This window comes from Cavia porcellus, unplaced genomic scaffold, assembly GCF_034190915.1.
Source record: "Cavia porcellus strain 051 isolate PalLab524CR breed Dunkin Hartley unplaced genomic scaffold, mCavPor4.1 scaffold_7, whole genome shotgun sequence".
Lineage (NCBI taxonomy): Eukaryota > Metazoa > Chordata > Mammalia > Rodentia > Caviidae > Cavia > Cavia porcellus.
The window spans coordinates 34,403,611-34,691,968 of record NW_026947490.1 but is presented as its reverse complement, the minus strand read 5'-3'; the positions used below and the strand labels follow the sequence as shown (position 1 = coordinate 34,691,968).

The following is a 288,358-nucleotide window of genomic DNA, read 5'->3' as shown; positions in this document are numbered from 1 at the left end:
TATCTTCCTTTGTCACTAACTCCTAATTAATTTGATATATATTTTATCAGAGAATCATAAGAGATCATTAAAAAGTTATTGGAAGACAATCTGAAGATAATACGAAGTATAGTAATACATGCAAACCAACAGCTTTGTTGTATAACAAATTATTATTCAGAAAACATAAAATCACCAATTCTTAACATATATTTTTAAAATATGGGATCATATTATAAAATTTTTATGAATACAAGATTTTCACACAAATCTGAAATATTTGTATAGCTCATAACTGAACTATAGAATTTTCAATATCAATTTTCAACATCTTGGTTTCATTTTGGGTCCTTCTCTGGCTTCAATAATTCTGGAAGAGCAGAATCCCGAGGGCCACCAGGACCAGGCCAGACAGGCCAATCTGGATGAGATTCCCCACTGTGTAATCCTGGGGCTATGAGGCTGGGGATGGGGACAAAGAGGTCACACAGGTCAGGACAGAGCAGAATCCCCCCTGGTTCCTGCATGTCCACCTGCGCACCTGAACATGACCTGACCAGTTTATCCAGCCCCATAACAGAATTCTCCTTCTCTCTTGTCTTGGGCTCTGAGCTGTTCTGTGATGGGCTGTTGATCTCAGCTGCTCCTGGGAACCAAGAAAGATAAGTGGGACATGTAAAGCTTTGAACAGACAGACACGAGCCTCCCCACCTCCACATCCTTGTGACTCAATATCATGACAAATGTGATGCAGACTCTTGGTGAGCCTTTGCCACTGCAGCAGTGTCACCTCTGGTCACTTAGACTCATCAGTCTCACTGCTGCATGAGCTCAGGACTTATGTCTGAGTCCCTTAGGAGCAAAGTTTAGCTAATTTCACAAAGTTTAAGATCCAGGAGGAAAATGATCTCCAATTCCTAAATCACCAAGTCCTTTGAGCAAACAGGATGTTTGCTCAGTGTGGGACACAGGACCCTGTGAGCGACCTCTCCCTGAAGAGGAGTTTCCTCACCACCAACTGAGGACCCAGGGTCTAGAGGTGTGAAGACTGGTCCTCAGGGCTCCAGAGCATCAGGAGCACAAGGGGTGAAGTCTGAGGAACCCCCTTCCCCACCCAGCCAGGTCCCCTGGTGCCTCCTTCTCCCTGTGACTTCTGCTAACTCAGCATCACATAGTTAGAAACACCCTCAGTGCAATGCACACACAAAGATACTCGCGTGTGTAACTTAGTGTGTGTGTGTGTGTGTTCCACATGGCAGTAGCATCAGTGCTCCATGGAAACAGTGCTGCTGCTTTTCAGAATGAAAATCTATGTTGGATGACTGGTAATAAACAAGGAAAAATGTATTTATGGAACAACATTGCGAATATGAATGAAAAGCTGTAGATAACAAACATAAATACAGCTGGATCCATGAAAAATTATGCATTAGTACATATTTAGATTATGATGGAGACATGTATAACCATGTGCATGCATAGTTGAAGCAATAACTTTGGTGGACTAGTGAGATTTTAAGAAATGTAATTTTCAATATTCTATTTTTGCATCATGTGCTATGCCCATCCTTCTGTTCTAACTGACTCTGTTTTGTTTAGTCACGTTAGGTTTTATTCTTTTCAAAAAAAGTAATAAGAACTGTGGGAGTAAAAAAACCCAAGAAGTGTAATTGTTATTGTAAAAAAGAGAGGAAAGGAGGGTGGTCTAAGGGATATAACTGCATGTATGTTTGAGTGTGTAGGATGGAAAACCATATTACTGAGCTTTTCTTGGATCATTGAATGGAACTGTCTGCAATCTCACTGTATGAATGTCCACTTTATATGCTTTAATTTTATAATTTGGACAACTGTTTCTAAGATGACAATATGTAACCTATTAACTAGTGATTTCTTACTGTATTTTTTTCTTGAAATTCTGTTTTATTTGTACACTTGTTTTTTATTTCCTTTCTTTTTTCTCTTTAAATAAAAAAAGAAATATAATTTTCATTGTAGTGAACTGGACACAAATTTTATCAGTAATCTGAACACATTGTTTGAATAAAGAGAGGAGAAGGGAGAATAAAAAATCATTATGGAGGCCGGCAATGTAGCTCAGAGGCACAGCACCTTCCTGGCAAGTGCAAGGTCCTGATTTCACTTTGAAGTTCCATAAATAAATAAATATATGTAGTGTAGAATAAAATGTTTTAGCTTAATATCCTTTTTGTTTATAGTGTTAAATCAATGAATTTATTTTCAAATAATTACAGTACTTGATCAATTTAAACATTATATACAAATGTTAATTCTTATGAATACAACTTTGAAATGTTTCTAAAGTTCATTAATAAGGCTCAACTCAAGCATCTTAGATAATGTGTGATATTAAGAAGCTATTCCTTACAATTGATATACAAAGCTAATCTATTCCTATGAAAACAGAAATGCAGGCAATTGTCAGTTAAAATATAATTCCATATGTCTGTAAATCTATTTCCACAGAAAAGTATCTGGTTAGAATTGAAAAGACAGAGCAACAACACAGGACTGCAAACAAAAAATGCACAATGATTCAAACAGGATTGCCCAGAAGCCCTGTGGGGGATCCCAGTGACCTAGAGAACAGTGCTGGCCCCACCTCATTCTCAGGTGAGCACAGAGCACAGAGGCCCCAGAACTCAGGAGTGGCTGTGCCCAGCAGTGTCTGCAGCCTGGTGCTTCTCTCTGCAGGAGAAGCTGTGCTGGGGGCTCAGCCTCACTCGCAGTCTGATCCCACTAAGGCTGCCCTCTGCCCTCCAGGGCCCTGGTTCCTGCCTGGACCTCAGACGCATTCACCCTGGTGACCACAGGGCAGCAGGCACTCTGTCCTCAGAACTCCAGGAAGCCACCGGTCTCCCTCAGTGTCCCCCTCCTGTCTCCTCTGGAGACTAATTCTGCCCTGAAAATCACACACAGTGCTGCAATGCTTCTAGGACTCTTGGAGGTCAGGTGACAGTGTCTCCTCCATTCACATGTCAGGGCCATGACTGAGGCTCTGGGACAGCAGAGCAGATGATTCTGTGGGAGAGACATTAGGAAGAGAGGGCTGGGCCCTATCCTCTCCCTCAGTTCAGTCCCACTTTCTCCTATTTCACTTGTGTCCCCTCGCGTCACTCCATGACCATTAATTCTGTGGGAGACGACAGGATGGGAGTCTAGGCAAGGAGCTCCAGCCTGCATCGGCCTCCTCATCGGGGGATGCTCATCTGTGGACCCTCCCCTCCATCAGCACTGTGTTTTGGGGTGGCAGACCAGTGCTGGGGACATGACACAAGAGCCTCACTGGGACATGGGGTCCTGAGGAAGAACTGTTGGTGCCATTTCAGATCAGTTTTGGGTCCCAGGTGATATAGAAGGATGGGGCAGCTGGGGACTGAGCCCAGGGAGTTTGACTTCCAAGCTCCTTCTCCTACCAGAGCTGAGCTCCTGAACTTCAGGGAGAGAATCTGAATGCTGCCACTTGGCCTGGCACCCTCTGCACTGTCACTGCCACTGTCACTGCCAGAGGGACAGAACCCCTGTAGTCACATCTTGGAGCTCTCCTGGGAAGCTGCTGCTCCAAGACTCACAGCAAGGTCAGCACTGAGAAGAATTTGAAGGTTAGGGCCAGGCTTCTAGTTAAACCTGGAGAAACTGAGGCCCACACAGGAGGAGCTAGTCTGAGTCAACATCTGCAAAGGAGTCTACCATAGTCCCCCAGCTCAGTCTCTGTCCTGGACCTTCCCATCAGGGCCCTCACTCAACACCCAAGTTTCACACTCTGGTGTGCTGGGTTAACACTCAGCTTCCTAGAGAAAATGGGGAGGTCAGGGCCCAGGCTCCCTGCTCCTCACTTCTGGTGCTGCTTCTCTTCAAGGCTGGACCCCAATATCTCTCTTAGGTATGAAAACACATCGTGAAGCCCAGATATCCTGACTCAACCTCCTCCTGGAGATGATCTGTAAAATGGCCACTGTCAATTATTTGGGGACTCAAACATGATTGGGTTAAAGAAAGGACTTCCTCACCTGAGACCAGGAGCTCCAGGGCATCACTGGGCTCTGACCACACCTGTGGTTTGGCAGCATAACAGCCATAGCACCTGAACATCCATCTGCATGGGGTTCGAAGTGCACATAGGGAACAGGGCCACCACTTGTTGATTTGAGCCTTGTTGTGAGTCAAGCATCCAGTACAGATTGTCTTCTCCTTCCTTAGTCACAAAGAACCTGTCAAATCCCTCCCATGAGCCACACTGCAGGATCACATTCTCCTCTGAGGTCACCACAGGGCTGGGCAGGGCTGAGAGGCTGGGTTTGCTGTAGGCTCCTACAAGACAAGGAGGCAGCATGTGAAATGGACTCACAGCTTCCACACTGTCCCCAGGGCTGGACTGTGAGAGCAGGACACCCCTAAGAGCAGACCCCTTCCTGAGGGCAGAGCCGGGGGCTGGGACCCTGAGTGTCCTCTCACCTGTCACCACCAGCTCCAGGGCATCACTGGGTTCAGACCAGCCAGCAGGGCTAATCGTCCTGCATATGCAGCGATATTGCCTTGCATCATCCTCTGTCATGGATGGGATGGAGAACTTGGCCTTGTTCCCTGGCTCAGGTGACATCTGTGTGTCTGAAAATTCTGGGCCATCCTCTCTGTACAGATGGTATAGCTGGACCCCCAAGGTCCCCTCTCACCAGAGGGTCACAGGAATCCCCGAGGGTATCATAGAGCCTGGCTGAGCCTGGAGCTTGGGTTTTGGGGGGATACCTGCAAGGAAGCAGGCAAAAGGGGGTGATGTGTTCTCACTATTCACAGTAAATCCTATATGGAGAAAAATTTTAGGCTGATCTGTGATGAGCAAAATACACCCAAGAATCCCCCTGTAGACATAGGGCCCTTCTGGACACTATGATGTGAACTTTCCCTGTCTCATCCTGGCTGTGATATTTCTAGTCTCACTGTCCCCAACTCCGTCCCTGAGTTCAGCATCCCTGGGTGCCTCACCTATCTCACCCCCAGCTGCTTCCAAGGTCTCTAGTTCAGGTCCTCAGTCATGAAAGGAAAAAGTTGGGGTTTCCTCACCTGAGATCTGGATCTGCAAGGGGTCAATGGGCTCTGACCACAGTTGGGATTGGTTCCAATAACAACCATAGCATCTGCACATCCACCTGTGTCTGGGGGTTACAGGGTCCACATGGAACAGGGCCTTGGCCTGCCCATTAGGGCCTTGCTCTGAGTCCAGGGTCCAGGAGAGCTTGTTTCTTCCTTCCTTATTCAGAATGAACCTGTCAAATCCCAGCTGTGCCCCACACTGGAGGGTCATAGTCCCCTCTGAAGTCACCACATGGCTGGGCAGGGTTGAGAGGCTGGGTTTGCTGTAGGCTCTTAGGAGAGAAGGAGGCAGCATTTGAAATGGACTCACACCTCCCACACTGTCTCCAGTACTGGGTTGTGAGAGGGGGGCACCCCTGAGAGTAGGCCCATTCCTGAGGGCAGAGCCTGATTCTGCAACCCTGAGTGTCCTCTCACCTGTCACCACCAGCTCCAGGGGCTCACTGAGCTCTGAGTAGCCAGAAGGAGTGTCGTAGTAGCAGCGATGTAGCCCTGAATTGTGCTGTGTCATGAACGGGATGGAGAACATGGCCATGTTCTTGAGTTTCAGTAGTATTTGTCTTGTCCAGAGATCTTGGCTTCCCTCTTTGTACAGACCAAATATATGTGCTCCCACATTCCCTTCACACTAGAGGGACACAGTCTCACCCCAGAATATCACAGATCCTGGCTCAGCCCAGAGCCTTGGTTTGGGTACTGTCCCTGCAGGGAAATCACAGCTAGTTTTCAGCACCTTCTTCCACTCCTCAGATCCCTGCACTCAGCCCCAGAACTCTCCAGACTTTCCAGCACCAGCCCACACCTGCTGTGCTCCAATCCCAGTGGCCAGGGTTGGCCTGGCAGGGGGACCAAGGGCAGCTGTGGACACACTCACCTGCCTGCACTGAGGTCCTGAGACCCAGACCCAGCCCTGGAAGAGAGTTCCATGTGACAGGTTTGCCCTGGTGCCTGAACAAGTCCTCTGCTCCCAGGAGCCTCCTGAGCCTCTGGTTTCCTTATGGACAAGGGTCTTGCTGTGGGTTTCAGACTAGGGTTTCCCATCCCCTGGCTCAGTTCTCACCAATGCAGGGCAGGGCCATGAGTGTGGTGGTCATGGTGTCTCTTAGCTCCAGGTGAGACTGTGTGGATAGAGGAAGCCACAGTGCCTGACACACTGAGTTTGACAGCTGGGCATTGGTTTCTGCCCTTCATAGGTTGAGCACGTCAAGAGCCCCACAGGAAGTGGAACTGATGTGCACTGGCAGCAAGGCTATTTTTTCCTCAGGCTGATCCTGTCTGGGCTCCAAATTGATGTGGTTTCCCCTTCCTCCTTCATGTTCCTGATTGTTCCTCACTTCACTAAGTTCCACGTCAAAAAGCAGTTAAAATACCCAGAGACTTTCACAGCTGATGCCTTCCAGAGCATGGTCACCATGAGCGGGTCCTTCCTCTCAAAGCCTCCCATGGGTCTCCTCCCTCACTCAGCCCATCCACCTGCACAGCATGGTGCTCCTCACCATAGCCGTCCTCCCCCAACCCTGGAGAGGCTATGAGGAGGATGCACGTCCCTGCTGCTGGTGAACTACAGTGTCCAGCTATATTGTTGAAATTTCTATTTTCAGGTTATATCCTCTATGGTTGAGGTATATTTTTAGCTCAAAAAATGTTAACTGACTGGTTGTCCCTTCCCCAATTCCTAATGAACACTGCGCTTTCCTTTATGACATGAGCTCACATTCAGGAAAACTGAAGCTCATCCCAGGAGCACACCTCAGTCTTCTCAATGAGTTTTTTGAGGTCTGGTACATAGTGACTTTTAGGTGATCAGTGTAAAATGGAACAAAACGGACACAAATATCTCCTGTTGGAAAGCTTCACAGTACAAATGCAGTCCTGTTTTAGGAACATCTCACAGCAGGAGGTGTGGTTCCTTAATACCCCCAGGGGCCCCTCTGCTTCCTGCACACATGGTGACAGTGGTTGTACTGAGGAGCAGATGGAGCCAACATTGTTACCACTGGAGCTGGGCACTGAGATCCCTCTTACCTGTTGGTGGCACCATGCAGTACAGGAAAGATCTCTCCAGAGAACGCTGTGTACATGATGCAAGGGTGGCAGTGGTAGTGGCAGGATGCAATGTGGCTCTGCCAGTGGAATAGAGCCTTCCACCTTGTGACCACCCCTCCCTGGTCCACATACCTGGCAGCACCTGGATAGCCCGGCTGCAGGGAAGTCCTGGTGACACCGCAGTGGGTGAACTGTCCCTTTGTCCCTCCCCTGAGAGGCTGCCCTAGGTCACCTCATGAGAGTTGGCTGATAGCTTGACATTTCTGAGTTTCACTTTTCTCTCTGTCCTCCTAATCCTCCCTGAGCCTCTCTCTGCCCACCTGTAAGCACTTCCTAACATGTCACTGTGTGTGCATTCTCATGGTCTGGATTTCCTGGGAGCACAGGCTGAAGGATCCTTTCTTCCCTCTCCTGGGTCAGCTCTGCTTTTCCAAGTGTCCACAAATGTCTGGAGTCTACCTTTTCATTTTGCTTCCAGTATTTTGCTATGTTTATGATCTTCCTCCTAATGATTTCTGTTTTCTGTGTACCCAGTCAAGCTTCCCTCACCTTTTAAATTAATTTCTGAAGAGCCACAGTTCATTCCTAGCTATCTTTGTCATCATTGTCATTGCTATGTGTTGTCATCATCTTTCCTTCATGCCCTTGTGTGAACCTCCTGAGAAATGTGGAAAAGAAACCCAGTGACACAGTCCCTTCTCTCCTTCCTAGTTCATGAGTCAGAATTACCAATTATTCCTTTGTAAGTAGGAAGCTTCTTTCAGATTCTTATAAAATCCTTTCAAATTCAACTGAGCACTCATCTTGTCATTTGAAATTGTGGACACTTGGTGACTTTCTGTAGAATCTTTTTCTTCACCTGTTTGGCTGAACATATTTTTCCTATAAACATGGTAAAATGCACTGATGTTATTAATTACCATAGCATCCCTGATTCTTTGGGCAAATCCACTTTGCTCACACTTTTAGACACCAAAGTGTGTTGTTGGCTACTGTTTAACCCAGGGATCCTGTGCTGTCATTTTCCTCTAATGAAAAATGAGGAAGAATTTCTGGTGGGAATATTGGCTTCTCCAACTGCAAAAGTTAAGACGCATTACTTCTGTATTTCTTTTGTGAATATTTGCTTTCCTATACAATGTTACCAGGGCTTTATAAACTTTATTAGATTTAAAGTAAACATTTATATTTTTATTGTTCTAATTTAAATTACTATTGGTTGCTATGATCATTATTTCCTAGTTTCTTACTTTGTCAAGATTGATGTAATCTTCATCCAAATATAAATCACTGTTTTTGTTGTGTTTCAATTTTTTTATTGAATTGTTTTTACTCTAACGTACAGCTACATCATAAGCTTAGTGTGTACTTTTTAATTTATTTAACTTGATCACTCTGCAGTTTCCTCAGTTGAGTCTAAGTTATTTTAAAAACTAACTTTTTACATATGCAAATGTTTTGGTGTAGCTGTCTGTTAGACCACAGGATCAAGAGATGTCTAGAAAATCTCAGGGTCGAATCAAGTCCAGGTACTCCCTCTGACACCCAGCCTTTTTCTGGGACTCTCCTATAAACAAATGATAAATAAGTTGCTTGGCCTATGCCATGCATATTAAGTGTGTCACCGATGGGCCACAGCCAAAGGGCATGATGGGATTGCTGAATTTCTGGAAGATCCTCTTCCCTGGGGATCTCAGATGAACAGTTTTTGACATTGGTTCTCCTGGGAATGTCAAGGTGCACTAGAGTCTAGAACACCCTGAGATCAAAGGTGGCTACATTGGTTCCAGCCTCACAGCTTGCTCAACTCAGAGTAGAAGTGAAAAGTGCGGAGGAGGAGAAAAGATAGCAGATAGATAACAACTGGCCACAGAGGCTCCCTGAGATAGTCAATGTAGAATTCCACATAATACAGAGTGGGGAGCTCCAAACAGAGGGAGATGAATTCTCTCATCCCAAGAAGAAATTAAGGCAACTTGCCGACCATCTGAAGTCCCGCTGCAACTTGCTGAGGTCCCATCATGACTTGCTGTGCCATCCAAGGTCCCACTGCTTTGACACTGAATTTGGAGGTCAGTGAGCCAAAAGGAGAGCTAAGTTGGCAGGGTGCCTATATCGACTTGTGGTATGTGACGGGGGTGGAGCGATTCCATAAATAGGGGGGCTCTGGCTGATGACATTCTGGAACTGGGCAGGACTGGCAAGTACAAGGGGCAGCAGTGACTTCAGTCAATTGTTCCCTTCCCAAACAGGATTGGTGGAATGAGCTAGGCCTGGGTCATGTGACCTGGCTGAGACACAAAAGTTACCCAAAATCAAGTCGCTACGGCAGCAGCACACACTAACCATATTATCCCAGTGAAACCTCAGGAGTTTGACTGAAAGTGCAGGTGACAGCAGCTTGACTGACCTGGAGGGGAGGTGGTGCAAAGAAATACAGTGCACGCCACAGCAGCTTGACTGATCCCCGTATGCTGTGCTCCAGCCACTGCCTCTGGTGCCTCCAGGATGCCAGCAAGAGCTGTCACCATGGGCCTGCAGGAGGCTGGAGGAGCAGAGACTGGGCACCCACCAGCTACCCTTGCACCTGCTACCACTGTCACCACCACCGCTGCTGCTGCTCTGGTGCTCCAACTGCTGCCACCCAGAGGGGAGTCTGTGCAAAGTAATACAGTGCAGGCCACAGCAGTTTGATAATTCAGAGGGGAGGGGCCAGGATATGCTGTCAATGTCTGCAACTCGCTAGCATGCAGCAGTGTGAAGGATCATCTAGCCAGCGTGCTTCAGAAGAATTATAAACAACAAAGAAACAAACTGGGGCCTCCTGGAAGAAGCAAAAAAGATGGGAAGATGAAGCAACAACAAATAGTCCCCAGGTCCCAACCCTGAGAACATGGACCCAGGACAGGTAAATACAAAGGACAATGAGAACAAGCATTCAATATCAGACATAGCACCAGTGGACATAAAGAGATATATTTGGGACCTCATAGATGAGTTCAAAAATGAAATATTTAGCCAAGTAAAGCAAGACATAAGAAGATTAATAAAAGAGATACAAAGCACCCCTCAAGCAAACACAGATGGAAGAAGGGAGGAACACAAAGGAGAGAACCATTTGATGAAGAATATAAAAAAAATATAGAATACATGAAGCAGATACAAATAGATCACCAGGAAATTAAAAACTCAATGGAAAGATGGCAAAACTGCTTGAAAGAAACTAAGCATAGATTATCCAAACTGGAAGACAACTTTGCAATGTGAAAGTATGAAAGGGAAAACTTCTTTAAAATAACAAGGAAACAAGCAGTAACAATACAAAGGCTAGAAGATGACAAAAGGATCTATAACTTAAGAATAAAGAATGTGAATGAAGAAGCTGGGGTACAAACAAAGGAAATACAAAGATTATTCACAGAAATAATTAAGGAAAACTTCCCAAACATAGGAAAAGGAAATGATACTCTGATATATGAGGCATACAGAAATCCAGCCACCTACAACCAAATCAGAGCTACACCCAGGCATATAATAATCAAGATCCCACAAATTCAGTATAAGAACAGAACATTAAAAGCTAAGAGACAACGTTGATAACCATTGTTGATAACCTTGTACTCTGTTCTACACCATGTGCTACGTCTATCCTTGGTTTTGACTGACAGCTTTGTTATGCCATACTTGACTGTATTCTCTCCCCCCCAAAAAAGTAATAAGAACTAAGGAGTAATAAAATCCAAAATGTGTAAATTTTGTTGTAAAAAAGAGAGGGGAAAAAAAAGAGCTCTAACGGATATAACAGCAAGTGTGTTTAGGGGTGTTAAATAGCTGACTATATCAATGTTTTTGGATCATTGAACACAGCTGTTTGCAGTCTCCCTGTTTGAATGTCCACTTTGTATTCTTTGATACTGTGATTTGAGCAATTATTTTCAAGATGATAATATGTAATCTATTAACAGGTGATTTCTTACTGGTTTTTTTTTTTTTTTTTGTAGTTCTGTATTACGTGTACCCTTACACTGCTATGTTTTGTTTTGTGTTTTTCTCCTTTTCCTCTTAAATAAAATTTTTTTTAAAATGCAAAAAAAAGCTATTAGAGACAAGAAACAGATAATCTATAGAGGAAGGCCCATCAGAATAACGGCAGACTTCTTGACACAAACCATCAAGTCAAGAAGATCCTAGAGCAAAATATTCCAAGCCCTGAAAGAAAATAACCTCCATCCCTGATTGATATACCCTGCTAAACTGTCTCTAGAAATTAATTCTGAAACAAGATGCTTCCAAGACAAAGAAGAACTTGGGAAATTCGCAACCACCAGTCCTACTCTACAGAGAATACTTCAGAGTATTCTAGAGGGAGAGAAAAGTAATAGGATTCCAGGAACAGTGGCAGAGAGGCCTCAATGAATGAAGCAGGAAACAGAATGAAGAAGATAAGCAGACAACTGATGGTAAAAAAAAAGAGCATAACAGAAATGAGGCAGGGAAGATTTTATTCAAAACTGATATGATTGATAGTATCAAGTCTGAGAGTATAGTCAACTACACTGAAGATGACAAGACTCTACAATATGCATTCTGGTTTGATAACTACCAGTTTTTGAAGTTCTATACTATATACAAAGTTGAGTTTTTATTAATACTTTTATGTACTGATATATTCAATTATAATATGTCTGATGATATAGTCAATTCTATTGGAGATAACAAGAGACAACACAGAAACCATGGTAGAACTATTTGTACAATGGTCTTATATGTTTATTTTGTTTCATTTATTTATAGGAATATGTTTTGTTTTGCCTTACTTTGTTTTGTTTCTCCCTCTAATATAGAAAGGATAGAAAAACATGTTAAGACTCATGCATGTGCAGAATCTATAAACAGTTTATGAAAACTTATCATATGACACATGATGAAATGTACAGATATTTTGAAGAAAAAGAGACACTAAAATAACCAGTGCTGATCCTGGAGTGTCATAATGTGAAACCCAGCAATAGTATTATTCTTTGTTCAGAGTGATATTAGCTTGCTTGGGTTTATTCAATGTCAACATAATTGAAGATATGGATAACTGCATGTATGTTTAAGTGTATAGGATTGATAACCATATTTCTAAGTTTTTGTTGGATAGTTGAACAGAACTGGTTGCAATCTCACTGTTTCAATTGCCACTTTATATGCTCCACTTTAGTATCTTGAATATTTGTAAGAAGACAATTTATAATCATCAACTAGTGATTTCTTACTGTTTATTTTCTTCTTTGAGATTATGTATTATTTCTACCTGTTTTTTGTTTTGTTTAGTCTTTCTTTAAATTAAATCTTAAAAAAATACACTACAGTATTCAGTGCTGATCATGGAGTGTCATAATGTGAAATCCAGAAATACTATTATTCTTTGTTCAGAATGATTTTAATCTGCTTTAGTTTGTTTAATCTCAACATAAATGAAGATATGGATAACTTTATGTATGGTTACGTGTATAAGATTGGCAGCCATGTTACTAAGTTTTTGTTGGACAGTTGAACAGAACTGCTTGCAGTCTCACTGTTTGAATTCCCACTTTAAATGTTACATTACTGTACCTTGAACAACTATTTGTAAAACAACAATATGTAAACATCAACTAATGATTTCTTACTGCGTATTTTTTTTGTCTGAAAGTATGTATTATTTCTACCTATTTTCTGTTTGGTTTTGCCTTTCTTTAAAGAAAATTTAAAAAAAAATCTCAGGGTCCTTACACCAGACTCCCAGGCTGCCTGTGATTCTCGGCTGAGTGAGCATGGGGCAGCTTCTGTCCATCCTGAGAATCCTATGTATCAATCCTAGCTCTGTGGGATCTGAAACTTCTCCTAGGCTGGTGGACAACCAGGCACGCATACACTGGGCACAGCTGAGCTCTCCTCTTCCTGGGAGGAAGGGGCTGTGGTTGGCTATTGTGTGAGCTTGAAGCTGTTCAGCTGGGTGTAGGTCACTCCCTGGGGAAATTCACAGTCAGCATCTAAGAGAGAGGGCGAGGAGCTGGGAATGCAGGTGCAGTGTGGAAAAGCCTGGAGACCTACAGGTAATGAGATTCAACTGCCTTTCCCTCTGCTTGTTTTCTCCTGTGGGTCTTACCTTCAGGTCCTAGCATGGCCTTGACATGGAATAAGCAGGGGAGACCCCACCACATCTCTGTCTGAAAGGCTGCACCTGGATGTAGGTCACTTCCTGGGGATATGTTGTTCAGGTCCCTGCAGCAGGGGTAAAGCATCAAAAGCTGACGCTCACCAAATAGGACCACTGTATTTTCTAATCAGGCAATGGTTGCTTATAGGGTGTATGATAACAGTCACAAAACTTCTACCAGTGGAAAATTGAACGTTTTCTGCACATACAATGCTTGCAGCCACCGTTGCGTATATAGTGGAAATGTTGCGCACAAAAATGTAAAAACACTTTTAATGCCTGATATGTAATCTATTCTCAATCACTCTTGATAAAGAAAACCCACAGGCTATATAACTCTGAAAGGTCATTTGTGTTGTGTTTCAAGGCTGAGAGTGTTTGTTGCTGGTGCAGCTTTCCCTTAGCACTAGGTGAGCTGCACCAGGCCCATCTCCATGCTGTGTCCAAGGAAAGGGTATGGACGTTTGTCTGTGCCTCCTCACCCTGTCCTCTGCAGCACGGGATGTGTGTGTCCTGCAGCGAGGGTGCCGTCCACCACACAGAAGGCTCACAGTGTGTGTGGACTCCTCTCCACCTACTGACCAGCATGTGCCCCTCAGCCACAGACCTCAGACAGCAGAGGAAGCACCATCACCCTACTAACCAGGGAGAGGAGAATGGCTGGATCACAGTAGAGAGTCCTGGGGTCCGTAGAGTCTTCCTCTGTTGGGGTGGATATCAGCACAATTCCCCAGCATGTGTCCCCAAACCCTCCTGTGGACAGGATCCTTGGAGGACTCCTGGCTCAGAGAAATAAAATGGGAATCACCTGGGCCTCAGAGCATTAATGTTCCAGACATGAGAAGCCAGAGACATTGGGTACTGAACAGTGAACTATGAACCGAGGGCCTCAGACACTGTGGGATCCACAGAACCTCATCACTGAGACTGAGAGATAAAGGTGCTAATGGGAAACTGTATGTCCACACTGAGTGCCCCATAAATACAGGAAATTCCATGGGAAGAAAACCACGTGCTAATTCTAGCAGTTCAGGAGCCCCTAGTTCAGAGTAGCAGGCTACACTAGTTCTTCACAGACAGTGATTGCTGGGAAGAAGAGGGATAAAGGGAGCCTTGGGTGGTCAACAGAAACCCACTTCCAGAGCACACGAAGTGCAGAGAGTGGCTGTGGCTCCCTGTCCAGAGGACGTCCTGCTCAGGACAGGTTCACAGCCTCAGTGCTAAGGCAAAATCTCTATCCCAGCAATTTCCAGGAGGGCAGGAGTGTGAGACAGTGCAGGAGGTATTCTGCTTGTTACCTGATGTCAGGAGACAAAGGCATTTCCTTCTGTGTAACATATTATAGCCTCTGAGTCTCTTTCCAAGACCCAGCTCCATGAGAATATGGGCCTGTGATTCTAAATTCCCGCCATCTATCTAGAGCAAGATGGAAGTTGCCACAACAGAAAGGGGCTGAATTCCTGCTTTGCTATATCACAGCTTTCACTCCCCTGTACCCTGTGAGTTCCTGGGTTCTGGCAGATATGGGCAATGAGCTGACATAGTTTTTATTTATTTATTCTAAATTTAATGTAAGTGGTAGCTGTTTCCAAGCACCACCTGTTTAGATAGCTCAAGTCACTGTGAAATTCTATTGGATAATTTCAAGGAAGTTTCACCCGGCTATCTGCACCAAGCAGGGATTATCACAGGAGAGTTTCAGAACATTTATTCTCCAGCAGTGAGAACTCAAGTGTGTCTCACATCCTCACGTGTCTTCACAATAGGGTCATTACTAATGGGGTCATAGGAAGCTTGGTATTGCTAAGGGACCCTGGAAAGTTAAACACAGTTTCATTTTGTGAAGATTTGCCTGATGCTACCTTGAAAAGTAGCAGAACCACTGTGGAAGAAACCTGCCCAGGGGAAGCCTGAATCCTTGCCTGCTGTGCTCTGTGGCCTCAGAGTTTGGGATGGCCTTGTGTCATCATGGGTTTAGTGGATGCTGAGTTCTAGGCAATGCTGGGCTCTGCTCACAGCCCAGGATGCACAGGACAGCAGGTGAACCCTGCTGTGAGGAATCTGAGGTCTCACATCTTTATCACCTCCTGTGTGTTTTTGGCTGCAGGGTCCTGACAGGAGGAGAGAGAGGGATAAGAGCCCAAGACTGCACCCTTGAAGGCAGCACCATGGGATGTGTGGGCTGGCAGCTGCGGGGAGGTTGTCAGCACAGGGAGCTCCTGTCCCACCCAACATTTGGTCCTCTTAGTGTGTGGAATCAAATACAGAACAGCTCTCAGTGACCTTGTTGTTTGAAAATTGACTGAGGAACTCACAAATGATAGTCCCAACCTGTGTGAGCATGGCTGACCACACAGCTTCACATCATCCCTAGGTAAAACAGGGCTTAGCCAAGCTAGTAAAGATTGTCATAGCCACGTGGGAGAGCAGGGAACCAGGCCTGAGGAGGTTCCTCCTGGGCATCTGTAGTTTCTTCATTTACATTTCTGTGAGAGTTTCCCATATTCAAAGCCTCCTTATGTCCAGGGCTGCCTCATGTTTAGGCAACGTGCAGCTCATCCCAACATGGATATGACAGGTCTCCCAGAATAGCAATTTCACTTATAATGGTTATCAAGCCTGAGCAGGGTTTCTCTTGAAATTTTCTATATTAATAATACTGTGTTTGGGAGAATAGACTGAAATCTCCCAGTTTCAAACAATAGAACAGAAATGTGGAATTATTTATCACAACTTTCTTACAGATGTTCCTCTCAGACTCTGCAGCAGTTATCTCCTCGTTCTGGACAAGCTAGAGAAGAACAGGAAGCTCCCAGTCTTTTCAGGGGCCTTAGTTCCCAGCACGGGGGCTGCCTCCTCAGAGAGGTGATTCCAGCTCACCCCAGAGACCCAAATTCTGAGCATTACAGGCTTCAGCATGAGACTGACTTAATGCAAGGCAGAGTTGTTTCAGCTCCTGAACATAATGAGACCCTCAGATTCTGGAAATCTTGATTTGAGCTGCCAGAAGATTCACTGGCTGTATCACCTGTACCAACACCACACCTCCCACCCGGGAAGCCCTTTGTATCTGAGGGGTAGGCAGGTACAGGGAAGACACAGCATGTGGCACAGATAATCCAGTCTAAATAATGTCCTGGAGAGACACAGGAGAAGACCAGTGCCCATGTGCACCCTGCCCACCATGACTGTGCCAGGTCTTGGGTGTTGGCCTGGGCTGATTGGACTGGGGGCCAGCAGGGCATAAACTCAGTTTCCAAAGGGTCCTGTGGACTCCATGTCTCCAGACAGAGTTTTCCACCATAATCCCATGCTGGCTTCCCTTCCAGAGTTTACAGGACACAGGGACTGACTGATTTGATGAATGTTGTATCTTGTACAAGACAGGAGGTAGAAACAGAAAATCTAGAAAACAAATAGGATGTGACTGTCACAGCCCCAGAACTATTGCAAAGTTCACCCCTTGCTGCCCACACAAGAAGATGACCAGCAACTTTCCACCACAGCATATTGGGGCCAGTTGCAGGGACGAGGCCTAGGACATGCACTGAACTCAGTGCCAAGGAATCCCATTGTGTGCACGCTGTACATCCCATGATGCTTCACCCAGAACCACAGTCAGACATTGCTGTGTACTCACTGCCCTCTGAGAGGTCCAGGTATGATTCTGCTCCTCTAGACAGCATCCCCTGCCACATGAGCATAGTGACATACAAATATTGATGGTTCGTTATTATAAGCATCTTCCTCAAGGACTTCAGTTTAGTAGAGGATTATGTTACTGATCTGTTCTCAGTTTACATTTTATCCTGGGTCCTAGCTTTACTTATTTGTACATTTTCAGCTCTTTTTCACACTCTGTCAAAGCTGTCAGGCCTGGGAACCCTGTCCTTTGTATCACTCATAGGGCCAATTTTTCTTTAATATCTGTGAAAATTAACTTTCTGTCTGCTTTACTTGTGATGCCATTGAAATGAATAAAATATCATCTATGAATTCATAATTGTTTTTGAAAATACAGTGTTATTTTGCAGGGTGTCATTTTTAAAGAAACTCCTGGTGCATCTAATTTCTCAGAAGCTTCGATACATCTTTATTTCTGTCATTTATGAATAATGGCTATTCTTGTGAACAGCACTTTACTGCAGTCTGTTGAAAGTTTCACTGTACACATTGCTAGCAATGTTGAAATTCTGCTTGACCATCAGCAGTTTTCACTTTTAACAAAGGAGAGCTGCTCTGAAGATGAGAGCATGGGGCAGGTTGCATAGTGGGCAGTGGAGTTCTCCTGTCTTCAGCCAGAGGAAGACATACCACACATCTCTTCTGATCTTTCCTTGTACCCAGTAGAGAATTTCTTCATCAGTGTCCTTATCTCAAAAGAGAACATACTTTGCTCCAAAGAAGAAAGAAAGCTTTCTTATCCACAGCTATGTGAGGCATGGTCAACATGGTGCAGACAGATCTGCGTAATTCATTCTACTTGCATCTATATTTGGATCTGGAACTGACATCTCTCCACTTTTCTGCCTCACTTCTGCTTTACTGTAGTTACCAAAATGGTATTGCATTCTTGAAATCTGTGAAGAACCTAAGAGTGTTTTTGTTCATTTGTTTTTGGTACTGGGCATCAAACTTGCAACCTTGTGCTTGCCAGGAAGGTGCTTATGCCGCTGAGCTAAATCCCTAGCCCCATAAAAGCAAGTGTTTTCAAAGCAGGGAAAAATGTGAAACAGAAACAACTATGCAAAAGGAAAGAAGGAATGGAAAAAGAAATGGAAGGAAACAACATATATATAACACATGTGCTATATATTATATTTATCATACACATATCATATATATGATAGTTAAAGTAGTTATTCTACTTAATTAATTGAAAAGAAAGTTTTGTGCTAATATTATTTGTACAATTAAATGCCTATATGTTGTAATCTAATTTAAAAATAAAATTAGGCAATGTATAAACCTTAATGATCACATGATGATCAGTGCATGTTGGTTTTATCTGAGCTAATAACTGTCTTTCTATCAGAAATATTTGTATAGTCTTTTGTCTTCTCCCTGTGTTAGTGGGGATCAACTCCTATGAGATTACTGGACATTATAAAAATTCTAAAATACTGGGCTGACTAGGTTGAGATGGATGTTAACACGCATGCATAATGAAACTCAACCATATCCCAAGAAGACATTTATTTCCATGTCTCCACCACAAGTGCTCAGTGAGTGTCTCTCTCACATGTCACCTCCTGGCTGCCTGTGGATCCTTCTCTCATTTTGCCCATCCAGTAATAGTGGAATACCAAAGATCCCCAGGACCAGGTGCATCAGGCCCACCCAGATGAGACTGTCCATTGTGTGATCCTGGGTTTGAAGCTAGGAATTAGTGACAAAGAGTTCAGAAAAGAAAATGACCCCAGGATTCCTGAATATCCACTGGCAATACCTGCCTTTGCTAAAGAAGGTTTTATCTTGTGAACTCAGCTTCATAATTCAGAATTTTCTTGCTCACCAGATTTTGTAGTTTGAATGGGTCTGTCATAGTTAAGGGTCCCTACTGATGCTGAGAATGAAGAAAGATGAACAAAATATGTGAATCACTGAAGAACCAGAACTTTTGCTCTGGGCTACACAATCTTATCTCTTACCATCATGACATAACTTGAACACACATAGGAGCCCTTTTCCGGTCGGAGCAGGTTTTCTTCTCAGCTCCCTAGTGAATTCTTCACCCTCACTGAACTCTATGAATTAGGAACTTGGGTCTGAGTCACTTTGGAGTAAAGGTTTCCTGTGTCCAAAGAGCTCAGAACTGGCAACAAACATGATTTCCAGTTTGGAAGTGAATGACAACTGTGAGCTCTTGTTTCATCCAGGACACAGGCCAAGGTACACTGATTCTCCTGGAGGTGTTTCCCCTCACTGACTGACTAAAGACCCAGGGTCCAGATATGAAGCTCTGATGCTCAGTGCTTCCAAAACTCAGGTTGATGAGGGGTAAATGCCTTCAATTGTGATCCACCCAGGGGCCCTCGTATCTATCATCCCTGTAATATCATGTCAAATGATCATCTCAGGTGTGTAGTTAAACCACCTACACAGCACACACACACACACACACACACACACACACACACACACATACATGCACACGCACACGCACATGCACACCACAGAGAGATTTGCACAGATCTATATTTTAGACAGTGGCAATTTCAGGGATTCCTAAAAGCAGTTTGTATCTAGTTCATAGATGTGTAAATCTATGTAGAATAGACTAAAATCAACATGTAAAGAGGTGTAACCAGAATAAATCAAGACTGTGCATGAAAGTGAAAAGAAATGTCCCAACCTAAGGAATGCCCTGTGGGAGTGGAGCACTGGAATTCCAGCCCCAAGAACATGGGGCATAAGAGGTGAGCTGGTTAACCAAAGGGACCGCATATGACAAATGTATAAATAAGTGTATTGCAGTGGTTGATCAGTCTCTCCTCCCATCCTGAGAAAGGGCTCCACCTCATCCCGCTTTCTGTCTCTGTCTTTATTTTCTTCATCTTCGCACTGATCTTTCCCCAGGAACTTAGAGAGCTCTCTCAGATGCAACATATGGCAACATATGGACTGGGATAAGAAGAAGTGGCAGGTGAGGGGACACTATTACATGAGAGGACAAAAGGGAAAAAGTACACTGATAGCAAATTCATCAGATGTGAAGCTTTGGGCAAGAGAGAGAAAAGCTGGCTCACCAGGGCCAGAGAGGAAAATGTGGGCTCACTAGGTGCAGAGGGGAAGGAGTATATTGAACTTAGCAAGTGTTAAACATGGAGTAAACGCATTCTCAAGAACCATCAATGTATGTGGAAATCATTGTTATATTTCTGATTCTTGTATTTACTTGATTTTTGTGGATTTTCTTTAGAAAGTGTTTTTATGGTTGAACACTTGAGATAGCCATAAAGGATTTGGCTTGGATCACTATTTTTAAGCGAGGTCCCATGCAGAAGAGAGATGGCAGAACAACTGCCCTCTTAAACAGAGCACAGTCTCTCTGACTTTATTCAATTAGATGGGGATGGAGCAGTAGGGGACACAATACAGCTTCTTCCCACACCAGAGAAACATCTAGTGCTCAATTTCATTGTGCAGCACGTGAAGAAGTTAGCTGAGCCTCAATGGGAGGTTCTGCCTTTCCAGCTCAGAGAAGTTTCCCTGCATTGCAGGGTGAAATTTCCTACTTTCAGGGAGCAGAGCCAATTTTGCTCTCTGGCTTGCAATTGGCATTAAAGGAGGCCAGATAGCAGGGGAGTCATGGAAGGTTTTCAACCTGTCTACCTTCTTCAAGTAACCCTGAACAAGTTGTGAGTACCTCTTTGTGATAATGTCCCTTTTAAGACTCTAAAGAAATTACACTGAGCTGCCACTTCCTATGGTCTCATGGCCCCTTTTACCATAGGTTGAATAGAGCTCCCAGGTTAGGAGACCATGGCCTTAAATGACTGGAAAGGAATAGCTGAAGTGTGTTTAAGTCTGAGGGATTACCTGGCATGGAAAGGAAATTTTCTTGAATGCTGCAGGGATTGGCCATGTACAATGCTGCTCACAACACAGTCACTACAGAGGATGTGTTAATCAAAGAGGTGCCTGTGCTGCCATGAATAATCAACTTACTTCTGAACTGCAAGTCTATGAGCAGATTAAATTAACTTCCACCAGGGATTGATGAAAACTTCCCTCAAAGGGTGAGATATCCCTTATCTGACCTCCATTCACCAGGGTCCTGACAAATCTTTTCAAGATTTTATGGCACACTTGTTGCAGTCTAGTGGTAGAATTACAAGTGATACAGAGGCCAGTAAGTGAATAGTTCAACAATTGGCCTTTGAAAATGCAAGTAGATGATGGGCCCCTAAGAACCAAGCCATTGGTTGGGATGATTTCAATGCATGCTGACTTTGGCCCCTCTAATGGGCAGGGGCTGCTCAGGCAGTAGCTACTGCCCAGGCCATTCACCCACAGCCTAGAGAAGGGGAAGGGAACAGGGTTGCTTGTTTCAGCTGTGAAACATTTTGCCTGAAATTGCTCTGCTGCACCATGAGGGCAGCACAGCCATTACTGGATCCTTTAACAAAACCTGGTGTTTTCATAAGGTATTCATGAAAGGTATCATTGGACAAGAGTGCAGACCTAAGACTGATGTGCACAGTTGGCCTTCTTGGGGAAATTTCCAGTGGGGCTCACTCTGGCCCTGCCAGACATTGGGAGCTTTCCTTATTTCCTCCGCTCCAAAACCAAGCACACTTCTCACATCTGGTGAGCAACAAAAGCTAGCAGAGGCTTGAGCCTGAGTCCCTCCTCCAGATTCACACTAACTCCTGTATCGGGCCCCATGTTATTCCTCCAGGAGTCTATGAGCTTTTGACTCCTGGAACAGAGAGTTTCCCACTGGTCTGAAGAGGTTTTATTTTAAAAGTCCTTAAGTGTTGCCTGGTGTCATCAGTATCTATTACATTGGGGAGATCAAGACTAGGATTCAGTCAATGCAAAGCACTGTTCAGGTCATGGTAAATTGTTGTATCATTCATTTGGTCAGCCTTCCTTTAAAAAAAGTTGTAAATTTTACAAAGATGAAAAGGGGATACAAATGTTTTGTGTCCTCTGAAATATATATATATATAATGTATATCTATATGTATATCTCTTTGTGTATATATTTATATATATGTACATATCTATATAGATGTATGTATGTGTGTGTATATATATATATATATATATATATATGCATTTGATTCAACAAATGTAGCAACACTCTCCTGAGATCAAATTGGTTATTGAAGGACACACATTTAAAGGGCTTTTAGACATAAATGCAGATGTTTCAGTTATTACCCAGCATCACCTTCCTGTGTCATGGCCTCAGCCTATGGCAACTACAGATCTAGAAGGGGTGGGCAGTGCTAAGTTGCTGGCTTAGAGGGAGGCAGAGGGCCATTGTGTATACTTTTTGCCTCATATCCTGCCCAATGTACCCATCAGTCTGTGTCACCTTTACATATTACAGGATAAGGGGGCATTTGGGGTTGGTCTAAACTCCTCAGTGACTCATCACATGTTACAGCAGGGCTTTCTCCCACTCAAGGGAAGGGTAACTATAATCAGGAAAGGAGAAAGTCCTTTCTATAAGGCCCCTTTTAGAATAATACCCTTGTCCTCAGATTTTTAGAAGGGGCCTGAATCTCTTCTCCAGCCCTGTGGATAACCTGGATGTCTGCTGATCCCATTTGTGTTGTTCAGTGGTCCCTCCCTCAGGAGAAGCTTATAGCAACTCACACACTGCCTAATAAACAGGGGATTGTGGGACATTTAGAGTCTCCCAATACTCCTTGGAATACCCCAACTTTTGTAATAAAAAAAATCAGGAAGATGGAGATTGCTGCAGTGTTTACAGGCAGTTAATGCGATGGAACCTATGGGAGCACTTCAACCTGTGTGGCCTAACCTTTTAGCTGTCCTTTTACATTGTTCCCTTATTGTGATTGATTTAGAAGACTCTAATTATCCCTCTCCATCATCAAGGTAAAAATTTTTTGCTTTTAATTTACCATGTATTAATCATCAACTCCCTATTCCCTGCTTTCAATGGCACCATGTGCCACATGAATTGGCAAATAGCCCACTATAATTGTTCTTATGTCAAGAGTTTATGTTGGCAGCCACCCTGTCAGTCCATCAGGCTTATCTGCCTGCAAATATCCTTCTAGCACTTAAATCCTTATCCATCTTGCATTAAGTATGTACTGAATTAGATAATGCCCTTCATGATACAAGTCTAATGATGGCCCCTGAAAAGATGCAAACTGTGGCACCTGTTCTGTATTTGGGTCACCTTATCCAACAAAAGCATATTACACCCAAACTGTTCAGATCCAGGTTAATCATCTTACAACTCTAATTGATTTTTAAACCTACTTAGTAGTGTTAAGTGGCTCTGCCCAGCTCTTAAACTAACAATGTGTGATTTAGCCTCTCTCTTTAACATCCTCAAGGCAGATTTAGCTCCCACCTCTCCAAGTACAGTTATGTCAGAGGGTAAAAGTTCTATGGATAAAGTCAATTATCTCTTTCTAAATGCCCAACTCCCTAGAGTTAACCTGTCTTTGTCAATGTTTTTAATTATTTTTACAATATAGTATATGCCCACTGGGGTTCTTTAGCAGTCTCAGGGCCCTTTACAATGGCTATATATATGCCACATATACCACACAAAGCCATCACTGCCTTTTATGATGCTGTGGCAGGGACCAATCACCAGTGGATAGATGCATGCTTTTCAATTTATTGAACATGAAGTGCATAATATTATTTTTTTTATTTTTATTTAAGGAGAAAAGAAAAGAAAGAAAAAAAACAGTGAAGGGGTACAAGTTATACAGATTTACAGAATAAAAAAATGCGCAGTAGGAAATCACTAGTTAATGGATTACATATTGCCATCTTAGAAATAATTGTTCAAGTCACAAAATTAAAGCTTGTAGAGTGGACATTCCAACAATGATACTGCAAACAGTTCTGTTCAATGATCCAATAAAACTCTGTGATATCATTTTCTATCTTATACATTTAAATATACATGCAGTTATATAGTTTAGAGCACTTTCTTTTCCTCTCTTTTGTACAGTGACTATTACACATTTTGGGTTTCATTGCTCCCACGGTTCTTGTTGCTTTTTTGGAAGAGAGTAAAACCAAATGTGACATAACAGAACAGAATCGGTCAAGTCAAAAGGGTGGACATAATAGATAATATAAAAACATAATACAAGGTGATCAACAATGGTTACCATAATGCCTCCCGCTATTTCTAATAGAATTGCCTATATCATTAGTTGTAATACAATTGAACAAAACCGTAAAGAATAAAACCGACAAAACCAAAACATTGGAGATATTGTAGGTCTTCAAAAGTAGATAAAAGTCAACGAGAATGGGCGTTATAATGAATCTCATTATCTTCTCAGCTGATGCCTTAACTTTCGAACCTGATACTATCCAGCAAAACAGAATATAGGAACCTCAGTCAAAAACAAGATGGTGAGAGTAATACAGGGCTTCAAATCGAGATAATAGAAAGTCAAAGTGGGTTACTATATTATATCCTGCTATATTTTTCCCTTTAGTTAAATGGATAAAAATAAAAAAGTAAATAATGGAGTGGAGATTGAGAAAAAAGAGGGCATAACAGCGAAACAGGGCAGATCAAAACATAACCATTTAAGCAGAATAGTGTTTCACCACCAGCTAATCCTGACCCAAAAATAGTTACCATATTGACTCCCTCCCTGAAGTCCTTGAGTACAACTTCATATACTGTAGCATTAAGTATATCAAAACAATGTAAATCCATTTAAGAGAATGACAGCATTATAGAGTATTTAGAATCGACTAACAGAAAATGAACAATGGTCTCTGTATAATCTCCTTGTCTTTAAAAGGTTTTTTCTTATACTATCGTACATAGCAAAATCCAATAAGATACAACCTGTTTAGACCATTTGAGACAGAAGAACAAAAGCTAGATGAGACTTCAAAACAAGATGGTACTAGATCAGCATTACCTATTAAGATGTCATTTTCTCCAAAAAAAGGTGTTCCTATCATCCAATCTTCTCTGTCTCATTTCTGTTGAGCTCTTTTTCTGTCAGTAGCTGTCAGTTTGTCTTCTTCATTTTGTTCTCTGCTCCATTCGTTGTGGCCTCCCAGCCCCTATTTCTGGGTTCTTTGTATTTTTCTTTTTTTAGAATATCCTGCAATACTTTCTGTAGGGTTGAATTGGTGGTTGCAAATTCCCCCAGTTCCTCTTTATCTTGGAAGCACCTCGTTTTTCCATCAATTTCCAGGGACAGTTGTGCAGGATATCTTAATCTTGGCTGTAGATTATTATCTTTCAAAGCTTGAATTATTTCTCCCCATGCTCTTCGTGATTTGATGGTTTGTGAAGAGAAATCTGCTGTAATTCTGATGGGTCTTCCCTTGTAAGTGATCTGTTTCTTGTCTCTTACAGCTTTTAATATTCTGTTCTTGTATTGAATTTCTGGAATTTTTATTATTATATGCCTGGGTGTTTCTCTGTTAGGGTTGTAGGTAGCTGGGGTCCTGTATGCCTCATACATTTGAGTATCTTTACCTTTTGCTAAATTAGGAAAATTCTCCTGGATTATTTCTGTGAGTAGCTTTTGTAGTTCACTTGTTTGTGTCCCTACTTCTTCTTTTATGTTCTTAATCCTTAAGTTATGGCTCCTCTTATCATCTTCTTGTCTTTGTATTATTGCTGTGTGTTTCTTTGTTATTTTTAAGAAGTTTTTCATTTCATTCTCCCATGTTTCAAGTCTGCCCTCCAATTCAGATAGTCTGTCCTTAGTTTCTTTCAAGCTGTTATGCCAGGCTTGGGTAGACTTCTTGATTTCTTGATAGTCCCTTTGCACCTGCTTCACATACTCAATGCTTACTCTGTTTTCTCCATCAAGCAATTCTCCCCTCTTTTTCTGTTCTTCCATTCCACCATCTGCTTTTTCCTGGGTGGTGCTTAGCATTTCTCTAACTATTCTGCATACTTCTAGCTTCAGGTCATTGATAACTTCATTCCTGAATTGGTCTATGAGGCTCTCTAAATGGCGCTTAATGTATATTGGTGCAGTGTCCACTATTGCCTGATTCTCAGGATTGGGGGTCGAGGAGCCTTTTTTGTTGCTTCCCTTCCCCATATTTTCTGTTCCTTATAGAATGTAATCTTACACAGGAGGCCCGGCTTCCCTGCCTGTCAGCCACAGCTTGATCAAATTGCGCTGGTTAGTTGTTCCCGCTCACCACTGCGCCCCAGGGAGTTGCGGAGGAGGCAGCCTACGCGGGAGTCGGTCGCTCCTCCGGGCCACCGTCAGGCTCTGGGATCTGGGTTAGGCCAGCCTAGGGAGTCCGCGAGCAGCGTCCCTCCGGCCAGGCACCTTTCACCAATCCCGTCCGAGAGGGAAACGTGCGGCTGCAGTTGCCACCGCGCCCTGCTCTTACAGGACTGCCCGCGCCCAGAAAAACCTCCGCTGGAGTCAAACTGCGGTAGGGAGTCAGTTCCTCGCTCACCTCGCCACCAGTCAGCCTTCCTCCCTGTCCGTCGCGTTTCCGACTCCGTTCGCAGACTCCCGTTCCCAAGCCTCTGCGCGTCTCTCCTTGCTGAGCCGCTATGGAGGTAGCCGGCCGCCGGGCGGTGGGAAATCCAAACCGCGGTTTCCGATGGCGCGGGAACTCCGTTCCCTGACTCCCGTTCCCAGAGCTCGGCGGTCGCGTCTCTCCTTGCCGAGCCGCTGTGGAGGCGCCGGCCGCCGGGCGGCGGGAAATCCAAACCGCAGTTTCCAATGGCGTGGAGTCGAGCCTCCACACCGAGATTTTTCTGTTCCTATTTTAGCGCCAGGACTGTATTCCAAGTTGGATTCTCTCAGCCCAGTTCGTTCCTGAGTCAGCAGAGCATATCTCTACTGGTTCGTATCTCCTTAGTCCGCATCATTCCTGGCCTCTGAGCCGAGCCTTTAGAGAGCGTTCAGTAGTTGCTGTTGTCTGTCCGCCATGTTCTCTCTATCTCCTGCATAATATTATTGTTGCTTTTTCTTTAGTCCAACAAAAGTGAATACAGTAAGTCTCACCCTCGTGGCAAGCCATATGTGCAAACTTCCCTAGTGTACTTGTCATTATCCTCCAGAAAAATTAATTCAATTTTCTTCTATCACATCTTTTGTTTTCCCTTCTAAAATAACATCAGCCTATAGCCAAGGATGTCTCTGTTTTTACAGATGGTTCTTCTTCGGGCAAAGGAGGTTATTTTACAATCTCCTCTTCCTGAGTACAAGGTACAGCTTTTGGTCTGCACAAAAGACAGAATTTCAAGCTATTATATTGGCCTTACAAGATCATTCATCCACTCCAAATAATCTTTTCTCACACAGTGCTTATATTTGTGGTGTAATGCACCACATCAAAACTGCCTCCATTCATTCTAACCAAGAAGATAGTTTTTATTTGTTTTACACTCCTCAGTTTACTATTCAACCTCATCATATCTTCTATTTTATTGGTCACTTACATTGTCATCCTCAGTTACCAGGGCCCCTCCTTGAGGGAAACGCTGTAGTAGACAGAGTGCTAGCTGCTGCCATTGCCACTCCCTCAAATGCCATTCAATAGGTTCCTGTTTCACAGGCCACTTTTCACCAGAGTGCTTCTGCCTTGTGCAGTTTTCTTTAACTCACCAAACTGTCAAACAGTGTGCCTCAGGTGTATCACATTTTCCCTCACTCTCTTTGGGGGTTAACCCCTGAGAATTATATGCCAATTATATCTGGCAAATGAATATCACTCGTATTCCTGAATTTGGTTTTCTACGCTGGGTCCACATCTCAGGGAACACCTTGTCAGGATTTAGTTCTGCTTCTGTCTACAACGGTGGAACAGCTAAACTTGTCACTGCTCATTGCCTGGCTTCCTTTAGTACCCTCCTCTGCCTGCAGGTGCTTAAATCATAATGGTCCAGCCTACAGAAGTGTTGTTTTCCAAATGTTTTGTAACACTTCTTATATTTCCCTGACAACAGAAATACCTTATAAGCCTCAAGGTCAAGGAATTGTTGAATGTACTTGTTGAACACTCAAAATTCTATTACAAATACAGAAGGCAAAATTTTTTCCCTACAAAATTTACACCTCATAGTAGACTTCACCAGGAAGTATATACTGATACTTTTTAGATCCCACTAAAGATGAAACTACAGCAGCAGAAGTACATTTTCTTCAAGTAAAAGAAAAGAACATAGGAAGGATCCTTTGGAAAGACCTTTATGCTGCACAATAGAAGATAGCAATCCACTACTCCCTGGGAGTAGAGAATGTGCTTGTGTTTTTCCAGAAAACACTGAACAGCTAATCTGGGTGCCAGAACATGCTGTCTAGTTGTATCATGAACCCAGATCTGGAAAAGGAATTGATCTCAATGCTCAAGTAGCTGATGACAGTAATGCCTCAGGAACCATGCCACAACTGGAAGACAAGGATGGGACTGGGTCTGACCTAGGGCTAATTAAAGGAATTGACTGAGGATACCCAGGAGATGGTCACCGAAAATAGGAATCAAGGTTTGAGTAAGGCGATAAAAGGTATAGAGATAACTGAACTGAGGACAATGTGAAAGAAAGGCACATGATATTTATTGGTTATCTTTATATATTATATATTAATTGTCGATAAATGCTTTCTTAAGAGATCGCTGCTTTCTGACTTGCAATAAGATCTCAATAGCCTAGTCACAGTTATAAATTCCTAAAATTGTAAAAGTGGTCCTTCAATTTAATTCAGTTAAAAATCAACATGAATGTACTCTGATTTTGTAAGATGTTTTGACTGTCAATCTGCCTGTGCATCTGTTTGACTGATTGTCAGTTTGTAAAGTTGTGTGTTGGTTTATCTGCTTGTCATATCCATAAACAGCTGTTTTTATTTGAGGTCAAGAATGTTTTTAAATTAATCTTTTCCTTTTATATTTCTGGATCATTTATTCATAAGTTAAGCTTGGGTATAGTTTAAAAGTAGGCTGCCCCAGCTGGTTAAATAATATAAAAAAGGGTTTTCTCTGAGGTTGTCAGAAATTGGCTAAGATAACTAAGAGGACCTTTTGGATTTGAAGACCTATTGGTTATGTTCCCTTGGCTGAATAAAGGAAAAACTCATGGGGAAAGCCCCAGCCTTTTTCATTAACAGGAAGCCCCAGTGGTTGCCATAGCTTTATTGAAGATACTCCCATAAATGTTATTATAAACATGTTATTGTGATATGTTTACATTGGTCATCATCAAAAGGATTAAGTCTTTCAAACAATATGATTTTTTTTAAGGATGCTTTGACATTAAGGTGTTCGTATGGCTGTGATAATTGGTCACTGTTGTTTCTGTAGTGTATTAAATGTATTCATGGTTTCAGATGTACAGGTCATCCAAAGTGCGGAATAAGGATAGTTTCTACTGATAAACTTTTCTTTCAGACTTAGAGGTCTGTCTTTAACAAAGAAATTATGTAATGTACATTACCTTAAAGGTGGATCAATTAGGCAAAATCTTATGTATTAGGTAAAGATAATTGAAAAAGGAGAGTAATATTATGTGAGAATAAAAATTAAACTATGTTCCAAAATATCAGAATGATTCTCATGCTGCAATTTTTAATATATGATTTTATCTCAAAGATAAAAAATAAAGCAAAGTTTCAAAACACAATAATCAGGGGACAACAGTCTTACATACACTGCACATTCCCATCCCCAAATCGGTCACCCAGAGCACAAGACATCCGCATTCAGTTTTCCAAACAGTACCAGTGCAAACTCTTCTCGTCAACAATCTCAGAGAAATCAGTAATGCAATTATACTCTCCTGGAGTGAGCCCCATGTCAGGGAGAAGATGCTGCTGTCCACCACTTTCTTTACTGTTGTTTGTTGCGGGTTGTTTAAATGTCCCCCCAATGCCTCAAGTGATCATGGGGGATGGGCCTTTTGAGGGTGGTTTAGTCTAGCATTTGTGATTGCTTCATTGTCTAGTGCTGGGATTGGTAGTGTGAGTGCTGCACCCGCCCAGGGGCAGAAAGCCAGCATACAATATAAGGGAGCTAACGAGGTGTGTGTTTCCCTTTTGCCCTTTTAGGTCTTGTCACTAGCAGCTGCCATGATGGTTGCCCTCAGTCATTCCACACTGCTTTACAACCAGCTGAGCATGGACTTAGACCACCAAAAAAACATAAGCCAAATAAACCTTTCCTTCCTTCATTTTGGGCAACAGTTTTTTTGTCTTGGCAATGAGAGAATAGTATCCACGACTCTGTTTCTCTCTTCACCCTCTCTATGGGCTTCCATTCGCACTTCAGAATCTTCCTGGGTCCAGGACCTACGTCCCTCCTTCTTGTCTTCCTCATGATATTATAATTCAGTGGCTGAATGGTGACTCTAAGAGAGGCTGTGTTCTCTGCTTCTTACTGCTCTGCCATCTTGGTCTCTTCTATGTATGGCTTTTCATTTCTACTTTTCTGTGTAAAATATGTAACTGTTATATGTTAATATTCTTTAAAAATTCAAATATCAGAATATCCAGGGTTGTTAGATATCCAGGGTTCTATAGTGCTTGATGTTCAGGTAAGATAGTAACATTAAGATTGTTGCATCTATTATAATATAATGTCATTATTCTTTGGGATGCTCAAAAGCTCAGATTTAGAGACAAAAAAAATTTTAAAAGATAGATGGAATAGAAGACAGTCAATATTTTGGCTCTAGTCCTCCAAGATTGGAAAGTACTGAGGACATGAGAGAACCTCTACTGAAACATTTCCATAACTTTGGGACTCTCTGGTCTTCTAACCAAGGAGATAGTGGGACCACAGATGGAGGTGATCAGTGACATAGATTTTGCCTGAGGAGAGTCACCAGGTGAGGAAATGTCCTAAGATTTCACAGAAATCAGCTTGGTCAAGGACTGGCTCTGCTCCATCCAGATGACTGACACTGACAGAAATACTAACAAGTGCTGTATGTACAGCAGGGTAATTTCCAAGGAGACTTGACTGACCTTGACAGATGGCAAGAAATTGGTTTTGATTGGTACATGTTTCACTTTATTTTGGCCTTAAAAATTCAGCAGAGAAGTATAACGTAAGAAAAGAATTTGTCTGCAGAATCTTCTAAACACAGCTCCTCCAAATTCAACTGAATCAACTACAGAAACAGGAAAAGAGGGAGATGTTGGGAGCTCTTGGCTTCTATGAGGGGACAGATCCCCAAAACAAGATGCGGCAGATGGAAAGAAAACAAGAGAGAGACAAAGTTACAGGATCAGAGTAGCAATAGCCTCTAGGACTGAAGCCCCCTTTGCATTTTTCTCTGACTTTTTCTTTGAGTCTTTTCTTCACAATGAATACAAGGGGTCATCAAAGCTCAGAATCAGTGATAACTTAATTGTGTATGTCTCTCAGGGGTTATTTCTGGCCCTCATGTTTACCATGTTTACTTTTGGACACATCTTAGTAAAGCATCTCCTGCTGTCCCAGTAGCATTCCCCAGAGACTCAAGGGCCTGCATTCATTTCCTTAAACACAACACATATGTAAAGCTTCCTCCAGAACAATCATATGGCCTAGCATGGCACAAAGACCCTGGGATGACCAAAGGTTAAACTAGGTTAAGTTAACCTGTGATACACAGGGAGCCACTGAGCTAATGATCATTCATACATGCAGAGCCCAATGCACAGAGTGCCCGGGGAGCCTCAGTGGACCTGAGCATCTAAGGAGTGCCCAGAGGGCATGGAGCACCAGCAGCAAACAAGCAGTCCAGCACCAAGAGCCTGGGGCCTGAGAGGTGAGCTAGTTAACCAAGGGGCATCCTAGGATGAATGTGTATTCAGTGTGTTGCAGTGGTTGAGAAGACTCTTCCTCCCACATGGAAGAAGGTCTCCACTGACCTCAGGTGAGCACCTAGCACAAGTAGCCCCAGGGCATTCAGGAAGAGCCATGCCTGGTGGTGCCCACAGCCTGGTGCTTCTCTCTGCAGGAGTGGCTGTGCTGGGGGCTCAGACTCACTCACAAGTGAATCCCAGTGAGGCTCATCAGACTCCTGCCTGTGTCTCACAGGGTTCAGGGACCACAGCTCTGGGGAGGAGCTGCAGCCTCAGACTTTCTGGAAAATGTGGAATGAGTGTGGCTGAAAGACAACTTCTGTGGCTTGTCACTAAACCAATCAAAATGCCTCTCCTCTCCCCCACTGTTTCCCATCAGGCCTGGGGACACCACAGAACTCCCATGGGGTAGAAATGAAAGTTTCCTAGAGGTCACACCCCAGTAGCTCCCTAAGGTAGAATACAGAATTAAAGTCATGAAGAGAAAGCTTTCTCAGGTTGCTCTTCCCAACAGAGCCTGGGCCAACGTACACTGGGCTGCCCCTACCCAGTATCTGCCTCAGTTTCCCCTCATCCTGGCTCCTGGAAGCAAGACAGGCTCCTGGAACAGTGCTCAGGAAGGAACGCCCCTTCCTGAGCCTCTACCATGTTCACTGGACCTCTGGGACTGGGGAAATCCAGATGTTTCCTTAAACCTCACCCAGGCACTAGGAAGCCACCTGTTTACCTGAATGTCCTTCTGCCTCCTTCTCTGGAGACAGCTGCTCGCCTGAATATTGAGAAAAGTGTGGGGATGTCTTTAAACTTCTTCAGACCAAGGTGAAGGAGCTCCCATCAATCATAAATCCCAACTTGATTCGGGGCCCTGGGATGACAGAGGTCTGGATTCTGAAATGGGAGCATCAGGAAGAGAGGGCTGGGGTCTCTGCTCTTGGCTGTCAGAATGAACCAGCTTAGATTAAACCAAGATTCCCTGAGTCTCAAGCCATCTTTTCCTACATCTTGGCCCTGAATAAGAGGTCAGGTGTGAAGAATCCAGGGGCAGAGGCCCCACCTCTCTCCTCTTCTCCTGGGCTGACACTGCAAGGTGACCCTTCTCCTCCATCTGATTATGTCCCATGGTCTGAGAACACTCCTTCAATCATGTCACTACTGATCATTTAAGTACAGGGAATGGGCCTCTTCACCTGAGAAAAGGAAGTCCAGGATGTCACTGGACAGTAACAACAGGTATTGAGAATCATTGCAGCAGTAGGACCCCATGAAGGCTAAGGTCACAGCTCTCACAGTGAATTCTGCCTCATAGCACTGAGCTCAAAACTTTGACATTAGATTAAAGGGAGCATCACCTGTGTTCCTTCATGGGCAGTCTCTCCTGAGGTCACCATTGGGCTGGGCATGGCTGAGAGGCTGGATCTGCTGTAGACTCCTAGGACAGAAGGATATAGCATGTCTATTGCACTCCTCCTACACTCTTCCCAGAGCTGGGCTGTGAGAGGGGGACACACTTCCTGAAAGCAGAGCCTGGGCCTGGACCCTGAGTGTCCTTTCAATTGTCACCACCAGCTGCAGGTGTTCAGTGCCCTCTGACCAGACAGAAGGCTGTGATATCACTTCACATGGAGCTCTCTTCTAGATGACATAGTAAATATGGGCATGTTTCTGGGGTTTAGAAAGGACTGTGTATCCAGAATCTCTGATTTTTATTGCTCAGTGCAGAAGATACACTTTGGACTCCATGATACCCTGACATAGGAGTTCAAAACCACCCCAAGGTGATCACAGGTTCTGGCTCACTGCAGAGCCTGGGTTTGGGGAGGGTCCCTGAAGAATATCACAGCTGGGTCCTAGGAGCTTCCTCCTCCCCTCAGATCCCAGCTCTCAGCCCCAGGACTTTCTGGTTAATTTCTCACCAGTGCTATAGGAACCCGGCTCCATAGGACTGCAACCATCCAGTGCTGTAATAATTGAAGTTGTTAAGACCCCTTGGTCTGTTTTCCTTGCATGGTTCCCAGCACACTGTGTTATAATTGACACCCCTGAGAGATACCTGGAGCTCCATGACCAAACCCTGGCACCATCAGTGCAGGAATTTGCTGGCATCTTTGTTACTATCTAGAGTTAACTCAGCACATTGATGGCTTGGGCAAAGTCCTTCTTGTCCTGAGCACTACAGGAGCCTCCTGTCTCTGATGCAAAGCTCATGGACCCATTGGTCCTACTGCTGCCCAGGACCTGGCTTCTATCAGTCAGTCCCCAGGGAACTGCACTCTCCAGACCTATCTGTGTTTGCCTCTTTCTCCAGTCTCAGAGTGTCTTGCAACAGGATCTCACAAAGTGAGACAGGATTTTTACAGGACCAGTGTTTAATTTAAAAATAAGTAAGTTAAATATTAAATGAAAACATACCAGTAGAAGACCTGCTGATCATCATGAGAGTAAAAGAAAAGGTGTCCTTTAAAAGTAGAGAAAAATAATAAAGCTGTGACTGGGCCAGGGATATAGCTCAGTGGCATAAACACCTGCTTTGAAAGTGCAAGGTCCTGAGTGTAATTTCTGGTATTATAAATAAATAAATAAATAAATAAATAAACAAACAGCTGTGACTCACTGTCTTCTCCTTGGAGAAGGAATAGGTGGGTGTCGAGGTTCATAATCCTGGTGCATTTCCTGCCCACCCCGCTGGGTGAGGGAGAAAAAAGAGACCTGAGAGTTTTCAGCAGTGAGAGGATGTTGAGGGTGGGCATCTATCCTGTCTCTGTTTTTTAGAGGAAGCAAAACAGCTATTTCTTAACACACCAACATCTACAGTGGTTGTAAATATAATAGAAGGCCTCTCATTCTCAAGAAACAATTTCAACTGTGACTGATCCTAGCTGTACACATTAGACTTTTTCCAAATGTGTCATAGAGCAGATGGAGCCTGATGCCAAAGGGTCAGGAGCAGACTCCTTATACCAAGGAGCTTCTTCTCCCCAACCTCAGAAGTGGTGGCTGTCTCCATGTTGACCTAGTCCTGAGATCCTGTGTGAACTGACTGTGTGTCCTACGTGAAGGGCCCTTGGTGTGATCTTCCATTTGGCTGCAGTTCACAGCTGGTGTTAGTGAGTGAGGTGACCAAGGGCTGGTGGAGAAAAAGCAGATTCTGGACAGGATTTGGAACTGCTTTGATCTTGGGGTCTCTGGAGATGCTGTGCAGGATGCAAAGTGAGATGTTGAGGTCACTGGATAATTCCAAGGACAGAGCCTGTCCAGTGCCTGCTGATGAGACTCTGGGCTTACATGCCTGGCTGGAGCACCTCTCCAGTGATATTGTCCTTTTCTCCTCCTGATTGGAGATTGTTTGCTTTGGTTGTTTGAGTAACTTTATTCCTACCAGGTTTCTCCCCAGTAAGATTATCTTTTGCTTCTCATAAAGAGCAATTGATTTGTAGCAGGAACCTTGAGTCAGTGTAATACCATGGTCCTCGCTGAATGTTCACTTCTCATTTTAAAACCACTATGTTACAGTGATCTCAGTTTGTCAAATATTACAGCAACTTTGGATTTACCCATGAATCAGGTAACAGAGTGGCACTCAAAGAGTGGAGGGAGCTCTTTACTATGCCAAGAGGCTCTGAGGAGTTCAGCACCCTCAGGTCTGGGCCCACAGTCTGAGCTAGAGGAGTTGTTACATAGAGTTTCTGGCAAGAAAGGCAGAGTTTAACAAAAGCAGGTACTCAAAGGTGACAGGTTTACAACTTTCCACACCTTGTTGGCCTTGGCTGGCCAGGCAGTCAAGTAACAAGGGGCTGTGAGGCAGCTTGAGCAGGAAGGGAGGAAGGTGGGGAAACTGCTGCAATCTTGTGGAGAAAAGATAGATAATGTAAGAGCATAACTATACCTGATGGGCAGGGCTCAGTCTGGGTTGAGTTCTTGGAGCAGGAAGTTTCAGAGTGGTCTGTTTTTCTGTCTCACTGACAGTTACATTGCAGGGAAAATCTTTCTTTTTCTGCCCCTAGATGAGTTCATTTGCATTTGAATAGTATTATTCATGGTGTCCTTTTGCTTTCAAAACAAAACAAAAGAATGAGGTTGCTTCTTCCCAGGGTCCCTTTTGCAACAATACTGAGACATGTCTGGGATTTCTTCTACTTTCTGTGATAGTTTAGACCCCGAAATAAAACCCAAGGAAGCAAGAAATTATAATTTGGGGAGTAAAGTCTTTATTTTAGGCCAGGCCTTGGTGACGCAATCCTGGGGAGCCAATTTGGAGACTGTGTGCCTCACAGCTGAGGGATTAAGCTTTTAAAGCTAAAAACCACAGTAATGTTGTAATCCCTGACACAGTTAGATAGCATCTGGGCCTTACAGAACTTCCTGTAATTTTCTTGAAGTTAAGCATTTCTTAAAGAACAGCACATTTTATTACAGATAGACAGATGAGGGGTAGGGGAGGGGGTTACAGGAAACTGATACCTAAGGCTTTTACAGCTTTCTCAGGACATTGAAACTTAACCTAGAAAGATAGGAAGGGGGGGCTGAGCAGCGCATACAAAACAGAAATGAGGCACAATGGTTATAACTAGGCTATAACATTCCCCTCTGATGTTGTGACTGAGATCAAATCTTTGATCTAATTTTTAAGGATTTTGAGGTATGGGCTCATAGGCATGCTGGCATAACATCATCAACTTTATGCCTTGCATCTGTTGTCTGACATATGCAGTTATTCTATTGAGTATACAAGGACCTATTGTGACGAAGAGCAGTACTCCTAACAATGGTCCAAGCAAAGGCAGGAGATAGGGCAGGATTCCATTTTAGACACTCCATAAAGGGTTTTTAAATAGCTCTCTCCTCCTTATAACTAGGTCTTCCTGTAGTCTCTTGACTTTTATCCCTTTCTGTTTTGGAGAACTACTTCAGCAAATGAGTCTATTTGGTCTTGAATGACCTGAATGATACTAGATAATGCCTGCACATCACTAATGATCTGGTTGGAAAGTTGGACAGAAACCCCTACTTCTGCTGCCCCCATACCTAATGCTCCTGATATTCCTAGGCCTATCAATAAAGGAATAAATTGAACTGCCCTCTTTGATCAGCCTGTGATCTAAACTAGGAGTGGGGACAGGCTCATCCCCGGGTAGGATCTCTATATCAGGCAATAGGACCACTGTTACACTATCCCTGTCCAATTAGTTGGGAGGACAGTATAGGCCATATTTCCTCCACAAATAAATACTTGCCCTTCAGTGAGATAAAGGGAGGTAGTCTGGTTAACTATGGAACTACAGTTAGTAAATGCTACGGACCCCACGTCAATGTCAGAAGTACCGTTATGAAAACCTCCTTGGAGATAGAGAAAGTCCTTGAAGCCTACTGGTTGTACTCTAAAAGGGCGTACCAGCACTACAATTTAAGTAATCTTGTTCCTCCAATGTAGTCAGAGAAACATTGGTGGGGATCTCAAGGGGCATTGGGGAGGCCTGTGCCATGCATAACCAGCAATCATCAGCCAAAGTTGGGTTGGAAGCATTTAAGCCTTTATGAGTGGCCTCTAGAATATCAGAAGTTTCAGCATCCAGATCAACTCCCCATGATTTAGGCAGCATCAAGGGGTAGTAATGTATCTGAGGAAACATTATTTTTATTAGCTGCTTAACTCACTCCTCAACCATGAGTTCTCTGATCTTATCTTGTGGGCCACCCCCATCAGACACATGTATAGGGGCCACTCTGCTCCAGCACACTGATTTACCAACCATGCCGAGACATGAGGCTTGGGCATACTTTGAACTTCCTATTACTGTCGGATTGGTGGACCAATCACCTCCAACATTTCCAGCCCGTGTCCTCATAAGCTCAGCAGTGAAGTAAGTTTTGCTATCTATGCCTATACATTCTTGTACAGAGTCAAAGCAGGAGAAATGCATTTCTGAATACTAAGAACAATCCTGAGGGCATGGCCCTAGCTGGCTGCCTTTGTTAGGCATCACACGGGGCTTTAACATACACATCCACCTTTGAGTTAACCCCCTGTAACTGAGGATATAGCAATAAGGAATGTTAACTTGTCCCCACAATCTGTCCGAAGACTGTATGTATACAATTTATCATTTGCGTGGGAAGGATCTCTATTCTTGTTTCCCACTGTATGTGTAATTCCCCCCCAGTTGGTGTCTTTACCTTTAGTAATATAACCCCCTCTGCAATCACAAGGGTTCCCATACAAAGATCTTAACAATTGTTCTTTGCTTACAAGGGGACCAAAGCCACTGTGCAAGGTTGGCATCAATGTTATTAAAATCAAAGCAAGCAAGCTAAAACAGTTCATGCCTGGTATAATCTAACTATGCTTTAGTCAATTTTAACTTTAAGGGGTTACCAGTCTGCTGTACAATCCATTGAGAACACTCCTCCCTGTCTGTTGCTTCCAGTGGTTTGATGTGGATATGGTGAATCCACGCAGTCTTTCCTGCTACCTTGACAGCAGTGGGAGTGCTGAGCACCACGGTGAAAGGTCCTTCCCAGCGGGGTTTGAGGGAGTCCCGGTGGTGGCATCGCACCAAGACTGGAGTCCCTGGCTCCATCGGTACCTTGAGAGGCATCTCTGAAGGCAGATCCAGGTGTTTTTTGTCTAAACAGCAGGTGGATTGAAGTCAACACGGGTTGGAGAGTCTGCAGGGACTTAATGAGATCTTGATTAGTTATTTCAGCTAGTTTATCTTCTGACAATCTTGGAACCACTGGTGAGGGCCTCCCAAACATAGCTTCAAAGGGGGAAAACTCCAGAAACATATGGGGTACATCTGGCTCTTAACAGTGCAAAGGGAAGAAGGCTCACCCAATTATCACCAGTTTCTAAAGGCAGCTTAGTTAAAATGTCTTTGAGAGTTTGGCTCATACGTTCTACTTGCCCTGAGCTTTGTGGCCAATAGGCACAGTGGAGTTTTCCAATTAATCTTTAATGCCTGGGCTAACTTTTGGGTGACTTGGGCTATGAAAGCTGGGCCATTATTGGACCCCATTGATAGTGGGAGGCCAAATCGAGGTATGATCTTATGCAATAGCTTTTTAACTACCACTAAGGCTGACTTGGACTTAGTAGAGAAAGCCTCTACCCAGACAGTAAAGGTGTCTACCAATACCAAGAGATAGTGGTGCCCCTGTAAACCAGGATTTACCATGTCTGTGAAGTCTACTTCCCAATGTTCTCCCGGAACAATTCCTCGATGTCAGTTGATCTCCAGTGTAGAGCTCTTGGCTGAGTTGACTAACAAGCACTGTGGGCATCTGTAGCTCAAAGAGGTGGTCAGTTTGCACAGTTTTGGAATAAAAAACCAAGTTCTGAACAATTCCACAAGTTTAGTAACCCTTAAATGGTTAGTTTGGAGAACGCTGTGTAACAGCTCCCATTCTAGTGCCTCCGGTAACAGTACTCATTTATCAGGTAACTGGTATCAGCCCCCTGGGGTGGGGGACTTTGCTCCAAGTTGAGATGCTAACTGCAGGTCCTTCTCTACATAGACCAGTTCCGATAAAGTGGGAGGAACCAACGTCAGAGCAGTTACCTCCTTGGTTGGCCCCTCTGATGTAGTGGCTATTTTTTGAGTGGCCGAATCTGCCAAATTGTTTCCTAGGGTGAATAACAGCAACCCACTGAGGCAGCCAGACTGTTGCCAGCAAGTCTAGGATCTGTGGAGCATTTTTTTTATCTTAGTCCCTACCAAGGTTAAGAGACCTCGCTCCTGATAGATGGCTCCATGTACATGTACAGTAGAAAAAGCATATCTACTATCAGTATAGATGTTTACCCTCTTTTCCATGGCTAGTTTTAACACCTGAGTCAAAGCAATGAGCTCTGCCTTTTGGACAGAGGTGCCACCCTCTAACCACTGAACCAAGAGTACCTCATTTTCAGTGGTCACTGCTGCTCTGGCCACTCGTTTGCCATTCTGGATGAAGCTGCTTCCATCGGTGAAATAGTTGTCAGCATTTCCCAAAGGCTGGTTGGTAAGATCAGCCCATGGGTTCTGCTGCAGTTCAAGGATGTCAGCACACTCACAGAGAGGTGTCCTTTGTTCCTCCGGGTCATCATCAGGCATAAGGGTGGCTGGGTTTAAAGCTGAAGAAGTCTTGAATACCATGGACTCTGGGTCTAGAAGCAGGACCTGACAATGTAGAATTCTGGCATTCCAGAGCCACTTTTTTTTGGGGGGGGGTTGATAAGAGTCTCTAAACTGCAAGAGATCACCACAGAAATCTTATGTCCATAAGTGAGTTTTTTAGCCTCTTTAAGTAACATTGCCACAGCAGCTATGATTCTCAGGCAGGGGGGCCATCCTCCTGTCACCAGATCAAGTCTTTTGGAGAGGTAGGCTATAGGCCTCTTACAAGGGCCAATGTCCTGGGTTAGGACTCCTTTGGCAATGCCCCTGAGTTTATCTATGAACAAGGTGAACGGCTTGGTAATGTCAGGGAGTCCCAGGGCTGGGGCCTCTGTCCAGGCCCACTTGAGCTGCTGGAAGGCCCATTCACATTTATCAGTCCAGTTCAGTGAGTTTTGAGCTTCTCCCTTACGGGAGTCATATAGAGGCAAACTTTTCAGTAAAATTTAGCCTACAGTATCCAACCGCCCCCAGAAACTCTCGTCTGCTTTTTTTTTTTAATTCTCTCTCATAGAGCAATTCTAAAACCTTGGTTATCTTCTTGTTGGTAGTTTCTTGTAAATTCTCTCAGTTCTAAAAGACCTTTTGTGCTATCTCTGTTAACTGGCTGAACGGTATTTTCTCAAATCTCTCAAACGTTTGCAATTTTTGTCTAACATGTGGGGCCAACTGAGTTGCAAAGATAACAACTGGTGATACTGGGGGGAACCTCCTTACCTCTGATTGTTCAATCGGGGTGGGACAAAAGGAGAACATGGTTTTGGCATTCCGGATCAGAGAGCAGGCTTCATCTGGATGGCACACCACTTTTTGTCCCAGGGTGTCACGTGGCAGGCCATCATTTTACTGAAATTACATGCTTAACAAAAAAGGGCTTTTTAATAGGTAACAAAATTGTGCTGCATAATCTCCCAGATGTTCACAGCACATGCAAGAACTTGTATCTTATCTCAATAATCACCAATAATCTCATTTTAATGGAAACATTTTGCAGCAAAGATTTACCAATCTTATGAATAAATCTACCAAAATTGATCTAATACTGTCAAATTCTGAATACATTTACTTCTTGTCAAACCTGTTAGTTGCAGTACTATAAACCAAGACAAATAAAATTCACATCGTCTTGAGCTTTCTACAACTTACAATATACCCCCAAGTTGAGCTTTTATCTTCCACATTCTGGCACAGCCAGACATTTTTACTTGAAGACAAAACCACTTTCTTTGTCCCTCTTTTTCTTACTATTACCAGTCAATTACCTTTCTCTCGCTTCTCAGATAACATTAAAACTCTCAACAAAACCCTTGAAGTCACCTTTTAATAGTCCAAAACATATTTGATTATTTTATGTCTTTTTACCACATTAAAATGCTGTATTTTAAAAAACCTGTAATCTTTTACCTGGATCAAATATAGTATGACCTGGTTTTTACTTGGTAAAGTTGATATGATTCTTAAAAACCATAAATATATCCTCAGTACTGATAAAAACAAAAAAGACAAAAAAAACCATAAATATACATATATATGTGCACATATGTTTACATTTTAATCAGAAAGAAAATACTCTTTTGTAAAAGGCATGCTGAGGTTGCAAGTAATCAATTGAGGACTAAAACATTAAACAAGGTGCCACAACATAAAAGACACAAACAAAGGTTGCTTCGTGCACAGTTTGGTAGCTAAAGGAAATAATTTTTTACTGTGAACCTTGAATCTAATAAGCCATATGGATCCTGCAACAGAAATCAGCAGTGAGCCCCTAAGTTAGTAACAAATTCAAACAGGCAGACAATTCTAAAGTACAAAAATACTGAACATAAATATCTAAATCCCTTTGTCCATTTTGGGATCATAGAAGGAGTTCCTAGGAGAGAATGTTCTGTTAGATTTGGGGTAACCAAAAGGAGAACAATTAGAACAAATGGACACACAGACAGACATACAAGACAAAACAAGCTGCAGCAAAACTGGCCTTTGCTCAAAAATTGGTCAAATTTTTGGGATCTGGAGGAATTACCAAATTAATCAATGGAGCAGTTCCCCACCTGGGGCAGAGTCACAAATGGATGAAGTTCATCCCCAAAACTATACAAACAGACAAGATTTGTGCAAACAACCAATTGACTCTGTCCTCGGGAGGTCCCCGCTTCCCAAATTGAGGGTATCCCCTCCCCAAGAGTACAAACTGACCATGGTCCAAACAAATGCTCCAGAGTACTTACTTTCAAATGTTCAGAAATGAGTCTGGGGTCTTGCTCCCATCCCAGACAAGCCCCCAAATGTGATAGCTTGGACCTTGGAATAAAATCCAAGGAAGCAAGAAATTATAATGTGGGGAGTAAAGGCTTTACTTTAGGCCAGGCCTTAGCAACACAATCCCTGGGAGCCAATTTGGAGACTGTGTGCCTCACAGCTGAGGGATTAAGCTTTTAAAGCTAAAAACCACAGGAATGTTGTAATCCCTGACACAATTAGATAGCATCTGGGCCTTACAGAACTTCCTGTAATTTCCTCGAGGTTAAGCATTTCTTTTTTTTTTTTTTTTAATATTTTATTTAAAAGGAAAGAGAGAAAAAAAAGCAGAACAAAACAAAACAGTGTAAGGGTACAAGTCAAACGTATCCAGACTGTGTAACACCATTCAAGTGGATGAAAGCATTGTAGAGTATTTAGAACCAGCTAACAGAAAAAAATGATCAATGGTGTCTATAATATCTCTTTGCCTGTAACAATTTTTGTTTATACTACCACATACAATAAAATCCAGCGTTACAACATGATAAAATCAATGGAGACAGAAGAGCCATAGTTTGGTGTGGCTTTAAGACAAGATGGTATTAAATCAGCACTAGCAATTATTATGTCTTATTTTCTTCAAAGTAGCTGTTCATTGCAACACAGGCCATAATATCAAACAGCCCAGAATAAAGCCATTCCAATTAATGAGTGAAAATTTTATAAGGCTTCAAGGCCACATAATGGGGAATCATGGTTATCACACCTATCACCATGTACTAAATTAAAATCTAAATGGATCAAAGATCTGAATATTAAAACAGAAACACTAAATCCATTGGAGGACAAATTAGGTAGAAACCTTGAGGTTAAGCATTTCTTAAAGAACAGCACATTTTATTACAGATAGCCAGGTGAGGGGTAGGGGAGGGGGTTACAGGAAACTGAAACCTAAGGCTTTTACAGCTTTCTCAGGACATTGAAACTTAACCTAGAAAGATAGGAAGGGGGGGGGGGTTGAGCGGCGCATACAAAACAGAAATGAGGCACAATGGTTATAACTAGGCTATAACACTTTCTTGCATTCTTTTGTCAATATCCAGTCTTCTTCAGCACAGTATTTTTCTTACATATAATAGTCTGTTCTCTTCACTTAACAGTATGTCCTGGAACTCATTCCAGGCAAAGGCAACTTTCTACATTTTAACAGAAGCAAATTCCTCTTTGTGGAGCATGAGTTTAATTCAATGAACTTTTGGTGACATTTCAGCCTTCTTTCCAAATAGTCCACAAGTACAAACAGTGTTTCTATTAATAAACTAGGGGTATGAATTGTTATATTGTTGAAGATTATGTTTCTGTTCTTTGAATGTATATTTTGGAGAATACACATTCTGTTTTGGTGTATATTGACTTTTCCCCTTAATATAAATTCTCCAATGTTGCATTTCTGTCAACAGCACCAAGACCTGACTATCCTAATAATTACTAAAAGCAGTAGGTAAACAGTGTTCTGATTTTATGAAAAATATAATGTTGCACTTTGTTGATATTTAATTTTCTACTTCTCTTTGGTATAGGTAAATATGAATATCTTTTCATAGGCGAAGGTGCCCTTTTAAACCTATTAATTACACTTCATATCCTTTGCCACTTGTCTATTTTCTTAATAATTAAAATTGATGTGTATATGTGTTTGTCGGTCAATGTTACTTTCATATGTACTACAAAATTATAAATTTTGAAGTTATATTCTAATTAATAATATGATAATTGTATATAATTCCATAAACAATATATAATTTTCTCTCATGGCTTGGTCTTCTTTTCTGTGTGTACAATGTGAATGTATGTCTATTTTATGTTGCTCAGTTTTCAGTATTTTCTTGCTACCTCATTTTCATTTCTAATGAAGAATTCAAAGTCACTCCTTTTGCCAATGTTACGGTAGAGTTCACTGTATTACAACTATTTGTATTTGTACACTTGATTCATTTAGAGTTTAATCTTATGGTCTGAAGACACGTTTGTGAATTTAAACAGCAATTGTCTAATGAGAGCTGTTACTATAAAATGAAGAGCTTGGATTGTGATCTGTACATGATCAGTCATGCTGATATAGATATCCGTGTTATCCACTACAGGTAACTCAACCACGCATCCTGGTGCTGATGCTGAAGATGATGCTGACAGCAGTATGGATGTGGTGGTGGTGATGATGGTGCTGATTGGTGATGGTGGTGGTGATGACTGCAATGCAGAGATATGTAGTAGCTATTGTTGCATATGAAAGGGAAACTGTGAGACTTAAATGTTGGGGTTTTTTGCATCTTTTTAAATTAATGTGTATTGATTTGTAATAGCTAAATCTTGGAAAGCAACACAATGCCCATCAAACAAGAAATACATAAAAAGATGTGGTCTTTTTATACAGTGGACTACTACTTGACCATAAAGAAGGATAAACTTAAGACATTTATAGGTAAATGGATGCAGCCAGAAACCAGTGAAATAAATTAGACTCACATGTCTAAGTATTGTATTGGCTCCCTGGTTTGGGGAGCCAAAAGAATAAATATGGTCTAAAATACACGGTAGATATTGTGAAATGTGAAGAAATTATTCAAAAGAATAGAGAAACTAGGATGGGGAAAAAGAGAAAGGAAAGAAAGGAAAAGAAGAAAACAAAAACAAAATACAAAACAGTTATGCTGGTAGTTTCTCTTAGCTCATTGAAAGAAAAATTTGTGTCAATATTGTTTGGAGAATGTTTATGTCCACATCTTGTACTCTGATTATTTACATTAAATATAATAATATGTAATGTATTAACCATCATTATTCTCCTATTACTTTGTTATGAAGTTGTGCTTTCCTGTTTTCCATACAATAAAAATAATTAATGTGCATTGATTGTACAGATTAATGGATGTCACTCTGGCAGTTTTTTACATGCACATGAAACACTTTGTTAATTTTCACTCACCTATCTCCCCTTTCCTCACTCTCTCCACTAGGTTCACAATTTCTGATTCAATGTGTAAATATTTATGGTTTATATTCATCCCCCCATTCCTCACTGTTACACACCTGCCTCCCACCAATCCCTTCCTCTTCTTAATAACGGTCTCTCTTTTGAGTTTTTTCTTCTGCTTTCTGTAATTTTCATTGTATAAGTATTTCCCTTCCTTCACTGGATTGTTTCCTGGATTTTATTATTCTTTTTAAAGAGAATTTAAAGAGAATAAAACCCAACAAAATAAAGCAGAATAAAGTCAATCAAAACAAAACAATGAAAGTGACACAAGATTTCCAAATAAGATGATAGGAAATCAACAATAGCTACCATAATGCCTCTTGTAATCTTCAAAAGTGCTGCCCATACCATCAGACATAAATAAAATCAAACAAAACAGAACAGAATAAAACCAATCAAAGCTGAGCATTGAAGAAAACAAAACAGTAAAATGGAACAAAGCAAAAGTAAGAAAAATATTGGATTTCAAAAACAAGATAGAAGGAAAGCCCCCTAGTTGCCATAGTGCATATTGCTATTCTCTAAATCGATGCCCAGACTACTAGCTTTAGGCCTGCTAAGTCAATTGAACAATAAAAGCATTAAGTTTCTTTTGTACCTTAGTTGCTATCATCTCAGCCTGTGTTCTTCCAAATCAGTTAATTGCTTATTGCTGGGGTGCAGTAGTACAGAGGTGAAAGGCTGAGGGCTGGTGGGGTGATTCTTGTCTCCCAGTCCACACACTGGCTGGCATGTGGCAAAGGCAAACTGGCATCTTGTTTCTCCTCCTGGACCCCACCTGGCTGCAGCTGACTGTCAAGAAGGGTGAATTGGCTTCTTGGTTCTTCTTCTGAGCCCTGCCTGTCTGCCAGTGATTCATGGGAAGGATATATTGGCTTGATTTCTCTCCTCCCATGCCATGCATGACTGCAGCTGGCTCATGGGGAGAAAAAATTGGCTTCTTATTTCTACTCCCAGACCCTGAATGACTGCCACCAGTTCATGGGAAGGGCAAATTCACCCCTTTTTTTCTCCCCCTGGGCCCCACATCCATGCTGCTGGATCACAAGAAGGGTAGTCCTCTTGTTTCTCCACCTAGGCCCCTTCTGGCTGCCACTGGCTCATAGGAAAGGAGAATTGGCTTCTTGATTCTCCTCCTAGGCCTTGCCTGTCTGTCACTGGTTCACAGGAAGGGTGAACTGTGTTGTTTTCTATCCTCCCAGACTATGCACGACTGCTGCTGGCTCAGGGGAAGGATGAATTGACCTCTCCAACTTTATTGTACTAGTATCTTTTGTGAAGACAATTATTTTCTTTGTTTTTTCCTCTTCTACTTTATTAGTAGTGTAGAGTGATATTGTTCTTCACGTTGGTCTCTCACAGACCCTTGATTTCCCTTCTCTGTGTAGATGGAACTTCCTGGCTCTAGCACCTTAACAGCAGGAGCTCACGTGTCTCCTCTTTGCATCAAGGAGCCCAGCTCAAGCCAAAGCATGGGTTTGAGGAGGATCCCTTCAAGAAGTCAGTGTGTGGGTTCCAGGACATTCTCTGTCCCCTAAATGATTCTGAGGCCTCTTCCTAATCCTTACCATCAGCCCAAACCAGTGCCCCCAAACTGAGAGCTGAGGAACTGAGGATAAGAAAGGATATAAAGTGGTATGGTGGACTCACCTGTGGGTTCTTGCAGATCTGTTCCAGTTTTGGCCCTAGAAGAGATACCTCTGAGAATTTTTACCCCAATTCCCAAGCTGATTTTTGTCTCTTTATGCACCAGCAGCACCTAGGAGCCTGGGAAATGTTGGGAAGTGGCCTAGAGAGTGCCTGGACATTTTGAGTGGAGCTTCATGGACAGCACTGGGCAAGGGTAAATGGACAAGAGGTGGAGGGAAAGGTGGATATGAGGTTATTCTCATAAGGCATGGGCTAGAAAGGAAGACTTACTATATGCAGAAGTTGCCTGTACATATTGTTTCAGGGAACTGTTGGTTTTTATGAACAAAAACAGTCAGAGTTTACAAGGAGAACAATTACATACAGGGCACAGAATTTATAATATTATTTTATGATGGTCACCCAGAGTTAAATACAAGAAAGAGCAGAAAATCTGTCCATAACACTACAGATCTAGAAAATTCAGATGAGAACGTGGATCTCACAGCAATGTCCTGCATGAGTGAAGCTGGAAACCTAGAGCCTATGACAATACCTCTCATAAGTCAAACTGGAGGTCTAGAGCCCATGACAAGGACTCATGCAAGTCTGTTTATGAATTTGTGTTGGAAAGACCAAAAGATCAGCAGTGGAAGCTTGAAAGTCTATTGCAGCAGGATGAAGGATCTGTGCCAGTAGGTTGAGGGTTCTATATTGGAGCCAAGAACTTACTTTTTGACACTCAAAGACCAGGGCTCTCCTGAAAAGTACCACAGACATCCTCAGTGACAAGGAGGTCCTGAGCTCCTCCAATAAGAACAGTCGAATACACGTCAGCAAGCCAGTGTGACAATTTCTCCTTGAAATTAAATAGCACACATCTTCAAAACCAGGAAGTGATGCTCAACATAAGGACCAAAGCTTCCCCAAAGTGACCTGCAGCCATTCTCAGAGACAACATCCTGCTCTCCTCCAATGATAACAGCTGAATTCACATTGGGACAAGATCCTCCAGGAGAACCAGTGGCTCCAAACACCAGCAACACTTAGGAGAATTCACAATGCCTCCCTCTTCCTCTCCTCATCTCCTTTGTGCTGGCAACTTTCCTCAGGTGGGCCATCTACACTCAGCACCATGCTGATTTAATTCAGCTGTTGTTAAATTGACCACCAATTTTTAATTGATAACAAATAAGGAACAGGGAATTAAATGAGGAAAGATGGAGGTTTAAGGGAAGGGATGAGAAACAAGTCATATCATGTACATATACTGTTCCCCATGGTGACTATAAACTGCATGCACTCCAAACATGTACTCATAAAAAAAAAAACCTAACTCAAAAAATGAATAAAACTGGTTCTGAGCAAAGAGAACTGTGGATTTGACATAATTCAAGAAAGCAAACTTAAAATATTCCAAAAATGATAAATGAAAACTGCTCCACAGTAATTTAAAATATTCCAAAAATATTAAGTGAAAACTGCAGATATGATCAAAACACTATAATCCAGAGGAGGAGAAGATGGACTTACAGGAGCATGGAAATTGTGTGTTGAGAATCCTCACCCCAGACATAGTTACCTGGGATCACCTCAGCCTCCTCTGTCCTAGTGAAGCCTCTTCTACTGGTGGAGCCTGACTGTCCCCTGCTGGCCTTTTAGGTTTATGGAAGGGATGGGGCCATGCTGAATACCTTTTCCATCTCAGGAATGGTACTGTTTGGCTGAAGAATTCCCTCCCTAAGAGCCCTCAGTGCTGTGTACTGAAGACATGATGACCTTTCTCCACCAAGTCCAATTCACTTTCCCCCATCCATGCACAAAATAAAAGGGGGTGTATGGGAAACTAATCAGACACACGTTGAGAAGGATATGCAGAGATAGGGAACTTTTGGGGCCGCAAACATAAAACCTCTGGAATGCATGGTTAGAGATTAAAAGAGAGCCTGCAGGGCAAGTCCAAGTAGGAAGAAGACACACTGCCTGAAGGAATTCATGCTCTCACCTTGTGCTTCACATACCCCAATTCATTATTTAGATTGGCCCTGAGGTCAGCCTATAGCAGAGTACACTATTCTCCTCATGTCCCTAGGAAGGGAGTATTTACACCACTGCCACGGCAAATGTTATAAGCTTGGGCTTGGGAAGATGATTCTGTTCTTGAAGTGCTAGGGATCAACCCAGAATGTTCACACTGAGCTACAGCCAGAGCCCATTTTTCTTGCTTCCTTTGAGAGAAGATCACTTTAAATTGCTAAATCATCCAGACTGGGTTTGAACTTGCAATCCTCCAGCCTCAGCCTCCCAGAGTGCTAAGATTATGGGGCAGTAGCCTGCACCTGGCTAAAAATTTGTCTTCAGAGACCTGGTTCCCCAGTGTGGCATCCATCTGACACTTTATGTAGTGAGGTGTTGATTCCAAAAGATGACATTTCTCAGGAAACCACAAGGTGGAATTCGATGAAGAGTGAACAAGGGCGCAGCAGCAGAGTATTACACTTAGATTTGGAAGTTTGGGATCTACTTTTTACCCATTTATTCAGTTAATTCAGATCTGTTTTTACAGCTGTGTAGACAGATGCACTAGTAAATATCAAGGAATGCACAAATGAAGATGAAATGAATTACATAGAAGAGGCCTGGACCACGAGGCAAAATTTGCACAGTAACAAACCGGGCTAGGCCTTGGGCTAGGCATTGGGCTGGGCATTGGGCTGGGCCCTCCTCTGTTGGGGATGAGAAAAGAAGGGATGGTCAGGGAATGTCAGCTCTAGGAGGGAGGAAGAGTCACAGAATACTGGAGGAAGTGTCTTTCATACCCCCTCCCAGCCATTTTCCCTAACCTGAGGTGAGTTTATTCCTCTCAGTCCCCAACTTATAACCCCAGGACCTTTCAAGAACCTCTCAGAAACATTGGATTAACTCCCAGTCCTCTGTTCCTCAGAAGATGCATCATCCTTTGTCTCTTGTGTTCACCTGCTGGCTCCATCTTGGGGACTTTTTTGGCTGTGCCAAGCCTCGCATAGCAGAATCCCGAGGGCCACCAGGACCAGGCCAGTCATGCCCATGTGCACCCAGTTCTCCACTGTGTGATCCTGGGGGTGTGGGCCTGGGAAGAGTGGACAAAGAGCTCACAGAGTCAGGGAAGCCCAAGGTCACCTCTGCATTCCTGGGCATCCTCCCTCCCAGAGCAGCGCCTACTCTTGGTAGCCCAGCTCCACAGCTGAGAGCTGTGGGATCTGACTTGTTTTTGCTGGTGCAGTTGCCAGGAATGAGCATGAAGCAGAAGGATGGACAGGGGTTTCAGACCCCTGAGTCAGTGTCTCCCTGGGATTCTGTGTCAAATCCACTCCTCTTCTCCTAACTGTGACATGGTTCACAGCAAAGCCTTCCTGTGCTGTTGCAAATATATGCATGCAATTCAAGTGCATATCATTGTGCCAGGTGTGTGTGCATACATTGCAGCTGGGAATTTTGAGACAATGAAATGTAAGTAAATATATATCTACATGAAGTGAAAAAATAGTGTGTGACTTGGAAACAAACAAAAACTTGCATTTCCTGATGTTGATACCAATTTATCAGTATATAATCAGAGCCACACTGAAAATCCATTGAAGGGGACAGTGCCCCAGTAAGTTTATAGAAATCCATATTGATTGATCTAAACTGAAAGTTTCTTATATACACTTGGGTATTTTCAGTGATATAAAGAATTAAGCCCAGTGTGGAGTAGGCTTGTTATCCCAGCACTCAGGAGGCAAAGGCAGGAGGCCATTGAGAGTTCAAGACCAGCTCGGGCTACAAAGTGAGTTCAAGGCCAGTCTGAACTACATAGTGAAACCCTGTCTCCAAAAAAAGACAAACAAACAAACAAAAAAGGATTCAAAATCTCCTTTATTAATTATTGAAGTTGAAGAATTTTTTTAAATAACTAAAACTTGTATACTTTATTAGGAATAAAACATGCAATAAATTCTCAAGTAAGTGAAACGTTTTAATCTAGGAGCCTTATTAATAAAACAATATTGACAAGAATCTATGTAGTCAGACCCAAGGTGAGTGCAAAGAAATCTCAACAAATACCTACAAAAACACAAGGGCAAGAAAAAGAAAGAAAGTTACAAAAGATGACAAAGCAGTTATAAACCATTCACAAAAGGAAATACGAGCTTAACCTATGAATATTCTTGAATGGTAGTGGATTAAACTCTTCACTTAGATGTCTTTTAAAAAATTATTACAAGTCTTGTGGTAGAAAATGGATTTAATGAAATACCAAAGAAACCAATAACAAGACCCAACTGTGCACAGCGTACCTGACATATTTGAGAATACAGACTGAAGTCAAGGGGCAAAAGAGAAATTATAAGTCAGCAAAACTAGCTGGACTAGTAAGTCCGAAAGGCGAAAAGAAGTGAAGCAGGTTCGTACAGAATGATACAGGGTCTTCTCCAGAAACAACGTATAACAACTGTAAATATGTCCTGGAACACTTGTATAGTAATATATATGAACCAAATGGAAGACAGACCACAATAGATTAACAATAGTGGATTTAAGCATGATGCCTTTTAATATAACATATATCTTTGTTTCAATAAATTTTTAAAGTTCTCTTTTAATTTCCTTGTTAATCCATTGAATAGTTAGGAACTGGATCTCAGTTCCCATGTCTAAGTTTCTAAAAATACCAAAAGTCTTGCAGGTTTCAGATTTCTAGTTTTTTGCCAGCAAGGGTGAGTTTTTCTTTAAAATACATCAGAAGCAGAGAGCACAGTAGCTCTGAGCACACAAAGGCTGCAGAGCAGACGTGACCGGCTGGCAGGGATCCTCAAGGGAGCAGGTGAGCAGTGCGCAGCCTCTCTAGAGTCTCAGGTGTGCACTGAGTACAACACCCACAGATGACTCAGGAGGGGCAGGGTAACAGTGGCAGCAGGATTGTGTCTGCTGGGAGACGCAACTCCCTGTGTTCTGATGCTAACACAGGGACAGCAGGAGCCAGGCTGGGGCCTCCATCTTCAGTGCTGAATCTGAGAAGTCCCTGCACAGCTCACTCCATCCTCTCCCCTCCTCAGCTCTGTCTGTAGGGGAGGCCCTCCCTGTGAACCTCCCTTCTTGTGGCTTGAATCCTCAGTGTCCCTCAACTGTACTAAGAAGCAGGGCCCTGGGGCTGGGGATTTAAGCACCTGCCTTGCAAGCAGGTGGTCATGAGTTTGATCCCCAGTACCAATAAAAAGAAAAAAAAGTATAAAAAAAAGAAGCAGGGCCCTAAGTGTACTTTCAGTTCAGAAGAAATAGTCTCAGTAACCTTCTCTGAGACCATGAGCTCCAAAGGCTTACTGGGCAGTGACAACAAATATGGAACTGAGTCCTGAGAGCCATAGCACCTGTAGGTCCCCCTGAGGGCTGAGTTCCCAGCCGCCATGGAGAATTTGGCCCAGGACTGCTGAGCTTGGGACTCTGATCTCAGATGCAGAGGGGGATATGGCTGCCCCATCCTAGGACAGAAGGACAGTGTTCATTGGAAACCATGACTGACACAGAAGAGTCATGTTCTCTCCTGAGGGATACCATGTGTCCTGGCTGCACCAAGAGGGAGGGTGTGGCAGGGAGCTGTCCTGGAGACAAGGAGGTAGTGCGGGGCTTCTCCAGCTTGATCTGAGCTGAGGTCTCAGCAGGGCTGTCTCTGAGGACCCTCGCTCTCTGTCTGTCTCTCTTTCCTCTCACTTTGCCCCTCCTCTCCTCCGTCTCTGTCTCTCCCTCTATAAGACCCCAGCATCAACCTGGCCATCACCTCCTGGACTCCCCCCAGCAGGGCCAATGTAGAGTCTGTGTCCCTTATTGAGCTCTAGGTCTCACCTATGATCAAGATGTCCAGGGAGTCACTAGGTGATGACCATTCAGATGAAAGGCTGTGTCCACCATAGCATCTGTAGCATCTCCCATGAGAGCCACTTCAAGGACTCAGGGGAAAGTCAGCCTGACAGAGCCCAGCCTGGGGCTGCAGGCCAGGGTGCTAGAGGTCACCTGCCTCCTCCTTGGACAGAGAAAATCTGTCATAGCCAAGGTCAGAGTGACACTGGAGAGTCAGGTTGTGTCAAGGACCAGGACAGGACCATGCTGGTCAGGAGGGTGTGCTTCTCAGACATCTCTGGAGAGAGGATGAACCAGACTGAGGGGCAGATTCCTGACCGCCCCCCCCACCTTTCCTCCTTTCCTACTGTGCAGGTTTCCATGACTGTCATATTGAGGTTTCAAGCTCGGTAGATGTTGTGACCCAACTTGCGTCTGCAGACTTTTGTAGTAGGGTTCCTGTCATTAGTTAGGGGGTTCAAACATGATTGGCCAAAGAAAAGATTTTTCTCACCTGAGACCAGGATCTCCAGAGCATCACTGGACTCTAATCACACCAAAGATTTGTTCCAGAAAAAGCCATACCATCTGAATGTCCACATCTGCCTGGGGATCACAGGACCTACAGAGACAGGGCCTTGGCCTGCCCCCTGAGGCCTTGCTGTGAAACCAGGTCCCTGGAGAGCTTGTCTCCTCCTTTCTTAGTCACAATAAACCTGTGAACTCCCACCGATGAGTCACACCAGGGGGTCACATTCCCTCCTGAGGTCACCACAGGGCTGGTCAGGAATGAGAGGCTGGCTGGTTTTGTTGTAGACTCCTAGGAGAAAAGGAGGCAGCATGTGAAATGGACCCACACTTTCCACAGTATCCCCAGGGCTGGGCTGTGAGAAGTGACAACCTGGAGAGCAGACCCCTTCCTAAGGGCACAGCCTGGGGCTGGGACACTGAATGTCCTCTCACCTGTCACCACAGCTCCTAGAGTTCACTGTTCTCTGACTGGCCAGATGGCATTTGGTAGTAACAGTGATATCGCCCTGCATAGTGCACTGTCATGGACTGGATGGAGAACTTGGCCTTGTTCCTGGGCTCAGGTGAGGTCTGTGTGTCTGTGAATGCTGGGTTTCCTTCTCTGAGCAGATGGTATTGCTGGATTCCCAAGGTCCCCTCATACCCAAGGGTTGCAGGTTCCCTCTGTGGTATCACAGGTCCTGGCTCAGCCCAGAGCCTGGGTTTGGGCAGGGTCCCTGCAGGGAAATCACATCAAGACATTTTTCTTCCCGTCAGATCCCAGCTCTCAGCCACAGGACCCTCCAGACTTCCCAGTATCAGCCCACACCTGCTGTGCTCCATTTCTACTGCCCAGGAGTGGTCCCTTGTCCCCAGGAAGAGGAGGGACCCATGACAGCTGGGACACACTCACCTGTGTGCACTGGGATTCTGGGGCCCAGACTCAGCCCTGGAAGAGAGTTACCTGTGAGAGGTTTGCCCTAGACCTGAATAGCTCCTCTGTTCTCTGGAGCCTCCTGAGCTCTGGGTCACTGATGGACTAGTGCCTGACTTTTAGGTCAGGACCCTCCTAGACCACAGTGTCCAATCCTCTTTTCCCAGCTCACCCAGGCAAAGCAGGGTTGTGAGTGTTGGGGTCATGGTGTCTCCAACCACTGACCGGACTGTGTAGCTAGAAGAGACTACAATGCCTGGCAGGCCACACACACAAGATGTGGCTACTTCAATGTTGGGTCTCCAAGTTACAGGGTTTTTACAACAGCTCTGTACAGGAAGAGGAACTGCCCGCCCTGAGTCTGGCTGTGGCTTTCCCAAGGCTGAGGCAGGCCAGTATCCAAGTTCTTTTCACACAGAAATCAGGGCTCTGCTTCCCCATCCACTGTCTACCTGATCTGTCCTTACCTCTCTGAGACCAGCACACAGCAGAAAGTACCCCTGGAGCCATCCTGAACTGTCCCCTCCAGGAGCTGATCCCCAGGGCTGCTCCTTCCTCTCAGAGCCTCCCATAAGTCTCCTCCCTTCCTTAGCCTGTCCTGCTGCAGGTGGACAAGAACAGAGATACATTCAGCCCTGACTGTCAGCTCCCTGGAGCCAGTTGTGCCTCTGACAGAAGTTTATGGGCTAGGGAAGACAAGCCCTTGCTTTTTCAGACCTCATGTTACTGCCATTGTGTCCTCCTGCCATTGTCCATGCCACCCAGCCATGCCCACCGGGCACTCACCATGCACAGTCACAGTGCCAGGTGTGAGTTGTTGGTGAAGCTGAACCTCTTTTTCCCTGGACCCCGGGAATCAGACCTTTGAGGTCAGATGATGAGTGCTTCAGAGAAGGGGCACAGAAGGAACAAGATCAAGGCCCATGAACCACCTCGGCCTGTGCCCAGCCGCGCCTGGCCATCGGTGTGCAGAGGAGGAGCTGCGCGGATCCGGAGCGCCTGCAGAAGCCCCTTCCTTTGTCTGGAGGAGGAGGGATCCCGGGTTCCTGAGGCACCTCGGCCTGTGCCCAGCCGCGCCTAGCCATCGGTGTGCAGAGGAGGAACTGCGCGGATCTGGAGCGCCTGCAGAAGCCCCTTCCTTTGTCTGGAGGAGGAGGGATCCCGGGTTCCTGAGGCACCTCGGCCTGTGCCCAGCCGCGCCTAGCCATCGGTGTGCAGAGGAGGAGCTGCGCGGATCCGGAGTGCCTGCAGAAGCCCCTTCCTTTGTCTGGAGGAGGAGGGATCCGGGGTTCCTGAGGCACCTCGGCCTGTGCCCAGCCGCGCCTAGCCATCGGTGTGCAGAGGAGGAGCTGCGCGGGTCCGGAGTGCCCGCAGGAGGCCCTTCCTTTGTCTGGAGGACTGTGGATATCTCTGCAAGCAGGGAGGGATCACAGGCTCCTGAGGCACTGCGGTCTGTGGTGAGTACCCTAACCCGGCTGCGATCCAAGAGCTGTGGATCTACCAAGGGGCAGGTGCGCGCACAGTGTCCCTGAGGCCCAGATTGTCTGGAACCGCGGAGTTCTGAACAAGCAGAGGAGGGCCATTGGTTCTGAAGGCCCAATGGCCTGGGGTAGAGTGGTGCCAGAGTCTCAGTAGCTGCAAACATAGAAGGGGATTTTCAACAGATCCTGAGGAGGCTTTCAAATAACACTTGAAACACAGAAATATAGGAAAATGACAAAACGAAAGACCAAATTACAACCTCAAACCTCCAGCCCATCACAGGAAACCCTAGGAGAAATGTATTTAGAAGAAAATATATCCCATCCTCCTCATATATCAGAAACAATAGCTACTGAAGTTGACAAGCAACTCCAGGAAGCTTTAAAGAAATTCAAACTCGAAATAATATCCCAGATAAAAGAAGAAATGATAAAAGAAATGAAAGAGATTCTAAATATATCTAAAGAAAACACAGATAAAAAATTGGAGGAACTAAACAAAAAGATAGAATCCCTAGACGAGCAATATAAGAAACAAACAGAATACATAATGCAGATGCACAGAGATATACAGGAAATAAAAAACTCCACTGAAAGTTGTAAAAACCGCCTTAATGAAAGTGAAGATAGAATTTCAGACCTTGAAGACAGGATTGCAGCTAGTGAACAGGAAAGGAAAGATCTTTTAAAAATAACAAGGAATCAGGAAACAACAATTCAACAACTGCAAGATGATGCAAAGAAGAATAACATAAGAATGATAGGGATTAATGAAAAAGAAGGAGACAACATAAAGGATATCAAGAGGATATTTAGAGAAGCAATAGCTGAAAATTTCCCAAGCATGAGATCAGAAACTGACATCAGGATCAGTGAAGCATATAGAACTCCAAATAGTCATAACCAAAATAAAACTACACCCAGACATATAATAATCACCATCCCAGAAATCCAACACAAGAATAGATTATTAAAAGCTGTCAGAGAGAAAAGACAGATCACTTATAAAGGAAAACCTATACGAATCACAGCAGACTTCTCAGCACAAACAATAAAGTCAAGAAGAGCATGGAGTGAAGTATTCCAGATCCTAAAGCAAAATGATTTCCAACCTAGACTGATATATCCTGCAAAACTATCATTTAAAATAGATGGTGAAATACGATACTTCCATGACAAAGAACAGCTGAAGAACTTCATGAACACCAAACCAACCCTGCAAAAAATATTGAAAGACACTTTAGATACACAAAGGAAAAAACCACTAAGCAAAGCAAATAATTAAACAGAACAGAAAGATAAAGATGCAACAGCAGAGAGATAAGAATCCTACAATTAACCAACATTTAACAGTAATAACCATTAATGTAAATGGTCTCAATGCACCAATCAAAAGAAACAGACTAGCAGAATGGATCAAGAAACAAAATCCAACCATATGCTGTTTACAGGAAACCCATCTAACCCAGAAGGATATTCACAGACTGAAAGTCAAAGGATGGAAAACAATTCTTCATGCAGCAGGAATCGAAAAAAAGGCAGGAGTACCAATTCTGTTTGCAGACAATGTAAACTTTAAACCAACAATGACCATAAAGGATAAAGAAGGTCACTACATACTCGTAAGGGGAAAACTCCAAGATGAAGAGATAACTATCTTAAATATATACGCACCAAACTCCAGAGCGCCCAGTTATATAAAACAATTATTAACAGAAATGAAAACTCAAATTATCAGTAACACAATTGTAACAGGAAACGTTAATACGCCATTGACACGAAGGGACAGATCGACCAGACAGAAAATGAGTAAAGAAATAACAGAACTGAATCATGCCTGTGAACAAATGGGTTTGATAGACATATACAGAATGTTCCACCCAACAACATCAGAATACACATTCTTCTCAGCAGTACATGGATCATTTTCTAAAATAGACCATATATTAGCTCATAGAACATATTTAAACAAGTGCAAAAGAGCTGAAATCATCCCTTGCATGTTATCGGATCACAGCGCTCTGAAATTAGAAATTAACGATAAAAGATACTGCAAAAATCCCACAAACACATGGAAACTGAATAACACACTCTTGAGTAATCAGTGGGTCACAGAAGAAATTAAAGAAGAAATCAAACAATACCTAAAAGAAAATGAAAATGCAGATACAACTTACCGGAATCTGTGGGATGCAATGAAAGCCGTCCTGAGAGGAAAATTTATTGCACTGAGTTCCCACATCAGGAAAACAGAACGAATACAAATAAATAACTTGATGCTACACCTCAAACAGCTAGAAAAAGAAGAGCAAGTCAAGCCCAAAGCCAAAAGAAGAGAGGAAATTATAAAAATCAGAGCAGAAATCAATGCAATAGAGACTAAGAAAACAATCCAAAGGATCAACAAATCAAAGAGTTGGTTCTTTGAAAGAATAAATAAAATCGATAAGCCCCTAGCCAACCTTATTTAAAAAAGGGAAGAAAAAGCTCAAATTCATGCAATAAGAAATGAAAAAGGAGAAGTCACTACAGACCCAATAGAAATACAGAAGATCATCAACACCTATTTCGAAAACCTCTACTCTCAAAAGTTTGATAACACAGAAGAAATAGACAGTTTCTTAGAAGCATATGAAGTGCCAAACCTAGATCAAGAGGATGTAAAATTGTTGAATAACCCAATCTCGGTTACTGAAATTGAAAATGAAATTAAGTCCTTACCCACCAAAAAGAGCCCAGGCCCAGATGGATTCACTGCAGAATTCTACAAGAAATACAAAGAAGACCTAATGCCGACACTCCTCAAATTATTCAATGAAATTGAAAGGGAAGCAATCCTTCCTAAGTCATTGCTGGAAGCAAATATCACTCTAGTACCAAAACCTGAGAAAGACCCAACTAAAAAAGAGAACTATAGACCGATCTCCCTAATGAACACAGATGCAAAAATCCTCAATAAAATATTGGCAAATAGGATCCAGCAAATCATCAAGAAGATTATACACCATGACCAAGTGGGATTCATACCAGGAATGCAAGGATGGTTCAACATATGCAAATCAATAAATGTAATCCACCATATCAATAAAGCCAAAAGTAAGAACCACATGATCATTTCTATAGATGCAGAAAAAGCCTTCGATAAGGTCCAACATTTATTCATCATAAAAACTCTACAGAAAATTGGAATAGATGGTCTTTACCTCAATATAATAAAGGCCATTTATGACAAACCAACAGCCAGCATCATACTAAATGGCCAAAAATTGAAAGCCTTTACTTTAAAATCAGGCACAAGACAAGGATGTCCTTTATCACCACTCGTATTTAATATAGTACTGGAAGTACTAGCCAGAGCAATTAGGCAAGAAAGAGAAATAAAAGGGGTAAAGATAGGAAAAGAAGAAGTTAAGTTGTCATTGTTTGCAGATGACATGATACTCTACATAGAAGACCCCCTAAGCTCCATTGAAAGACTCTTAGATACAATAAATAAATTCAGTAATGTGGCTGGATACAAAATCAATACTCAGAAATCAATAGCATTCCTATACACAAACAACAAAACCACAGAGAGGGAAATAAGGGAAACTGGACTATTCACATTAGCAAGCAAAAAAATGAAATATTTAGGAATTACTCTTACGAAAGAAGTGAAAGACTTATACAGTGAAAACTATATTACACTGAAAAAGGAAATTGAAGATGACCTCAGAAAATGGAAAGACATCCCTTGCTCATGGATAGGAAGAACAAACATTGTGAACATGGCCATTCTCCCAAAACTCTTATACAGATTCAATGCAATCCCAATAGAAATACCATCAACATACCTTATAGATCTAGAGAAATCACTCCTAAGTTTCATCTGGAACCAGAAGAGACCTAGAATCGCAAAAGCGATTCTAAGCAGCAAAGACAAAGCAGGAGGCATCACAATCCGTGACTTGAAATTATACTACAAAGCAACAGTAGTAAAATCAACATGGTATTGGAATCAAAACAGAGCTGAAGATCAATGGAATAGATTAGAATATACAACCACAACTACAAACACACTCAACCACCTTATCTTTGATAAAGGAGCCAAGCAGGTTCACTGGAAGAATGACAGTCTCTTTAATAAATGGTGCTGGAAAAACTGGCTCTCCATTTGCCAAAAACTAAAGCTAGACCCATGTCTATCACCATGTACTAAATTAAAATCTAAATGGGTCAAAGATCTGAATATTAAAACAGAAACACTAAATCTATTGGAAGACAAATTGGGTAGAAACCTTGGAGACATAGGAGTAGGTAGAGAATTCATGAATAGGACTCAAACTGCACGGGAAATACTTCCCAGAATCAATAACTGGGACCACTTCTTATTAAAAAGTTTTTGCATGTCAAAAGAAATCTCCAGCATAGTGAAAAGAAAACCCACAAACTGGGAAAAGATTTTAGTGAACTCTCTCTCAGACAAGGGACTCTTGTCTAAAACATATAAAGAATTAAAAAAACTCAGACCTCCAAAATTCAAAGATCCAATCCAAAAATGGGCATCTGAGATGAATACGCAATTCTCAGATGAAGAAATGCAAATGGCAAACAAATACATGAAAAAATGCTCATCATCATTGGTCATTAGAGAAATGCAAATTAAAACCACACTGAGATACCATCTCACTCCTGAAAGAATGGCCAGGATCAAGAAAACCAACAACAACAAATGCTGGAGAGGCTGTGGGGAAAAAGGAACTCTCCTGCACTGTTGGTGGGAGTGTAGACTGGTACAGCCTTTGTGGAGGTCTGTCTGGAGGTTTCTCAAAAAGTTGGGATTGGAAATCCCATTTATTCCAGCTATCCCACTTCTAGGCATATTCCCAGAAGAACTGAAAGCATCATACCACAGGGATATATGTGTACCTATGTTTATAGCAGCACAATTTGTAATCGCCAGATCTTGGAAACAACCCAAGTGTCCATCAACTGAGGAATGGATAAAAAAGTTGTGGTATTTCTATACAATGGAGTATTATTCAGCTATAAAGAAGGATCACATTGAGATATTTATCAATAAATGGGCGCAGCTTGAGACCATACTCATAAGTGAAATAAATCAATCTCGCATGTATGAATACCGAATAGTTTCCCTAATGTAAATAATGATTCAAATATATAAAAATATGTGATAATCATGATTCCCCATTAGGTGGCCTTGAAGCCTTATAAAATTTTCACTTATTAATTAGAAAGGCTTTATTCTGGGCTTTTTGATATGGAAATATTTGAAGCTATAGTATATGAAGTTTTATCCAAATATTTTAAGGAAAAAGCCAGACACTATGGTAACTACTATTCTTTAAAAAAATTATTTAGCTATTTCTTATGTTTATTTTAATTAAGGGAAAAATTTAAAAAATTAGGATATATAGTAGTAACTCTTTTTGATCTCCTATTAACTTGTTTTGAAGTCCTGTAATACTCCCAAGATCTTGTTTTGACTGATTAGACTCTGTTCCATTCTGTGCGATAGTAGCAAATTAGTAGGCAATAAGATTCACAAAGATGCCCATTCTGGTTTGACTATTGTCTCCTTTGGAAGTCCTGTAATGTTCACAATGCAATAATGAATTTGAAGGCAATAAGATTCACAAAGATGCCCATTCTGGTTTGACTATTGTCTCCTTTGGAAGTCCTATAATGTTCACAATGCCTAAGTTTTATTGGTCTTGTTCTCCACTGTTTTGTCCAACTTTATAATATCTAATGAGATAGACAATTCCTTTTAAGGAAACAAGAGACAATGTTGATAACCATTGTTAATAACCTTGTACTCTGTTCTACATCATGTGCTATGTCTATCCTTGGTTTTGACTTACAGCTTTGTTTTGCCATATTTGACTTTATTCTCTCCCCCCCCAAAAAAGTAATAAGAACTAAGGAGTAATAAAATCCAAAATGTGTAAATTTTGTTGTAAAAAAGAGAGGGAGGGAAAAAAAAGAGCTCTAACGGATATAACAGCAAGTGTGTTTAGGGATGTTAAATAGCTGACTATATTAATGTTTTTGGATCATTGAACACAGCTGTTTGCAGTCTCTCTGTTTGAATGTCTACTTTGTATTCTTTGATACTGTGATTTGAGCAACTATTTCCAAGATGATAATATGTAATCTATTAACAGGTGATTTCTTACTGTTATGTTTTTTTTTTTGTAGTTCTGTATTATGTGTAACCTTACACTGCTTTGTTTTGTTTTGTGTTTTTCTCTTTTTCCTCTTAAATAAAAAAAAAAGGCCCATGAACCAATTTCAGGTCAGGGCAAATCTGCAGACAGGAGGGGACACAGGCTGAGGCCAGGGAAAGACCATGGTGTGGTCAGAGCTTCTTCTGTGAAGAGGAGCACAGAGAACTCAATCACCCAGAGTGTGGCCCCTATCCCTGATATTCCCTGGATGAATGAGTTTCATCTTTAAGGGGACAGAAAAGCTTTAACATGTACAGTTTCCTGGTTTCTGCAGAGCACTACCAGGTGGGGATGCCACGCAGGAGGACTGCACACCTGGAAACCAGTAGTGACTCTGGGGCTGGAGCTTGAGCTCTATAGAGAGCCCATGTGTGTCCTCTGTGGGAGTGTGGGTTTCCCCTGGAAACTTACACAGACCTGATCCCAGGAACTCATGTGAGGTGGAGCAGGCTGCAACTGGAAGGCTTCCCTCCCCATAGCACATGTGGAGGGCATGATGGTGCTTTCCAGCTCCCCTTGTGCCAGGGAGCCATGAAGAGCAGGCATAAGTGTGTCAGTGACTCAGAGAGGGCCTGCTGTCTGTGAGTCTGTGTGTCTGCCCGCCTGTCTGTGTCTGTCCTTCTGTTCACAAGGGCAAGTGGGGAGCTCTGCTTATGCTACACTGCTGTGATATCACAGAAGCTGTGTGACTGGAAAAAGACAGAGCCCTGCGGAGTATCTGATTGGTAAGAGTGGGAACAACAGAGGCCTCAGAAGATGAAGCAATGAGCAGAATGGGCAGCAGAGCCTGGAGTAGAACAGAGAGAGGCCACTGTAGTGGCACAGACAGGATGGCTTGGGTCCTCACTGCAGCCTGCAGGGTGCACAGGGCAGGGGATCCGGAGAGGGAGACTTGGCGTACAGGTGTTTGCTGCTTACCAGTGTGGAGGGGAAGACAGGACCCATGGCTGCTCCTCTTCCCACCTGGGTGGACTGAAGAAGCCAGAGGGCACTGAAAGCTGGGTGAGTTAGTTAGGAGGAGGCAGGAGAGGTACCTAGGGCTTCATGCAGAGCAAGGCCTCACTTCTGGGCTGAGCCTGTGTTCTTTTCCACTCTGCTCCAGACTCCCCCATCTTAGGAAAAGGCAGCACCTCCTGTACAGGCTCCCAGTCAGCACTGCTGAGCAGTCCTTGCCGCCTCCCCCTCTGCTGAAGACTGCAAGCTCCTTGCCTGACACTGGGCCCTCTCTGTGCTGCACACATGGTGTGCCTGTTTTCCAGGTAAGATGTGGGTGACATTTACCTGTGGCCACCTAGGGCATGTGCCATCCTATCCTTCTAATTCACACTTGGAAGATAGCAATGACCTCACCTCCCAGGGGTTATTTGGGATCAGCTCTTCCCAAAGGTGCTCAGTGCAAAGGGATTTCCACCGTGAGATGCAGACACCTGGCGGAGAATCAGAGGATGTGAGAGGCGTAGCTCAGCCTGAGTACTGCATAAGTACATGCTGTCCCTGAGCCTGATGGAAATGGGTCACCAAGGAAGGACACCTGACCCTAGACACCTAGGGCTTCCCTAGGGACATGGGCACTTCCTCCTGGGGTTAGGAGTCTATCAATCATCAGTACTTTCTATTATTGTCTTCTTGCATCTTGAATGCTGTTGAGGAAAATTCTGTGACCCAATATAGAGCCCACGGCCCATGGTGCTACCCCTCCTCTCCCTCCACTGCCCTCAGCTTTTGCTTTCTGCCTGTGAGCTCCCCTGTTCCTGGGGTGCAGCTTGGACAGGTCCCGCAGCACAGGATGCTTTGGGAAGCACACAGGACCCAGTTCATCATTCCTCTCTGCTGTGCAGTGTACCTGTGTCTCATGCTTCTTTGAGGGAACAATGTTGCATTCTATGAAAATCACAATTTCTGGCCCCACTTCAAAACTTGGACAAGTTCTGAGGCTCTGAACACAATCATATAGGTCAGGATCCCATGGGCTCCTAGCTTACATTAGATCTGAAAGATTTTAGCCATTGTAACTTCAAAAGCTTCTCCTCAGCCCCCTTCTGAAGTGTCCAGTTACATTTCTGTTATGTGGCTTCACCCCAGTCCACAGGTCAGCAGTCTCCTTTATTTTAACGCTTCCTCTCTCACTTTTGTCACCAAGAGTCTTGTGATGCCATCAAATCCAAGCAAGGAGGGGTCCATTCTGTAGAGAGTGAAGACAATCGTGGCTCATGCCAAGACACCATTCAGCACCCAGGAGTTCCTGGAGCGGGGCTGGAAGCAGAGGATGAGGGGTCATTGCCAGTGCATGAGACCTGGCCAAGGAGCCCTGATTGAAGCCACTGTCCCCTTTCCCAGATGGCACCTGTGGCCTTGGCTGTCCCTAGGCATAGCTCCCTCTCACTAGCAGCCCAGACCTTGATGCCCAGCCCAGTCTCACCCTAAATAAAAGGTCTTGTGTCAGGCATAGCTGGGAAACCAGCATCTGTGTTTGACGATAACTTAAAGGCCAAAGGGTGATCCCCATCCTATCTCCAGATTCCCAGGTCACAGCCCTACTGCCTGAGGACAATGCAGAGACTTCAGTGCCAACTTCTACACAGATCACTGCTGGGATCACCAGGTGCAGAGAGCAGAGCTGGGACCCTCGCTTGGCCACTACCCCCCAGATTCTCAACCTGGACCCTCAACTTTGGAGGAAGATCCAGTGTCCCCCAAAGGGATCTCGAACATGGGTGGCTTCATACTGTAATGTCTGAGGCTGACACAGGGTAGGGTTTGTGTGCTCCCAGTCTCCCAAAGTTCCTATGGGTCTATGGCAGACACCTGGGCAGAGCCACTCAACTGATTTGCTGAACTGTGCTGTAGTCACCCATCTGCCTCAAGAATCTCCTGGGAACCATTCTCCCATGGATGCCTCTCTGAAGGTCTCCAAAGACTCCCACATGCCCTTCTGACCCCAAGGCTCTAGCTGTGTCTCTACACTGCCACTGTGACTTTGTAGTCTTGAGCCGCAATGATGATGAATGACGGATGTAACTGGCATGGGCTAGTGCTGAGACTCTGGCATGGGCTAGTGCTGTTTGGAGCCTAAGAGTTTGCTTAACATTACTCTCACTCTGTATGTCTTTTGTTATATTTTCCATTGGGTGTTTAAAACTAAGACATTGTAAAACTTGTGTTAAGTAAAACTAATTGTTCTATTTATCTGTCTATCTCCATCATCATCTATCCATCCATCTCAAGGTCAGTGAAGGCTCCTCAAGGATTACTTATTATGTGAGGAGCCTCTAAGCTCCTCTATAATATTTCACTATGAATACTGAAGTGTAACTTGTCAGGATGGCCGTAGTTTGCCCATGTGGCTTCCCTTGGAAGTCTGGCAGGCTTTCCCTCTTTTGTAACCCTCCTTTGACCAAAAGGTACCCTTGTCGACTCCTGCCCTCTGGAGTCCAATAGTCTCCCTCCTCAGGAGGTTGAGTAACCCACTGGACCTGTCCCATTATACCTGGGTCATTGATGACCTTGGAGGCCAATGGCCACATTATTGCATGTTTTCTTGACTCAGTTCAGGTTTGATTCCCCAGCCTCAATTGTTGAATAACCAGAAGATCAGTTACACTATTGCTGAAGTGCAAAAAGTAGGTTTAGCTATTCTAATCTTGTATATTGACCACTTTGAAATATAAAGTATGGCAGAGAACTTTTATTTATTTTATCAGTCATAATCTTTTAGAAGCCAAGTTCCTGCAGAATGTCAATAGATAACAGTTGCAAAAGATGTTTAGGGAAAATCTGAAATGAAATGTAGACATTTTTGTAGAACAATTATAATGACATTATTACACTGGAAACATCAAGTTTTACAATTATCTCTGAAATATATTGAAATGTTCACTTTGCTAATTGGTTAGCTTTGTTCAGGTATTAAATACTAGAGGACATAAAGCTCTCATCTAAATTTGCTATCATTAGTAAATATCCTTTTAGGCAGAATGTACTTGTTTATAGATATATTTCATAGGTTATTATTTCCTCATTATTAGAGGGACTTTACCTGGACTGTATAATGTTTAGGTTTATATAACAATTAGAACACAGTAATATAAAATCACACAAACATAAACCTGAAAAGATTGACCATCACAAACAACTGTATTCTGGAGGTTATTAGCAAGACAAGAGATTTTTCCAGAGCTCTGTGTCTTTGAGACTTGTGTACTCCCATCTGTCTTGGTTTGACCTCCAAACTGGGAACAGCTATCATTGTATGAACTGAGCTCATTGTCTTGCAGAGCTGAAGAATGAAATTGTGGACAGAGAAGGTTAAAGTGGAAGTGCTTACTGGAAATATGAGAAAAGAACAATACCCAAGGTTAGGAGTCATTTCAGAAGAGGGAGGTGCCCCATTTTTCTACTTTTTAGTTGTGTAGTCTTTGTAGCATATCCAGTGGTAAGCAAAGTATTCCAGTTGAACAATATTAAAACTTTGTATGAATACTTAGAGTTATCTGTGTTTGTATATATGGATATACAGTAAAATGCACATAATTACAGATGTGTATATATGACTTATGTATACATGTATAGCTGTATACATATTTTAAGCAAGAAAACTAGATTCAGAATCGAAAAATTTAGTTCCAGCCTATTTTAACATATAAATTTTATCAATAAATGGCAGTGACTCTGATGTGATTACAGTAGTATGTATGATAATATGAAATAAAGGCAATGCACCCAACCCAACTTCTTCCTGTGTACACTTAACTGTTACTTGTTCTCTGTTTTATTGCTGCATGACTCCAGCACATACTAATGGCACTCAATGTGTGAAGCTGCAACACACACATCACACATTTGATTCATGTTTCACCCTTTCCACACCTCTCCCTTCTTCTAATCTTTCTCCAATTCTTGAAAAATTTCTATCTCCTTCTTTTTATGATCTATTTTTATTTTGTTCTTTAATTACTTATACTTAATGTCACTTTTGTATTTTACCTTAAACATGAGATAGTTTTATTTCCTTGTTTGATGCAATATTTAAACTTTGGGTATGATTTATTTAACTTAAAATTCTGATCTCATATATTCAATTTTCTAAAAATAAAACGAATTTGCCTTTTTAATGCCAGAGTAATGCTCCATTGTGTGTAAGTGCCACATTTTTGTTCTGTCTTTTTGTTTCCTATTAATTCTTTGGTTTCCTTATATGTGAGAAAACACGGGATTCAAGCTTGTGTGACTGGTTTATTTTATTTAGCATTGTTTTCAAGGTACATCCCTTTTCCTACAAATGTTTCAAATTAATACTTCTTAAGAGAAAAATAGTATATCATTGTATGTATCACCTTTTATTTTCTAGTTTTTTGTTTCTTGGTGTTTGGAGACAGGGTCTTACTAAGTAATTCAGGCTGGCCTTGAAATCAATAGGAAGCCCAGGCATCCCTCAAATTCAAGGTGCTCCTTGTACCGTAGCTTCTGCTTTCCAAAGTGTTTGAATTTGATATATGCCACTTTTCTGGTTTTTGATGTTATGTCTTGGGCAGCTGAAATTCTGTTCAAAAGATTTTTGCCCACACGTATGATTTCAAGCATTTTGCGTACCCAGACTGCTAGGAGGTTAAATGATTCTGTTTCACTATTTATATTTAAAGGCATTTTGATTTTAGTTTAGTACTTATTGAGGGATGTGTCTCTCACTGACCTCCTGTTCGTATGTAGCCAGCTCTCTAAGGCCCATTTGCTAAAGAGGGTGACTTTTCGTTCCTGTGGGTCAAGTAAGTCCAGCAGAGGCATAGAACTCTCCTGTTCACCTGGGGGCAAGGCCTGGCTCCCTGGTGGTCCAGTAAGACCAGCGGAGGCAAGGAACCCCGCCTTAGGCCAGCGAACTGTTTTCTATGCCTGGGGCCCAGGATCCGGCTTCCTGTGGTTCCAGTAGGTCCAGCAGAGGCTTGGAACTCTCTTCTTTGCCTGGGGGTGAGGCTCCAGCTTCCTATTGGTTGAGTGAGTCCAGTGGAGGCAAGGAACCCTGCCCTAGCCTGGTGAACTGTTTTCTTCACCTGGGGCCCAGGATCCAGCTTCCTGTCAAAATCAGTGAGTAAGGAGGGGGCAGGGAATTCTGTCCCAGCCTGGCTGACCTCTCTACCTCACTTGGAACAATACCTGAAGTTCAAAAATATAGGAAAATGACAAAACAAAAGACCAATATGCAGTCTCAAACATCCAGCCCATCCCAAGAAAGCCTAAGAGCCATGTGTATGGAAGAAAATATATGCCACATACCTGAAATACCTGAAATAATTAGGAACTGAAATAAAGAAGCAACTCTGGGAAGCCTTAAAGGAAATCAAACTAGAAATAATCTCTCAAGTAAATGAAGAAATGATAAAAGAAATGAAGGAGATGCTGAAAATATCTAAAGAAGACACAGTTAAAAAATTTGAGGAGATAAACAAAAAGATAGAATCCCTGGATGAACAATATAAGAAACAGACAGAATATATAAGCAGGTGCAAAGGGATATACAGGAAATCAAAAACTCCATCGAAACTTGTAAAAACCGCCGCAATGAATGTGAAGATAGAATTTCAGACCTTGAAAGCAAGATTGCAGCCAGTGAATAGGAAAGGAAAGATCTTTTAAAAATAATAGGAAATCAGGAAATAACAATTCAACACCTGCAAGGTGACGCAAAGAGGAACAACATAAGGTTAATAGGGATAAATGAGAAAAAAAAAGGGAACAACATAAAGGATGTCAAGAGGATATTTAGAGAAGTAATAGCTGAAAATTTCCCAAACATGAGATTGGAAACCAATATCAAGATCAATGAAACATATAGAACTCCAAATAGCCATAACCAAAATAAAACTACACCTAGACACATAGTAATATCCATCCCAGAAATCGAACAAAAGAATAGAATATTAAAAGCTGCAAGAGAGAAAAGACAGATCACCTATAAAGGAAAACCTATCAGAATCACAGCAGACTTCTCAGCACAAACAATAAAGTCAAGAAGAGCATGGAGTGAAGTATTTCAGATCCTAAAGGAAAATGATTTCCAACCTAGGCTGATGTAACCTGCAAAACTGTCCTTCAAAATATATGGAGAAATAAGATACTTCCATGACAAAGAACAGCTGAAAAACTACATGATCACCAAGCCAACCCTGCAAAGAATACTGAAAGACAGACCAGATGTATCTAGGAAAAAACCACTAAGCAAAGCAGACAATTAAACAGAACCAAAAGACAAAGATGCAACAGCAGAAAGATAGCATGTCAACAATAAACCAAAATATAACAGTTATAACAATTAATGTAAATTCTCTCAATGCACCAATTAAAAGAAACAGACTGGCAGAATGGATCAAGAAACAAAATCCAACCATATGTTGTCTACAAGAAACCCATCTAACCCAAAAGGATACCCACAGACTGAAAGTCAAAGGATGAAAAAAAATACTTCATGCAACAGGAACCCAAAAAAAAGTGGGGGTGACTATTCTGTTTGCAGACAATGTGAACTTCAAGCCAATAATGATCAGAAGGAATAAAGGTCACTACATACTGGTTAGGGGAAAACTCCAAGAGGAAGAGATGACTATCTTAAATATATATGCACCAAATTCCAGGGCACCCAGTTATATAAAACAAGTACTAACAGAAATGAAAAACCAAGTTAACAGTGACACAATTCTAACAGGAGATCTTAACACACCATTGACCTCAATGGACAGATCAACCGGACAAAAAATCAGCAAAGGAATAAAAGAACTGAATCGTACCTGTGAACAAACGGAATTAATAGACATATATAGAGTATTCCACCCAATGACAACAGATTACACATTCTTCTCAGCAGTGCATGGGTAATTTTCTAAAATAGACCATATATTAATTCACAAAACATATCTAAATAAATGCAAAAGGGTTGAAATACTATCAGACCATAGCGCTATGAAATTAGAAATTAATGATAAAAGATACTATAAAATTCCCACAAAACTGAATAAGACACACTTCTGTCTAAAACATATAAAGAATTTTTAAAAATCAGACCCCCAAAATTCAAAGATCCAATCAAAAAATGGGCATCTGGGATGAATAAACAATTCTCAGATAAAGACATACAAATGGCAAATAAATATATGAAAAAATGTTCATCATCATTGATCATTAGAGAAATGCAAATCAAAACCACTCTGAGATTTCATCTCACTCCTGAAAGAATGGCCAAGATCAAGAAAACCAACAACAACAAACGCTGGAGAGGCTATGGAGAAAAAGAAACTCTCCTGCACTGTTGGTGGGAGTGTAGACTAGTGCAACCATTGTGGAGGTCAGTCTGGAGATTTCTCAGAAAACTAGGACTGGAAGCCCCATATGACCCAGCTATACCACTTCTGGGCATATTTCCAGAAGAACTGAAAGCATCATACCACAGTGATATATGTGAACCTATGTTTATAGCAGCACAATTTGTAATAGCCAGATCTTGGAAACAACCTAAGTGTCCATCTACTGAAGAATGGATAAAAAAGTTGTGGTATTTTTATACAATGGAGTACTACTCAGCTATAAAGAATGACCGCTTTGAGACATTTATAAATAAATGGATGCAGCTTGAGACCATACTCATAAGTGAAATAAATCAAACTCACATGTATAAATACCGAATAGTTTCCCTAGTGTAAGAAATGATAAGAATACATGGAAGTATGTGGTATCATGATTCCCAATCATATTGGTTTGAAGCCATATAATGTTTTCACTCATTAACCGCAATGGTTTTAACCTGGGTTGTTCGATTTTAGTATCTATGATAGCATGAATAGCTATTTTTGAAGAGAGCAACACAACATAAAAGCTAGTGCTGATTTAATATCGTCTTGTTTTGAAGTCCCATCAAGCTGCGGTGCATCTGTTTCCACTGGTTTTAACATGTTGTATCTTACTATATTTCATTATATGCTATAATATAAACAAAATTCTTTATAGGCAAAGAGATAATATAGAAACTGTTGTTTGTTTTCTATTAGCAGGTTCTAAATACCCTGTAATTCTTGCATTCTCCTGAAAGGCTTCACACTGTCTTGATATGCTTGATATTATAGCATATGAAGTTACACTCAAATAATTTAAGGAAAGAGGCACTATGGCGACTACTACTACTTTAGATTATCTGGTGGTGAAACACAGTGATGCTTGAATTGCTCGGTTCTGCCCTGCATTGTTCTATTACAATGTCCTCTCTTATCTCAATCTCCCCCCCCACTTTTTTAAAATTAATCTATTTTCTCTCAGTTTTTTAATTAAGGGAAAACTAAGTTAAAAATAATGGGACATATTATAGTAACTTTCTTCTTGTCCTATTAATCTGACTTGAACCCCAGTATTGCTCTCCCCATCTTGTTCTGTCTGATTATTATATGTTCTATTTTGTTTGATAGTATCAAGTTTGAGGGTATAGGCAACCACTTTGAAGGCAATAAGATATACTATGATGCCAAATATGGATTGACTATTATCCTTTTTTTTGAAGTCCTGTAAGGTCCTCAGTGCAGGTTTAATTGGTTTTGTTCTGTACTGTTTTGATCAATTCTATTATACCTGATGATAGATACAACTCAATTTAAAAATAGCAAGAGGCACAATGGTAACCACTTTTGACCACCCGGTAGTCTATTTTTGCATCATTTACTATGCCCACCCTTCTGTCCTAACTGACTCTGTTTTGCTTAGTCACATTTGGTTTTATTCTCTTCAAAAAGTAATGAGAACCGTGAGAGTAATAACACCCTAAAAGTCTAAATGCTACTGTAAAAAAGAGAGGAAAGTAAGGTGGACTAAGGGATATAACTGCAGGTATGTTCGAGTGTGTAGGATGGAAAACCATATAACTGAGCTTTTGTTGGATCATTGAATGGAACCGTCTTCAATTTCACTGTATGAATGTCTACTTTATATGCTTTAATTTAGTAATATGGGCAACTGTTTCTGGGAAGATAATATGTAACCTATTAACTGGTGATTTTGTACTATATATATTTTTTTCTTGAAATACTGTATTATTTGTACCCTTTTACTGCATTGTTATGTGTTTTCTTTTTTTCTTTCTTCTCTCTTTAAATAAAAAAAGTAAAGCAGGTGAATTTTCTTCAGTGTGTGAAATTAGAAGACATAAGTAAATTACTGCAAATATGCAAATACTGAATGACAAATTGTCCCTCAAGATATTTTCCTAGATTAACCCAAGCAAAGGCATTGTAAGAACATCATAGCATAGCAAACTCATGGACATCATAACAAAAGACAAAAATCTATTAATGGCCTGTACTATGCCCTTGCTACCTTTTACACAGGAAGCCTGCTAAGCTCAGCCTCATCTGTCTATGCCCAACTGCTTCTCTCAGATAACACGCTAGGTCAGCCTCTCTGAGTCCAGCTGTAATGCTTGTGTTCTCCCCAACCTAGAAAAATATGCACAGTTTTCCAACTTTCTTCATGGGTTTCATGTCTGGAACAGATGGGCCCAGGCAAGTACATATTTAACACCTCGTGTTCCATTCAAGCCCCCTTTCCCACCTTCCCACAGTGTCCCTACCTTGTGATAAACAATTCCTTTTCATCTACTTAGACCCAGCTTACTTGACAACATATGGCTTAATTCATGTAACCAGTCACATAATATTCAGTTATCAGCCTTGTATTTCCTGCTTTTAAAATGTATTTAAACTGAACTTCCAAGCTGACTTGTGGCTGATGATTAGGACTCTGACTCAGTCCCCCAGCACACCAGCATTAAAATAAAAGCCTTCAAGATTCTTCAGTGCAAGGAGTCTTCCATTCGGTTTAATGTTTGTTTTCTGCACCATTTCTTGTGCATTGAGCTGGGAAGACACCTCACTGATTGTATAAGCCACTGGCATAGGCCTGCTGGAGGTGGACAGGAGCAGAGACTCACTGAGCCCTGGCTGTGCTGCTCACCTGGAGCCATGCCCTGAAAAGAGTATCAAAAGGAGATTTCAAGGAAAGCAGTTCATTTCCCATGTGTAGCTGTGGCTTTCCTGTGCTAAACTTCCCTGCAAGGAATTCCTTTTTCAGCACACGGAGTCTAATCCCATCTCCTTGTGAAGGAATTCTGTACCATTCTCACAGGACTCTGGGTGGATTTCTCCTGAGCTGGGTGGTGGCTGATTTCCTTTCCTGTTCATCATTCTCTGTCCATGCTGTGTGGATTTTAGCAACTTTCTCTGGGACTCAGCTTCTATTTCTGCTGTACTCACCTCACTCCCCGAGTGATTACAGGGTCAGTGGTGCTTGGACATGGGAGGCTCAGCCAGGGGTGGTTTTCAAATTAGGAATCAATGAACTCCCCACATCTCCAGTGCATCAGTGAAGGCCTGATAACAGCAGCTCCCTTTACCTGGGACGTCATTGTAGCTGTCTGAAAAGCACTACAAGGCACCAGGTAAAAGTGATTTGAAGAATTCAGCAAATCTCAAAATGAGGCATGGAGGTGAGGACCTGGACTTGTCAGAAGAGAGACTCAAAGTCAAGATGAACATGCCAGCAGCAGCAAGAATAGTCGGGCTGTCCCAAAGTGGTTGGGAACTCAAGAGAGAACTGGGATGTGGCCAGGAGATCCAAAAGCACTGTTCCAACACAGGCACTGTAACCACCATGGCTGACAGCAGATGAGATGTGACCAGGAGGAGACCTCCAAGCCTGAGGATGCATCATAGAACCTCAGAACTGAACAAGGGCTGAGAAGCCATCTCATAGTATTGACGGACTGAGGAACAAAGACGTGACACAGAGCCATTTTATGCTCTGGGGCATGGGAAGATGTGAGCTAATTCCCCTGGAGATGAGTTTCCCTGACTCACCAGGCCCAGGGTAGAGGGCTGGTTCTCAGGACCCTGAACATCAAGGGCACAAAGGGTGAAGTCTGAGGCTGCTTCTCCACCATGCAGCCAGGCGCCCTGGTACCTCCTCCTCCCTGTGACTTCTGTTAGCTCAGCATCGCAAAGTGAGGAGCATCTGCAGTGAGTACATAGTGACACAGAGCTACACACACAAATGTATGTTCCAGGAGTGGATGAAGTCAGCGGCCCATAAATGCAGTGTTCCTGCCTGTTACAAGTGCATGTCTCTGGTGAATGATCGATACTAAACATGTGGATGTGCACATTCATATGATGATAGATTGATGTAGAGCAGCACATGTACATAATTGAAGAAGGAAAAATCATAGTGAAATTTACAAACTGCAAAGGGACATTTTGTTATATTTTATTTGTTTCACTTTATTTTATGTTTATTTTTGGTACTGGGAATGTAAGTGATGATCTCATGCTTGCCAGGCAGATGCTGTGCTGCTGAACTATATCCTCAACTCAACTGAAATTTTTGTCTGATTTTCCCTCACCAAAGTTTGTTTAGTACCAGGAATCAAACTCACTTGCTATGTTGCTGAGCTATATCCCCAGCCTTGATACAAATTTTATCATTAACTCAGAAGAGATCAATTTAAAATCAATTAAGAGGAAAAGAATTCTAACTTAAAATGAAAGTAACATACTCCAGTAAATAGCTTTCTTATGTACACATTACAAGTAGCACAAAATTTAAGCAATTAATCCAAATTTTAGTTAGAAATTATTAAATTTAGTGAAAAACTCTAAAATTATACATGAATGTATAGAAGTTCTTATGAATTAGCTTTAAAAATACTCCTAAATTTTGTTAATGAGATAATTTTAATTGTTAGAATAAGAAGAATTGATACTAAGAAGTTACCTACCATAATTAAGGTATGAAACATCATGTTTTTCTGAAAATTGGAGAAGAATTCTTTACTTTTAAACTGTACACCCAGTTGGAGTCATCTTAGGATGCAGGTTCAACATATGTAAATCAATAAATGAAATGCACTATTTTAACACAAAAAAACATGTGATCACCACAATAGATGCAGGAAAATATTTGACAAAACCAGGCCCTCGCTCAGGATAAAAACCCTACAGACAATTGGCATAGATGGTCTTTAACTCAATCTGATAAAAGCCATCTATGACAAACCAACAGCTAACATCATATTAAATGGACAAATAGTGAAAGTTCTCATGCTAAAATAATGACCAAGTCAAGGATGTCACTGTCTCTGTCCCTACTCAATATAGTCCTGGAAACTTTAGCCAGAGCAATTAGAAAAGAGAAAGAAATAAGGGAATAATGATAGGAAAGGAAGGAGTTAAACTGTAAGTAGTTGTGGATGACATGATACTGTGCTCAACTCTCCACTAAAAGTCTCCTAGATTTGGTAAGCAAAATTCAGTAGTGTGGCTGGATACAAAATAAACACTCAGAAATGAGTAGCCTTCCTGTACATAAATAAAAACTCACTGAGAGAGAAGTTAGGGAAACAACATCTTTCACAATAGCATTCAAAACACTGAAATAACTAGGCATCAATCTACTGCAGGATATAAAAGATCTCTACACTGAAAATTATTCTGAAAAGTACTCTGAAGGAAGAGATTGAAGAGGATATCAGGAAATGGAAAGAAATCCTTGCTCTTGGGTAGGAAGAACAGATATAGTGAAAATGGCCATACTTCCAAAGATGATATACAGATTTAATGCAATTCTGATCAATATTCCAACTTCTCACAGAATTAGAGAATTCTAAAATTCATTGTTCTCACCTGGAGCTGTCCTGAGGAAAATGTCTGCAGTTACCTCCTTGGTGTCCTAGACTTCTTTTAGACAGGACTGAGACTTCCTCACTGGAGACCAGGAGACCCAGAGGGCCACTGGACCATGCCTAAGGATGTCGCCTGTGATAGCTGTAGTGTTTGAAAGTGAACCTTTGTCTGGGAAGCATGGAGTCCATGAGGAACAGGTCTTGGAATTTTGCACTGGGACCTCACTGTGAGTCCAGGGACCAGGAAAGCAATATACACAAATCAATAGCTTTCCTATGTACGCTTTATAATTATCTACAAAATTCAAACAATCAATCCAAATTTCAGTTAGAAACTATTAAAATTTGTGAAAAATCCTAAAATTATACATGGATATATAGAAGTTTTTTGAAATAGCTTTAAAATACTCCTAGGGAGGGGAAGCCTCCAGAGTCCCCTCACATGAGAGGGTCACAGATTTCACCCATGATTTCACAGATCCTGGCTTAGCCCGGAGCCTGGGTTTGGGCAGGGTCCCTGCAGGGAAATCACGGCTGGATCCTAGGACCTTCGTCCTCCCCTCACATCCCTGCTCTCAACCCCAGGACCCTCCAGACCAGCCCACAGCAGCCCATACCTGCTGTGTTCCATCCCTACTGTCCAGGGGTAGCCCCTTGTCCTAAGAAAGAGAAAGAAGCAGGAGCAGCTGGGGACACATTCACTTGCCTACACTGGGATCCTGGGGCCCAGACTCAGCCCTGGAATAGAGTTCCCTGTGAGAGGTTTGCCCTGGAGTCTGAGCAGGTCCTCTGCTCCCAGGAGCCTTCTGAGCCCCTCATGTCCTGATGCACCAGGGCCTGGCAGTGAGGTAGGGTCCCTTCTAGACTATAGTGTCCCTTCTTCTCCTCTCATCTCACCCAGGCAGAGCAGGGCTGTGAAGGTGCGGGGCATGGGGTTTGCAATCACTTTCCTGGGCTGTGCAGATGAATGAGACCATGGTGCAAAGCAGGAAGAACAGGCATACAGGGCGAGGCCATCTCAGGCCTAGTTCTGTGTTTCACAGAGTTGTCCCATGAGCAGCCTGAGAGAAAGGGTAAGTGCCCTCTCTAGGTGCCAGGCTCTTATTTCCTCATAGTGGGAGCCAAGGTTTCAGTGATTTTTCAGACAATAATGGGGACATCTCTTGCCCTGTGCACTGCCTGTCTAGTCTGTCTTTATCTCCTAGAGGGCCTGGACATGGCAGCAAATAGACCTGGTGTTTTCCTGAGCTGGGCCATCCAGGAGAGTGTGACCAAGGGCCCCACATTTACCATCAGAGCCTCCCTATGAGGTCAGCTTCCCTTCCTCACCCCTTCTATCTGTACAGCATGGTCTTTGCCTATGGGTACATGAGGCTTTTGGAGGACCTCCAGACATAAACCGTAATGTAATCTGTTGGTTTGACTGTTCTCAGATGGCTGTGAAGTCCACGTGGTCTATGGTGGTGTTTGTAACCACTGCTTTCTTCTGATTTTCTGTCTGAATGTTCCGTCTAATGTTAAAGTGGGACACAGACATCTCCCACTCTTATTGTATTGCTCTTCTTTCTCTCTTAGAATCTGTCAGTCTTGGTCTTGTGTATGTTGGTGCTTTGTGTTAAACTCATATGTCTTCACAATTGTCCCTTGCTGATGGATTGAGCTATATATCATTATCTAACAACCTACTTTGTCTTTTTGTGACAGGTTATCTTTATGTCATGTAAACATGCCACTCCAGCTCTCTTTCAGTGGATATGCACAGAATATGTTTTTGCATCTGTCACCCTAAGCACATGTGAGTTTATGTCTAAAGCAAGTCTGGAGCTGGTAATGGTGGGAGAGTCTATATTCCAAATTCTGTTTGATTCTGAAGTTAGAGAATGGCCTGTACTCAGGGTTTCCAGGCTGTACTTAGTGACAGCTAGACCCTATTTCAAAAACAGCAGCAACATTAATAAACATCAAACATTAAACTGAGTCCTATGGAGACAATGTATAACTTCATTTTTATTTGTGTTTATTCGGGCCCTCTGGGTTACTTCAGTATCTTAATTTTCACACACGATAGGCTCACAGACAACATCACTCTGAGTGAGGAAAAGTCGAAAGCTTTTTCTCTGAAATCCAAAACAAGACAAGGATGTCTACTCACTGCTTCTCTTCAGCATGGTCCTGTAGGTCCTAGCACAGTATCAGGGGAGAGAAAGGAATACAGACACTGATGATGAAAAGAGGAAGTAAATGGTCTCCTTTCAGATGTTATCTTATATCTAGAAGACCCTAAAGATGCTACAGAAAAAAAAAACCTATTAGAACAAATAAACTGTGGCAGGTTATAAAGTTAAGTGGTGCTTCTTTGCTCTGGTAGCATGATATTGGAAAAGAAAAATCAGAACAATCCTCCTCGCAATAGCTACAAAAATGCCTAGGAATATATCTAAACAAGAGAGGACAGATCTTCTCAAAGAAATCTTTGTCAGGAGGACACAAATGTGCAGACTGACATTCTGTATTGATGTGTTGGGAGAATTAACACTGCCATAATTCCCATACTACCAAAGTGACCCACAGGCTCAGTACAAACCCCATCAAAGTATGCATTATCTTCTTGAAGACATGTTTCAAACCAAGACAAGGACAGGGGATATAGCTCAGCAGCACAAAAGCCTGCCTAGAAGTGCAAGGTCCTGAGTTTGATTCCTGGTATAAAACAAAGCAAAGCAAAAACAAAAAACAAACAAACACCCAAGACATACAGATGGTCCACAGCTACATGACAAGATACTCAGAACCACCCTTCATTAGGGAAATGAAAATGAACCCCACACTGAGATATCACCTCATATCATTAGAATATCTATGATCAATAGAGAAAAAGAAAATTTTGGCAAGGCTGTGGGGAGAGGAGAAACCCTATTCTGTTGATGGGAGTGTAATTACAACCATGGTGGGGAAGGGGTGGAAGCTCCTCCCAGCCTTTAAAATAGAAGCACCACTTTCCAGTCTTTCACAGTAGCACAGCGGGTAGCAGGGAGGGAAACAGAACAAGAGGCTCCACTTTCCAAGACTCCCTGGTTGTCATATTGCAGAGTACAACAAGGGTATGAATTGGCTAAGGCCGTGCAGGAGGGGATCCCTGCTCTCTCACACCTGTGACGAGAAGCATTTCTCTGATCGCTGAGGTGGCTGTCACCTGCTCAGCCCCGTTCTCCTCCCAGCATGGCCTGGTTCTTCCCTTGCCCAGGTTCCTCTGCAGGACCTAAGCCTTATGGCTGAGCAGGGGAAAGAAGGTTTCAGGGGGCAGCGAGGGAGTTGTGGGCAGGGCCTGGAGTCTGTGGGTCTCTGGGGAATTCTGGTCTACTGTGTGGCTTCTGTCCTTCTCCACCTCTGCATCCTCCACAGAAAGATGGAAATCAGCCTCCGCTTCAATTCTACAAGTCTGTGAACTGGAAAGAATGTAAGTCCCTCTCGACTTCAAGATACAGCAGTGCTAAACAAAACCCAAAACATGTTCATGTTTTCAAACACAATAATAAATGAGAAAAGGCCAAATGAATACACTCTAAAGCAGTTCCATGTACAATTGTGTTAAGATGCCCGAGGCCTCCACACTAGGTAATGCTGAGGTGCTGCTGACCTGCCCTGCCCCTGCTAGATAGGGGTCCTCAGGCTGTTGCTCTGTCCCCTCCCTGGTGAGCACAGGAGAGGCCCATCCCCTCCTGAGCCCCGGTCCCAGGCTCCCTTCTTCCCAGCATTTGCGTCTCACCAGGCCACTGCTGAGGCGTCCCTGCTACTGGCAGTAGACCTTTCTGTTTGTTTCCTGAAAGAAAAGCTCTCAGTCTCTTCTGCCTTCCAAGAGACCCCTGTGACTCCAGGAACACTTCTCCCCTTCATCCACAAATATGTGGAGAAGGCAAAACTCACAGCCCCACTCATGTCGGGTTTTGTTATCTCAGAGCCTGAAGTGCAGAATCAAATTACTCTGTGTATTACGATCATTATTTCCTTCTTTCTACCACTTTCAAAATCTGCTTTGCTCTTTCTTTCTTCTGATGCGCACTTGAATTGCTGATTTATTTTCAGACATTTTTTTCTGTTGCTGAATTTATATTTAAGACTTTGAGTTACATTAAAAGTCCTTCACCTTTTGAATTTCATTGGTTTCATGTGCTATTTTTCATTACCACACATTTTGCACTGTTTGGAGTTTCTACTTACACAATCATTATTTAGAAATTATGGTTGTTGTTTTTAAGCCGACAATATGTGATCTATTAACTGTGAATTCTTACTGTATATTTTTTCTCTTGAAATTCTGTATTACTTCTAGCCTTTTACTGTTTTGCTTTGTTTTTCTCTTTAAATAAAACAATTATGGTTGTTATAGATGCCAGACATGCTACATTAGCTATGACTTACTGCAGAATCAAGTTATTTTAAAATATCACAGAAGCCCCTGGCTGTTCATGCCATGGGTCCAGGGAGCAGCTGTTCACAATCTGAGTGTCCATGGGTTTGCTCTGACACATGGTCATGTCTCAGTACTTGCACTGTGGGGTCTGAGATCTCTCCTGAATGGCCAGGCAGGAGTACACACTGGGCACTGTTGGGTGCTCCTCTTCCTGGGATGAAGGGATTGTGCTCCCATCTCTTCTTAAAGCTGTTCATCTGGGCATCGGTTACTCCCTGTGGACCTTCAGAGTCAACTTTCTGAAGGGAGAGAGAGTAGGGATGCGAAAGTGGGTACAGTGTGGGAAAACCTGGGGACCTACAAGAGATGAGATTCACCTGCCTGTTTCTGAGCCTGTCCTATGGGTCTCAACTTCAGGTCCTGGAATGACCTTGATGTGGGGCTAGCAGGGGAGACCTTGCCACATCTCCTTCAGAGGGCTGCAGCTGAGTGAGTGTAAGTCACTTGTTTGGAGTCCTCATGCTCAGGTCTCTGCAGCAGGGAGACAGAGACAAAAGCTGCTCCTTGACTCCACTATGCACCATCACTCACTCCCACAGGGACTCCAGACTGAGTACTGTGACAGCAGTTAGCTCGAACCTCCCTGAGCAAACTCCCAGTGGCTTTATGAGCTCCATCAGAGAGCCCAGGGACCCTTGGGACTCAGCCCTGCTTTGCACTAACACTTTGTCCTTCAGCCATCACCTCCAGTGACCCTGAAGCTCAGCCTGCTCCTGGACAGTGTGTCAAGTCCCCACCTGGCCTTGCACTTCCTATTCCCTGGCAGGAATGCTCCTTCCTGGGACAGTCACAGGACTGTTCTATGTTCAGGTCTCTACTGACACACATGTGCTCTGAGGGTTCTCTCTGCACTGTTCCTAGAGCCCTCCCTGCTCTTCCCACAGGCACTTGCTTTTCCTTGCCTTGTGTGGTTCACAGCACTGTGCACTGCCTGGGTCTCTGTGCCTGGCCTGTACTCCATCACCACTGCCTGTCTGTCCCCTGCACTGGGCTGCTCTGAGGACACAGATTGCTTGGTGCTGGTGGGCATCAGCCACACTCCCAACCTCAAAGACAGTGAATCCTCAAGGAGGCAGTGCTCCCTGTGTGACTAGTGATGGAGACTACAGGGAGGAGATGCCAGGCTGCAGGAAATCACTCCACACTCCCAGGGTAGCATCCTATAGCGAGCTTAGTGAGGCTCAGGGTGGAGACAAGGAAGTGTCCTTGCCCTCATGGACCTCAGGGCCTTGAAGGCAGGAGCGTAGATTTAAACAAAGAAACCATGAGGTGAGGAAGTATGGAGAAAATAAGAGTGGGGTGAGGAGATGAGTGGAGGGGAGGAAGATTTACCTCAAGGCCACAAGAGTCTTCTGGAGAGGTGGCAGCAAAGCTGGGAACTGAAAACAAGGAGGCAGCCCTGTAACACCTGGGTGATTCCCTCGCTCATCTGTCATGGCTCCTCCTGGTGGGTGTCAGACCTGGGGTCCTCCAGGTTTTGGGGTCTTGAGCCCAGCTGCTGATCCTTCCCCAGGTGCAGCCTAGGTCATCCTCTCCTCCTCCCCTACTGTCCTGCAGTGGCCCTGATGCTGGAGTTGCAAGAGCACTAGGAGTGCAAGCAGGAGGAGGAGGAAGGGCACTGAGATCCAAGTCAGCAGCTTCAGGTTCCTCCCAGAACTATGGCCATGAGTGATGTGTAAATCAGGAAGTGATGAGCTTAATTGAGGACCACGCTCTGTGTGGGGTTTACATTCATCACCTCAAAGACTCACAATCCTGTGACATGGCACTGCTGTCCCCACCCAGGCATTCTACAGGTGAGAAAATCAAGCATAAGAGAAGATACTCTCCTGCCCAGGTCCTGTCCACACCTCCACTTGAAGCCCTGGTTTCTGCACACAGGTGGAGCTGAGGCTGTGACGAGGGCTGAGATGGGCTGAGAGTCTCCAGGCAGCCTGGACACAAGACTCTCAGAGTAGAGTCTGAGACTCACCTGCTGTGGAGCTGAGTGTTGAGGGTGGGGTGAGGGGAACCTCAGAGCATCCTATGGATGAGCCTGATGTGGTGATGGGCCCTGTGGTTGGGGGTCTGGGACTAAATGGGCACCCTGTCACTGATCACTGTCCAAAATCACCACTGAGGTTTCTCCAACACCATTCCCTACCCACATGGCACTTTCTAAATTCAAATCAAGCCAGTTGGGTGGGCATGCATTGGAGGGTCCCTGCTGGCTTACAGGAAGGAACCTCTCCTGGCTGGAATCCCTAGGTCATGTTCACTCCAACTGAGAGAAAATTTCCTGACAGGTAAAGGGATTAGAAACCTTTTGAGCAGAGAGAGGACAGGGACAAGGCCTTGCCACTTGAGACCAGGAGCTGCAGGGGATCATTGGGTATGGACCACACCTCGGGGCTTCTCCTGTAATAGCCATAGCATCTGAATGTCCACCTGTGCCCAGAAATCATGGCATCCATAGAGAACAGGGCCTGAAACTGTCCACTGAGAAGTTGCTGTGAGTCCAGGGTCCAGGAGAGCTTGTCTCCTCCTTCTTTAGTCAGAATGAACCCACCATATTGATGTCTTGTGATACACCGGAGGGTCACACTGTGTCCTGATGTCATTGAAAGGCTAGGCAGGGCTGAGAGGCCGGGTTTGTGGAAGACTCCTAGGAGAGAAGGAGGCAGTATGTGAAATGGACTCATACCTCCCACCTGTCACCAGGGATCAGCTGTGAAAGGAGGACAACCCTGAGAGTAGACCTCTTCCTGAGGGCAGAGCTTGGGGCTTGGACCCAGTGTCCTCCCACCTGTCATCACCATCTCCAGGGCATCATTGTGCTCTGAGAAGCCCTAAGTGCTCTGACAGTAGCAGTGATATCACCCTGCATGGCCATCAGTCATGGATGGGATGGAGAACTTGGCCTTGTTGTTAAGCAAGATTGACAACTCCAAGATCCTGGATCTCCCTTCTCTGTACAGATGGTACTTCCAGGCTCCCAGCATTCTCTGACACTAGATGCTCACAGAGCTCCCCCAGGGCAACACAGAGCCTGGCTCGGCCCAGAATGGGGGCTTAGGGAGGGTCCATGCAAGTAAGTGAGAGGCTGGGCCCAGGACCTTCTCCACCTCCTGTATCTATCCCCATCCTCATGCTCAGGCCAAGCCTCTGTTCTACCAACTTAGGGCCAGGAGCTGAGGCTGGGGCTGGACACAGCATGCTGAAGAGGACTCACCTGTGTGTCCTTGTAGCGCCATGTGCACACTCAGCCCTGGAAGAAAGTTTCCTGTCCTGTCAGAGGTTCCATCTGATGCCTCAGCTCATCCCCCTATCTAGCCCAGCCTGTTTCCCTCCAACTCCCCGGTCCTGACCTAGGCAAAGCAGAACAGGCACTGTAGACATCGTGTCACCTCCTCTGGTGGCTCCCACTCTGATAGAGGAGACCTCAATGCTGCCGGACACACAGAGGAACAGAAGTAGAAAGTCAGACCCACTGCCACCTCTCGTCCCCATCTCTGTGGACACACCCAAAGTAGACAGACAGCTCCTCCCTGGACCAGGCTTTGCCTTCTGCAGGCTCAGAATCCAAAGTTCTGTGGAGAACTTTCATTCTGCATCTGAGCACTCCTTGGTCCCAGGCCTTCCCACATGGCAAGAGCCCAGGCATTAAAGGAAGTGCCTGGGCTCCAGCCTTGATGGCCACCAAAACCAGACTTTAACTAGGACACTGACTTTCTGAGAGCTTCCTCTGTACTGTCACTGCTGGGCCATTTTTAAATGAGGGTTTATTAGGAGAGTTTTCCCTGACTTCAGAAATACCTCGCAGTCTAGAGAAGCACATGGCCTGAGTACTGAGAGAGAGATCATCAGTGGGGACCCAGCATCTAATCACTCATCCTGCAGTAACAGAAGGTGGAGGGGACCTCTCCCCTCATCAGTTTTCCTAGTGACTGTCTCCAGAATTTCACTACAGTAACCACACAATGATTGACCCAGCAGTTGAAATAAATGTGTGCTGCTTCCTGAACTCTGACTCTCATTTCATGGTTTTTCTTCTAAGGACCTAAAGGAAACTCCTGTCACCTGCTCTAGAAAGAGTCATAGCAGTGGTCCCCACACCTGTGCTGCGGGCTGAGTGCTCTGCTGGGCTTCACCTTCTCAGAGTCCTGGTCGGTCTTTGAAGAGAGTGTGGCCCTGGGCATGAATAGGAGGTGGCAGGCTGAGTCCCATGTGCAGGTCTTTGCTTTCTGTGTGCTTTATCATCGGGATATTTTCTTGTGTGTGAGGAAAGTGACAGTTGGTTCCTGGCACACCCAGGGACAGTGCCTGCTCCTGCAGGCTCCTGCAGGCTCCCTGCTCACCAGATCTTCTGACCTGGACAATGTTTTTCTCCAAGTAATGGCAAAGCTCTGCAGCCCTTCTCATTCTCCCTGGGTCCATTACATGTCACTGGGCAGGGAAAACCTCTATAGCCCCACCCAAGCCCTCATCCCTGGAAGGAGCAACATCAGGGAGCCCTCCTTATCCTATGTGAAGCAAGCACTGTGAAAGGTGACAGTGCTGAGAGAGTGCCAAGTGGTAAGCCTCTGTTAGAGCCTCCCCAGGCAGCATCACTGTACTTGATGTGTGCAGAGACTTTGTGCACAGGTCACGGGCTTTAACTGGTGGGAGCTCCTGGCTGAGAGACCCTGTGTGCACCTAGGGTGTACATAGTAACTGCTCCCTGACAAGAGACTCAGGGTCCTCACACCAGGAAATGCAGCGACACAGTGAGACCATGGTCCCTGTGTTCCAGTCTGAAGCTTTACATGGTCCAGAGCTGCCAGAGGCCCTGGCAGAAGTGACCTGTGGCTAGAGCAGTGTGACCAGAGCAGAGGGGAAGCAGGAGCTGAGCCTGAAGTGGGAGCAGCATCACCTAGTGGATGGATCAGAAATGGCCCAGAATCAGATGAGCTATAGACACCACTGGGAGTGGCTGTGGAATTGTTCTAGGAGTGGAATCTGGATAAGATGGGAGGAGCAGGCAGGGGACAGCTTACAGTGCTGGGAGGTGAGGAGTTTAGCTGGGGTTCTTGTGAGAGCTTAGAGCAGCAGAACCCAGACAGCAATGGAGACAGCGAATGTAATGCTCAGGAGGCTTCAGATGGAAACAAGCACCGTCTTGGGAAGTGCATCAAATGCTGCTTTTTAATAGTTTGGAGGAGCTGTTGTCCTCCAGCCAGCTAAAATTTAAACATTTCATGTCTCCCAAAAATTGAAAGCACTCAACAAATACTAAGAAAAATGTATATAAGATCAGAAAAATGTACTAGGAAATTTATGGAAAATAATAAACAGAGAACACTGAAACAGACTGTGAAGAGAATTCCCTCCACAGATAGCTTTGACCATTGTATTTTCAGGTCAGGTGATCACTTCTTACAGGGAGGAAGATAACAGTTACAAAACTCCTACCAGTGGAAAATTGGTTAAGACGTTTTCCCCACATACAATGATTGGCAGCTATACAGTGGAAATGATGACCACAAAGTGTAAAAACTTTTTAAGGCCTGGTTTATAAACTGTTCTCAATCACTCTTGAAGAAGATAATACACAACATATAACTCTGAGAGGTTGGCTGTGCTGTGCTGCAAAGCTCAGAGTTTTACTGATGCAGCTTCCTCTTAGCACCAATTGAACTGCACCAGGCCAAGCTCCATGCAGTGTCTGGGGAGAGAAAGGGTGTGGATGTCTGTCTGTCCCTCCTCACCTCATCCTCTGTAGCATAGGTTAGCATCTGTGGGGAGGTTGTTTCCTCAGAGAGCTGCTCTGCCACCCACTATCTGGTCCCCTTTGTGTTGTGGTGTCACGTACAGAACAGCACACAGTGAGCTGGTTGTCTAGAAATGCACTGTGGGACTCAGAGATGAGGAGGCGAACATTCTTGAGCATTGCTGACCACACAACATCACATCACCCTTAGGGAAAACAGGACTTAAAAAGATTATCATGACCCCATAGGCAAGGAGGGGAAATAGGGTTAGAGAGGAAATATGGAGGGCATCCTCTTCACAGAGATGATTTCACCTCACTCCAGAGATCCCAGACTCTGAGCATCACAGGTTCCTGCAGGAGACTGGCTTAGCACAAGGCAGAGACATTGCAGCTCCCCAAATAGAAAGAGACCCTCAGGTGCTGGGACACCTTGCCCATGTGCCACCAGAGGATTCACTGGAAAGTCTCCTATGTCACCTGCCCCTGCTCCATACCTCCCATCTGGGAAGGTCTTTGTGCTTGAGGGGTGAGCATGGACAGGGAGGACAGTGTGTGGCTCAGAGGATCTGGGCTAGACAATATCCTGGAGAGACAATCATAAGGGTGGTAATCTGTGCCCATGTGGACCCTGCCCTCCATGACTGTGCCTGGTCTTGGGTGTTGGCCTGCATGAATTAGACTGAGTGCAAACAGTGCATGAACTGAGTCTCTCAAGATTCTTTCTCTAGCCTATGACCTGTGGACCCCATGTCTCAGGACAGGCTTTTCCAACATAAGCCTCTGCTCCCTTCCTTACCAGGATTTACAGGACATGGGAGGCTGACTGATTTGGAGCGTGCTATTTCTCCAACAGGACAGGAGGTAGGAACTGAGAAAAGCTAGAAAACCAACAGGATTGATTGTCACAGCCCCAGATCATGCTGTGCAAAGTTCACTGCCTGCTGCCCACACAGGAAGGTGACCTGCTCCTTCTTACCATAGCACAATAAGGGCAAGGGCTTGGGAAACTTTCAGAAGAGGCCCAGGGTGCAACAGCTCTAACCAAAGTCACATCCAACTATTGGCCAAACTATCCCAGTGTTTTCACACAGCACATCCCATACTGCTGCACCCGGAACCACAGGGAGACATTGCTGTGTACTCACTGCCCTCTGAGAGACCCAGATGTGATTCTGCTCCTCTTGGCAGCATCCCCTGTCACATGAGCATAGTGACCAATACACAAATAACAAGTTATCAAATAAATGTGCTTTATCCATTTTATATATCTTCCTCAAAGACTGCAGTTTAGGAGAGGATTATGGTATTGATCTGTCTTCCATTTCCATATTATACTGGGTCTCTACTTGCACTTCCTTGTACATTTCCAGCCCCTTTTGCACACTCTGCCTAAGCTTTCAGCCCTGGAAACCCTGTCCTTTGTATGATTCACTATGTTAACTTTTAAAGGAAAACTTTGAAAATTAATGGCTTTCTGTCCCATTAACTATACTTGTGATGTCAGTAAAATGAGTAAAACATTTTTCATGAACACAATGTTTTGCAAATTCAGTGTTATTTTGTACTGTTTCATTTTTAGGAAATAATCATTTTGCCTCTAATTTTGCAGAGGCTTTCATATATTTTTATTTATGTCACTTTATGAATAATTTTTATTCTTATGAGGCACACTTTACTATAGTCTGTTGAAGGTTTCCATTTTGGTGGTACCAGAGAAGTTTAAATTCTGCTTGGTCATCATGGTTTTTCACTTTAAACAAAGGAGAGCTGCTCTGAAGATGAGAGCACATAGCAGGTAGCACACTTGGCAGTGAAATCCTCCTGTCTTCAGCCAGAGGGGGACAAACATAACATCTCTTCAGATCTTTCCTTGTGCCCAGGGGAGAATTTCTTCATCAGTCTCCTTATCTTGAAAGAGAACATACTTTTCACAAAAGAAGAAAGAAAACCTCCTTATCCACATCTGTGTGACAGATCTCACTGGGTGGACAGATCTCCATGACTAATTCCTCCTGCATCTACATTAAGACCCGTGACCAACATCTCTCCACTTCCCTATCACAGCTCTGCTTTACAGCAGTTACCAAAATGGTGCTGCACACTTGAGATCTGCAAAGAGCCTGAGAGTCAGTGTTTCCTAGCAGGGGGAAAAGAGAGAGGAAAAGATCAAATGATATCTACAGGTAGGTTGGCATAGGCTATGCCATTCAGTTAGCTTTGTGGCAGTGTTTTACAATGCAGATGTACAGAAGATAGTAGCTTCCATGCTTCCTATACATGAAAGTCTTCTCAGTAATGTGGTAATAAACTCATGGTGAAGCTGGACAAAGTCTGACTTGACCTTTGGGATCTCAAGTTGAACTATTCTGTAATTTTCTTCCTTTAATATTAATAATATGTAATTATTATGTTAAATGTTTACATTACATAAGTGACGGGGGGGGGGCTTCCTTACAATGAGGGCAAGGTTTCCTCATATGGTGTATTCAAGGTTTTTATGTGTTGACAATTTTATGGGTTCAAATTGTGCCCTAAAAATCTTGATATATGTATATTTGTAATTGTTATAATTGTATTTGTTTGAGTAAAATCCATGAGAGTGTTATTTTGTAGTTTCTGCTATCCCATTCCTTGATACCTATGTTCCTCTTCAGGCAGTGCAGTCCTGTCCCTACTAATACCACAGCTCTGATTGATTCATCCTCCTCTCTCCCTCTGGGCATTTGTGTCGCAGGCACCCAGTCAGGATCGCCATGTTTCTACTCATGACTCAGGGACCTCCTCTGGAACCCTTGCCATGTTTTTGGAGAAGGACCTCTAATGTTGAGTGAAGCACATTTAAATGTCCACATCTTCTGAGAAGAATCAGAAGTGGAAAATGTCTTCTCAACATTTTCTACTACCTGTGATCATATTGCCCATCCTGGTCATCATTTTCTTTATCAATTTATTGAAGGTGAAGTCTACTGAAACTAGACAGCACAAGAGACAGTCATAGACACAGACTTCCTGAGAAGGTTAAGCATGGATGAGCTCAGGTCAGGCCGTCAGGACTTAGTGGTCTGTGTCTCTGGAGATAAGCCAGGCTGTTTGCGTGTGTAAGTCCCATTGACTGCCTGATCCCACCCCTTGCTGCCTTAGAAGGTGCAGATTCGGAGATCTCTGTGCTTCCCATTTGCCAATGTGATGAAGAACATGCTTCAGCTTAGACAGCTGCCACACACTGTGGTGTAGGGACAGAGAGAGCTGTGGGGCAAGGTGGTTTCACAAGACCAGTGGCCATGAAGCTAGGAGAAGTTAGCAGTTACTTGGGGCACCGAGGGCCACAAATACTAAGAGATGCTGGAATGAACAGCATCATAAAAGGAGACACCACATCATTGATTGACACTACCCAGTAGGAAGTGAATCAGTGGAGAGAAACTCAACTTACTAGAGGTCTGGTGTGAGTTTGTGTTCTCTAAAGTCACAGAATCAAATTTAACAATAAAGAAGCTAAGAGCAGAATATATTTACTGAGAGAAAGAAAGCTTTGGTCTCAGAGACAATCATTATCCCAAGTGAATTGCCGAGAGCCCCATATTTTCTAGGGGTTTTATAGAACAAAACCAGAAGGTTAGGCAGGTCCAAGGTAGAGAAAACTGTGAACTCACAAGATGGGCATGAGATGGTACAGAACTATGTCCAACCAATAAGATTATGAGCATAATTGCTCAACTAAAATTAATTAAATTGGGGACAAGTGGGGACAAGTCACATAGCAAAAGGGTAATAATATAGAACAGGAGCTCTGTGCCTGTAAGTGGTTAAATTACTATCACCTCTGGCTTCCTCAGGTGATAGAGACCTATTTAGGATATCAATCCCTGACTTTTATGCTTAGGATGTGGGTGTATGTGTTTCATCTTTTGTCTTGTGTTCTGGCCCACAGTGGGAGGTGTCTGTCTCCCCCATAGTTGGTCTGCTGTCTTGGTTTCTGTGAGGGCCCAAATCTACCTGATGACATTTCTATCTAACTCAGCTCCCTTACAGTAATTCAGGGTAAGACTCAGTGTACACACACAGAAGTGGCTAGAAATGGAATAAGCTTCTGCTGTGGCTCACTGTTCCCTCAGTATCTCATATATTCCAGTTAACAGGGCTTGGGAAGAAACCCCTCACCCATACACAAAAGGAAATTTTTGGATCTTTTTCTTTATTTGGTTTTAGGGTTTTTTATTTGTTTGTTGCTTTATTTTTCTTCTTTTCTTTATTCATCTCTCTTTTCTTTTTTGACTTTTATTTGGAAATTTTACTCTAATTCTAGTAATTTCTTTTATTCTTCAATTGGATTTCTACCTTATATTTCTAATTTCCTCCTTATATACCTTTTCAATATTTTTAAATTTTATTTCTTAATGTTTTCCTTTCCCCACCCCTTCCATATCTATTTTTATTACTTATAATGCTTCTTAATTTTTTATCTGTATAGTTGATTCTAGGATCCTATTGCTGAATACTTTTCTACTGTTAATGATGTTAGAGTTGATGCATTGACTAGATGCGTGCTGATGTCAAAAGTTGCTCTTTGTGTCTCTGTTGCTATAGTGGATCTGTTTTCTAGGGCTGAGTGGTATAGCTGTAGCCTTTTTGCATACTTATGGCATGTCAATATCTGAGCAGTTTAAGCTCTATTATTTTCACTGATTTCCTATATATTGTGAATGGTGGCATGGTTATTGCTGTTCATTCTTTTTTTACCCTAGGCTAATAACAGTCTTTGTATCAAAAACAGTAGTGTAGTTCTTTTCTCCTCCTCTGTGTGATGGTGGAGATCAGCTCCCATGAGATGCTGGACATTATGAAAATCCTCAACTATTGGGCTGAATAGGTTGAACACGGGTGATAACCCACATGCATAATGAAATTCAAAGCACATCCCAAAAAGAAATATTTATTTCCATGTCTCCACCACTGTGAGTGCTCAGTGAGTGTTCTCTCTCACATGTTCAGCTCCTGACTGCACGTGGATCCTTCTCTGGCTGTGCAGAGACTAAGATAGTGGAATCCTGAGGACCACCAGGACCAGGTCAGCCAGGCCCATCCTGATGAGATTGTCCACTCTGTGACCCTGGGGTTTGAAGCCAGGAATTAGTGACAAAGAGGTCAGAAAAAAACTAAAATCACCCCAGGATTCCTGAATATCCAGTGAGTGCACCTGCCTTCCCAAAGACCTGTGAATCCTGCTCCATAAGAATTCTCTTGCTCACCAGTTTTGGAGTGTCACTGGGTTTGTGATGGGCTGAGGGTCTCCATCGCTCCTAAGAGTCAAGGAAGAAGAACAAATGTATGAATCACTGCAGGACCAGAGCCTTTTTACTCAGCTTCACAAACTTCTATCTTACCATCATGATATGACTTCATGAAATCCGTAGGAGGTCTTTCACTGTTGGGGAGCCTTCACCCTCACTCAGCTCTATTAATTCAGAATTTGGACCTAAGTCACTAAGGAACCAAGACTGTCTGAGTTCAAAAGCTCAGAACTGAAAAGAAACATGATTCCCAGTGTGGAAATAAGCGAACACTGTGAGCTCTTGGTTTATCTGGAACACAGCACAATGTACTGTGATTCTCCTGGAGATGAGTTTCCCATCATTCACTGACTGAGAACCAGGGTGCAGGCATGAAGCTCTGACCCTCAGGCTCCTGAAGCTCAGGTTCATGGAGGTGAACATCTGGGCTTGTGACCCAGCCAGGACCCCCAGATCCTCTTATCCTTGTAACCTCACCTTAAGTGATGACCTCATGGTTTCAAACACCTGCAGGGTAACACACACATGTCTGTATATCACAAGGTGAAAATGTAAGGCTTTCCTAAAATCAGTGCATCTAGTTCACACATATGTAAATCCTTGTAGAATGACCTATGGTAAATATGTAAAAAGATGCAAGCATAATAAATAAAGGATGTGGATGAAAGTGAAAAGAAATGCAAACATATAAAACATACACTGTAAGCACAATCATTATATGTGTGCTTCTAGAACATTCATCCCAGGTAATTTCCTGACTCCTGAGTCTCTGCCTACAGTTATTTTCCTGAACAAATGATCTGTCATGTTTTCTCGGTTAAGTCCTTACTCTAGTACACTAGAGAGTGACAGAGAGAGAGACACAGAGACAGAGACAGAGACAGAGAGACAATAAAGGTTAATCTCCTTGGATATGAAATAAGTATATCTAGATATAATAAAATATCAATATATTTATATAATAACAATAAGGGTAGGTATGCAATTCTGAAATAAATTTTGCTTGACATATCTTTTATCAATGAATCCTAGATTATTAAAAATTTATTGGAAGAGAATCTTAAGATAATATGAAATAAAATTAATACACACAAACCAGTAGCTTCCCTGCATAACATTATTATTCTGAAAACATAAAGTCAAGACTTAAATCACCAATTTTTAAAATAGTGAATCACATTACAAATTTCCTGTGTATATACACAATTCCACTAAATGAAACTTTAAATATTGCTGAAGTTCACAATACAACACAATTTTAAACATCTTATTATGTACTTTTTAATGTATAAATTCATGTGTTGGAATTTTCACAGGAAATTCTTGTTTTTAGAGAAAAAGACACTGCAATACACAAGTGTGAAACCCAAATGCGTAACAGAATTAAGCAACACTGCACTCCAGACCTGCTGGGCAGAGACCCCAGTGACCCAGGGAACAGCGCTGGCCCCTCCTGAGTCTCAGATGAGCACTGAGCTCAGAGGCCCCAAGGGACTCAAGAGGGGCTGTGCTTGGCGGTGCCCACAGCCTTGTTGTTTCTCTCTGCAGGAGCAGCTGTGCTGGGGGCTCAGTCTTACCCGCAGTTGGTCCTGATTAGGCTGAGCAGCCTCCTGCCTGTGTCTGACAGGGCTCAGGGATCACAGGTGTGGGGAGGGGCTGCAGCCTCAGACTCTCTGCAAAATGTGTAATGAAGGTGGCTAGAAGACAACTTTTGTGGCTTGTCACCAACTCACCAAAATGCCTCTCCCATCTATTCCCATGGAGCCTGGAGACATCACAGAATGCTCATGAGATCAGAAATGAAGGAATCCTAGAGGTCACATTCAGATAGCTCCTGAGATAGAATACAAAAGCCCACACATGAAGAGAAAGCTTTCTCAGCTTGCTCTTCCCAACAGACCAATGGGCCAACACACACTGGGAGTATTTTCTAGGGTCCCTCCCTCACAACCACCCCTGCCACGGCCTAACTCAGTTTCCCCTTGTCCTGACTCCTGGGAGCAGGGGAGGCTCCTGGAACCTAGCTCAGGAAGGGAAGTCCCATCATGACCTCTCCAGCCTGTTCACTTGGGAGCCTGATGATGACCTGACTGGGAACAGCCCCTTTGTCCCTCCCCTGAGAGACTATCCTAGGTCACTTCCTGGGTGTGGGATTGTGCCCTTTCTTCTCTGCATCCTATTTTCCTCTCTGTCCTCCTAATCCTCCCAAGGCTCTCCCTCCCACCTGGAAACACTTCCTAATCCTGTCACCCTGGGTGTTTTCTTACCACCTGGTTTTCCTTGGTGCACAGGCTGAGGGCTCTTTTGTTCCCCCTGTTGATTCAGCTCTATCTGATTTTCCTGGAATCCACAAATGTCTGGAGACATTAATTTTAATTTTGCCTCCTATATTTTGATATGTTTATTATGTTCCTCCTAAAGAATTTCTGTTTTATAGAAACAGATTCAAGCTGCCTTCACATGATGACTCTAACAATTTCTGAAGAGTCACAGCCTATTTAGCTTTCTCTGTCATCATGTCATTGCTATTTGCTGTCATCATCTTGCCTTCAATCTTTGCCTGGATCTAGAGAAATGTTGAACATGAGTCCAGCAACACAGGTCCTTCTCTCTTTCCTAATTCTTGAGGTAAAGATATCAAGTTTCTTTGTAAGTAGGAGGATTTTTCAAGGTGCTTTGTAAATTCCATCCAATTCAATTGAGCACTCGCCCTATTATTTAAAATTGTGAACACCTTCTGGCTTTCCATGGAACTCTTTTTTTCAATCTGTGTAGGTGAACACATTTATCCTTTTTTTCTGTAAATGCAGTAAAATACACTGATCATCTGAATTACCCACCCAGCCTTGATTCTTGGGACAACCCCATTGTCATCTTTTATGTCACTGCCCCCTACCTCATGCCTTTGCATTATGCATTTGTGATTGGTTTATGGTCTAGAGGTTAGATAGATGGTGCCAGTGCTACACCCACATAGGGGTGAAGCCAGCATACAATGTAATGGCAGAAAAAGATATATCTCTCTCTCTCTTGCCAGTTTCCATTTTTCTGTTTGCAGTCTCCATAAACTGCGGCCCCATCATACCACCCTGCCTTGGAGCCAACTAAGCATGACTAAAACCTCCAAAAACTATAAACAATAAGCCTTTCCTTTCCCAACTTTGGGCATCAGGTATCTTTTTAAAAATTTTATATAAAGAAAGACTAAGCAAAACAGAAAAAAGGTAGAAATAACACATACGTTCAGAGAAAAAATAAACAGTAAGAAATCACAAGTTAATGTTTACCTATTGTTCTTTTACAAATAGTTGTTCAAGGTACATGAGTGGAATATGTAAAGTGGGACTTCAAACAGTGAGACTGCAAACTGTTGGGGGTTGCTCGAGCCGCTCCCCTAAGATGGCGCCCGTTTCCTGCTTCCGGGTCCCTGTTGCCGCGCAAACAACCCTGCCAAAATGAGTGTCTACCTAGCTACCGGTGACTGTGGCCTATCAGCATGCGACTTCTGCTTCGTATTGATTGGTTACTCAGATCCTATATAAGTGTGTGTTTCTGCCCCCAACGGGCAGAAGAGGAAGAAACTTGAGGGTGGCAGATCTTGTCAGATCCAGCATCGCTGTACACAATAAATATTGAGAGCTGATCCAAACACAGTTACGTCTTTCATTGCCCGCGGTGCTGTATAACTGGTGGCCCGTACGGGGACTAATTTATTTGACCGCTGTGCTCTCTCTGGCCAAGGGACGCGGCGGGCGTGACCTCCATCGCGATCTGCGAGTAATGGAAGATCTGGTCTAATAACAGCGGAGGACCGGGAGCGCCTCTTCTCAACACCCTGGGTCAGCTACGCATGATACAGCGGATAAATACCTAGGTCAGGTGAGTACTGGGTCACCTGGGTCGGGTGGACGCGCCCGATAAGCTCTGAGGCGTCTCACACATAGACGCCACTGTTATATTCTCTAGCTCGCTTGCCTTCCTTACTTTTGCTTTCGATGCCATGGGCAACGCTGCCCGTAAACCCCTCGCTGCTTCATTGAGAGTTCTGTTAAAATCCCGAGGCATCCAGATTAGCCAGGATACCATGTCTCACTTCCTGGATCACCTCAATGACTTGGCACCTTGGTTCTGGCCTACAGGTTCCCTGACTCTTCCTTCCTGGAAAAAATTGGGCAAGGATTTGTTACATGCAAAGGAAGGGGGTAATTTGGACCCAATGGTCATCCCCCTATGGGAGCTAGTTAGGACCTGCTTGGCGGATGAGGACGCCCCCGGGCTACATTCAGCCAGACTTTTGCCAGGGCCCGTTCCGAATGTTCTGAGGAGCTAGATCCACCGCTTAAACCTGCCCCAGAGCTCTCTGATAGCTCTGAGGACTCGGGGTCGGATTCGGATGACCCAGATGATGTCGCGGCCCTTGACACTAAGGACATTGTTAAAGATACTAAACATGGGTTGAGAAAATCGATGCCTTCCTGTCCCGGGTACGCTGACTTACGACAGGAGTTGAGATTCCTTCAGCCCTATGAGGCCTTACAGCCTGCGATTGCCCCCTTGGGGGCACCGTGGCCCACTGCACCGCCGTGGCAGGGGGAGGAGTTACTTCCCGGACTGCCACCCCCACCTGTGACCAGTGGGGGGCGCTCTTTTCATCAGAGAGTCTGGTCACACCTACCACCCAGAGGGAGGTTATCCCTTGCACTATTTACCGTAAATTTTTTGAACCTCAATAATGATAATCATTCTCCTGCTGCGGAGCATTGCAATCCATCTCCTTCTGATAAAGGCCTAGTGAGATGGAAGGATGTCCTCACAGGACAATGGATGGGCCCGGATCCAGTAGTCAGCTGGACCCGAGGTGCGGTATGTGTCTTCCCACAGGAACCAGGCCGCGGACCCCTGTGGATCCCCGAGCGGTTGGTACGAACGGTGAACCCTCAGCCAGCATACCAGGAAACCCAAGATGACTCATCAAAAGATGGAGGAAAAGCATCGCTGGGAGGACAAACACCCAGGGATCCGGATAAGTAATCTTGTCCTCTGTCTGTTGTATGTGCTCCATCCTGCCATGGCGCACCCAGAGCCGACCACATATCTGTGGGGACTCTGGAGGCATCCCCCTACTCTAGCCCCTTTTTCTGCGCTGTCTCCTAGTGTTCCCACGGTATTTGTGCCTAATGACTCTTCTATATCGCTCCCCTATAAGCGAACTTCCCCAAGCCTTTTCCCCTTTAATGCTTCCTTTCTGCTGAAAGAAGATACCCTTGTTTTCTCCTATCCTAACTTCACCTGCAACGAGTCCTATGCATTATATAATGATTCTCGCCCGTTCATTAACTTCCTCAATTGGACACGCAGAGAATGTCTTGATTCTGTAAGCCAGCAAGGTAATATAACACGCTGCCTCAAGATGGAGGTAAGATGGCCCTCCATAGATCTTAAAGATTGCAATCGGTCCCCTCATCCGTTGGAACATCCATGGATGGACCCTTGTGTTCCCTCTCATCATCCTGCCTTATTATTGATATTATGCAAAATCTTTTCTGGCGCCATTGCTTGCCCACAGCTACACCATAATTCCTTCATGAATTATACTGGACATTGTGATATAGAGCATTTCAAGGGCCACAGGTATTTACAGGACATCAGATATGCAACCCGTTAAAGGCTTGTCTCGACCTGAGGCCATTTCTCACCCTTAATGGAACGCTCCATAGTACATCCACGAGCAATAGTGAAAGCAATAGCACTACCCCCCTTCATAATTATGTTTGTGTGGACCCACCCTACCTATTTCTCCTTGCCACCATACATAACTTCCAACTTTGCAATGAAACCGACTCTCTCTGCAGTTTATCTAACTGCTGGAATGGACACCCGTCCTTCGCTGTCTTGGTATATCACCCAAGCTTTCTTTGGGTACCAGTAGAGACAAATTCTTGGGTGGGTCCGGTATTCCAACAGATTTCAGCTTCTCAGTTACCCTCCAGACAGACTAGAAGTGTTAAAGATTGGCTTATTAATGCTCTCGGAGTTGCTGCTTCTGTTTTTGTCCCAGCCATAGGCCAAAAGGTGTTGCAAGCATGGACCATGAATCAGATAGCCTTGACCATGGAAGCAGTCAACAATCTTGCCAATGAGACCGCCTACGCCTTGAGGAGACAAGAGCTCCTCATTGAACTTAACAGCCAGACCATCTTAGAGATCCAAAAGGAGATTGACAAAATCGGACAAGAGATTGACAACCTTTGGAATGTAGCCACGCAGCTATGTGATCAAAGATGGCTGTTTGCCCGCCTCTGCGTGACCCCCGCTCGCACTAATTTAACTGGCACTACCAAAAAGGTGACTCACTGGCTCCAAAACACCTACCTTCCTACTTTTAAAAACATCTCCACAGAGGTGTTCGGTGCCATTGATCGCATGGACAACATCCGCCTAAAGCCAGTAACCTATGACCTTGATAGTCTGGGGACAGTCCTGAAATCCTTGTGGGATCGTGTAACGTCATGGTTCTCGTGGCCTAACCTCACCACTTGGGTCCTCATAGCTGTAGCCATACTAGTAGGCTTAGTGGTCATTAAGTGTTTGCTTGATCGATTAATGCACACTCAACAACAAGTTAGGCTTACAGCGCTGGCCGCTATGCAACTTACAGGACAGGGCCCGACAGGGGGACTGGCTGCGGCCTATTTGTTGTGCCTGGCAGAACATCAGATTTAAATTGGCTGTTTGCACCCATGGGTCCTCCTCCTCCTCTTCCTCCTCGGATGTGTTGGGGAGTACGAATAACAGGGGCAATGAGATGCGAGACCAAGGGTACTGCAGTATCATCCACCCTGGTTGAGCTGAACAGGGGGTGATAGGAATGCATGTCTATATGCATCCAGGTTCCGCTCAATAATGCCTGGCCCTGCGAAAAATGAGCACCCCATCTCAAGCATGGTCTTAGCGCAAAGATATGCATAGAATGAGATGGTGCACAGTGGGGTATAGACCTCTGCACTCTCTCTTGTCCCGGCCTGTCTTGGGCCTTCCCCTTTTCTTTTGGCACTGGCCACAGTATATGGGCGGAGGGGAAAAGACCCATGTGATTTGTGTATCAAATTTAAATAAAAAAGGGGGAGATGTTGGGGGTTGCTCGAGCCGCTCCCCTAAGATGGCGCCCGTTTCCTGCTTCCGGGTCCCTGTTGCTGTGCAAACAACCCTGCCAAAATGAGTGTCTACCTAGCTACTGGTGACTGTGGCCTATCAGCATGCGACTTCTGCTTCGTATTGATTGGTTACTCAGATCCTATATAAGTGTGTGTTTCTGCCCCCAACGGGCAGAAGAGGAAGAAACTTGAGGGTGGCGGATCTTGTCAGATCCAGCATCGCTGTACACAATAAATATTGAGAGCTGATCCAAACACAGTTACGTCTTTCGTTGCCCGCGGCGCCGTATAGCAAACAGTTCTGTTCAACTGTCCAACAAAAACTTAGTAACATGGTTGTCAATCCTATACACATAAACATACATTCAGTTATCTATATCTTCATTTAGGTTGAGATTAAACAAACTAAATCAGGTTAAAATCATTCTGAACAAAGAATAATAGTATTGTGGAATTTCACATCCTGACACTCTGTGATCAGCATTGGGTACTGTAGTGCCTTTTTTTAAAAATTTAATTTAAAGAAAGACTAAAAAAAACAGAAAACAGGTAGAAATAATACATAATTTCAAAGAAAAAATAAACAGTAAGAAATCACTAGTTGATGATTACATATTGTCCTCTTATAAGTAGTTATTCAAGATACTAAAGTGGAGTATATACAGTGGGGATTCAAACAGTCAGATTGCAACCAGTTCTATTCAACTATCCAACAAAAATTTAGAAATATGGTTACCAATCCTATACACTTAAACATACATGCAGTTATCCATATCTTCAATTATGTTGACATTGAATAAACCCAAGCAGGCTATATCACTCTGAACAAAGAATAATACTATTGGTGGTTTCACATTATGACACTCCAGGAACAGCCCTGGGTATTTTAGTGTCTCTTTTTCTTCAAAGTATCTGTTCATTTCATCATGTGTCATAAGATCTGTTCTCATAAAGTGTTTACAGATTCTATATATGCATGAATCTTAACATGTATTTCTATCCTTTCTATATTAGAGGAAGAAACAAAACAAAGCATGTCAAAACAAAACATATTCCTATAAACACATGAAATAAAATAAACATATAAGACCATTGTACACAGAATTCTACCATGGTTCCTGTGTTGTCTCTTGTTATCTCCAATAGAATTCGCTATATCATCAGACAAGCTATAATTGAATATATCATTACGTAACAGTATTAATAAAAACACAACCTTGTATATAGTATAGACTTCAAAAACAGGCAGTTATCAAACCAGAATGCATATTGTAGAGTCTTGTCATCTTCAGTGTAGTTGCCTATACTCTCAGACTTGATACTATCAGTCATATCAGTTTTGAATAAAATCTTCCCTGCCTCATTTCTGTTATGCTTTTGTTTGCATTCAGTTGTTTCCTTATCTTCTTCATTCTGTTTTCTGCCCCATTCATTGAGGCCTCTCTGCCACTGTTCCTGGAATCCTAGTACTTTTCTCTCTCTCTCTAGAATGCCCTGCAGTATTCCCTGTAGAGTTATATTGGTGGTTGTGAATTTCCCAAGTTCTTCTTTGTCTTGGAAGCATCTTGTTTCTTCATTAATCTCTAGAGACAGTTTAGCAGGCTATATCAATCTGGGATGGAGGTTATTTTCTTTCAGGGCTTGGGATATTTCACTACAGGCAGGAATTCTTCTCCCTGGGACAGTCACAGGAATGTCCTGTATTCAGGTCTCTCCTGACACACATGTGCACCCTCTGCGCTGTTCCCTAGAGCCTTTCCTTCTCTTCCCATAGGCACTTCCCCTTCCCTGCCAAGCGTGGCTCACAGCACTGTGCATTCCCTGGGTCTCTGTGGCTGGCCAGTGCTCTGTCACCACTGTCTGCCTGTCCCTTGCTCTGGGCTGCCCTGAGGACACAGACTGCTTGGTGCTGATGGGCGTCAGCCACACTCCCAGCCTCACAGACAGTGATCCTTCAAGGAGGCAGTGCTCCCTGCAGGGCTGCTGATGGAGACTGCAGGAAGAGGTCGGACCACAGGATACCACTCCTCACGCCCTGGGCAGCAGCCTGCAGAGAGCTTCGTGAGGTACACAGAGGAGACACAGAAGAGGGGCCTTGCCCTGAGGGAGCTCAGGGCCTTGAATTCAAGAGGCACAGATTTAAACAAGTGAAATCATTCACTGAGGAAGATTTGGGAACCATGGGGTGAGAGGCAATAGATGGAAGGAAGATGATTTACCTGGTGGCTGTGGGAGTCTTCTTGGCAGGTGCCAGCAGAGCTGGATCCTGGTGATGAGAAGGAGGCAGGCTTGTGACACCCACATGGAGCCCTCATTGCATCTACTAAGATTTCTCATCACTGGTGTCAGACCTGGGCTCCTCTAGCTTTTGGGGTCTTAAATTCAGCTTCTGATTCCTCCCTGGATGCAGCTGAGGTTGCCCTCTCCCTCATTACCTGCCTTCCTGCAGTGGCCCTAATGCTGCAGTCACAAGACCACAAGGAGGGTGACCAGGAGGAGAAAAGCCACCAAGATCTGAATCACAACTTTCAGGTTCCTTCCCAGACCATGGCCATGAGCAACGTCTAGATTATGAAGTGATTTGCTTAATGGATGACCCTGCTCTGTTTGGGGTTTACATTCATCACTTCAAACTCTCACAATCCAGCAACATGGCACTGCTGTCTCAACCCAGAAAATACATAGATAAGAAAATCAATGAACAGAGAAAAGATTTTCCTGTCCAGGTCCTGTCCACACCTCCACTTGAAGCTCAGGTCTCGACACAAGAGGAGTTGAGGCTGTGAGAAAAACCAAGATGGGCAGAGAGTCTCCAGGCAGCCTGGACACAGGATGTTTGGGATGGATCCCAATACTTGAGCTGGGAACTGAGGATGGGGAGATGGGACCTCCAGTGTATCCTCGTGTGGTGATGGGCCCTGAGTATGGGGGACTGGGAGTAGATGATTCTGCCAATGAAAATAGGAAATTGTGATGTCCAAGTCTGTCCCTGAGCACCCTGCCACTGCTCACTGTCCAAAATCAACTACGAGGCTGCTCCAACACCCTTCCCTGTTCATGTGCCAATTTCTAAATTCAAATCAAAGGGTTAGGGTGAGCCCACATTGAAGGACCCATGCTGTCTTAGAGAAAAGACTCTCCTTTGGATGGAGTCCTCAAATCATCCTCACTCCAACTGAGAAAAAATGGCCTCTAGTTTAAGGGCCTGGGTGACATTTTGCAGAGAGAGGACAGGGATGGGTCTTCCTACCTGAGACCAGGAGCTCCGGGGGGTCACTGGGTATGGACTATACCTGGGGACTTCCCTTGTCATAGCAGTAGCATCTAAATGACCACCTGGGACCAAGAATCATGAGGCCCACTAAGAACAGCCTGGAACTGTCGATTGGGAAGATGTTGGAATTCTACGTTCCAAGAGAGCGTGGCTTCTCCTTCCTGAGTCAAAATGAACCTGTCACATTGTTGTCCTGTGCTACATTGGAAGGTTACATTGGCTCCTAATGTCTACACAGGGATGAACTGGACTGAGTGGCTGTGTTTGCTGTAGACTCCTCGGAGAGAAGGAGGTAGCATATGAAATGGACTCACACCTCCCACACTGTCCCCAGGGCTGGGTTGTGAGAGGGAGACACCCCTGAGAGTAAAACCCTTCCTGAGAGCAGAGGATGGGCCTGGGACCTTGAGTGTCCTCTCACCTGTCACCATCAGCTCCAGGCCATCACTGGGTTCTGACTAGTCAGCAGGGTTGTGATAGTAACAATATCACCGTGCATCATCTCTTGTCATATATGGGATGGAGAACTTGATCTTGTTTCCATGTCAGTTTGGTTTTCCTAAGAACCTTGACCTTCCTTCTCTCTTCAGACAGTAACTCTGGGCTCCCATTGTCCCCTGACACCATAGGCTGACAAAACTCCCCCAAGGGATCACAGAGCCTGTATCAGTCCAGAGAGAGGATTTGGGGAGGTTCCCTGCAAGGAAATCAGAGGCTAGATCCAGGACCTTCAAAGTCCCATAGATCATTCCAAGGCCTCTCCCTGTAATTAAACCTCAGCCTAAGCCTCTGTTCCACCAACTGAAGGCCAGGAGCTGAGGCTGGGGTGGGACACAGAGTGCTGGGGAGGACTCACTTGCAGGTTCTTGCAGCACCATATGGAGACTCAGCCCTGGAAGAGAGTGTGCGGTCTTGTCAGAGGTTTTATATGATACCTCACCTGATCCCCCTCTCTACCCAAGCCTGGTCCCTTTTTCCTCCCAGTTCTGACCTAGGCAGAACAGAACAAGCACGGTGTACTTCATTTCGCCTACACTGATGGCCCCAACTCTGCAGGAGAAGACCTCAGTGCTGCAGGACAAGGAGTTCAACGGAAGTAGAAAATGACATTCTGTAACCTCTTGTCTGCACCTCTGTTGACCCACCCAGTGGAGACAGAGTGCTCCTCCCTCAGCTGGGCTCTGGTTTCTGCAGGCTAAGGATCCAAAGCTCTGTGGAGAAATATCAGCCTAGCTCTGAGTTCTCCTTAGTCTCAGACCATTTTTTTTATTTAAAGGAAAAAAAACAGTATAAGAGTACAAGTAATAAAGAATTTAAAAAAAAACAGTAAGAAGTCACTAGTTAATAAATTACATATTGTCATCTTAGAAATAGTTGTTCAAGTTACATGATTAAAGCATACAAAGTGGATATTCAAACAGTGAAACTGCAAACAGTTGTGTTCAACAATCCAACAAAAACTTAGTAATATGGTCATCTATCTTAACACACCTAAACACACTTGCAGTTGTATCTTTTAGAGCACTTTCTCTCTTTATTACAACAACATTTACATATTTTGGGTTTTATTACTCCTGTAGTTCTTATTACTTTTTTTTGGAAGAGAATAAAACCAAATATAACAAAACAAAGCAGTCAGTCAAAACAAAGAATGGACATAGCACATGATGTAAAAACAGAATACAGGGTAATCAACAATGGTTACCATAATGCCTCTTGCTTCCTTAAATAGAATTGCCAATATCATTAGGTATAATAAAATTAAACAAAACAGTATAGAACAAGGCCAATAAAACCTAAACATTGGAGACAATACAGGACTTCAAAAGAAGATAATAGACAAACCAGAATGGGTGTCATAGTGAATCTTATCGCCTTCAAAGTAGTTGCCTATACCCTCAAACTTGATACTATCATAAAGAACAGAGCAGAGTAAAATCAGTCAAAATAAGATAGTGGGAGCAATACAGGACTTCAAATCAAGTTAACAGGAAATAAAAAAGTTACTATAATATATCCTGCTAATTTTTTTATTTTTTCCTTAGTTAAAAAAATAATAAAATAATAAATAAATTTATTTTTTTAAAAAAAGAGGGAGATTGGGATAAAAGAGGACATAACAACATAACAATACAGGTCAAAGCATAACAATTTCAGCAACATAGTGCTTCACCACAGGATAACCCAACTTAATAGTAGTTACCATAGTGTCTCTTTTCTTGAAATATTTGAGTACAACTTCGTATACTATGGCATTAAAACATATCAAGGTAGTGTGAAACCATTCAAGAGAATGGAAGTATTACAGGGTATTTAGAACCAGCTAACAAAAAATGAACAATGGTTTCTATATTATCTCTTTGCCTATAAAAATTTTTATTTATACTATCACATATAATAAAACCCAGCAAGATAAAACATGATAAAACCAATGGAGACAGAAGAACAATAGTTTGGTGGGACTTCAAAACAAGATGATATTAAATCAGCACTTTTATACTGACAGATGATTGATGATATTAAATAGCACTACCTATTATGGTGGTCTTGTTTTCTTCAAAATAGCTGTTCATATCATCACAGGCAATAATATCAAACAGCCCAGAGTAAAGCCATTCAAATTAATGAGTGAAAACCTTATAAGACTTCAAAGCCACAAAATGGGGAATAGTGATTACCACATATTTTATGTATCTGAATCATTTCTTACAGTAGGGAAACTATTTGGTATTCATAAATATGAGTTTGATTTATTTCACTTATGAGTATGTTCTCAAGCTGCATCCATTTTTTATAAATATCTCAGTGAGATCCTTCTTGATAGCTGAGTAGTACTCCATTGTATAAAAATACCACAACTTTTTTATCCATTCCTCAGTTGATGGACACTTAGGTTCCAGGATCTGGCAATTACAAATTGTGCTGCTATAAACATGGGTGCACATATATCACTGTGGTATAATGTTTTCAGTTCTTCTGGGAATATGCCTAGAAGTGGGATAGCTGCAACAAATGGGACTTCCAATCCCAGCTTTCAGAGAAACCTCCAGATTGACTTCCACAATGGTTGCACCAGTCTACACTCCCACCAACAGTGCAGGAGAGCTCCTTTTTCTCCACAGCCTCTCAAGCATTTCTTGGTGGTGGTGTTCTTGATCCTGGCCATTCTTTCGGGAGTGAGATGGAATTTCAGGGTGATTTTAATTTGCATTTCTCTAATGACTAGTGATGATGAACATTTTTTTCATGTATTTATTTGCCATTTGTATTTCTTCATCTGAGTAGTGTGTATTCATCTCAGATGCCCATTTTTGGATTGGATCTTTGAATTTTAGGGTTTTTAAATTTTTTGTATGTTTTAGACAAAAGTCCTTTGTCTGAGGGACAGTTCACTAAGATTTTTTTCCCAGTTTGTGGGTTTTCTTTTCACTGTGCTGGAGATTTCTTTTGACATGCAGAAACTTTTTAATGAGAGGTGGTCCCAGTTATTGATTCTGGGAAGTATTTCTCCTGCGGTTTGAGTCCTGTTCATGAATTCTCTACCTACCCCTATGTCTTCAAGGTTTTTACCCAATTTGTCTTCCAATAGATTTAGTGTTTCTGTTTTAATATTCAGATCTTTGATCAATTTAGATTTTATTTTAGTACATGGTGATAGGCATGGATCTAGTTTTAGTTTTCAGCATATGGAGAGCCAGTCTTTCCAACACCATTAAAGAGACTGCCATTCTTCCAGTGAACCTGTTTGGCTCCTTTATCAAATTTAAGGTGGTTGAGTGTGTTTTTAGTTGTGGTTGTATTTTCTAATCTATTCCATTGATCTTTGGCTTTGTTTTGATTCCTGTACCATGTTGCTTTTACTGCGGTTGCTTGTAGTATAACTTCAAGTCAGGGATTGTGATGTCTCCTGCCTTGCCTTTGTTGCTTAGAACTGTCTTTGCTATTGTAGGTCTCTTCTCACTCCAGATGAATTTTAGGAGTGATTTCTCTAGATCTATGAGGTATGTTGATGGTGTTTTTATTGGAATTGCATTCAATCTGTACAAGAGTTTAGGGAGAATGGCCATTTTCACAATATTTATTCTTGCTATCCATGAGCAAGGGATGTCTTTCCATTTTCTGAGATCCTCTTCAATTTCTTTTTTCCATGTGTTATGATTTTCCCTGTATAGGTCTTTCATTTCTTTCATGAGAGTAATTCCTAAATATTTCTTCTTTGTTTTTTTTTTTTTTTTTTTTTTTTTTTTTTTTTTTTTTTTTTTTTGGTTGCTAGTGTGAAGGTTGTGGCTTCTCTTATTTCTCTTTTTGTGATTTTCTTGTTAGTGTAGAGTAATGCTATTGATTTTTGAGTATCGATTTTGTATCCAGCTACATTACTGAATTTATTTATTATATCAAAGAGTCTTTCAATGGAGTTTAGGGAGTCTTCTATGTAGGTATCATGTCATCTGCAAACAGTGATAATTTAACATCTTCTCTTCCTATCTTTACCCCTTTTACGTCTCTCTCTTGTCTAATTACTCTGGCTAGTATTTCCAGTACTATATTAAATAGAAGTGGTAATAAAGGACATCTTTGTCTTGTGCCTGATTTTAAAGTAAAGGCCTTCAATTTTTGGCCATTTAGTATAATACTGGCTGTTGTCATAGATGGTCTTTATTATACTGAGGTAAAGACCATCTTTTCCAATTCTCTGTAAAGTTCTTATCATGAATGAATGTTGGACCTTATCAAAAGCTTTTTCTGCATCTATAGAAATGATCATGTGACTTCTGGGGGAACATCGTGGACAGATAACAGCAGCTATGGAGGCTCTCTGAGATACCCAGCTTAGAACCCTGGAGTGGTGCAGAGTGAGGAGTCCTAAACAAGGGGAGATACACCCTGCTGACCCAAGAACAAATGACCCAAGAACAAACTGGGCTGAGAGAAACCAACTGGGAATGCAATCCCAGTGCCATAACAGGAACACATAAAATCTCAGCATGGAAGCTGGAACTCGCACCACTGGAAGCTGCGATTTGGGTTTCCTGCCACTGCTGCTGCATCTGAATCGGGACAGCAGGGAGAGAGACATGCGAAAGCTCTGAGAGCAGTAATTGGCAAACAGAGTTGAGAGCGGGACAGGCGGGGAGCCCTGCATCAACCTGTGGTGAGAGAGGGAAATGAGGATTCTTCCATGGACTAGGAGGCTCTAACAGAGGACATTCTGGGACAGGGCAGACTAGCCGGAACAAGATGCTGTCGTGACTTTAGTCACATATTCCCCTCTCAGAATTGGTGGGGAGTGCCTGGCCTAGGTGACGCCTCGGACTAAGACCCAGTAGGCTAGCCCAAACCAGGTGCCAGCACCTAGCGGTGCACCCTACCAGTGAAGCCTTCATTAGGTTGACTGACCTGGAGGGGCAGGACCAGCAGAGGCTGCCCAGGTCTGTGTCTCTCTAGCACACTGCAGTGGGTGGGAACATCTAGCCAGCAGATTCAAACAAACTGTAATGGACAAAGAAGAAAAGAAACAAAAACTGGGCCTCCTATTTACACTTGTATGGAATAAACAAAAAATATGGGAAGAGGGAGCAACAATAATAGGTCCTTGGCCCCCAATCCTGAGAACACGCTGATCCAGGAAAGGTAAATACAAAGGATAATGAGGACAGAAAACATGCAATATCAGGCACGGCACAAATAGACATAGCCATATCTCCAGAGCCTCATAGATGAGTTCAAAAGTGAAGTATTTAATGAAATAAAGCAAGATATAAGTAGAATAGTTAGAGAAATGCTAAGCACTGCTCAAGAAAAAACAGATGGTGGAATGGAAGGACAGAAAAAAAGGGAAGAATTGTTTAATGGACAAAATAGAGAAAACATAGAATATGTGAAGCAGGTTCAAAGAGATTACCAGGAAACTAAAAACTCTATCGAAAGCTGGAATAACAGCTTGAAAGAAACTAAGGATAGATTATCTGAACTGGAGGACAGATTTGTAAAATGGGAGCATTAAATGAAAAACTTCTTAAAAATAACAAAGAAACAAACAGCAATAATACAAAGGCTAGAAGATCATAAAAGAATCTATAACTTACAAATTAAGAACATAAAAGAAGAGGTAGGGACACAAACAAATGGACTACAAAAGCTACTCACAGAAATAATCCAGGAGAATTTCCCTAATTTAGCAAAAGGTAAAGATGCTCAGATGTATGAGGCATACAGGACCCCAGCCACCTACAACCCAAACAGAGCTACACCCAGGCATATAATAATCAAAATTCCAGAAAGCAAATATAAGAACAGAATACTAAAAGCCATCAGAGACAAGAAACAGATCACTTACATGGGAACACTCATCAGAATTACAGCAGACTTCTCAGCACAAACCATCAAATCACAAAGAGCTTGGCGGGAAATAATTCAAGCTTTGAAAGATAATAACCTACAGCTAAGATTGATATATTCTGTACAACTATCCCTAGAAGTAGATGGAAAAACAAGGTGCTTCCAGGATAAAGAGGAACTAGGGGAATTTGCAATCACCAGTTCAACTCTACAGAGAATACTGTAGGACATCCTAAAAAAGAAAAATACCAATATTCCAGAAATAGTGGCAGAGAGGCCACAATGAATGAAGCAGAAAGTGAAATGAAGAAGACAAACTGACAACTAATGACAGAAAAAGAGCTCACCAGAAAGGAGGCAGAGAAGGTTAGATGGTAGGAACAGCTATTTTGGAGAAAACAAGACGTCAAAATAGCTAGTGCTGATTTAATATCATCTTGTTTTGAAGTTCCATCAAGCTTTTGTTCTTCTGTCTCCATAGGTCTTAACATGTTGTATCTTATTGGATTTTATTATATGTGAAAATATAAACAAAAACTTTTATAGACAAGGAGATTATACAGAAACCATTGTTCATTTTCTGTTAGTTGACTCTAAATACCCTGTAATAATGTTATTCCCTTGAACGGTTTTACATTGTTTTCATATGTTTGATGCTACAGTATACGAAGTTATACTCAAAGATTTCAAGGAAAGAGATGATAACTACTTTTATGTCGGGATTATCTTGTGGTGAAACACTACTTTGCTTAAATGGTTATGTTTTGACCTGTGCTGTTTTGTTATTATGCCCTCTTTTATCTCAATCTCTATTTTATTATTTACTTTTTTTACTTTTATTCTTTTAATTAAGGGAAAAATAAATAAAAATAGCAGGATATATTATAGTAACCCACTTTGATTTCCTATTAACTTGATTTCAAACACTGTATTGCTCTCACCATCTTGTTTGACTGATTTTCCTCTATTCTGCTTTGCTTGATACTACCAAGTTCAAAAGTATAGGCAACAACTGTGAAGACAATCATATCCATTATGACGCCCATTCTGGTTGGCTATTATCTTCTTTTGAAGACCTGTAATGTCTCCAATGTTTTGGTTTTATTGGTTTTGTTCTTTACTATTTTGTTCAATTTTATTATAACTGATGATATAGGCAATTCTTTTTAAGATAGCAAGAGGCATTATGGTAACCATTGTTGATCACTTTGTATTATGTTTTTACATTACATATTATGTCCATCCTTTTGATTTGACTGACTCTGTTATGCTATGTCACATTTGGTTTTACTCTCTTCAAGAACAAGAAGAACTGTGGGAGTAATAAAACCCAAAATATGTAATTATCGGGGCTGGAGGTTTAGCTCAGTGGCATAAGCACCTGCCTTGCAAGCAGGCGGTCATGAGTTCGATCCCCGGTACCGATAAAAATGAAAAAGACAAAAAAAAAAAATATGTAATTATCATTGTACAAAAGAGAGGAAAATAAAGTGCTCTAAAGGATATAACTGCATGTGTATTTAAGTGTATAAGATAGATAACCGTATTACTGAGTTTTGTTGGATCATTGAACAGAACTGTTTGCAGTCTCACTGTTTCAATGTCCACTTTATATGGACACAGCTTGATGGACATTTATATGCTTTAATTTTATAACGTGAACAAATATTTCTAAGATGACAATATGTAATCTATTAACCAGTGATTTCCTACTGTCAATTTTTTTCTGAAATTCTGTATAACTTGTACCCCTTTTCTGCTTTTTTTTTCTTTTTCACCTTAAATTAAAAAAAGAAATGATCATGGGATTCTTACTTTTGGCTTTATTGATATGCTGGATTACATTTATTGATTTACGTATGTTGAACCATCCCTGCATGCCTGGGATGAATCCCAGTAAGTCGTGGTGTATCATCTTCTTGATGATTTGCTGCATCCTATTTGCCAATATTTTATTGAGGTTTTTTGCAGCTGTGTCCATTAGGGAGATTGGTCTATAGTTCTGTTTTTTAGTTGGGTCTTTCTCAAGTTTTGGTACTAGAGCAACATTTGCTTCCAGGAATGACTTAGGAAGGATTGCTTCCCTTTCAGTTTCATTGAAGAGTTTGAGGAGTGTCGGCATTAGGTCGTCTTTGTATTTCTTGTAGAATTCTGCAGTGAATCCGTCTGGGCCTGGGCTCTTCTTCGTAGGGAAGGACTTAATTACATTTTCAATTTCATTAATAGAAATTGGGTTATTCATCAATTTTATGTCCTCTTGACCTAGCTTTGGTACTTCATATATTTCTAAGAATCTATTTCTTCTGTGTTATCCAACTTTTGTGAGTAGAGATTTTTGAAATAGGTGTTGATGATCTTCTGTATTTCTATAGAGTCTGTAGTGATTTCAACTTTTTCATTTCTTATTGCATAACTTTGAGTTTTTTCTTCCCTTTTTTTAATAAGGTTGTCTAGGGGCTTATCAATTTTACTTATTCTTTCAAAGAACCAACTCTTTGATTCATTGATTCTTTGGATTGTTTTCTTAGTGTTTATTGCATTGATTTCTGCTCTGATTTTTATAATTTCTTCTCTTCTTTCAGCTTTGGGCTTGACTTGCTCTTCTTTTTCTAGAGGTTTGAGGTGTAGCATCAGGTTACTTATTTGCATTTATTCTGTTTTCCTGATGTGGGAACTCAGTGCAATAAATCTTCTTCTGAGGACAGCTTTCATTGCATCCCACAAATTCCAGTAAGTTGTATTTGTATTTTCATTTGCTTGTAAGTATTGTTTAATTTCTTCTTTAATTTCCACTGTGATCCACTGATTACTCAAGCATGTGTTATTCAGTTTCCATGTGTTTGTGGGATTTTTGCAGTATCTTTTATCATTAATTTCTAATTTCAAAGCACTATGATCCGATAACATGCAAGGGATAATTTCAACTCTTTTGCATTTATTTATATATGTTCTGTGAGCTAATATATAGTCTATTTTAGAGAACGACCCATGTACTGCTGAGAAGAATGTGTATTATGTTGTTGTTGGATGAAATACTCTGTATATGTTTATCAAGTCCATTTGTTCACATGTGTGACTCAGTTCTGTTATTTCTTTGCTGGTTTTCTGTCTGGTTGATCTGTCCCTTGGTGCCAATGGTGTGTTAAGGTCTCCTGTTACAATTGTGTTACTGATAATTTGATTTTTCATTGCTGTTAATGCTTGTTTTATATAACTGGGTGCTCTGGAATTTGGTGCGTATATATTTAAGATAGTTATCTCTTCCTCTTGAAATTTTCCTCTAGTAAGTAGATAGTGACCTTCTTTGTCTCTTCTGATCATTACTGGTTTAAAATTCACATTGTCTACAAGCAGAATGGCTACTCCTGCTTTTTTGGGGGGATTCCTGTTGCATGAAGTATTGTTTTGCATCTTTTGACTTGCAGTCTTTTTTGGGTTAGACGGGTTTCTTGTAGGCAGCATATGGTTGGATTTTGTTTCTTGATCCATTCTGCCAGTCTCTTTCTTTTAATTGGTGCATTTAGACCACATTAATTGTTATAACTGTTATGTTGGATTATTGTTGACTTGTTATCTTCCTGCTGTTGCAACTTTATCTTTCTGTTCTGTTTAACGATTTGCTTCGTGTTTTTTCCTAAGTGTATCTAAACTGTCTTTTAATACTTTTTGCAGGTTTGGCTTGGTGATCGTGAATTTCTTCAGCTGTTCTTTGTCATAGAAGTATCTTATTTCACCATTGATTTTGAAGGACAGTTTTTCAGGGTACAACAGTCTAGGTTGGAAATCATTTCCTTTAGGATATGGATTACTTCACTCCATGCTCTTCTGGACTTGATTGTTTGTGCTAAGAAGTCTGCTGTGATTCTGATAGGCTTTGCTTTATGGGTGATCTGTCTTTCTCTCTGACCACTTTTGATATTCTATTCTTATGTTGGATATCTGGGATGGTAATTATTATATGTCTGGGTGTAGTTTTATTTTGGATATGGCTATTTGGAGTTCTATATGCTTCATTGATCCTGATGTCAGTTTCGAATCTCATGTTTGGGAAATTTTCAGCTATTCCTTCTCTAAATATCCTTTTGACATCCTTTAAATCATCCCCTTCTTTTTCATTCATCCCTATAAATCTTATGTTGGTTTTTTTTTTTTTTGCATCATCTCACAGTTGTTGAATTGTTATTTCCTGATTCTTTGCTATTTTTAAAAGATCTTTCCTTTCCTGTTTACTGGCTGCAATCTTGTCTTCAAGGTCCGAAATTCTATCTTCACTTTCATTGAGGTGGTTTTTACAGCTTTCATTGGAATTTTTGATTTCCTGTATATCTCTGTGCATCTGCTTTATGTATTGTTTGTTTCTTATATTGCTCATCTAGGGATTTTATCTTTTTCTCCAATTTTTTAACTGTGTTTTCTTTAGATATATTTAGCATCTCTTTCATTTCTTTTATCATTTCTTCTTTTACCTGGGAGATTATTTCTAGTTTGAATTCCTTTAAAGCTTCCTGCAGTTGCTTGTTTATTTCATTTGCTGTTATGTCTGATATTTGAGGTGTATGCCATATATTTTCTTCTATATACATCACTCATAAAGTTTATTTGGCTGGTCTGGAGGTTTGACATTGTAATTTGGTTTTTCATTTTGTCATTTTCCTGCATTTCTGTGTTTCAAGTGTTTTGAGTGTTATTCTAAGGCTTCCTCAGGGTCTACTGGAAATCCTCTTCTATGCCCTCAGCTCTTGGAGCCCTGGCACCCATTTCCCTGGATTGATAGAGGGTCACTGGGGGTGGAGTAGGCCAGGCTTAAGCCCAGTCTCTGGAACTGATGGCGCTGCCTGCTTGCTTAGCACTCCACTGTCCACCAAGCACAGCCAGGAGAGGGGAAGGCTGATGCCTTCTCCAGGGACCTGCTGCACTGCTCCAGTGCACCTGGAAGCCATGAAATTCCCTGGCCAGGGCCGAGAGAGGGTCCCAAACTAGCTGGCCTTGGGGGAAAGTGTGTGGGCCACTTATGCCAGGCCACCAGGCCTCTGGAACCATAGAACTCCACAGTCATCCAAGCACAGCCAGGAACAAAGAGGCCGATGCAGGCACCCCAGACCTGCCGAGCTGTTCCAGTGCACCTGGAAGGTGCAAGGGTCCCAAGCAAGCTGGATTCAGGGGAAAGTGGGCGGGGAACATACCCCAGGCCACTGGACCTCTGGAACAGGTGGCGCTTGCATGCTTGCTTAGAACTCCACAGTCCTCCAAGCACAACCTGGAACAGGGAGGTGGATGCAGGTCCCCCAGACCCCCTCCCTGAGCTGCACCATTGCACTTGGAAGGCGTGAGGGTCCCAAACAAGCTGGACTTGTGGGGAAAGTGCATGGAGCACTTACGCCAGCCCATTGGGCCTCTGGAACCAGTGGTGCTTGCCTGCTTGCTTAGAACTCCACAGTCCTCCAAGCACAGCCAGGAATGGGGAGGCCAATGCAGGCACTCCAGACCCGCTGAGCCTCCTGGGCCATTTTAAATGTGTGTTTACTTAGGAGAGTTTTCCCAGACTCCAGAAATACCTCGTAGTCTAGAGAAGCACATGGCCTCTGTTCTGCATGGGAAATCTTCAGTGGGGACCCAGCATCTGATCACTCATACTGCAGGAACAGGAGGTGGAGGGAACCTCTCCCCTCATCAGGTTTTCTCCTCTCTATAGTGACTATCTCCAGAATTTCACTAAAGTAATCACACACTGACTGGCCCAGCAGGTGAAATAATTGTGTGCTCCTTCCTGAGCTCTGAGTCCCATTTCTCATGTTCATGGCTTTCCTTCTAAGGACCTAAAGGACGACTCCTGTCCCCTGCTCCAGAGGGAGTCACTGCAGCTGTCCCTGCATCTGTGCAGTGGGCCGAGAGCTCAGCTTCACTGAAACCTGGGGCCGAGGCTCTCCTTGAAGAGAGAGTGGCCCTGCATGAATAGAGTTGGCAGGCCCAGCCCCACGTGCAGGTCTTTGCTTTCCATGTGTGCTTTAACATTGTGATGTTCACCTGTGTGTCAGGACAGGAACAGTCAGTGCTGTGTAAACCCAGGGAGAATGGCTGCTCCTGCTGGTCCCTGATGCACTCCTTCTAGGGCTGAGTGCTCTGCTGGGGCTACCAAGGCTCTGCCTGCCCAGCACACTCTGTTAGATACAAGGAAAAGCTGAAAGGAGGTCATTACTGAGACATCTCATGTGCGCTTGGGGTGAACATACAGAGTGTTCCCCTGACAGGAGGCTCAGTGTCCTCATATCAAGAAGTGCAGGGACGGCTGGGGATTTAGCTCAGCGGCATAAGCACCTGCCTTGCAAGCAGGTGGTCGTGAGTTCAATCCCCGGTACCGATAAAAATGAAAAAGACAAAAAAAAAAAAAAAAAAGAAGTGCAGGGACACAGTGGGCCCATAATAACTATATACAATTCTGAGTCTCCAAATTGTCCAAAGGTACTGACAGAGGTGACCTCTGACCAGAACAGTGTGACCAGAACAAACAAGGAGCAGCATCTCCCATGGATGGATCAAGAATGGTCTTGAGTCACATGAGCTATGAGCACCACTGGGAGTAGCTGTAGAATTGGTCTAGGAGTGGAATTTGGAATAGTAGGCAGCAGGAAGGAGATATCTTAGAGTGCTGGGAATGGGGTGCTTAACTGGGATTCTGGAGAGAGATTAGAGCATCAGAAAATGGAGACAAGTGGAGACAGTGAATGTGATGCTCAGGAAGAGTCAGATGAAGACAGGGACCGTCTCAGCAAGTGGATCAAGGGCAGCTCTTTGATAGTTTGGAGGAGCTGCTGTTCTCATTGCATACTAAAGTTCAAACACCTCTTGTATCCCAAGAACATAAAGTGACACAGAAAATCTATGAAAAAAACTCATACAGGATCAAAACTATATGTTACAAAACTCAGGAGAAAGAACCAACAGAGAACATTGGAACAGACAGTAAAAAAAGTTCCTCTGCTCAAATAGATTTAACCATTGTATTTTCAGGTCAGGTGATCATTGCTTATAGGGAGGAAGATAAGAGCTGTGAAACTTCTACCAGTGGAAAATTGGTTTACACATTTTCCCTGCATACAATGGTTGGCAGCTACACATGAGTATATAGTGTAAATGATGACCACAAAGTGCAAAAATTTTTTAATGCCTAATTTGTAAACTGCTGTCAGTCACTCTTGAAGAAGTTAATACACAACATGTATCTCTGAGAGGTTGGCTGTGTTGTGCTACAAATCTAAGTTTGTTGCTGGTGCAGCTTCCTCTTAACACCAGGTGAGCTGCACCAAACCCAGCTCCCTGCATAGTCTAGGGAGAGAAAGGTGGTGGATGTGTCTGTCCCTTCTCACCCCATGCTCTGCAGCTTGGAGCATATGTGTCCTGCAGTGTGGGTGGCTTATCTGCACACATCAGGCTCACCAACTGAACAGCCTGTGTCTCTGAGCCATAGGCCTCAGGCAGCAGAAGAAGCACAATCACCTTACTGCCAGGGAGAAAAGAGTGACTGGGTCACATTAGAGTGTCCTGGGGTTCATACCATCTTCCTCTCTCAGGGGTGGACAACAGCACAATTCCCTGTCAGGTGATGCTGAACCATTCTGTGGACAGGATTCTTGGAGGACACCTGGCTCAGAGAGATGAATTGGAATCACCTGGGCCTTAGAGCACTGATGTTCCAGGTGTGAGAGGCCAGGGAGATTGACAACTAAACAGTGAATTGCACACCAAGAGCCACAGAAACCATTGGAACAGCAGCCCCTCCAAACTGGGGTAGGAGAGATGAATGGAAACTGTGTGCACACTGAGTGCCCAAGAAGTACAGAAATTCCATATGAAGGAACACTGTGTGCTTGCTAATCCAAAAACTAGGGAGCTCACATTTCAGAGTAGTGGGTCAGGGATTGTTCTGCACAGGCACTGATTCTAGGAAAGAAGAGGGATGAAGGGAGCCTTGGGTGATCAACAGAAACCCACTTCCAGAGCACCCAGAGTGCAGAGAGCAACCATGGCTCCCTGTCCACAGGAGCTGGGCTCAGGATAATTTTACAGTCTCTTTCCAGCAATTTCCAGGAGGGTAGGAGGTGTGAAACAGTGCAGGAGGGATTCTGCTTGTTGTCTGATACCAGGAGTCCAAGTAATTTGCCATCCATGTCACATATTATGGACTGTGAGTCTCTGCAAGGCTCTCTTTGAGGCTCCCTGACAAAATGGACCTGTGAATCTCAATTCCCATCATTGACCTAGAGTAGGGAGAAAGTTGCAGCAAGGGAACAGGACTGAATTCTTGCTTTTCTGCATCACAGCTTCCACTCCCTGTGCCATGTGAGCTCCTGAGTTCTGGCAGGTGTGGTCAATGAGATGAAGTTCAGCTTTTATACTTTATTATAATTTTAATGTAGTGGTATTCATGGCTAGGCAATGCCCTTTTCAATAGCTCATATATGGACTACACTTCAGCACTGTGAATCTTTACTAGACAATTCCAAGAAAGTGGGCCGAACATCTGCACCAAGAACTAAGGTGTTACTACAGGAGAGTTTCAAAAAATTTAGCCTCCAGTAGTGAGATCTTGAGTGTGATTCATCCCCACATATCTGAGGTCACTGATGGAGTCACAGGAGCCTGGGTAATGCCAAGGGACTCTGAAGAGTGAACCATGGTCCCATCGTGTGCAGATTCATCTAGAGCTATTTTGAGAAGGGCTAACATCATTGTGGAGGAAACCCACCAGGAGAAGCCCAGATCCTTGCTTGAGGTGCTCTGTGGGCTTAGAGGATGTGACAGCCTGGCCTCCACATGTGTTTGATTGGTGCTGAGTTCCGGGTGGTGCTGGGCTCGGCTCACAGTCCTGGGTACACAGGGCATGTCTTTGGATGTAGAGCCCTGGCAGGAGGAAGGGGAGGGACAAGAGCTCAAGGCTGCACACTTGAAGGCAGCACCATGGGATGTGTGCATAAGCTGGCAGCTGCAGGGAGGCTGTAGGCTCTGGGAGCTCCTGTCCCACCCTCCTTCTGGTCCTCTTTGTGCTGTAGTGTCTGATACAGAAGAGCTATCGGTGAGACAGTTATTTAGAAATCCACAGTGGAGCTCAGAGATCAGGGTCCCTACTTGTGTGAGCATGGCTCGCCACACAGCATCACATTATTCCTAGGGAAAACAGTGCCTACCCATGTTGGTAGATAGAATGTCATGACCTCATGGGAGGGCAAGTGATCAGGCTTAATGAGGAAATGTAGAACTATTCTCCCCGTCCCTTCCATCAGTGGTTCCTCCATTTACATTCCTGTGAGGTTTTCCCCTGACTCAAAGCCTTCTTATGTTCAGGACTGCTTTGTGTTTGGGCAATGTACAGCTCACCACAGCATGGACACAACAGGTCTCCCAGAACTCAGATTTCACTTAAGGAACTTATCAAACCTGAGCCAAATATCTCCTGAAATTTTGTGTGTTAATAATACTGTGTGCATGGGAGAATAGGCTGAAATCTTCCAGATTCAAATAATAGAACACAAATGTGGAATTAGTTATCACAATTCTCCCATAGAGGTTCCTCTCAGACTCTGCAGCAGGAAAGCCCTTTATATCCTCATCCTGGACAGGCTGGAGAAGAGCAGGCATCTCCTGGTGTTCACAGGCATCTTAGTTTCCAGTACTGGGGCTCCCTTCTCACATGGATAATTCCAGCTCACCCCAGAGACCAGACTCTGAGCATCACAGGATCTTACAGGAAACTGGCTTAGCACAAGGCAAACCCATTTAAGCTCCTAAATAGAATGGGACCCTCAATCACTGTGACACCATGCCAGTGAGCTGCCAGAGGATTCACTTGAAAGCCTGCTATGTCACCTGCACCTGTCCCATAATTCACACCTGGGAAGCCCTTCATGTTTGAGTGGTGAACAGGGACATGGAGGACACAGTACATTATACACAGGATCCAGATCAAACAATATCCTGGAGAGGCAATCTCTCAAGAGGTGACCTGTGCCCATGTGGACCCTCCCCTTCATGCTTGTGCCTGGTTTGATTGGGCTCGGGCCCAACAAAGCATGAACTCAGCCTCCCAAGGGTCCCATGGTCCCTGTGTCTCTGGACAGGCTTCTCCAATGTGACCCTCTACTGCTTTTCCTTCAAGGATTTACAGGACACAGGAGGCTGACTGATTTGGGACATAATATTTCTTCTGCAAGCAGGAGGTAGGAAATGATAAAAGCTAGTTAACAAACAAGATGTGATTGTCTCAGTGCCAGATCACACTCTAAAATGTTTGCTGCCTGCTGCCCACACATGAAGATGACCAACTCACCACAGCATAGTGGGGGTAGGTGCATGGAAATTTTCAGATGAGGCCCAGGGTGCAGCAACTCTAACCAAGGCCACACTGAACCCATTGCCAAAGAATCCAAATTTGTGTACACTGCATATCCCATAGTGCTGTGCCTGGAATAACAGGGTGACACTGCTATATACTCATTGGCCTCAGAAGAACCCAGATGCTCATCCAGGCATCATTCTCTTCCCACATCAACATACTGATCAATATCCAAATATTGACAATTTACTAAAAAAATATGTGATCAATTTACTATGTACAGCTTCTCCTTAAAAGATTGCAGTTTAGTAGAGGAAACCAGATCAAACATAATTTCTCAGGTGAAAAACTAAATGACAAACATTATGGAAGAAATGTTGAGTATATCTAAGCAAGATCTAGATAAAAAATAGAGGAACATAAGAAAATGATGGAAACCTTGATTGAACAATATAATACAGAATCAGAATGCATGAAACAATTTCAAAGGGACATTCACGCAATTAAAAGTTCCATTGAAAGCTGGCAAAACCATGTGAATGAGACTGACCTTGAATACAGAATGGAAACTTGAAAGATCTGGTAAAACTAACAAAGAACCAGGAAACAACAATTCAACAGCTGCAAGATGGTGTAAAGAAAAACAGTATAAAACTAATAAGTGTCAACGAAAAAGCAGAGGTAAACACATATGACATACAAAGATTATTTATAGAAATAATAGCACAAAAATTTCCAAACATAGGAAAAGAATCTGATATAAACATAACTGAAGCATATAGCACTCCAGTTAGCCATAAACAAAATAAATCTTCACCCAGACATATAATAATCAGGATATCAGAAATTCAGCAGAAGGACAGAATACTAAAAGCCATCAGGGATGAGAAACAGATCACCTATGAAGGAAAGCCTATCAAAATCATGGCAGATTTCTCAACACAAAACTTCAAGTCAGGAAGAGCTTGGAGTGAAGCATTTCAACTTCTGCATGTAAAAATCTTTCAATCCAGATTGGTGGAACCTGCACAACTATCTTTGAAAACTCATGAAGAAGTAAGATACTTCCAAAAAAAAAGATGACTGAAGAAATTTATGACTTCCAAACCAATACTGCAACAAGTACAGAAGAAGACAAAGGTAGCTACAAACCCGAGAACAACAGCAGCAGGAAACCACAAAAATACTAAACAGAAAAAGTAGAAAAGCATCATCAGAAGATAACATGACAGAGATAAGTCAGTCCATATCAATTATGTCCATTAAATTAAATGGCCTCATCTCATCAATAGAAACAAATGTGCAGATTAGATTAAGAAATAAAATCCAGTAATATGCTGTGTATAGGAAATACAGTTAACTCAAGAGCAAATTCATATACTAAAAGTCAAAGGATGGAAAACAATACTCCATGCAATAGGAACCCCAACACAAGCAGGGGTATCTAGTCTGTTTTTAGAGAATGTAAACTTCAAACCAACAATGATCGAAAGAGCCAAAGAAGATCAGTACATACTTTTTTAGGGAAAAACTTGAAGAAGAGGAGGTTATAATCATATATATATATATATATATATATATATATATATATATGCACTAAATATGGGAGCACAAAACTATGTAAGACAAATGTTAATACACATGAAAAATCAAATAAAAAATAATAATGGGGTACCAAAAAAACCCATTGTCACAGAAAGACAGATCAACTAAGAAAATAACCAAAGAAATAACACAAGTGAATGAAACTAGTGAACAAATGGACCCAGTAGATGTATACTGTGTTCCACACAACAGCAAAATACACATTCTTCTCAGCTGCACATGTGTCATTCTCTAAAATAGACCACATACTAGCCCACACAACATGCTTAACTAAATATAAAGGAATTCAGATAATCCCATGCATATTATCTGACCATAACACAATGTAAATTAATGACAAAAATCCCACAAGAATCACAGAAACTTATGGAAACTAATTAACACTCTCCTTAACAACAAATGGGTCACAGAAAAAAATTAAAGAAGAAATCAAATCTACAATTGAATCAACATCTACAATTGAACAAAAATGCAAATGCACATTTGCATGCCATGTGGAACACAGTGAAAGCAATCCTCAAAGGGAAATTTATAGTAGTAAACTCCCATGACAGGAAAATGATAGGAACACAAATAAAGAACCTAATGCTGAACCTCAAACTTTCAGAAAAAAAAGAGCAAGTGAAGCTATAGCCCAAAGATGGGAGGAACTTATGAATATCAGAGCAGAAATTATTGCAGAAGAGACTAAGAAAGCAACACAAACAATTAATTGAAGAGTTGGTTCTTTGACAAAATGAATGAAATTGATAAGTGCCTAGCCAATTTTATCAAAAAGAGGAAAGACAAAACTCAAAACTAAGAAATAAGAAATGAAAAGGGTAAAGAGGCCTGTGGGACACCCAGAGACATAGTAGGGTCCCAGCCAAGACAAACACTATAAACAGGGAGATCTTGTGACTCTGAACAACCTGAAGAAATGATAACAGCAAGAACTAGGTGTTGATTTCCATCAGTACTTGCTCGGCTTACTCTTTGTAAGCCTAGCAAGAACATAGGACTCACCCAACAAGCCCTGCAGGAGGAATTCAGGTGACTGGCCCACCTATTCATTGAGGGATCCAGCAATTGGACAAATATCACCCTTATAGTAGGACCCCAAGACACATACAACCAACATTTGACACTAATGGGATTGAAGGATCAAATATTAAACTGAAAGGGGAAAATGGAAAAACAAAAAAGCAAAATGCAATTTCAAAAATCTAGTCCACCAGGAGCAAGTACAGAAGAAATTGAAAGAGAGGACTTCAAAAGTAACAAACCAGAAATATCTGAAAAGATAGCAAGTGAAATAAAAAAAAAAACTCCCTGAGTCTATAGAGGTAATCAAATTAGAAGTAACCTCTTATGCAAAAACAGAAATAACAACCTTAATAAAGGAGTTGCTCAGCACGGATACAGAAGAAATAGATTTTTTAAAAAGTACAGGAGCATGGGAAACCGAGTGAAACCTTAAATGAACAAAATAGAAAACAAGCAGAATTCATGAAACAAACTCTAAGAGATATCCAAGAAACAAAAATTCTATTCAAAGCTGGAAAAAGCATTTAAATGAAGCTGAGGATAGCATTTTGGACCTTGAGGACAGAATCACAATTAGTGATCATGAAAGGATAGAATTTTTTAAAATAACAAAGCAACATAAAGTGACAGTACAGCAGCTTCAAGATAGTGGCAAGAGAAACTATGTAAGCTAGCAGGCATCAGTAAAGATGCAGAAGTCAATGCAAATGACAGAAGCAGTGGCAGAAAATCTTCCAAACATGGGGAAAAATCTGATATTCAGATGAGGCATATAGAACACAAAACAATCACAATCAACATAAATCTACACCCAGATATATAAAAATTAAGATCCCAGACATGCAGCATAAAAAGGAATACTAAAAGCTGTTAGAGAAGACACACAAATCACCTATCAAGGAAAGCCTATTAAAATGACAGCAGGCTTTTCAGCACAAACCCTCAAGTCAAGAGGAGCTTGGAGTGAGGTATTTCAAGCCCTGACAGAAAACAACCTTCAACCCAGACTGATGTAACCAGAAAAATTTGCATTCAAATTTAATGGAGAAACAAGGTACTTCCATGAAAAACAACAACTGAAGAAATTCATATCCACCAAACCAACACTAGAACGTGTGTTGAAAGCATACTAGGTAGAGGTAAAAAATGACCAGAATCCTGAGAACAACAACAGAAAGAAACCTCCAGGTAGGACAAGCAATTAAACTAAGGGAAAAAGAAGAAAATAAACAACTGAAACATAACATGGCAAAGTAGAGCCAGTACATAACAGTTATATCCATATATGTAAATTGCCTCAATTCACCTATCAAAAGAAATATGTTGATGGAATGGATCAGGAAACATGATCCCACAATATGCGGTATACAAGGTGATGCCACTGATTTAAGACCCAGTAGGCTAGCACAAACCAGGTCCCAGCACCTGGAGGTGCACCCTAGCAGTGAAGCCTTCAGTAGGTTGACCTGGAGGGGTGGGTCCAGCAAAGGCAGCCAAGGTCTGTGTCTCCCTCGTACACTGCAGTGGTCACAGACACCTAGCCAGTGCAATTCAAACAAACTGTAACCAACAAAGAAAGAAACTGGGCCTCCTATATACACTTGTATAGCAGGAACAAAAAATATGGGAAAAGGGAGCAACAAGAAAGGGTCCTTGACCCCCAATCTTGAGAAACATGCAATAGCAGACACGGCACCAATAGATATAAAGTGATATCTCCAGAGCCTCATAGACGAGCTTAGGAATGAAGTTATTAATGACCTAAAGCAAGATATAAGTAGAATAGTTAGAGAAAGGCTAAGCACCGCCTAAGAAAAAACAGATGGTGGAATGGAAGAACAGAAAAAAAGGGGAGAATTGTTGATGAAGAAAATAGAGAAAACATAGAATACATGAAGCAGGTCCAAAGAGATTACCAGGAAACTAAAAACTCTATCGAAATCTGGCATAACAGCTTGAAAGAAACTAAGGATAGATTATCTGAACTGGAGGGCAGATTCATAATATGGGAGCATGAAATGAAAAACTTCTTAAAAATAACAAAAAAACAGGGGCTGGGGATTTAGCTCAGCAGCATAAGCATCTGCCTTGCAAGCAGGTGATTGTAAGTTCAATCCTGCGTACTGAGAAAAAGAAAAAAGAAAAAAAGTGCAAAAAAACAAACAGCAATAATACAAAGGCTAGAAGATCATAAGAGAATCTATAACTTAAGAATTAAGAACACAAAAGAAGAAGTAGGGACACAAACAAATGGACTACAAAAGCTATTCACAGAAATAATCCAAGAGAATTTCCCTAATTTAACAAAAGGTAAAGATACTCAGATGTATGAGGCATACAGGACGCCAGCTACCTACAACCCAAACAGAGCTACCCAGGCATATAATAATCAGAATTCCAGAAATCCAACATAAGAACAGAATGTTAAAGCTGTCAAAGACAAAAAATAGATCACTTACAAGGGAACACCCATCAGAAATATAGCAGACTTCTTGACACAAACCATCAAATTATGAAGAGCATGGGGTGAAATAACTCAAGCTTTGAAAGACAATAACCTCCAGCCAAGATTCATATATCCTGCACAATTGTCCCTAGAAATTAATGGAAAAACAAGGTACTTCCAGGATAAAGAGGAATTAGGGGACTTTGCAACCATCAATTCAAGTCTACAGAGAATCCTGCAGGACATTCTAAAGAGAAAAATACCAAGATTCCAGAAACAGTGGCAGAGAGGCCACAATGAATGGAGCAGAAAGTGAAATGAAGAAGACAAACTGACAACAAATGACAGAAAAAGATCTCAACAGAAATGAGGCAGAGAAGTTTGGATGGTAGGAACAGCTATTTTGGAGAAAACAAGACATCATAATAGGTATGCTGATTTAATATCCTCTTGTTTTGAAGTCCCATCAAGCTTTTGTTCTTCTGTCTCCATCGGTCTTAACAGATTGTATCTTATTGGATTTTATTATATGTGATAATATAAGCAAAAACTTTATACACAAGGAGATTATACAGAAACCATTGTTCATTTTCTGTTAGCTGGTTCTAAATACCCTGTAATAATGTCATTCTCTTGAATGGTTTTACAGTGTCTCGATATGTTTGGTGCTACAGTATACAAAGTTATATTCAAAGATTTCAATTAAAGAGTCACTATGGTAACTAGTTTTATGCCAGGATATCTTGAGGTGAAACACTATTTTGCTTAAATTGTTATGCTTTGACCTGCACTGTTCTGTTGTTATGCCCTCTTTTATCTCAATTCTCTTTTTTTCTTTTTTTAATTATTTGCTTCTTTATTTTTATCTTTTTAATTAAGGGAAAATAAATAAAAAATAACAGGATACATTATAGTAACCTACTTTGATTTCCTATTAACTTGATTTGAAACTCTGTATTGCCCGCACCATCTTGCTTTGACAGATTTTCCCCTATTCTGCTTTGCTTGATAGTACCAAGTTCAAAAATATAGGCAACAACTGTGAAGACAATAAGATCCATTATGACACCCATTCTGGTTGACTATTATCTTCTTTTAAAGTCCTGTAAAGTCTCCAATGTTTTGGTTGTATTCTCTACTGTTTTGTTTAATTTTATTATAACTGATGATATAGGCAATTCTTCTTAAGATAGCAAGAGGCAGTATGGTAACCATTGTTGATCACCTTGTATTTTGTTTTTACATTATCTATTATGTCCATTTTGTTTTGACTGACTCTGTTCTGATGTGTCGCATTTGGTTTTACTCTCTTCAAAAAAAGTAGTAAGAACTGTGGAAGTAATAAAACCCAAAATGTGTAATTGTCATTGTACAAAAGAAAAGAAAAGAAGGTGCTCTAAAGGTTATAACTGCATATATGTTTGAGTGTATAAGATGGATAACCATAGTACTGAGTTTTTTTGGATCATTGAACAAAACTGTTTGCACTCTCACTCTTTGAAAGTCCACTTTATATGCTTTAATTTTGTAACTTGAACAACTATTTCTAAGATGAGAATATGTAGTCTATTATCTAGTGATTCCTTACTGTTTATTTTTTAAATTTTGTATTACTTGTACCCTTTCTCTGTTTTTTTCTTTTTCTCCTTAAATTAAAAAAACTATGCAAATCAATAAAATAATACACCACATCAACAGACTCAAAAACGAAAACCACATGATCACCTCAATAGATGCAGAAAAAACTTTCAATAAAGTCCAATACATGATAAAAAAAAAACCTTCAGAATTTAGAATACAAGGTGTCTACCTCATTCTCTTAAAGGCCAACTATGACAGACCAACAGACAATATTTACTAAATGGACAAAAACTGAAAGCTTTCATTCTAAAATCAGGGGCTGAGCCAGGATCTGTGATACCATGGAGGGAGCCTGTGACCTTCTGGTGTCAATGGAATCTAGAGGCCCAGAAGTACCATCTATACAAAGAGGAAAGCAAAGAATAATCAGGCACAGAGATCTCACCTGAGTCAGGTAACAAGGGTAAGTTCTCCATCCCATAAGTGACAGAAGGTGATGCAGGGTGATACCACTGTTACCATCGCAGCCCTGCTGGCTGGTGTGAATTCAGAGATGCCCTGGAGCTGGTGATGACAGGTGAGAGGACACTCAGGGTCCCAGCCCCAGGCTCAGCTCTCCAGAAGGGGTCTACTCTCAGGGGCGTCCCCTCTCACAGCCCAGCCCTGGGGACAATGTGGGAAGTATGAATCCATTTCACAGGCTGCCTCCTTTTCTACTAGGAATTTAAAGCAAGCCAAGCCTCTCAGCCCGGATCAGCCCTGTGGTGACCGCAGGAGGGAAGGGGACCCTCCAGGCTGGGATTTGAGGTTCATTGTGATTAAGGAAGGATGGTATAATATGCACTGGGCACTCCCAGCCAGGACCCTGTGGCCAGGTCCAGACCCTGTTCCTTATGGACCCTCTGACCCCGGGTAGATGTGGATGTTCAGGTGCTCTGGCTGTTTTACTACCAAATCTCAGGTGTGTTTGGTGCCCTGTGGTGCCCTGGAGCTCCTGGTCTCAGGTGAGGAAGTCCTTTCTTTGACCCAATCATGTTTGAATCCCTAAAGAATTGACAGAGGCCCTACTACACAGGATCTCTAAGAGGAGGTTGGGTCAGGATATCTGGGCTGCATGGGATGGTTTCAAGGCTGAGAGAGATGTTGGGGTCCAGCCTGGGAGAGGATCAGCACCTGAAACGGGGAGCAGGGCACCCAGGCCCTCACCTCCCCATTCCGCCTATGAGGCACTGAGGATCAGCCCCTCATGACAGACTCCAGAGCCCATGATGGAGAGTGAGGGCTCTACTGGGAGGAGTCCACGGGAGGGACTGAGCTGTGGAGCTGCTGCAGCCTCCTCTGGAGATGCAGACTCTGACCAGCCCCTCTGTGTTGGCCTCAGTTTCCCCAGATGTAGAGGAGAGGCTTGGCCCTGACCTTCAAGTTCCTCTTAATGATGGCCTTTCTGTGAACCTTGGAGAGGTAGCTTCCAGAGGGAGCCTCCAGGATGTAACTGCAGGGATCCTGTCCCTCTGTGCAGTGACAGTGACAGTGCATAGATTCTCTCCCTAAGGCTCAGAAGCTCAACTCTGAGAGTGGAAGGCAGACTCCCTGGGCTCAGTCCCCACCTGCCCCTTCATTCTGTATCACCTGGTGATCAGGACTCACCAAAGGTGGCACCTCCCAGGCTCCCCTCATGAATCCGTGTTCCAGTGAGGGTCTGTGTCTCTGTCCTCTCTGAGCCCACAAGGTCACCCTGTGTCCTGCCTGCAGCAAGGGGCTGAGACACCAGAATATGGTGGTGGTGGAAGGGAGGGTCCACAAGGTAGTGTCCCCTCCCCCACTCCATGAGGAGGCTGATGCAGCTGGAGCTCCCTTCCTGGGCTTCCACCCTGACCTCTAATGGGCAGAGAGAGAGGCAAGGGGACACAGGTGAGATGGGAAGAAGTGGGACTGGACTGAGGGAGAGGACAGGGCCCAGCCATCTCCTCCTGATGTCCCCACCACAGAGTCAGCTGCTCTTGTGTCCCAGCACCTCAGCCATGGCCCTGCCTGCATGGGTTGGGGAGACACTGTCACCTGACCCCAGGGATTCCAGGACACATCTCAGCACTGTGTGAGATTTTCAGGGCAGGATGTTTTCAAAGGAGTGGGGAAGGACCACTGAGGGAGCCCAGTGGCTTCCTGGGGCTCTGAGGACAAGGTGCCTGCTTCCCTGTTGTAAGATTGGTGGAGGCGTCTGAGGTCCAGGCAGGAAGCAGGGCCCTGGAGGGCAGAGGGCAGCCTAGCTGTGGTCCGATTGTGGGTGAGGCTGAGCCCCCAGCACAGCCGCTCCTGCAGAGAGAAGCACCAGGCTGCGGACATCGCTGGGCACAGTCCCTCCTGAGTCCTGTGGGGCCTCTGTGCTCAAAGCTCAGTGCTCACCTGAGACTTGGGAGGGGCTGACGCTGTTCCCCGCCCCAGATCACTGGGGTCGCCACCTGGCAGGGTGCCTGTGTGATGCTGGCTGATGCTGCCGTGCACCTGCCATTTGTAGTTTGTTTCTTTTTTCTGAAAATTTTAAACAGCACTGTGCAAATTAAATCCAGGGATTAAATTAAATTTAAATCCAGGGATTTATAGTTTACAAGCATGGAATTCCACCTCCAATTTTCAGAACATTAGGCTACACTTATATATCAACACCACATCTTATATAGGATATTTTGAGGTGAGGCTAACTAATGAACTTCAGGACATTTAAATGTTTTATTCACAAAGTCATCATGTTCATAGTCAATTTTAAAAATTGTTCAACCATTTTAATAATTTAAAATTTGGATCTGTGACACTTTATATTTTGTAAGTATTAAGTGTTCATAGAAAAGGTATTGATTTATATGTATTTGTCTTATTTCATAGTAACTCAAAATTCTCTTTGTAGTAATTATCATCAGCTTGTTTAAACTTGCAGATAGATTGTACATCAAGAATGAGTAGATGGAAATTCTGTTTCATCGTTTCTTTTTTTTTCTTTATTTTATTTTTTGAAACAGGATCTAAGTATGTAGGTTAGGCTGGCCTTGAACTGACTATGTAGCCCAGGCTGCCCTGGAACTCAGGTAATCCTCCTGCCTCAGCCTCTTGAACACCGGGATCACATGTCTGTATTATTATGCCTAACGCTGGCAATGTTCTTTTTTCTAAATTAGAGAGCACTTCTCCTGCCTCACACACATGTGCAGTTCCACATACTCCTGCTATCATGTAACCATTCACACATGCAGTGGTTCACATGCAGACTGCATGTGTTTGCATCCACAGATGCTCACACCTCCAGGCATTCATCAGCATTCCCAGCACTGCTCAACAGGAGAACTTTAATCTGTTCATTGCTGGTCACTCAGCATAGATTTACACTTCTAGGAGGGGAGAATTGGTTTCTTACAAATCTCGGCATTGCCTGGGAGAAGATGCTCCTCCCTGTAGTTGGAGGAATAAGCCCTAGAGCCCCTGGTGATGCTGTGCCCAGCCCCACCCTCTCACTGTGTGTAAAGACCCTGGCCCTGAACTTTCTTCTGGTGCTGGGTGTGAACTATCTGCTCCCATGTCCCACAGGGATCTCATGGTGGGTGTCCTGACTGCCAGGGCCCTAGAGCTGTACACCATCCTGCCCCTCGTGCTCCACAAGAAGACCTCATGTTATCTGGGAATGGGATACATGCAAGAGACCCCCACCACCAGAGCTCCTCCCTGCACACATGGCAAGCACACAGTTGCAGGGTGCACTGTGCTTCTCCAGAGTCTGCGCCTAGTGCTTGTCTGAAAATGAGCACCTGCTGGTTACCTTGTCCCCGCAAGCCCTGCTCCAGGCCCCATGAAGTCCTCTCCCCATTTTGGCTTTGTGAGTTTGCCATTTCAATGTCTTGTACGTGGACTCAGCCAGGTTTGCTCTGAGAGTCACATTTCCATTCCTGACCATGGGGTGCAGTGCTGTCTTCTCCACACTTCCTTTAGATTCACACCCAGAAAATTGATCTCTGGACCTTGTGTTAGCTGTAGTTTTAATTTTCTGAGGTGCCTCCCTTTCCTATACCAGTGGCACCCTTTGCATTCCCAGCTGCGGTGGGGAAGGGACCCAGCTTCCCCACCCCCCTGCATGGGAGATGGGAGGAGGGCTGGGGTCAGGAGGAGACAGTGTGTGTATGAGGATGCTTAATCCCAGAGCCTTCTAATGTTACCTATAGGAGGAGCTTTGAGTGTCTTTAGCATCTTGATGGGACTTTAAGAAAGACCACAGTTTTCACCCTCAGGAGCACTCTGTGGTCCCCATTTTATTATGAGGAACAGTGGGGTATCTGTTTCACAACACTCTGCCTGAGGCCAGGACTCCCTGGACTTGGAGTCCCTCCAGGGTGGCATCTGTCCTGTCCTGCAGATTTACTTGGAGCTCCCTTACCAAGCAAGACTGCCTTCTGTGCCCCAGGGAGACAGGGAAAGGAGAGGGGAGGCCACATTCCCCCCGCTCAAGGAGGCTGTTGAGGGGGGAACCATCTGTGTCACCATCACCTTGTCTAGGCCTTGTCTGCCCAGGGCTCTCAGCTACAGGCCATGATCCCATGGCCCACCTCCCTCTTGGCCTTTGGTGAGTCTGGGACAATGGGGATGGTTGGATGGACTGGGTAGATGACAGTGGGGAGAGGCCCTGTTCCCTGTTCAACCTGACCCCAGCCAGGAAGTTATGGGGTCCTGCAGGAGACCTCCGGCTCCCACCGTGGTCAGGGAAGCAGAGGACCTGCTCCTAGATAGAGCCCTGGGTGTGCAGCCAGGCCAGCTTCAGGAAGTGCTGGGGTGCCCTGGGGAGTCTGGGGGTCTTCCAGAGCAAGCGGGGTCAGGGTCTGAGGTCCCTGTGGAGTGGACTGGTTTGGTGGACGCTGTGGGAAGCTGAGTCCTGGGCTCTGCCAAGCCCCTCAGGACCCTGGGCGGTGGGCATTTTCTAACTGCTCTTCTCTTCCAGTGCTCTGCCTGGTCCAGGGGATCCTCACACAGCAGGGTGAGTCATGTGAATCCCATTTGACAGGAGGGCGCTGGCTCCTGGGGGCTAGGGTGGATCCTACAGGTTTCCAGTCATGACACTCAAAATGTGTAACCTGCAGCCAGTTCCTGCTCTAATTTTTTTTTAAAAGACAATCTCTCACTGTGCATTTCACACTACCCTTGAACTCACTATGTAGCCAACATTGGCCACAGCCTCCCAAGTGCTGGGATTATAGGTTTTGCCATTGCCACTCCCAACATGCTCTCATTTTCTGTCTGTTATTTTCTTGTTTTGAAAAAAGATATAATAACCATTTATATCTATGCTTTACCAAATGATGCTTCCATATAATGTTCATATTATGGGAGAATTAAATTAAGCTCATTAACACCTCAGTCTCCATATGCCTGTCCTGTGTGGTGAGGATGTTTATTTCCTACCCCCTTAGCCATTTGGAAAGAAGCACCATGTCACCATGAGCTGACCTTAGCCCTCCCTGCAGTGACCTCCAGGGCTGACTGCACGTTTGAGCCTCTCCATCAGCTTCACCCTCTCCCAGCCACCTGCCTTCCCTGGCCTCTGGGAACCACATTTCTACTCTCAGCTCCTCTGAATCAGCACGAGGTGGTGAGATCCTGTGATACTTGCCCCGCACTAGCTCAGTGCACTGGGCAGGATGCCCTCTGTTTCCACAAGGTGTCCACTAGCACGGACGTCCTTCTCTCTGAAGGACGGGTAGTTAGTGTTGCACTCTGCCTGCATCACACTCTCTTGGTCCACTTTTCCTCAGATGGAACCTTTGGTGGGTCTCTCTCTCAGGAGCAGCAGTGATCACCGCCTCAGGTGTCCAGTGACACTGATGTCCACAGGGGCAACTCAGGCCCAGCGGGAACAGGCTGAGCCCAAACTTCCCCTCACTTCTCCTGAGTGGGGAGCAGGACAGCCCCAACTGATTGTGTCCCAAGTTCTCCATCTTCCTCTGAACCTGAGCTTCTCCTTCACTGCCCATCACCTCCAGGCTCTCAGTCCTCTCCTTTCGTCCACAGCTGCTACTGCCCAGCTCCTTCTGGAATCAGAGATTGTAGTGTGCAGTGAAGATGTAGAAATTCAATTGTTTTTCTCTCCATCCAAGTGTGTTGTGTTTATGCTGTTATGAGGGAAAATATTCTTCATCCTCACAGGCTTTTCATTAATTATCTTCATACAGAAGCAGACCCACATAGCTCTCTAGTCTAAGTACAGCTATCTCCCAGTCACTTCTTGTTCCTATTGAATCTGTGGCCCTTCTGCCTAGATATTTTGACTTCCTGTCACCTTTCAAGAGGCACAAAACTCACAGGCTGAGTTTAGAATTAAGCAGGAAAACTGCCTGTTCACCATGTACAGCATGACTTTGAGAAGCAAGTAGACATTGCATACTGGCTTACTCAAGCTAATTAGGGCAGGTTGGGCAGGGGTGGGAATTCAGTTGCACACAGTCTGCCCAGGGGGAGGTGTGGATGTGATGGGAGGTCACATTAGATAATGGCTGCACAGCTCTGTGAGTTTGCCCAAAACACTGAACAGTGCCCCCAAAATCAGCTCTGCGTGCGGTGATTTCTACTCAGTGGACACCGAGGCCCTGCACTGCTTCCTTCTAGTGTTCCTGTCCCCACCTGCCATCTCTGCTGAGCCAGGCCCTGTGATATCCCGGGGCATGAATGTGACCATCCTGTGCTGGGCCGATGGGGGCTTTGAGGTGTTTTTCCTGGAGAACTGTTCCACTGGGAATTGTTCCCCAGTTAAGCAAGAGAAGAGCACTTCATCTTTCCAGACAGAGGCCAGATTTCCCCTTACCTTGCTGAATGCTGGGCATTATGTCTGCATCTATCAGAAATGGTCCATATGGTCTCCACGCAGTGAGATCCTGGAGCTGGTGGTGACCGATGCAGATGTCACACAGGCTCCCATCTGCACAGCTTCAGCTGTGTCCCCAGGTTTGTTCCAATTCATCTGGACCATGTCCCAGCTGCCATCCTCTGTCTCCCATTCCCTCCTCCTAACCCCAAGTCTCTCCCCTTCTGGGTTTACCTGTCCCCACAGTTTCCCTGCCCCAAGCTCCCTGAAGTGCTAGTTCCACTGGACACAATGATAGAGTGAGCATGGAGCTGGCCCTGCTGCCTGAGCAGAGAGTGGTCCCCAGACTTTGTCCAAGGGAGAGTGTGTTTTCCCTGGGGATGGTATGTTTCACATCTTTTCATGCAGATAGAACCTCTAGCGGTCCCAGGAATATGTCCCCTCTGGTTGGGTCCCTCTCAGACACTGGGAAGGTATCCTGGTCCAGGGATGTTCCTGATCAGGGTGGGACGATGGTTTGGAAGAAGCTTTGTGATGGGATGTTCTATGCCCTTTTATGGTCAGATCCAGAGATGTCCTAAGGTCAGGGTCCAGCGAGGAGAGTCCAGTCCATCTCTGTGTCCTGCCTGGGATTCAGAGCTGCTGTTCACAGAGCATCTGTCAGGTCAGCACAGCAAGGTGGTGAGTAGAGCAGAGGCAGTGGCCATGTCCAGCAGGGTGGATTAGCAGAGGGCCCTTCTGCTTCTCCTGCTACTCTGTTCTATTCTTTCAAAAGATGTGGGACACTGTCTGGGGTTGAATGGTGACCAGGTGTGCTCTCTAGAGGACACTCAGGGCACGGTATGGCCAGGCTGGGGAGGAGATCTAAGCAGCGCCCTGCAATCTCTAAATCTTGTCACTGCCCCTGGAGGCTTCAGACCCCTCACACAGCCCTGCTCCTGCAGAGGTCACTCAGAGTCCTCATTCCTGGGGGTTCACTCATGGCTCTGTTTTGCAGTCAAGGGTCAGAGTCCAGCGCCAGAAAACTACAGCAGGGGACTGGCCTCCCCAGGCAGTGGGACATCACTGCTATTCAGAGCTACATACCAGGCACGGCCAACACATTTAATATGGCTCCCCCAGAGGCATGCAGCCATCTGGTTTTTAACAACTCAACTTTTTTTGAAAATGTGTATAATTCTCTGGGCATGGTAGCACTCCTGTATTCTTGGCACTTGGGAGGCTGAGGCAGGAGGATCCTTGCAAATCTGAGACCAAGGTGGGCTACAAAGTAAGCTCAAGGACAGCCTGAACTGCATAGTGAGATTCTGTCTCAAACAGACTCGTGTGTGTGTGTGTGTGTGTGTGTGTGTGTGTGTGTGTGTGTAGAGAGAAAGAGAGACAGAGACAGAGAGAGTGAGAGACAGAGACAAAGACAGAGAGAGACAGTAAGAGAGAGAGAGACAGAGAGAGAGAGAGAGAGAGAGACAGAGAGACAGAGAGAGAGAGACAGAGAGAGAAACATGAGTAATTAAGGTTCTTGGAGAAAAGCACAGGCTCTAAAGGGTCCTGGACAGGACTAACCTTGGCCACCATGCCCCAGACCCAGGTTTGCCCACCTCTGAGAGGAAAGGGGGCACTGTTAAAAGCTGTGCCTAACAATGACAAAGGCCCCCAAGTGGAAGGGGCTGCAGGGAGGAGAGGTGGCCTGTGAGCAATCTGCAGCATAAACTCATGGGTTGTGTGCAGCCAATCCTTGCTTATCCTTGTCTCTGCACCTACTGTGTGGGTCTGATGGCACTGTTCTTACCCTCCTGTCTGTAGCTGTTCAGCTGCCTGACCCCTGTGTTCTGTGGCTGGTACCTCCCAGTCCAGGGGCCAGGGTGTGAGTACTCTGTGCGCCCTTCCCAGGAGTCTACAGGTCATTGTCATCCTGAGCAGGGATTGTTACTGTCCATGAGACTGAGCTCTGAGCCCAGATGGTAGTGAGGACAGAGCCCAGGTGGGAGCGAGGGAAGCTGGCTGCTTACACAGACCTAGCTAGCACAACTTCTGCTTCCCAGGCCATATGGTGCAGCCAGAGCTCCCAGCCTGCATAAGTGCCCCGTACATCATTGTCCCCAACACTCTAGGCCACTGTGACACAGGGCAAGCACAGATCACTGGGTAATGCCAAGGGCTCAGCTCTGCTGTACGCCCCAAGGGCAGGTCACATTGGAGCAGATAGATGGGAGCTTCATCATGCCAAGTGAGGCTGCATCTAAATATGCAAAGCATAATTATCCATGCGCCATTGTGTGTGTGTGTGTGTGTGTGTGTGACCTGCAGGTCAGTTGCAGGGGGTTTCATGATGAGAAAGCAGGCCAGTGATGGTGTAGCCCAGCAGGCGGACCACAGCCCTTGCACAGCACAAGGTGCAGACAGAGGGTTTGGGGAGTTGTCTTGTTTCCCTAGAGGATGTTGCAGCAGCAGCTGGAGGAGGAGGGGACAGAAGAGAGGGAGCACCGTACAGGAGGGGGCGTGGTGGACACCATCTGCTCAGCACCCGAGGGAGAAGCATGAAGGAGACAGCATGGGCTCTCACCAAGAGTGGCACGGCATCAGGATACAGGGGCTCATCATCAGGGCTTCTGTGGGCAACAGAAGAAATCAGAGACGTGGTTCCTGCACTTGAGTTGGGAGCCAGTTTCTGCTCCCTGCCACTTCTGATCATTGTCTCAGAAAGGTGAGCAAAGCACAGTGGGCACTGCTGTCCAGCTATATGTGGCCACAGGTAATTTTAAATTTTTCAAGTATCATAATAACTTCTAAGTCTAAGGGTTGTGACTTCTGAATATCTTCTAAATAACATGGATACAGAAAGAAGCCATTAGTTTGGATGCACTAATGTCCTTGCACATTGATTTGGGACAACCCAACCCTTACCACACATAACACACATGCCCTTGTTCATGTGTTTATCTGTATGAGTGACTGTGTTGTATCCTAGCTGCTCCTCCCTGTGCAATGACTGGTTCCCAGGAGGCCAATGTGATGCATGAGCAGTAGGGGTCCCAGCTGGGTGATGAAGGAGAGACAGCCCCAGACTCCACATTCTGTGCTCCTGAAGTCCAGGGCTTCTGAGGACCTGACCCGGATCCTTGAGCACTGGGTCCTAAGCCGGGGACATGGTGGAGATGCAAATGCAAAACAATCAGCTCACATCTTTCTGTGTCCCAGACTGAGCTCTTCTCAATCTTTACAAAGTGATTCTGATGGCAGTTATGAGCTCACAGATCACAGTGAGGCTGAAAATCCACCAACCAGCCCAGAGGGAGCCCAGTTACTGCGGGCAAAGCCCTCGTTCAGGACCCACATGAAGCTGTTTCCTCTGGAGGAGACAGGCAAACGTGCAGCTCAGGAGTAACCCTCAGGTCTCCTCACCAGCTCACAGTGTGCCTGCTCTACCTGGTTCTCAGGAACAGCTGAGACTGTCAGGCCACCAGAGAACAAGGCAGAGCCCAGGACAGGGGAGCAGGAGAACTGTCAGTCATAGGGTCGCACGCAGGTACAATCCTGTCCAGGGAACACAGGTGGACATACATGGGTTGGGAGTGATTTTGGTCTGTCCTGACCTCTGTGACCTCTTTGTTCTCACCCCCAGCCTCACAGCCCCAGGATAACAAGATGGAGAATCTCACTCAAATGGGCCTGGCTGGCCTGATCCTGGTGGCCCTTGGGGTTCTGCTCTTCCGGGCTCACTGCAGTCAGAGAAGGACCCAAGATACAGGCAGCAGCTGAACACCAGATAGAACTCATAGAGTGCTAAGATGGTAGAGATTTTGAACAATGATGAATAAATCTTGTGATCCCAGAATGTACTGGGGGGAAATCATGTGCATAACCTGAAGACTTTTATGTTGAAATTGTGCAGGGACCAAAAGTGGTTGCTGTGGGCTCTGCTGGCAGTGCCCCCTCTATTCTCAGCACTAGGATGGGAGGCTGCACCCCTGGCCAGGTTCGGTCCTCACCTCTGTGAGTCTCATGCCTGTCCACTTTCAGGGGACTCTGTGCTTCCTTCTTAACCACGTTTCCCAATGCAGAGTAGAGAGGTGCCATATTGTAGCAAAGAATCTAGAATTTGGTTCACATAACAGAACAAATAAACAAAAATCAGACTTCAGCATGAAGAACTAAGTGAAAATTGATGCCCTTACACACTCTCTGACCACCTGAAATCCAGTAGTATTTATTAGGTGCTCTTTGTAAGTTTCCTGCTGAAGTGTGACAGCTTGGCAATAAACACACTTTTGTTTCAAGCAACAGGCTGGGTCTGGGCACTGGTGACTAGCTCTGAAGAATGTCAGGTGGAAACAAAGTCCTGTTTTGCAGCTTTTCCTGACATCTGTGTATATTCCTCTCAGGTCCAAATTCAAAACACTGGTGTGGTAACGCACGTGCAGAGTGTGAGGGGAGGCCCATAACTGGTGTCATCAAATTCCACTGCTCACTGCTGAAATTCACATAAACAACAGACCTGTACATGAGTCTGGAATCAACTTTGCTACAATCCCTGCTTTCAGAAAGCTTCCTTTTTGTTGTTTGGTGCAGTCATTCCGATTTGCTACACAGACCACTACTGCACCAGGGAACAAAGGTCATTCTAGTTCTTCCTTCTCAGGCTGTTCCCTTGCACTTCCTCTGTTTACCCTCTTGCACTTTGGTTCCATGCTGGAAGGGGTGGAAAGAGGACAGCTTGTCTTTCTACTGAGCTTAGCAGAAAGCTTTCAGGATTCCTGACAGTAAGTATGAGGTGAGCTTCAGGGGTTTTGTACACATTCACAATCGGGTGGAGAAAGATCTGCTCCTAGTTTACTGAGTGGGCTTGGAGTGAGGACAGATGCTTTCCCTGCAGAAGTGCAGGTCCCTTCCCCCAAGTACTTTTATTTTCTACCCTGTCACCATCTGTAATGGATGAAATCACCTGTCTTCTGAATGAGGAACTGTTCTGCATGTGTCAGCTGTGTCCCACACACATCTGTGAAATCCTCCTTCTCTGCACTGTGGATCAAGGAGCCCTCAGGCGTTGTTGCCCCAAACGAGCTTCTCATCTGCCCCAACCAGTCCCTGCCCTTCCGTAGGCCTCAGGAGTTGACCTGTGCTCAACTGGACACGAAGCCCATTCAAACAAGGGGAACAATGGATGTCGCCAAGGCCAGGAAACACACAAGCAGAGTACAGTACAAACACTGTGCTCACCAGTCAAAGACATGAGGGAGTGAGCCCCTGTCCTCTACACTGTGGCCTCACTAAACCAGAGCTTCCTGAGAAAACAGAGGATTCAGGCCCTGTGGGCCAGTGGGCGGAGCCATGAACAGACACAGGGAGAAGTGACCTCGGTCTGCACTGAGGAAGAGCAGAATTGTTAAAGGACACAGAACCATTGGGACAGAGACTCCTGCTGCTGAGGACAAACGTCTCCTCCTTGTGTGAACAGTCCCACACCAGAAGCCCAGGAGGTGAGAGAAAGGGAAGGGAGGGGGAGGGGAAAGGGAAGAGGTGGGAGAGAAAGGAGAAAGGAGGAAGGAAGGAAACAGTTCAGGGCTATACTTAAGACCAAAGGTCATTTGCAGTTGACAGGGAACAGCTTACCAGTACCTGTCCATCCTTCTGGACAACCTGGAGGTTAATACAGAGGCTTGCATTACTCTTAATCCTGCCACACAAATCGTTACAGCACTGAGAGTTAGCTGCTCTGTGAACAGGTGATTTCCAAAAGCAAGGGGGTAGACAGACATCAGTGAACTACCAGACTGGAGGTGAATTATGGACTGAATCCCCTGAATCTCATTCTGTGTGGTCTTCACTCAGTCAGACCTTCACAGGGCCTCTGCAGTGTGACACTGAAGTGGACCTTGGAATGACAAACACTTTGTTCTGTGCCCCACCACCACCTGAGATGACGCTGTGAAAGAAGCACAGATAGGATATCTGTCTTCAAATTTTGGAGGACCTACATAATTCTTTTTTTTAACTAAATATTTTTATTGAAGTACAATTATAGAAGAGTGCACAAATCGTAAGTGTATGGCTTGATGAATACTCATAAAATGAATGCACCTATGTAACCAGCACCTGGATCATGAAACAGAACATTCCCAGCACCAGAATCCTCTTATATTGTTTCCCAGAGCCAAAGAAGCTAGGTTAAAAAATAATGGACACAATATACACTTACATAAAGTTCAAGAAAGGTAAAACTAGTGGTGAATTATGTCATAATACCACTTGCCTTGGGAAGGGAGGAGGCGAACAAGAGGCTGACTTCTGATATCGTATGTGAACTCTGCCTACTCAATACTGTATTTCTACTAAACGGAATCAGACTATGTACCCTTATTTGGGGACGGCTACTGTCAACTGTATTCAACTGACACCTACTACTAAGTTTTTAAAATAATTTTTCAACAAGTCCTTCTGGGCTTTCCAGAAATATAATGTCTGCAGATAGTTTTTTCTTAATTCCTGTTTGTTTTGTCTAATTTCTTTGGCTAAAACTCCCAACACAGTGTTAAATAGTAGAGGATAGTAGGCTTAATGTTGTTCCTGACTTTATCTGAAAAGCCTTTTTTGTTTCAATATTAAGGTGCTGGCTTTTAGGCAGAGGTATAATGTTAATAAGTTACTCATCAATTTCTACTTACTGAGTATATTTACTAATTCCTCAGTTGTATCAAATGTCTTATGTGCAGAGATAATCATATACTTTTAAATCTCAATATGAATATTTAGATCACCTATTATCAAATCCTTACTTTCCTATAATAAACTCAGTTTAGTCATGATTTGTTTTCCTTTGAAATGGCTGCTAGGTTACTTGCTAATAAATCATTAAAACTTTTTTTGACTGGTCTATAATTTTTTGATGCAATCTTTGTCAGATTTTTCAATCAACACTATTATATTCATTTTACAAAATGAATTTGGAAGTTCTTTCTTTTCTTGGCAATTTATGGTTCGAGAATTTTTTTCTAGTCTCTGGAATTGTTTGAGCAACAGTAGGATTACTTAATCTTAAAAGTTTGCTAGATTTACAGTGTGGGACTGAAATATTATTATTTTTTCACAATTTGAACTTTTGTTTAAAAAGTTAATATTCTAATTTCTTGCTTGCTTGCTTGCTTTTTCTTTTCTTTCTGAGACAAAGTATTGCTATGCAGATCAGGCGGCCTTGAGCTCACTGTACCCTGGCTGGTCTCAGACTTGCAACGATCCTCATGCCTCAGCCTCTCCAGTGCTGAGATTACAAGTGTGTGCCACCACACCCAGCTTGCTCTAATTTACTGTATAAAATTTCTCAAAGTAGCCTACTCAAAAAATTTCCTGTCCTCCTTGTCATTTAAGTTTTTCTTGTTGTGCTTCTCATTTTGTTCTTACGTAGGTTAGGTCGCAGTTTGTCTCTGAGTTCCACCACACCAGCTCTACCAAAGAACCAGCTTTTGAATTACAGGTTCCACTTTTTTAATTTTCTATTAATTCTTTTACTTCTGATCTAAAAGAGAAAAATACCAAGATTCCAGAAACAGTGGCAGAGAGGCCACAATGAATGGAGCAGAAAGCGAAATGAAGAAGACAAACTGACAACTAATGACAGAGAAAGAGCTCAACAGAAATGAGGCAGAGAAGGTTGGATGGTATGAATAGCTATTTTGGAGAAAACAAGACATCATAATAACTAGTGCTGACTTAACATCATCTTGTTTTGAAGTCCCATCAAGCTTTTGTTCTTCTGTCTCCATCAGTTTCAACATGTTGTATCTTACTGGATTTTATTATACGTGATAATATAAACAAAAACTTTTATAGACAAGGAGAAAATAGAGAAATCATTGTTCATTTTCTGTTAGTTGGCTCTAAATACCCTGTAATACTGTCATTCTCTTGAGTGGTTTTACATTTTCTTGATATATTTGATGCTACAGTATATGAAGTTATACTCAAAGATTTCAAGGAAAGAGACACTATGGTAACTGCTTTTATGTCAGAATATCTTGTGGTTAAATACTATTTTGCTTAAATGGTTATGTTCTGACCTGTGCTGTTTTGTTGTTATGTCCTCTTTTATCTTAATCTCCTTTTTTATTATTTATTTTATTTATCTTTTTTAATTAAGGGAAAAATAAATAAAAAATAGCAGGATATATTATAGTAACCCACTTTGATTTCCTATTAGCTGATTTGAAACCCTGTACTTCTCTCACCTTCTTGTTTTGACTGACTTTATTCTGTTTTGCTTGATAGTATCATGTCTGAGAGTATAGGCAACAACTGTGGAGACAATAAGATTCACTATGATGCCCATTCTGGTTTGACTATTATCTTCTTTTGAAGTTCTGTTGTGGTTTGGTTTTATTGGTTTTGTTCTTTACTGTTTTAATTTTATTATAACTGATGATATAGGCAATTCTTTTTAAGATACTAAGAGGCATTATGGGAACCATTGTTGATCACCTTGTATTCTGTTCTTACATTATGTAGTATGTCCATTCTTTTGATTTGACTGACTCTGTTCTATTATGTCACATTTGGTTTTATTCTCTTCAAAACAAAGTAATAAGAACTGTGGGAGTAATAAAACCCAAAATGTGTAATTGTCGTTGTAAAAAAGAGAGGAAAAGAAAGTGCTCTAGAGGATTTAACTGCATATATATTTAAGTGTATAAGATAGATAACCATATTACTGAGTTTTTGATGGATCATTGAACAGAACTATTTGCAATATCACTGTTTGAATATCCACTTTATATGTTTTAATTTTGTAACTTGAACAACTATTTCTAAGATGACAATGTGTAATCTATTAACTAGTGATTTCCTACTGTTTATTTTTTTTGAAATTCTGTATAACTTGTACTCTTTTTCTGTTTTTTCTTTTTCTCCTTAAATAAACTTTTTTAAAAGATAAACTGCTTATAGATTCTACATATGCATGAGTCACAACAGTATTTCTATCCTTTCTATATCAGAGTGAGAAACAAAACAAAGCAAGACAAAATAAAACATATTCCTATAAACACATAAAGTGAAAAAAACATCTAAAACCATTGTACAAAGAGTTCTACCATGATTCCTGTGTTGTCTCTTGTTATCTTCAATAGAATTGACTATATCATTAGACATAGTATAATTAAATATATCAGTATATAACAGTATTAATAAAAACTGAACTTTGTATATAGTATAGAACTTCAAAAACAGGCAGTTATCAAACCAGAATGTGGATCATAGAGTCTTGTCATCTTCAGTATAGTTGCCTATACTCTCAGACTTGATACTATCAAGCATATGAGTTTTGAACAAAATCTTCTCTGCCCCAATTCTGTTATGCTTTTTTTGCCATCAGTTATCTGCTTATCTACTTCATTCTGTTTTCTGCTCCATTCATTGAGGCCTCTCTGCTACTGTTCCTGGAATCCTAGTACTTTTCTCTCTCTCTAGAATTCCCTGAAGTATTCTCTGTAGAGTTGGATTGGTGGTTGTGAATTTCCCAAGTTCTTTTTTGTCTTGGAAGCATCGTTTCTCCATTAATTTCTAGCGACAGTTTAGCAGGGTATATCAACCTGGGATGGAGGATACTTTTTTTCAGGGCTTGGAACATTTCGCTCCAGGCTCTTCTTGACTTGATGGTTTGTGTTGAGAAGTCTGCCATTATTCTGATGGGCCTTCCTATAGGTGATCTGTTTCTTGTCTCTAACAGCTTTTAATATTCTGTTTATATATTGAATTTCTGGGATCTTGATCATTATATGCCTAGGTGCAGCTCTGTTTGTGTTGTAGGTGGCTGGATTTCTGTATGCCTCATATATTGGAATATCATTTCCTGTTCCTGTGTTTGGGAAGTTTTCCTTAATTATTTCTGTGAATAGCTTTTGTAGTTCCTTTGTACCCTTGCTTCTTCATTCCCATTCTTTATTCTCAAGTTATAGGTTCTTTTGTATCTTCTAGACTTTGTATTGTTTACTACTTGTTTCCTTGTTATTTTTAAAAAGTTTTCATACTCCCCCATGGCAAAATTTTCCTCCAGTTTGGATAATCTATCCTTAGTTTCTTTCAAGATGATTTGCCATCTTTCCATAGTTTTTAATATCCTGGTAATCTCTTTGAATCTGATTCATGTATTCTATATTTTTTATATTCATCATCAAATGGTTCTCTTCTTTGAGTTCCTCCCTTTTTCCATCTGTATCTGCTTGGAGGTGCTTAGTATTAGTCTTATATCTTGCTCTTTTATTGTATTATATCTTGATCTTTTATTAGTCTTATGTCTTGCTTTACTTGGCTAAATATTTCACTTTTCAACTCATCTATGAGATTCCAAAAATATCTCTTTATGTCCACTGCCACTGTGTCTGATATTGCATGTTTGCTGTTCTCATTCTCCTTTGTATTTACCTGTCCTGGGTCAGTGTTTTCAGGGTTGGGATCTGGGGACATTTTGTTGTTGCTTCCTCTTCCCATCTTTTTTGCTTCTTCCAGGAGGCCCCAGTTTCTTTCTTTGTTGGTTACAATTTTTCTGAAGTGTGCCGGCTAGATGACCTTTCCCACTGCTGTGTGTTAGTGAGTTGCAGACAGGGGTAGCGTATGCTGTCTCCTCCCCTCCAAATCAGTCAAGCTGCTGTAGCCTGCACTGTTTTACACCACCTCCCCTGTGGGTCAGTCAAACTTCTGATGTGATGTATTACATTTATTGATTTGCATATGTTAAACCAGCCCTGCATTCCAGGGGTAAATCCCACACAGTCATGGTGTAATCTTGATGATTTGCTGCATTCTATTTTTCCAAGATTTTGCTTAGAATCATTGCATCAATGTTCATTAGTGACACTAGCCTATAGTTCTGCTTTTTGTTTGGGTCTTTCTCTGGTTTTGGTATCAGAGTGATACTTTATTCTAAGAATGAGTAAGGGAGGATTGCTTCTCTTTCAACATCATTGAAGAGTCTAAGGAGTATTGGGGTCAAATCTTCTCCAAATTTCTTGTAGAATTCTGCAGTGAGTCCATCAGGACCTGGGCTTTTCTTTGGTTGTACATTTTTAAACACATTTTCAATTTCAGTAGCTGATATTGGGTTATTCAACATTGGTATATTTTTTTGATTGAGCTTTGGTAGTTCTTATGTTTCTAGAAATCTGCCCATTTCCTCTGTGTTTTCCACCCTATGTGAGTAGAGATGTTTTTAAGTAGGTGTTCAAGACATTTTAAATTTCCATGGGATTTGTAGTGATTTCTCCCTTTTCAGTGCTTATTGCACAAATCTGAGTGTTTTCTTTCTTTATCTTGATAAGATTGGCTAGGGGTTTTTCAATTTTCTTTATTCTCAAAAAGCCAGCTCTTTGATTTGTTAATTCTTTGAATTCGTTGTTATCTTAAATTGCATTAGTTTCTGCACTGATGTTTACAATTTCCTCTCCTCTATGAGCTTTGGGTTGGACTTGCTCTTCCTTTTCTAGAATCTTGAGATGTAGCATCAGGTTGCTTATTTGTGCTCATTCTGTCTTCTTGATGTGACAATTTATTGCTATATCTTTCACTCTTAGGATCACCTACATTTCTTCCCACAGGTCATGGTATATTGTATCTGCATTTTCACTCAATTGCAGTATTGATTTATGTCTTCTTTAAATTGACCTTTAACCCACTGTTTGTTATTTAATTTCCATGCATTTATGTAGGTTTTGCAATTTCTTTTCCCATTAATTTCCAATTTCAGTGCACTATGATCAGATATTACGCATGGGATAATTTCAGTTCCTTTGCACTTACTTAAGAATGTTTTATGGGTTAACATGATCTATTTTGGATAATGTTCCATGTGCAGCTGAGAATGTATATTTTGATGTGGTTGGGTGGAACACTCTAGACATCTACTAAATCCATTTGTTCACAGATATGTTTCAGTTGTATTATTTCTTTGCTGACTTTTTGTCTAGTTGATCTATCTCTTTGGAACAATGGGCTATTAGGGTCTCCTATTACAACTGTGTTCTTGTGGATTTGGTTTTTCATGTTCATTAGTATTTGTCTTATGCACTTGAGTGCTATTCCTTCTATGAATAGTTACGTATGTCATTTGCATTTACTCTTGCATCTTCACTAATGCCTATTAGTCTTATACTGTTTCTCTTGGCATTAGCCTGAAGCTGCTGTATTGTCATTTCACGCTGCTTTGTTGTTTTTAAAAGGTCACTTACAGGAATCATGTCTCAAGGTCCAAAATTCTATCCTCAGCTTAATTAAAACAGAAAATTTGTCCCTTGGCTATCTCTTTAAGGTTGTTTCATAGATTCTTCTTGTTTTCTGTATTGTTCATTCAAGATTTCAGTCAATTTCCCATGTTCCTGTATTTATTTTATCTATTTCTTCTCTGGCTATCCTGAGTAACTCCTTTACTAAGATTGTTATTTCTATCTTTATGTAAGATAGAAAACTATTTCTAATTTGAATTTCTCTATAGCTTCATGAATTTGTTTCTTTATTTCATTTCTTATCTTCTCAGTGATATCTGGGTTATGACTTTTAAAGTCCTCTATTTCAATATTGCCTGTACTTGCTCCTGGTGGGCTAGATGTTTGAGATTGCATTGTGCCTTTTTGTTTTGTAATTTTCACATTTTAGGCAAATATTTGATTTTCCAATATCAATAGTCTCAACTGCAGGTAGTGTGAATCTAAAAGTCCTACTGTGTGTTTGATGTTTGTAGAGTTGCTGAGTACCACAATGAAGAGGAAAGCCATTCACCTGAATTCCTCCTGCAGAGCCTGTTGGGTGAGTCCTATATTCACCTTGGACAAAATAGCCCAGGAATATTGATGCAGGTCAACTCTTAGTTCATGCTATTGCTATGTTTTCAAGTTATTGCAGGTCACCAGATTTCCCTGTCTTTGGTGTTCATGTCGGTGAAGTCATATTATGTCACTAGGTGTCTCATAATCTCTTTTAATTTTCTACAAGATTGGGGAGGCCTTAATGGCATACTCAACCTGTTTGATGTTCTCTGTGTGGAACAGGTGATCACCCACCATCTTGACAGGTTTGTCAAGGTCTTAAAGTTGAAGGGAGCTTCACTAGTGCTCCCATTTAATGACTGTAGACCTCTATTTTTAGGGGAAAACTCACAATACTGACTGGAGTCTGCGGAAGTCTTCTGTTTGGGTGAAGGGTTCCTGAGTCTCCCATTGAGCCAACATGATAATCCACTGTAGTACCAATTTCTGGGAGAAAGTGTGGGAGACTAAGATCAAAAGAAGTACGAGGTCCAGGAGGAGTGCCAGCAGCCTGGGTCTAGGCCTCTGTAGTAAGTCCAGATGAAGGTGGGCTGGCAGCATCTGTCCAGGCATCCATTGGTTGTCCACTACCACCTTGTTTTGAAGATCTATATTGTCATAGTTTGGGGGCTCTTTGCTATCATTATTTATTTCTCTTTTTTGTTTCTCATTTTCCTAATAATCTATTTTGCTTGGTTGTATTTTATTTTGTTTATCTCTCTAATACAGAAAGGATAGGTATACATGAAGAGGCTTATACATGCCTAGAACTTCTCCTAAATAGTTTACAAGAATCAATATTATGTGTGATGAAATGAACAGCTACTTTAAAGAAAAAGATTTTATGGTATCCACTGCTGATTCCATATCATCATGCTGTGCAATCCAGTAATGATTCTATTCTTTGCTCAGAGTGGTGTTAGTCTGTTTTGTATTGTTTAATATCAATATACACGAAGGTATAGACAGCTATTTTGAAGAGAACAAGAAACATTATGGCAGGCACTGTTGACTTTCCTGTTGTATGATTTTGAAGGCTTATAATGCTTTCATTACTCTTTTCTGATCAGTTTTATATTATTTTGTTTTGTCTGAATTCACTGCATGTGAAGATATAGACAACTATTTAGAAGAAAACATGAGACATTATGGTAGCCACTGTCGATCTCCTGTTGTCTTGATTTGAAATCTCTGTCACTTACATTGTTTTCTTCTGATTTGATTTGTTCTGTTTTGTTATGATTAGTTTTACCTCTTTAAAAAAAAAACTGTGCCATCATCCCTCATCAGGGGTCTGTAGCTGAACCTCAGCAGGGCCTCTGGACATAGAGTTGACAAAAGTGGGTGTAGACCTCTCCTACCTGTGAGCACAGTATTCAAGGCATTTCTGTGTGAAGATCAGAAAAAATATTTTAAGTATATGATATAGAACAGCTCTAGGTTCACTAGTGCACTGTGCTCACAGGGTGACACTGGGCTTGTTGAAAAATCCACGTTGGACCTCAGGGATGTGAGCATCTCTGTTTGAGTAGTTTGAATACCATGGCATTGGGAAAAGAGGATTACATAGTGACTCAGGGCACTAGTCAGGATGATTATGGGGCTTATTATGATCCCCTAAGAAAGAAGGATATAAAAACATTAGAGGGAAGATGTGGGCCTCTGCTCTCTCTTACATCCCTGAAGGGAATTTTCTTCCTTCATACTTTTCAAAGGTTTATCTTCCAAACATGAATTATTTGATGCCCAAGGCTGCCTGGTACTAGGCCAATGCCAGTCTCTCCCCAGAGTGCATGATATAGTGCCCCCTAGAGTAACAATTTTGTATAGAATATGAATAAAACCTTAATCATGTCTCTGAAAAGTTGCTATATCATTATTAATACATGTGTATTAATTATCTACCAGGTTCAGGACATATAGAAAATTAACAGATAAAAATGTACTATACATACACAGTGTAATTCTACACTACCATAAAGATGAACAAATGTGAGTCGTGCTAAACAAGGGTTCTCTGCTCCATTCTGGGTTCTTGAGATGCGGCATCTTCAAGAGGGAAACTTCCCCCAAGAGCCTCTGCTGCCTTCATTCCAGGACTTACCAGGATGTAGGAGAGAGGAGGGACTGGCTATACACTGCTTTTCTTGTAGGACAGGATGCAGGAGCTAGCAGTTTGCCCGTGAATACAATGTGGTTTCCATGGCCTCAGTTCACAAGCTTCTAAATTCAGGGCTCACTGACCTCACAGCAAGCGATCAGTTTTTTTGCACCATGACATGGTGAGGGCAGCTGCTGTGGGATACTTTCACATGAGGCCCGGGCTCAGCACATCCTTAGACCCACAAAGCCCATTGCTCAGCCCATTGCTGATCCCTTGGCCACATTGCAAGTTTAATGCAAAGATAGTGTAATACAGATCACAGACATTTTCTTTTAAGGTGATTCAGTTTAAAGTACAGAATATTCCCCTACCATTTTATCTTGGGGAGTATTGGAATACAGAATGCTAACATCTGTTTGTGTATTAATGCATATATATGGACATATTTATGTTTTATAAAATGTATCTTGATCATTTTGATCCCTTTACTCTCCTTCCTTTTCTTATCCCTCCTTTTGTCTCCTGATTCCCTTCTGTTTCTCAAAAATGTCTGCCTTGATTTTGCTCTTTAATTTATATATGGTTTTGGTTTCCTGTGTAACTCAGACACTTGCTGCACCTCACGTATTTCACTTAACATTATTGCCTCACATTCCATCCATTTTCCTGTGAATAACTGAAGTTCATTTTCCTAACCCTAACCCTAACCCTAACCCTAACCCTAACCCTAACCCAAAATAGCAGGATATACTATGGTAACTATCCTTAATTTCCTATTAATTTAAACTGAAGCCCTGTATTACTTACACTGTCTTACTATGACTGATCTTATTTGAATCTGGCTTGTTAGATCGCTGTTTTGTCTTGACTGATTCTATTCAAATCTGGTATGCTTCATAGTATCAAGTCTGAGAGTAGAAGCAAGTACTCTGAAGACAACAAGATTCAAAAAGATATCCATTCTGGTTTAATTATTAACTGGTTTTGAAGTCCTACAATGTCTCCAATGTTTTGTTTTTATTAACATTGATATGTACTGCTATGTTCAATTATACTGTGCCTGATGATATAGACAATTTTATTGAAAATAAAAAGAGACATCATAGTAACTACTGTAGATCACCTAGTATTCTGGTTTTATATGTCTTTTTTGTTTGTGTTTTTCTAGGAATTTATTTTGTTGTCTTGTTTTGATTTGTTTTTCCATCTAACACAGAAAGAGTAGGTGTACATGCAGAGACTCATGCATGCATAGAACTTCTAAACAGTTTATGAGAATTGATTATATAATACATGATGTAATGAACAGATACTCTGAAAAAGAAGAGACACTCAGATACCCAGTGCTAATTCCATAGCATCATGATATAAAAATCTAGCAATACTGTTATTCTCTGTTCAGAGCAATATTAGTCTGTTTTCCTTTGTTCAATTTCAACATACATAAAGGTATGGACAGCTATTTTGAAGAGAATGAGAGACATTATGACAGCCATTGTTGACTTCCCTACTTTCTGGTCTTGAACACCTAAAATGCCTTCATCATCTTGTTCTGATTAGTTTAATGCTATTTTGTTCAGTATGAATTCATTGTGTGTGAAGACATGGACAACTAAAACAAGAGACAATATGATAGACAGTGAAGATCTCCAGTGGTCTTGCTTTGAAATCTGTTTTTCTTCTGATCTGTCTTGTTATGTTTAATTTTACCCTCTTTAAAATAAAAAATAATATAAAATTGCATTTCATTTGAATGAATTTTTGAGATTTCCCATTTCCCTTTTGTTTTGCATATCTAGTTCCATTCTGCTGTGGGCTGTGAAGGTAGTGGACATGGTGTCCACACTCTTAAATGAGCTAAGCCTTCATTTGTGACCCAGTGCAAGCTATCCCAGAGGGCGCTCTGTGTGCTGAGCTGAGTGCTCTGCATAGCTGACTGCAGTGCTCTTCCTGTCCCTAAGTCAATTGTGCTTATTAGCACTATACGCTTAGTGTGGTACAGCATGTTTCCCCACTGATTTCTCTCTGCATGTTGTATCTGATACTAAAGTGGGACATGAAAGCCTCTTCTGTCATGGTTTATATCTCAATGTCATCCAAGGGCCCCATGCACTCATAGGTGGGGCTTTTGAAAGCTGAATGAGTCATGCAGTGCTACAGCTGATTTGAGGCTAGAAAGGGGGCCTGGTCAGGAGAGGCAGGACCCTGGGGCATAGTCTGGAGAACCTTAGCTTCCTTCCCTGCCCTCCACATCTCACCGTGCCTCCTTGATGTCAGCAGCTTCCTAGGCCCAGTCCCTTCCACGCAGGGCTCTTTGTTTCTGAGCTGCCAAACATGGACTGAGCCTTCGAAATGTGAGCCTCACTACAGCTCTCCTCATGAAAATTGCCAGGGTCATAGAATGAGTCCCCACAATGAGAAAGTGACTGAAATTCGTATTATTACTGCACTGCCCTCTGCTTCTCCCTCCATTTGTCACATTTTTCTTAAACAAACTCGATCCCTTAAAAATGAAGTAGAATTCTTGAAAGTTTGGGACAACTGCTTTAAGTATAATATGGCTTATATGTAATTCACAACAATCACAAAGATAAATTAGAAGTCACACAAGATAAAAGTAAAATGAGAAAAAGATATGGATGAGGTGACACATCTGCAATCCTATCCTCTTGGCAGGCTGAGCAGGAGGATCACAAGTTTGAGGCCAATGAAATGGACACTTAGTGAGACCCTGTCTGAAAATACACTGAAAATTTAAAAAGGGCTTTGCAAGGCAGATCAGTGAAGGCAGAGGAGACAGAAGATCCACAGGGCTGAAATTAATGAACAACCTTGCTGCAAGTCCTCACTGAGTAATAATATTCTAAACTCCTTTTTATGATTTGTTGATTTGTTGCTTGTTTTTGAAGTGACAGGCTTGATCCTCTCTCCTCATCTTTCCCTCTGTCTCCTCTCTTTTTCCCCTTTCCTCTGTCCATCTCTCTCTGTATAGGTTGTGAACCCAGGACATCCTGCCTGCTAGGCTACTGCTTACCACTGCTATATAACTCAGCCTCTTAGAAGGTTTATGGGACAGGGAAATGTAGCCAAGGTCTTCAGGTTGACCTGGACCCAAACCTTCAAATCAAAGGTGAATCTCTGTAGGACAGTGTAAATTTGTAACATCTTTTAAAATCAATTGGGCCCCATTGGCTCACCAAGTGTCCAGGCTGGCCTCAAAGGTGTGATTTCCCACCATAGTCTGCTGTGTAAAAGCTGGGGGTTTTGTTTTTTGTTTTTGTTTGTTTGTTTTTTGTTTTTTGGTATGGTTTGAACTCATGACCTCACACTTGCCAGGCAGGTGTTTATGCTGCTGAACTAAATCTCCCGACCTGCAGAAATCTTTTCCACACTTTTCACTTGTATGTCTTCTACAGACTTTTTCTGTGTTGTTCATGGTTTGTGTAAGAAATTTTGTATCAAAATAACATGAAAAGTAAATAATCAAATTAAAGTTGAGTAAAAAATATTTTATTTGTATCATATGCTTTGTGATACTGATGCATAATTTATGGGTATTAATCTTGTGTATCTATTAATACATTTTTGTAGTTATGATTAATAATGCACTTATTCTCTAACATTCTATTTTGCTCTTGAAGTATTATCATGTACATAATCATTACATTTGTTTTGGGGAGCAGTAGATCCATATAGAGATCATGATCATTTTTCTCCCCTGCTCTACTCCATCTGTTCTCCTTTACTCTCATCTCAGGTTTTCTGCCCATCTTGACAGAGTCTAAGTTCCTATTTCCTACCATCTCTTTTTAATTCATTCTTTAAATAATTTATGTTTTCAGTTTCTCATGTAGCAAATACTTATTGTCTATCTATCCATCTATCTTTCTACCTGCCTGTCTATCTATTTCAGGCATGATAATGCAAGCAAGATTGATTAAAGAAATAAAAGAATGAATAAAGACAAACCAGCAAACAAGACTCAATGCATTCACACCTTGGATAGTAGCCTTTCAACTAGTGATGGCCAACTTATTCTATAGAGGTCCCATAAGATTACAATGCAGAAAACAGTTTCTTCCATTGCCTGCTGCTACCATAGCTGTCATAAGATCATTGTGTAATATGTCAGTCATATGTTTATGAGCATAGTGGAGGAAAACCTCCTATGAATTCTGCCAGTCACAAAAGACATGCTAAGAAAATTATACCACATGTGCACATCTCTTTTGCCTTAGATTCACTGTCATAACAACTACTTTCTTTTCTATTACTAATGGTGGCACAGTTGTTGTTTTTTCTTCAAATTACCTGATTTGTCATTGATATTACTATGATTTATGTTCTCCTCTACCAGTTTTCTGGAAACTAACACATCAGAAGAAGGCTACATAGTATGAAAACTCACAAATTAAAGAGGAAGAGATGACCAACCAGATTCTCATATCTCAATATACCAAAACAAGAAATTTAATGCAACATAACTTAAAAATATCCAAATGTCGTAAGTTACTGGATACAAATATATTAAACAGGAGAAAATGCCAAAAGATTCAAAAGGCTCATTTACTAAACTGTTAAGGAAATTAAAGAAGATAAAAATAAACAAGTGAATAAATGTAGGAAGTCAATTCAAAATATGCAGGAGTGATTCAACAAAGTAGTAGAGATTTCAAAGAAGTAATGAACAGAAATCCTGAGAAATCCAAACTCAATCAAATAAAAAATGCAGTGGAGATTCTCACTAAAATACAGGACAAATCAGAAGAAAAAACTTTAGGACTTCATGTTAAGTTTCAGCAATAATTACACAGAGACTCTTTAAAAATCAATTTTGAGCAAAATATCCAAGAACTTGAATATGTTAAAAGTCAAAGCTATATCTTTTGGGTATAGAAGAGGCACTACTAGGGTTCAAGTTGATGGCATAGAAAATCTATATCATGAAGTAATAAGAGAAAAGTTTTGAAATATTTGTGAATATATAGACATTTAGGTACATAATGTATTCAGAAAACTAAACTGCTATGAGCAAAAGAACAACACAAGTTATAGTTAAAATGATAAGACTACAGAACAAGGAAAATACATTCACAGAAGCATGTGAAAAGTGTCAAGTCACTTATAGAGGCAAGCCCATCAGAATATCTTCAGATTTCACGACAAAAATCCTAAAGACTAGGAAGGAAGGAAGGAAGGAAGGAAGGAAGGAAGGAAGGAAGGAAGGAAGAAAGGAAGGAAGGAAGGAAAGAAGAAGGGAGGGAGGGAGGGAGGAAGGAAGGAAGGAAGGAAGGAAGGAAGGAAGGAAGGGAGGGAGGAAGGAAAGAAGGAAGGAAGGCATGATATGTTGTATATCAAGCCCTGAAAGAAAATATTTGCATATATAAATGCTATATCAAGTAAAGCTATCATTTAAGTTGAAGGACAATGAAATAAGAACCTTCAAACATAACAATAAAGTATGGAGCATGAGTATGCCAACATTGCAGAATGTAATTTAATATGTACTACACAGAAAAGAAAGAGCAGACAAATCTACTGAAAATAAGGCAAAATTGATACTACAGATAAATAACAAAATCATCAAAATTAGTACTCACCTTTCTATGGTAACTCTGGTCTTAATTCTCCAGTTAAGGTATATAACCAAAGAACTTCAATTTTAAAAAAGACCCATGTCATGGTTTATGTTTGTGGCCCCCAGGCCTCATGAGTTTGCATTGTGCACTTGTGATTGATTCATTGTTTAGTGCTTGGATTGATGATGTTAGTGCTACACCCACATAGGGGTGAAGCCAGGATGTGATGTAATGGCAGGAAGAAGATGTGTCTTGCTCTTTGCTAGTTCCTGCTGTTTACAGCCACCACGAACTGGGGCCCAGCCATGCCAGCCTGCCTTGGAGCCAACTGAGTACAGATTGAAACCTCCAAAAACTGTAAGAAATAAACCTTTCCTTTCCCAAATTTGCGATTCAAGTATTGTGTCTCAGTGACGAGTAAAAATTAGCTATCACAGAATTTGGTATCGAGGAGTGGGGTCATTTGCTGTGACTATACCTGACTATGTTTCTCGAGAGGCTTTGGAAATGGCTTGTGGACAGAGTTTGGAAAGGCTCGGACATGTTGCCTGGATGCATAGAGCTGGAGCAATTTAGGCTGTTCTGTAGAGGAGATTCTGGTCAGAGCTCAGCAGACCAGAAGGCTGATAGAAAGCCTGATGGTAAAGACCAGGCTTGAGAGGTTTCTGCTGGGAAGAAGGACTGCATTGGTTGTTGGACTCCCCATGATGTGTGCTATGGCTTGGCAGAAAGTTTGTCTGCATTTTGCCATTGCCCAGAGACTTTGCCTGAGACTGCGAGAAAGGACAATAGACAGATTAATCTTGAAAAGGAAATTAAAAAGCAATTGAATGTTGTGTGTGTGGCATGGCTATTGTTGGGGCTTTTAGCTAGCTTTATGTTGCAAATCAAGAGCAAAGAGTTCAGCAGGATAATTTACAATACTGTGAGTTTGGCCAGAAGGAAAATTCCAGGAAGGCTGTGGATTGTAAAGACATAGTTGAGATTTTCATTGCTGAGGGGAGAAAGAGAGATAAGAAAGATGGCCCCGGGAGCATCGCAGGAAGCAGGTCCCCACCCTTTGCAGCCTCACTGCAAAGGTGAAAGAATTTGCTCAGAGGGAAAAGCTGCAGAATGCCTTGCTCCAGAATGGCGACAGAGGCCACATGAGGTTCTGGAATGGCGACAGAAGCCACATGAGATTCTAGAATGGTGGCAACATAGAGAAGATTTTCCTCACAATCAGGTAAACAGAGATCTGTGATCCAGGCAACTGACCCCTACGGTCAAGAGAGAGAAAAGCCTGGCTACTGCTCCAGCTAGCAGCAAACCTTGGTGGCATCCACAAGGTGCTGATTTTAGGTGAAAGGAAAATGCACAAATTCTGAGGGTAAGATGGCTTCCACTTCAATTGCAAAGGGCTTGGGAGGCTAAGCAGTGTGCCCTTGAGAGGGAAATCTGTGAAGATGTAAAGGTGAAGCCAAAGGTGTAGTGGAGACCCCAGAAGTTTGGAAAAGCCAGGAATGTGGATGATCCGAGGGAAGCTGCAAAAAGTGAGCAAAGGGGATTTAAGAGAAAAGCTGTGGGAGTTTAAATCACCAGAAGTGCCGTGGAGGTAGAATCACCCAAACCTTTTGGAGCTTGCGACCAGATTGCTTCAGATGCTGAGCTTGGAACTCTAGGACTTAATGTTTGTCCTGTTGGATGTTGGACTTGCTTTGTTTCCGATGCTTTATATTTCCCTGTTTGTAACTTTCGGAATAGTAATGTTTATCTTGTGCCTTTGCATTTCAGAAATGTTTAACCTTGTTTCATTTGTACAGGGGTTTACAGTTAAGAGTTTACCATAGATCTTGAAGGAGACTTGGGATTTGGACTATTCAGCAACACTGAAATTGTTAGGACTTTGCCAACTCTTGGAGGTGGACTAAATGTCTTTTGTATAAAGGATGTACATGAGTCCTGGGGGCAAGGGGTGGAATGTCATGGTTTATGTCTGTGTCCCCCAGGCCTCATGAGTTTGCATTGTGCATTTGTGATTGTTTCACTGTCTAGTGCTTGGATTGATGTCAGTACTACACCCACATAGGGGTGAAGCCAGGATGTGATGTAATGGCAGGAAGAAGGTGTGTTTTGCTCTTTGCTGGTTCCTGCTTGCTGCTTTCAGCCGCCATGAACTGCAGCCCAGCCATGCCCACCTGTCTTGGAGCCAACTAAGTGTGGACTGAAACCTTTCCTTTCCCAACTTTGGGCTTCAGGTATTTTGTCTCAGCAATGAGTAAAAAGTAACAAAGACAAGGCCTTCATAGGTAAATGGAAACAACTTGAAAATACCCTCATTAGTGAAATAAACAAGACTCACATTAGAAAATATCAAATTATGTCTCTAGTGTAAAAATAAATAACTGACAGAATAATGGGATCCAAAATGTATAACAGATATTGTAAAAGTTAAAGGGAAGGAAAGTACTCTAAAGGATATAGCAGTATGCATAGTGTGTAAGATAGATGACTATATTACTAAATTTCTGTTGGATCATTGAACAAAAGAGTTCACACTGTCAATGTTTGAGTGTCTAGCCACTTTTATGCTTCAATTTTGTAACTTTAACAACTATTGTTAACATGACAATATGCAATGTATCAACTAGCAATTTTATGATGCTAATATTTTTTAGCATCATAAAAATTTTTGTTTCCTATTTTTTATTCTCTTTTCCTATTGTTTTTTAATTTGCTTTTGATTCTTTAAATAAAAAAACAGAACAATAAAATGAGTTGAAACATTGATGACAGAAGGAAATCTACGATAGTTACAGTATTGCATATTACAACTCTAAATAGTCGCTTGGTTTTAGGAGTGAAAATCAAATAACATGGTTCTTCAGTATCAGCTGGGTGATGATAGCGCAGGGAAGGGGACTCTGTTCTTTTTTCAGCTTGCATGTAGTAGCTGGCTCACAGGCAGGGCCTTGGTTTTCTTCCTAGTTCTCCCTAGTTTGTGCCCTTCCTTGGCAATCATTTAACATTGACAACCAAACTTATTTTAATTTCTTGAGGTCTCACTGCTTTCTCACTGGGAAGGGTTCCAAATTAATAAATATGATTAGAGGTTTTTGCCTTGTGGGAAACTATACAAAACCATAGGACCTTAAATCCCTCTTGACTGATGCATACAAATCATACAATTAAGATCTGGATTCCATTTACTGCAGAATTTCATTCATATAATGAATAATGCATGCCAGTGAATACTGCTGTGTGACAGTCTTTAAAGCTCAAGCCATAAGATGCTGACACAAGATAAGGCTGTTCATTATCCCTTGAGGCAAAACCATCCACTAATATATGTTCGTTCATAGGTTCTCTAAAGATGAGACTAGGTAAAAAGAAAGCAAAACGCTGCTCATCAGTGGATTTGGTGGCAGTGCAAAAAGCAATCTTTAAGGTCACTAATAGTCAAATATCATTCTCATGGGATGGCTACATGAAATGGGATGCCAGGTTGTAAAGCTCTCATCAGCTGCAAACAAGCATTTAGTCTTCTTAAATATTGTAATAGCCTCTATTTTCTGGATTTCTTTGAGATATTAATTACAGAAGTGTTCCAAGTACTGCCATGAACTGCAGCCCTGCCATGCCCACCTGTCTTGGAGCCAACCACGTGTGGACTGAAAACCTTTCCTTTCCCAACTTTGGGCTTCAGGTATTGAAGGTTGGTTGGTTGGTTATAAATGTCTTAACTGAATTTGTTCCCATATGAGATCACATAGATGGGCTAGCTTCTTTCTGTTCAGGAGCCATTGATTCTCCCAGACAGATGCATCTGTTTTCCCTGAAAGAGCAGAGCAATCCTGATAGAGGAAGCAACAGTGTTCCATACTAAAAAAAAGGGGGGGGGGCTGATAACCTAGTCCCCCACAGTCCTTCACAGTCCAGCTCCCTCACAGAAACTGCCAAGGTCTTAGGTTTGCCTTGTAGATATTTTCCCAAGCCTAAGTCTGATTGATAGCCCATTTTAGTCATCATTTGCCCTGCCACAGAAGCAGGTTCATGGGGTAACACAATTTTTTATTTTTAAGAGATCTCACCACATAGGTTTATTGGTGTAGGAGCAATATAAGCTTGCAAAGTTCTCACCTGTTTTTCTGTGTCTACATACGATAACACTTGTGAGGTAACTTAAGCTTCACTAATTAGGTGGTAGCCATATTAACAGGCCAAGAAAAGGACCACTATTCTTTAGTTATCAAGGACTCATCAGTCCCAGTGTGGATTAACCCCTGAATGTGTTTTCCTCCTGTCTTAATAGTACACAAAGATCTTCCTTCTGTTAATACTTGAGTGAAGTGAATTTCACCATTAGAAATACTCCCAAAATTTCCTTTTATTTTATTGTTTCTTAAAGTATAAAAAGGGTTTTCTTGCTGAACAACATAATCACCTGGTTTAAAAGCCCAATATTCACAAAATTATTTTACAATCAGCATCAATTACAGCAGATAATATGGTTATGCATTATAAATGTAAACTGTACTTCTCCATAATTAAGCCAGCAGTACTCTCAGGTGATTTCAGCCAAATTCTAGTAAGTATGCTTAGAGACTGATCTCCCTCATGGAAGATGAATCTTTGTGTCCCAGGAAAATCTAACTCTGTGTTACCTGGAGTCTCATAGGTGAGGAATGAAATATCTCTCTGGGAATCCAGATGTGCCCGAAGGTTGGCATGAGATAAGCTTGACAGGAGTTCTGACTTATGTGGGGGTTGCCTCTGATTCCTGTTTCCCAAAGAAGGATAGCACTTATGATATTAACAATCACAATGGCTTAATCAGTGATTCCCCTTTTCATGGTGGAGACACAAATGAGGTGCTGGCTCTGCATTCTACTTGGGAGGAATACTACACTGCTCACCAGCAAATATGAATAGCTTTCCCCATCAAATGGGAGCAGTGCATTGTTTTTAGGACACCTCATATTTCCACAATTAAAACATTTAATGTTACTATCTTTTATCCCATTTGTAAAGCTTACCATGGCTTGTAATAACATTGAATTTTTCTAAACCTCAGTGCCTATATCCTGACAGTCTTTTAAGTTATTTCCCAAATTTTTCACTGGATCTGACTGGTCCCAAGGACTGTTTACACTCTAATTTGGCGTTTTCAAATGCAAGCTATAGGATAAAGGTATCTTTTGCCTGTACATGGGGGGACCTGTCTATGAACCACCTTCTGCAATCCAGCAATTGGGTACACAGTTCACTGGAGCTCTGAAAAACATGCAAAATATGGGACTGGGGTTTCACCCACAGGAACAGAGTCCCAAGGTCTTTTATTTAATAGGCTAATTTGCTCATGGCTTCATTAGGATAAGTTAACTGCTGTGCTAGTCTGCAAAATATCCTGTTCCAAATAACATTTCCTCAGTGATATTTGCTGTATTTCCTGGCTTATTCCTAGCAGCTTGCTCAGTCACAAGCTTCTGTAACTCAACATTGAAATAAAGACATTGATCAGCTGAAACCCAGGAAGAAAGAAAAAGTCTGAAATCCTGTGGAATCGGATGTAAAGCTCCCAAAACTGATTCCAAAGGTCTCAGCATGAATGATCCACGAAGCATATAACTCCTCGGTGCTCATGTATCATTTGTTGTTATTAAGGCCAGCTCTGGTTGTAACAGGGAAGCAGCATGGCCCAATAAAATTTCACCATAGCAGCCTCCTGTATGAAGTGTTTGTACCTAGATGACAAGGAGCTGCAGGTCTTGTGTTAAGATAATTAGGGGAAGTGAGTCAAGGGGTCTCTTTTCTTTCCATCTTAGTCTCTGGGTTCTCTACCGGTAAAACAAAAAAAAAAGGAGCTGTGGCCATCACATCCTTATTTCTAAGTGCTTCACTTTTCTCTATGATAGGAGTACGAGCACCTAATATACGAGTACATAGTGGACCCAACACTGATCTTACTAAAGTCGTCCTGAAAATGTTTCTGTAGAGATATTTTCTTCCCAGCATGAGCCCTCTTTAAGGTTTCACCCACCTAATCATAGTTTTCATTGTCCAAAGTACCCACCTGTGGAAATATGGATTATGTTCAATGACTTCCTGTAACATTTTTTTTTATTTAAAGAAAAGGAAACGAAAAAAAAAAAACAAATACATGGAGATTAAAGAAAAAAAAGGTAGAAAAATAATACTAAATTACAGACAAACAAAAGGTAAGAAATTGCCAGTTGATAAGTTACAAATTGTCTTCTTCGAAATGGCTGTTCAGGTTATAGAATTAAAGTATTTAGAATGACATTCAAAAAAGTGACCCTACAAACCATTCTGCTCTATGGCCGAACAAAAGCTCCGTAATATGATTATCAGTCCCACCTATTTGTTTTACATCTCTAAGAGGATAAGGTTAACCATATCAAAACAGAACAGAACATTTTAAAAAAAAAAATAAAAAACAATTTAAAGAAATACAGATTTCAAAGCAAGTCCACTGGAGATCTACCTTATCTAACTGTCTCTAGCTTCTTACAAATAGTTGTCCCTAACTTCACCCACTTTATATACTTATTGCATATTATAGAACTAATCAAATCATTACAGGATGATGGAGTCTTTTTAGGTCCTCAAGTTCCAAATTAGGGAAGACATTTCCAACTACCATCGCATCTCTCATTCTCTTTGTGATAGCCGTCCCCATCTCTGCATATGCTGAAGTTGAGCTGAAGAAACCAGTCCAGAGTCATTTTAATCAGCAAGCAATAGATTGCTAGAATTTATATTATAATGCTACAAAATAAGCCTCGGGTTTTTCAGGTCTCTTCCTCAGAGTATTTGTTCCTATCCTCTCTGTATTATAGGGAAAACCAAGTCATAACAAGATAGTGAAACAATTTCCTAGATAAACATGCAATGGATAAGACTTACAAAACTATAATATAAATGATCTTCCGTAGCTACTATGTTTTCTCTTGTTATTTTCAATAGATTTGTCGACAACACTGGCTTATTATAGTTAAATATACTATCACCTATTTTTATAAAAACTTATCTTTGACTGCATTGTAGTATTTGAGAGCTGTTACTGATTCATACCAGTATGGATATCCTTTACATCCTGTCATGCTCAGAGTAGTTTCCTCTACTTTTAGGGTTGATTCTAACACGCATATGGATTTCAAATAGGATCAGTCAAGGCCAACCAATAGTCTTATGATTCAGATACAATTAAGATCAGTCATAGTAAGACAATGTAAGTAATACAGGATTTCAGCTTAAGTCAATAGGAAAGTAAGGATAGTTACCATGGTATAACCTGCTATTTTTGGTTCTAGAGGTCTGTGTCCTCAAATCTGATATGAGTGGACAGACCAGAACAAATTTAATTCAATCTAAATATGGCACTAGGACTACTGTGTCTTTTAAATCGTTATACACCATTAGCAATGACCTCTGCTTTTTTTTTTAAATATAGTTTCAGAGCTGTCTCTACCAAAGACTAGCTTACCGTCTCTGCCTCATGTCTGCTACTCCACTTTTCTGCTATAATTTGTCCACCTTATTCCCTCATTCCATGGTCTGCCCCGTACACTGAGGCCTCTCTGCCACTGTAGCTGTAATCCTGATATCTCTTCCTCTCTTTCTCTGTAATGTCCTTCAGCGCTCTCTGTAGGGTTGGATTGGTGGCCACGAACTCCCACAGTTCCTCCTTGTCTTGAAAGTATCTTATTTCTTCATTAATTTTTAGAGAGAGTTTTGACGGATATATGAACTTAGGTTGCATATTTTTTTCCTTCAGGACTTGGAATATTTCTCCCCACTCCCTTCTTGACTTAAGAGTTTGTGTTGATAAGTCTGCCGTTATTTTGATAGATTTCCCGTTATAGGTAACCTGCATCTTTTCTCTGGCTGCTTTTAATATTCTGTTTTTTTGGTGGATTTCTGGGATCTCGATTATTATATGCCTAGGCGTAGATCTGTTTTGGTTGTAGGTAGCTGGCGTTCTGTATGCTTCTTTTACCTGGATATCATTTCTTTTTGCTATACGTGGGAAATTTTGCTTTAATATCTCTGTGAATATTTTTTGTATTTCATTTTTGGATGTTCCTGCTTCCTCACTCATATTCTTTATTCTTAGGTTATGCATCTTTTTATCATCTTCCAGTTTTAGAATTGCTTCTTTCTGGTTCCTTGTTATTTTTAAGAGGCTTTTTCTTTCACGTTCATAAGCCCTAAATCTCTCTTCAAGTTTCAGAAGGTTGTCTTTAGTTTCTGTCAAGGCATTTTGCCAATATTCAATGGAGTTTTTAGTTTCCTGATTTTCTCTTTGATCTGTTTCATGTATTCTAAGTTATGCTTAAATTCTTCTTCAGATGCTTCTCTTTCTTTTCTGATTTCCTCAGTTCTTCCATCTGTGTTCTCTTGGGCAGGGCTTGTCATTTCTTTAATTAATCTCTTTATATCTTGCCTCACTTGGATCAGGAGTACATCTTTAAATTCCTCTATGAGATCATGTAAATACTTTTTAATTTCGGCTGATGCTGTGTCGAGCAATGGATGGTTACTGTGCTTGTTCTCTTCAGTGTTTAGTTCTCTTGGGTTTAATCTCTCCTGTTGAACAGCTGGAGATTTTTTTTTTTTTTTACCTCTTGTCATGTTTCTGGTTTCTTTCAGACTGTCCTGGAGTTCTCTGGCCCTCTCCGAATTGCTTAGGGCCTTTCAGAAGCGTGCTGGCTTGATTTTTTGCTGTCCTCCCCAATTTGCTATTATCTGGGGTAGGCTGGGATGCAGGGGCGGTACAGTCTAGTCTCTAGCCTCTGTGTCAGTTAGTTCATAAATTAGGCTGTACTTTCTGGTTGTCACTGAGTTGTGACCATTCTGCATCCGCCCATTGGGCCCCAAGCAAAGGCCTGATCTAGCCCCAGTAGCTCCTGCCAGTTCTCCCTGAATCAGAAGCAGCTGGGTAATGGCACAGGATTCTGCCCAGGTCCCAGCCGTTCTCTTCCAAACCTCTCTTTGATAGGAGCTCTAGAAAAGCAGATCTGCCCAAAACCAAGATGGCTCCCACTAAGTTCTCCGTGCGGAGCTGAAGCCAGCAAGCAATCAGACTCTGCCAGGACTCAAGATGTCTTCCACCAGCCCTCCCTACAGGGGGTCCTGGTGATGTCACCAAGCTGCGGTTTCTGCCGCCAGGCTAATATGTCTGCACCAGATTCTGTGTTATTGATTTCCCCGTGGTGGCGGGCCCGCTGTTCTCTGGCCAAACCCAGCCGCCGCGGGGTTTTCTGTACTCACCAGAGTCCGGTGCAAGTCCCCGCTCCGGGACCGCCGCACACCAAGCCGTCCACTTTTCCCCACCTCGCGGCTCAGCGCTGACCGGTCAGATTTCTGTGCACCGTTTAGATTCAAAACGCCAGAGCTCTGTACATCTGCTCTGGTGCAGCGGTGCAGAGCTGGCTGCCGCCTGGAGTCTCGATCTGGGTCTCAGTTTCCGCAGTCCCCAAAAGCAACTCAGCTTTTCGTGTTGGGTCCACGAGTCTGTTCGTTGATTTAAGGGCGCGGGATTTGCAGCCTCCGGTCTCAGCACGACTTTAAATCCTCCAGCTGTACTGTCTTGGTTGATAAGAATCGCTATCGATTTGTCTGGTCCTCTCCATGCTGTCTTTTTTTTTAGCTTTGAGTTTGAATTCTCTGGAGAGATTCTTCGCTCGATCCCCTAGCTCGCCGCCATTTTTTTCCTCTGGCCTGTAACATTTTTGATAATACGTGGATGCTGACTTGATTTCTGGCCTAATTTAATAGCATACACAATAATTGCACATAATTTTATTCATGTGCTGAAAAATTCTATCCCATCTTCCTGGATTAAGAAAACTTTTCTAGCTGCCAAGTACTTACTCTCACTTTCTCACATGTCTCTGACTCAGTTCTGAGGAGACCCTCCTCACCTGGTGGCCTCCACCCACTCAGGTGGGTCTTGTCTCAGGCCTCAGAGGTCCCTGTCCTGAGTGCCAGTTTCTAGGTCACCAGTTGGATATTTGGGTGTAGGGTCAGGGACATATTAGAGCAAGACAACTTTTGAAATCACAAAGATTCCAGAAGATCACTGCCTCAGGTTAAGGAGAAACAAAGGCCTCTCTAAGGCCTCCTTTTATTTAGCAAAACTAAACAAAGGAAGGGTGGTGGTGGTTCAGGTAGTCACGGGGCAGTGGTCACAGCAGGCTGGTGAGATAAGGAACAAAGCACAACCAGAGAATAGGGGGCAGGTTAACAGGGAACCTGTGCTTCCTTCCCTGAAGTACACACTTGTGTCTATAGCGTGGTTTCCAATGGTCAGAGTGACCTTAGCAGATGGGATCTTGCCTCAGGGTGTTAGGGTTCTGTGGGTCTTCATGCCCTGACAAGTGGATCCAGTCTTAAATATTTCTCTCTGTTCTCTGAGCAAGACATGCACAGGCCTTGGGCTCCTGGAGCCTTAATTACCTGTTCTGGTCCACAATTAATAGTACAAAATATATATATAATGCTAACAGCAACACTAAACATATGTGGTTGTATGCATTTATTTGCTGCTATAAAAAAATTACCACAGATTCCATAGTGAAATGCATGCAAATGTGTTACCTTACAACTAGAGAGGTCACACGTCCAAATCAGCCTTGTTGGGTAAAGTCAAAGGAGTGAGGAGACCTCTTTCCACTTCATCCTGGGCCAGAGTTGGAGTCTGATGTGGAGTTGATCCTGGCATATTGGCCTAGTATCCCAGAGACATTGAAAATGCCCCACTTTGGTCTAAGTAAAGCAACTTTGCATCATGTTACATCCCATTCAGGCCATCATCTCTCTGTGAGTGATGCAGTGTGACGTTCACCACATCCCTGCTCCCCAGCACAGTTGTGCCTGGCTGTGCTGAAAAGAAGCCCAGGCAGGGAGCACTGTGGGCTGCTCCCACCTGCGGGCAGACTTCAAGGGCTCACTGGGAAGAGGAGAGGAAGGGTTAAACACTCTGCAAATGGTGGGAAATTCTCCTTTCCTGTGGTGGATTTTTATTTTTACTATGGTTGATTTACTAAAGGCTTCTCTGGACCTGTTGATAGGGTAATTTTTTGAGCAGTGTTAATACATCCCATTTTGTCCATGTACTTTTAAATTTGAAGCTACACTTTCAAACTAAAAACAAAAGCAAAAGGGGGCGGAGCAAAGATGGTGGATAGATAACAGCTGGCTACAGAGTCTCCCTGACTCAGGGCAGGAGGGGGCTGTGCCCACTGCTGTATTTGCAGCTCCCATGAGGCCAGGACAGAAGGGAGCCCCCAAGAATGCTGCATGATTAAGGGAAGAAACTTGGGGATGTGTGGCTGCTCATTCACTCAGGGTCCTTCTGAGATCCCGGGAGGGAACAGCCAGACAGAGGCTGAGGGCCAGGAAAGGGACCCTGATATCACAGGAAACCAGCAGAGGGTGGAGTCCCAGAAAGTAGAGGCTGGGGCTTCCAGAAGGGAGGGCTCAGCTGAGAGGTCCCTGAGAGCTGAGGGGTGGAGGACAGAGCAGGGCCACCGGGCTGAACTGGAAGACAGAAAATCTCTGTGCCCTGGATGCAACAGGGTCTGACTCGATCCTCCAGTTCCACCCTATCCTCAATTGGTCCTCAGAGCATCCTAGGATGGGAGGGGAGTGAAGGACCTGGGGATCTTGCTCCCCACGTCAGCCACTGCTCCTCCCGCTGCTTTGGCCCAGCATCTCCTTCTGCCTAAGCCCAGTAACACAGAACAAAGTGCACCTTTATGTTTATGAGGGGGACAGGATACTATGAGATACAATTGCTGGGACAAGTCGGGGTCCCCGTGAGTGTAGGGACTTTAGCGCCCAGCTCTGAGAGCTGTGAAAGTGGCTCCCAGAGCATCCTGGGAATGAGCACAAGAGCAGGCAGAGGTCACAGCCTCCCATGCGTCTCTGCTCCTCTCACATGCTCCCCGTCTGCTCCAGAATCTCCCACTGCCCAGGCATCCTAACCCTTCACACCTACCTCCCAGGACTCATCCCCTCATTGCTGCTGGAGATGCCCTGGGTTTAGAGCCCTGAAGGGCTTGTTGAGCTCAGAGAAGACAGAGCCAGAGATCAGGGTCAGGGTCCTCACTGGACATCATAAGCTCCAGGAGCTCACTGGGCTGTGGCAACAGATATGGAGCTGAGTCCCAAGAGCCATAGCACCTGTAGGTTCCCTTGAGGGCTAAGCTCGCAGCTTCCATGGACAATTCTGCCTGGGACTGCTGAGCTCAGGACTCTAATCTCAGACACAGAGGGTGATTTGCTGCCCTCTCGTTGGACAGAAGGACAGTGTCCATCGGAATCAATGACTGACACAGCAGGGTCACATCCTCTGAGGACACCGTGGGTCCTGGCTGCACTGAGAGGGAGGGTGTGACAGGCAGCAGTCTGGGACCACCTCAGTATTTCCTTAATATGAAGTACTTCCTTCTTTTCCTCTTTCCTTCCCTGTCTCCCCCTCTCCTCTTTCCTATCGACCAATGCAGGGATCTTTTAAAAACCTAAATCAGATCAGGACAGTCTTTCTACTCAAATCTACACTGCTTCCCATCCAAACCATCAGACTCACCCCTGAATTGTTCCCACTACCTGTGCTGGGATACTCTTCCTAGCTGTGTACGTGGTAAAGTGCTCACCATCTCAGTGATTTTGCTTGAATGCTCTCTTTGAAGCTTTCATGGGCCACCTGGGAACATAGCAGCCCACCCTCAAGCATCCCTGTGGGTCTACCTTGCCCAAGTCTGGACCAGCTTCCAGCACAAGAACAGATTCACTCACTGCTTATCACCTTCAGCCATCTCCCAGCTGCGGTACAGCACCCTTGGGAACAGCCAGAAGTGGTGGAATATGCTTGTGATCCTAGCACTGAGGAGGAGGAGATGGGAGATTCGCTGTGAGTTTGAGGCCAGCCTGGGTTCAAGAGTGAACTCGAGGCCAGCCTGTATTACACGGTGAGACCTGTCTCAAACAAAGCAAAAAGCCCACCACTAGGACCAGAGTTTATTCTGGATTGCTTCTCTGCTTTTGTTTTATTCACACCACCACCCAGGTTTAGAACAGTGCTTGTAATGTGGGAGATGACAGGGCAATTTTGTGACACAAGAGAATGGATGAATCTCTCTTAGATGTTTTCTGTGTAGCTTGTCGGGAAGCAGATCACTCCTGTGTGTTTTGCTGTAGATTGGTATAACTGATGCCATCTTGAGCTTTGCATTTAACTAGTGCCCTGTATTGGACCCAGGAAAATGGAAAATTACTCAGGGTACAAGTCCCATGAGAAAAGCAGAATGAGCTGCACCCACAGGAGAAAAATTAACCTACTCAACAAAGAAGCAGGATACAGGTGTCAGCCAAAGATTAATGTAAGCTTCTAGCTAAATTGTTTCCAACAGGATGTCTTTCTGTGGTTCTCTGTTTAAAAGCTTGTAACTTTCCAATTCAGTGCCACTCTGTGGGACTCTGAAATGGGTCCACATGAGTGGTCACTGAGCTCAGCTAATTAAATTCCCAATTCATCAGTTTGGCTGCCTCTACTGTTAATGAACCCATTTGATGTTTAACAGAGTATGCACTGTACATTAAGCTTGGGGGGAGTGTAACTAAGCAGCTTGTACCCTTTGTCTTTACACACAAGGAGCACCCTAAAAGACAGATTGCAACTCAGAAGCAGGAACCCAGAGCAACTCAGGATTCTTCTTTTTATTTATTTTTTTGGCACCAGACACTGAACTCATGACCTTGTGTTTTGCCATACAGGTGCTGTACTGCTGATCTACATCCCCAGCCTAACACTCAGGATTCTTGAGAAGGGGACTCCACTACCACCATTCCCACCCCTCCTGGGCTGGAGTAAGGGTGTGGGTGCCACTGACTGGTGCAAGACGAACCAAAGGCAGAGGAGGACAGGGGCAAAGGCTGAGCACAGGGAGGTGACAGCCTGTGGAAAAGAGACTGTCTCTCGTAGCCAGAAGACGGCAAGGCAGGGGCACCATGGGACTTGGCGGAGGCCTGGGTCAGGGTGCCGTCAGGGTGCCAACAGGCAGGTTTTGCAGGTCAGATTTGGAGACACAGTCATGAAAGACACCAGGGCTGAACAGTGAGAGAGTATCACTGGGACCCAGGCACCCAAGATAGGACACTGAAGAGCTGGGAGGGAACCCTGACAAGGGTCAGGTGCAGGGGCTGAAGATGACACAGCGGGAGGAGGAGCCAGGGCTGGGTGGGAAGAGGAACCACATCAAGCCAGGTGGGTAGGAGCACCAAGCAGGCCACAAGCACTGATGCCCAGAATAGAACTTGGGGCCTGTATTGGACTGGCCTGCAGAGGGCAGCACAGAGGTACTCAGGATGCTTTCTGAGGTAGACCCAGCACAGAAGTTCAGACCTCTGCCTTTTGCCTGCAGACCTGGGAGTCCAAGGCCAGACCTGCTCCTCACGCAGGGGTAAAGACTGCAGCCCTATACCTTTAGACCCAGGGGTCAGGCCCAGTTCCTCCTTCCTGAGATCCGTGTTTGGGGTACAGCTCTGCTCCCATAGATCCAGGAATCCAGAACCTCCTTCCTGAGACCGAGAAACTCAGAATCCCTATCCTCTACACCCCACGGACCAGGACCAGCCTCCTAAACAGTTGTTCTTAAAAATCCAGGCGTGGACCTCCCAAAGCGTTCCTGCCCTGATCTGAGGAGGCCAGCTCCAACTTCCCTTTGGTTTATCAAGAGCTGGGAACACTGGCGTCCTACAAGGATGAGGGCCAGAACTCAGTCAGTGAGTTCCTCCTCACACTAGGTTTTCCAGCCACCACCCACTCCTGGCCTTTTGCTCAGTAAACTCCGTACTTGGAACCCTCCTGTCCTTAATACCCAGGAACTCGCCAAAGGCTGATGGCTGTTAACTCCCCCACCTCTCTGACCTCCTTTGGCCCCCAGAGGCCCGGCTGCCTATCAGGGGCCACCAGGCTTTGGCTTCCAACGATGCCTTCTTCCCTGATCCTTTGGAGCAGTTGGGCAACTTATCTCTGTTTGTCTGTAACAATTTTATTACTTTTGGAGAAGCTATTTCAGTGCAGAAGAAAAAAATTTTAAATGTAATATTTCTAATACTAAGCATTTTTCTGACACTGCTCAAAGATGAGACCAGGAGACAAGCCTGTTTCCAAGGTTAGAAAGCTACAAACTTGACGAGGTTGGACATTCCAGAGGCCAAATGCAAGATGAGTATAGCTCAGCCAGGAAGGATTCTCTTGCTTCCAAATCCCAGAGAGTGATCACTGCAAGGACATCTCTGCCTGGTCTCAATCATGGGTTCTTCCTCTATGTTGTATGACAGTAACCTCATTTAGTTGCTGTTTCTGTCAGAGTGAACTCTACCTAGTAGCTGATGACAAAGATGTGTATACCCAACCATAGGATATTAGGTTATGTGTCTTTGGCATTTCCTTTTGGAGACATATATAAAGACTGGAAAACTCCAATCACTGCTGATGATTTGGGACTGAGGTTCCTGTCATAGTAAAACTGCCCTCTAAATTCCCTCTCATGCCATGACTCTATTCAGTCTGGTCCTGAATTCCGCATCACAATGGGAAGAAAGCTCAAAGAGCAGATAGAAGAGCAGGGCTGGCCAGGCTCTGCAGAGCAGGGGCTGCAGACTGGGCATGGCCTTGAAAAGGGCTGCTCCAGCCAATCCAAGTACGTGTGGTAGCAGAGGGATGGGCTGTGGAGCCAGGAGGGACAGGTGGTCAGCTGCTGTGCCTCTGTTGGGGAGGTAGGCAGAGCTCAAGGCTGGAGCACAAAGAACAGGAGAAACATTGGAGATCACAGGTGTGGAGAAATGCAGAGATGCAAGACTTACAGGGTGAGATGGAGGAGATCCAGAGTGGAGGCAAGCAGAGACAAAAGGATGTACCCCCAAAGCCTCATGTGGCACACATGAGGCTGTGACACTGGGACTGACTCAAGGCACAATGCTACGCTTAAGGGCACTAGGATTAAGGGTGTAAGTACTGCCCCCCTGAGTAGCCTGGATAAAATATAAGGGGTAAAAGAAGCTGTGCCCATCCCTTGATTTCTCCCCTTTTGCCCACCACAACCTGTTTCTCCTCTGCGATGCCACGCTGCCCTGGAGCCAGCCAACTGTGGACCAAAACCTCTTCAGACTGTGACCTAAACAAACCTTTCTGTCTTTAACTCTGGATATTGGCTGTTTTGTCTCAGCAATAAGATAAGTAAATAAAACAGAGGAAAAGAAATTCAAAAGACAAGGAAAGAGAAATTTAGATAGAAAAAGGCAAAAGCCCAAGGGATGAGGGGGACCTGATTGTTGAGATAGGTGGGAACAGAGAGGAGGTCTGGCCACGCAATAGCTTTTTGATAAAAATGAATAACAGAAGGTAGAGCAGTCCTGAAGAGAAGGCCCAGTGACGGGTAGGAGTGGGCGGGCAGGAGCACTCTGGCCATCAAGTGTGAGGTCAGGGCTTTGCCTTAAGAGTGCTAGGAAGCCACTGAACTTCTCCAGCAGGGCCACCAGTCCAGCCCACTTCCCAGGAGCCAGTTCCCTGCGGAGCACCCAAAGATGTGAGGCTAAGGTGGCCTAGGGAGCAAAAGACCCTACAAGTTCACAAAAAACCACTAGTATGAGATACACACACCCAGAACAGGCACATTTGTAGACACAGCTCATGAGGAGCTAGGACGAAGGGAACCCAGACAGTGACACACAAACCCCAGGGGCAGAACATGGTGAGAGAAAGAGGTAGGTATCAGGAGGCCACTCACTTGTCATGATTCCCACAAAGCAGTCGCTGTAGCTCAGCATCTCCATCAACAAGGGAACATCTGGAGCAGCACCAGGGTGGGCATCTTACTGAAGCCCAAGGCCATTTCCTTCTGCTGGGCCAAGTGCAGGTCCTGGACATCACTGGCTAGACTCAACAGCTGGGAAACGCAGGCAGGGGTGGTCAGCCCAGGCGACCTGGACATCCAGAGTGGCAGGAGAGCCTCCCAGCTCCATGCTCTGCCTCCTCTCTGTCCTCGGTCTGTCCCTATGCTCTCATGCAGTCCTGTGGCTTCTGGTATGGTCCAGAAGCCAATGACACCCAGGTGCTAGCCCAGCCTGGACCTCAGCTGAGCCCAACCCCTCCAACAGCAAGCTGCCAGATGCTGCTTATAGTTGAAGCTTTCCAGGTATGCCGGGATAGTGATACCGGTCGCCCAAAGCAGACCTTCTAGTGTCCCTCAGCAAAGAGACCACCCATATCTATAGCTCCCAGACCCTCCTACCTGCCCCTCCAGATCTACTCTCTACCAGTTCCACACATGACCAGCGCCCTACAGGGCCTAACAGAACACTGGGGAAGGCAGGAGAATGAGAGCAGCACTTCTTTTCTCCTGGGCGATGGCAACCTAGAGAGGTGGATGCCAGGGTGCTTCTGCCTTTTAGGAAAAGGCATGCACCTCTGTACATGTTCACTTTTCATGACCTGCCCTCTCCAACCCGCTCTTGCCCTGATAACTGCACTCTGCTTCTGGCCCAAGTCTCTACCTACCCTTCACCTACTTTACATCCTGCCCACCCCACTGCAAAAAAAAAAAAAAAAACGCTTTGGCAATCCTCAAGCAGTATTTCCTGTGGAGGTTGAGCCACCTACCACAGCTGAACTGAGCTGCCACTGTCAGTCACCAGGACTTTCCTTGTGCAGTATTAGGAACTGAACCCAGTTCTTTTGCACTGAGGGACATCTCCAGCCCTTTTCTCTCTGTTTCTGTCTGTGTCTCTCTCTCCCTCCCTCTATCCTACTGAGACAGGGCCTTCCTAAATTGTTCAAAGCATCTGAACTGGGCTTCAAATCTTGATCTTGCCTCAGCCTCCCAGAGCGCTGGGATTACAGGCATGTGTCACACACCTAGCTCATGAGGGACAGTTTAAACATGCAAAACTGACTGCATCCTCTCTTCCAGAAACAAACCAAAAAATTCTCCCAGTAAAACTTGCTCCCCCTGCCAAACTGTTCCTCAAAGAACTACTAACTAGGAATATATAAAAAAAAAATTTAAAAATTCAGACCCCCTCCAAAAATAAAGATCCAATCCAATAATAGGCTTTTGAAATAGACACCTCAAACAAATTAATATAAACAGTGAATAGATATATGAAGTAATGCTCAGGATCACTGTTCATTCCAGAAGTGCAAATTAACATAATTGCTGAGAGCCCATCTCACACCAGAAAGAAGTGACTATTGTCAAGAAATCAACCAATAACAGGCACTGGTTGGGCCAAGGGAAAAAGGAGCCTTTCCCCACTGTTGGTGGGAGTACAGACTGGTGTGACCACCATGGAAATCAAGAGTGGAGGGGGATTTCTCAAGAAATTAGATCTAGAGATCCCTTTTGATCCAGCTATTCCCCTTCTTGCTATCTTCCTAAAAGAATTAAAAACATCACACCACAGTGATATACACTCATCATGTTTATAACAGCACAGTTTGTAATAACTAAATCTTGTAAACTGCCCAAATGACAATCAACTGAGAATGGATAAATAAGATGTGAGGTTTTTTATATAATGGAGTACTACTTAGCATAAAGGATAAGATTGAGACCTTTATAGGTAAACGAATGAACCTTGAGAACATACTCAAGTGAAATAAACGAACACTTGAGTGTTCGAATATCTCGGGGTCTCTCCAGTGTGAGAACACTTGAGTGTTCGAATATCTCGGGGTATCTCCAGTGTGAGAAACTCAAAATGTAAATAAGAACCAAAATATATGGCAGATATTGTGAAAAGTGAAGAAACTGTTCAAAAGGTAAGGGAAGCTATGGAGGGGAGGAGAAGAAGAGAAAAGAAGTAAAATGAGAAAAGAAGGTTAAAATGGAAACAAAGCTTTGTAAATAAGGAAGGGAGGAGGAGTTGAAGTGGAGGAGAGTGGGAAAAAAAGAGTACCAAGGTTTATCACGAACAGGTACAAACTCCCTATGATGAATGTACACATATATTTAAATTGTACCAATAAACTTAATAAAACAAAAAAGAATCTTGGGCCCCCACAGAAGGAGGTCCCAATCCTACCATAGCAGACATGCCCTGTGTGGCCTGGACCTTGCTGCCCACTGCACCGTGGTGGCACAGTCTATGGCACTCAGGGATCCCACACAAGCCCTGATTCCCACACACCCCGAAAGGGCCTTCTTGCAAGTCACCTTGCATCTGACTCCTTCCTGCCTGGGCCTGAGCTCCTGGTGAGAACAGAATGCTGGAGAGGCCCTACTCTCCACCTTGTGTCACCTTTCTGTTCACTGATGTCACACCAGACTCTAGGACAGATTCTTGGCCAGGTACTTAACAAAGCTAGTCCTCCTTATTTACAAAACAGTCTGTGACAGAAACTTAAAGATACCATGAGCCTCGAAGACCCGCTCCTGGCATGCAAGAGAGGTGAGTGCTGCTCCCACTCCGGGCTCGGAGATAAACTCCCCACCCCACCCGTGGGAAGGGCCGGGAGGAGGTGCAGCGCCTCAACCAACTGGGCCCCAGGGCAGCGGGGGAGTGGGAGTCCAGGCTGACCTTCAGCGTTAACAGCAGCTGGACAGCATTGGTGAAAGGCTTGGGAGTTGGCAGGCCCAGCAGGCTGAGAGGCTCGCAAGAACAGGAGGTAGGAGAAGGTCCAGGCGAGGGCCAGGGTGTGGCAGGAGCTGAGGCGGAGGAAGGAGCGCTGTGTGGGTGCAGGGACCGCGGCCTCTGTGCCTGTGTCCCTGATCCCGCTAGAAAACTCGCCCAGCTCTCAGGCAGAAAAGGCGCAGGCACAGCGAGAGGAGGAGTCAGCCAGCCGAGAGCGGCTCCGGAGCCAGAGCTTTAGGTCCTCCGGGTCCTCACCGCCCAGACTCGCAGGGCAACGGGGCGAGGTCAGTGTGCAGGGATCATAGCGCAGGCATGCTGGGCACAGGCGCCAAGACAGGCGGGCGGGGAGGGAGGAAATAAGACGCAGGACGGAGGACAGGGGGCTAGGAGAAAGCAGAGGTGTCCGGAGGCTTGGCGGTCCCCTGCTTCCCTCCCCCTCCACTCGGGCACCCCGCTCACCAGGGCTGGGCCTCAACGAGCGCCCAGGTCCCCAGCACGGTGATCAGAGAGTGCAGCGTGTGGGCGCCGCAGGTGAACACGGTGAGCCCTAGGCCCACGGCCGCCGCGCCCCATCGCTTCGGTCCCGGGCCAGCAGGGAGAGAACGGCTTGAGCCGGGACCTGGCTCCCTCCTCGGCCCTCCGGCCGCCCGCTCTCCCTCGCTTTCCCCGGGCGGGAGCTCGACTCACCCGCCTTCTTAAAGAGGAAGCCGATTGGGATGGAGAGGAGGAGCACCACGAGGTAGGTGCGCTCTTTGGGAACACATTCCATGGGCGAGAGACAGCAGCTAAGGAGCCTCCCAGCACGCAGGTGCGGAAACTAGAGGAGCCCTGCGGGGGCGAGGTCCTTTGGGAGCCGGGCCTTGAGCAAGGGCGGGGCCGCGCCGCGGGCGGAACCCCCGTGCGGGGGCGGGGCCGCAGTAACCGCTCGGCTGAGGGGCGTGACTCAGGGCCTCAGCCCGCTCGGGGCAGCGTGGTCGGCGTTGGTGTAGATCCTGGGCTCCGCCTAGTCGGCGAGTTGGTGTTAAGAGCTGCCATATTCGTTCTATCGGAGGGCAATGGCCGGGTCTGAGAGAATCGGGGACGGAACCGAACATTCACAGGTAGAGCGGGCCGCCCCTGGGAGAGAGGACGACGCGGGGCGGGGCCTGGGTGATGAGGTGGGCGGCGGGGCAGGTAGGGGAGAATAGGGGTGGGGGTTCGGTCCGGGGGCCTGAGGCTGTGGGGTCTCGCAGTGGCTGGGGGTGGGGCGAGGAGCCCCGCCGGCAAGCCGCCTGCAATTTGCTACAGAGCTCCCGCAGGATATTTTGCAACTTCTGGTCAGCTAGTTCCAAGAACAAGTTTTGGTTTTTTTTTTGTTTTTGTTTTTGTTTTTTCCACAAAGGGGGATTTTTACTGGGTACAAAGGTTGAAACAGAGCGGAGAGCTAGGCGGCCGAGGGTTGGGGAAGAGTCTATTTCCTGGTCCCCTGATGGCGCGCCAGGAATGGAGTTAGAACTGAGAAAGTGAAAGGGGAGCGGGTTAGACTGCTGTATGGTTTAAGTCCCTGTGTGCCTTAGTCAACTTGGATTCTTGTAATCCACAAACGAGCCCCCCCACCCCAGAGCCCCAAACTCGAGTTCAAAAGAATGGGGCAGGACATGTTTGTTTATTTGTTTGTTTTTTAAAGTAGCGCTGATTTATTTTATCCTGGGCCCAGCAACACAGTACAGTTGGAGTTTGCAAAACCTGTGTGTCTCCCTCAAAACTTTCCAGAACTTTTGTAGAAAGCATAATTTACAAAGTAAGGGGTTATGGGCATGGATCAGGAAATCTGCTAAGGAAATGAGGAAGACCTTTGTTTCCCTTAGCAGAGGACAGAGAAGTCTAGCAATAATTAACAGTCCTTTGTCAGCTTATTTTAGCACCACATCTCTTATTTGTAGAGGGAAACAATGGTTAATGTATCAATTAGGGTAGGGTGCCAGGGATTTACAATTCTTTACAGAGAGGAGCATTGATTAATATATCAGGGGCTGGGGATTTAGCTCAGCTGCATAAGCGCCTGCCTTGCAAGCAGGCAGTCGCGAGTTCAATCCCTGGTACCAATAAAAACGAAAAAGACAAAAAAAAAAGATTAACATATCAATTAGGTCAACCCCCCCCAAAAAAAGCCTACAGAACAATAAAGCCCCAGTTACAGGTACTTATAATTGGTCCTATAATTTAGGCATAACACAAACATAACGAAGCTCTTTTTGCTAGTGTACAGCAGGATAAATCTCAAGTTTGTCATTGGACTTTTTCAACAGTCCTAGAAATGTGGCCACTGTATATACAGATGCAAGAAAGGAAAGAGAATAATGCGGGGATCACAGGCAGCACTTAGCAGAGCTGGGCTTTATGCCTGATTTTTGAGACTCTTTAAGTCGACCTTCCACAGTGTTGTACACAAGCAAAAAGAGCTTCATCATCCTATACTGTGTTTGCAGTGTCCAAGTTATATGACCAAATTACCTGTTAATTCCCTTCGCAAAGGCAACTATTTTCAACAACTGGACACCGACCACATTATAAAATAGCTGTAGCTATTTTATACTGTTCTGTGTGTGCCATCTTTCTGGGTGACCTGATTGATATATTAACTTTGTTCCCCTCTGCAAAGGACAGATGTTATATAAAATTAAATGCTGAAATTAGCTGACAAAGGACTGTAAATACCTGGGAATCTTCTGTGTCCTCAACCAACGGGAAACAAAGGTCTTCCTCATTCCTTAGCTGATCAAGGATTTCCTCATTCCTGATCCACATCCATAAGCCATTTACTTTGTAATTGTTTTTTCTACAAAAGTCTGTAAAAATTTTAAGCCAGACACACAAGCCTTGCAAACTCCAACTGCACTGTGTCCCTGTTGCCAGAATAAATAAAAAGTGCTCGTTTTTCTTTAAAAAAACACGTCTTGCCCATTTCTTGGACACCATTTTGGGGGCTCGTTTTTTGGGGTACAACACACAGCTCTGAACTTCATTTTAAAAAGACTGAGAAAATGCCTCTGTGATGGTCATGAAAACAGTGGACACCAAAAATTAAAAAGGAAGTGCTTTCTTGTAACTCAAAAACCAGGCAATGTCCAAAAGGAAAAGGCAGTTTTTTTAAGCTAGTACTCAAAGGCACAGTCTCCTTGAAATTGCAGAGCTGTGCGACTATGTTAGGTCTCTGGGAGTTTTATAAAGGGAAAAACCTCAAAGCAAAAGGGAGGAGGGCTGGGAGTGAAGAAGGCTTTTTGTCTCTTTATTTGACTTGGAGACAAGTTTCTTAGCTTTAGGGGATATTTTGCAACTTGGGGCAGCTAGTTCCAGGAACAAGTTTTTTGGGGTGTGTGTGTGTGTGTGTGTGTGTGTGTTTCACAAAGGGGGATTTTTACAGGGTACAAAGGTTGAGACAGAGTACAGGGTAGCAGACAGAACAGGATGGCTGCACTTTGGTTAGAGTACAATACAGATAGGGATATCTGTTCATAGCCTTATCTCCTTAAGATCCTTAATTTAACAGTTTGAACTCAGCCTTTGACATAGTTTACCAATTTGCTTATAAGGAAAGCCATATGGTTACAAAGATGAGGAGGATTAACAGGTTCTGTGGCTGCTGTTATCAAAGTTGTTAACCAAGGGAAAAAGAGAACCGGCATTCAAACTAGTTTTGTTCGGCCTGTCTGGCTTGTTCTCATTCTTGCAATTGCTTTTTAAGGCTTGCCATGTTTTATCTGATGTCCCTGGAATGGTTGGCCTAAGGCAGCAAATTTCTCCTAAAGCCAAACAGAGACCTCCCTCTTTTAGGAACAAATCTATCCCCCCTTGATTTTGTAAAACCATCTCAGCCAGGGAACTCAAGGGATCTTCCAGCTTGGAGACAAAGTCACTGAGGGTGGTTAGATCTTGGTCAGTGAGCGCACTTAGGTGTCTGTAATTCTGGTCTCCAATTACTAGGCTGGACACTTCTAGACCTATTGATCCCGCGACCCCAACCCCCAGTATTATGGGTATAAATACAGTGTTTCTTTTAGATGGACAGAGTTCTCAAAATTAAAGCTAGGGAAGATGTGGCTCCTTCCACTGTCTCCAGAATACTAGTACACTTGGAGAAAAATGTGAACCAATATGCAAAGCTCAGGGCGCTGGATGAACAGGTGATGCACAGAACAAAGAGTTATACCAAAAGTACAGGCAAACCAAGTTCCATTGGGAGCAACAAGGTGCTGATTAGCAAGGTAGAAGAGATTATAAATCAGGGCTGTTGTACCCCAAAAAAGAGATCGTGAGCTGTTGTCCAAAAAACGGGGCAAGATGTCTTTTAAAAGAAAGAGGACCACTTTATTTAAGCTGGTACCAGCAACACAGTGTAGTTGGAGTTTGCAAAGCTGTGTAACTGGGTTAAAATTTTGTCAGACTTTTATAAGAGAAAACCAATGATGGGAGGAGGGACAAAAATGAGGAAGACCTTTATTCCCTTTTGCTTGAGGACAGAATTTACGGGAAGTTTCACAGTCGGTGGTCAGCCATTTCCTTCTTTACAAGAATTTACAGCTCTTGGTCTACCAATTCCAGGATATCTGCTATCATTATAGGGGCAAGGATTAAGATGGAGTGTGGGCAGTATATAGCCATTTAATTTCGGACAACATCTGTCCTTTTAAAAGGGGAACAAAGGTTAACATAGCAAACAGGTTATCTGGGGTGACAACACATACAGAATAGTATGGTGCTGTTGTAGTTACTTTACAACAATGTGGTTGGTGCTCTGGGGTGGTCAGCTGCAAAAAACAGCTGTGTTTGCGAAGGGAGTTACAAGATAGTTAGGTCAAATAACTAGGGCAGTGGCCAACATAGAGCAGGATAACAATGCTCTTTTAGGGAGCACACAGCAAGGGCTGAGTAAGTGAGATTACAGAGCATAGCATAGGGCGAAGTTCACAAGGGGTAGGAGGCAGAGTACATACAAGTACCTGGGGTACTTCCAGGGCGATCAGGGGTGTAGCACCCCACCAACAGACAGAATCATTTGTAGAGGAGTTTGAAAGCTGATTTGCCACAATATCAGTCACGGGACTGCCCGTATAGAAAGGTAGTCAGGATGGGAGACATAGGCAGCAGACAGCAGTGAGACTTGGAGTACTAAGATTAAGGAACTGATATGCAAAATCTAGAGGCAGGAAAGGGTCTGGAGGTGGCTCAAGAGTAATGGGACAAGGGGGTGGTTGCTCCAGGAGGAGAAGCAGAGGTTTCAGAGGGAGACGAAGCAAGGTATGTGGTGGGAAGAGGTTGAGACAGCTGGGGAGATTGAGGGTCTGTGGGTCTGGTGGAAGCTGTCCGGATACGTCCAGGAACCAACTGGATACTAAAAGTGTTTCCAGAGTTATATCCAGAGAGTCATATCCTAACTCCATAATTTAATCCAGCTTTCCAAATAGGATCCGTTGGAATTTTGGGTTGAAAGTCATAGGGTTACACTGGTTGAGGATACAGGAAGATGGGGGTCTCATGGGTAAGCAAAACATGGGTGTCTATTTGATTTCTATTCCAAAGGGATATAGTTCACAACCCCAATATCTACAAAAGCATTGTGTCTCTAAGGACTGTGAAGATCTCCAGTATAATAATCTCTAAATATTCCAATATGTGCAAGGTCAGTAGCTGGTTTTTGTATTTGGGGACAGAGGTACCAGCCAGTGGACTGTAATCTCTTTTGACTCTCTAGGTTTCCACAAGGTCCATACATTGTTGCCTGTGGGTATCTGAGGGGGTGCCCAGCTCTCTTTTGTCTAGTTTTCATTGGAATCTTATTTAACAGAGCACATAAATCTAGTTTAATTATCCCATGGACAGTGGCATTGGTTGCCAACATGTCACCAGTATTGCAATCAGTTAGCTTCCAAATTCCAAACTGAGGATTATGAGATGTGCCCCTGAGGTCTCCATAAGGGAGAACCCATAGGACCAAAGACTATTAGGTACATTTGGCAATCTTAAGATTTAAGGGGTTTTTGTAGAGGATAACAGTTCACTTAACTGTAGGTCGATCACCTTTGGAGGCTGGTACTGGTTTGAAGTGGGAATGATGGATCCAAGCAGTCTTTCCTGCAACTTTGACAGCTGTTGGGATGCTGAGAGGACCACAGTACAGGGACCCTTCCAGTGTGGCTCAACAGATTCTCGGTGGTATCTTCTGATGAGGACTTGTGTTCTAGGTTCTGCTGCTGGGTGGTTATCCTCAGGAGAGACTGCAGGTGGAGGATAATGTTGTTGGAACAACCAGTGCACTGAGGTCAGAACAGGTTGGAGGGCCTAGGGGGACTTACTAAGATCTTGCTTAGCTAGTTCTGCTAGTTTCTCTTCAGAGATTCCAGGAATGACAAGAGGAGGGTCTCCCATGTAGAGCTTCAAATGATGAAATACCAGCTACATAGGGAGTACACACACATGCTGGAGGGCAGAAGGAAGGAGACTCACCCAGTTTTTGCCAGTTTCTAAGGCCATCTTAGTTATCACCATTTTTATAGTTTGATTCATCCTCTCTACCTGTCCAGAATCTTGAGGCTGGTATGCACAGGCAGTTTCCAATCAATCTGCAAGGCTTGAATTACTTTTTGGGTTATCTGAGCTATAAAGGTGGGCTATTATCAGACCCCATAGATAAGGGGAGACCAAATCTGGGAATGATCTCATATAGTATACTATTAGGGCTGACTCTGATTTGGTAGGAAAAGCTTCGACCCATCCAGTGAAGATGTCAACCATTAGTAGGAGGCACATTTATCCCTGAAATCCCAATTTTCCCATCTTGTAAAATTGACCTGCCAGTGTTCTCCAGGCATGGTTCCATAATATGGAGTGGTCTCCATTGGCTTACATTATTTTGGGTTCACCGATTAGCATTGGGGACATCTGAGGTTTTCAGATTGAGCAAGTTTGGTTAAGCGAGGGATGAAGAATCGATCCCAGAAGAAGACAGTTAGCTTTGTTCCTCCCTAGTAGGTAGATTGGTGAGCCTGGCGAATGAGCTCATGTCCCAATGCTTCTGGGAGGAGGACTCATTTGTCAGGCAGCTGATACCAGCCTCCAGGAATGTTGGGTTTTGCCTGGAGTTGCACAGCCAAGTGTAGGTCTTTTTGAGTGTAAACATGGTATAACAAGTTCGGAGGGACCAACAATAACATTGAGATTGGCTTGGTCCCCACTGATTTTAAAGCTGCCTTTCAGGCTGTAGCATCAGCTAGGTTATTCTCTCGTATAACAGAATCATCTCCCACTTGATGGGCCTTACAATGGATGATGGCTACTCTTGTTGGCATCCAGATAGCAGCCAGTAAATCCAGAATCTGGAGAGCATTTTTGATCTTTTGACCCCCAAAAGGCAATAGGCCTCTCTCCTGATAAATTACTCCAGGAGCATGAGCAGTGGCAAAGGCATATCTGCTATCATTATAAATATTTATGACTTTTCCCTGAGATAACTTGAGGGCCTCAGTGAGAGCAATGAGCTCAACCCCTTGGGCAGAAGTGCGCAGCTCTAAGTCTTGTTCCCATAAGACTTGAGTGTCTGTGGTTACCGCAGATCCCGCTACCCACTTGCCTTGATGTTTGAAGCAGCTTCTATAGGGAAAAATATCATGGAACTCCCAAGTAAAGGCTGATCCGTCAAATCGGATTGGAGCCCTGTGAGGTGATTAATAACCTTGATGCAGTTGTGAAGGGGTAAAGAAGGGTCGTCATCAGGCAGAAGGGTAGCAGGGTTTAGGGCAGCAGTTTCCTTAAAACTGATTTCTGTTGGGTCCAGAAGCAGAGCCTGGTAGTGCATCACCTGGGATTTGGACAGCCATTGATCTGGTGAAGTTTTAATGAGGATCTCCAAGGAATGTAAGGAGACAATCAGGAATTTTTGTCCAAAAGTCAGTTTTGGGGCCTCTTTCACCAAAAGGGCCACTGAGGCAATCACTCGCAAACAAGGTGGCTGTCCAGCTGCCATGTTGTCCAGTCTTTTGGAGAGAAAGGCAATAGGCCTCTGTGATGACCTCAAGCTCTGGGTAAAACTCCCTTGGCTATTCCTCCCTTTTCATCCATATAGAGGGGACAAGCTTTTGGAGGTCAGGTAGAGCCAGGGCAGGAGCCTCCAATAATTCTAGTTTCAGCTGTTTAAAGGCCTGGTCTTGAGAATCTGGCCATTCTGGGGGACCTTGGGTGGTCCCCCTCAAGGAGTCAGAGAGTCTGGGCTATCTTAGCAAAGATGATAATCCAAAGTCTGCAATATCCTACAGCTCCCAGAAATTCTCATACATGTCGTTTAGTGACAGAGACTGGAATTTGCATGATTGCCTCTACTCGTTGAGGGGAAAGAGTCTGTTTTCCCTCTCGAATCTGATAACCCAAGTAAGTTACAAATTTTTGGCACAGTTGGGCCTTCTTAGTAGTCACCTTATAACCCAATCTTCATAGTTTGCGGAAGACCCTGGGTGGTACTTACACAATGTTCATATCAATTTACTGCCAACAAAGGTCATCAACATATTGCAAAAGGGTCACCTCTGGGTGGTCCTTTCTAAACCCTAAGAGGTCCCTGGCCAAGGCCTCATCAAATAGGGTGGGCACATTTTTAAAACCTTGAGGCAGCCAAATTCAGATTAATTGTTCTGATACCCCTGATATGGGGTCTGGCCATTCAAAGGCAAAGATGGATTGACTTACCAGTGCAATGGGCAAAGTGAAGAAGGCATCCTTTAGGTCCAGTATAGTGTACCAACTGTGCTTCAGGCTCAGCAGGCTCAGCAAGGTATACGGGTTGGGAACAGTGGGATGAAGAGTTATTACCCTCTTGTTTACCCCCCTTAGGTCTTGTACTGATCAATAATCTTGGTTTCCAGGTTTTTGGACAGCCAACAAGTAAGTATTCCAAGGGGAGATGCAGGATCTTAGGATGCCAAAGTTTTTTAACCCCAAGATATGTTTTGCTATGCCTTGATGGGCCTGTAGGCTGATGGGGTATGCCTGAGTCGTATGGGGGTAGCCTCAGGCACGAGTACAAGTACCAATGGGACCTGCTTTATGGCCAGGCCAGGAGAGTTATGCTCTGCCCACACTCTAGGGATTTCTTGGATCCATCGCCATAGCAATTCCTCATCATTAAAAATTGCTGGGTTTTCCAACAACAAGTATCCTCCTTCTGGATATAGGACAAGGACTTTGATGCTGAGGGGCTCGTGTGAGCCACTATATATTTGCACTGCTGGGCAGCTGATTCAAAACTAAGATGAACTTTAAGTTTGTGTAGGAAGTCTCAGACCAGCAGGGAATTGGGGCACTTGGGCACCCAAAAGAACTCATGGAAGATGGTCTTTTGCCCTGGTCTGGCAAACTGAGCTTGAAGCTTTGGATAGATTTTTGCAGTTCCATTGGCTCCCAGTATTTTTAACTTTTTCCCTGTAGGGGTTCCTGTGGGTTGGGTGAGGACCAGGTGAGCAGCCTTGGAGTTCACTAGGAAATCAATTGGTTGGCCCCCATGTTAAATGTTAGCCTGGGCTCAGGGGGGCATAAGAGCCCTAACTTCCTCAATCACGAGACAGTAGTGTCTTTGCATCTCTCTCTAGTTTAGTCTTGAACTTAGGACAGTCCTTTCACCAATGTCCCATTTGCTTACAGTAAGCCCATTGATTCTTGTCTAGAGGTGAGCGAGGCTTTGTGTCCAACTTAATGACTTTATCAGCCAGGACTTCTAAAACTCTAGTCAGTTTTTGGTCTTTTGGGTCCACTCAGTTGTCAAACACCTTTTGAACAGTTTCTAACAACTGACTAAGGGGCATTCCCTCGAATCCTTCAAGTTTCTATAATTTTTGTTTAGTATCTGTGGCCGTCTGGGTCACAAAGGCAATGTGCATTTTCAAGTGCTGCCAAATCTATGGGTGTATAAATGCAGTAGGTCTCTTGTAATCTGTAAGGAACCCCAAGGGGGATTCATTAGCCTATTGTCTTACCTCTGAGACCTTGGACAAATTGGTGGGTTTCCTGGCAGTGCCCTTAAGGGTTTCTAGGAACAACTGGCGATACCAATCAAGAGCCTCCTTAGCTCTGGCCATATTGGGGTTCCAGTTAGGACAGGATAAGGGGAAAACATGGTTCTAAGGTTCAGGATCAGGAGATGGGTTTCCATTGGGATCGAGCACCACTTTTCACCCCAAGGAGCGGATGCATTCTCTCTCCTCTGCCGTAAACAAAACCTACAAAATCTGCTGGCAGTCATCCCAAGTGGGGTGATGAGTGGAAAAGATGAATTCCAAAAGGACCCTGAGGGTCCTTAGAAAAAGGGGGGGGGGTTTGCTGTCTCCAATCATAAAGGTCCAAGGTAGAAAAAGGAACATAGGTAAATATTGGGGCAGAGGGATCTTCAGGATCAGGAATCTCACACAAAGGGAGGAGGGTAGGGGTTGCGGAAGAGGAGTCAGATGATTCTGAATGCTTATAGCTTCTGGTCCAGATGTGGCTGGGAGGGTGATAGGAGGGGCTGTGGATCTGGGGCTGAAGGTGCCAGGGCCAGGGGTCAGTAGAGTGGCAACAGAGGTTCTTCTTCCTTGGAGGAAAAATTGGGCCTGGCTTAGGTTTTTGTTTTGCTTTGAGAGGCTCCAGAAGAGGAGGATTTCCAGGTTGGTGGTTGGAGACTTTAAGAAACCTTTTAAGCCAGGCAGGAGGGATCATAGATAAGGTCAATCCAACCCTGAAGATAGATGATTTGATCCGGGTGAGTTAGGGCACCAAAAACATATTGTTGGATAGCCTGAGATGTGGATGGACAAAACTCCCTGTCGGGGGCTATTTAGGAACTCCAGTGGGCCACTCAAGCTCACAGAAGATACGGAGTCTTCCAAGATGTACTGGTTATCCATATCCCCGGGCTTGATCCTTAAAGTGTCCAAAATGATTAAGGACAAAGGTAAAAGGAGACAAAGATCCAGAGGATGGAACTTGGCCCATGGTTGTTAGTAACCAGTCAAGGACAAAAACACAAAACAAGGCACGACAAAAGGTGAGATAAACACTAAACACACACATGAAGGTTTTTCTATCCATAGTTAGGTGACCTAAAGGAAAAAAATTTTCATTGTGACCCTTGAATCCAAAAGGCCACATAAGACCTGCAACAGAAACCAGGAAGTCAAACAGGCAAGGTGCCCCCAAATCACAAAGAAACCAGGAATAAAGTCAAACAAGCAAGTTGCCCCAAATTACAAACAGAGGGCGTCCCGCTGTAATGCAGAAAGAGCAGTGGGCTCATCTGCTGTTACAAATGTGTGCATGCCAAATGTTGTACTTAGAGATTTCCAGCCAATCAGTGAAAAAAAATAATTTGAGCAGGAGTCCTCAAATGATCCTGGACGCGCCCCCAAATCCTGTAACTGAAAACCAAGGCAATGTCCAAAAGAAAAAGACACTTTATTTAAGCTGGGACCCAGAGGCACGGTCACATTGGAATTGCAGAGTCATGCCACTAGGTTAGGTCTTTGGGAGGTTTATAAACGGAAAATCCAAAAAGCAAAGGCAGGAGTTGGGGGGCTGAGGGTGAAGAAGGCCTTTTGTTTCCTTATTTGACTTAGAGACAAGTTTCTTAGCATTATGGGATATTTTACAACTTGTAATTGGCTAGTTCCAAGAAGTAGTTGTTTTTTCACAAAGGGGAATTTTATAGGGTACAAAGGTTAAGACAGAGTGCAGGGTAATGACACAGACAGAACAGGATGGCGGCACTTTGGTTAGAGTATAACACGCTTTATTAGCTGAGCTTAGTTGTCACACCATCCCAGAGAGCAGTCAGGGAAGTCTTCCCTGTGCAAGGAACTGCAGGGAGTTATAAAGGAGCAAGCTTCAAGGGGAGGGTTCAGGGCTTTAGGGTCAGTTTGGCTCCATAAAAGTAATATGGGCAGAAAAATGACAAACTCCAAAAGTTAAAAAAGCATGTTTATTTATCTGAGCTCAGTGGTGGCACCAATCCCAAAGACAACCTGGGCAGTGCACACCTGCTCCCCAGCTGTAAGGGGATGTAAAGCAGTAAACTGCAAGGGGAGGGGTTCAGGTCATAGGATCAATTTGGCACCATAAAAGGTGATTAAGTTTAGTTTTACAGGAATCAGTTTAGTTTTACAGGAGCCAAGGGAATAGAACCAGCAATTACAAGAAACAGGGAAGTGGGGAGCTGGAGGCACATAAAGGGTATACTGCAGAATTGCAATTTAATTGGCACTTACACAAGTTTGCAGGATGAGGTCATTGCTTAACAGGAATAGGTAAATCAAAAAGACATATTGAATGATAAGTACAGCACATTGTGGGTTTTAAGCTCACAACAAAAGGTATTTTGGTTTAGTTTTACAAGAACCAGGGAGGCAGAACAGGCAGTTACAGGAACCAGGGATTACGAATTAAATGGCAATTACACGAGTTTTACAGGAAGAGAAAAAGTTATAAAGGCACACTGAGTAATAAGTACAGCACATTTTGGGTTTCTGAGCTTATAACAGTTGCAGCTAGCTGAACAAGTTGGTGCACACCCGTAATCCCCCCTAGAGAGAATGATGGGCTCTTTAGTGACTCCCAGTGTCAAAATAAAAATTTGAAAAGGTTTCTTGTGTAGCTCAGTGCTAAAGTGCTTGCATAGCAAGCATGAGGCCAGGTTTAATCCCGAGTATGCAGCAGACAGAAGTTTCAGATGCATTCATAGTTTAAAAATAAAAATACAATGTGAAAGAGAGAATCAGGTGTATTATATAATTTCAGAGTGTAGGGAGAGTTTCAGCATGGAACTTGGGACCTTTCAGCATGCACTGTTTGTTTTCATTGCCTGGATGCAACTTGAGAATTGTTTGATCCTATTTATATTTTAGACTTTTTTTTATATGTTTTATTCCACAGATTTTGCAAAACCTAAATTATACGCATGTATTGAGGTGGGTTTGTAATCAGTATAGGAGTCCAAGCAGCCAAATTGACAAATTTTGGGATTCTATTAGCTGAGTTTGATGACCACCCACATAGACCTCTGTTTCAGAGTCAGACCTAGTGGCCAGAACTGAAAAACTGATTATAGAGTTTATAAAGCAAAAAACCACAAGCAAGACATCCTGCAACATGTTAAATAGAATCTTACATTAATTTTGGTTGACATCTGCATGCTGCGTCTTTGTTGAACAGGCTGACTTCCTTCTTGTGGTTGCAGCTTAACTGCTTTTCTCATGGGACTTGTGCTCTGAGTCATTTTTTACTCTTTTAGGCCAAATACAGGGTATACAATGGCATCAGTTTTGCAAAGCTACAACATTATGCATTGGTTTTAGTACAAGAATAAAATCCTTGTTTCCTGGTCATCTTTTTTATCTAAAGATCATCCTCTTCATCTGAATTTTGTAAATCCTTCTATGCAGCACATAGGACCATTAGCTTAATAGATTCTACTTGGTCTTGGATATAGAGAGTTAAACAATTTATTATACAGAGGTCCATAGTGAAGGCTAATTGGAGGAGAACCAAGGATCCTGTCAGACCCAAAAGTAAGATGATCAGCCATGGGGTAGTAGAGAACAATTTTTATTGTTGATGTTGTCTCTCACTTTTTTTTTTTTTATCAGCTAGGTGCTTTCTGAGCTGACTAAGACTGTCCCTAATAATTCCTGAATGGTTGGTGTAAAAAAGATTCACCAAGGGCTAGGCACAGACCTCATTGTTCTAGGAACAGGAGATCAAGACCTTGTTGGTTCTGGAGGACCTACTTAGCCAGGGAGTTTACAGACTCCTCCAGGTGATGAACATTTTGTTCAAGTGTGGCCAGATCAAGGTATGTTTCTTTGTTTAGTATGTGGTAATTTTGGTTTCCCACTATGAGGACTGTGGATCCTACTGCTGTGAAAATGGCTATACCTAATCTCAAAAGGATGGGAATTAGAACTGTGGCTCTTTTTTGTTGTTGTTGTTGCTGTTGTTTTTATTTTTTGTTTTTTGTTTTTGGTCATGTTGGGTAACCTCATTTTTTTTAATCTCTTCTCCAGAATACCAGTACACTTGGGGAAGAACATGAATTAAGGGTTAGGTCCAGTGAAGACAGCCAGATGAACGCAAGGGATGAGACCATTTGTACAGGCAAACCAAATTCCTGGCTGAGAGACTAAATGTTGGTTGAGTGGGTACACAGTTGAATTATAATTGATTTAAAGTGGGGAGCACTTTAAAGGGAAATTTACAGGCCAAATACAAAATCTAGAGCCCAGAATATTTCCCAAAGTGAAGGACATAGGTCCTTGTCCTCACCAGCATTAAGCACCAGAATCAAGGTTTGAGATGTTTACAATCTGAGTTTGATTGTTGGTCCCACCAGTAGCATTTGCAGTGAGTCCCACATAGTAGGGGGTTTCAGGATTTAAGCATAACTAAGTCTTGGGTAATGTTGGGGCTGAGCTATTAAGTAATTTGAACTTCAGTTCTAGAGATCGAAAGACAAAGCTTTCAGGTTGCCATTGTGCTGGGGCATGAAGAGATCATTCAGGCACAGATGAAGAGAGAAGGAAATTCGGGGCTGGAGGGTAACCACTCTAGATGGAAACAATTTTGGTGGCAAGGCAAGCCCACTGAGGGGCCTATAGGTTGTGGGAGGATCGGAGTGTTTCCAAGTTTTCTCTTGATGGTAAAGAACAAACCAGGGTCCCACCCAGTTACATAGAGGTGAATGCCCCATATTTTTCTTCTGTTCCAAGAAGAATCTCTCGATTGTTTAGGCCAAAATGTAGCCTTTATGGGAGTCATATCTAGCTGACAGATAAGAGTCACAGACCAGGGGCCTACGGCTTTACAACCCCAAGCGGTTTAGTGACAATAATAATAGTGGCGCAGGTTGAACCTAGAACTAGTGGAGCATCTGTCCATTTTAGAGGTCGCTGGATACAAATAAAAGGGGATATTTGTTTCTGTTGGGAAATACCCAGCCGATCCTGATGATCTAAATGCCCTCACAGGGGGAATCTAGGTGGCCAAGGCAAGGCTAATGCATTTAGGGTTATTTGAGGTAGTACAGTCTGTAATTGAAGAAAGGGTATTATTAAGGAGGGGATTCCCATGGCTTCTGGTAGAAACTAGGGTTGCTCTATCTGAAGTTCTAGTCATAACCTACATTTAAGTTAGAGGACAATGGTCTTTCGTGAGAATGGGTAGAATAAGGATTATACACATAAATAGACTGAGGGCCCGCATGTTTGGAGCTTGACTTTAAAGGGTCGGAAGACTTTCATAGTCTATTTAGCCGGAGCCTCTGGGCCTGCAGGTTTCAGGTGGGAGTGATGAATCCAATGGCTCTTTTTTTGGTCACCTTGATGGCTGTGGGAGTACTCAAGGTGACATTGTAGGGTCCTTCCCAGCAGGCACCTAGGGATGTGGGCTGTAGCCTTCTGATGTGGATTTGATCACCAGGTTGGGCTGCTAGAGGGTTATCAGGGCTTTTTGGAATGGTCTGGTGGCCCCGCAAACAAGTGGTGAGTAACAAGTGATGGGTCGAGTGCAGGAGGGGCTGAAAACCGGTAAGGACTTAACAAGTTCCCAATTAGTGATAGCAGCCCAACTTATCATCTTGAACATGAGGATCAAGGAGGATCAAAGGCCTCAAAAGCAGTAATACCCTGGAGGTAGGAGGTGCATCACACATGCAGAAGGGCAAAAAGAAGGTGACTTACCCAGTTTTTGCCAGTCTCAAGAGCCAGTTTTGAAAATAAAGTTTTTATGGCTTTATTTTTTTACTTGACGTGAACTTTGAAGCAGGTAGGCACACTGTAATTTTCAATTGATTTCTAAATCTGCAGCTAAATTTTGAGTGATCTGAGCTGCCATGACCCCATAAGACTCCTGAGGTTCTTGGGGTGAAGGACCACGAGAGGATGAGAAAAATAAAGAAGAGACAAAGCTGGGGTCAGGCGAAGTCCTTATTCTCCTGATGGGAGGAAAGGTACTGGCCCCTCATTGCTGCATGTATTTATTATACCTTTCATCAACTTAATGTCACATGATAGCCTATTGTCCTAGCAACCCACTGTTCATATTGTCTTGGGGGTCGGTATTCTCTGGGCCGAAGCAAATTCAGGTGGCTTTCCCCAGGCACTCTTTGTTTTTGGAATGGTCATGCTCCAGCTTTGCACATGTGATCAATTTCCAGCTTCACTGGCTCCCAATACTGAGCTATGAAAGCTAGGCCATTATCCGACCCTAAGGACAAGGGAAAACTGAATTGATGCATTATTGTAGAGTTGTGTAGCTACTACCAGAGCTGATTCAGTTCAAGTGACGAATTCTTCAGTCTACCCGGTGAATTTATTTATGAGAACTAAGATATATTTATGCCACCCCCCTTCCTGGGCCCGTTTTGGTAAAGTCTATTTTCTAGTGTATTCCAGAGCTAGGTCTTTCTTGGTCTGGGACAGGGCCCACTAACGATTGTAGGACTGATAGCTCACTCCTGTGCCAACCAGGAAGTTGACCTTTTGGCCCCCCACAGTAAGAGTTAACTGGGGCTTTGGGGGGCCAAAAGAACCCTGACTGGCTCAATCTTGTATTAAGACCTTCACTGTAGAGGTGGTCTTTTTCTGGAGCCCCAGACAGTCCTTTTTTCAGTGGGTCCCTTTTTAATAGACACTCTGATTTTTGAGTAGTGGAGCCCTTTTAGATGTAGGAGGGTTCCCCAAGTCATGTTTGGTCTTGGGATTTTGTTTTTCTCTTAGGGCAAAAAGGACTTTTTCCATCCTTTTGTTCAAGTCCCATGGATCCTGTCTGTTGTTGAAGACCTTTTGGGCTATCTCCACTAACTCTGAGAATGCCTTACCTTTGGATCCTTTTAATCTTTGAAGCTTTTTCTAATATCTGGTGCCAACTGGGAGGCAAACATGTATTTAGGGCACATCTGTTCTTGGGTGCCTCTGGATCAATAGGTGTATAAACATGATATACCTCTAGGAGGCACTGCAAGAATGTGGATGGAGCCTCATCAGATCCTTGACTTACCTCTGAAACCTTAGATTGGTTGGCTTCTGAGCGGCCGCCTTTAAGTCACCCAGGAGAGTCTGGCAGTACCATTCAAGAGCCTCCTTACCTTGGTCATTTTTTTAGATTCTAAGTAGGGCGTATGAAGGGAAATATGAGGTCCAAATGGCCGGGTCAGAGCTAGGCTGGCTGTCTAGTGCCCTGACCAGGTTTCATTCCAGGGTGTGGATGTGTTCTCAGAAATGAAGAGAGTCTGGAGAAGCTGCTGCCATTTGTCCCAAGTGGATTGATGCATAAAGAAAACAGACTTGAGGGAAATTAGTCCCTGGGGGTTTTGAGGGAACAAGAGGTTTTGTTATTTTCAAATATAGAGGTCACTGGTGGAGAAAGGGATGTAGACTAGGAAGGGGCTGGGGGTTCTTTCTCCATGGGCAGCCTCATGGAGGGGTAAAAGAGGAGCCAGAGAGGCAGAAGTGGAGTCAAGAGAGGAGGTTCCCAGTGCAGAAAGCCTAGAAAAGGGGCACCCGATATGGGTGTGTGAGGAGCTAAGTAGGGAAAGCAAATCGAGTTCTTCAGGAGGTAAATGGAAAGGAAGGTCGCAGAGGGATCAGGGGTGAGAGTTGGGAGGAGAGGGAAGTATAGGGCGAAGTTTGGGAGTGGTAGATTTTGCAGCTGTGACAATGGCATAGCATTTGGCATGGCAGGAGGGGACCCACTTGGGTGGTTCAGAACTAAATCAGTCAAGTTTGCATATAAGTAACTTGGTCAGGGTACTCAGGTGTCCTAAAGATCACCTGATGGACCTGTTGACACAGAGAGGACCCTTCCAGTAGCCAAGAGAACCTGAAAATGGGCCATTCGACAACAAAAAGTTTGGAGTTTTCCCAAGTAAACTGGTTCACCATAGGAAGAGGCTCTCTGATGAAATTCTTGAAAATGGTTAAGGACACATTGCAGGGGTGACAAAGAGGCAGAAGCAGGTGGCAAGACTAACAAAACAAAGACAGGAACTTAGTCCTTAGATTGATACCAGGAACTATTTCAACCCTGTGGTCCACAAGTCCTAGCCAATGTCTTAGTCTGGGAATGAGTCCCAGAGACTCTAATGACTCCAGAGACTAATGACTCCCAGGACTCCTGGGTTCCTGACCAAACTGAGACAAGTCTTACTGGTAAGAATTCAGGTAACTTGCTCCAAATTAGCATCCAGGGCTTTGATTTTGGTTCTTCTTTGAAACAAAGAGGTTTCTTGGGGGCAAGAACTATAACTTGGTAATTCCCCTAAGGAATAATCATCTCAAAGAGAGACTTGTATCCTATAAATCCCTAAATAGGGATCCTGGATGAGCCCCCAAATTAGATAGGTTCATGAACATTATAGGAGTCGAAGCAGCCAAATGGGCAAATTTTGGGATTTTATTAGCTGAATTCAGCGACCACCTGCATAGACCTATTTCAGAGTCACACCGAGTGGCACCAAACTGGAGGATTACAGAGCTTTTAAAGCAAAACACCACAAAGCAAGGCATCCTATTTGGAACATTTTAACTAGAATCTTACATTAATTTTGGTTAACACCTGCATCCTGCTTTTTTGTTGAGCAGGCTGACTTCCTTCCTGTGGGTGCAGCTTGACTGCTTTTCTCATGGAATTTGTGCCCTGTGTAAGTTTTTACTCTTATTAGGTCAAATACAGGCATAAGATGGCATCAATTATGCCAAGCTACAACAGTAAAAAATGTACATTTGTAAAACAAATCTTATACCCACTTCCTTGCCTAATAAATTTCCAGAAAGATATCAATATTACAATATTTACACGTTAAGTTAGCACGATTAGTTTCACTATGTCACATATTAGTGTAGTACATGTGTCGTACGTGCATGTGGTAAAATTCTGGGATAGACAGTCTCTTCCTCTAGTTCTTTAGTCCTCTGCATTGTGTCTTTGTTACCTTTCTGAGTCACTGACTTTCATGAAATATTTAATTTAAAAAGTACATCACTGCTGTCAGGATAATGCTGTTGTTTGTGCATCTTTGGTTTTTTGCTTGCAGCATTTGGCATTCTTTATCTTCTCTAAGTAAAGGACTTAGGTTAGAAATTTCAGGACCTGTGTCAGTAAAAAGTCTCTCTTTAAAAATTACTGTGTTCCAGCCCATCATGGCAACTTAGTAACTGTTGCCAAAAATAAAATGTAGGCTGTAGATGTAGTTCAGTGGCAGAATGCTTCCCTACCATGTCAGAAACCCTGAGTTCAATTGTCAGTACCACACACAATGTGTGACTGGGTCCCCATGTCCTGTTAGACACCAAATCTCATAGGCTCTCTTTGAGAATGCTGTAAGTCCATAAATTGTGCTCTTCCTTTTATCTCTGCTGCTAGCATTAGCAAAGCCCTGACATTGACCTGGTTCATTGGGATAATCTCAGCAGCTTCTTACCTCCTTTCTTCTGCCTTTGCCCCCATACTGTTTTCAAGAGCAGCAAGATTCAGGTACAAGGAATTTCAGACTGTATTGCTCCTCTTTTCAGAGTGTCCTAGCAGTTTTCCAGCCCAGAGTAATAGCCAACTCCTGTGTTGCAGTTTCCTCATTAACCTTCATCCTTTCCATGATCAGCTCTCCCCACAACTCATTTCTTTGTCTTTTAATGGCTACCATGACAATGCTATACCCTGAAGAAGCATAAGGACTTGTCACTCACTGCTGGCTGATCTGTGAAAACTTGCATGGTGACCCAAAGTTAAAATTTAACACACTTTCCACATGTCCCCTTGATTTATTTTTCTTACCACTAAACACAAACATGCTCTCATCTTTTTTATTCTGTTTATTATTCAACAGAATATTAAGGTCCATGATGACAAGCAAGCTGCTTTTCTTGAAACTGGTTTATTAGGCATAGTTTATATGTAATAAAATTCACTTGTTATAATTGCACAACACACTGATTTATAGTAGATTTAGGATCATGCAGCCATCACCACAGTTTACTTTTAAGATTCTTCTGTCATGCTGGAAAGATTATTCATGAAACCTGTTTGTAGTTGTGATAGTTAACTGAGTATGTCAACTTGAGTAAGAAACGTCCAACTAAATTGGATCAGCATAGCTCTGAGTGTGGCTGATGGAATTTACTAAAGGCAGAAGACTTACTCTAGAGCAGTTTGTTATGAATAGTATACAGCGGAAACAGAAGGAATGCTGGCTTCTGTTTCTTCAGAGGAGCTCCAGTCTTCACTTTCACCTTGGGCATCACCTTCTGACTTCCAGTGCATGCTCTTTAGCCTCCAGCACACACACTTCATCCTAGATTATTCAGCCTTCTGATAGTGACTTGCATAGGACAATACAATGAGCTGCAGACCTTTGACTGTATCCTTTGGGCCTCTAGTGGGCAGACAGTCCTTTTGTGTTATTCTACATCTGACTGTGGGTGGCCATTGTAAGCCAATATTGTAAATTCTTGTATATCTTGCATTAAATCTGTTTCTCTAGTAAACACTGATTAATATAGATTTCTGTACCAGGAGTGGCTTTACAGAAACAGAATTGTAAAGATGAGCTTCTTTAATGGCTTCTGTGGTTCTTGGAGTTGGCGCTCTTTTATTTGCTAAAACCTAAAGACACCAGGGTCTCTGTTGGATATTATGGACAATATTGATAGGTCTTAGCCTGAACTGTTTAAAATAATACATGATGTGCTATACCACTCTGCTTTAGAGTCAGCTGACTATGGAGTAAAACTTCTGTAAACTGTAAGCTAGAATAAAGCTTTCCTCCTTTAACTTTAGATATTGGATATTTTTTCTCATCAACAAGAAAGGTAACTAAGACAAAGGCTCTGCCATCGTCTGCAAACAACTGCTTTCCTTTTGAAAATCAGCCTCTGCCATGCTACTGGGCATTAATGAAAACTGAACACTGACCAGGGAACACCAGTTTACCGTGTGACCTGAGTTGCTTTTCGTGAGCTGGATATTATCTGATACACTGAGTCATAAGGTTGGACATAGATACCAGTAGTCTATAGTTAAATGGGAATAGTACATGTGGAATCAAGCCAGAGTAAACCTAGAGAGTACAAGTAAGTTACATGAAGAAGTTTCTCATATGTGTATGGTTCCTACTCCTGCTGTATTCCATTCTGTTTCCAAGGATGCACCCATTGCCTAAGGGGGTATACCATATGATCATTTATCAGAGAAAGAGAAGGCCACAGCCTGGTTTACAGATGGTTCTGCATGATGTGCAAATGGATAGCTGGAGCGTTACATCCCCTTTCCTGGACTTCCTTGAAGGACAATGATGAAGGGAAATCTTCACAGTGGGCAGAACTTCAGACAGTGCACCTGGTACCATATTTTGCCTGGCAACAGTACTGGCTAGATGTGAGACTGTGCCAATTCATGGGCTGTAGCCAGTGGTCTGGCTGAATGTTCAGGAACTTGGAACATGACTGGAAAATTAGTGACAAAGATATTTGGGGAAAAGGTTGGTGGATTAACCTGTCTATATGCGCCAGGGTTATAAAGATTGTTGCACCAAAAGTGACCTCAGTAAAAGTGGATTTTAACAATCAAGTGAATAGAATTATTTGTTGTATAGATAGGAGTCAATATCTGTTTTCAGTGACCTTTGTCGTTTCCCAGTGGGCTCATGAGCAGTTTGTCATGGTGGCAGGGGTTTGGTTGTGCATGGGCTCAGCAACATGGACTCCGACTCACAAGGCTGATCTGGCTACAGCCATTGTGGAATGTCCAGTGTGCTAGCAACAGAAACCAATACTAAGTTCCCAATATTGCACCATTCCCCAGGATGATCAACCTGTGACCTGGTAGAAGGTTGATTATATTGTGCCACTTCCATCGTGGATGGACTGTGCTTTGTCCTCACCAGCATAGACACTTACTCTGCACATGGATTTGCCCTACCTGCACATAATATTCTGCCAAAACTACCATCTGTAGACTGATAATTCCTTGTCCACCATCATGGTATTCCACGTAGCCTTGCCTCTGACTCAGAAACAACATTTTACCCTCAAAGAAATGACACAGTGGGATTATGTTCCTGGAATTGACTGGTCTTATCATGTTCTTCACCATCCAGAATTGACTGATAGAAAGGTGGAATTCTCTTTTGAAGACACAGTTACAGTGTCAGCTGGGTACTAGTAGCATGCAGGACTAAAGCAAGGTTGTTCAAAAGGCTGTATGTACTGTGTCTCCTCTAGCTAGGAATCATGAATCCAGGAATCAAATGGTGGAAGTGCATATTTATCACTTATCATTACCCCAGTGTTCCACCAAAATTTTTGCTTTCTGTTTCTGACATCTTATGTCTTGCTAGCTTAGAAGGTTTAGTTCTAGAGGAGAGAAGGCTAGTATGAAGAAACACAATGATACCATTGAACTGGAAGTTAAGACTTCCCCCTCAGCATTTTGCTCACCTCTTGCCTCTGAGGAAGCAACCTAAAAAGAGAGTTATAGTTTTGGCAGGGATGATTGGCTAAGACTATAAAGGGAAAATTGGACTATTATTCCACAGTGGAGAAAAGGAAGAATATTCTTGGAGTTCAGGAAACCCCTTAGGGCACCTGTTAGTACTACCATGATCTATCAAGTGGATGGGAAACTGCAGCCACCCAATTCAGGCAGAATGTCAAATGATCCAGAGCCTTCAGGAATAAAGATACAGGTCACCCCACCAGAGAAAGAGCCAAGACCTGTTGAGGTGCTTGCTGAAGGCCTGTGGAATGCAGAATGGCTGGTAGAAGATAATGCTAAGGGGTTGGGGATTTAGCTCAGCAGCATAAGCGCCTGCCTTGCAAGCAGGCAGTCATGAGTTCGATCCCCAGTACCAATAAAAAAAACGAAAAAAACAAACAAAAAAAAAGATAATGCTGTGATCTGTGATCAAGTACAGAAACAAGGATTATGTTTGTGTTCTGTCTTAATATGCTTCCCATATAATATAATGTTTACAGACAGTATTGCTTCTTATCTATTATTAAACCTGTATCATAATACTCTAGTTATGAGATGTTAGGAATAAGCATCACCCAAAGAAAACTTCCCTTCAGCTCTTGGGAGAGAATCATTGTGTTTCTTTTTATATGCAGGATATTTATAACTTGTCAGGCATGATTATAAACTTATCTTTGTATCTAGAGACTGCCTCAGAAAAATATGTTTGGTTGACAAGATGACAAGGAGTGGGTTGTGATAGTTAACACATTGTGTTAATGTGATTAAAAAAAAAACCCAGCTGAATTGAATCAGGATATACTTCTGAGTATAGCTGAAGGAATTTACTGAAGATAGAAGACCAACCCTAAGGCAGCTTGTTGTCTGAATGATTTAAAGGGAATCAGGGAAGGCTCTGTTTCTTTGGAGGAGCTTGTCTTCACTTTCACCTTGGATATAATCTGCCTTTCAGCACAGGCTCTTCAGCCTCCTGATAAGGATTTGCACAAGATTCTGCAGTGAACTGCAGGTCTTCAGCTGGATCCTTTGGCTTTCCAGCAGGCAGGCAGACCTTTTGTACTCTTCTACATCTGATTATGTGGGCAGCTGTTGTAAGCCAATCTTGTAAATTTTTGTGTATTTTGCATTAAATCTTTTTCTCTAGTAACCAATAACTGGTAAGAGCAGTCAATATCTGTTCTCTCAAATATTCATCTTTGCATCCCTGAAGATTAGGTTTTCCTGTACATGTCGTATAAATGAATCCACATATAGGTGGCATTTTGCACCTGGCTTTTTAAAATGCATAATGTTTTCAAAGTTCATCATATTGTGGTATTCACATGTGCTTGTTTATTGCTGCGCATTACTTTGTATGAACATAAGACATTTCTGTAAATATTTTCCAAGTGATTGGCCCATGAGTATTTTTTTTTTCTGTTAAGGACAGGAGTTTTGGGTTTATTGATGATAATCATTCTTTTTCTTCATGTAATATCCACTGTTACAAGACCAGCTCTTTGCTTATAGTAATCATTATTGCTGAATCAATGAGTTGTTTGTGGTAGTATTTTGAAACATACAAGTGAGCGAAAAAATCAAAAACTTATGATTTTTCTTTCCATTCCATTTTCTCCATTATACAGTAAAAGTACATGTGCTCTGTTCAGATCCTCACTGCACTGCTGACATCCACCCCAACTGGACACCTTTCTCTGTGACTTCTACCACCTGTGGGCTGTGTGGGAAGAATTCTGGGAAACCCTCAAGTCACAAGATGGTGATGGAACCAGTGGCCTTTAAAGACGTGGCTGTGAGCTTCACCATGGAGGAGTGGGCTTTGCTGGATTCTTCCCAAAAGAAACTCTACAGAGATGTGATGAGGGAAACATTTAGGATCATAGCTGATGTAGGAAGAAGCTCTGAAAACCAGCAAACTGAAGAACAGTACAGAAATTCTAGGAGAAATCTAAGAAGGAAAAATGTACAGAAATTCTGTCAGTACGAAGGTTGGAGTCAACATGAAGAAATGTTCCTTGAGCCTCCACATTCTAAGATGAATGTGAAACAAACTCATTTAAATCAAGCTGAAAGCCATGCTTATAGATACGAGCATGAGGGATTTGAAGAGAATCTCTGTGAAGGTAATGAAGATAGAAACACCAGTGAATATCAGTCTTTTTTGAAACATGCAAGGACAAATTCTGGAAAAACTTCCTATGAAAGTAAGCAATGTGGGAAAGCCTACTGGGATCCTCTTGAAAGATCTCATTCTGGAGTAGAGCTCTTTGTGCATAAGCAAGGCGTTAAAGGCTTCAGTACACCGAATTCTGTTCAGATCCATGAAAATAATCATGGTAAAGTGAATCTCTATATATGTAATGAATGTGGAAAAACTTTTCCTCATGGTAAGTCTTTTCAAATACATGCGAGAAGTCACCATAGAGAGAAACCCTATGTGTGTAAACAATGTGGGAAATCCTTTACTAACAAGAAATTTTTTCTTAAACATGAAAGAAGTCACCATGTAGACAAACAATATGTATGTAAGCATTGTGGGAAAACATTTCGTACACACAAGTCTTGTCGGATACACGAAAGAGTTCACACTGGGGAGAAACCCTATGCATGTAAGCAATGTGGGAAAGCATTTAGTACCCATCAAAATTGTCACAGACATGAGAGAATACATACTGGAGTGAAACCCTATGTATGTGAGCAATGTGGAAAGGCCTTCATTGACACCACTGCATTTTGTAGACATAAAAGAACTCACACTGGAGAGAGACCATATGTATGTAATCAATGTAAAAAAGCCTTCAATTCCAGCAGCACACTTCGTACGCATGAAAGAATTCACACTGGAGAGAAACCCTATGTCTGTAAGCAATGTGGGAAAGCCTTTTCTGACAACACTGCATTTTGTAAACATAGAAAAACTCACACTGGAGAGAAACCCTATGAATGTAAGCACTGTGGAAAACTTTTTGCTACTAATGGCTCATTTTATAAACATAAAAAAACACACTAAAGAGAACCTGTGTATATAAAATAGTGGGAAAGAATTCAGTACACACAGGTATTGTCAGATACATAAAAGAAGCACATGAAGGAGGAAACCTTATATATGTAAACAATGTGGAAAAATCTTCAAACAGTATCCATCAGTAACAAAAATGTCACAGTGGCAAGTAACTATCAATATAAAATACAGATTACACTGCCATGAAAGGAATTTCAATGAAGAGAAACCCTATGAAAGCACTACAGGTAATTTCAGAGTACAAATATTACATGAATGCAGTGATAGTGAACAGAATCTGAACATAACTAAGACGTGAGAGATGTTTCATTTTATCCAAAACATTCAAAAACATGAAAAAATTCACATGGGAGAGAAGCCATATGTATATAAGCAAAATTAGAAATGCTTCAAATTTAGTTATCATGAAATACATAAAATAACACATTGAAGAGAAACCTTTTGTGGCTAAGTAATGAGACAAAGCATTTTGTGATCTGCATAATTTGAAAAAACAAAGTTATATTGAAATTTTAAATATGGATTATAATTGAGAAGCCTGTATTTCACATGATTTTGCATAGGAACATGACATTCCATAGTGGAGATGCCTGTAGTCATTTTGATGTCTTCCAAACTAAAGAACCCTGTAGTGAGAAACCAACAGAAAAGAGATCAAAATATCTTCAGTTAATTTCATCTTAAGAGTACATGTTTTGGGGGCTTCACGTAAAGATGTCAGATAAGAGCAGAATACAAAAGCTCCCTGAGACAAGACAACTCAGATGCTGAAATAAGAGCATGGGGAGTCCTAAACAGAGGGAAATGGGTCCTCTCAACTCAGAAAGAAACTAAATCGAAAACCAGTCAGACATGCAGTCCCAGACTACTATTGAGGCAGCTAAGATTCTGTGCTGTCCCGTGCCTGAATTCCTGCCACTTCAACTCACTGGAACCATAGTCACACTGTAGTGCAGTTGCACTGAATTTGGAGGTTGGTGAGCCCAATGGAGAATGGAGTCAGCAAGGGACCTGCATCGACCTGTGGTGAGTGCCAGAAAGAAAACCCTTCCAGAGGAAAGGGGCACCAATAAAATGACATTTTGGAATTGGGAAGAACTGGCAAGAAAAAGGAACGCCAGTGACTTAAGTCAGTTGTTCCCAGACGAGATTAGGGGGTATGCTTGGCCTGGATCATGCCCCTAGCTGAGACCCAGTAAGTTGTCCCAAACCAATTCCCTACACGCAGTGCGTGCTAATTCAGTGAAGGCATCAGCAGGTTGACTAACCTGGAGGGGAGGAGCCAGCATATGCTGCCCTTGTTTGTACCTCAGTAACACACTGCAGTGGGCAGGATCACACAGCCAGTGTGCTTCAGAAGCACTGTTGCCAACAAGCAAAGGGACTGGGACCTCCTCTGTACGCCTGTATGGAAGAAACAAAAAATATGAGAAGAGGAAGCAACAAGAAAAATTCCTCAGCCCCCAACCCTGAGAACATTGATCCAAGAGAGGTAAATACAGCTTGAGAACAACAAACATGCAATATCAGGGGCTGGGGATTTAGCTCAGTGGCATAAGCACCTTGCAAGCAGGCAGTCGTGAGTTCAATCCCTGGTATTGGAAAAAAGGAAAGAAAGAAAAAAAAATGCAATATCAGACATGGCATCAGTGGACATAAAGAGATATCTTAGGGATCTCATATACAAGTTTGCCTTGACTAATTTTATTCAAATTTGTTACGCTTGATAGTATCAAGTCTAAAAGTAGAGGCAACTACTCTGAAGATGACAAGCTGTAATGAGATACCCATTCCGGCTTGTTACTGCTTTTGAAGTCCTACAATGTCTCCAAAGTTGTGTTTTTATTAAAATAGATATGTCATGCTGTTCAATTATATTATGTCTGATGATGTGGGCAATTCTATTGAAAATAAGAGAAAGCATAGTAATTAATGTAGATCACCTAATATTGTGGTTTTATATGTCTTTTTCATTTCATGTTTTTCTAGGAATTTGTTTTGTTCTCTTGTTTTGATCTGTTTTTCCCTATAATACAGAAAAAATAGATATATACGTAGAGATTCACACATGGGGAGAATTTCTAAACAGTTTATGGGAACAGATTATGTAATGCACAATGTAAACAGGAGATACTCTGAAGAGACACTAAGATACCCAGTGCTAATTCTGTAGCATTATGATACAGAGTGATATTAGTCTAGTCCCTTATGTTCAATTTCCACATATGTAAAGATAAGGACAGCTACTTTGAAGAGAATGAGGGACACTATGGTAGTTATTATTGTCTTCCCTAATGGCAGATCTTGAAGACCTAAAAAGCGTTCATCATCCTGTAATGATTTTATTAGTTCTATAATATGCAGTATGTATTTAATGTGTGTGAAGATGGGGACAACTACTTGGAAGAAACTAGAGAAAATTAGATAAACAGTGAAGATCTCCAGTGAACTTGCTTTGAAATTTATATTTCTTTAAATTGTTTCTTTTTGAACTGTTTTGTTCTGTTTTGGTATGTTTAATCTTACCCTCTTTAAGATAAAAAACTTAAGTGTTAGGACTGATAACCATATTACTGAAATGGGTCCATATTACTGAGTTTTTGTTAGATCATTGAGTAGAACTGTTGGCAGTGTCACTATTTGAATGTCACTTTACATACTTTAGTTTTGTAACCTGAGCAACTATTTCTAAGATGACAATATGTAACTTATCAACTGGTGATTTCTTACCATTTATTTTTCTGTAATTCTGTATCACTTCTACGCTTTTTTTCTTAATGTATTTTTGTTTCTCTTTAAATAAAAATCTTGCAGAATTCAAAACATGCAACATAACCAAGTTATTTTTATTCTAGGCATGAAAGGATGGTTCAACATATATAATTCATTAAATGTAATACACCTCATAAGTAGAAAGAAGATCACATATTGAGAGATGCAGATAAGTCTTTGAAAAACATTCAGTATCCCTGAAAAAAGGATGAAGTCATATCATCCTTATTAACAGATACCATGATCTTTTACTTAGACTAAAAACTCAGCTGGGGATTTAGCTCAGTGGCATAAGCGCCTGCCTTGCAAGCAGGCAGTCGTGAGTTCAATCCCTGGTACCGATAAAAAACGAAAAAGACAAAAAAAAAGACTTTAATACACAAATTTGACAGAGGGGCAAAATACAAAATCAACATGCAGAAATCTATAGATTTTCCTAACACACCAGTAATTAACTCTTTGAGAAAGAAAATCAGGAAAGCAATTCAATTTGCAATAGCTTAAAAACAAACACCTGGGAATAAGCCTAGCAAATGAAATGAAAGTCTTCTACATGAAAATGACAGGCCTCTGAGGAAAAACACATTAGAAGAAGGAATGACCTCCCTTGTTCATAAATGAGCAGAATTTTGCTTACACCCTTATCAGAATATCTGTGAAATTCTTCACAGAATCTAATAAACAATCTGAAAATTCATATGGAAATGCAAAAGACACAAAATAGCCTAAGGAATCCGGAGCAAAAAGAGTAGTGCTGGAGCATCATACTACCTGATGTCAAAATACACTGCAGTGCTACAGTAACAAAAATGTCACAATACTGGCATTGAAACAGACATACAGACCAGTGGAATATAACAGAAGACAGAAACCCACATAACTGCACTACCTGATTCTAGACAAAGACCCAATGAGTATATGAAATAATGCAAAGGAAAACTGGATGTCTATAGGTATACGATTGATGCTACATCCTTATGTCTCATTCTGTTCCAAAATCATAATGGATCAAAGATCTGGGTATAAAACCTGACACTTTGAGACTACTAGAAGAAAACAGAATAATTAAGTTCACAGCACAGGAAAGACTTCCTCAACCTAACTCCAATAACAGAAATAATAGCAGGAATCAACAACTGAATTGGTATTGGACCTAGAAGCTTCTGCACAACAAAGGAAATAATAGAACTAAGAGACTGTGCCAGTTGCTCTTCTGACTAGGATCAATCTCTAGAATTAAAAAAAAATCAAAGAAATAAGTAATACATTTAATAAATGCACAAATGAATATAGTTTTCAAAAACTGCAAAGAGCTAATAAAAATATGAAAACAATGTTCAAAATTTTCAGCCACTAGGGAAATGATAATCAAGCCTGCATTGATCGAGCTTCCATCTCACCCCAGTCCAAATGGCTAGCATTAGGAATACAAAAAGCAATAAATGCTAGCAAAGATGTAAAGGAAAAGTTCCCTTTAGACACTTTTGGTCAGAATCGAACTAATACAGTCCCTGTAGAAACTAATATGGCTATTCCTCCAAAAACTGAAAAGAGTGGTATTGGGCCAGGGATTTAGCTCAGTAGCCTAAATTTAGCGCCTGCCTGGTAAGCAAAGGACGTGAGTTTGATCCCTAGTACCAAAAAATTAAAAGAAATAGTGGTATCACTCTCTCCAACTTTACCATTTACTAGTATGTCTCCTAAAGAATTAAAGGCAAAATACTGTAATTTGTTTACTGTAGCACATTTTTCAATAGTGAACCTCTGGAAACAGGCTAGATACACACCAGTGTATAAATGGATAAAGTAATGTGTCATAACAGTAGAATACTATTCAACCATACAGAGTAAATCATGTCATTCTGTGACTAGAAATAGATACAATTCAGTTTCAGGAACTCAAAAATTACATGTTCTTTCATATATGGAATTTTTAAAATTTAAAGGTAAGAAAAGAAAATAGAAAGCAAAAGGATAAAGGGAGGAGAAAAGGAGAGGGAGGGGCATAAAGATGAAAATAAAGTATGTTACATGCATGTACCAATATTTCAAAACTAAATCCATTCTGTGAAACTAGTATACACCAATAATTTTAGAAAGAACTGCCTGAGTGTTTGAATTTTTAAGAATTTTTCCATCCATACTTTTTAAAAAATAGCCATGTAACACACTTGTAAATGTCTTTGTTTGGAGGGCGAAGGAAAGTATTTTTAATTAATTTCAAAGTTGACAATTGTATTCGTGGTGCACGGTGTTATATGTGCTTCCATTCGCTCCTGTGAAATTTGCTGTGCTCTGCTTCAGTCCATGGCCATCATGAATTGAGGATTTGGTTACTGTAGGTTTGGTACACAGGTGCTCATCAAGGAACATGAAACATTCTCGCCCTCTAGTGGTCGGCGACGGATTTCCCCTTCTAGGGGTGGTGAATTCATGTAGCTGTCTGTTGTGAGCTGAGCAAGTCCCCCCAGCAATGCCCCAGTGTCGCCACAGCAACCAAAGATCAAATAGGAGCGCACAAGGAGGTGTAGTGGCCTAGGGGACAGCAGAGTCAGGAGAGCAATCAGAACCGTCGCGACTCCAGAAAGATTGCAGCACTGGCAAGTTGGTCCCTGCGTTGCTAAAAGTAGAAGGACAGCAGACTTCGTGAGTTCTTACTTGATCTGTGTTAGCATAAATGCTGTGTCTCAAGTGAACTAAAGTCTAAAAAGAGAACTGTGGCTCCTCAGTCAATTCCCAGACAGAGTTGCTGTACAGAGTGGACCCCTGGAAGGAAGGGGAGACAGATCCCACCCACCCAGCCCAGGCCAGGCTGAGACCTTGTGAGAAAGCACCAGTGATTATTCATGCTTTCTCCTAGCCTTGCTTTAAGTTCCTATGGCCTGTACTAGGGTAAGAATGCACCAGGAGACAAGTAACCGTAATCTGGGAGGACTGGTGGACACTGGCCCTGAGGTGGCATTAAGTTCAGGGAACCTAGACTGTTATTGTGGTCATGCAGTCAAAGCCCAAGCTAATGGAGGCCGAGCAGTCAATGGAGGTTAATCTCAGGTCTGTCTCATCATGAATCCAGTGAGTTTCCAGCCCCATTCTGTGGCTACTTCTCCAGCTCCAGAATGTAAAATGGGAACAGAACAGGCCATTGCCCGGCAGAGTCCCCCTGTGGGTTTCCTGACCTGTGAACAGAAGCACAGTGCCTAGTGGGTATCTCTCTATCCTCAAGGCTACACATCTCTCATTCTTGTGTGGCACCCTGGCTGCGTACTGAGTGACCAAAAGAGGTGCTGGCACCGAGAGCACCAAGAACGGGTATTGCTGGTGCCCTGGGTGTTCTTAGGAAATGCTGAGGATAGCCTGTGCTGAGTTAGGCACCTGATCCCCTGTCATGAGCTGGGTGTTGTCTGACCACTGAACCACACAGGTGAGCGTGCATGACATTGGCCAATAGAAGTAGTGCGTACATAGCCACCTCTGAGCAGGCCCAAGAGGCCCAAGCAAGTTCTATAAGGTGGCCCAAATGCCTGTGGTCCCCACTCCTGCTCCACTGCCTCCTAGTCTGGCCTGTACCTGGGGCCTTGTGGGGAGCCCTCTGTGAGCTAAGGAAGAGGACAGTCAAGAGTGGCTTGTGAGCAGCTCTGCACAATGTGAAGTCACTGCCTAAAGGTAGACCACTAGCCAGGCGTGGTGGCTCATGCCTGTAATCCCAGCACTCGGGAGGCTGAGACAGGAGGATCCTTGTGAGTTCGAGACAAGCCTGGGCTACAAAATGAGTTCAAGACCAGCCTGAACTGCATAGAGACCCTGTCTCAGACCAAAAAACAGAAAAGAAAAAGAAAAAGAAAAAGCAGACTGCTGCCCAGTTTCAGGAGGTCCCTGAAGGACAGCAGAGAAGGGAAATCTCTCCACAGGGAGGACTCTGTGCCTTGCACCCCCTGGATATGTACTTTTCTCGGAAGGAGAAATGGCTAGATGTGTGAGGATAGCTCAGTGGATCCTCTGTGGCCAGTCCTTTGTGTGGATGGTCAGGGATCTCTAAGGAGCATGATTGGGTAAAAAAGATGACAAATTTGGGTAAGAATGTGGGCCTAAGGATGCTGAGAAGCCAAGCAAGCACCTCCACTCCCTGATAAGCGGCGGCAGTGTGGCAGACTGTGGCTCTTCCAGGGGGAGAACCACCACAGGTCCTGAGATCCATGCCATGTTGGAACTTAGGATGCTAAGAAACCAAGCAAGCAGCTCCCCCTCCCTGGTAAGCTGTGGTGGTGTGCCAGACTGCAGCCCTTCCAGGGGGAGAACCACGTTTCTTCTGAGATCCACACCATGTTGGAACTTATGAAGCTGGGAAACCAAGCAACCAGCCTGCCTCCCTGCTAAGCAATAGTGAACCTATTGGTGCACAGCCTAGAATCAAACATTCCACTTCCCCTAACCCCCTTCTCCTGTCCTCCCCATTAGCAAATGGGAACCAGAAATCTGAGCATCTCCTGGGAGGCTGATGATAGCAAATAAGAGGGATTTCCTTCTACTATCTCTTTGAAGGCAAATATTTTTATTACTGTTTTGCTCTATTCTGATTAATGGTACTGCTCTATTCAATATTCTGTTTTGGGGGCTGGAGGTTTAGCTCAGCGGCATAAGCACCTGGCTTGCAAGCAGCCAGTCGTGAGTTCGATCCCCAGTACCGATAAAAAGAAAAAAGACAAAAAAAATATTCTGTTTTGATAAGTTCTATAATGTTCTGCATTTCATTTTATTTTGATATACGTGATTAAAAGAACAATTATTATAAAGATAACAAAAAAAAAAGAACATGGGCCTACATCTCTTAATGTACAGAAGATACAGAAATGTTACCTCTGCACAAGGAGGATTTTAACACCAAGTGAATAGTGATGTCCTGTATGTAGACATAATCAGCTTCTCCTCCTGGCCACCTTTCTTATGGCCCAATGGACTTCAGATCACAGTGGCCATGGTGACAGGGATGGGGCTTATTTATTCCAGAGGGAATTTTGCACTGGGCTTCACAACAACAAATCCACTGAACTTGAAGATGCCGCCTACTCTGGGCTCCTCCAGCCTTGGAAACAAGAGCCAGAGGTAGGTGGGAGTTCAGGTACTGGCTCTGGTGATTATCCTGACTACTGAGGATAAACTAGGCCATGACTCCACAATGGAGGTGAGGAAGAGTTAGTATGAGAAACAGACGATTCCTTTCCAGTATCTCAGTACATATTACCATGCTCTGTGGTTAAAGTCAACAGAAAACTCAACACCGGCAAACTAGGCAGGACTGCTAACACCCTAGGTTCTTTAGGAGGGAAGAGCTGGGTTGCATGCCAGGTACAGAGCCACAGCCAGTGAGGCACTATTTAGGAAAAAGGGAATACAGAGTGGGTAATGGGAGAATGTAGTTATAACGCCAGCTATGCCCCTGGGACTTCTTATAGAAAAGGGAGGTAGTCTTAAGTTTGTATTACTATTTTGTTAATATGTTGTAGCTTTTATGTGATTATATACATATATATTACATGTATGTGATCACATATATAAAATATATTAAATCATATGTGTTCTGTTATGAAAAGCAGTGTGAAAGTTCCTCAAAAAATTCAAAATTGAATTATTAAATGTGCCAGCACTCTCATTTCTGAGTATAAACCCAAGAGACTTGAAAGCAAAGTCTTCAAAAGCTATTTACACCCTGATGCTTATTGCAGCGAAATTCACTATAGCCAGAAGGTGGCAGCAGCCTAAATGTTCATCACATTTCTATCATCAATGGATAAAGAATATGTGATATGTACAAACTATGGAAGATTGCTCAGCCTTTAAAGGAAGAAAATCCTGTCACAATCCACGATATGGATGAGCTTGGAGGACAAAGTGCCTAGTGAAATAAGTCAGTCATAAACATACACACACTGTGTGACCTCACTCAGAGGAAGCCTCTAAAGTCCTGGAAACCCTGAAAGCAGGAAGTAGGAAGGTAGGTATTTTCCAAGGACTAGGGGAGGGGGAAGGGAATTCAGTGTTCTATAGGCATGAGGTTTCAGTTCTTCAAGATAGAAAAGTTCTAAAGATCTGTTGCACAAGAATGTGAATATACTGACCACCACTGAACCACTAAAATGGTAAATTTTATGTTGTGTGTTTTTCAGCCACATTTTTATTTTCTACCAAGATGAGTAAGAGGATTCTATTGCTCATCACTCCACCTCTTCCTGACATAGTCGCTGTTGTATCTCTGATGACAAAATTGACCCTAGATTCCCACCTGCTTGGGATTTGAAGTTCCCTGGTAGGTAGGGGACAACTTAGGATCCAAAGGAGAGAGTTCCACATTTAATCCACAGTATACGGGTGAGAGTTTTCCAGAGAGAGGATCACAGAGGAAAGCAGACACAGGACAAGAGAGGTGCAAAGGTACCATCTGGAGGACCTGGCGTGTCTCAGATGCAATACTCGTGCTGGTTGGGTGTCTTTGGTACCACATCTACATAAAAGCCCCCAAGAAGTCCAAGAGTGTCTGATCCCCACTTCAGAATAACTTATTGGCTAAGGTTAGAAGTTACTTGCTGGGGCTTACCGAGCCTAGAGTCAGTGAAGCTAGAACTCCCAAGTTCACTGGCACTCACTTGTGGATTTGCCCAGGCTCCCCTGCCACTCTGCTGGCATGTCCGGTCAGGGAAATGACTCTCAAGAATGAGCCCCCTGGAGAGGGTAAAAAAGATAGTGGATAGATAACAGCAGCTACAGAGGCTCTCTGAGATAGCCAACTTAGATTCCAAAAATAATACAGCATGGGGAGTCCCAAACAGAGGGAGTTACACCCTGCTGACCCAGGAATGAACTAAGCGGAGAGAAACCAATTAAAAATACAGTTCTAGTGCTACAATTGGAACAGCTAAAGTCTCAATGCCACCGCTGGAACTCATGGCTTGAATACCCTGCCACTGCCACACCTGAATTGGCACAGCCAGGATAGCCCGCTAGTTTCAACTCACTGGAGATGCAAAAGCTCTGAGAGTGGAAATCGGTGAGCAGAATTGAGAGTGGAGCTGCCAGGGGACCCTGCATTGACCAGCGGTGAGTGAGGGGAATAAAATCCCTCCATAGACAAAGAGGCTCCAACAGACGACATTCTGGGACTGGGCAGATTGGCCAGAACAAGGTGCTGCAGTGACTTCAGGCAGATATTCCCTTCTCAAGCAGTATTAGTGGGGAACACTTGACCTGGGTGATGCCACAGACTGAGGCCCAATAGGCTAGCCCTAACCAAGTCCCTATGCCAGACAGTGCACCCTAACGCAGTGAAGTAGGTTGACATGGAGGGGCGGGCCCATCATAGGCTGCCTGGGTCAGTACCTCCTAATGCACTGCAGTGGGTGGGACCACCTAGTCAGTGCACTTCAGACCAACTGAAACCAACAAAGAAAGAAACTGGGCCCTCTATATTCGCCTGTATGGAAAGAACAAAAAATATGAGAAGAGGAGGCAATAAGAAAGAGTCCTCAGTCCCCAATCCTGAGAACACTGATCGAGGAAAGGTAAATGCAAAGGAGAATGAGGACAGAAAACATGCAATATCAGGCATGGCACCAATAGACATAATGTGATATCTGTGGGACGTCATAGACAAGTTCAAAAGTGAAGTATTTAACCAAGTAAAGCAAGATATAAATAGAATAATTAAAGAAATGCTAAGCACCTCCCAAGAAAAAACATGGTAGAATGGAAGAACAAAAAAAAGGATGGGGGGAGAATTGTTTGATGGAGAAAATAGAGAAAACATAGAATACATGAAGCAGGATCAAAGAGGCTATCAGGAAACTAAAAGCTCTATTGAAAGCTGGCATAACAGCTTGAAAGAAACTAAGGATACATTATCTGAACTGGAGGACAGGTTTGTAATGTGGAAAGATGAAAGGAAAAACTTGTTTAAAATAACAAGGAAACAAGCAATAATAATACAAAGGCTAAAAGATGATGAGGATTTATAACTTAAGAATAAAGAATGTGAATTATGAAGCAGGGGTACAAACAAAGGAACTGCAAAGGCTATTCACAGAAATAATTAAGGAAAACTTCCCAAACATAGGAAAAGGAAAAGATGCTCAGATGTATGAGGCATACAGAATTTCAGCCACCTACAATCAAAACAGAACTACACCCAGGCATATAATAATCAAGATTCCAGAAATCCAATATAAGAATAGAATATTAAAGGCTGTCAGAGACAAAAACAGATCACTTACAAGGGAAAGTCCATCAGAATTACAACAGACTTCTCAGCACAAATCATCAAATCTAGAAGAGTGTGGAGTGAAATAATCTAAGCCTTGAAAGACAATAACCTCCAGCCAAGATTGATATATCCTTCACAACTGTCCCTAGAAATTAATAAGGTGCTTCCAAGATAAAGAGGAACTGGGGGAATTCGCAACCACCAATCCAACTCTACAGAGAATACTTCAGGATATTCTAAAAAGAGAGAAAAGCACAGGGATTTCAGGAACAATAGCAGAGAGGCCCCAATGAATAGAACAAATAGTGAAATGAAGAAGACAGACAACTAATGATGGAAAAAGAGCACCACAAATGAAGCAGAGAAGGTTGGATATAATTTCTAATATAGATGGCCTAGGTACACTAACTTAAGGGAGAAAAGAGAGAATCATAAGCAGAGTAGATCAAGAGGTAGGGCCCACCAAGAGGCTCTTTATAGGAAATATAATTAGCCTGAAGAAGGGTGTGTGGACCAAAATCAAATATGAGAAAACAGAACTCAATGTGATAGGGAACCAGAGAGTAATAGGAATAACTGGAACCGTATTTATGGATAGGTTGAACAGGCAGGTTATAATAAATGAAAGAAATATAACTAGAAATCCAGTCCAGGAGTGAGAAAGTTCAGAAACACTTAGGTAAATAGCAGGTTGCCCCCCCCCCCGCAATATAAACCCGTGAGTCTTGGGGAGAACCCAAAAATACACAGTTCATCCTGGGGGAGTGAAAGGGGAGGAATAGTCTTTTAAAAAACAGCAGAAGATATAGCTAATAATGTATCAGGAATTAAAACCCTTATTCAAACCACTCTGCTTGGGTGGAACTTGTTCCGTCCTAGTTTGTATACAAGCACTGGATCTGAGCGCACAGACAGCTGTCCTGAAGGACATAGCACAGTGGTCATCTTTAATTTCCTATTAACTCAATCAGGACCCCTGTATGATTTATACTGTTGTATCATGACTGATCTGAGTTAAATCTGACTTGTTTAATTGCTGCTTATTATTGACAGATTTTATTCAGGTTAGGTTGCTGGTATCAAGTTGAGGAGTATAGACAACTATACTGAAAATGACAGTGATTCATCATGATATCCATTCTGATTTGAGTACTACCTGTTTTTGTAGCTCCACACTATCTACAAAGTTGTATTTCTGTTAATACTGCTGTGTACTGATATATTCAATTATACTTTATCTGATGATATAGCCAATTCTGTTGATGATAACAAGAAACAGCACAGTGACCATGGTAGAACTCCTTATACATCAATTTTATATGTCTTTTTAGTTTTGTGTGTCTATAGGAATATGTTTAGTTCTGTCCTGCTTTGTTCTGTTTCTCCCTCTAATATAGAAAGGATAGAAATACATGTTAAGACTCATGCTTGCATAAAACGTATAAACATTTTATGAGAACTGATCTTATGACACATGATGAAATGAACAAATACTCTGAAGGAAAGAAAGGGGCACTGCAGTACCCAGTGCTGATTCTGGAGTGTTATGATGTAAAATCCAGCAATATTATTAATCTTTGTTCAGAAGGATTTTAATTAGTTAGGTCTCAACATAAATGAAAATATGGATAAATGTGTACATGTCTAAGTGTATAGGATTGATAGACATATTACTTAGTTTTTGTTGGATAGCTGAATAGAACTGTTTGCAGTCTCCCTGGTTGAATTCCCATTTATATGTTGCATTTTTGTATCTTGAACAACTATTTGTGGGGGGACAATATGTATCCATCAATTAGTGATTTATTACTGTTTTTCTTTGAAAGTATGTACTATTTATGCCAGTTTTCTATTTTGTTTTGTCTTTCTTTAAATTAAAAAAAAAAGAACGAGCACCCTGCAGCACTACTGGTGGGAAATGGGCCACGGTATTGCAGTCAGGGTACACAGCGACCACTTCTTGGCCCAGTTTTCCCTGTTACTAATATTCCTTTTCTGCAGAACCTGGGGCAGCCGAAACTCAAACTCTTCCTGGCCAGACTGGGGCGGGCGGGAGGAAGAGGGAACTGCAGATGGTAGTGGCTTTGGGGCAGGGGCAGCACTGGGAGGTGGCTTGGCACAAAGAAGGAGGAGTCTAACAGGGCACTGAGGGACATCACAGGTGACCAGCATGCCTGCTTCTGGGTCTCCTTCCACAGATGTGAACTTTATTGCCTCCCCTCCCTTCTCTTTTCCTCTTTCTGTCTGGATCTAGGTGGGGCTCTCAAAGTCCTCCTGTTTGCTGAAAATTCTAACCCCAGCCTGGATCACTTTGATACAGGAGAAATATAGCTCCAACCTAAGTATCAGATGTGCCAAGTTCATTTCTCCAAAAAAATCACAGAATGAATTCCAAGGACAATGGAAGCTAAGAATATAAAGGTTTATTGAGAAATACCTCCTGGGAGACAGGATATGTCCTGAAAGTAGCTCCACTGAGGCCTTACATCAGGGCTGATTTATTCAGCAAAGTCACAATGTGGGTACAACACAAGTCCAGATACAATCAACCTATAGTAGTGCAAGTGTAGCTGCTCAGCAAATATTGAACCACAGGGAAGTGGCTCACATGGCAAGAGATCATGGGAGGACAAAGGCATTCTGGAAAGGGAGGGGTCCAATGCTCTGGTGCCCCACCTGGGTGACTGGTGGCTCTCTGGACCTCCCCAACCAGGGGGTGCTAATTACAGAATAATTCCAAGTGATTGCTCATCCCTTCAGGAGGCAGGCCTGTGTGTTGTTACATCATCTCAGGGTGTGGCCTTCAGATGCTCCTCTAACCACAACTCTTTATTTCTGTGCTGACTTCCTCTAGAGCCCTCTGTCTCTGATGGTGTATTAATTTCTCTCGAGGCCACACCTACCCTCAACCAGCTGTAGAGAGATTGGGCACTTCCAGCCCCTGACTTCCAGCCCAGTCCAGACTCTGGACCTTGGCAGGGCCCTGCCTGGATGACTCAGTTTCCTTACCTGCCCAGGGGGACTGTTGTCACTGGCTGGTCTTTGATACCAAGGGTGATCTTAGGATTCTTCCAGAACAGGGCCCAGCCTTTCGATGCTGACGTCTTTCTGGGGCTGAGACCTGCGAGCCTCCCTGCCTGTGTTCCAGATGAGCCAGGATGGACAGGTGCTCCTGTGCACGGTCCTGCAGAGGTGCCTCGCATGTTCTCTACTCCAATGCAGGGCCACTCACCACCTGCTACTGTTCCACTTGGGATGAATTCTAATTAAAAGTTCCTCAGCCTCACTGCCTTCCCTGTCTGGACAGAGTTTTTTGGGTAGCTCAGGCCGGCCTCAAACTCAGGGTCCCCCTGCCTCAGCTGCCTGAGTGCTGGGATTACAGGCCACCATGCCCTGCCACCTTTGACAGGCTCAACACCTACATATGACTGTCATAATGGGCAGCCTTATCCTGCTACCCACTGTCCCCAGAAAATGCTATAAACAGATGGCTTCCTTCCCTGATGTGGAGAAGTGTCACTGCATGGAATACACCCTCTCCTTTGCCTCTGACGCCAAGTCAGTTGGCTCAGGTGCAAATCCCACCTGAATTACTTTAGCTCTGTTGAAAAAAGATTCCCCATGCCTTGGTTTACTCATATGCAAAAGGTGGATAATATCAATTCCCAGCCCCTCCCATGGTTATGTGGAACAGACTTATATCCCTGAAAGCTTTTAAGCCCTCAATAAATGTTAGCTGCTGTTGTGACTTACAAGATGTGATTGAAAAATATACAGAATGCTTAAATTTAAAAAAAATTACAGTAAAAAAAATATTTCAGTACAAGACACATTGCCAGTAATTCCCCTCAAAGGACTTCTCAGGTTGACCACATCCCATTGTGCTTGCTGCTTTCTATAGCAGCTCTGGGAGTCCTCAGTGTCTTTAGCTGCAGTGTTTTGATTGCCTGGGTGTCCTGAATCAAATCAAAATGTTCATGGTCATTTTGACTTCGGGGAAGAGTCACCCAGTGCCAGATCCCGTGAGTCTAACTCAGGTGAGGACACAGGTGTTTGCACAAACTCGCCTTCCCATTGGATAGAACTCCTCAGCAGCATTTACATGTTCAACTACTCCCCACAAAGACAGGAAAGACTTCCAGAACTGCTCCATAAAGCGGCAAGAATGATGAGCAAAGTGTATCTGAAGGGAGGAGTATTCTGAGGGGAACTAATACCACTGTGTCTTTTACTATAATAACATTTTTAAAATTTAAACACTGACCACGTATTTCGGTCATCCCTTGTATTTTTGTAATTCCAAAGTTCCAACCTCTGTTTAAATCAAATTATGAATGATCCCAGAATAAGCAAAGTAGTGACCCACAACCAAGCTGTGGATCTCATGTGTTTGCAGTGTACTGTGGGGTTTCTTGAAGCACAGTTTTCACAGTGACTTCTGCACACCCCGAGGTACCTGACAAGCACAGGCTGTGGTGGTCTGAATGTCTGTGTCCTGCCAGTGAGTCTCATGTGGAAATTCTTCCCGCCAAAGTGACGGCATTGGGAGATTAAGCCATGTACCTCATGGAGAATGGGGTTAGTCCCCTGCCATCACATGGAACAGCTGGATGATGAGCACTGATCAACGCAGATCTCTCACACTCCAGACAGCGAGGATGAATGTTGTCTACAGCCACCCTGTTAATGAGCTCTTGTCATAGCAACCTGAAAGGACTGGAGGGTCTGGAAATATTTTTGGAGTTCAAACTAGGAATGTGGGAGGAGTGAACAAAAAATGCTATGGGTGGGTAGAGGCCAGGGAGGCAGCTCAGTGTCCTACAGGGCACAGCATTCCCTTCATGACCGGAGACCCAGCCGCAGGTGACAGGAGCATCAAGGCTGCAGGGAAAGAATCCTGTGTGTTTCTGTGTGAGTCCACAAGCTTGGGCATGTGCCTTAGGGTCTCCTTCTCTCCTTCTCCTTCCCTCCTGTCCTCTTCCATAGAGGCTGTGGTGAGGTGTTCACTTTTCCTTTGTGCCATTAAAATTTACTTTGTAAAGAAAGGATTGGGAGCTGCTAAGCTTGTGATCATCGACATGTGTGACGCCCAAAGCACAAGTGCCCAAACAGGAGTGTCCCAAGGGCATGCAGTGCCTGAGAAATGCCCTGAGAAATGGGATGTTGAGGGGAAGAAGTATTGTACCCCCAAGGATGCAGGGTGTAAAAAGGGAGCTAATTCAGCAAAGGGGCGTGACTTGACAAGTGTATAAACAAACACATTGCAGGGGTTGAACAGTCTCTTCCTCCCATCTGGAGGAAGGGCTCCACCTGACCCCAGCATTCTGTCTCTATTTTCTTCATCCTCTCATTGTTCCCCCTTACCTCAGGAACTTGGAGAGCTCTCACAGCTGTGATAGAAACAACAACAAAAAAAATCTCAGCAAATGTGTGCAAGCCAACCAAAGGAATAAAAGCTTTCTGGGGTGGGATCTCTGCAGGTATCTGTCTCCCTGCCTTCCCTTCCCTCCAGGAGGCCTCCCTGAGCTGTCTGTTCTTGTCTCTGCACTTTCCTACTGGCAACCCCATTTGCCTTCCACCTGCCCAGCCTCTGCAGCCTCCGGGTTTTACTAAGTCCACTGGGCCTGTTGTGATCTGCTTTATTGTACTTGGCCTGCTGCTGAGACCCAAGGAAGAGGATCAAGCTTCCCGTCCAGGCTCCTGGGATATACCTGTCTCCTTCTCCTGCTCTGGCTGCTGTGAGGACCTTGTTGAGGGTTCTGTTACCTCCTCTTATGTCTTTGATGGTCCCCTTGTCAGACTCTGTCCCAGGTCTCTGGCTTTTCCATGCAGAATCAGCCAGGTAATTTGTGGGTCCTGTAAAAATGACAAGGTAAGGCCCATCTCAGTCACTTTCCTCATAGCTGGGATAAAACATAAAGCCCCTGCAACTTAAAAAGAGCCTATTTTGGCTCCAGTTTTAGTCCCTGGTCAGTTCCAAGGCAGGAATGGGCAGTAGGGAGACCTGGTGGAGAATGCTCACCTCATGATGGTCGAGTAGCACAGAGTGCCAGAGGAGGAGCCAGGAAGGGGCCCCCAGACCCCTTCTCACAGCAGTGGGGTTTGCAGGTGCGGCTGGGCTGTAGCCTTCACCTGGCAGTCCTTGCTGTCTACCTGGCTGCCAGCTGATCTCCAGGTGCATCTTTGTAGCCATCTCTACACCTCCAACCCTGTTCTGTTGTTTGGCTCTAAGTGAAGGAAGCCACCCTGATAGCTACTGTGGGGAGCTCATGTCCAACTCTTTGAAAGGCCCTAGGGCCACATAGAGCATCCCGAAAAAAAATTCTGCTTCCTGTCTGCAGCAGCAACAGCCCCTGCCTCAACTCCAGATGGGCCTTTGTGGCCCCACAATTGTGCAGTTCATGTCCTTAAAATGGCCCTCTGTGCACACGGTGTTAGTTTGCTTTAGTGGAGCTGGGAATCATGCTCTGCCATAAACATGGCAGGCAAGTGCTCAACCAATGAGCTGCTTCCCCAACCTCGAGTACGCTGTATGCTAATAATGTATAACAGAAGCACCGCAGTGAGCAAGAACTGTTCACAGGGAAAGCCAGACACCTTCGGCTGCGCAATATATGTTTCCATCTATAGAGGTGCGGGATAGGTACACCCCAGGGCCCCCATGGGCTGGAAGGGAGCGATTGTGTTGTGCACTGTTGAGAGCAATGAAAAATGTTTAGAACTAGCAGCTGTGTAATAACGGGACTCCACCACCTGCCACTCAACTGTTGACTTTTTTTTTTTTTTTTTTAATCGGTACCGGGGATTGAATTCATGACTGCCTGCTTGCAAGGCAGGCGCTTATGCCGCTAAGCTAAATCCCCAGCCTCTTCAACTGTTGATTTTTAAATGGTGAAAGTGTTGGACAGGGTGGCCCACACCTGTAATCCCAGCACTTTAGAAAGCTGAGGCTGGAGGATCACCAAGAATCTGAGGCCAGCCTGGGCTACACAGTGAGTTCAAAGCCAGCCCCAACTATTGTGAGATGGTTTCAGAAAAACAAAAATAAAATGGTGAATTTTCTCTTATGTGAATTGTATATCAATAAAATATATTGGATATAAAATATTTAATTTAGGCATATTATTTATCGCTATTGCTGAGTTTTTGAGTGACCGTTCCTCCCCCTTAAATTTCACTTTGGAGTCTGAGCTCAGGCCAACTCCAGTCCATCCCACAAGCAGATCCCAAAGAAAACCTTCTAACACTTGCCTCAGGCCTGTCCTTCTGTGGTTCCTCTGTGGCCTCAGGACAGTCTCTCCCTGTTGCCTTCCAGCTGGCCTTGCTCAGCAAGCCATACTCCAGTTGGCCTGGTGCCCTGGGCTCCACTGGGCTGCCTGCTGTCCTCCTAGTGTCCCTCCTCCCCTCCCCCACTCCTCTTCCAGTCGCAGCTCAAGGGCAAACAGCCCTGACCACCCCTCAGCTGTCCAGGACTCAGGACCCAGCTCCCCACCCTGAGCCTGCCTCCTTGCTGTGGCTCTTCCTGGTTCAGGCCCTGCCCCTCAAAGGCCTGGGAAACTAACACTGGAATCACACTGCATTTCCACCACAACACAGGTGTTCAGGGACCTAATGACTTTTCTAGGGACGAGTGGCTGGGGTGGGACACTGGGCTCTCCTCACAATGGTCGGGGTGGTCCCCCACCGACTACCTCAAAACCACAGCCTCTGCTGCTCACCCCCACCCAACACTGCCACAACAGCTGCTGCAGTCTGGAAGAAATTACTCTCCTAAACAACCAGACTTCCCCAGTTTCAGGAAATTCCAAGCTGGGCAGGGGGAGGGGCTGGGCAGGGGTGGGGTGTCCACCCCTCCTCCACCCCTCTGCTCCCCACCCACACCCTATCCCTGCTCCCCTGCCCCAGTCAGCGGAGGGAAGTCAGCTTTTCAACTGCTGCTTTTTGGCCCTTCAAGTCCAAGTTTTGGGGATAAGGAGGCTTGGGCGGGGCCTCACTCTGCTACTGCACAAAGAACTAAGCAGGACTGGGCAATGACTCACTACTGCTTGAGTTCCCACCATGGCCCCTGAGAGGGGCTGACGCTCCTGGGTGCAGGTAGGGAAGGGTCTGTCACCAGTGAAGGAACCCTGGGCCTGAGAGAGGAGGGCTGGAATCTGAGAGCCCAGGAGGTGACCTGAGGCAGTGACCCCTGGAAGATGGACACCTGGGCCTCCGTGTCCACTCCTGGTGAGACCCAACATCTCATTGCCAGGTGAACACCTTCCTGCCAAGAGGAAGCAGGAAGAAGGGTGTGCAGCGGGCCAGTAAAGTGGACTCTGACCCTCTGCTCCAGGAGACCTCGTACTCTCTGTGCTCAGGGAAAACCTCAAGGTAAGGGGCAGTGGTGGGCAGGGGTCACCGATCTGGGCTAGAGGAAAGAGGGACAGGGGCCAGAAGTGGGCTGTGAAGCCCAGCCCTGCCACATGGCCCAGGAGTAGGTGGCACTCTCAGGGCCAGGGTCGGGGTGGGCAATGAAGCTGACCTGCAGCCTCTACTGCAGTCTCTTCAGAGTTTCAGAACCAGTCAGACCAGTCTGGACTGGTGTTTCCACCGTAGGGGGTGGGGAGCTGGGTCCAAAAACCCAAAATGAAGCCGATGTGCCCCAACACTGTAGCTGGAGCTGTCCCTCCAGGGGCAGGAAAGGGGCAGGAATGGGAGGAAGGCTGGTTTCCAGCTGGAGTCAGGGTGCACACCCCGTTTGCGCCGGCTCTGCAGCTTTCATGTTGGACCAAAACAACAGTCCCTCTGTCCAAGCCCCGCCGAGGATGAACGTTTTCCAAGAGTGACCTCACTGCAACAAGCTCAGCATCCCCAGTAGATGGAGATTAGAGCCTGGGTCCCAGGGGACACCCTGGGTTGCAGGGAGTGACTTGCCTGAGGTCTCAGAGCGGCCAGAAGACTCCTGTTTACTCATCCAGGTTAAGGTCAGAGAAGTCTGATAAACAGTTTCCCAGAGTTGGTGATGGAGTGGAGAGAGAGAGAGACGGAGAGGCAGACAGTCAGACACACAGAGACGGAGACAGATAAGGAAGGGCAGTCCCCAGAGTACATGCACCTAACTTTTGGCTTTACTTTGTCTCTACATTACCTCTGACACCTGCTGGAGAGCTGCTTCCTGAAGGCAGTGCTGGCTGCTTGTCTCCTTCGTACTGTTTTCTGGAGTCCCAGCAGTACTGTTCAGGGGTCCCTCACACTCTCAGCCAACACAGATTACCACTGCTAACACTGTTAAACAAATACTGTTTCCTTCAGTTGAACCGTTCAGTGTGCTCCGTGAGGGAGGTAGTGTTATTGTATCCACTTTGCAGAGGAAAATAGATTGATATATCCCAACTTAGTTAGCTGGCCAAGGATAAGGCTTCTACTGAAATAGAATCACAACTGCGGGAACTGTTAGGACAAAAGCACAAAGCCATCAGAGTCCCACCCAGAAGTTCCACAGAAAACTGCCCAGTTCCACAACACCGGCAGGCAGACGCCGCCCGCGTTTCTATTTACCCTCTAAACCAGTGCGGGGCTGGAGGGCGGTAAGAGTGCACTTAGTTTACAATTCACACCTTCCAGCTTTACACCGTGAATACCTCTCCTGCCACTTTTTAATGTAAGGGAATTTGTATCATTGTTTGACAAAATACGAGAAATTGTATTGTCAGGTCCTGTTCTCTCAAAACCAGGTTAATTAAACGGTGTGAAGACACACTGATGCCTAAGACCAGCCCAAACCTCCCATATTGGGATCTTCAGACTGGCCTGACGTAGGACCTTTGGACACCAAGACTCCGTCCCTTTAATGTCCAGTCCTTAAACCCCCCAGGCGGGAAAGGTGGGAAGCACCCCAAGATCCGTGGAGGTCTTTTCTTGCTGTAGGAAAGCCCTCGGGACGCTCGGCCTAGCGCCAGAGGCACACAGGACTCCGGGATTTGAGCCCAGCAGCCGTGACCTGCTACCTCTCAAAACCTGCTTCCTCACCTGTAAAACAGAAACGATCACTCCCCACACCGCGGCTTGCGGGGCGCACTGACTGACCCCTGTCCCTCCCCGCAGATGTCAATGCTGAAGCAGCGCAGCCCCGCGCAGCCTAAGAAGCGCAGTCCAAAAAGCGGCGCGCTGTCCATCTCAGCACCGCTCGACGACTTTCGGCACATGCTACACGTGGGGCGCGGAGGCGACGCCTTCGGGGACACCTCCTTCCTGAGCAGCCACGGCGTCACGCCGCCCGCCGAGCCCCGTGCACCGCCCGCAGGGACCTCGCCGCCCGCGCCCGCAGCGTCCCCCGACCCGCTGCTGTCCTTCCACCTGGACCTGGGCCCCTCCATGCTGGACGCCGTGCTGGGCGTCATGGACTCGGCGCGCGCGGGGAATGCGGCCGCCCAGCAAGACGCGGACGCGCATACTGGGGCACAGCCCCAACGGGGCCCCCGCGGCCGCACAGACAACGGCCTGCAGCTGGACCAAGGGTTTGGCTTGTAGCCCAGCCCCGCTCCGCCCCGCAGTGTGACATAAACGGCCGCGGAGCGCCAAAGCTCAGTCTGCTCACTCGACGCACGCGACGGCCAGGGTAGCCAGGGCGTCCGAGGGGCGGGCTCCGCCTCCTTCGCTAGACCTCGACCCGGGTGGGGCCGCCTATCTACCCAGCAGCCCGGCGGGGGAACGCCTCCAGGCTCACAGGTGCGGCTCCACAGTCCAGCCTGACTCACAGGCGCACGCTCTTTCGGGTCCGAAGGCGCGCGGAAAAGTGACGCAGGGTGGGGGGGCGGCACCAGGTCCCCAGAGAGGTTGGCGGAGAGGGCATATGCAAATCAGGACTGGGCGTGGCCGCAGGCACAAGAGGGGGGCGAGGTTGGACTCTAAAGATCGGAAGGCCACGGGGCGAGGCCAAGGTGCAGCGGCTGAATCCGCTCTGGAGCCCGGCCTGTGCCCGCCTTACTGCCCTCCGCACCTATGGAGGCGGCCGGGGAGTGCGAGGCCTTCCCCGCGCCCGACGCTGTCACGGCCGCAGAGTCGGCGCTGTCTCCCGGGGGCCCCCCAGCCTGCCGCTTCTTCTTGGAGGGCCGCTGCCACTTCGGCGCCCGTTGCCGCCATCCCCACCCCGGCGCGCCGGCGCCGCCGGTCCGCGAGCCCCAGCCCGAGGTGGGGGCCAAGAAGCCGCCGCTGCGCACGGCCGCGGCCGTCATCCAGCGCATTCGCTGGGACCCGCGCCTGGACCCCGCCGACTTCTCGGTGGGTTACGCTGATCGCTTCCTGGGCGTGCGCGAGGAGCCGTTTAGCGCCTTCTGCTGGGACGAGCCGCTGGCGGCACTGGGCCCGGGCGTGCTGGCTGTGCCGCAGCACCGCGTGCGCTACTTCCGCTACCGCGGCCGCCTGGTATGGGATCGCGCCTCGCGCACCGACCTGGTTTTTGGCTCGGGCTTTGCGGCAGGCCGCGGGCCTACTATCCTAGACGACCCGGCAGACACTGAAACAGAGCTGCGCGGGGAGGAAGCCGAGGACGGCGGCCCTAAGGCGGAACTACAGGGGTTGGACAAGCCCGAGGACCCGCACCCTAAAGTGGAGCTGCCTGGGGAGGATGAGCCCAAGAATCAGCACCCCAGAGTGGAGCTGCCGGGGGAGGAAAAGCCCGAGGACCCAGGCCCTGGGGCAGTGATGCAGGGGAAGGACGCCAGGACACAGCCTCTAAAGGGGCACCTCGCTGCAGCTTCGAGGCAAGCAGAGGCGTTAAAGACCAGCGGAGCCCTCTGGGGGTCGAGTCTGTCCCCTGGGGGGGTGGAAACTGAGTGGGGTCCAGGGCCATGGGCTCAGGACATAAGGGCCCCACGCCAACCGCGCCCCACACACTTCGTGGCCCTCAAAGTGACTGGGCCCAGCCTCCAGGCGGAAGTGGCAGCAGCCCAGGCGCGCCTAGTGCTTCAAGCCCCCGCCTGCGCTGCGTTCCTGGTGCCCCCTGCAGCCCTGCACCTGACTCTGGCCCTTCTGAGACTGGCCGGCCCTGGGGAGGAGGCAGCCGCGATCGTGGCCCTGAGACGGGTTCTCCAGGCCCCCGGACTCCGAGCCCCCCTACGACTCTGCTTCCAAGACCTCATACTCCTGGGTCCCCATGTGCTCTGCGCACCCCCGACCCCCACGCTGGCAGGCGAAGCCCAGGAGCTAAGCCGAAGGCTGGAGATGGAGGGGCTAACGGTGCTGCAAGCCCCTGACCCCCACCTCACCCTGGCCAAGGCGCCCCATGGCTCTCAGGCCCGCCTCCCTGTGCCTGAGTTCGGCCTGAACCAGGAGCTTGGGACCCAGTCTGTGGGAGGGCTCTGGCTATGCCGCATAGGAAGGGCAGGGGATGCCTACCAGCCCCTGGCAGAAGCGCCCTGGGGCCACAGTGCAAACAGCACAGACAAGGCATGCAGGTGACAGGATTGAAGGCAGATGGACACGAGGAGCTCACTCGCTCTCTCTTTAATTTTGGCTTCTCAAGCTTCCACAGGGCGTCAGCGCTCCAAGGAGAGAATGGAGGAGGAGGGGAGAGGAGGGAAGGAGGGAGGGAGGCAGAGGGGACGTCTGGAAGAAAAGCAGCCTGACAGTCCAGCTGTTTGCGAACTTGTACACAGCCTCCAATTACATGGCAGAAGAGGGAGGGAGGGCCGAAAAGAAAGGGGAGGAAGAAAAAATAACTGAAATAAACACACACACAAAGAAAAGAGAAGGAAACATGACGTGAGCTGGTGATCCATGAGGTGGGAGGGGAGGGCAACCGTTTTTACCTGTGCGAACCAGGGAGGATGGGAGCAGGGGAGGAGGGAGGAGAGGGGGAAAAAAACCAGAGGAGACATTGGGGTGGGGAGGAGGGGACACGGAGACAACTTAATACAACTTGAGCGCAGGTGGCCCGGCCGGCGAGGTCCCACGCTGGCCTCCGGATCCTCAGTGCAGTGCGGTGGTGCTGGTCTGGTGGCGGTGGCGGTGGTGGTGATGGTGCGGCATTGGCATTTCCAGGGTGGGGGGCCCAAGGGTGGGGCACAGTCTGAGTGGCTCCCCTCACCCCAACACGGAGGCCCAGCGGGCTCGGCAACAAGAGTCTGTGGAGGGGTGCTGGCGGGGCGGGTAGGCTGGCTGGCGCCAGAGGTGGCAGGTGGCCGGCGGGCTGTCGGCCGTCTTCTCCCCGCGGGCAGCGCCGGGCACGGGACGGGCCAGCACGCAGGGCAGGACCGAAGTGAGCTCGAGAGAGAGAGAGAGAAAACACTGAGACAGCATTAGTGCGGTGAAGGTGGACAGGCCTGCAGACCCCCCTCACCACCCTCCTTGCCCCACCCTGAGGCAAAAATAAAAACGTAGAAAAATCTCTGTACAGATGTCCCGCACGCAGGGTTCCGGGACGGAGCGGCGGCTCTTCCTGGAGCCCACTCCCCACAAACTCATTTACAACCCAAGTCCATGGCTCAAAAACAAGCTGGGCAGGGCGGCGCCGGGCGCCTGCCCGGGCGCTGGTGCTCAGAAGGCTGGCAGCTGCGCCAGGCTGAGGCGGCAGTCGATGCTGGAGTTGTCGGGGCCCGTGTAGGCCAGGCCCAGGGGCTCTAGGAAGGCCCGGCAGGCGGCCTCGCCCTCGAAGGCCAGCTCGGCCTGCAGGTAGGAGACGGGCAGCGCAGGGCGGAAGCTACGGAGACAAGAGGAGAGAGGGCTGAAGCGGGTGGAGGGCGCGGCCCGAGCGGGGAGCGGTGTCCCCCTCGGCACCCACGGGTTTCCTGAGTATGGCCCCTGCTGTCGGCCCCAGCCTCCCGACCTCCCCCGGGGCTCGAGGGGCCCCGAGTCAGGCTGGAGGCCCCAGTCCCCAGCTGTACCCCCCTCACCTGCACTTACCTGTCCAGAAAGGAGAGGGAACAGGAGTGGAGGGGCTGGAGCCAGACCCCCCCGAGGAGGGATCGGTGTGGGCAGAGGGCAGGGCCAGCTGCCTGCGGGGCCAAAGTGCCCCAGGCACAGGCGTGTCAGCTGGCACCTAGGCACTGTGCAGGAGACAGCTGTCTGAACAGCATCCTGCTGACTTGGGGCCTCCCTACAGGTTGCAGAGCTGCTCCCTGCACTGGCTTGGGCTGTACTCCCACCAAGTGCTGCCTGCAAAGCCTGTCCTGACCCTGGTGCCACCTTTCTGCCACTGGGGCTGGCTTCCTGCCTCGTTATGAACAGTTCTGAGATCTGAGAGGGTCTCACCTGCTAAAGGCCAGGCCAGCCTCCCAGAGGCACAAAAGGGAGGTCAGAAATAGCCAGTAACACAAAAGGAACGGACGTGTAACCATTGCCCTAGGGTGTGCCCGGTGCAGCACCAACCTGAGGGCTGTGCGGCTCCACCCCTTCCCTCCCCGCCAACCAGGGATCCTGTGCCACGGGCTCAACCTGGTACAGCCTCTCCCTGTCTGGCTGGAGTGGCAGCCTGGGTTCGCAGCCTTCAGCCGAGTCCTACCCTCTGCCACAGACCTCCCTTGGCTCCCTACAGCCCTTCTGCCATTGGGCAGACCAGGATGTCTCAGCCTGAGCAAGCTGACATCTGGGGTCCTGGGGTGCTGGATGCCTGCTGGACGCCTGCAGCATACCCCTCACATGATAATCAACTGTGTGTGTGGTCCCATTGTCCCTGGGGCCATTTCCACTGGAATAGAGAACTAAGGTCCACGCCTCAACCACCAGCCCCCAGCCCTGCAGTCCCTCAGCACTTCTGCCACTCCCCAAGGGGCTGAATGGGAACTGGGCCTTGGCTAAAGACCAAAACTGCAAGGGCAGGCTGAGTTCTCCAAGTTTCTCTAGTGTGGGGGCACTGAGGAATTGCAACAGGCAGGCGGGGGCCTGCAGGGGGCGACACAGCCCAGCTGAGCCAGATCCCCGCAGACATGAGCTGGAGGACAGAAGGGACCAGGAGCATGGAGGACAGAAAGCGGGGAGGTCAGCCAGAAAAGGGGACCTGGAAGGGAGGACAGTAAAAGGGCAGGTAACCGAGGGCACAGGAGGACTCCAGCAGGAGGGCAGAAGGCCCCAGGCCGCCAGGAGCATGGGGAGGGTGGGAGGCGTGGCAGAGCCACAGCACGGTGCCACATACGTTTTGATCATTGCCTTGAGGGCGGTCTTGCGCTCCCGGTCTGCAAACTTGTCCACGAGGTAGCCGGACATGCAAGGTGCATGGCAGTAGAGCCGGAAGAAGCGGTGGTAATTGCCCAGGGCCCAGGCTGCCCGCAATGCCAACGCGTGGGCCACACAAGGGTCTGCCTTCAGCTCCCGTGTGAGGTAGGCCAGCTCCGTGGTGATGTCTGTGCCCCAGACACACACACCGGTCGGCAGGGTGCCAGCTGGGCACCCCACCCTGGATAGCTGGCAGGGCCAGGCCTCTTACCTCCTGAGTTCTTGGTGAAGATGTAGTAGAGGATCCGATAGGCAGTGAATTCACCCACGTTGCCTGACAAGTTCTCTGCGTACAGAGACTTCAGCTGTGTCTGGCACTGGTTGAACTCTTCGTGGTCACCCTGAGGGCAGGAGCAGCACTGTGAGGCCCAGACAGGCATGCATGCCGAGGGGCACTGGGAGGCCTACACAGGTGGGCACTCACCTTCTCCAAGGCAATGCGGGCATGGGTCTCATACACCTCCACAGTGAACTCGGTTCGGACACCTTGTACCTGGGTGTGGGGACATGAGAGTCACGCAGAGCAGGCTGGGGCTGGATGGCCACACCAGGGTCCCTCCCAAGGTCCTGCCCACCGTCAGATCCTGCCGAATGGACTTCATCTGCTCGCAGGCAAAGGCATAGTCCTGCTTCTCCTTCCAGTGGGACTTGACCATGCACAGGGACTTCTTTAGGACCTGGCAGGAACAGGAGCACGGCTCGTGAGCAAATGAGCAGGGGCGGCATGGCAAGTTCCCCTTTCCCATCATGTGGCCTTCTCCAAGTGAAGGGTACCACCAAAGGCAGGCATGATGGCCAGTGCCTGGATGGCTCCAGCATGTGGCACTGGGGCTCGGGCTGTTTGAGTACTCTTCACTCAGCTATCACTGCTTTGGCACTGCTCTGATGCCAGCAACTGGGATTCTGGAATCAAGTGTTTTCTCCTCTTCCTCGACACTCCTCTGCCGGGCTGCCCTGCCTCGAAGCCAGCTGACTACGAACCTCTATCAGCTAGGAGCTGAGTGTACCTTTCCTTAACTTTAGGCATCAGCTATTTTGTCTCAGCAGTGAGAAGAGTAAAGACAGCAGGTTACTGACTCACTGCTGCCTAAAATGCAGAGGCTCAACCTGCAGCACGGGCAAACAAGCCCCCTGTATGCGCAGGGCTTGCCTCCCTCTGTAGCCTGTGCCTGAGAAGGCTACTTGCTCTCTGGATGGGTCCACTAAGGCTCTGGCCAGGATGAGGGCCTGCCCTGCTGGGGACTTACTGTCACAGGGCGCACAGTGGAAGGGTCAGGGGCACAGGTGAGGCGCAGGTAGTGCTTGGTGATGTCTGGGCAGGTGCCCACAATCTGCAGCTCCTGCCAGTCGGGGTCAGCCCCGCCACTGTCTAAATTGCTCATCTGCAGCACCAGGGGCTCGAGGCGAAGGCGGCGGGAGTGCCCATGCTGGAAGCGAGCGGCGCGCTTCTGCTTCTTCAGCTCACGCTCTGGATCCTCACACTCCAGCGCTGCCATCTTCTTGCGGCTACGCTTGGTGGAAGCCAGATCATGTCTGCAGAGAAGGAAAGCAGGCGTAGGAGGCAGATGCTTCTAGCCACCTCTGGCCTCAGGCAGCCTCTGTCAGCTGCCTACCACTAGGACACCCTCCTAGCTGCCTGAGGCTGTCACACAGCCCTCCTCAGTCTCACCTCTTTCCCCGCTGTGCCCTGCCTCGGCCGCGGTCCATGTGGGCCCCCCGACCCCCTCGGCCCTTGGGGGGCGGGTTCCTGCGGGCCACAGGGTGACACTCATTCCCTGAGTAGGAGCTGTCGGAGTCTGAGTGGGAGTCACTGCACAAGAAAGTAGCAGGGTGAGGTCTCCACAGCCCATCCCATCCAGCAGCCCATCCCACCAGCCAGCCTTCGAGTCTGCACACCTTCTCCGAAAGTGGCGCGTAGGCGATCTAGAGGAGGAGCGGGAGCGCGAGTCCGTGCTGGAGGAAGAGCTGTTGTCCTTCATGAAGACATTTCGGTTGCCGAACTTGGCGAAGCTGCTGCCCCGGGCTCGGCCAGCACCCCCAGCCCCTGGCGTCCCTCGCTGGGACTGGGCACCCCCGCCCCTGGTCACTGAGCCTGCCCCCCTGGGAGGGTGAAGGCTGCTAGGGGCCTCCCACCGCTTCTTCTTGGGGCTCTCAGCCACAGGCTCCCTGGTCAGCCTGAGAATACAGGAGGGCAGGGCATCACCAATCCAGTCACCAAACCACAAGACTACAGGCCCTGCAGCCCAGGACTCGCCACCTTGGCAAGGAAAGCACTCACCCCAATGACTCGGCTGCTGCAGTGCAGGAGAGGGAGCAACCCCAGGGTTCTCTGTGACCAGGAATACTTTTAACCACGGTGCAGACGTGAACCCTTACCCGCACAGCACCATGCTTGGGGCCCCGTCTTGTCCCACAAGCCTTTCGCCCAGGCTCCACAGCCCAGGATTCAGCACCCCTCTCTTCCCTTCCCTCCTATGCCGTGCCCCTACTGACCCCGGCAGAGGCTCGCGGCTCCAGTCGATAGTGTAGGCAGAGCCATCCTGCAGCCGAGCCTGCAGAACCTCCTTGAGTAGCTTCTCCGTCCGGTCCTTATCCTCCTCCGACTCGCAGGCTGTGAAGCAACGCTCCACATACTCCTTCATGTCCTGCGGCCAATCGTCAGGCTTCCCAGATAGGTTCCCCCGAGGGGAAGGTCCGCTGTGGGGGCAGATCAGATAAAGGCCTGAACCGGGACCCAGGAGCCCAAACTCAAGGGGAGACCTCACAGGACCAGGGCCAGGGCACAGGACAGGCACGGGAGGCAACCCTCACCTGTGGCTCTGGGCTTTCTCCGGGTTGGGTTGGGGGCCGAAGCTGCTGTGCTGGCCCTCTGCACTGGAGCCAAAGCTCTGGCTGGTGACAGCAAAGGGTCGCTTCTGAATGTTAAACTTGAGACCCCCTGTTCCGGGGGCCGCTGTAAGGCAACCAAGGCTGAGGTCACATCTTTCCTTGGGTGCCACAGAATGCAAAAGAGTAGCACCAAAGGCCCCAGCAAGAACAGCCCCACAACAGTGCACCTCAGCCCCACACCCTGGGCATCTGGCACCCAAGAGCTCTGGGAGAGCCCTACCCCAACCTCTGGGCCTCGTGGGGCTTTGCCGACTTACGCTTCATGCGGTTCCACAGTTGCTGGCCCTTCTTGGGCTTTGCAGGCTCGGGGTAGGTGTGCGGCCCATAGGCCTGGCCTGCAGGGGGGCCCGCCTGGCTGTGCTGCGTTGCAGGTGCTGTTCCAGGCTGGGGCCCATTGCTCAGAGCATGGGCCCCGTGCGGGGGGTTTGCAGGCTGAGGGGGCTGGGCTGCTGGCAGCTGCTGTGGAGAGGCCTGGTAAGCCATGCTCTCGTCCATGCCGGGGACTGGGGGCTGCAGGGGAAATGAGTCTGAGCAAGAAGACAGCTCCGGTGCTAGCTCCCCACCATGTGATACTGCAGTCTGATGTCACTGTAGCCACAGTGCTGACAGCACAGACAACGCAAGCTGGAGCACCCCGGAATCCCTACTTGGGTGCCCATCTCCCATGGAAAGAGCTGAGACGCAGGGCATCTGGCTTATACAACAGTACACGATGGGGGACGAGGGCTGGAGCTCAAACTCAGAGCCAGGTCTATCTGCCTCCCGTGCATGCACTGGACTCCACTATCCCTCCATGCTGCACTTAAATGCAAAGTCAGACTGCACGTATGTGCTGGAGGGAGACAGCAAATAGACTGCCAACCCTAACAGAGTCACAGGCCCACCCTACTTCCAAAAACCATGCTTTGCCCCCTTTATTTTTAGATAAGAAGCTATTTGGAGGGAAGAAAAAAAAATGGGGGAAATAAAAGCAGATTAAATAATGTGGGAAACTTCTGTGAACCCTTCCCCAAACCTATTTTCCCCAGTTCAAGCCAGACTCAGAGTGACCGGGCACAGCATTACCTGGTTCAGAGTCCCTTGGTGCTGGGGTGCTGAAGGCTGCTGGGGGGTGGCTGAGCCGTAGGAGCCGGCCATCCCATACTGGGAGGGGGAGCCATAGCCCTGGTACATGCTCTGCCAAAGTCACACGGGCAGATTAGTGGCAGGCCATCTGTGTCCCTGCTGCCTGCTCAGCTGGAGACCACAGACCTGGGCCTTTTGCTCTCCAACTGTCTGGGAACTCCAAATCCTCTCATGTTAATGAGAAGTAAACACCTGTTGGCCCCTCCCACTCTCACTGGCTCCAACAAGATTCCACACAGCCAGAGAGCTAATTCCAAACTCCACAGTAATGAAATAAAAGGCAAAACTTAATTTTAACAAAGCTCTTGCTGAAGATACACAAGCAGCACAAACACATATACCCTGAGACAATAAGGCAAAGGGAAGAACAGAGACGGGGTACTATTCTCAGGAAGAGGATACAGCTAGGAGAGGCCACTGAAGGCGCTAGCAGAGCAGAAACCCCAAGGAGGGCACCCAGAGAAGGGACACAGCTGCAGCAGAGCAAAGCACGATGTCACAGTCTCGTGGCAAGAACGAGCTGGACACCAATCATGGAGGGACCAGAACCTGATGTGGAGGGTCTCAGGGCACTGGGCAGGACATTGGGAGACCTCAAGGGCCAAACACTGTGGCTCCTGTCTAGCCCCCCCCCCCCACCTCAGGGCCCTGCCCCTAGCCAGGCGCTCACCATGGGATAATAGTAGCTGTAGGGATACGCGTAGTTGTACTGCTGGTACCACTGGTAGTACTGCTGCTGCTGCTGCAGAGCCGAGGCCTCTGCCTGAGACACATACTGTGGAAACAGAGGCCCTGGACATCAGCACCACAGCCCCCAGGGGGCAGGCTGCTCTGCTGGGAGGGAACTGACCTGACCACCACACTCAGGCACCTAAGGGACAAGGGGCACGGCCTCCCTCTCAGGACACCACGCCCTGCCAGTCTCAGGGAACAAGACCCCACCTCCAAGCACATCAGAAAACAACACCCTCAGGACACCCCATCCCAGAGGGAAAAGAATCACATCAAGCCCCCCCACCACAGTTCCGCTAAGGGCTCCCCAGCCTTGTGGCCTCCTCACTTGTGCACTGGCCACAGGGCCATTGCTGCTGGCCTTCGAGCTACCAGCAGCTCCTGCTTTGCTGATGCTGGCCAGGGCCTGGCGGGCCTTCTCCCACTCGGGGTTCTCATGCATGGGCGTCTCCATGCCATTCTCTCTGCCAGTCCCAGCCACCATGCTGTACTGAGAAGACCTGCAGACAGGATATCAAGTCAGTCTGTGGAAACCTGACAGACACCAGACCTCAAGCTGACCTGCCTGAATCTAAGGCTTCTAACTACACTACGCTTAGAAAAGCTCAGAACCCAATATTTGAGGTGAATGAGGTTGCCTTTTATAAGACCTATCCCGGAGTTTGGCACCCAGCAGATGTTAAAGCAAAGGGTGGTCAGTGTCTATAGAATCTAACACAGGATCCAGCAGCCTCAGCATTTTAAGAACCAGTGAATTGTCTTTCATCAGCCATAGCTATCACAATGCACAAAAACAAAGGAACAGCAGAAACACAAATGACTGAGTATTAAGGGCTCGAAGCTACTTCCTACTTACAGTTGCTTGACAGAATCACAGTTCTCTGAGCTGCACACTACACCATAAAGATGAAAGCTCTGAGATGACGACTTGACCCTCTCCACACTGCAAACGTGTCCCTGCCTGTGTCCCACCCGGGACTGCTGCACCCCTCCCCACAGGCTCTGTGAGGCCCTTCCCAAAGGACAATACTGGGCCATAGGATCTTACTTTCCTTTGCCACCCCAAAAGCCTCCGTTCCTCAAGCCCCTACTAACCAATCTGTGCTACGCTGGTCACCCACGTTGGCCGCCATGTGGACCCTGGGGTGCAGGGGGTGGATCTCGGGAGCCAGACTGCTTTTTCACCGTCTGTGTGAAAAGAAATGAGTTAGGGAGACATAAGAAGGAACATGAAACATAAAAAGGGCAAAGTAAGTATACTCATGAGAATCCAGACCAAAGGGGGCATTTGAGGTGTTAGGATTTCTGTTTACGATCAGAGCCAGTTGGGTAAAGACCTAAAAAAAATTTGGGGTGTGGAACAAAGGGGCTAGAGTATGAATATGAAGATTGTAGCACTGGCCTTCCTGCAGTGCCACAGGTGGAAAATCAGGTTTGAAAACCAGGAGGCTTGACTGGACTGCCTAAAGAAAAAGGCCTGAAATCCACAACTGGAAAAGGAGGCTCAGAGGTAAGGGGAAGGGCTTCAAGCACAGACCTAAAAATAACTCCAAGCCCTGGGTGGTGCTGCACTCCTACAATCCCCTCACTGGAGAGGCTGAGGCAGGAGGAATGCTATAAGTTGTAGGCCAGCTTAAACTACATAGCAAGACCCTGTCTCAAGAACACAAAATAAATAATTCCAGACAGCAGTGATTTTGGGAGTAAGTGGGAAAAGGCTGCTCCAGTGAGCAAGGTCTCCAAGAACCCTTATTGCTGAGAAACCTGGGAAGGAAGCATTTGAGACACCATGAAGGAGGAGCTGGAAGAACACTGGCAAATGCAGGAAAATCTGAGGACTGGAGAATTTCTGGAATTCCTCTGAAAGAGTCCTAAGTCCAGGTGCTTTTCCATTTGAAGAAGTACCTTCTCCGAAACCACTGAGATTCACTTCAAAACACTACCCTGCGGGCACAAGAGTGTTCCTGAGACTCTAAAAAGAAAGGGTAGGCCTGGGAGAGAGGAGAGCTCCTTGGAGATAAAGCTTTGCAGACATCTAAGGCCACAATACCTTTAGGAAATCCTTAGGGGCAAGACAGAGAGTACTGGAAGAAAAAGATCGTCTAGAGGGCCTCGGCTTAGAGACCGCGACCACTGGAGGGTTTAACTGAGAAGCAAGAACTAATCCCGCTGGAGAACCCGGAAATCTTACAGGAAGCTGATGGGACAGAACACGAATCTTAACTGGGCAGAGCTCTAAAAACAAAGACCTTAAAGAGGGTACAGAACCAGAGTGGAGGTCAGATCTTGAGTGGGGGGACCTGTGGAGGAGCCTTACAGCAGGAAAGAGACAGAGATAAGAGGCTGAAAGGAGGCAGGAACGAGATGAGAGGTCCACGACTGGATAAGCACCTAACTACCCGCGGGCCCCGGCAAAGCGAAGAGGACGCCGCGCCTGGCCGCCGTCGCCGGGGCAACGGGGCAGCCCGCGGAACCACAAGTCAATGGGCCTAGGGGGAAGCAGTCGCTACGCTTCAGAAGAGTTCCGAGGGGCAGGTAGAAGCGACAGCGCACGCGCGCTGATACCGAGCGCGCACAGTAGCCGGGCGCGCGCGCCCACCTCTGTGCGCAGGCGCAGTGGCCGCCCAGCAGCCACACCCTGGCGACGCCCGGGCGGCGTCTGTTTGGAATGACGGTCGAACAGGCCTCCGGCTCCAGAGCGCAGAGTCGGATAGAGAGGACGTCCTCGCCCGCCCACCAATCCCCACACAAACCAGGTCTGTTCCTTTCCAGGACTCGTCAACAGCGGCCCAAGGTAGTAGCACCACGACAACAAAAACGCTCAGCTACCCGGCAGGCTCCTGTCTTCTTTAGCTTGTACGTCCTGACCACGGCGTCCTGACGTCATGGAGCAACTTCTACCCGCCCACTCCCTGAGCATCCAATGGGCACTGCCCGTTTCGTTTGAGCCCGCCCTTCCACCCACTCAATCACGCGGGCGGTATTGTAATAAAAGCCGGAAGTCGGGGGCAGGGACGGTGGCCCGGAAGAATCAAACGCGGCCAAGGCTTCGGGCCTTCCGCCCTTTTCGGTAAATTTTGCTTTGATCCAGTATTAGCAGCCATTGTTATTCCTAAGGGTGAGCTGGAGTGATGAACTGTGGGACTGCCCACGGTATCGTTCCGTGTAGGGCCGGAGAAAAGAATCGGGAGCTCGCCTTGGGGCGTGAGGCGAAGACTGCGCTAGGAAGAGGAGCTTTCCTAGCGAAGAACCCTAGAATGGGGCACCCTGGAGAGGAGAAGGCGAGTTCAGACCCAGGGAGGCTGCGGGCAGGGGCGCCTACAGCATCCACCAGGGCCGCGCTGCAGATGGCCTTGCTTTAAAACTGCCCGCAGCCAGCGTTCCCGAGTGTGACCCACACTCTGTGCGGGTTAGAGCCTGGTCACTGCAGTTGGAGTAACTGGAAGAACAGTATTAAAAGGCAGTTTCCTTCCCACTGTCTACGACTGAGAACTTGTCTGTGAATCACTGCTACCACGGCGAGACCGTTTTCTCATGTTGTACTGTGAGCACTGGTATTTTTTTGAACAACTTTTGAAGATTAAGCCTTTAGCTTTATTTTTAAAGTTATTATTTTTGTCTTGAGACAGGATGCCACTATGCAGTTCAGGCTGGCCTTGGGCTCACTTTGTAGCCCAGGCTGATCCAGCCTGAACTTGGTACAATTCTCTTGCCTCAGCCTCCCCAGTGCTGGGCTTACAGGCATGCGCCACCACGACCAAGAGCGTTTCATTTTACATAATTTAGATCTACTGGAAAAGTTGCCGAGATGATAGTTACGCATACTCCCTGCATCTGCTCCAGCGTCTTCATCTCACAGTCAAAACTGAGAGACCAACACTGAATAGCTGGACGCTAGGCTTTACTTGGATCTCAATACATTTTCCAGAAATGTTCTCTGTGCGCCAAGTCAAACCAAGAGCACTGAAACTGTATTTAGTTTCCTTTACCAGTTCTATCAGAAGTGGGGTTCTTGAATAATGATCCCTATTTGCTTGATGGGGCAGCTAAGGTCAGTCAACAGGCCAGGTGACTTGTCCAGGCCATAAGCAGGCTGACAAGGTCTAGACGTGTCTCCTGCCAAACTGGGAAAGCTAGGCCCTTAACCTTGTAGTCCCTCTGCGTTTGTCCTTTCTGTGCTGCTGTCTGCAGCTCCCTGTAAAGTCTCAAACAGCGCAGAGCTGCCCTCTCAGAGAGCCCTGTGTGCCCAATTGGTTTCATGGGTTAGTTAGCTGGTTGAAGTGTTGTTGCAGACAGCTCTGATACAAAGCCTTAGAGGCCGATACTTCTCTTTCCTGGAAACTGATTGCCAAGAGCAGTCAAGGAGCTTTAACTTACCTCAGTACCAGCAAAGCGTTCTTTCAAAGGATGTGGCAATAGGTTTGCATACTCTTGGCCAGCATGGGATGACACCCTCTTAACTTCAGGTCAGTCAGTCGTGGAAGAAAATAATCGCTAGTTGTTTCATATTGTTTTCTAATCATTAGAGGATTTTTTTGTTTGCTTGTTTTTGGTACTGGGATTAAACTCACAACCTCACACTTGCTAGGCAAGCACTTATGCCACCAAGCTCAATCCCCAGCCCTTAATCATTAGAGTTTGAGTGTCCATTTACAGACAGACCTTGGGATTTCTGCTTCACTGAATGTTCATTTTAGCTGCTTATTTTTAGTTTATGAGCACATTTGTAGATTATGTATTAATCTTTGTTTGCCATGTGTGTTAAAGACACATACTGTCCACCAGACTGTAAATTTGCCTTTTGGTTTACTTTTTAATTCCCTGATTCATCAAATGATCATTTCCTTTCTGGTTTTATGATACTTGCTCAAGGTTTTCCCCACCCACCATCTGGATACACAGCACACAAATACCCTTCTAATTTTTCCCAAGGTGCTGTGTTCCTTTATCGTACGCTTCTAGATCTCACCCTACTCACACAGAAGTCTATGAGATGGAGCAGATTGATTCAGCAGCACTGCTGTAAACCCCATAGTGCTCTCGACACTGGTCCCGTCATGCACACACACCTTCACACTCAGAGCTGTGTTATGTTTAGCCAGGCCCTTCTGACGTCAGGACGTGTTTGCCTTTCTGAACTGGAACAGCTGCTGAGCCCAGACAGGAGCCGCACCGCCTCATGGCCCCCAAGGAGAGGCCTCCCCGCCTCTCCATGTCAGGAGCAGAACCCAGGAGACAGGAACCAATAAGAACCCAGTGGATCGTAAAATAAAGACTTCCCTTTTATTTCATATCAACCCTTTTCCAAGTTAGTGCCTCAAGTTCACAGTTGGGGCTGGAACCCACTGGAATGTGGCAGGGGCAGAAAGAAATGTGTCCCAACCCAGCTCAGTTCCACCGAGGACGAGGCTGGCAGTGAGGGGCTTGGGGTTGGCTCTGTGCTCCTCCCCTGCCAACCATGGTCCCCGTTCTTCCCCTGCAGCAACCTCCAGGGCTAAGGAGAGATGGAGGGCACTGGGGCCAGGGCACAAGGCAGTCCTGTGTGGTGTCCACAGCCAGGAGTGTTAGTGGTTGGAGCCCAGTCAGACCAGGTTAGTGGGGTCTCCTCTGGTAGCCAGAAAAGGAACTACAGAGAGAGGCAGAGACAGTGCTGACAGGCTGGAGGGCCACTTGTGCACACTCACCCAGAGGAAGCACCTGAGGGTGCTGAAGGGGAGGGCCAAGGCCAGGAAAGGGTCAGGGTGCTCCCCGGGGGGCTCACCGAGGGGGGGAGGCAGGCTCCAGGCTGGCAAGGAGGAGGGGCTCAGATAGATGACTGCCACTGTACAAAGCGCTTGGATTCCTGCCGGAGAGATGCCGGAGACAGGAGATAAAGTGGAACCCACCTTGTACTGTAGACCTCTAAACCTCAGACCTGGGGATCCAGGCCTGGCCTCCCTCAGACCCAGGCCCAGGGCCCAGCCTCCTCCCTCAGACCCAAGGTCTGGGCCCACTCTCCCCACTCAGACCCAGGTCCACACCTGAGGGTTGAAAGGGTCATCGTCCTCCGTGTCATCGTAGTCGTCACTGGGGTGTGATGGGAGTGGCAGAGAAGCAGGATGGGGACCCATCAGGAGGCCACACCCTCCCCAGCAGTGGCCCTGGGGGGTGCCTCCTGTCCCCTCCCTCAGGACCCTGTCCTCTTTCCCCTGCTGACCTGGGTGCGAAGAGGGCCCAGGCACGGGGCAGGCTGCAGAGGGCGGTGGCCAGGGCCCCAGCGGACAGGAGGGAGAAGAGCAGCAGGAAGAGCAGGCCCTCCAGCGCGTCCTCACACAGGCCGCGCAACGCCATGCCATAGTCCTGGGTTGAGGGAGGGTGTCAGTGCTCACCCACATGTGCACCATCACTGGCTCTGCTGTGTAGCACAGGTCACCCCACCCTCTGTACCTCAGTCTCCTCCCCATCAAGAGCTGTTGTGAGGATGGAGAGTCATTTACTGAAAGGCCTGGCTCCAGCCTGGGCCTCTGCTGAGCTGTGGTCCGCTGCTCCCCACCTTGGTTCACAGCAGCATCCTCATCTGAACCAGCCCAGCATCTCCACCCAGTACCTCAAGAACTCCCTGGAGGAGCCAAGGCACCTGGGAATTCCTCTGTGGGTTCATCCTGTGCATGGTGCATGTGAGTGCTATCCCTGCCTCCAACACCTAGATGCCAACCACAGCCTGCTCCCTGCAAGTATGCCAGCTGGCCACATCCTCTGTGCACACTGCCAAGGGCCCTGGGTCCTGAATCACATGGTGAGTACAGCCAGTGCTGGCTGCTGTGCCCACCAGCCCGGACTCAGCAGGACAGCAGTGATCCTGATCCAGGAGCATACCCTGGCCAGTTTTGCAAGACTGGACCAAGCGCCTGCTTGGCACTAGGTACCTCCCAGGACCAGAACTCTCCCATAGACGGAACCCAGAAGGTCATGCTAGATGAAGCCAGCAGTGAGACTGGAAGAGCAGAATGCAGGCTTGGCGGAGGCCATGGGAGATGAGGCACCAGACTGGTAGCAAAGGGGCCCACAAGGAAGCAGGCAGATGGCCCGCCCCGGTCAGCAGCAGGCCATGGGGCTGCTGCAGGGTGTGGGGAGGCAATGGTGCAGAGGCCAGAGGACTTACAGGTCAGAGTAGATAGCTGAGCTTAATCTGTGTGCAATGGGAAATACCGGAGGCTTTTAGGTAGAAGAGACCTTGATCGGATTGTGCGTTAGGAGCATCACCAGCTGTTGCTGGGGTGAACAGATCGGGTGGGCAGGGATGGAGGCTCCATGCCGTGAGGCAGTGGCTGGGGAGCTCTGCACAGAGGACACACCTGCCCACCCTCATCCTCACAAGAGCCCTGCAGGGCAGAGACCGAAACCCTCCTGCTGCTGCTGTGGCTGTAGTGGAAAGAAGCTGAAGCTCAGGGCGGGCAAGTTGCTTTGTGGCAGTCACACAGCCTGGGAGGGATTGGAACCAAGTGCCTCAGCTCCAGAACCAACCCTCCTCCCTCCTCATCCCCGATCTAATGTCCCTGTCCCCTGGCCTCCCTGGCTCTGCAACACACTCCTCGGGGAATCCCCTTTAATCTCCCTCACCTCCTGCCACACCCCACCAGCAAGTCTGTCAGCCATTCCTCTGAAGCCCATCTGGACTGCAGCCTCTGTTCATGCAGCCTCACTGCTATTGTATGTGGGTAAATTGAGGCCCAGTGTCACATGGTATCAGTAAGGGCAGACACTCTGGCACCGGTAGGTGGTACAGGCAGGCTCCCTGTGGTTTGCCTGATCTGTTGGTCCTGTTACAGGGCAGGCCAGGGTGGGGAGAGCGGTGGGCTGAGGACCGGGTCTGAGCTGAGTGGGGCCTTAGTGTGGGTGGATGGTTGAAGATACTTCCGGAGCAGAAGGGCAAGGCTGGGCAGCAGGCGGGAAGCCCTCTGCCAGGTCCCTGTGTCCTTGGCTGTGACTGCAAGTCACTTAACCTCCCCCCTCCCACTTTCAAGTCTGTAGCTTGGGATAAGGAGTCCCTTCCCTGTGGTGAGGAGGGAGAGAGGTAGCACCTGTAAAACACTACACAGTCAGGTGTGCAGGCTTCGGGACGGGAGCCCGGAAAGCAGCCAGGTCAGGATTTTAGACTAGGTCTGTCATGGTTTAGATCTAGATTGCCCTCCCAAAGTCTCATGGCTTCCATCCCAAATTCAGAAGAAGGCCTGGGAGCTCAGGCAGGGTGCCTCTGAGAGGGCAGTGTGTGAAGCTGTGAGTTTGAAGCCAAATGTGCAGTGGAGACCCCAGAAGTTTGCAGAAGCAGGAATGTGGGTCATCTGAGGAAGGCAGTAAATACAGCCTACCCGAGAGAGAGAGAGAGAGAGAGAGAGAGAGAGAGAGAGAGAGAGAGAGAGAGAGAGAGAGAGAGGCAGAGGCCTCACTGCAGGGGTGGGGCCAGCTGAGCCCTGTAGAGCTCACAGCTTGTCATAACCTGCCCTGAGTGCTGGACCCAGCTACAGGGTCTGATGTTTGCCTTGCTGGCTTTCAGTTCTGGTTTGATTCCTGTCTTCTCTCTTCCTGTTCTTCCTTCGTGGAATGGGGGTATGTGTACTTTGTGCCATTGGCAGCATTTCACTCTCTTTTTAAAATGTAATTTAATTTTATTTTTTTGTCTTTTTCTTTTTTATCGGTACCGGGGATCAAACACATGACTGCCTGCTTGCAAGGCAGGCCCTTATGCCACTGAGTAAATGCCCAGCCCCATTTCACTCTCTTTTGATTTTTATAGGACTCACAGCTAGGATCTGCCTTGAGTCTCCTAAGAAATTTTGGACTTTTTAGTAATGCTGGAACTGTTAAGACTTTGGTGACTCTTAGACATGGCCTAAATGCATTTTGCATAAAGACATGCACATGAGTCTTTTGGGGGTCAGAGGTGAAACATTATGGTTTAGATCTAGATTTCCCCCACAAGCCTCCTGTGACCCAAGGTGGGGCTTGTGGCGAGTGGTTGGATTACAGCATGCTCTACTCATCTGTGGAGTCATCCACCAGTGGGGTCAGTGGCTGAGAGCACTGTTGGGAGGTGGAGCCTGGTCACAAGAGAGGTTACTGGGAGAACAACAGGGAAAGGTTCATCTCCTTCCCTGGCTGCTCCCTTCTCTACTTGCTGGCCACCATGATATGCTCAGCCTTCCTCCACCCAGGCCCTTCTACCATGCTGTTTGTGCATTTAAGGCTGCTGACGATAGGCTAAAACTTCTGTAACTGTGAACCAAAACCAGTGCCTCTTCCTTTAAGTTGTGAGTATCAGGTGTTGTCTCAGTGATGAGGAAAGTGACTAAGCCAAGGTCCCACGGTTTTATGAGGTTGAGTCCCTGTCTGAAGGATGTGTTCATCCTCACCTTTCAGGCAGGGAAACCAAGACTCAGATGCCACAGGCCTGAGATCTCAGCTACTGCAAATGAGTGCTGCAATGAGTCCTCCCTGATGCTCTGCCCACCCTACAGGATGACGTACTAGGACAGGAACTTGTCTATAATCCTGGCTTTGAAAACAAGAGAGCTGGGGCACACCGGGGCTAGGGGACTGCCCAGGACTGGAACCCAGGCTCTCTGGAACCCTCAGGGAAGACGGAAGAAAGAGAAGGGACATATGGAAGGGGAAAAAGGAGGCAATAGAGATGGTAGTGATGGATGATAGGAAGTTAACAGGGAGAGAATAGAGATGTACGTGGATAGAGGGCAGACAGAGGCCTCCAGTATGACCAATGGGAGATGGTCAACAAGAGGAAGGAAGTCCCTCTGTGAGTTGAGGTAAGTCTCTCCTCCGGAGAAGATCCTAGAGAGGAACACAGACCTTGTGCAGGCCACGGCAGTGCAGCAGTGCCACCAACTGGTGGAAGTTTCCCTCCGTCACATTTAGTGTCTCCTCCAAGGACAACAGAGGCTTCTGCATTGGGAGGGGAGGCAGTTACCCCACTAACTCTAGGCGGGCCCATCTCCCAGCCCCGCCCACAACTTGGCCCCGCCCCCAAGAAGACCTCCCCAGCCCCACCCAGCCAATCTATCCCTTTGTATGGGTCCTGCCTGACCCTCAGGTTCACCTGCCTCTGTGGTCCAGTCCACTGACCTGCGCAGATGGGAAATGGGGGACAGCTTCTCGCTCCAGGCCTTGCAGCTGGGAGTGGATGTTGGCCAGAGCTCGCTGGGACAGCGTCAGCCTCTGTGAGAGGACAGGAGGGAGAACCCATGGCCAATGCCCTGGCCTTCACCCCACCTGGGGACCCAGGATGCTGGGCCAGCCCTGCCCCCCTCCCTTGGGGGTGCCCATTTGCAGTCCCCTTAATGCCATTTCCCTTGCCCGCAGCCCTCACCTGCTGGAAAGGATTGGAGATGGCCTGGCTGCACAGGAAATAATAATTCAGGATGTCTGAAGTGGAGGGGGAAGGGGGGCTGTGAGCCTGGGCCCCAGGACCTCCCTGGGGGAGGTGGGAAGGCAGGGCCCAGGGCCTCTCCTAGCCCAGCTCTTGGGGTCTCCCTGGACCTGTGCTCTTGCCAAGGCAGGTGGCCAACTGAGCCGCCTTCTCCTGTGGCCTCTGCTCCCCCCGCCCCTGACACCAGCATTTTTACCCTGCCCTCTTTTCCAGCAAGCCAAGGTAGGCGCAAAGCATCCCCCCCAACCACCCAGGGGGACAAGGTCCCCAGAAGCCTGGGGAAAGTGGGGCAGAAGGCAGTTACCTGAGCTGAGCCCTGTCTCCTCTTGGGTCAGGTTCAAGACATAAGTGTCTGGATTGGAGCAGAAGTCACTGACGCCCTGGGTGAGAAAGCAGGCAGCTGTCAGTGTCACATCTCCTACATCCATTCCTGGTCCCCAGCCCTCCTCCCCCAGACCCAGGGCCAGGCCCGGCCTCCTTCCTCAGACCAGGGGTCCCGGCCTGGTCTCCTCCCTCAGACTCAGAAATTCAGGTCCAGCCCTACCTTGCTTGGAGCCCAGATGTCCAGGTCTCTTGCCTCTGCCCCCTCACAACACAGGAAACCGGCCCCAACCTTGAAGCTTTGACTGAGCCCCTCAGTCTCTCCTCTAGCCTCAAGTACTGGCCCTCACCCTGCCTAGAATCCAAGAGTCAGGGCCCCACAACTCACCACGGCTGTAGCTGCCTCTAGACCCATGGATCCCCAGCTGAGGACAAGCACCAGAAGACTCATGGCGGTCATCCTGGAGGGCGGCATGGGAGTGGGCTGGGTCCCCATCTACCCACCTTCCCTTTTCAAGTCCTACCCCTCAGTCCTGTCATAGCCCACCCTGACCCCACAACCTCTGGAGTCCGGAGAATCCAGATGGAGCACAGAATGAGATCTGGCCAGGTGGACCCACAACTGCAAACCAGGGGGGTCAGGGTGAGGGGATTCTCTCCCCCAAATGACCCTGGGAGCCTGTTAGTCTCAGTTCTGAGAGGTCCAGAGCTCCACAAGCCTGCTCCAGATCCACAGGGGCCAGCTGCCCCTCAGCCCTGCAGCTGTGCTGAGGTGTGCGGTCTGGCCCAGGGCTAACTCTGGCCTGGCTTCCCCAGGGTGGGGGAGGCTGGGGGTGAATGTGGTGGGGGGTAGTCAGTAGGTGGGAAGGGCACTGGAGTACAAACCAAAGGCCCCCCACTGGGATAGGAGCATAGTGGGCTCTCCCAATGATAGCCAGCAGGTGTGAGTCCCAGCTCCAGCACCTCCTAGCTGTGTGGCCCAGAACAAGTGACTCAACCTCTCAGGCCTTCATTGTCCTCTGCTAAACAAGGACAAAAGCACCTGCCTAAGAGGCTGGGACTGAGGCCGGAAAGAGGGGTGGTTAAACATAGGGCAAGAGGTTAAATCAGAGGGAGGATGCCATGCTTCCCTACACAGTGAGGCAGCTTCTGTTTCGAGCTCTTCCTGTCCTGGGAGGGAGCCTAATGGTGCTTCCGTCACAGGGAGCTGGTGTGCCTGGCCCTCAGTGGGCAAGGTGTCAGTGGTCAGCCTCATCTGCACTTTGAGTGTGACTGACGGGTGCTCCTGGCTCTGGTGTGCTCCACCAGGCCATCCAGGGATGCACCCAGCCTCTGTGCATCCGGAGGACTCAGCTGTGTAGCTACGTTCCTGCCACCCACAGGCACTGAGGAGGACGGGCCAGGGTCCCTCCCCCAGGACAAGCCAGGGGCAGGCTGCCCACACTCACACGACCACCAGCCACTTGCTCTGCTTCGCCAAGCCCAGGAGGGTGAAGAGGCAGATGAGGAGCTCCAGGAGCAGCAGGAGGACGTATGCCAGCCACCTTGGGAGAAGGCGGGACAGCAAAGTTCCAGGGAGGCCAACGAGCAGCCCAGCCCACCTCACCTCAGCAAAGAACACCAACACCCTCAGGGTCACCCAAAGCTTAGCACAGCCTTGCAACCTCCTGCTCCCAGTGTCTGGCTTGCAGGACTGGTACCTCAGGAGGCAGGGCACCAAGGTCGAGCACCTGGAACCTAACCGGACCACAAGCTCTGACTGGGCCTCTTGCAGCCTGGATTCCCTGCCGAGCCCTGCAGAGCCAGATAGCTCAGCAGGCACTAGGATCTCATTTAACAACCCTGGGGCTCAGTGTCCAGAAGTAGCCCAGCCCTCCACTTAACTAGCTCTGTAGCAAGGCCAGAGCTTTAACTTCCTTGCCTCAGTTTCCCTACCTGTAATGTAGGGAGCACAATACTGCTGACTTTCAAAGGTTGTTGCCTGGTGAATGAGTTAATGCACGCAAAGTTCTCAGCAGAGTGATGCTGAGGATGACTTACACTAAAGAAGGAGCTTTAAATGGTGTTTCATAATTAACTAGATGTAAGAGAATAATTCCCCATGATTACAGGACAGGACTCACAGCCAGCCTCCTGTGCCCAGCACACAGGAAGTAACTAGTAAGCGATGCCCTTCTCAAGGGTCCCCACTTAGCTGTGGCTGCTCTCTGTTGGCCCTCATCTCTGCCTGCCTCCCCCACACTCTCCTGGAGGCTTTGACTGAGGAGGACTCCCAGGTGTGGGACACTTTCAGAGTGGTGCATCCAGCAGACACTCCCAGGTGGCCATGGCTCTGCCCCGCCCTGGCACTGACCATACAGCTGTCTCTTCCCCTTCCAGTGCCCAGCTCCTGCAGCCTTAGGCACAGAACCTCCATCAAGGCCAGGCCTTCCTGCCTCCTCTTGTCTTTGCCCCACAGGGCATCCTGTTTCAGCCAAGGGCTGCCAAGGAATAGTTCCAGGATGGCATCTTCTGCATCTCAACCCCCAGCCCAGGGCAAATGAAAAATTCCTAGTAGACAAAACAGTGAACACCTCAGCCTGCTGGCGGCTGGAAAGGGTGGCTGCTCCAGAGCCTGCACATCTGGGTCTTCTCTTTCAGTGCTACCTTCTAGGTGTGGCTCTCCTGGATTGCCACAAACTGCCAACCTGTCCCCACCTAGGCCTTTCTCTGCCCAATTTCCTCCAAAGCCCTCACCACCCACCACTTTAACAGCAATATATTTTGCTCCTCTTTTTTTTGGTATAGAGAATCGAACTCACCACCTTACTCTTGCTAGACAGGTGCCTGTGTTGCTGAGCTACATCCCTGGTCCTATGCTTTGCTCTTTTGCATTAATTTTTTATCGGTGCCCAGGCCTGTGGTGGGAGACAGGGACCTCCTGCCCCACCCCCATGCCTGGGACACTTTCCAGCACTCACTGTGAGCCTTCTGCCACCCAAGCACTCAACAGATACTGAGTCAACCACCCCAATCAAGAGGGCGGTGCTACCTCGAGGCTCACTTTACAGGTAGGGAAACTGAGGCACCAACCAGGCTGGAAATAATGTAGCTTGTTGGAGGCCACCTGGTTAGGGAGTGGCCACTTGAACCTCAGGGTCCTGAGCACTGGGTGCACTGTCTCTTTCCTCAGAGAGCCGAGTGAATATTTGCTGAATGAAGTGAGTCCGGGGTGACATAGGTCCAGGAGTAACATTAGTGCAGGACTGGTTGCTGAGTGAGTCCAGGACTGAATGAAAGGTGAGTGAATAAGAGTGGAGCCATAACTGGGAGGTGAGTGAAGGGGTGAATGTGTGTAGGTGAGATGGGCCAGGAGTCATCTGACCCATGGAGATACAGCAGGGTTGACCAGCCTGGCACACTGCCCTTGAGGGCAGCAGTCCTCCAATGTGGAAGGCCGCTGCTGCCCTGTAGGACGGTGAACAGTGCCCCTAGCCTCCACCCACCAGACACCAGTGGTGACAGCCCCAACTGCCCCCACATTGTCAGTGGCCCCCCAGGAACCCAGCTTGAGAAGTGCTGCACAGGGTTGGGGAGATGCCACGCTCACCTGTACTCCTCCACAAAGGACACCTCTTCGGCCACCTGCAGGGGATTCAGGGGCACTCCCTGCCAGAAAGCCAGCCCCTGCAGCTGCTGGGCCACCGCCTCTGCCTGCCGCCGGGCCCCCCTGGCAGCAGCCACCAGCTCTGTCCGCTGAGCCAGCACCTCCTCCAGGGTGGTCAGCTCGGTGCGCACGGCCCTGCCCAGCCCCTCCACCGTCTCCAGCACCTGGGGAGGGCAAGGTCTCAGGTCTAGGGAGGATGCCCCCAGGACAGGTTTTGGGGTGAGTGGTAGCAGGTGTCTGAAGAAGGTTCCCTGGACTCTGAAGTCCTGCTATGGCATCTTGTGTCTCCATCAGGACTCAGGATGAAGACCCCAGCCCCATTCCAGGATGAGGTTTGGGGTCTTAGGTCAGAAGTCTACATCTGCCTTCCCATGTCTGGGGCCTGAAGTGTGGGTCCCGTGGCCCAGCATCCAGTGTGCAATGCAACCAGACATGAAACCTAAGGCCAGTGGTGGGGCCTGGAGCCCTGGATCATGGGTCTCAGACTGGGATTACCCAAGCTTGCATTTGAGCCAGAGGTCAGGTCTGCAGCCCTGGGTTGAGCCCAAGGACAGGGCCTGGGGTGCTAGTGTTTGTCACTGGTTTGGGCTCTGGGTTGGGGTCTGAGCCAGTGGGGGGTCGGTATGGGGTTCTGAGGGCTGGGCACACCCTAAAGGCTGCACATTAATTAGACTGTGTTCCTGAGTCTGGGGTCCTCCAAGTTCTGAGTTTGGATCCCTTCATCCTGGCGTGCAGGCCCCCAGGTCCAGGGGAGGGCCCCTCACCAGGTGGTCGATGGTGCTGAGAGTGTGGTTGGCATGCAGCAATGCAGAGCTGAGCTGGGACACCCCGTCGCTGGTCTCACTGTTGCCATAGAAACCAATGCCAATGCCAACACTGAGAAGAGAATGACAGAGAGGAGATCTCAACCAGTCTGAGAGCCCAAGGGACAACCGTCCTCCACAGGCACCCTCAACTAGCTGCCTCAGCTTTGGCCCATCCCATTGGTCCAGCCCACCCTGGGAAAATAGTGTCTCCAGCTAACCCACCCAACCCAGTTGCCAAGGTAACGAGAAAGGCTTCTCCATCACAGCAGGAGGACGTCATTGTGATGCTAATAGTGGGTGGAGTGGTAGAAGGGAAGGGGCCCCCAGATTTAACTTGAACCTCCCCAGAGCAGGATGGAACCCTGGATGAGGAGTCACCTTCTTAGTGACGACCTGCCCCCTCCTATTCCCAGTGTCCAGCCTTCTCAGTGCCTGTCCTAGTAGCGCTAAGACCCTCAGCATTGGCCCCTCCGGGCCTTAGTCATCCCCAGTCCTTCTTCCTTGGGTTCCTCCGGGCACAGGCACCCAGATGCCTACCTCTTCTGGTGTGCCCAGCTTCCCTTCCCTACCCAGTAGCCCAAGCGTTGGGCAGACTGGGAGAGGAATATGAGAAAGTGGGAGGGAGGGCAGGGGTGCACCGGGAGGAGGCAGGCGCCCCAACCCAGCCAACACAGAGATCCATTGTAGAGCCTAAATGTGGGGGCCCACGCTGCTCCTCCAGCCTGTGTCCTGCTGCCAGGGGGTGAGAGCCTGCCCCCTCAGCGTTCCTGGCCTGGCTACATGGCCCACCCCCACCCTGGGATGGGTGCCCAGTGCCCCTGGCCCCATTGTCCGGCCTGACAAAGCTCCCCTTGTTCCCAGGCTGAGGGGGCTGGGCTGGGTCTCTCACCCACTGGGCCTTTGTCCACCTCACCACCCATCCTGCTAGATGAGGAGGTGCCTTGGATACAGGGCACCCAGCCCCCCAAGCACCTGCCAACATACACCCTTTTCTGCCTACTGGTCTGCTGGGGCTACCTGTTCTAGGCCTCTACTGGGCTGGCCATAGGAGCTTTGGGTACCGGGTGCCTCACTGGCTGGCCATGGCCTGCAGGTCTGGGCCCTCAAGCCTCTGGTCCTTTAAGCTGTGGCACTGTCTAACTGTCCCTGCCCAGTGGGAACAGCCTTCTGGGGAAGGCTGGGCTAGGAACGGCCTGGTTCATGGAGAGTTCCAGAAAGGCCAGGGTTAGGGAGTTGTCTGAACCTCCACTCTGCCTCCCAGGCGGTGCCAACTTGAGTGCAGTCTCCTCTATCCCCCTGAATCTTTGGGACTTTCAAGCCAGGTATGACACTGAAGTCCCGCAGGGACAGCGGGAAGGGGTGGAGCACACCCCAGTGGTCCTGATCAAGAACATTCAGGCCTGCTCTGCCTCTCTGACCAGAATGCAGGTTTTGGTGCAGAGCTCCTGGGTCTCCAGGTTCAGTGTCATCTGTGGGGAATTCACATCACTGAGGGAATGAGTGAGTGGGGGTCATCACTAATTATCACTTACTGAGGACAACAGACAGCCTGGTCCTGTGCGCTCACCTAGTCTGGCTTTGCTAGCAGCCGGGTTGTACTGTGAAACCCACTTTAAAATGTGGGAGCCGCGGCCCGGAGACTAGCTATTTGCGGGCTGCCCAGTACTACACCATGGAGCCTACCCTTCCCCTCGGGAAGGCCATTTCTCCTTGAGACCGAAGATCTTCCCCACACTGAGTGGGTATGGCTCTCTCTGCAGAGAGTGGTGCGTGGGATTCTCCTTCCTGTCTCTGGCCCACCTGCCCCAGGATGCCAGCAGTTAGGGCAGCAGTGGGGAGCCCTGCCCACACCACACCACCCTGGGACCCCATTACCAGCCGACGAGGAGGGCAGCAATGCAGCTCCAGGTGACACAGCCTCCCCCGGGCGGGGGGCTCTTGGCTCCCGGGGGCTCGGGTGGTCGGCAGCAGCAGAATCGGATGAGGTAGACAGCGATAAAGATGAGGCTGAGGCCCAGGCCCAGGCCTGCCAAGGCCGCCACCAGCATCAGGGCCTGGGGCAGGAGAGATCAAGCCTCAGAGGGTACCCGCATGTCTCTGGCAAGTGGGGGCCCAGCCCACCCTGAAGGCATTCTGGTTTGTGAGGAAAGATGGGGTCCCTAGCCTCTCCCAAGTTGGTATCTGGGGGCTCTGGGATTTAGGATTAGGTTGTTGCACGGGGCTTCCAATGGGGCAGCCCAGGCCTTAGGTTCCAGCTCCATTCTGTCCTCCTGTGGCTGTGTCTTTCCCTTTCCGAGCCCTCCTCTGTGCCTGCTGCAGTGAGGCCATGGGAATGGAGTGTCTCCCACAGACCTGTCAAGGCTCCCTAGAACTGTGTGGGACTTGAGCAACACCCAGCTCTGTGTGGGGTAGAGGGAGGCTTCCTCTTCCCCCTCTTTCTCTCCCTCAAGGTTCCCTGTCTCTCTTGCTGCTGAGCTCACCCGCCCACAGCTGCATGAGGCTGTCACCCAGGGACTAGGGGACTGGGGACCCAAGAATGGTGTGCTCTGTGACAGCCAGCGTGTGTGTGTGTGTGTATGTGTGTGTGTGTGTATACGAGTGTGAGTGTGCTCAAACATGGGGCTGGGAGGGAGAAGAGTGCAGAGGGAGGGGAGGAAGACACAGGCAGCAAGGCAAGGCTCAGAAAAGAGCCTCAGAGACAGGAGAGCAGGGAGGGAGGGGAGGGTGGGGGAGGTGGAGAGAAGAGATGAGCTGGAAGAGGAGACAGTCAAGGCTGGCTGGGAGCATCGAGGCCTCCTGGCAGATGACTGCTTCTCCCAGGCCTGGGTAGCAGCAAACCCGGGCTCCCATCCGCCCAGAGGCCCAGAGTGGTGCAGGGCTATGCCTCGGGATAGGGCTCCCTCCTCGTCTACCCCCTCTGTCTTCTGTGTCCAAGTGTGTGCCGTGCTGTGTTTCCATGAGATTGTTTTGCAGCTGAGTTTGCCGTCATGCAGTGGGGAGACCCCAAGTGTGAATGTGAGTGTGAGTGCCAGGTGTGTGTCACAGTGTGGGGGCTGCAGGGGGAGGACTCTGGTGGGCACAGTTCCCAGAGGCTGTGGGTGAGCCATAGCATGTGTGTGTATGGGAGTCTGAGAAGGAGCACAGGAATGTGTGTGCACCCTGTGTCTCTATGAGTGTCAGTCAATATCTGCATTCACCTGTGAGCGTGCACATGTGTGTATATGAGAGTGTGTGTGAATGTAAATGAATGTGGATGTGTGTGAGTGTTCATGTGTGTTAGGTGTGAGTTAGCATGTGTGTGAGCGTGTAGATGTGTGCATGCAGGAGTGTTTATGTGTACCCTTGAGTGTGTACATATGAAGGTGTATGTGCATATGTATGAATACACGTATTTGTGTGTATATATGCACATCCATGCACAAGTATATATGTGCATGCATGTGAGTGTGCATAAGTGGACATGGAAGTATGTGCATATGTCCACATGGTAGAGAGCATGTGTATGCTGTGTGCACGAATTTGTGTGTACACGTGTATGCAAAGTGTATATGTGCGTGCATGCAAGGGTGTATGCATGCAAGAGAGTGTGTTCTGTGACTGTGCATCCCTGTGCTCGCGGTGGGGTCCCAGAGTCCTGGGTCGTGACCCCATACGCATGAGGCTGAGCACTCCAAGTCGCCAGGCCAGAGCGAGCGCGTGAGCTCCGCAGCTGTGTTGCGTAAGCTCTATGGGCCGGGTTGGTGCGCGCGGGGCGGCAAGGGGGCGGTGCAGGAGGCGGGGGAGCGGCGGCCGTGACCCACATAGCGATACTGCCCAGCTGCCTCCCAGAGACGGCGCGAGCCCAGCCGGGCCAGGGTACCCAGCACTGACCCGGCTCCCGGAACCGAGTTCCGCCCGCAGCCGCCCCCACCCGGCCGAGCCTCCCGCTCACTAATCTCAAAGTCAAAGACTTGCGTTAAAGTGGGTCAGGGGACCGCGCTTCCTGCCGGCGGCTGCAGCTGAGCCCCCTTCCGAGGACCCCGCTTCCCGAGGTTCCCACGGTGTCTCACAGGCCCCTCGTCCGAGCTCCCCGGCCCCTGTCCCTGCAGCAGCGCCGGCAGCCCCGCTGTCCCAGGACGCCCCAGCCCCCTCCTCCAGCAAGCTCCAGCTCCCTCCTTCCCCCACCAGGTCCTGCGACGTCCAGATCGGGCGCCCCTCACCCCCTACCCTTGGCGCCAAGTCCACTCTCCCAGGCCCACCGTATCTGGGGCACGTCAGCCAGCTCCGTCCTATGGAGGCGGGGTCCTCTCGGGGGACCCCGAAGCAGCCCTCCATGGGTGACCCCGGTGCGGCCTCCGGGCATGTCTGGAGCGCCCCGCATCCCACCGGCCTAGCTCCCGCACCCCCCCCCCGGACTTGGGGTCGAGGCTCCCCTTTACTTAGGGGAGGGTCGGCCCCGCTCCTGTCCCTCGGGAGCTACAAGAGCTGCATCCCGCGCTTCTGTTCCCCAGACACCCCATCCGCGGGCCTCCCCGGGCCCCAGCCCCGCCGCGCGGCCCCTCCGTGGAGCGAGCCCAGCCCGCGCCCACCTGCTGGTATTGCTGCTCCTGGGGCGCGAAGCCGCTGGGCACCGGGCGCAGCTGGAAGTCAGCGCGGGGCAGCTGGTGCAGGAGGTGCACCCAGGCCGAGGGCTGGTAGCCTGGGGGCGCCCCCATGGCCCCGGGAGGGGCAGCGGGCGACGCGGGAGCCGCGCAGCCGAGCGGGGCGCGGGCAAAGCGGGGTCTGCGGGCTCCTGGGAGCGAGTGGCAGGCGCGGGGCGGGGTGGGGCTCGGTGCTGCCCCCAGAGGCGGCGCGGGGAACTGCGGTGCGGGGAGGCCGCCACCCGCCTTGCACCTGCGCTGCCAGGCAGGTACTGGGTGTCTGGAGGGTGGGCGGTGCGGACTTCCAGGAGGGCTGGGCACTGCGCTGTCACCCTGGGAAATTACGACCCGGTCGGTTATCTTTAAGTCCCCGTGAAGAAAGCTGGTATTTGTTAGCGTTTTACAAATCATGGTCAGTTGCATCAATGAAAATCCCACCCTCTATGACCCCCAAATGGGCGCCTCCCTTTGGATAAAAGCCACTTTCCGGCTTTTCTGACCTGTGTACGGGAATAGCTTCTATTCTTCCTATGCACACAGGCTACTCCAGAGCGCACCTGAGATTCTGAGCCGGTGCAGGGACCTTGTGTCTCTGCAAGGACACTGTGACTGGTGCCTAGGACCCATCCCATCTGTATAAGGGAGCCTCTTGTGTGTATAAGAGCCCCATCCAAACTAGGGATCAGCTCCAGGTACATCTAGACCCCACAACACTCCCTATATGGAGTCTCTCAGTGCTACCCAGACAGATGGGGAAGAGGAGTCTTGGAGGGGAGCTGGACAAAGGCGTCGCTGCTGGGGCAAACACCAAGGTTCCCAAGCACCCCTCCCAGGATCTAGCCTGAGCCCCTTGCAGGATGGGGAGTGGAGGGAAGGTGGTCAGTGATCTACCTGCCCAATCCTCGGATTTCGTCCCAGAGTTGTAGGAAGGGGCTAGAGAAAAAAGTAATGATGGTGATGGTGATGGTGTTGGTGATGGTGGTGATGATGGTGATGATGATGGTGATGGTGATGACTGTGATGGAGACTGATGATGGTGTTGATGATGTTGACATGATAGTGATGGTGATGATGGTGATGTTGACAGTAATGGTGGTGGTGGTGATGATGATGATGGTAGTGGTGGTGGTGATGATGGTGATGTTGATGGTGGTGATGATGGTGGTGGTGATGGTGGTGACGATAGTAATAGTGATGATGGTGATGATGGTTTTGGTAGCATGGTGACAGGTGGAGGAAGGTGATGGTACTTATGATGGTGGGCAGTGATGACGGAAGTTGGACAGGGTGAAAGTGCTTTCCCATGACTCACTTGCAAACACACTCGCACACTCATCATCGCTGCCTCAAGTCTTATCTGACGTCCTCAGTGCTGGCTGGAGTTGTGTCCTTCATTGCCTCAGGCAGAGGTCCACATGGGGCTTAGAACTTGAGAACCCTGAGATCAGCAGCTGGAGCCATTCTCTGTGACTCCAGGCAAAGGATTCCTTGCTTGTAAAATGAGGGGGACAAACATTTGTCACTGTTACGTGTCCATTGTACCCTCAGATGTTTGTTGCACCAGCAGGGCTTGCCCAGGGTGCGGGAGTCCAGATACCCTGACATGAGCCATAAGGCTCAACCAAGCGCCTGAGAGTAGGGAGCCACCTGAGGTGCTCACAGAGACTGCACCTCAAGAGCCCTCTGTGGCTCCCCACTGCCAGTGGGACCAGCTAGCCTTCCAGCCCAAGCCTGTGCTCACGCCACCTGCCCCGAACCATCTGCCCTGGAGGGATAATGTTTGGTCCTGGCTGCTTTCCTATGCACAGGGCCTCAGCCCTCAGTGGGAATCTCTTTTCCATTGTGTTGGCTTCATTCCCCTCAGTAAGATTGTGTGTCTCCCTGCCTCCCTGCTTCCCTATCCTCTCTCTCCTCCCTCTGTCCGTTTCTCTGTCCTCATCCGTCCTATCTCCCAGGTGTGGCTGGGCCTGGCAGGTGAGCATCCTTGGGGAATGGCTTAGCTCACACTGATCAGGCCCACAGCCACCATGTTCTCACGTGGGAAACCCACGGGGCCATCTGATGCAAACTGCTGGCTTGAGTTCTTCCCTGCCATCACCCAATATGTTCCTCCTGGGGGAGTGATTACTCTGTAGTGGCCCATGGGTGTTGCCGAGGTCCACAGATGAAGCTCCACAAGTGTTAATGGGAGGCTGGGGCGCCTGTGCACCCCCAGGAGAGGATGGCACATGGCTGGTGCTTATTTAGCTCCAGGCAGTGCCTACCATATGGGAAGAGGGACCCTGCGTTGCCAGATGTTCCAAATTTCCAAGAGAAGACATAAATCTGGGTATTTTTAAACACAAAATCCCTCAGCTTTTAAATGTTAAAACTAATTCAAACACAAAAAAGTACTGCGTGGGCCAAGTAAAATCTGCCCGTGGGTGGCTTAGTGCTGGCTGGTCTGCAAGCCCTGGTTTAGCCAAGTGCTGGGCCTCAGGCTGAGGAAGAGGGCCCCACCAGAGAGCTGGGAAGGAGCCACCTGAGGCTCCAGAACAAAGCTGGGGAGTAGCAGGCCCCGCCCCCTGCAGGAAGGGCTCCTGACCAGCTCTCCAAACAGAGGCGGGGCACCCTGGGTGTAGGACCCAGAGGAAGCTCCTGTGCCTTCAACTAGGGGAGGCCCACTTGTGTCCTGGAGGTGGGGAGTTGTGAGGGTATTGGAAAGATCGCCAGGGCATGGTCCTCCAGGCAGTCAATCAGCAGCAAATGCAGTCAGAATGGCTATTGACCATTTGTTTTACATACATTTATCTGAGTTCCCATTATATCCCAAACACTGCATTGTGTTCTGGGAAATGCAGATGAGAAAAAGAAGTCTTCCATATTCCCAGAAGAAATGAAAGCATCATACCACAGTGATATATGTGCACCCATGTTTATAGCAGCACAATTTGTAATAGCCAGATCTTGGAAACAATCTAAGTGTCCATCAACTGAGGAATGCATAAAAAAAGTTGTGGTATTTTTATACAATGGAGTACTACTCAGCTATAAAGAAGAATCACATTGAGATATTTATAAATAAATGGGCACAGCTTGAGACCATACTCATAAGTGAAATAAATCAAACTCACATGTATGAATACTGAATAGCTTCCCTAGTGTAAGAAATGATTAGAATACATAAAAGTATGTGGTAATCATGATTCCACATTATATGGCATTGAAGCCTTATAAAGTTTTCACTCATTAATTGGAATGGTTTTATTCTGGGCTATTTGATATTATTGTCTGTGATGATATGAACAGCCATTTTGAAGAAAACAAGACATCATAATAGCTAGTGCTGATTTAACATCATCTTGTTTTGAAGTCCCATTAAACTGTTGTTCTTCTGTCTCCATTGCTTTTATCATGTTGTATCTTATTGGATTTTATTATATGTGATAGTATTAACAAAAATTTTTATAGGCAAAGAGATAATATAGAAACTATTGTTTCTTTTCTGTTAGCTGGTTCTAAATACTCTGTAATACTTTCATCTACTTGAATGGTTTTACACTGTCTTGCTATGTTTGATGCTATAGTATACGAAGTTATACTCAAGTATTTCAAGGAAAGAGACACTATGGTACCTACTATTAAGTTGGGTTATCTTGTGGTGAAATACTATGTTGCTTAAATTGTTCTGTTCTGACCTATACTGTTATGTTGTTATGTCCTCTTTTATCTGAATCTCCCCTTTTTAAAAAAAAATTATTTATTTTTTAATTAAGGGAAAAATTTTTAAAAATTAGCAGGATATATTATAGTAACTTTTTTGATTTCCTATTAACTTGATTTGAAGCCCCGTATTGCTCTCACCATCTTGTCCTGACTGATTTTACTCTATTCTGTTCTGTTTGATAGTATCAAGTTTGAGGGTATATAGGCAACTATTTTGAAGGCAATAAGATTCATTATGATGCTCATTCTGGTTTGATTATTATCTTCTTTTGAAGTCCAGTAATGTCTTCAATGTTTAGGTTTTATTGGTTTTGTTCTTTACTGTTTTGTTCAATTTTATTGTATCTGATGATATAGGCAATTCTTTTTAAGGAAGCAAGAGGCATTATGGTAACCACTGTTGATTACCTTGTATTCTGTTTTTACATCATGTACTATGTCCATCCTTTGTTTTGACTGACTTCTTTGTTTTGTCACATTTGGTTTTATTTCCTTCCCAAAAAAAGTAATAAGAACTGTGGGTTTAATAAAACCAGAAGTGTGTAATTGATATTGCAAAAAAAAGAGGAAAAGAAAGTGCTCTAAAGGATACAATTGCAAGTGTCTTTAGGTGTGTAAGATAGTTGACCATCTTACTAAGTTTTTGTTGGATCATTGGACACTACTGTTTGCAGTCTCACTGTTTGAATGTCCACTTTGTATGCTTTAATTTTGTAACTTGAACAACTATTTCTGAGATGACAATATGTAATCTATTAAGTAGTGATTTCTTACTGTTTTTTTTTTTGAAATTCTGTATTACTTGTACCCTTTTAATATTTGTTTTTTTTTCTTCAAATAAAAATTTTTAAAAAAGTCTTCCATTGGTACAGCTGACATTTCTGGAGTGGGGAAGGCAGAGTGCAGGACTGTGCTCTCAGTGGGGGAGACAATAACAGATACCATGAATGTGGAAGGTGGATGTGGCCACTATGTATAGAAGATGCTCTGGGATGAGTCTCCCACCATTCAGGGGCGCTTGAGCAGAGTCTAAAATGAAGGATGGGCTTTCACTCGCCCATGATGGGCTCAGCCTGGAGCATGGGCCTTGTCTGGGTCCTCCTGTTCATGAACCGGGAAGCTCAATTTCCTCCCCTCTTTACACCCCAGTGTCCTCACCTTGGCCTCCTCAATGTCCACTGGGTGTGTGAGCCCCGAAAGAGTGGGTATAGGTGGGGTCTACAGAGCAAGCACTTAATGTGGATTAGCTACTTAGGACTGTTGCTGCTGATGGCAGTGACTTTATTACTGCAGTGATCTGTCCACCCATCAGAAGACACAAAGTTAATAAATCAGCAAGTGCAGATGTCTTCTGATTATGGTGGGATTAAGGTCTGATAAACTCATTGTATGCTGGAAATATTGTAAATTGAAAATGCATTGAACAAATACACAGAGGCAGGCAGAGCATGGCAGCCTGGCCTGGCCCATATCAGAGGTGTGCAGGACAGCAGCACTGGCCCACAGCTGACAGACTCTCCCAAGCCAGCCTATGCCACCACGGGGTGTTAAGCGTCTGAAGCAGTTTATTGAGCCTGAATTGAAGACAAGGAGCAGAACGGTTGTGTAAGGGAGCTTTCACAACTTCATGCAGCTGAAACATTGCAAGTCCTCATCATTGGCGGGGTGATCAGGTGTAAGAGGAGAAAGACCAGCCACCTAGCCGCAGGCATCCAACCATCCTTACAGCCCTTCTTACTCTCCCTCCTTCTTTTTCTTCTCCTTCTCCTCCTCTTTTCTGTCTCTCCTTCCCCCTGTTTTATGAAGTTTTTATTGAATTCCTTACAATTGTCTGGATCTATGTTAATAAACCCTGGGTAGTTTCACAGTTTCACTGACTGAAAGTAAGAGACAGTGAATTAAAACAAACAAACAAACAGAATCTCTACATGTCACTCACTCTTTCATTCATTTATTCTTGTAAATGTTCACTGAGTGTCTGACTGCAATCAGGCTCTCTGGTAAGTAAGCCCCAGGATCCATTAATTTAAAAAAAGAATCCATCCATCCTTCCATCTATCCATCCCATGTCTTTATGGGACACCAATATGCTAGACAACTGTCACAGGCCTTTGGCCTCAGTGGTGAACAAAACAGGTTTGTGCTAATGGAATTTAGGTCTGGTGGCAGAGAGAGGTGAGTTGGCATGTTAATACATCGATATACCCAGTTTACTAACTGGGCTGGCACCACAGCTAATGTTACATCAACTTCTGTAAAACTGTTCCTGGCTGAGTCCTCGAGGGTGCTTTCAGGAGAGATTGCATTAGGATGAGTGGACTAAGTGAAGAAGGTCACCCTTGCCAGTGTGGGTGGGCACCATGCTATTTGTGGAGGGCCCAGGTAGAGCAGAGCAAAGAGGCATGGAGAGTGTATTCTCTCTGCTTGGTTGGGGATGTCTACTTTCTGCCATAGGACGTGGCAGCCCCTGGTTCTTGGGCCTCTAGGCTTGGACTGAATGGCACCAAGAGCTTCCCTGAGTCTCCAGGTTGACAATACTACATTGTGGGACTTCTCAGCCTCTGTAATTGAATGAGTCAATTCTTATAATAATTCTTCCCTGATTTATCTATTTGTCTGCCTTTTCTATCTATCCATCCATCCATCCAATCTGTCCATGTACCCATGCATTCATATGTCCATCCATCCACCCATCAAGTGGGATTGGTGGGGAGTGCCTGGCCTGCATGACGCCACTGGCTGAGACCCAGTAGGCTAGCCCAACCCAGGTCCCAGCACCTGGAGGTACACCCTAGTGGTGAAGCCTTCAGTAGGTTGACCTGGAGGGGCGGGCCTGGCATAGGCTGCCCGGTCTGTATCTCCCTGGTGCGCTGCGGTGGGTGGGAACACCTAGCCGGCACAATTCAAACAGACTGTGGCCAACAGGGAAGGAAGCTGGGCCTCCTATATACGCTTATATATAAGGAACAAAGAATATGGGAAGAGGGAGCAACAAGAAAGGGTCCTAGGCCCCCAATCCTGAGAAACATGCAATAGCAGGTACGGCACCACTAGACATAAAGCGCTATCTGCAGAGCCTCATAGACGAGTTCAGGAATGAAGTTATTAATGACCTGAAGCAAGACATAAAGCAGAATAGTTAGAGAAATGCTAAGCACCGCCCAAGAAAAAACAGGTGGTGGAATGGAAGAACAGAAAAAAAGGGGAGAATTGTTTGATGGAGAAAATAGAGAAAACATACAATATGTAAAGCAGGTTCAAAGAGATTACCAGGAAACTAAAAACTATCGAAAACTGGCATAACAGCTTGAAAGAAACTAAGGATAGATTATCTGAACTGGAGGGCAGATTTGTAATATGGGAGCATGCAATGAAAAACTTCTTAAAAATAACAACAACAACAACAACAAAAAACCAAACAGCAACAATACAAAAGCTAGAAGATAATAAGAGGATCTATAATTTAAGAATTAAGAACATAAAAGAAGAAGTGGGGACACAAACAAATGGACTACAAAAACTATTCACAGAAATAATCCAAGAGAATTTCCCTAATTTGGCAAATGGTAAAGATACTCAGATATATGAGGCATACAGGACTCCAGCCACCTACAACCCAAACAGAGCTACACCCAGGCATATAATAATCAAAATTCCAGAAATCCAATATAAGAACAGAATATTAAAAGCCATCAGAGACAACAAACAGATTACTTACAAGGGAACACCCATTAGAATTACAGCAGACCTCTCGGCACAAACCATCAAATCACAAAGAGCGTGGGGGGAAATAATTCAAGCTTTGAAAGATAATAACCTCCAGCCAAGATTGATATATACTGCACAACTGTCCCTGGAAATTGATGGAAAAACAAGGTGCTTCCAGGATAAAGAGAATGAGGGGAATTTGCAACCACCAATTGAACTCTACAGAGAATACTGCAGGATAGTCTAAAAAAGGAAAATACCAAGATTCCAGAAATAGTGGTAGAGGGGCCACAATAAATGGAGCAGAAAATGAAACGAAGAAGTCAAACTAACAACAAACGGCAGAAAAAGAGCTCAACAGAAATGAGGCAGAGAAGGTTGGATGGTAGGAACAGCTATTTTGGAGAAAGCAAGACATCATAATAGCTAGTGCTGATTTAGTATCATCTTGTTTTGTAGTCCCATCAAACTTGTATTCTTCTGTCTCCATCGGTCTTAAAAGGTTGTATCATATTGGATTTTATTATATGTGATAATATAAGCAAAAACTTTTATAGACAAGGAGTTTATACAGAAACCATTGTTCATTTTCTGTTAATTGGTTCTAAATATCCTGTAATAATGTCATTCTCTTGAATGTTTTTTTTTTTTTTTTATTGGTACCAGGGATCAAACTCATGACTGCCTGCTTACAAGGCAGGCTCTTATGCCGCTGAGCTAAATCCCCAGCACCCTCTTGAATGGTTTTATAGTGTCTTGATATGTTTGGTGCTACAGTATACAAAGTTATACTCAAAGATTTCAAGGAAAGAGAAAGTATGATAACTATTTGTATGTCAGGGTATCTTGTGGCGAAACACTATTTTGCTTAAATTGTTATGTTTTGACCTGCGCTGTTCTGTTGTTATGCCCTCTTTTATCTCAATCCCCTTTTTTTAAATTATTTACTTTTTTCTTTTTTTTAATTAAGGGAAAAATAAATAAAAAATAGCAGGACACATTATAGTAACCTACTTTGATTTCCTATTAACTTGATTTGAAATCATGGATTGCCCTCACTATCTTGTTTTGACTGATTTTCCTCTATTCTGCTTTGCTTGATAGTACCAAGTTTGAAAGTATAGGCATAACTGTGAAGATAAGAATCATCATGACAGGGCTGGGGGTTTAGCTCAGCGGCATAAGCACCTGCCTTGCAAGTGTTCGGTCATGAGTTCGATCCCTGGTACTGACAAAGATGAAAAGACCAAAAAAAAAGAATCATCATGACACCCATTTCGGTTGACTATTATTTTCTTTTAAAATCCTGTAATGTCTCCAATGCTTTGGTTTTATTCTTTACTGTTTAGTTCAATTTTATTATAACTGGCAATTCTTCTTAAAATAGCAAGAAGCAATATGGTAACCATTGTTGATCACCTTATATTTTGTTTTTACATTATCTATTATGTCCATCCTTTTGATTTGACTGACCCTGTTCTGATATGTCGCATTTGGTTTTACTCTCTTCCAAAAAAGTAATAAGAACTGTGGGAGTAATAAAACCCAAAATGTGTAATTGTTATTGTACAAAATAAAAGAAAAGAAAGTGCTCTAAAGGTTATAACTGCATATATGTTTAAGTGTATAAGATAGATAACCATATTACTGAGTGTTTTTTGGATCACTGAACAAAACTTTTTGCACTCTCACTGTTTGAAAGTCCACTTTATATGCTTCAATTTTGTAACTTGAACAACTATTTCTAAGATGAGAATATATAATCTAATAACTAGTGATTTCTTACTGTTTATTTTTTAAATTTTGTTATTACTTGTACCCTTTTTCTGTTTTTTACTTTTTCTCTTTAAATTAAAAAAAAAAGAAGAAGAATATCACAAACAACTTCTGAAGCTGCTGTGCCCTTGAGGTGGCTGAGCACAGCTCACGGAGGGCGCAGCCTGGGGACTAGAAAAGAGCATCTCTGGGAACCCCACAGAGGCTGCCTCAATTGGTGACCCAGCTCAACACCGTCAGCCACCTGAGCGCATAGGTACCTTGATGGGGGGGGGGCACGAGGACCTCTGTGGCTGGCTTCCCTAAAACCCATTGCGCCTGCTTCCGCACTAGTCATAAGAAGGAAAGACAGATCCTGGTAGAGGAGGGACATTAGGCAGACTGTCGGGCCTGTCTACAGCCCTGCCAAGATCATCAAAACAAAGAAAGTCTGAGGAAGCGTGACAGCCGAGTAGCCTGCAGATCTGGGGGAGCACAGGGCTAAGGTTCAAGGTGACAGAATCCTGGTAAACCTGGGCTGCAGCCCCCATGGTGCAGCGGTGTTGACACACTGGCCGTGAAGAGCGCATCAGGGCACCAGGAGATGTCAACCAGGGGGCCGAAGGGCTACAGGACATTGTTGCTTTGTCTTCAAGACTTTTTTGTCAATCTAAAGTTATCCTAAAATTACAGTCTTACTGTATAACAGCAATCCAAATTTTTAAAAAATAATAGGAGAGTTTACAAATACGAAGACGGAGAGTCACTTCGTAAACCAAACAGCAGTGCTGTTTTCCTCCGTGTCTTCTCACTTGGGCTTCTGAGCCTCCTTCCACCCCTTGCTGTGTTGGGGGCTTGTGTTCCTGATCCCACCCCCCACCTCCCCACCCCTCGACATTCTGGGGCTTTCCAGCCTTACAGCCTGACCGTACAGCTCAGAGCTCTCTCTGGCCCTGCAGAGCCCAGCTCCAAGGAGAGGATTGGGAGATTGCAGAGATGGAGATTGCAGCCTGAAGGAGAGGAGCTCCAAGGAGAGGAGGGAGATGTGCTGGTTTGCTCTCTTGTCCTCTCCCCTGTTCCTCCTGGCCCAGTTTGTGAGGAAGGTGAGGGCCACCCCCCCCCACACACACTTTCCGGTGCTACCCCCTCCTGGCTGTCACTGCTCCACGTCAGCTCGCACAGTTAGGGCACTGGCATCTCTGTCTCATGGGAGCCCTGGAGAAGCCCTGTCCATTTTGGCTCCATCCTCCAAAGAGCCCCACTTTTATTTTTGAGTCACTATCAGACCCGTGGTTGGTTTGATGCCCTTCAGCTAGGGGCCAACAGGAACACCGGTTGTGCCAGCCAGCGGGGTGCAGCACTCCTGGTGGTCATCAGGCTAAAGGCAATGCCCCCCAAGGGTGTCCGCCTCCCAAGTCCCAGTCCCCAGTGCCTCAGCCTGGACCGTGCTTGCAGAGAGGGTGTCTCAGGGGGTGAACGAAGCACAGTGGGGCCAGGAGAAAATGCAAGACAGCTAATAGGGAGCAGAGAGATGGCTCCTTTCTGAGGGAGAGAGACCAGGGGTGGACGGAGTGGCAGAAGGTGAGAGACCCAGAGTGAACTGACGTGCGTTTCCTGCCTGAACAAACTGCCTTGCTGAATGTGACCATTATGCTCTGCACACGTGTACTAATAAAAGCAAAAGTTAAATTAAAAGGAGGAGATGAGGACATAGATATGTGCAGCAGGATGACCACTGGGGACACGGTAGTCAAGCCAAGGGGACAGGGCCAGAAGAGAGTGACCTGCCCACCCCTCCATTTCATCCTTTCAACCTTCAGATCTGTGAGCAAACACATTGTTTAATTCCCTCAGTCTGTGGCCTTTGTCGTGGCAGCCTGAACAGATGGACCTGAAGTGCATGCGTAGGGATTTGAGCTCTAGCTCATGGGGAGGGGGGGGAAGGGTGGGGTTTGTCAAGGCCAAGTGGTTCCATGGTGGGCCACATCAGTAGATCTTATCTCCACGTGACTGTCATCATTTAGACAAGAAGGGTATGGGGCCTCCGGAGAGTACACTGTGCCTTTGTCCAGAGTCAATGTCCAGCAGGATGTCCCTGTCCCAGGAGGCCATCGTAGTGTGATTAGGGCCGCTTTGGAATGAGGTACTGGTTTCTTCCTCACTGGGAGCAACCCGCAACCAGGAGTCACATGCATATCCTGTTCTGCCTCTTGCTTAAATGCAGCCTCCTGGGATTGGGAGATTGCAGAGATGGTGAGGAACACTTCCAAGCTTAGTCAGGGACACCCATCTTGCTACCTGCAGCATTATCCATAGGCCCCTGAGATGCCCCTCTGGGCAGGAACACTTACCACAGACCCGGACCCTGAGGAGAGAGGACTCGGGCTGTTAAGCCTCTGATTAGTAGGAGCTGCAAAGCCTGAGCCACCTCCCACAGGACACTGTGCATTTCTGGGTGGCTCCTAGTTGGCGCTCTCTCTCTCTCTTTCTCTTTCTCGCTCTCTCTCTCTCTCTTTCTCTGTTTCTCTCCATCTCTCTCTCTCCCTGTCTGTCTGTCTCTCTCTCTCTCTCTCTCCTGTCCTGCTTCAACTCCCTCTGCATCTGTATTCTGTGACACAATCCTGGGCCTCTGTGCCCCCAGGCAGCCCTCTGACCTGTTCTCAACTGCCAGGAACTAACTCCTTGTGTGTCAGAGAGAACAGTGAGGCCCACTGTCACCATGGCACCCCACAGTCCCCAGACCGCAGAGACACTGATCATGGGGGAGCATGGGCCTAAGCACACCACTGTGAAGCACAGGATGTTTTTCAGATACAATACAGCTAGGCCAAGAGGCCAGGAGGCAGAGCTGTTGGAAGGTTATGGGGACCCATCTGGCATGCAGGGATATGGAGGGAGGCCCAAGGCAGGTCAGGAGGAGGAAGGCCGGGGAGGGCGGGCAGGAGGCTTTGTTGTGCTTTGCACAGGGTAAGTGGGCTTAGTGGCAGCACTTTGGGTCCTCATAGTGGCTCTGGGCAAGGGCTGACCCGATAGTTGGGGCTGGTGGGCAGCAGCCCAGGGAGTGACCCCTGAGGAGAGAAGGAGGGAAAGGAACAGGAGGAGGAGAAGTGCTGTGATGAGTGCAGAGCTGGGGCTGGGGCCGTGGGCTCAAAGATGAAGGTGGAGGAAGAGCACAGGCCAGGGGCATAGGTGGCCCCTCAAGCTGGAAACCACTGGGAAGTGGTCAGAGCTACGGGGCCTCCAGGCAGAACCAGCCTGCCCTACGCCTTGCTTCAGCCTGGAAGTCAGACTTCCGTACTGGTAGGAAAGTAATAAATCACTGTGGCTCCAAGCCACGGAGTCAGCAGTACTTTGCTACAGCGGTGGTAAGAGAGCCCAGTAAGGGACCTGGAAAGGCACATTGGTCAGTCTCTAGGGACATTTTTCTTGGTGCATGGTGGGGCTGGACTCGAATGGGGCTGGAAGTGAGCCTGCTGCCCTGCACCCTTCCCTAGAGCGCTCCATCCCAGAAACTGGGGCTAAGACAGTGCTCCCTCGCCCTGCCCCAGGTGAGCAGCCCCAGGCTGCCCGTTCTCTACTGGCTGCTGAGCCTAGCCTCCCTGCCGCCCTGGCCAGCACAGCACCTCTTGTGTCCGGCTTCCCAAGCATAGGCCAAGGGCCACAGACGCAGGCCAGGTGTGTCCCCAGTGCTCCTCCAGGCCCTGTCCTTCTGTGGTGAAGGTGGCAGGGCTCTGGGAATCTCCCTCATCTCATGCAGCTCCCCACCCCTGTGACTGCAGCACAACCTGTCACCTCCGGAGGCTCCTCTCTGAGTCCCATCCATTCAGTCATGGCTTCAAAAGGGTTCCTTGGTCTAAGATGACAATATGTAACTTATCAACCAGTGATTTCTTACCGTTTACTTTTCTGTAATTTTGTATTATTTCTACCCTTTTTTTTTTATCTCCATGTATTTTTTTTTTTTTTGTTTCCTTTTCTTTAAATTAAAAAAAAAAAGGGTTCCTTGGAAAACTAAAACTGAAAATTCTGCTGGACCGGCTACTTCCCGGAAGGGGTTAAAGACATCACATCACAGTGGTCCATGCACACTCGTGCAGTCAGCACACTCCTGATAGCTGAGTCCTAATAGTGGCCTCTGTGTCCATGGATGGCTGAATGAAGAAAGAAATGTGGCGTGAAGGAGCCCTACTGTGCCATAAAGACGGATAAAATGGGGCCATTTGTAGGAAGATGGATGCAGCTTGAGACCATAGTGTCACATGGAATAAATCAGACACACAGGTAAGATGTCACCTGGTTTGTCTTAGTGAGGAACTTAAATGACAGATAATTTAAAGACAACATAAAGGATACTTAGGAAGCAAGGAGGTAGACTTTGTGGAGATGAGACAGGGATAAGGAGAAGGGCGGCTGGAGGTGCTGGAAAGGGGGGACGTCAAGGTAATCAAGAGGCGAAGGACGTGTGGATGGAGTGATTATGTAGTGGAAACATAGTAATGCGAAGGAAGCTGAAGCATGTCTCAGGCAGGGCACTAAATTCAGCCCATGACCCTGCCAGGCGGAAAGGTGCCACCCCTTTGGGGAGCCCACCTCTGAGAGTCCTCCCTCCTGACTGGATGGTGGCAAATGCACCTTGATTCATTCTATGGGCCAGGCCAGGCCTCTCTAGAGTGCTCAGGCTTCAAACCAGCCCTTCAATCTGAGTGCAGAGGTGCCCAGAGGCTGCTTCCCAGCCGCCCTGCTCTGCGTGGCTCCACGCCCTGCTGGGAGCAGCCAGCCTCCTCCTCCTCCTCCTCCTCATGAGGGTGGGGCTCTGCTTGCCTGGTGATTTTTAACTTTTTAAATTGTGGTAAAATACATATAAATTGACCATTTTTACCATTTTAAGTGAACAGACCTGTGAGTACATCCACAGTGCTGAACATCCGTCTCCAGAACTTGTCGTTTTGCAAAGCTGAAATCCTGCACCTCTTAAAAAACAATTCACCATCCCTCTTCCTGGCAGTCACTGGTCCACGTCTTCCCTCTGCAGATTTCACTGCTCTCAGCCCTGCATCTGAGTGGAATCGCCCAGTGTCTGTCCTTCTGTCTATCTTATCTCACTCATTGTACTGTCCTCGAGGTTCATCTACATCAGCGCAGGTCAGAATCCCCTTCCTTTTGATGATTCAGTAATATTCTATTGCAGGAAAGACCACTTGTGGCTTGCTCTCATTTAGAGTGGGGCATTTTCTTCTAGTGCTTGGCTCTTGTGAGCAGTGCTGCTGCGAACATGGGTATGAAAACACCTCTCTGAGGCTCTTCCTTTAACTGTTTCAGGTACACACCCAGAGGTGGGGTCATGGTGCTGGTTTCATGTTTGTACTTTTTGATTTATTTTAGCCTTTTTAAATTCTAAAGTGAGTTTAGGATCACACAAGAGTTTCAAAGATAGTACACAGAGTTCTGCTGTGCCCTCACCCTGCTTTCTCACCGGTTGGCATCTCACTGCACCAGGTCAGCCAAAACTAAGATACTGGCATGTGTGCGAGCTGTGTCTGAAGTCTCTAATTTTCCCACTATTGTTGTTCCAGAGTCCAGAATTCCATATTACCTAATGGATGTGTCCCCTGAGCCTCCTCTGGGCTAGGGCATTTCTTCTGTTTTTCTTGCTTTTGTGACCTTGACACTTTTGAAAGCACAGGGCACGCATTTCCCAGAACCTTCCTCAGTAGGTTTCTCATGGTGTTTCTTGTGGTTAGACTGAGACCCAGCATTCTAGGGGAAGAATAACAGAGGGTAAGACATATGCCTTTTGTAACTGAGGTGCTTTTCCCTTGACTGATTGATTCACTTTCTCTTGGTGACTGGGGAGCCCAGCACAGGGCACTGTCCATCTGAGCACACATTGCAAAGAGCCACAGTGAGCCAGATGGGGTGCTCTGAGGAACTGTCACGAGGGAGCATGTTATTTGGCATGGTCAGGAGAGGGAAGCGATGGATGACAGTACTACAAGGAGAAGTGGGGACCAGACGGTATCAGGCAAAGCAGCAGCTAGTTGCAGGCCTTGGGGCAGGGACAGCCCAGATTCTGGGGATGGAGAGAACAGTGAGGTGTGCAAAAGATGCAGTACAGCCTTGCAGGACTTCGAGGTCCAGGGCAGGAGTCTGGTGTTATTTCCAGGTGACACTGGAGGACTATAAGCAGTTCTTGTATGTGTGGTTTTCAGTTTCAGTGTCACAGAAAAACCATCATCAAACCTAATGGAAGACTCTTTGCACCAAGGAGTTGGAAGACAATCTGTTTATTATGCTGTTGGGCTGATGGGACTCTGTTCCAGATCATCAACACTGAGGTAGTTCTGGGTTCAGTTTAAATACGATTTGCAAGCAGAAATTACAAGGCATTACATGATTGGTTACATGGATTGAGTCATATATTATCAGGAAAACTAACTCTAAATACATTTGCTTCATAGAAATCGTTTAGCATAACACAGGAGCATCCTGGGGGTAAGGGAAGAGGTTCAAGTGGAGTAGGCAGTGTTAAAAGCATCTTTGACTGTTACTTTGCCCCAACCAAAGGCCTTGAAGCCAGTTAGAAGCAATATATTTTTCTAATTAAGGGAAACATAGGCTGAGAATAGTCAAAATTGGCCCAGCGTATTATCAGAAGCAAAGCAGCTGGACCCTGACAGCCGAGACTGACTGCAATAAGCAGGCCAGGTACGTGACAGGCAGCAGGAGCATGGTCATAGGCCTCTGACCTATTTCTAGCTTTTACCATGAACTATCCGTAGGTTTGCTAGTCTATAGCTGCACCTCTACTGTCATATAATTGTGCCCCAGTGGCAGTGAGGCTGTGAATGGAGCTTGGCAAGAGACATGTTTGGGCCCTGATGCTGGGGGGCTTTCAGCTCCAGCAAGTGAGACAAAAGCCACTCCATTTCACGAACAGCATGGCAGGTCAGGGTGACTTTCCCCATAGAAGGGAGCAGCCTGAACTTGCAGACGCTGACTGGCCCTGGGTGGCGCCAGACAGGGGTGCTTCCCCTGACGGCCCAGGATGTTAAGATTGGGTTCCCTTCTGTCTTCTCTTTTACCCTTTCCATTACTCTGGCTTTCACACTTTCTGTGAGAGCATTTTGATCCATACTTTATGGGAGACCTGGCTTGGGAACTGCATACGGAGGAGCAGCAAAGGCAGGCTGACTCGGGAGCAGTGAGAGGCACCACGAGCCCCCAGACCCTGCTGCATCTCCTGGCAGAGTGAACTGAGAAACCCCTAGCCCTTGCCTTTGCTCCCCTTTTCTGTAAAGCCCCTAAAGTTATCATCAGTGCCTGGAAGTCAGATCTTGAGCTGTGTCCAAGCACACAGCTCAAAGCCGTTGGGTCCATTCTTGTTGTACAACCACCATCTATCTCCAGAACTATATGCATTTTCAAAACTTAATCACCATATCTAACCAATAATTCTTCATGTCCATCCGTCTCCTCAGCTCTTCACATCACCACTTCACTTCCTCCTTCTACGAGCGTGAGTACTCTAGGGACCCCGTCTAACACAGAGTCCTGCAGTATCTGTTTCAGACTGCTTATCTCTCTCTGCCTGAGCTCCTCGAGGTTTGCATATGGCATTGGGCATATGTCAGAATTTCTTTTCAAGGCTGTGCTATATTGCATGGTGCAGTATGTTAGTGTTATGGTTTGTATCTAGAGGTCCTCCAAACCCTCATGCACTCATAGGTGGGGCTTTTCTGAGCTGGCTGGATCTAGGGTATGTGATATTGGGGATAAGGGGATATGGAACTAAATTAGTCCACTGATTAGAAGTAGCATGGTTCTGGGTGTGGCTGAATGGATTTACTGGAGACAGAAACCCCTCTCTGGTCTCTAGACCACCCAAAGGTCTTGAAGCCCAGATTGGATAAAGGGGAAAAGTAAGCTGCTGCTTGCAGCTTTTCTGCCTCCTGTCTGCTCTGCTATGAGCTGTTTCACCTCTGTGATGCCCCTCTGCCATGCCACCGTGTCTTGGAGCCAGTTGACTGAAGACTGAAACCTCTACACAGTGTGAGCTAAATAAACCTTTAATCCTTTCACTTTGGGTGTCAATATTTTGTCCCAGCAATGAGAAAAGTAATTATGAAAGTTAGAGTTCACTTGAGGAAGTTATTTTATATATTTATATAAAATATTTCCTAAGTAGTTTAACAGAATTGGAAGGGTAAGCCTCCCACAGGCTGCCTGTGGGATCGCACTCTGCATGCTGGAGAGCTGGAGGGTCCACAGCTGTCCTGCAAGGGAGACTGTCACTACCACCCCAGAACTGAGATTCAGGGAAGCCATGGGTCCATGCCACACGGCCAGTCCTTAGCACAGCTGGGATTGGAGAACAGGGTGTGCAGCCCACAGCCAGACTCAGTAACTCCCAGCCCCATAGAGTTGGAAACTGTCTTAAAAAACAACCCATGGTGGTCGAAGTGTATACTCCCACTAGCAACATGGAAGGTTCCTTTCCCTCTGCATCCCCGCCAGTGTTTGTTATTGCTCATCTTCTTGGTGGTATCATTCTTTCTGGGGTGAGATGGAATCTTGGTGCTTTAATTTACATTTCTCTAGTAGCCAGAGATGTTGAGCAATTCTTCATGTATTTATTGGCCATTTGCAGCCTAATTTATAATAGCTAAATCTTAGAAGCAGCTTCTGTGCTTATCAACAGATAAATGGATAAAGAAAATCTGGTGTTTACACAACAGTGGAGTACTATCCTACCACAAAGAAAGATAAACTGGAGTCATTTGTAGGAAAGTGGATGCACTTTGAGACCATAATGTTAAGTGAAATGAATCAGACATGCCAACTCAATTATTACATGAGTTCTCTTACATGAGAAACTTAAAATATAAATAAAGAAAAAAATAAAAGATAAAGGGAAATAGGGAGATAGAACTATCCCAAGAATAAAGGAGAGGGGAGCTAAGCTATGTCCCGCCTGTGTGCCAATGCATCCCAAGGGACGTGATCACAGTGCCCTACAAACAGGCACTAATGAAACAAAAACAAATCTCTGTGATGCGACAATTCACTCATGGGCAAAGACCCAGGAGAAACAGCATTCACACAAGATCTGGGATGAGGGTGTTCACAGCCCTTGACCCTCAAGAATCCCAGGCAGAAAACAGCCCAGGTGCTGTCAGGGACAGATGGATCCACTGTCCACATGCACAGGAACTCTGAGAGCTGAGCACAAGCAGCCAGATAGGAGGGCTCATTCTCCCGAGAGTTCATGGTTCCATTTGCATGAAGTAGCAGAAACAGTCAAAGTCAATTTGTAGTTGAAAAACGTTGGAAGAGTGATCTTCGCTCGCTCGCTCGCTCGGGGAGAAGGACCAGATTTTGAGGAGGAAGGGACACCTGAGAATTCTATGTGGGACAGTGGCCATGTTATGCCTTGACAGGGGCTTGCATATGCAATCATCAAGCACAGCTGATGGTATGGATCAGAGCTGTGCATTTCATAACATGCAGATTTCAAAGAAAAAGAAAGGAACATCAGAAAAAACTGTTGAATTATCAGGGTGGAGCACGCTGATGCCTGCAACTTGGAAATGCAGCCCACACTCTGAGAATGGGTTGGTGGACTGGGAGAGGGAAGTGAGCACAGAGATAAAACAAGCAGAGTTAAGGAAGGGTTGAGGCAGACTCCAGGTAGCCTGCCCCGAGCATCACTGGGAGGTTTCTCTGACTCTTCTTCAGGTCTGAAAAAATTGCATAATGAAACCTTGAAGGAAAGCTCAGCCTGTGACAACTTCTCACCCACAGGTTTGCCAGTCTCCTTGAGTCACAAAAAAAGTCTCCATGCACCTGGCAAAAAGTGTGTGGGAGGGAGGTTTTATTTAAGGAATCACCTTGGTTGGGAGGCAGGGACAGCACAGGTTTGCCATTTTTGGCTCTGCGCACACGAACCCATTTCCTGTCTGGGAGAAGTTCTCACTGACGAGTCTCAGTGGAAGTCTGGTTTTGCCTCCTTGTGTGGGAGCCAGGGTTCTGACTGTCTGTCCCCCTCTTCTAGCCAGGGTGGCTGGTATCACAGGCTTTGCCAGGCGTCTGCTCCCACTTCTCTAGGGAAACCGAGGCAGAAATGCTGGGAGCCATGCTCACATCTGGTGGCCAGAGGACCTTTCCACCTGGCTGTCACCAGGGCCTGAATTTGGCTCTTTCCCCTCCCCTCCCCTCTCCTCCGTTGGCAGCTATTCTTTCTTGGAAATCCACTCTCCAGCCACCCTGGACTCCATGAATTCTGATATCTTTGTAACCAATTCCTCGTCTGCCAAAACTGAGCAGGCATTTAAAAAAGTGGTGTCTGCCACTTTTTAAAACAGACTTTTTTTTTGGCCGGGGGAGACAGGGTTTTGCTGATTTCCCATCAGCCTCTCAGATTCCTGGGCTCAAGCAATCTTTCTGCCTTAGTGACCCCAAGTAGCCTGGGCCATGGTAGCACCACCATGCTTGGCATAAACAGCTGGGCTGAGATGCCCTTTGCAGTCACACAGTCCTCTCCTTCAAGTGCACTCTGCAGGGTCCTTTGCTTGTTCTCAATGCTGTGCAGCTATCACCACAATCAGTTTGGCACCTTTTCATCACCCGACAGGGAAATCCCAGCAGCGCTCTTTTCAGTTTCTCATCCACTTCCTGACCCTGGACTGGAGGAGCCACATTTGTACTTCCTGTCTCGCTCTGTTTGCATATTCTGTGCCTCATGTAACCATTATATATAGGATCTGATTGTAGATCCTTTGACCAACAACCCTCTGGAGTGTCCTTGCTTCTGCCCTGAACTCTGCCAACGCCAGGTCCCACAGATCAGTGAGGGCCCTGGTGCCCGCCTTTGTATACCTGGCTTATCCCGCTTAACACAATGCCCTCCAGATTATCTTCTTTCCTGAGATGAGCCTAAGGCACCATTTCTCTCTCCACTCACCTCTGCGTGGACAGACAGGCTGGCTGCGCTTTTGGGCTGTTGTGCACAGCGATGTAGTGAATGTGAGTGCCCACTGGTTTTTTCCTTTATTGCACCCCAGGAGTGGGACAGCTGCAATATGGACAGGCATTTTAACAAAAGCTTTGCTGGGTGCTGGGGTACAAGTGGCTTTCAACAAATTTATGTCAGGTCTAAAAAGGAGTCTGAAACAACGTCTGTATTGAACAAAGTGGTACTGGCAGCTCCTGTGTTACCATCTCATTCCCCTCCATGGTGGAGTGCAGCAGGGTCCCTCAGATATCCCAGCATGTCGGTTTGTCATGTTGGCATGGGCTGTGTTCAACCCTGGTGGATTTGAACAGGGATATGAGGTGGGTACAGGGATATGAGGAGTGACAGATCACAAGAGGACACGTCGGAAGCCATGGGGATAGAGTGACTGGTGAATTCCTCTAGATCAGGGTTTTGTGGATCAACTATGATGTCCTCCAACAGATGGCTACACAGGCTGTAGTGCAACCCGAAAAGGGAGTATTATTCGGTGCCCAAAAGCCACAAACACATGCACAGGCAGTGTCAGGCACGCCCCTAACTGAACGAGGCCAGTCTGAAGAAGCCAACTGCACACTTGTGACATTCTGGAAAGGATGTGCTCTGGAGACCGAGAGAGCATGGTGGTTACCAGGGTGAGTGGGGAGGGTGGAGTGGGTAGGCAGAGCGCAGGGGTCTTTGTAGGGCAGGGATGCTGACTCTGGACTGGGGACAGGTGCTGCTGTGCTTCGTGTGTCCATGTCCTAAAGCCTCCTGCAGGTTTTCTCCGAAGTGGTTGAGTCTAGAGTGTATAATCACTTCCTAGTGCAATTCTGGGTGTTGGGACTGAGGGTGGGTGGTCACCAGGTTAGTCCAGTGATTGGATTGGCACTGCCCTAATCCTAGTAGACTGGATAGAATATAAGGGGCAGAAAAAGGCTTGCTTTTCCACTCTCTCTCTCGTTTGCTTTTGTGTCTTCTGCTACCATGAACTATTGCCCTCCTGCCATGTGCCACCCTGCCTTGGAACCAGCCAGCTGTGGACTGAAACTGTGAGTGAAATAAACCTTTCCTCTATTAACTTTGTCTCAGCAAGAGAAAACAAAGACACTCCATCATGACATGCAAGTTCAAACCTGTGGCCCGTGTACCCCAGGGCAGCTCTGGTGTGGGGTGCAGCTCTGTGTGACTGTGATGTCACTGTGGACTCCCTGTCCACGGGGAGGCTGTGGGTGTGTGGCACCGAGCACACACAATCTTAATTCCATTCTCTTTATTTGGCTTTGAACAGTAAAACTGCTCTCTATGAAAAGGTCTGTTGAGAAACCCACTTCCTGCCCTCAGCACTGTCCACACCTGGGGCTGTGTGATTATTTGTTTGGGGCATGGTCTGTCCTGTGTGTCAAAATCTTCTGGGTACATGGCTGCCCCCTTCTCTGTGGGTGACAGAAGTGTTTCTGACCCTCCCTTGCACTGCAATTGGGAACCTTTTATTACCATTGCTGATTGTGACCACATGGTAACTACCCAGGGATGCCGCTGTGATTACCCAGCTGGTTCTGGCAGCTCCTGCACCGCTCCTCAGCTGGTCCCTGAGCCTGGGCCATGACTCCTTTGAAGATCCCAGCAAAAGTGCCAAGTCTCAGGGCCCTGTCACGGTGATCTGGCCTTGAATAGACACCTGCCAGTACAAACTGGCGGGAATTCTGGAACGTGAGTAGAAAGATATCAGGACTGTCAGGACCACCTGGGACAACTGTGTCCCTGGGGCACTGCATAGCTCAGCTCCTGCACCCAGAGCTACTCGGGATATCCCCCTGCAGACCCCCAGGACATCTCATCCTGACACCTCCCTGTGAGCAGCTCACAGAGCCTGCCAGGGAGAGCCAAGCATGCACAGCAGAGCCCCAGGATCCCTACAGGCTGTGTTAGATGATCCCTACATCTGTGGTTACTGCAGGTGTGTTGGCCAGGCAGAGACAGCAACACAGCAGCGTTAGCACTTAGGGTCACACCTAGGAAGCCCTTTCCCTCTCCCTCTCCCCCTACCCTTCCCTTCCCTTTCCCCACTTCCCTGGCTCCATTCTCTTTCCCTTTTTCTTCCCTATCTACCCTCCCCATCTTCCTCCTCTTCTCATTCTCCTCCCTCCCCTTCCCCCCCCTTCCCCTTTCCCCTTCTCTTTACTTCCAATCTCCCTCCCCCCATACTCTCCTCTGATTTCCCCTCCCCTCTCCCTTCTTCTTTCTCCTCCCCTTTCCCTCTCCCTCTTCTCCCCCTCCCTCATTGCCTCCTAGCCCTCCCCTCCTCCCCCCTTTCCCACCTTCCCTGTCTCACTGTCTAGGACACAGCAGGCCAAGGGAGGGAGGCTTCATCAAGCTGCTCAGGAACATAATTCGAAGCTCATTATTGTTTACTCTGGAGCTTCCCGGGTCTTTCCCAGGCGACCTGGTAACTGACAGGGCAGAGGGCTGGACTGTGGAGGGGTCCCCAGCTGGTCCTCTTCCGTGGGTACACGGAGCATCGGGTCAGGGGTGCTTGTCCCTTTTCTTTTTTTTTATGGATAGAAATAATATATGATTTCAAAGAAAAAAACAGTAAGAGATCACTAGTTGATGATCACAGATTGTCATCTTGCAAATAGTTATTCAAGATACTAAAGTGGAGCATATAAAGTGGGGATTCAGTGAGATTGCAACCAGTTCTGTTCAACTATACTACGAAAACTTAGAAATGTGGTTAAATGTGCAAGGGAGGGTCAGAGACACTTCTGTCACCCACAGAGAAGGGGCAGCCATGTACCCAGAAGATTTTGACACACAGGACAGACCATGCCCCAAACAAATAATCACACAGCCCCAGGTGTGGACAGTGCTGAGGGCAGGAAGTGGGTTTCTCAACAGACCTTTTCATAGAGAGCAGTTTTACTGTTCAAAGCCAAATAAAGAGAATGGAATTAAGATTGTGTGTGCTCGGTGCCATTTAAACACACATGCAGTTATCCATATCTTCAATTATGTTGAGATTGAATAAACCCAAGCAGGCTAATATCACTCTGAAAAAATAATAATACTATTGCAGGGTTTCCCATTATGATACTCCAGGATCAGCACTGGGTATTTTACTGTCCCTTTTTCTTCAAAGTATCTGTTCATTTCATCATGTGTCATAAGGTCAGTTCTCATAAACTGTTTATAGATTCTACACATGCATGAGTCTTAACATGTATTACTATCCTTTCTATATTGGAGAAACAAAACAAAGCAAGGCAAAACAAAACATATTCCTATAAGCACATGAAACAAAACAAACTTATAAGATCATTGTACAAAGAGTTTTACCATAGTTCCTGTGTTACCTCTTGTTATATCCAACAGAATTTACTATATCATCAGACATAGTATAATTGAATATATCAGTACATAACAGTATTAATAAAAAGACAACTTTGTATATAGTACAGAACTTCAAAAACCAGCAGTTATCAAATGAGAATGTGTATCATAGAGTCTTGTCATCTTCAGTGTAGTTGCCTATAGTCTCAGAATTAATACTATCAATCATATGATTTTTGAATAAAATTTTCTCTGCCTCATTTCTGTTATGCTCTTTTTTGCCATCAGTTATCTGCATATCTTCTTCATTCTGTTTTCTGCTCCATTCATTGAGGCCTCTCTGCAACGGTTCCTGGAATCCTAGTACTTCTCTTTCTCTCTAGAAGGCCATGCAGTATTCTCTTTAGAGTTTGATTGGTGGTTGTGAATTTCCCAAGATTCTCTTTGTCTTGGAAGCATATTATTCTCCATTAATTTCTAGAGACAGTTTAGCAGGGTATATCTATTTGGGATGGAGGTTATTTTCTGTCAGGGCTTAGAATATTTTGCTTCAGGCTCTTCTTGACTTGATGGTTTGTGTGGAGAAGTCTGCTGTTATTCTAATGGGCATTTATAGATTATCTGTTTCTTGTCTCTATTGCTTTTAATATTCTGTTCTTATAATGAATTTCTGGGATCTTGATTATTATATGCCTGGGTGTATCTTTGTATTGGTTGTAGGGGGTTGGAGCTCTGTATGGCTCATAGCGCTTGTCCCTTTTTGATGTGTACCGGGCTCCAAAGCCTCTAACAGTGTTTGCTGAGTACACCATAGAAGACCAAGGAATACCCAGAATGAGGCAACGCATGTGCCAGGTGGGGTCGGATCCATCTTGGCGAGGAGCTTCGCGGTGCAGCCAGCAGAGGGGGCCCGAGGGTTGCTCCTCTGCAGGCCGGGCCCTGGCCAGCATGAGGACCCCCACCTCTGTCACCTTGTAGCCCCGGGGTGGGGGCAAGGAGACCAAGGCTCCTGGGCCAGCTCGGGATGAACAACTCACACCTCGAGGCGCGTGGGGTGCACGAGACGGGGAATTCGGACTCGGTGGTGGGGAGTCGGGGACTGTGCGGGGGCACAGAGGTGCCCAGGGTGGTTACTGCACTCTGCCCTGTTACGCCATGCTATGGCTACGCCTTCATATAATGTATCTTTCTGCAAACATCACACACACTGTAAGTCCTCGCAGTAGGTAAGAGAGGATGCACTGGGAGGCGAGAAGGAGCTGCCTGGCCCTGCAAGCACTCATGGTGGCTCTGAACACCTCCGCTCCCCCCCCCCTTTGCGGACCAACAGGCCCTGTCTGAGCGTCCCTGTTTCCGAGGAACACGTCCTGGTGGCAGGCAAGGTGTCTGCCCATTGTGTGGGAAGGAAGTCCCTTACTTTTCTTAAAGGTCCATTTTCTACAGAGGTCATGATTCCTTTACTGTTCTTTTCCTCCTTCCCTTCCCTTTCTTTTTCTAGCTCCATAAACTGCACACTCAGCAAGTCATCTTCCCAGTTTCACAGTTTATTTAAAGAAAAAAAAAGTGGTCTGAAAACCGTAAAAATTTCCCTTAAATGTCATTATTTGCATCCAGGAAGTTTTTGTATGAACCAATCCGCTTGTCTTTAAATATTTTGCAACTCCTGTTTTTGAGAAGTCTGTAACTCCCAAATTATGTTGAAATTTTCTTAAGAGATGGAGGGAGGGAGGAGGCAGAGGAGACGAAATAAGAATTTAGCTGTGGTGTGTAAACAGACCAGCTCCCTGAGAAGAATGCACGCATTAGGTACTGCACCTGTGTTCAGTACTAATAAACTAAAAGATTAAAAGATATGATCTTCAGTCTTAGATTTCTAGTATAACTGACGAAGGCAGAACATATGGTTTACAGGACACTAAATCTTTGCAATCCTGTTAATAAATGATCAAGTTTTGTAAACGTGTCACGTGATCTTGAAAAGGGCATGGATTCTGCACTGGGCTTTGTGGGCTTACCTGTAACAGTAATAACAGTTGCAGCTCTAATCAATACTGGAGTCTGCAGCCCCCTCGCCTATTCACCCCATGTTGCTTCACCCACCAATCCTAGCAGTGCTGTGAATCAGACACTATGATTTTTTTAAAAATTTAGTGATGTGATTGATTGTCCCTAGGTTTCTTTTTAATTTCTAGAAATCTTAAGTGATACACACATTCACAGGCTAGTGTCTGATGGTTCAATACATGAAGGCATTTCATGGTGTTTGGATCCCTGTAACCATATCTATCTCCTTGACCAAAGGCCATTTCTATATGGTGAAAACTTGAGCCCTCCCTTCTAGTTTTTCTGATTATGTCGCACACTGTGGTGATCTACAGCCACTCTGTTTCCTGCTCCAGAGCTTCCTGCTCCTAAGTAACTGTAACTTAGTGTTCACTGATTTGTCTTTTCCTCCCTTCCCCCATGGTGCTCTCCTGCCTCTGGAATTTACTTAGTGACTTTTCTCATTGTTGAGACAAAAGACTTTACATTTACAGTTTGAAAAGACAAGGTTTATTTTAGCTTACAGTTTGTAGAGGTTTCAGTCTATATTTTGTAGTGGTCTGGCTCCAAGATAGGGAGGGAAAGTGGATGGGCATGACAGAGCAGAAACAGTCCACAGCAGTGCAGGCAGGAGGCATCGAGCAGCACTCGGGTTCTTTTCTGTCTCTCTATCCCATTCAGGCTGCAAGCCTATTGCTTGGTGCCATCTGTACCTAGGCTTGGCTTTCCCTTATCCCAGAACTATGTCCCTAGACATAGCAGTTCCCAGAACTATGCTAAACCAATTTAGTACTAACACACCGTTGGTCCCAGTACAATACACCCTAGATCCAGCCACCTTTGAAAAGCCCCGCCTGTGGGTGCATGAAGCTTTGTGTGTGTGGGGTATCTAGATGCAAGCCATAATGCCTATATTTCTCTCTCGACTTCTATGAGAGCAGCTTTTTCAGATTCCACATGAGTGATCCAGCTCCCATGGGGCTCGTCTTTATATGCCTGGCTTGTCCCACTCAGCACTGCATTTTCCTGTCCATCCACTCCATCAAAGATTTTGAGCTTTCCATCTGTGACTGAAAAAGGCACCTGATGGGATGCCTTTGTACCACACTTTCCCTATCCTTTCACCCATGGAAGGACACTTAGGAGTTTCTTGGCTGTTGTGAGTGGTACAGTGGTGAACACAGGGGGCTGGGATGTTGCCATGCACTGCTTCCCTGTGCTGTGCTGTGCACCCAGCAGTGGGGTGGCTGGATCACGTGGTGGTTCCATGTTTTATTTTTGAGGAACCTCTGGCCTGTTCTCCACGGTGCTGTGTGAGCACTCTCACTGACAGCATGCCTGAGCTTCCCCTCTCTGCACCTCGTCTGCTCTCATCTTCTGTCTAAGAACAGCTATCCTGACTGGAGGCTCCTGAGGTCTCTCTGTGACTTGCAAAAGCGAATGAGGCTGAGCAGATACTCATGCACTGATGGCTATTTCTATGTCTTCTTCTGAAAAATGTTTGTTTGGAGCTATCGCCCATTTTCAAATTGTACCACAGAAGGTTTTTTGCTATGGAGTTGCTTGCGGTTTCTTTGAATGTGGATCAATTACAATTTGCAGATGTGCAGTTTACAAACATTTCCTCACAATCTTCATAGTTTCTCTTCTGGTTTTTGTAGAAGCAGCAGTGGAGGTGCAGAGAGGTTGACCAGCAGCCTAAAGTCCCTCAGTTTGAAACCAGCATAGCCAGGATCCTGACGTCAAAGCTGGCCTCTGGGGTTATGCTTCATGATACCAGAGCCTTTGTCCCACTTCCTGGGCCCTTCGTGCGCCTCTGAGCCATCTTCCTCCACTTCCCCTTCATGGACCACAGACACAGGGCAGGGAGAACTTCAGAAAGGAAGTTCACAGCTGTGCTGGGCAGTGTGGTGGTGGGGAGCTCCGATGGTAAATGATGATGATCTGTGAAACACACAGTGTTAGTGTAGACACTGAAGAAGGACGAGCAGGGAAGGGAGTGTGAGATGGGGTGGTGTGACATCCCACAGGATGACCCAGGGAGGGTTAGTAAGAGGAGCTGCTGAGGTCCAGACTGCAGGAGGGAGGGGCTCATGTGCACATCTGGAGCAAGAACACTTGCAAGTGCAAAGGCCTTGGGGCAAGTGCACATCGGACTCCAGTGAGGGTCCAGTATGGCTGAAACAGAGAAGGCATGAGTGGACGGCTGCATTCAGTGCTGCCTAAGATGCAGAACCCACGATTATGGCCAGGGTGAAAGCGCTAGAAAGTGAGTAAGCAGAGGAGTGACAGGACATTTTGAAATGTTTGCTGTACAGAATTGCTCTTTTATGCTGAGTTGTTTTTCATCAGCATTTCCGGCCCTGTAGAGTTGGACTTCTGCTCTGGGCAGAGTGAAAGTGCCGATGTGCCCGGGTGCCCTGCCTTGCACAGAACCTGCAGGGAAGCCCGCACCGTCCTCACTGACCTTTCTGGAGACAGTGGTCGGGAACAGTGGGTACCAGGCCCTGCTTCCCTCAGGAGGTGGCTGGGTGCCCAGCTCAGCCCCCACTCGGCTCTGTCCTGTTCCTCTCTGTGCCTGCTCTTGCTGATGGTCAAGGCCGAGTCTTCTCAGGAGGCACTGTCTTTGAGAGAGCGGGCTATTCCCAGAGCCGGGGTCCTACGGTTTGTTTTTATTTTACTTGAGTGGAGTGTGCTGGTGTTACTGGGTTTGGGTCCACATCTTCACACCGAGCTCCCTCCCAGCCCTTTTACTTTTTTGTTTTGAGATGCAGTCTTGCCGAGTGGCTAAGGTGCCCAGGCTGGATTCGGACTTTCGCTCCTTCTGGCTGGGCCTCTGAGAGTGCTGGGGTTACACATGCAGTCCTGTGTCCAGCCCCACGGTACCGTGTTGTCCTCGTCTTCCCAGAGGAGAACCAGAGCTGGGCTGGCTTTCTCCCTTTGCCCTAGTCCATTGCAGTCATTTGTGGAGTAATCCTCTGTGGATTCCTTTCTACTTCTGATCAAGTTGTGCTCTCAAGGGACTGATTTCCAAGAAAGACAGGCGTGAAGTTGGCGAGTTGCCCTCTCCCCATCTGGACCTGCAGGACTCCGACGCGAGTTCGCCAGGCTGCTGCTGGCAGGAGCATGAGCACATGCACATGCTGTGGCCGGCAGGCTTGTGGGGCATGTGCGCATGCGTTACCTCACCCAGGCGGCTGGTCCTGGGAATCCCTGTGTTCCTGGCTCTGCCCACAGAGGGAGGGTTCCGAGGATGCTGGGAAGCACACAACAGGCAGGAGTGGAGGGAGAGGGATGGCACCTGGGGTCCTGAGGGCAGCCCATGGGATCAGCTGGGGGCTTGGGAGAGGAGGTGTGAGGGTGACACTGCTTTTGTGTTTGCCTGGGTACCTAGAAGAATGGGGTTGTCTCTGGCTGACCTTGGGAAGCTGCAGAGGAGCAGAGCTGGGGTAAATATGATGGTTATAAGTGGGTGAATATTTTTCTCAAAATATAAATTGGTTTTTTATCAATACATCTCTACAGTAAAGTGGTGACATGCACTGTGGGGAGTAGGCACATGGACCCGACATATCTCAGCTCTGCTTCTGTCCCCTCTCCCTCTCTGGTCTCTCCACCCCTTTCAACAGTTTAGATGTCAGCTACTATCAGACGTCCCATCTCCATCTGAGGCTTCTCTTTGGTTTAGGAGATGCTGGCTGTGAAGTCTTCAGAGATTGCTTCTTTCTCCTCTTTCAGTCTTCTCAGTGCACAGGCACACACGCGGACAGTCCCCCCCCCTCCCAGCCCCCATGGCACACACCACAGGGGACGGGCTCACCACTCCCCCCGCAACTTTCCTGTCCCTTCTGTGGCCCTGTGCTGCGGTTGGCTTCTGTTTCAGTTGCTGCTGAGGTAGTGATTCCAGTAGCCACAGTTTCACTTCTGCCTCCTCATGGCTCAATTTGCTCCCTGTGGTCATGAGCAATTCTCTGTACACTTCTGCTCAACTTCTGGCCGTGGCCTTAGGAAGCGGTGCAGGCTCCTGCACAGGGCCCTGGTCCTGGCCTGGCCGCCTCACTCCCTGATCAGAGGGGTGCCCGTAGACAGACAGAGGTTCTTTGTTTTTTATTCATATTTTTCTTCTTTTTTTTTATAGCTAGAAGTCAAGTCTAAAATAACACAGACAGACACTTCTGGGAGCCAAACTTCCAGGAGTGTTTTGCTTGAGCTGCCCTCCCTGTCCTCAGATTCCCTATCTACACAGCCCTGTCCTCACCTTCTTGACTTGGGCATGTGTCTCTTTCCTGGTCAGGAAGCATGTCCTCCCAGGCCTGTCTGGACTCCAGGTTTTGCTGTAAGAAGAAAATGACCCCGCAGTGATGGGTACGGGCAGCACCTGCCAGGTGAGATCAAAGTCCGGGCCTTCCTGCCTGTGCACTGCTGCTCAGGTCCTGTGCCCTGCAGCCCTGGCCTTCTGAGAAATGGGTCTACCAGGGGAAACGCCTTCATGAAACCCTGGCTGAGCATGTGGCATGCTCAGAAAAGTGTGCGGCTGTTTTTATTTCCACCTATAATGCTGTTCCCATTCTGCCTTATGGTTCTATCCACGTTTAGACAAAAATAAACAAACAAACCCCCAAAATGATTACAGCATGTTCACTCTCAACATCTATCCCCTGTCTTAATCGCACACATCGTGGGTCACCAGCTCACCCGGAACTGATGTGGAATTCAGGACCAGAACAAATAGAGACTCAGTGCCACAGGGACTTTAGAAGGCAGTTTTATTACACTAGTGGGCTGATGGGAACCTCAGTCCCAAATCATCAGCAGTGACTGAATTTTCCACTCATTTATATATGTCTCCAAAAGGAAGTACAAAAGGCAGATAAACTGATATCCTACAGTTGGTTATACACATCTTTGTCATCAATTGATAGGCAGAACTGACTCTTACAGAAACAGGAACTGAATGAGGTTATTATTATACAACATAGAGGAAGAATCCACCACTCTCTGGGACTAGGCAAAGATGTCCTTGCAGTGATCACTCTCTGAGACTCAGAAGCAAGAGAATCCTTCCTGGCTGAAAGCTACACTGGTTTTGCATTTTGCCAAGTTTATAGCTTTCTAACAATGGGAACAGGCTGTGTCTCCCGGGCTCATCTTAGAGCAGTGTTAGAAATATGCTTAGTATTAGAAATACAAGTTTTAAAATTTTCTTTGCATTAAAATAGCTTCTACAAGACAGCCCCACTCAGGTGTTATTTTCTATTTGGCATCAACTCCAGCTCCTAGAACAGGTGACCCTGTCTCTCAACCTGGGTTCCCTGGCCACCATCCTTGGCCTCGCCCCTGCCCTTTGATGTCTCCCTGACATCTGCTCCAGGCCAGGGTCCTCTTCATGGATGCTCTGGGAATTCCTCCCCAGGGCACTAGCACTCAGCAGCACCTGCTGTCCCGGGGCACTGGACGCTGTGGCCTCACCTCCCTAGTGCCAGGCATGGGTCACAGTCCTACCCTTCCCACCAGGACAGAGTTCTCAGGACCCCCACACCCATTGTGCATCCCCGAGTATCCTTGCTAGGGTAACCTAGATCACTCTGATATGGAATTTCAGGGGTTTAAAGAAATAAGTGGAAGTTTCATCTCATTTTCTCTTTCTTTCTCCTTCCTCTCAATGGTCATAGAGTCTGCCCAGGTTCCACAATAAGTTAGAGCCAGAGTTGGAGGCATCCAGGTGCCTCCAGCTGGTATGCAGGAAGACTCACATGGAAACACTGGTTACTTGAGTGAAAAACAGACTGTGTCTACCTCATGAAACTGCTATTTTAGGCTGTTGTTGTAGTTTGTTCCTGTAACTGGGGACTGAACCCAAGACCTTCTCACCAAACTACTCCCCAGCTCCTTTAAAAATTTTAAATTTTGAGACAGTCTTGCTAAGTTGCTCAGGCTGGAATTGAACTTGTAGTCTTCCTGTCTCAGCCTCCTTGCATGCTAGCACTACAGGTATGTACCTGACACTTCAGTAAGGCTGACTTTTTTTCTAGACTCTAGCTTTATTGCTAGAGTAGTATCAAAGCTGAATTTAATGAGCTATCCCTCCTGCACCCCACAATCCCTGAAGCTGTAACTTCTTCTTCCGGTCCAGATAAGCTTGGTGACTCTGTCCTGTGAGCAGAGTGTATGCAATCTTCTTGGATTGCATAAGGATTCATCAGGGTCTGTCTTTTTTTTTTTTTTTTTTTTTTGTCTTTTTCTTTTTTATCAGTACCGGGGATCGAACTCACGACTGCCTGCTTGCAAAGCAGGCACTTATGCCGCTGAGCTAAATCCCTAGCCCCAGGGTCTGTCTTCTTTAAGGCTGGGTTATTAACTGCTTTGTCTTGCTTCTGTCTCGCTTTCCCAGGCTCCCAGTTTCTAAAAATCAACCCCCTCAGCCAAACATATAAATCCAGAACCTTTCCTTTGTTCTAACACCCAGCGCTTAGGAGCATGCCATGTGGTCCAACCTCCTGGAAATAAGTCCTCTTTTCCCACTGGTCTCTCTGAGCTCTCAGGTTCTGCAACAGCGTGGTCCTAGGAGTGGCTTGATGTGCACCTTCCTTACTCATAAAGAGCTCCACTGGCCAGAGTGGAGCCCTGTGGGGTTCTCCAGTTCTGGGGAGCAGAGCCTGCCTCTGTCACTCCTTTCTGGCTCTGCAGAGGGGCCCAGGTGGGGTTCCTCACTATCTGGGGCACTGCTCACATCACAGTGTCTTTATATCCAGTGTGGTTGTGCTCAGAGCTCCTCTGCCCTGCCCAGCTCGGCGCTGCCCATTTGCCTTTGGTGCCTGAATCAGAGAGGGCACTCGGGTTGAGAACAGGAAGGAGAGGAATCATAAGAGTCAGCTCTCTTCCTCCCCCACCACAGAAAGTGGCCCTTACCCTGGGGGGTGAACTTTCTGTGAAACACTTGGTGAGAAAAACACAACCACCACCTGAGACATTGCACTTCTGTATTTACTGCTGGGCCCTGTAGCATAGTGCTGACCATCTGAGCTGCCCATGCCCCACAGAAAGGTTCAAGTTGGCAGGAGGGGGAACCCGTGGCCAGGAGCAGGATGCTGGGGGAGCCCCTCTCCCTGACCAAAGGCCCAGCTGCTCCTCACTGTGGGGCTATGGGGCACGAGTGGTTGGGGAGGCTGAGACATTCCAGGACTGGGTCTGGGGCTCACACACCTTGTGCTCCCTAAGCAGTGGAGGTCCACTGCAGGCACCTGCGGGAAGGCTGATGGGGCCACTGTAAGAGTGATTCTGGAGTCTAAATCCCTGTGTTTGTCACCCATGGGGTTCCAGATTCTTCTTCCTTTCCTGATAATGTCTCCCATAGCTATCCACCAGAAGAGTTCTGTGACGCTCTGTGGCTGGAGCTTCCTGAAGGTGACGAGTTCTGAATATCAGGGATAGGGACTGTGAATGGGCCACGGGGAGCCCTTCCCACATCAAAGTCCAGAACAAGGGACCCGGGCAAGGAGGAGGCTTTAACAAGTGGATGTGGGCCCGAGGCGGTGGTAGAAACCACAGGATGGGTGACAGCATGTTTGCCACTCCTACAGCGGAGATTAGGATTCTGTCTGGAAAAATCCACAGTGCTATTCGCATGAGCAGGAAGCAGAATTTCTTTGTGAGAAACCACTGGTATTTCAGGTTTTACTTACTTGTCAACCCTGATTCTTTCATAACAATGGAGACTGTGCTTAGCTGTTTGATTCTATCTCCTGTCTTCAACTGGGATCTCCTGCACCTGCATCATTCTGTTCACTCCTGTGTTTCAGACACTGACCTGTAACAAGTGGGCTGATTGGCTTACAAGGAAAAGGATTCACAAATTCACACTTATGAAAGTTTTAGGGGAAGTGACTTGTCCAGGCTCAAGGGTGGGGGAGACAGAACCAGTGGAGGAGCTACTGATGCTCCTCACCTCTTTCAAACCCTCCGCACCCTGTAAGGGCTGCACATTTGTCAGGAAAGCTCGGATCCAGATCCCTGACCACGCCACATGCCCAGGGAGCTGACTCACTGAGGGTGGGAAGAGTGGTCATGGCCCCTCTGGAGCTCAGTAGGGGCAGGTTCTTGTCAAGTAAACTCTCTCCACACGATTCAGTGATGGCACTTGTGGGTATATTACCATAGGCGCTGAAAACCTTTGTCCACCTTGAAACCGCATATGGATGCTTACAGCAGCTTTATGTTACAATTTGAAAACCCAGTAATATGGATTAAGAACTGGTGGTCAACTTAATGCCAGCTGGATTACATCAGCAGGGCAGGCAGTGAGTGAAGATGCTCCACCTGAGAAAAGTTGCCAGGATAAATAGGTGGAGAAGAAGGGAGGGTTGAGGGTTGAGGCGTTAAGGAGGCATTGTGGGTTCTCCTATGAGTTGCTGTCTGAGCTGTTGGTTCTCCTGGAGAAGCTTTGATCCTTACATTGAGCATTGCTTCCTGGCTCCAGAGGGGAAGACATGTGCTGCTTGGTCTCCAGGATGAACTCGTCGTGCTGCTTCCTGGCACGTGCCCGACTGTGCTTGTCGTTGGAGGAGCTCAGGGCCTCCATGTCGCTGAGGACAGCTGTGGTGCCTTTCAGGACAGCCCGCTCTTTATTGTGTGACTTCTTGGCTCCAGCGTAGAGCCCTCATCCCACTAGCACAGCTCCTTCATCCTGCTGGCATAGACTTTCTGGCTTCCACCGCTGACCCTTGGGTCCTCCCGGCACGAATCCATAAAAGAGACTGGTGTGAGTCCTTCTTGTGGGCTCTGGACCTCCAGTTGGACTTGTGGGAGGGACTGTCCTGTGCTCTGGGTTTTTATCTGGATTCATGTGGGACATTGCTGTGGGGTTTAGGCTCTTGACTAAATAATCTATGACTTTGGTGTTGCGGATAGATTGCCTGCATTTTCCTGTGTTAACTTCTGGTGACTATTATAAAAATATTATAAACTCCATGTCCTGATCCTAGTTGTTCTCTGTGTACAACCCCTGACTACAACACCCAGATTCAAACCAAGTTGCCCAATAGTAGGCGTGCAGGTAAATTAGTGCAGCTGGTCAATGGAGTACTATTCCATGGCCTTCAAGAATATGCTATGAAGTCATGGAAAGATTTGAAGGACACTTAAAGGCATATTACTTAGTGAAAGGGCTACATGTAGGCTTATCCCAATACAGACATTCTGGAAAGGAAAACAAAAGTTACGAGCCAGGAGGGAGACAGTTCTTTCTCAGGTGGAAAGGGGATCAAACAGGTGGAGAGGAAGGGAAGGCACGGCTAGGAGTGGGGAAAGGCATGAAGATTCGGATGCATTTGCACAAATTCCATACAAGGAAATAGAAACAGACTACAAACGTGCTTATAAAAATAAAAAAATAAAATTATGTAACTCATGTTGTGTTTTGTGCTGTGAAGAAAACACAAAGAGCCCACTGATTTAGGGGGTTAGGTTAGTGTGAGCTTCAAGGTGGAGCAACGTGAATGCTGGGACCATAGTGTTACCCCCGCAGATGCAGGTGCAGCCCCAGGACCCTGCCTTCTTGGCCAGTGCAGAGAACCCCTGTCCCTGTCCTATGGGGTCCCATGGAGTGGACATCCACAATCTTAGAAGGACATGCCTCCCTTTGGAAAAAAAAAGCTTTGTACTTTGTAGCAGCTGAGCGTTTAGGACACAGGCACAAAGCACAAACTAGAAAATAGAAATTGAGACAAGTTGGACTACAAAATCACTCGGAAATCCTATCCTTCAAGACACACCAGGAAAAGTGAATGGGAAAAGTGAATCCTACCAGAATGGGAGTAATATTCACAGTGCACATGTCTTACAAAGAGCTCACATGCATAGCAAGAGAAAAGAATTTCTCCTATTTAACTGAAAATAGAGCCTATTTTTCTAAAAAAAAAAAAAAAAAAAAAACCCAAGACAATGGGGAAGCGAGAAAATCTTGAGACATTTCTCAGAATAAAGAGGATATTCAAAGGAGCAAGATCATGTGAAGGTGATCTCAACTGCATGGGTCACAACAGATGTGTGGACATGTTTCCCAAATACTGTGCTATTTTAGGGAAGGCTGGATTTTGTTATCTCGGGGGTCCTGGAACCCATCCTGAGGCTCTGGAGGGACGAGCGTATCTGTACCAACTGACAGGCATTCAAATACTCACCTCAGTGTGGTTTATGCTGGTGTAGAAACTAAACAAATGCCTGCTAACACTCGCATGGATAAACACATGGTGACCATTCCCACATGGGCTCATCTTGGTGCTCTGAGTGGATCAATCCTAAATCCTAGGAGCATTTCCTGGAGCAAAGGGAGCTAACACAGAGGAGCAGGATGTGGAGGGAACCAGAGCATGCAATGTTTGCTCCAACTCCCAGAATCCAGAGAGGCTCTGTCCTTATAGGAGGTCACAGAGCACCAAGTAAAGGGGTTTATGCAGATCAGGAAGGTTCTGCTTGTTCCCCAGGGAGGAGGTGTGACAGCTGTGCATATCAGAGGCACATGTTTTCTCTCCTCATCAATAAAAGGGAATGGACACACAACTAAGTACACACTTAAAAACCTGCTAGAGCTGGTGTTGTGGTACTATCTATCCTGTCTGCTGAAGCAGGAAGGCTGAGGCAGGAAGATCTTGATTTTGACATGAGCCTGGGCAATTTAGAGATTTAGCAAGATCCTGTCTCAAAACTACAAAACAAAATGGGCTGGGGACATAGGTCAGCACTCCCAGGGCTGGCTCCCCTCCCACCCACGAATGTGTACAGGCAATTCCAGTGCCAGGTAGTGCTGGAATGACAGAATGACTTAGCCACTCAGGAGCCTTCTTTTTGGTTTGCTGAGTGTTTCAGCTGTGTTGAGTCCCGCGTCATTGTTGGGAAATGACCGGGGCACTTCTTATATCACCTCAGGATAGAGTTGCCGCAAGAGATGGAGTACAGGAGGGCAATGTTCTACTTCGCAACCCCCCCCCACCCCCGTTATGAGGCAAGAAATGGGACTCTTATAAACCCCAGGACCTTCCGCTCTCAGTACCATTGTCCACACCGGGTCATGTGGAACTGTCCCTGAGGGCAGGATTGCTAAGGCTGCCTCTGCCTGCATTTCCCCTCTGCAGTCCCTGCAGTCTTGGGCCTCAGCCCCTTCAGCAGAACCAGGTGAGCAGTGGCCTCCTCCTAGACCCCCCTCATCATGGCCAGGGAGAAGATGCTTCTCCCTGTACTTGGAGCTGCAGACTCCAGAGCCCCTGCTGATGCTCTGTGCCCAGCCCCACGCTCACATTCACGTGTAAAGACCCTGGCCCTGGCCTTTCTTCTGGCACCAGGGGTGCCCCATCTGCTCCCATGTCTCCCGGGGGGTCTCAAGGTGGGTGTCCTAGGGCTGTGTACCACCCTGCCCCTTCTGCTCCACGAGGAGATCCTGTGTTATCCGGGAATGGGGTGCATGCATGGAGGGACCACCACCACCAGAGCTCTTCCCGCATGCGTGCCAAGCACACAGTGCAGGTCACACTGCGCCTCTCCAGAGCCTGTGCCTCATACTTGTCTGAAAATGAGCAGCTGCTGGTTACTCTCTCCCTGCGTGCCCTGCTCCAGGCCCCAGGAAGCTCCATCCTTCTTGCCTTGCACGTGGACTGAGCCAGGTTTGCTCTGAGAGTCACATTTGTTCCCGTGACCATGGTGTGCAGTGCTGTCTTCCCCACACTTACCTGGCTTCCTTTAGATTCACACTCAGAAGGGGGATCGCTGGACCTTCTGTTAGCTGTAGTTTTAATTTTCTGAGGTGTCTCCCTTCCCTATGCCAGTGGCACCCTTTGCATTTCCAGCTGTGGTGGGGGAGGGACCCAGTCCCCCACTCCCCGCAGTGAGAGATGGGAGAAGCCTGGGTTAGGAGGAGACAGTGTGTGTATGAGGATGATTAACCCCAGAGCCTTCTAATGTTACCTATAGGAGGAGCTTTGAGTGTCTTTACCAATCTCGCTGGGACTTTAAAAAAGACCACAGTTCTCACCCTCACAGGAGCACTCTGTGGTTCCCACTTTAAGTATGAGGAACTGTGGGGTTTCTGTGTCACAACGCCCTGCCCGAGGCCACTCCTCAGTGAACTTGGAGTCCCTCCTGGGCAGTCACCATCTGTTCTGTCCTGCAGATTTACTCAGAGCTCTCTGCCCAAGGGAGGAAGAGAGCCCCTGAAGGCTCTGTGCCCCCAGGGAGAGAGAGAGAAAATAGAGGAGATGCCACATTTTCGGGCTTAAGGAGGCTGTTGAGGGGGGAAGCATTTGGATCCTTGTCACCACGTTCAGGCCCTGTCTGCCCAGGGCTCTCAGCTACAGGCCATGGCCCCTCGGCCCACCTGCCTCCTGGCCCTCGGTGAGTCTGGGACAATGGGGAAGACTGAAGGGACTGGGGAAGTGACCGGGGTGAGGGCTCCTGTGCCCTGCTTAGCCTGACCCCAGCCAGAGGTTGTGGGGTCCTGCAGGAGACCTCAGGCTCCCACCAGCCTCAGGGGGAGCAGAAAACTTGCTCCTAGAACAGGGCTCTGGGTGTGCAGCTAGGCCCGTTTCAGGAAGTGCTGGGGAGCTCTGGGGAGTGTAGGGGTTTTCCAGAGCAAGTAGGGTTAGGGCTTGAAGTCCCTGTGAAATGGGCTGGTTTGTTGGAGGCTGTGTGAGGCTGAGTCCTGGGCTCTGCAAAGCCCATCAGGACCCTGGGCAGTGGGCATTTTCTAACTGGGCTTCTCTTCCAGTGCTCTGCCTGGTCCACGGGATCCTCACCCGGCAAGGTGAGTTACATGAACCCTGCTTGACAGAAGGGAGCTGGCTCCTGGGGGCTGGGGTGGATCCTACATGGTCCCCAGTCATGACACCCAAAATGTGTAACTTGTGGCTCTAATATATACATGTACACATATATATGTATATGTATATATATATATATACATATACATATATATACATATACATATATGTATATGTATATATATATATATATATATATATATATTTTTTTTTTTTTTTTTTTGAGGCAGGATCCCAGTACATAGTTGAGGCTAACCTTAACCTTAACTCACTATGTAGCCAAGGCTGGCCGCAGCCTCCTGAGTGCTGGGATTATAGGCTTTGCCACTGCCATGCCCAGCTCACTACTGTTTTCTGTTATTTTCTTGTTTTAAAAAGAGAAATAATAATTGTCTATATCTATGTTCTATATAATGTTCATGTTATGGGAGAATTAGATTAGGCTCATTAACACCTTAGTCCCCATATGCCTGTCTTGTGTGGTGAGGATGTTTATTTCCTACCCCCTTAGCCATTTCAAAGAAGCACTATGTCACCATGAACTGTTAGCCCTCCCTGCAGTGGACCTCTAGGGTTCCTTCCCAGGTCTGACTGCAAGTTTGAACCTCTCCATCAGCTTTACCCTCTCCCATCCACTGGCCTCCCCTGGCCTCTGGGAACCACAGATCTACACTTGGCTCTGATTCAACAGGAGGCAGTGAGATCGTGTCATGCTTGCCCCACGCTGGCTCAGTGCACTAGGCAGGATGCCCTGCATGTCCACCCAGTATACACGAGTACAGAGGCCTTCTCTGAAGGACAAGTAGTGCTGTTGTCCACCTGCACCACACTGTCTTGGTCCACTCATCCTCACATGGACCTTTGGTTGGTCTGTCTCTCAGGTCAGCTTACTGGTGCAGCAGTGACTATGGGCTCAGGTGTCCAGTGACACTGATGTCCACAGAGGAGACTCAGCCCCAATGGGAGCATGCTGAGACCAGACTTCTCTGTCAGTTCTCCTGAGTGGGGAGCAGAATGGCCCCAACTGAGCTTGGCTCCACTGCTCCATCTTCCTCTGGCCCTGAGCTTCTCCTGGCAAACTGCTTGTCAACTCAAGGGTGACTCCTCTGGCTCCTCTCTAGTTATCCACACCTGCTACTGCCCAGGTCCTTCTGAAACCAGGGAGATTTCAGTCTGAAACATCGATTTAGAAATACAATCACTTTAGTTTTCATGATTCTTATAGTTATATTCAAAGGATTTGTGTTTACACTGTGTTACACAAAATGCTCTTCCTCCCCAGAGGCTTTCCACAGTTTATTTTCAGACAATCAGAACCACACAACTCCCTGCTCTGGGCAGAGCTGTCTCCCAGCCACTTCCTCTATGGGTGTCCCTAAATATCTCAACTTTTCATCTTCCGAGGCAGAAGTTCCTGCTCAGCTCACAGGCTGAGTTTGAAATTGGCCAATAAAGCTGTACCTGTTCACCACGTACAGTATGACATTGTGAAGCAAGTAGGCATTGCACGCCAGTTTAACCAAGCTAATTAGTTTATGCAGTGTCTCACACAGACTTTTCTTCATGGTAACAGCATTTTAAATGCCTTTGGGTGATTTACAGATAGGACCACCCACTGTTCTAACTGTAGCCACTGTGTCCCACACTGGATCTCCCAAGCTTTCTCCCCCTGTCCAGATGGAGCTGTGTGTCCTCTGGCCAGTACTTGCAGGTGGCCATTCCCATTTTGCTGTGCCATGTCCCTGGGTTCTCAGCACAGGAAACTCACACCTGTCTTTGGGCTCAGCTCAGCCCTTCCCCAGCACCCCAAGGCAGGCAGCATGTCCTCTCTCCTGTGCCAGATCCCTGCCCTCCCTGTCTCGGTTACTTTTCTCTCAATTGCTGGCACCCAAAATGAAGGAAGGAAGGTTTATTTAGCTAGTTCACAGTGTGTGAACTATAACCATAACCAGCTGGCTCCCAGG

General features: G+C 45.5%; 6 protein-coding genes, 1 long non-coding RNA gene and 3 pseudogenes across 26 annotated transcripts in view; 4 read left to right on the top strand and 6 right to left on the bottom strand.

Annotated features, from left to right (window-relative positions):
• Positions 1 to 268: 268 nt before the first annotated feature.
• Positions 269 to 4,869, bottom strand: LOC100722143 (leukocyte immunoglobulin-like receptor subfamily A member 5; annotated as a pseudogene).
• Positions 4,870 to 5,026: 157 nt separating this feature from the next.
• On the bottom strand, positions 5,027 to 6,185 carry LOC106025046 (leukocyte immunoglobulin-like receptor subfamily A member 5; annotated as a pseudogene).
• A 43,644-nt stretch (positions 6,186 to 49,829) lies between these two features.
• LOC101789180 (leukocyte immunoglobulin-like receptor subfamily A member 6) lies at positions 49,830 to 54,363 on the bottom strand. The gene is given in 8 exon segments (XM_063254036.1): positions 49,830 to 49,966; positions 52,024 to 52,345; positions 52,347 to 52,424; positions 52,426 to 52,478; positions 52,720 to 52,958; positions 53,340 to 53,533; positions 53,695 to 53,960; positions 54,330 to 54,363. Coding segments are annotated over 8 exon segments (1,323 nt in total).
• Positions 54,364 to 90,686: 36,323 nt separating this feature from the next.
• Positions 90,687 to 172,788, bottom strand: LOC100722699 (uncharacterized; annotated as a pseudogene).
• Cdc42ep5 (CDC42 effector protein 5) lies at positions 171,698 to 218,873 on the top strand. 5 transcript variants are annotated; one of them, XM_063253292.1, is made up of 3 exons: positions 172,433 to 172,853; positions 216,559 to 216,677; positions 218,391 to 218,873. In XM_063253292.1, the coding sequence occupies exon 3, from the start codon at positions 218,391 to 218,393 to the stop codon at positions 218,814 to 218,816; it is 426 nt and encodes a 141-aa protein (XP_063109362.1). In that variant the 5' UTR covers positions 172,433 to 172,853; positions 216,559 to 216,677; the 3' UTR covers positions 218,817 to 218,873. The 5 variants fall into 5 exon arrangements, with proteins under 5 accessions (XP_023418915.1, XP_063109362.1, XP_063109360.1 ...); XM_063253290.1 differs by lacking the exons at positions 216,559 to 216,677; positions 218,391 to 218,873 and adding exons at positions 187,605 to 187,747; positions 195,891 to 200,112; XM_063253291.1 differs by lacking the exon at positions 172,433 to 172,853 and adding an exon at positions 216,197 to 216,401.
• A 27-nt stretch (positions 218,874 to 218,900) lies between these two features.
• On the top strand, positions 218,901 to 221,129 carry Leng9 (leukocyte receptor cluster member 9). The gene has a single exon (XM_063253287.1). The coding sequence runs from the start codon at positions 219,288 to 219,290 to the stop codon at positions 220,743 to 220,745; it is 1,458 nt and encodes a 485-aa protein (XP_063109357.1). The 5' UTR covers positions 218,901 to 219,287; the 3' UTR covers positions 220,746 to 221,129.
• On the bottom strand, positions 220,776 to 231,152 carry Leng8 (leukocyte receptor cluster member 8). 6 transcript variants are annotated; one of them, XM_013147773.3, is made up of 17 exons: positions 230,996 to 231,151; positions 229,338 to 229,430; positions 228,571 to 228,742; positions 228,181 to 228,285; positions 227,451 to 227,561; positions 226,643 to 226,895; positions 226,308 to 226,449; positions 225,990 to 226,193; positions 225,775 to 225,825; positions 225,393 to 225,671; positions 225,166 to 225,306; positions 224,744 to 225,029; positions 224,072 to 224,173; positions 223,921 to 223,989; positions 223,708 to 223,837; positions 223,417 to 223,624; positions 220,776 to 221,985 (listed from the first exon to the last, which is right to left on the bottom strand). In XM_013147773.3, the coding sequence occupies exons 2-17, from the start codon at positions 229,373 to 229,375 to the stop codon at positions 221,823 to 221,825; spliced, it is 2,454 nt and encodes an 817-aa protein (XP_013003227.1). In that variant the 5' UTR covers positions 229,376 to 229,430; positions 230,996 to 231,151; the 3' UTR covers positions 220,776 to 221,822. The 6 variants fall into 6 exon arrangements, 5 of the variants coding, with proteins under 5 accessions (XP_013003227.1, XP_003465470.1, XP_013003226.1 ...); XR_010048747.1 differs by having other exon boundaries at positions 221,848 to 221,985; positions 222,189 to 223,624; positions 230,996 to 231,152; XM_003465422.5 differs by lacking the exon at positions 225,775 to 225,825.
• Positions 231,153 to 231,179: 27 nt separating this feature from the next.
• Positions 231,180 to 233,035, top strand: LOC134476919 (uncharacterized). The gene is made up of 2 exons (XR_010048748.1): positions 231,180 to 231,312; positions 231,412 to 233,035. It is a non-coding gene; the product is annotated as an uncharacterized LOC134476919 (long non-coding RNA).
• Positions 233,036 to 233,503: 468 nt separating this feature from the next.
• Positions 233,504 to 248,243, bottom strand: Ttyh1 (tweety family member 1). Of its 2 annotated transcripts, XM_063253289.1 has the most exons (14): positions 248,004 to 248,241; positions 245,311 to 245,489; positions 243,394 to 243,505; positions 242,573 to 242,793; positions 240,432 to 240,527; positions 239,372 to 239,444; positions 238,967 to 239,042; positions 238,603 to 238,658; positions 238,359 to 238,451; positions 238,086 to 238,178; positions 234,439 to 234,581; positions 234,263 to 234,308; positions 234,004 to 234,084; positions 233,504 to 233,868 (listed from the first exon to the last, which is right to left on the bottom strand). In XM_063253289.1, the coding sequence occupies exons 1-13, from the start codon at positions 248,127 to 248,129 to the stop codon at positions 234,046 to 234,048; spliced, it is 1,353 nt and encodes a 450-aa protein (XP_063109359.1). In that variant the 5' UTR covers positions 248,130 to 248,241; the 3' UTR covers positions 233,504 to 233,868; positions 234,004 to 234,045. The 2 variants fall into 2 exon arrangements, with proteins under 2 accessions (XP_063109359.1, XP_063109358.1); XM_063253288.1 differs by lacking the exon at positions 234,263 to 234,308 and having other exon boundaries at positions 248,004 to 248,243.
• A 36,376-nt stretch (positions 248,244 to 284,619) lies between these two features.
• The window catches only part of Lair1 (leukocyte associated immunoglobulin like receptor 1), a 9,602-nt gene continuing 5,863 nt past the window's right edge, over positions 284,620 to 288,358 (top strand). For 8 of the 10 annotated variants that reach the window (XM_013147778.3, XM_013147776.3, XM_063253285.1 and 5 more), the window contains exons 1-2: positions 285,523 to 285,969; positions 286,343 to 286,378. In XM_013147778.3, the coding sequence (XP_013003232.1) occupies positions 285,936 to 285,969; positions 286,343 to 286,378 (70 nt within the window). In that variant the 5' untranslated portion in view covers positions 285,523 to 285,935. Of the gene's footprint in view, positions 284,758 to 285,522; positions 285,970 to 286,342; positions 286,379 to 288,358 lie in introns of those variants that run through there. The other 2 variants (XM_063253283.1, XM_013147775.3) reach the window with 2 other exon arrangements.

What these genes read in the sequence shown, in the direction of transcription:
- Cdc42ep5 (XM_023563147.2), top strand. Translation starts at nt 196,022, where the DNA reads ATGGTGATGGAACCAGTGGCCTTTAAAGACGTGGCTGTGAGCTTCACC.
- Leng9 (XM_063253287.1), top strand. Translation starts at nt 219,288, where the DNA reads ATGGAGGCGGCCGGGGAGTGCGAGGCCTTCCCCGCGCCCGACGCTGTC.
- Leng8 (XM_013147772.3), bottom strand. Translation starts at nt 229,375, where the DNA reads ATGGCGGCCAACGTGGGTGACCAGCGTAGCACAGATTG. An exon ending in AGCCGCGAGCCTCTGCCGGG is followed by an intron (nt 225,826 to 225,989) that starts GTCAGTAGGGGC and finishes TCCTGGTCACAG; the next exon opens with AGAACCCTGGGGTTGCTCCC. An exon ending in AGGGCACAGCGGGGAAAGAG is followed by an intron (nt 225,030 to 225,165) that starts GTGAGACTGAGG and finishes CCTTCTCTGCAG; the next exon opens with ACATGATCTGGCTTCCACCA.
- Ttyh1 (XM_063253288.1), bottom strand. Translation starts at nt 248,129, where the DNA reads ATGGGGGCGCCCCCAGGCTACCAGCCCTCGGCCTGGGTGCACCTCCTG. An exon ending in AGCAAGTGGCTGGTGGTCGT is followed by an intron (nt 239,445 to 240,431) that starts GTGAGTGTGGGC and finishes GCCGCCCTCCAG; the next exon opens with GATGACCGCCATGAGTCTTC. An exon ending in GAGCCTGCCTCCCCCCCTCG is followed by an intron (nt 233,869 to 234,003) that starts GTGAGCCCCCCG and finishes CTCTCTCTGTAG; the next exon opens with TTCCTTTTCTGGCTACCAGA.